The 288,358-nt window shown below is 42.4% G+C and overlaps 2 protein-coding genes across 3 annotated transcripts; one reads left to right on the top strand and one right to left on the bottom strand.

The window, feature by feature from the left end:
* Nucleotides 1-75,611: 75,611 nt before the first annotated feature.
* Nucleotides 75,612-215,413, top strand: LOC137351602 (guanine nucleotide-binding protein G(q) subunit alpha). Of its 2 annotated transcripts, none has more exons than XM_068016193.1 (7): nt 75,612-75,809; nt 170,904-171,088; nt 183,753-183,907; nt 200,611-200,739; nt 204,518-204,647; nt 205,473-205,626; nt 207,785-215,413. In XM_068016193.1, the coding sequence occupies exons 2-7, from the start codon at nt 170,942-170,944 to the stop codon at nt 207,973-207,975; spliced, it is 906 nt and encodes a 301-aa protein (XP_067872294.1). In that variant the 5' UTR covers nt 75,612-75,809; nt 170,904-170,941; the 3' UTR covers nt 207,976-215,413. The 2 variants fall into 2 exon arrangements, with proteins under 2 accessions (XP_067872294.1, XP_067872293.1); XM_068016192.1 differs by having other exon boundaries at nt 75,612-76,257.
* A 14,387-nt stretch (nt 215,414-229,800) lies between these two features.
* Nucleotides 229,801-251,848, bottom strand: LOC137351359 (guanine nucleotide-binding protein subunit alpha-14-like). The gene is made up of 7 exons (XM_068015806.1): nt 251,701-251,848; nt 242,783-242,967; nt 237,644-237,798; nt 235,703-235,831; nt 234,237-234,366; nt 232,435-232,588; nt 229,801-229,988 (listed from the first exon to the last, which is right to left on the bottom strand). The coding sequence occupies exons 1-7, from the start codon at nt 251,846-251,848 to the stop codon at nt 229,801-229,803; spliced, it is 1,089 nt and encodes a 362-aa protein (XP_067871907.1).
* Nucleotides 251,849-288,358: the final 36,510 nt, after the last annotated feature.

The following is a 288,358-nucleotide window of genomic DNA, read 5'->3' as shown; positions in this document are numbered from 1 at the left end:
GAAAGCACTTGTACTAATCCACGCATTTGCATCTTTTGTTTTAAACCCTCCTTTTGTTTCTTTCACAACAGATTTTATCATAGGGATGAAACTAGTAATGAAAATGAAACAAGGTGTTTGTTTTCCTAGTAAAAGCAGTTAATGGCGTATGATAGGGTAAGTAGTGATAGATTGTTTCTATTAGTCAATGAAATAGGAGGACATGGGCACACATTAAGAATTAAAGGAGGTCAGATAAATTACCTTTAAACAGAGGATAAAATTCTCAGCCATAAACCATTGCTGAAACGGAGTCCATTTTTTAAAAAATGGAATTAAATAGTTACTTGATAAAGAGGATGATTAAAGGGTATATGGGGTATGATTCGGTGAATGGGATTAAATTAGATGGATCGTATAAAGAAAAACACCATCACAGATTTGATGAGCCAAATGGCCTGCTTCTCTTCCGTAACTCCATGACTTTATGATTAGCTCCTTTCAAAAAGACTAGGCTAAATAATTGGTTAAGAATGGAATTTAGGATTATCGAATAAATTTAGATTGAGATAATTGAGTATTCCATGGAGCATGATATTTCCTGTGATGTTTGGTAAGCCTGCCAGGTTTTAATAGTTGCCATTTGGGGATGTCATAGAATCCTAGAGTTATACAACACAGAAACAGGCCCTTCGGCCCATCGTGTCTGTGCCAGCCATCAAGCACCTAACTATTCGAATCCAATTTTCCAGCACTTGGCCCGTAGCCTTGTATGCTATGGCATTTCAAGTGCTCATCTAAATACTTCTTAAATGTTGTGAGGGTTCCTGCCTCTACCACCTCTTCAGACAGTGTGTTCCAGATCCCAACCACCCACTGGGTGGAAAATTTTTTCCTCAAATCCCCTCCTGCCCCTTACCTTAAATCTATGCCCCCTGGTTATTGACCCCTCCGCTAAGGAAAAAGTTTCTTCCTATCTAACCTATCAATGCCCCTCATAATTTTGAATACCTCAGTCATATCTCCCGTCAGCCTTCTCTGTTCTAAGGAAAACAACCCTAGCCTTTTCAGTCTCTCTTCATAGCTGAAATGTTCCAGCCCAGGCAACATCCTGGTGAATCTACTCTGCACCCTCTCCAGTGCAAGCACATCCTTCCTATAGTGTGGGGCCCAGAACTGTACACAGTACTCCAGCTGTGGCCTAACTAGCATTTTATACAGCTCCATCATAACCTCCCTGCTCTTATGTTCTATGCCTCGGCTAATAAAGGCAAGTATCCCATATGCCTTCCTAACCACCTTATCTACCTGTGCTGCTGCCTTCAGTGATCTATGGACAAGTACACCAAGGTCCCTCTGACCCTCTACTTCCTAGGGTCCTACCATCCATTGTATATTCCCTTGCCTTGTTAGTCCTCCCAAAATGCATCACCTCACACTTCTCAGGATTAAATTCCCATTGCCATATCTCCGCCCACCTTAGCAGCCCATCTATATCGTCCTGTAATCTAAGGCTTTCCTCCTCGCTATTTACGACACCACCAATTTTCATGTCATCTGAAAAATTACTGATCATACCTTCAGTATTCATGTCTAAATCATTAATGTACACTACAAACAGCAAGGGACCCAGCACTGATCCCTGTGGTACACTACTGGTCACAGGCTTCCACTTGCAAAAACAACCCTCGACCATTACCCTCTGCCTCCTGCCACTAAGCCAATTTTGGATCCAATTTGCCAAATTGCCCTGGATCCCATGGGCTCTTACCTTCTTGACCAATCTCCCATGCGGGACCTTATCAAAAGCCTTACTGAAGTCCATGTAGACTACATCAACTGCTTTACCCTCATCTACACATCTAGTCACCACCTCAAAAAATTCAATCAAGTTAGTTAGACATGATCTCCCCTAGACAAAGCCATGTTGACTATCCCTGATTAATCCCTGCGTCTCCAAGTGCAGATTAATCCTATCCCACAGAATTTTTTCCAATAGTTTCCCAACCACTGATGAAAGATGGATGGATAGATATTGTGGAGTTTCACTTGATTACTTTTGGGAATTAGAGACACTTCTGTCGAACCTTCCTGGGACATTACATTTGTGGGGTAGGATAAATGTTTACTCTGTGAGTAGATCTTTGCAATACAGACTGTGGAAGGAAATGGGCTAGATAAATCAAATGGCCTTTCCTCATTCCTTTGTGACTGTGGCCATGATAAACTATCCCTTCTCAACCCGTCTGCATCTTTCAACACAGTTGACCACACCATCCTCCTCCAATGCCCCTCCATCATCCAGTTGGGTGGAACTACCCTAGTTTGGTTCCATTTTTACCTATCTAATCGTAGCCAGAGAATCACCTGCAATGGCTTCTCCTCTCACTTTCACTCTGTTTCATCTGGAGTTCTCCAAGGATCTACTCTTGGCCCCCTTTTATTTCTCATCTACATGCTACCCCTTGGAGATATCATCTGAAAACACATCACGTTCCACATGTATGACGACGATAGTCAGCTCTATCTCACTTGGACCACTCAACTGTCTCTGATTTATCACACTGCATGTTTGGCATCCAATACTGAATGAGCAGACATTTCCTCCAACTAACTATTGGAAGACTGGAGCCATTTTTGTGAGTCCCCACCACAAACTCCACTCTCTGCCATCATTTCCATCCCTGGTAACTTAAGCTGGCACTGAGTTGAGCTTCCGACCACAAATCCGCATCATCACTAAGACTGCCTACTTCCACCTTTGTAATGTCATTCAATTCTGAACCTGCCTCAGCTCAACTGTTGCTGAAATCCTTGTCCATGCCTTTGTTACCACAAGACATGACTATTTCAGTGCTTTCCTGACCAGCCCTTCATCTTTCATTCTACATAAACTTGCACTCATCCAAAATTCTGCTGCCCATATCTTAACTTGTTCCAAATTTCATTCACCTATCACCCCTGTGCCTATTGATATTCATGAGCTCCCCGTTTGACAACGCCTCAATTTTAAAATTCACATCCTTGTTTTCAAATCTCTCTGTAGACTTGCACCTCCCTAACTGCATAGCCTCCTCCAGCCCTACAAGCCTCTCTGCGCTCCTCCAATTCTGGCCTCCTGTGCATCCCTGGTTTAAGAACTCCATTGGTAGCCATGTTTCAGCTACTTTGGTCCTGCGCTTTGGAATTCTCTCCCTAAACCACTTTACCTCTCTACCTCTCTCTCCTCTTGGACAGTGCTCCTAAAAATCTACCTTTTTGATCAAGATTTTGATTATCTTTTCTGATTTCTCTTTCTATGCGAGAAGGAAACCAAACCTGCCAAATGGAAACACATTAATTTCATCATATGGGATACTACTGAAGCTTTCTATTCCTGGACATCGCACATAACGTGATTAAAAAAGACCACAGAGTTGAACAGCTGAAAACATGGTTGCACATTTGCATTCTGAGAGACAGTTGAATAGACAGACAATGGGAATGCTCTCTGATTCAATTAACAAGATTGGTCTGGGCAATCATGATAATCAACATTCTTTGTTTGTGTAAAAGCCAGAACTCCATCCCCCACTGAGTGTGACTGGAGAGCTTTGAGAATCAACAAACCCCCCAGAAGATGCTGTCTCAAACAAAGAGATGGTCACATGACTTACCTGCTGGCCAGACTGGGAATTGTTTGAATTGTGCTACACAGAAAGGTAAGAGACTGCAAATTTAAACACCAAGGAGAAGACTTCTCTCTCTGTCTCTCTCTTCAGCAAAGTCCCAGGGACCCATGGTAACAGTTTAAGTCTCAAGACAGAGCACCTCTTCAGCTTTCTGGTACCAGAGAAGAAAGTCGTAAATTGTGCACTGGGCCCCAGCGAGAACTCCAAGACCTCAACTTCAACTCAACTTTACATCAAAAATGAAAGACAGTAACTGATTTCCTTTTGTTGCCAACCCTACTTCAACGCCCCCCCCCCTCCCCAATTCATTCTCCCCCTCTATATCTATTTGTGTGTGTGTTTATCTCGTATGCATGCTGGCATGGTTGTGTCGCACAGTTTAGTAATTTTAACTGAGTTAGAGTGGTAAGGCTAATAAGCTTACATTTTTCTTCTTTAAACCTCAGAAAACTTGTCTGATTGGTTCATTTGAAACTACAATTTGAGAGCAGTGAGCAAAGACTCACTGAGGTGGTAAGCTAAAATCACTGTGTTTTAAAAGATAAACCCTGTTATGGCCAAACCAGGAAAGGGGCAAAAGCGGAGCCCGATACCCCTTCCTCACCTGGTTGTAACATGTGGCTTAGTGTAAAAAAATGTCAAAAATGTTTTATTGATCTAACTCTTGTTAAGTGCCTTGGAACATTTTTACTATATTAAATGTGCTATGAAAATGTAAGTTGTTGTTGTTCCATGCTTTCTTATGCCTCATGGACAACGGAGAAACCTGGAGTCCAGAAGATCTCATGTTGCTCAAATGGTCATCTTTTTCATCTTTCCAGCTGTAGAATATTCTAATTCAAGAAAGTCTTGTAACATTTTCAGCTTTTCAGAAGCTTGACCCTAATGGGATATTTAAAACTAAGGCTAGATAGAATGGAATGTGTATCTTTAAATAATCTGTGGGTTTCCTGAAGACACTTATGATATTAATTCACACATTTGCACCCTTTGTTTTAAACCTTCCTTTTATTTCTTTCACAGTAGATTTTATCAAAGCAAGGTATGGAAACAGTAATTAAAGCGAAAATGGAGATTAGGAGAATTTGCTTTCCAGACAGGGAAGCAGTAAATGCTGTATGAAGGCTTATGATAGCATACCTGGTGATAGATAGTTTCTATTGGTCGATGAGATGGGATCTCCTGGTGTCTTTGTTGCTGTGAATATCATTTCTTTGGTCAAGGAGTGTTGCCATGAGGCAAAGCTGAAAGGGTGCAGTCAAGAAACAACAGTGCACTGGAGCTCGACCTCTATCTTTTCTCATTCATCCACACCTCCTCCAATTTTCAATGTCATTGATTTTATGGAAACATATGGCCAGCTTGACCTCTGGAATATGTATTATATGGAACAAGGCCAAACTGGAATCCTCCACCTCTCCAATTCTAGATTTAATCATACTCAGTACCGATTTGTCCCTAAATACTGTTTGAAGACTGTTCAAAGTTGAGAACCTGGGGCAGATTTGCACTAAATTTCCCTTCAAAATTTTCCTTTGCCCTTTTACCCTTATTAACTTCGCTCCTGAAGTCAGTGAATCATGCTTGAGTACAATTCAATTTGGTTCAGGCCATACTTTTCTACAGCCTGTGCTAGAACTGTTTGAAAAACAGGGCTATTAGTAAATGGGTTATTCTAATTGTGTAATAATGAACGCAAATGGAAATTGTTTAACAGGTTGAGGTTGAGATAGATCATTAAAGGAAGAGACCAAAGGAAGAGTTTATTACACTTCTTGCCTTTCTTTAGTTTACATACAAAGTAAATTTCAATTAAATGGTCGTTGTAAAGATTTTCTTATTCCAGCTTCTTTTTTAAAAAATTATTTAAATCTTTTATTTTGATCTTTGTCACTCCAGTGTATGTTCTTTCCCTGTCCGTGAGGCAACCCTTCCTTTGGCTGAGAGGATAAGACCTTAGGGCTACTCTGCGACCAGCTGAAAGCTTTGTGAGACAGGCTCCTCAACTACTTTTTCCCTTATGTATAAAGATGGGACATTTAGTTATAAAAAGAAGCTGCCAGATTCATCCATTGAAAGTAGCCAATTTTGAATATCAATCTGAGGTTGCAATTAGATCTTCTACGCAACAAGTTGGACAACGGTGCACCAATATTTATTGGATAACACAAATTTCTGACGCTTTGTCAAATACTATGCTAGTTTTTTCGACTCATCCTGCTGCCCTCCTCCATCCCAGCTGCTGTGGTGAGATCCAATATAATATCTCAATAGGATTTCATGAAGGAATTTTCAGTCAAGTTGAACTGCCCTTAATTACCAATCAGGTTTTGATATCCAAAAGAGGTAGAATACAGCTTGAATTTTGTGACAATATGAATGAAAATTGAACTCATAATTTCAGGAATTTAAAAACAGAGGTAACATAATCTTCTCTTGCAACAAGGTTTAGTGCGAGCCTACAATAAGCATGGAGGAGATCATTCAGCACTAAAGCATCACATTAAATGAACAGAAACAAACGGAAGGCTGTCTAACTCTTTTCACAATTTTTACACCAATGTAAAGCTGGTAATTTTGTGGGTCTAAAAATATTTGTGCTATTCAAGAACACAGCCTCACCCATGAATATTTTTAGATGTGGGCTATGTCATGTACTGTTTACTACACTGAACAAGGAATACAGGCAGCAAAATATAATATAAATCATAAATATTTTAGACCAAAACAGGCCACTTTGTTCAAACACAGATATTGCGCTAGAATAATATTTGGTTTACTGTGTTTTTGCATTTCATGATTTTAAAAAAAATTACAATCAAGCTCTTTAAAAAAAACTCTTTCCTCAAGTCACTTTCAAATTTCCAAATGTCTGGACCTTTGGCCCTGTTCATTCGTCATTATATTTCTATAGCTACTGATTTGCTCAATTGTTCCCTCAACTTTACTTTTGATTCCATTCTCCTCTGCCAAAACTGCTCACTCCTCCAGGATCAGCCTGGAGAGCAAAGATAACCCCTGGCTTCTTTTCCCCACTATAAAGTGTCTCCTTAAACCTCTCTCTCTGAATTGCTCCACTCTCACTCCAATAGCAATAGAGGAGCTTGTGGGTTCTTCATCATCAAGATTGAGAACATGCCTCTTCGGCTTTCCCTTCTCCTTGCCCATCAAGCTAAACCTCCCACAAAGCCAAACCCTCACCCAAGCTCCTCCTTCCCTCACCCTGAACCTGCAAATTGACTGGGTTCTTTCACATCCTCTTTCATTTCTTCTTAAAGGTCATCTTGTCCAGGAGATCCACCTCCTGTTCCCTTGACCCAATTCCCACTAAACTGCTAACTACCCAAATTCCTTTTACTGACCGCCATGAGGTTCCCTCTTCTCGGATATCGTATCTCTCTCTTTCCAAACTGTTGTCATAACCACCTGCCCCACCCCTGCACACACCCCCACATCAAAAATCCAACTCTTGACAACTGTGTCCTTGAAAAATACTGCTTCATCTGCAACCTTCCTTTGCTCTAGGAAGCTTTTGAATGTGTTGTCACACCATAAATCTGTGCCCTTTCCCCCCACAACATCCTATTTGAGTCTCTCCAATCAGGCTTCTTCCCCTACTGCGGTAGCAAAATGGCCCTAACCAGACATTGCATTATCTCTGAATATGACTGTGCTGCATTATCTCTTCCTGACTGCAACATCCTCCTCCAGTGCATCTCCTCTGTTACCTAGCTCATTGGGACTTCTCTCACTTGATTCCACTCTGACCTATCCAATTGCATCTAGAGTATGATCAGCAATGTTTTTTGTTCCCACTCTTGTACTGTTACCTCCAGAGTCCCCCATAGAATTTATCCTTGTCCCTCTCCTTTTTCTCATCTACATGCTGTCGCTTGATGACATTTTTCACGGCGAATTTCCACACATACGCTAACAATACCCAGCTCTACCTCTGCACCATCTTTCATGATTCACCCACTGCCTCATGTTGCCAGATTGCATGTCCAACAATAAGTTTTGATGATCCCTAATTTCCCACATCTAAAAGTCAGGAAGACTAAAGCCATCCTCATCCAAACTTACTGCAAATGCTGTAACTGTGCCACCAATTTTATCCCACTTCCCAATCACTGTCTCAGTCTGAACTAGGCTGTTCTTGAACTTGGCATCCTATTCAACTCCAATTTGAGTTTCTGATCCCATATCCTCTCCATCATAACGGTTGACTACTTTAACTTCCCTAACATCTCCTGTTGCTGCTGAAACTCTCATCCATGCTTTTGTCGCCTCTAGACAACCTCCCATACTCCACCCTCCACAATCTTAGAACTAACCCAAAAATTTTCAATCCATATAATATTCTACACCAAACCCCATTCACCCATCAGTCCTGTCTTACATTGGCTCACAGTACCCCACTGCCTCAAGTTTAAAATTCTTATCCTTATGTTTAAATTTCATCACTTCCCTCTGTCTATGTAACCTCCTGCAAACTCCCAACCCACTCACCCTGTTTCCTCTCCACCATTCATTCTTCCTTTAAGACACTTCTTAAAACCCACCTTTTTGACCAAGCTATTGGTCACCCTTCTTAATATCTTCTCTTCGGCTTAGCGTCTATTTTTTGATTTAGCCTCTGTGAAGCCCTTTGGGCATTAAAGGCTGTATATAAATGAAGGTTGTTGTTGAAAACAAAGGATAAGATCAGTTGAATCAAGTTGATGTTGCTATCAATCAGTCCCAGTGTTATATGCTGTATAAATAGATTGAAACTAGCTTCATGGCAATATAAATAGAAACATTCTGAGATTCCTTTTACATCCATAAATATGATGACAAACTATTATTTATTGCCTATCTGGGGCAGGGTAAAATAGAATCAATACAGCTCAGAATGTATCATGAGAACTGAATTACAGGCATTTTGTTTCCTTGCTGATTTTGAAGGTTACGCTAGTGTTGGAAAGAGTCATCAAAATATGGAATTATTTCCATGGAAGTACTTAATCAAATCAAATATTGAAGGGTGCTTTAGCATTGCAAACCATTTTTGTGTGATCTCTGGTTCAGAATTATGAACTGTGGCATGCAATCTAGATGATATTTTTAAGGGCAGCTTTGGGCCTTTTAGCAGCTAAATTCTAAGGCACTGCCATCAGTGGTTTGGCTGTTCATGTATGCAACAAATGGACACAACAAATGAGATGAGAAAGAAGATAGTCCATGAGCTTCCTGAATAATGTATCATTGAGAAATTCAATATTTATATGAAGAAAAAGAATCTGCATTTATACATAGTATCTTATACTGTCAGGATCTCCCAAGGTGCTTTACAATCAATGGATTGCTTTTGAAGTTCAGTCACGACTGCAATGCAGGCAAATATGGAACCAGTTAGCACGCAGCAAGGTCGCATACCAGCAAAATGAACAAATAACCAGATAATGTGTTTTTGGTGATGTCGGTAAAAGTAGATGTTAGCCAGGACAGCTTGCTGTTCATCAAATTATGCTACTGGAAACTTTACATCTACTTGAGCAGGTAGATGGAGCCTCTGTTCCACATCATCTCACCCAAAAGACACCTGGGTAGATCTTTTCTCGAAGGATAAAGATATAGAATCAATTTAAGTGGAGCTAAGAAACAACAAGGGACAGTATACATTGGTGGGAGTTGCTTATAGGCCACCAAACAGTAGTGGTAATTTTGGGCATGGTATAAATCAAGAAATTAGAGGTGCATGTAACATGGGCAATACAGTAATAATCGGCAACTTCAATTTACATATAGACTGGGTAAACCTGTTCAGGTGGAGGATGAATTCCTGGAGTGTGTGCAAGGTGGGGTTTTGGAGCAGTACGTTGAAGAACCAACTAGGGATCAGGCTAATTTAGATCTAATATTAAGTAATGAGAAAGGGCTAATTAATAACCTTGCTGTAAAGGAGCCTTTGGGAAATAGCGACCATAATATGATAGAATTTTATGGTAAGTTTGAAAGTTATTTAGTTCATTCTGAAAGTAAGGTCTTAAATCTTAACAAAGGAAACTATGAAGGGATGAGAGACAGGTTGGCTATGGTGGATTGGGAAAATACGCTCAAAGATTTGATGGTAGACAGGCAGTGGCTAGTATTTAAAGAAATATTACATTGTCTGCAACAAATATACATTCCGCTAAGACACAATAACCCAACAGGAAAGATGAATCAACCATGGCGAACAAAAGAAGTTAAAGATTGCTTTAGATCAAAGGATGTGGCTTATAAGGATGCCAGAAAAAGTAGTAAGCCAGAGGATTGAGGGCAATTTAGAATCCAGCAAAGGATGACCAATAACCAGTTAAAGAAAGGGAAAAGAGAATATGAATGCAAGCTAGTGAGGAGCATAAAGGTGGACTACAAAAGCTTCTTTAAGTATGTGAAAAGGAAAAGATTAGCAAAGACAAATGTGGGTCCATTACAGGCAGAGACAGGAGAATTTATAATGGAGAATAGGGCAGTAGCAGAGAAACTAAATAATTACTTTGTGTTTGTCTTCATGGAGGAAAATACAGAAAATCTCCCAGAAATACTAGTGAACCAAGGGACTTGTGAAAAAGAGGAACTGAAAGAAATTAGTACTAATAAAGAGGGAGTACTCAAAAAATTAACTGGATTGAACGTTCATAAATCCCCTGGACCAGATGAGCTACACCCCAGAGTGTTGAAGGAGGTGGCTATAGAGATAACGACTGCATTGGTCGTTATCTTTCAAAATTCTATAGATTCTGGAAAGGTTCCTGCAGACTGGAAAGTAGCAAATGTAACCCCACTACTTAAGAAGGGAGGGAGAGAGAAAATGGGGAAATACAGACCTGTTAGTTTGACGTCAGTAGTAGGGAAAATGTTAGAATCTATTATAAAGGATGTGATAACGAGATATTGAGAAAATAATGATATGATTGGAAAGAGTCAACATGGATTTATGAAAGAGAAATCATGTTTGATAAACCTGTTGGAGTTTTTGAAGATGTTTCTTGAAGCAAAGATAAAGGAGAACCAGTGGATATCGTGCATTTAAATTTTCAGAAGACTTTTGATAAAGGTCCCACACAGGAGGTTAGTAAACAAAATTAGATCACATGGGATTGGGGGCAATATGCTAGTATGAATTAAGAATTGGTTAACAGACAGAAAACAGAATAGGAATAAATGGGTTATTCTCAGGATGGCAGGCTGTTATGAGTGGGTTACCAGAAGGATCAGTGCTGGGGCCCCAGCTGTTCATAATCTATATAAATGATTTGGATGTGCGGACCAAATGTAATATTTCCAAATTTGCAGATGACACAAAACTAGGTGGGAATGTAAGTTGTGAGGAAGTTGTAACGAGGCTTCAAGGGGACTTGAACAGGCTAAATGAATGGGCAAGAACATGGCAGATGGAATATAATGTGAATAAGTGTGAAGTTATCCACTTTGGTAGAAAAAACAGAAAGACAGAGTATTTCTTAAATGGTGAGAGGTTTGGAAGTGTTGATGTCCAAAGGGACCTGGGTGTCCTTGTTCATGAGTCACTAAAAGCTAGCATGCAGGTGCAGCAAGCGATTAGGAAAGCGAAAGGTATGTTGACCTTCATTGCAAGGGGTTTTGAGTACAGGAGTAAAATAGTCTTGCTGCAATTATATTGAGTCTTAGTGAGACCACACCTGGAGTATTGTGTACAGTTTTGGTCTCCTCATCGAAGGAAGGATATATTTGCCATCGAGGGAGTCAACGGAGGTTCACCGGACTAATTCCTGGGATGGTGGGATTGTCTTATTAGGAGAGATTCAGGAAACTGGGCCTGTATTCTCTAGTGTTTTGAAGAATGAGAGGTCATCTCATTGAAACTTACAAAATTCTTACAGGGCGTGACAGGTAGATGTGGATAGGATGTTTCCCTTGGCTGGTGAGTCAAGAACCAGGGGACATAGTCTCAGAATAAGGGGTAGGCCATTTAATACTGAGATGAGGAGGAATTTCTTCACTCAGTGGGTACAGAATCTTTGGAATTCTCTACCACAGAGGGCTGTGGAAGCTCAATCATTGAGCATGTTCAAAACAGACATCAAGAGATATGGGGATTACATGGGAAAGTGGCATTGAGGTAGGTGATCAACCATGATCCAATTGAATGGCGGAGCAGCTCGACGGGTTGAATGGCCTACTCCTGCTCCTATATTCGACAGCACCTTCCAAATCCATGACCTCTACCACCTGGAAGGACAAGGACAGCAGATGCATGGGAACACCACCACCTGCAAGTTCCCCTCCAAGCCGCAAACCATGCTAACTTGGAACTATATTGCCGTACCTTCACTGTCGCTGGGTCAAAATCCTGGAACTCTCTTCCTTTCAGCCTGTGGGTGTACCAACACCACATGGACTGCAGCGGTTCAAGAAGGCAGCTCACCACCACCTTCTCAAGGGCAATTAGGGATGGCAATAAATGCTGGGCTAGCCAGCGATGCCCACATCCCATCAAAGAATAAAAAAAGATATGCATGAATTTGACTTCATGTATTTGAAAATAATCTGTATTAAAATAATAGTTCAGCCCTTTGAATAATCTATTCATTCTGTTTATGTAAGTGGGTAAGAGACGCAGATTAGATTTTGTGAAATCTTATACTGTCAAGCAAGAAGAGGAGTTCAATATCTGCTTTTGCTAGGTTTATTACTCTACCTTTATGGGCAGGGAAGTGGCTTGATGATTGTATTTTCCTCCTCCATAATAGTTCCTGACACAGTAAGAGACTACAGCCTTCACTCTATTCAACATACTTCGAACTAGGGAAATTTTGTGACTGGCAAGATTAGTTAATTCCTCAGAGTTGATCCTATTACTTTTCTGTTTTCATTTTTAGAAGCAGCAGAGCTGAGGGTCTGGAAGTTCAGCAGATCTGTCTGCCCATTTGTTTGATCAGTTTGTTTTCCTGCTTCTTGGCTGTTGTGTGGGGGATGGGAGTCATGGTGTGGGTAAGTTGTACCATTACATTATGGGACATATTGATGCACCAAGCTGGTCTTTACCTGTCCTTATTTTCCTATGTACATATGGGCACAAGCTCTAGCCAGAGTGGATAAAATGCCCGAAGTGGAGAATTAATTTGGGGGAGATTTTGTGGGGTGTAGGGGGGAGGGGGTGGGGGCAGGGAGATGGGCAAGGTGGAGAATCATCATGGTGCCAAAAATGCTTTAAAAAAAACTTCTGGTTGGCCTCTGGTACCACCTTATTACCATTGATCAATACCAGGACTTTCCATGAAAGCTCACTTGTATGCACCATCCAGGTTCGTTACAATATTACAGTCACAAAATAGTATTTCCTCTTTTGAAATCTTTGTATACCCAGAATATAAGCAGGTTCATTTAGACCCTCTCAAATCTTAATGGATTCCAAACCTTACTGATGCTCTATCAAGACAAGTACTAGCGTATTAGTTCTAATGTTCAATGCATTTTGGACATCTAGAGATTCAAGAGAATTGGGGATATGGCAGGAAAGGGAATTTGAGGGAACAAGATCAGTCATGATCCTAAGGAAATGGTGAAGGGATCAAGGGACCATTTGACCGACTCCAGTTCCTTTTTCTTATGCTCTAATACATGATCTTTTTGCCACCCTGTATTATCCTGGATCATTTCCACTGATTTTTTTGTAATCATGTGAAACTGTTTGCATTTCTTTTTCTCAGTTAACCAAAATAAATATTCCATGTTTTGAAAAAAATTAAGAAAATGATGTGTGAATGCACACATATTTACTTAGTGCATGCTCTTTAGAAAGGTAGGAAATTTACTGCAAATAACCTTAGTTCAGCATATATATATGGCGGCACAGTGGCGCAATGGTTAGCACCGCAGCCTCACAGCTCCAGGGACCCGGGTTCGATTCTGGGTACTGCCTGTGTGGAGTTTGCAAGTTCTCCCTGTGTGTGCGTGGGTTTCCTCCGGGTGCTCCGGTTTCCTCCCACGTGCCAAAGACTTGCAGGTTGATAGGTTAATTGGCCATTATAAATTGCCCCTAGTATAGGTAGGTGGTGGGGAAATATAGGGACAGGTGGGGATGTGGTAGGAATATGGGATTAGTGTAGGATTAGTATAAATGGGTGGTTGATGGTCGGCACAGACTCGGTGGGCCGAAGGGCCTGTTTCAGTGCTGTATCTCTAAACTAAACTAAACTAAACATATAGTTAGAAAATAATGCTAATGGATGCTGTGGGAACTTCTCTGTTTCAACAACTCCATGGCGCTATTCCTGAGCACCAATATAGATGCAGTCTCAACAATTAGTGACAATAATTACCATATGAAGTCATTTCTAGGGGCAGCAATTGGATCAGGCGGAACCACCCCACATTTTTTCAGGGAAGAGCTGGCCAAAACCACCTTGTGATTTTCTTTTAGTTGACAAGATTTCATGGAACACTATGTTCGTCGGTGAAGGGAAGGACATTCCTGTGTAAAATGCCAACAACATAAATTGCAATACCACTGCTGTTAAAATGACGTGTTACAATGTTCAACTGACAGGTCAATCACCGATTATGCATTACTGTTTATTGTGACATCCCTATAGGCGAAACACAAGCAGTGTTAAATTTGTGCTTGCTCTGCAGATTACTCTACTGTAGTGTGTTCCATTTTGGAGCTGCAATAACACTAATAAACTATTTGAGCTTTGCTCTTATGATTATGCTACCTCAAAGCCTTGCTATGTGATTTTTTTTTATTCATTCATGGGATATGGGTGTCGCTGGCCAGGCCAGCATTTATTGTCCATCCCTAATTGCCCTTGAGAAGGCAGTGGTGAGCTACCTTCTTGAACCGCTGCAATCCATGTGGGGTAGGTACACCCTCAGTGCTATTAGGAAGGGAGTTCCAGGATTTTGACCCAGCGACAGTGAAGGAATGGCGATATAGTTCCAAGTCAGGATGGTGTGTGACTTGGAGGGAAACTTGCAGGTGGTGGTGTTCCCATGCATCTGCTTCCTTTTCCTTCTAGGTGGTAGACGTCGCAGATTTGGAAAGTGCTGTCTAAGGAGCCTTGCTGTGTTGCTGCAGTGCATCTTGTAGATGGTACACACTGCTGCCACTGTGCATTGGTGGTGGAGGGAGTGAATGTTAGTGGATGGGGTGCCAATCAAGCCGGCTGCTTTGTCCTGGATGGTGTTGAGCTTCTTGAGTATTGTTGGAGCTGCACCCATCCAGGCAAGTGGAGAGTATTCGATCACACTCCTGACTTGTGCCTAGTAGATAGTGGACAGGCTTTGGGGAGTCAGGAGATGAGTTACTTGCCGCAGGATTCCTAGCCTCTGACCAGCTCCTGTAACCACCGTATTTATATGGCTACTCCAGTTCAGCTTCTGTCAATGGTAGCCCTTAGGATGTTGACAGTGGGGGTTTCAGTGATGGTAATGTCATTGAATGTCAAAGGGAGATGGTTAGATTCTCTCTTGTTGGAGATGGTCATTGCCTGGCACTTGTGTGGCGGGAATGTTACTTGCCACTTATCAGCCCAAGCCTGGATATTGTTCGATTGATAGTGTGCTGTGTGATAGAATGCAATTGCCTGTATATGTGCAGCAATATTATTTGGAGGAAATCTTTCCAAATTAAAGGCCATAGCCTTTCCTTGTGACATCATAAAATTAATCTATTCACAACAAATAAATAGGTGTGTAATTATTTACTGCCTGCCCATTGAAATATATCGCACTGTCAGTGGGCAATACAAAAAGTGATTGGAGCAACAGAAGGTAAATTTTTACTGTGTAAGAGGCCAAATATGCGGGCACAATAATTTTGGTGATGATGAATTAAGACGTGGAATGATTGCTGAGGAATCAAACATTGAAGAGATCTATTTCACAAAGCTAAGGTTGCTCAGCCAGAAGTTTAAAATTGAATAGAGAACATTAAGATTGTTCTGCTTCTGGTGTCTATGAGGCTGATGGTTCACTGGGACTGGGACAAGGAAAGAGTAGAGGTCAAGGGCGAGAACGGAATAGTGTACAAAGTCCTGGAAATTTGAGAGTTTAAAAAAAAATTCTATTTCAGGATGTTGGCATTACTGGCAAGGCCAATATTTTTCCCCATCTGTAACTGCTTTCAGAAGTAGTGGTGGGCCTTCTTTTTGAACCACTCTCATGGTTTCATACAACTGAATGGGACGCTGAGCCACTTCAGAGGGCAGTTAAGAGTCAACCATGATTGTGTGGAGTCACATATGGGCTAAGCCAGATAAAACGGGCAAGTTTCTTTCCCTAGGGGACATTAATGAACCAGTTGTGTTTTTACACCGGACCGATAGCTTGATGGTCACTTTTACTGATACCAGCTTTTTATTTCCAGATTTCTTCTCTAAACGGAATTCAAATTGTCAAACTGGTAGACGTTTTGTTAGCTAGACAGTATAGATCTGGATAGTGGTAGGTGCCTCAGCACAGTTAATCGCGTGAGACAGATAAAACAGCAGAATAGACGAAACAAATATTTAAGAGAGATTTGTCATGCCATGAAAGTAAGTTGTGGCCTAAAGCTTTTCAGCTGACTGCTTCAAAGTGTTTTCTTTGAATTAAAGCCAGATTCTTCAGATAGGATGGACTAATAAATTAAATTGTAACAGAAACCAACTACTATACTAAATGGGTTATTCCCAAAAATGTGCCTTCTGTGCTATTAAAGGTCAGAACTTAGAAACCTGTAACACACTGGAAAATAATGATTTTCTAAATAAGCTTGTAAAGAAACTTTGTTTGGTCAATTTTTTGTCATTGGGGCTTGAAGGTCCTCTATGTGCTATTTTTAGTTGGCTGGTTAACACATCAAATTCCAGATTGCCCTGTTTTAATGAAGTCAGTAATCCTGTAGGTTAATAACTTAGTTAAAATAGATCATCTAGGAATTTGCCATGCACAAGTTAACCAGGGTACTAAAAATAGTGCAAAGGAATTTTGAGCTCCTAAATGTTCTCCTTTAGCCGTCGCTCGTCCTTTCACCTAACGGTGGCAAGACATTGGATTGGTTATTCCCCCAACAAGTACATTTATGGCTTGATTTTGCTAATGTCTCATGTGATAGGAACAACCCTTTCCCTTACTTTTTCTTCTTTCTCATCCCTCTCTATTTCATCTATATTACTGTGGTCTGTGATTCTTTGAACATTCCTAAGCTAAAAATGAGTTCATCTTTCCCCTTGGATCATGGCTATGTTCAAACCAATGCTCATCACACAACATACAATCCAATTCATTCTTTCCCAGTGCCTTAAACTCACCTCACCTGGTCTTTCCTTCCTTTTACAATCTTCAGCCATTTAAGCCTCAAGATTATCACTTAATCACTTGTTCCTCATTTATCCTGCCTTATTTTATTGTTTACAACCTTGTTAGTGCATTGTGCTATGGGTCATAAACCTTCACCTTAGTTTCTCAAGTTAAAAGAAGAATTCCTGTAATTGTGGTTAGCATATGATAATCAGATGACAGATCAAGTTAATTAGTGCCCAGTCAGTGGTAATAAATAATGCTGAATATATTATTTGAAAAGTGTCTCACTTACCTTGCAGTGACTATAGTTGTATCAATTTAGCTCAGTTACAAGCACTCGCACCTGTAAAATCACAAAGTCTTGAGTTCAAGACCTATTACAGCATTTAAGCACATATTCTAGACTGGAGTACTAAAGAAGCTGTGTAGTTCTTGGTAGTGTATTGCCATTGTTCAAGGGAGTTGTGTAGTAGTTAAGATCTCAACCTTTAGATGATGTGTCAAATTAAAGTCCTTTTTACCTCTTTGGGAGAATGTCACTATTTAATGATCAAAGAATTTACCTGGTGTCCTAACCAATGTCACTGTCTAAAATAAAAACAAATGTATTGGTCAATTTGTCCCACTTCAGTTTGTGATTTCTTGTTGTATATGAAAAAGCTGCCATGTTTGCCTACATAATAGTCACTGTACCTCAAATGAAGTTAATTGTTTTTGAAGTGTATGACAGACATTTCAGAGAGATGTGATAATGTGCTGTATAAATCCAAGTGCCTGTTCTTGTTTGTTTGCGCAGCATGTTTAGGAGGATCAAGGGTTTAAAGAGCACTTGTACTTTCTTATTCAGTCTGCAGTTCGTTTCGACTTTGGACATAATTACTTAATACTCTGCCAATTCTATTCCCTTTTTCCCTTTTCCCAGGATTAATATGACAGAATATTTAAGTTGTAAAATGGGGCCAAGCAATGGAAATATCTCCAGCAGTAATCCCTCACCACCTCCACACAGGAAAATCCAGGCCATTATTACTTACTTTAAAATATCAACACTTTAGGGATAACCCTGCCATTAGCAGCAGCCCGACAATTTCTAGTAAATTAGGCTAGTCTTGGACACCTTGCAAATGAATTTACATTGCCGTGTACTTTTCAGTACCTCAGCCCTGATGAATTTCTTCTTCTATTTAAAACTAAGCCTGATTTTTAGCACTACATAACCCTGGAAAAAACCAGGTTTTAACTGAAATGTTTGAACTATGTGGGAAACACAATATAATTGGAGATAATCATGGTTTCATGTGGAAACTTTTTCTAAAAAGATCGACTGTGATAGCTGTGTTAAAGTTGCTGTATTATTTATGATTTGTCGTGCTTTCTCTGTTGTGTATTAAGTGCTACACTTAATGGGGATACTGTTGCTGGATTAAGATCTGTTTTGATTTACTGGGTGTAATTTACCTACTGGCAGCAAGCAAGCACAGTATTGCTGCCATCAAGAATTCTATTCTCTACCAGGCAGCAATAACAAACAGGACTTGTATCAAACTTCCCAGAGCAGCTCTGAATGATAGGGAACTGTATCTAGGACTCAGGGAAGGAAGTAGGTTAGTGGTCAACTCAACCTGTACATGACCTGAAATAACTGAGAATGTTAGAATGAAGATCTGAAAATACCTTGGTTTAATCATTCATAGGCTTGGATAGAGCAGACTTGATATGCTGAATGGCCTCTGACACTCTGACATTACCCTCTTGTTTGGGAAGTTCAGAGTCTCTGCCCCAAGGCACTGTGGAAACTAGTGGAGAAGGTTGAGAATCAGCATATCCTGATCCCAGCCTAATTTCTGGCCTTTCTGCCACACTCTTGCTGAATATTTGGCCCTTACCCACCTATAGTGACCACCTAATTTCAACACTCAAAGGCAAACTTGTATTTTATAATTACCAGTTTTTAACAAGAACTTTTATTTCTTTGCCCATTGGTTGTTTCAGCAATGTAGCCTTTTTAAAGAATGTACGGGGAAGGTCAAGAATTAAACTGATCAACATAAATAAAATGATGTCAGTCAAGTAGTTACCACTTAGCAACAGATTGATAGCGTTTGTTCTGTTTACGTTGGTGATCCTATTATTTTAAAGGGCAATTGTTAATCTTGAACAAGGAGCAATTTGAAATCTGTACACACACCATTTGATCCATTCCCCCACCTCACAATGATTGATGTTTCTGCAACACAAGGACACCAAGCCTACCCTGTAGGCAAGACAATGTGATACTTCCTATCCTCTTGTTCAATCCAATAAAACAAAATGGAATTGCCAGTATAGAATGAGTGGCACTTCAAATACCTCAGATTAGTTTCCCTGGCCTGCAAAATAAATTTTCCACAATTTTTATCATTACATTTATCTCTCTATAGCCATGAGGTGGAAGAGAAAGTTAATATGTGAACAGTTCATATGACTTACCAGTAATGGAAATACTTGTCAATGAATGTGATTTTTTAAAAGAATATAGGAATTAATGGACAAAAAGTTCCATCTAGTTCATCTTCTGGCATCCTGGGAGTTATATGATACAAAAGTAATGGAGTTATTGACTAATGATAGCAATGAATTTTCATCACTTAGTCTACAACAGATTCAAACATAAGGAGAGGAAAATCCCAGTGGTGGAAAGCTTTAGCAACCATACATCCAAAGTCACCTGGTCCTCTCGAGTCTGCTGTACTTATCATGTCATGTATCAAATAAGTCATATACTGTATGCCAAAATATTATTTTCTGGGGAAATGTATCAAACTTGCATTTGAATGAATTAATACTATTTGCTTCCACCACCTCCCTAAGGGAACGTGTTCCATAGATTTCTCACAAATAATATTCCTCAGATTAGTTTTGAATTTATTATCTCAAGCACAGACCAGGTCCTCAAGTCCGACTGTTCTGGACAAGGTGAAGTACCTCGGCGAAGTCTATATTATTGAGTCCCTTTAGTATGTTCAAAATAGCAATCATATCACCTCTCAACCTTCTCTCTTCCCAGTGAGAACATGCCCAATTTATATAATTGCTTCATCATCCAATCACTCCATCCTCTCAATCATTCTGGTTGCTCTTTTCTGTATCCTCTCATTAGCTGCAATATGCATTTGTACTGAGGCGACTAGTTTTGTACACAGCATTCCAAGTGCAACTGCATCAATGATTTATAAAGTGATAGGATTACCTCACTATTCCGGCCCAATATTAACTTTTTCATACATCCCAACATCTGATTTGTTTACAAAATGCCACTGATCATTGTTGTGATAACTTCAATTTATTGCCATTCAGGATCTGCACATCTTTCATTTTCCATGGGCATTATTTTCTTTCTATTTAAACAATAGCCCATTCCTAAATTTTTTTATCCCATGTGAATTTCATCTGCCACCTGCCTTCCCAAGTATCACTCCTCAATCTTCTAAACTCAAGAGAATGCAAGACAAGTTTATGCAAACTCTCCTCATAATTTAACATTTTAAGCCCTCTATCATTCTGGTGAATTTGTATTGCATCCCTTCCAAGCACAATATATATTTCCTAAAGTTTAGTGGCCATACTTAACACTGTATTCCATATGTGATCTGGCCAAGGCTGTGTACCACTGCAGCAACACTTCCTCATTTTTAAATTCCAGTTCCTTTCCAATAGTCATTTTGATTACATTTTGTACCTGTGCACTATCTTTTAGTGTCGTATAGATGGACTCTCAAATTATTTTGTTCTTCCACAGTTCCTAGTGTCTCATCATTCTGATTTGTCTTTCTCAGGTCCAAAGTGGATGACCTCACACTTCTCCACATTAAACTCCATGGCCGGAATTTTATGCCCCCGCCCCCGCCAGCAGGAGTGGGCTGGAGGTGGGGGTCGTAAAATTGAGTGGGAGGTGAGGGGTGTCATTCCTGTTGCCTTCCCATCTGGTTCACTAAAATCCTTTAGGGAAGGAAATCTGCTGTCCTTACCTGGTCTGGCCTACATGTGACTCCAGACCCACAGCAATGTAATTGACTCTTAAATGTCCTCTGAAATGGCCTAGCAAGCCACTCAGTTCAAGGGCCTAGCCAGTGTCTCCCACACTCCATGAACGAATAAAAACAAAACCCTACATCTCCACAGAACTGACTGTCAGCAATTCAATTGAATAACCAAGAGTTCTATTAACTGTTAAAGATGGTTTCCTGTTATTCAGAGTCTCACCTTTAACGAAATGAACCTGTTTCCCTGAAGCAGGCATTTTCAAGTCTTTTAGCAGTGCCTTCCATCTTCCTATGTTTATTCTCAATGTTAACATGGCTGAACTAATTTGTAAAGGTCAAGTAGCTCATTTTCAGCTTGTTAATTTGCATTATTATATTTAATTGGACAACTTAACTTACCAACAGTAATATTACTGCAAAAAACAACTATGGGACACACCATAAGTCACAGGGTTTACCACCAAGAAGCTGTTAACAACTAGAAAGAGAGAAGAAATCAGGCCTTTATTTCTTTGTATTGGGAAAATGATTACATTATCTAAATGAAAAAGCCCATCTTGACATAATGTACAAGCTAACAAAAGCTGACTATTGGATAAATGCCAGGGCCACAGGTGTTTATGCAGCAATGTTTATGCAACAGTTCAGAAAGCTTTTATATCAAGTGTATTATTTCATAATACATTTCATCACGACTGTACTATATTCAATGGAGGATAAAAATCAATATACGATTAAAATTAATCAAGAAAAATAAAAGTGTTCTGATCAGCTAGGATGCCTTGGAATTATTGCAAGCGATGTTTTTGAACACTTAGCAGCTTGTCTCAAATTCTTGTCTGAAGTTCTAAATTAGAGCTGGAATTTTACCAGCCCTTTGGAGATGGGCTGCAAGACTGGAGGGGTGGTAAAATGGCATCAGAAGGGAAGTCCAAAGTCTTTACGTCACAAGCGGATATTACCAAAGGCAGCCGGGCTGGTAGGAGGAGGTCATGCTGGAACACAGCGGGAAAGTAATTAAGCCTGTTGAACAGGCAACTAACTGCGATTTTACTAGGTTTTTCCCATTTTACAAGGGACGCACGGGCACAATGGAGCTTCAGAGCCTTGCTAGCTATAACGGGACAGAGGCTCAGCGGAAGGTCAGTGTTAGCTGCAGTCAGCAGCCATTGCAAGAGGGAGTGTGGCTTTGTAGCAAGAATGAAACTGAGTAGACAGAGGCTGGAACAATCGGGTGCAAAGACAAATTTGGCTAGCACAGCAGGGGCATTCTGCTTAAATGTCCTCTTTGACTTGACACTTGTATGTACAGAGCAAGGAGGATGAGAGGCCCAAAGAACTGCGAGCAGCTATTTGCCTTGGGCCTCATTCACTCAGGCTTTGAGAGCTGTAGTGAGGAGGAGCATCAGAGAGGGAGAGAGCTACAGCCACAGAGAGCAGGGCCGCAGCACCCAGAGGAACACCAGAATCATGAGGCTAGAAGCGGCACGGATGAGGAGGACGCAGAGCAGCCTCATGCATGCAGACGATGCTGCCCACCAGAAAGGGTCTACTGTCGGAGGCTCAACTACCTGCAAATGTCAGAGCAGCAGTGTCACCGAAGACTGTGCCTCTCCAGGGAGTGCCATGAAGGATGAGCTGAGCCCTATGGGAAGGGACGGGCATCCAATGCCTGTCACATTGAAGGCTGTCATGGCGCTGAATTTCTATGCCTCAGGATCATTCTAGGGATCTTCGGGAGATATCTGTGGGATCTCCCAGTCTGCAGCTCATCACTGCATCAAGATGGCCAAGAATGCCATGTTCAAGAGGACCAGCCAATAGGTGCGCTTTCACACCAATCTGGCAGTCAGGCTGAGAGGGCTATAGGATTCTGGGCCTTCGCTGGATTCATCAGCTGCATGCATGTGGCCATCAAGGCTGCCACAGACTAGGCAGCAGCCTTCATCAACAGGAAGGGCTTCCACTCGCTCAATGTACAATTGGTCTGTGATGACCGCAAATGGATCATTCAGGTCTGTGCAAAGTTTCTGGGAAGCTGTCATAATGCCTACATTCTAAGGCAGTCTCAGGTGCCCAACCCACTGTGTGTCTTCAAGGGCGGATACTGGGTGAGGAGATAGTTACTGACGCCTATGAGGAACCCAAGCACAGATGCAAAGAGATACAACAGCAGCCACGGGACAACTCAAGTGACCATTGAGCAGGCTATTGGCCTTCTGAAGATGCAGTTCCAATGCCTGGATAGATCTGGTGGAGTCCTTCAATATACCCCAACATGAGTCACGCGAATCATGGTGGTATGCTGTGCTCTGCACAGCCTAGCACTACAAAGGGGAGAAGCTTTGAACAAAGAGGACATCTTGGAGCACAATGCCTCCTCCAAGGATCAGGTTATGGAGGGGGATGGTGACCAGGTGCAAAAAGATGAAGGGCCAGCAGGCAAGGCGCAAAGAGATACACACAGGGGAGGCTCGTGACTCTCTAATACAGGCACATTTATCATGAGCCTTACTTACACATCCAGTCAATCCAATAAATCCTTCACCTTCTGCAGACCTGTTGCTGTTTCATTGAACGCGTTTACCATTTCCCTGGACCCATCATCACATGAGGCAACAGCTTGGGAAATGCACTGACTGCATCCGGTGTGGCCCTTCCCTTTGTGGGAGCCATCGAGCTGTTAATGGCCCAGTAGTGTGTAAAGAAGTAAAGGATTCTTTCAGTGGTGCACTATTTCAGAATTCATTGAAGACACATACACAGCAAGGTGATATCTAACATCAAGATATAAACCCATGAAACCTAAGTACAGCTAGGTGGGCTTTTTCATGAGCTTGCGGGTGCTCCTACATGGTGCTGGCAGCTGAGGTGGAGGAAGGCTGCTGACCTTTCTTCTCCATACCTCTCGTGACCGATGACTGAAGCCTTGGGGGCCCCAGCATCTTATGGGCCTCTGGCACAGGTGCAGGAGCAACCTGTCTCTCCGTGGCTTTGTGAGGCACTAGCATCATCGTCACAGGGGGCAAAGATCTGCCGTCCACACCAGGAGTGCCTTGAGAGGAGCCCCAGATGCTTCAGACAGCCGCTCCCTTTCCCTTTCAGGGCATACTTGGCCCTCCATGCTTACCTGAGGAGGCTGAGGACCTGGTAATAACTCCAAGCATCTCGTCCCCTTCTCACCCAGTCATTGCTCAACAGAGGTCATGGAAGTGGCAATGGCATGCAGGTCATATGCATCATCAGCATCCACTGGATGTGGCTCTTCATGCGGGTCACCAATCTCTCGATGGAGTAAGCTGTGCTTTCACACGGCAGAGTTATGGGTGCACTCATGGCCTGGTTGGACTCCTCCATTATTTGAACAGGGTGCGCATAGCCTCTGGAAGCTCTGCCTGATGTCCACATACCTCACGCTGCAGCTCCACCATCTGCCGCCTTGTTGATAACTCCAGAAGCATGTCATCAGCCTGAAGCTGAGCATCACCGGGCCCTCCCACAGTCCTCCGGGTGCGAGTGTTCTCAACTGTCACCGCCTCCGTCAGTTGCTCGGGCACGTCTGTGCTCACCAGATTGTTACCTTGTTATGAATTGCACATGACTACCCACCGACGCGAGATTATCTGCGCTGGTGGAGGGTGTGGGGGAATAATGTGCACCCTCTGAGGTCTCCTCCTCCTCCTCAGAGTTGCTCATGCTCAGCAGCTGGCTGCTCATGTCCATAACCTGCAGCAGAGAGAAGAGTGATGAGAGGACAATGCGCTTTCCAACACATCCTTCTGACTACTCATCATCTGGAGCTCTACATGACCAGTGGTGCACACATGAGCACTATACTTTGCGCTCAGTAGAGAGTCTCTTGCACCCACCCATGAGGCCATTCACTCTCTGGGGGCTCCACATCGGTCTCACCATCAATGATTGCCTTGCCTGCCTCCATTCCTCCCAGCTCCAGCACCTCTTCTTCCATTAGTGTGAGGATGGCCATGTAGGGCTGCTGCCTGTGGTTCTTGACCTTTCCCTTGCCTTATTGAGCTCCCTTCTGAAAGCACAGAGATTCCCACTGTTACTCACCCATCAAGGAGACGCTCTACTCCTATGTTGGTGGCAGCATAACTGCCCATCGCGGTGCCTCAGGCGTGCCTCCTGCATGCGGCCAAGCAACATTGGCTGTGCAGGAGTCACCTCTGCCCTAACCGGTGTCCTCCACAGAGAGGTTAACATGCATCGGGCAGCCAAATTCTGATGCCTGAGCATCTCCATGAACTGGTTGGGCAACCCCTGCTCCTATCTCATATTCATCTTCAGTCACATTTAAGGATGAAAGTTTAATATTATGCAGCACGCTCACCTTGGCAGAACGCAGCAGGTCATTGACCCTCTTTCGGCACTGCAGCCAGGTATAGGAGACAACCCCATGGCTGCTGACCTCCTTTGCTATCTCCATCCAGGCCTGCTTAGTTTAGCAAGCTACTCTCCTCTTGCTGTCCTGAGGGAATAGGACTTCCTTCCATGCCCTTAAAGCCTGGAGTACCACCTCCATTGGTGAATCTTAAAGTGACCCTTGATCTTGGTTCGGCCATGTCAACAAGTAGTGTTAATGCCACTGTTCAAATAGCAGAGAGAAAAATTTGATATAAGCAGGCTAAGTGTTCATAGAATGAAATTGTTGACAACTTCAGGCTTTAAATGTGCTGGATTCCAACACCTTGGATCTCAAAACAAGACGAAAAGCACAGGCCCCGATATTTACAGGGAAGCGGGGTTTTTTTTATTCATTCATGGGATGTGGGCGTTGCTGGTCAGGCCAGCATTTATTGCCCATCCCTAATTGCCCTTGAGAAGGTGGTGGTGAGCTGCCTTCTTGAACTGCTGCAGTCCATGTGGGGTAGGTATACCCTCAGTGCTGTTAGGAAGGGAGTTCCAAGATTTTGACCCAGCGATAGTGAAGGAATGGCGATATAGTTCCAAGTCAGGATGGTGTGTGACTTGGAGGGGAACTTGCAGCTGGTGCTGTTCCCATGCATTTGCTGCCCTTGTCCTTCTAGTTGGTAGAGGTCGTGGGTTTTGTAAGGTGCTGTCTAAGGAGCCTCGGTGCATTGCTGCAGTGCATCTTGTAGATGGTACACACTGCTGCCACTGTGCATCGGTGGTGGAGGGAATGAATGTTGTGGATGGGGTGCCAATCAAGCGGGCTGCTTTGTCCTGGATGGTGTCGCGCTTCTTGGATGTTGTTGGAGCTGCACCCATCCAGGCAAGTGGAGAGTATTCCATCACACTCCTGACTTGTGCCTTGTAGATGGTGGACAGGCTTTGGGGAGTCAGGAGGTGAGTTACTCGCTGCAGGATTCCTAGTCTCTGACCTGCTCTTGTAACCATGGTATTTATATGGCTACTCTAATTCAGTTTCTGGTCAATGGTAGCCCCTAGGATGTTGACAGCAGGGGATTCAGCGATGGTAATGTCATTGAATGTCAAGTGGAGATGGTTAGATTCTCTCTTGTTGGAGATGGCCATTGCTTGGCACTTCTGTGGCGGGAATGTTATTTGCCACTTATCAGCCCAAACCTGGATATTGTCCAAGTCTTGCTGCATTTCTACACGGTCTACTTCAGTATCTGAGGAGTCGCGAATGGTGCTGAACATTGTGCAATCATCAGCAAACATCCCCACTTCTGATTGAAGGAAGGTCATTGATGAAGCAGCTGAAGATGGTTGGGCCTAGTACACTACCCTAAGGAACACCTGCAGTGATGTCCTGGAGCTCAGATGATTGACCTCCAAGAACTACAACCATCTTCCTTTGTGCGCTTGAGTGTTTACCAGGGTGGGGTGGATTGCGGGGGAGGGTGAAACCCAGAAATGCTGGGAAGGTGGATGTTTTAATAAATTATCCAAACACAGTCTGGGATAACAGTGTAAAGGGCAGTGAGGGTCAAGAGTTCCAAGAGTGTGTTCAGGAAAATTTTCTACAACAGCATGTTGCAAGTCCAATGAGAAAGGAGGCACTGCTAGACCTGGTTCTTGGGAATGAGGTGAGCCAAGTGGATCAAGTATCAGTAGGAAAGCATTTAAGGGATAGTGATCATTATATCATAAGGTTTAGGCTGACTATGGAAAAGGACAAAGAGCAATCCAGGGTGAGAATAATTAACTGGGGGAAGGCCAACTTCAATGGGGTAAGAATGGAGCTGGGGTGAATAAATTGGAGTCAAAATCTGGCAGGTAAACGGGTAGATGAACAATGGCCTACCTTCAAAGAATAGATAGTTCGGGCACAGTGAAGGTATGTTCCCTCAAAGGGGAAAAGTAGGGCAAACAAATCCAGGGCAAAAAATGTAGAGATTAAGATAAAGAAGAAAAAGTGTGCTTATGACAGATGCCAGGTAGAAAATACTATTGAAAACCAGGCTGAATATAGAAGATGCAGAGGGGAAGTGAAAGAGCAAATATGAGAAGCAAAGAGAAAGCATGAAAAGAGACTGGCAGCTAGCATTAAAGGAAATCCCAAAGTTTTCTATCGGCATATAGATAGTAAAAGGGTGGTAAAAGGAGGAGAGGGGCCAATTAGGGACCAGAAAGGGGATTTACACATGGAGGCAAAGGGCATTGCTGAGGCATTAAATGAATACTTTTCATCTGTCTTTACCAAGGAAGAAGATGCAACCCAAGAAATGTTGAAAGAGGAGGTAAATCAGACACTAGAGGGTTTAAAATTGATAAAGAGGAAGTATTAGCTGGGCTGTCTGTACTTAAAGTGGTTAAAGCACCAGGACCAGATGAGATGCATCCAAAGATTCTGAGGGAAGTAAAGTTGGAAATCGCAGAGGCACTGGCCATAATTTTTCAGTCTTCCTTAGACTCAGGCATGGTGCCAGAGGACTGGAGAATTGCTAACGTTACACCCTTGTTCAAAAAAGGGTGTAAAGATAAGCCCAGCAACTACAAGCCAATCAGTTTAACTTTGGTGGTGGCAAAACGTTTAGAAAAAATAATTCAGGATAAAATCAATAGTCACATGGACAAATGCGAGTTAATTAAGGAAAGCCAGCATGGATTTCTTAAGGGAAAATCATGTTTAACTAACTTGCTGGAGTTTTTTGAGGAGGTAACAGAGAGGGTTGATGAGGGCAATGTTGTTGATGTGGTGTACATGGACTTTCAAAAGGCGTTTGATACAATGCCACACAACAGACTTGTGAGCAAACTTGAAGCTCATGGAATAAAAGGGACGGTAGCAACATGGATACAAAATTGGCTGAGTGACAGGAAACGAAGAGTTAATGGATGTTTTTCGGGCTGGAGGAAGGTTTGTAGTGGAGTTTCTCAGGAATCAGTGTTGGGACCCTTGCTTTTCCTGATATATATTAATGATCTAGACCTTGGTGTATAGGGTACAATTTCAAAGTTTGCAGATGAGACAAAACTTGGAAGCATTGCGAAATGTGAGGAGGATAGTGTAGAACTTCAAAAGGACAGAGACAAGTTGGTAGAATGGGCAGAAAGGTGGCAGATGAAATTCAATGCAGAGAAATGTGAGGTGATTCATTTTGGTCAGAAGAATATGGAGATACAATATAGAATAAAGGGTACAATTCTAAAGGGGGTGCAGGAGCAGAGGGACCTAGGTGTATATGTGCATATCATTGAAGGTGGCAGGACAGGTTGAGAGAGCAGTTAATAAAGCATATACTATCCTGGGCTTTATTAATAGGGGCATAGAGTACAAGAGCAAGGAAGTTATGTTGAACTTGTGCAAGACACTTGTTCGGCCTCTGCTGGAGTATTGCATCCAGTTCTGGGTGCTGTACTTTAGGAAAGATGTGAGGGCATTGGAGAGAATACAGATAAGATTCACAAGAATGGTTCCAGGGATGAGGAATCTCAGTTATGAAGATAGATTGGAGAAGTTAGGACTGTTTTCCTTGGAGAGGAGAAGGCTGAGAAGTGATTTGATCGAGGTATTCAAAATCATGAAGGGTCTGGACAGAGTAGATAGAGAGAAACTGTTCCCACTCGTGAAAGGATCAAGAAGGAGAGGGCACAGATTTAAAGTATTTGGTAAGAGAAGCAAAAGCGACATGAGGGAAAACTCTTTCACACAGCAAGTGGTTAAGGTCTGGAATGTACTGCCTGAAAATGTGGTGGAGGCAGGTTCAATTGAAGCATTCAAAAGGGACTTAGAAGTTATATGAAAAGGAAGAATGTGCAGGGTTATGGGGAGAAGGCAGGGGAATGGAACTGAGGGAATTGTTTTTTCTGAGAGCCGGTGTGGACATGATGGGCCGAATGGCCTCCTTCTGCACTGTAATGATTCTGTGAAATTTAATGACCTCATTATCATGCTTTTACTCCACTTCCCTCGCAGTCAGATTGAGAGGCTGGTCAGCTGCCGGCCAGCAAAGCCAAGGGTAGAAGGCTGTAGTCGGGAGAGTTAAGGATGTTATTCTGCAACGGTGTAAGTGTTGGAAAGAGGAGCTGTGAAATATTGCAGGTTGAAGGACAGTGGTGTAGAACCTATAATCAGGAGGAAAAGGGGGTCAAGCTCGAGATTGTAGTTTTAGTGGGAGGTGTCGGTCAATTGCGACAGATTTGCTTGAGGGGCTGGGGAGGAGCATTCCTGCTCCATAAGTAATATTATAAAAAGCAATTGCTTGCTGAATGCGGCTGCTCCTAAACTCTGAGATCCCCACCCAACCAGCGTCCAAAATATGAGGAATAGAGCTTTATTTGTATATTCTAATGACAGATCCACCTCTACAGAACGGGTTACTTAAATCCCTGAAACCTGCTGTGATTAAAATGGAAGTAGGCGGGTTTGTGGCAGGTTGAGGTTGGGTTTTGCAAATTTGCCAATTTAACCCCTTTCTGATCTTCTCCCACATGTCTTGCGAGGGAGACGTGGGGGTTTAAAATTACCCCCATTAAATCTACTTTGGGAAAATAATCATATGTTCTGTGTACCACAAAAATATTAAATTTTACACCACCTTCTCTGTAACAACATGCAACTGTATAAAGTCTACATAACTATTGTCTATTCTATACTTCTTGTCCAATATTTTAGTGTACAATTCCATAAGCCAACTTGGTCTTACTAGTCATTACGCTAGCCTGATAAATTACTGAAATGAGAAACATATTGGATGAGAATGTCCTTTAGTATATTGTATTCTTTACATCAGTACCTTGATATATGAGAACAAATTCACATGCACTCTGTTGAATGACCTTATGTAATTTTCAGGAGGTCTGGATTGCTTTAAAGGGCAGCAATTCTGCAAACTAAATGAATAGCTCCTGAATTACTTTCACATGAAGTATGGTCGATTAACCTCCATTGCCCTAACTTCTTATTCTCCACACTGACAGCTTGTCCCTTATACATTGTGCAGTTGTTCTACAGTCTGGGAAATGGGCAATGGAAGACAACGTCTCAAATTTCCAGTCTTAATTGTGTCTGTCGAGTCGTCTGGTTTATTAAAAGTTGTAGTTCCAAAAGGGCAGGATGGTACAGTGATAGGAGGAAATCATCTCTCTGACAGGGTTAAGGTTTAATATTGAAACTTCAGATATTCTCAGATAAAAGAGATAGGAATGAAAAGAGACCCTGTCTGATATTTTCTTCTTCATGCTCGTTATAACAAGTAGATAAATGCATTGTTTGCAAATGCATTGACAATTTTATTATAAAGTGCAGTGGAAGTTATCGGGGGGAATGCTGCAGAAATGGGGGAAAGAAAAAAGAAAAGGTGCCTGCTGTTGCCCACATTAACATTGCATTCTGCTGATACCATTCCATTTTGGCAAGAGCTGAGCAGTATAAGTGAAAACAAAAACATAATTGTATTCGCTTTTAGACAGCACTGCTGATTTGGCTCCTGTATGTCTCTTTTGCAAGCATGTCTTGCCATAAAAGTGGTGAGACAGCACCACTAAGTTTAAATTTAAAGGACTTAAGAAAATATATAGCACATATACAAACCCTTGTCTGAATGCATCTTATGTTTTTTAACAATTATTTTTTGCTCTGTGACTGGGAAGAAATTATTTCTTTAACATTTCTGTAATTTGTCAGCCATTTCCTCCCCGCTGTTCTAATGCAATTATGGCATGGTATAAGCATAGTAGAACCTCATTTAATGCAGTTATTAAATATTAATCAGACCGAGTTAAACTATACAGAACTGCGGTCTGTACCAGTGGTTATGTCAATAAACATAGAACTCGGAAAATACACAGTCTAAGTCACACACTTCATTCCCTCCAGAGTGATTGGTTTGTTTGGCGGAGTGATTATGTTGGCCTGATTCATTGATCGTTTAATTTCTCAGCAAAGCACTAAATACAAACATGCTTCTTATTTATATCGCACAGTTTAGGGGAAATTGTGTGTAATATAATGTTAACTTATAAGTCAATTAGAATGAAATGTTCCTCACTCAGAGTACAAGTCTACTGGATGAATGGCTTTATGCTTTCAGTGGTGTGATACATTGGCACACTAGTCTCTTGGCAAGCTGGCTGATGACAAGATCGTTTAGAAAAAGAATATCAGTCTAGATATAATACAGGGTTGTCCAACATTTTTGCGTGGAGGGCCACGTTACAATTTTTGTCTTACATAGGGAGCCAGTGAGTCAATTTCGGAAAGATAAAGGCATTAAAAATTTATCTTACTATTAATCAAAACAACAACATATGGGCACTTTTGTGAAGCTTTAAGTAAGAAAATTAATTTATTGACTTATATCTTGTCACTATGTTGGACACGGATTTAGTGAGATACCTGGCATGTTTTTTTTGCTTGCATAAGTAGTTAATGTTTGCCTGCACACTTCTTGTAGCGATGCAGAGTAGTCAGGATCGATGTCCATTTGTCAGGACTGATCTTGATCACTCTCTCTCCCTCTCTCTGTCGCTCTCTCTGTTTCCCTGCATCCCCCCCCCCCCCCCCCACCCCTCTGTTCTCCCCATCTCTGTGTCGTCCTCACTCTCTCTGCGCACCTCTTGGTCTCTCTCCACCCCCCCCCCCACTGTCTATGTACCCCCTCCCTCTATCTATCTGTTTCCCCCCTCTCTGTTCCCCCTCTCCCTCTCTCTCTGTTTCCCCCTCTCCCTCTGTCTCTGTTCCCCTCCCTCTCTGACCCCCCCTCCCTCTGCCCCCTCCCTCTTTGCCCACCCCGCTCCTCTCTCTCTCTCTCTCTCTGCCGCTCTCTCTCTCTGCCCCATCTCTCTGCATACCACCACCCCCCTCTCTCCATCTCTCTGACAGTTGCAGGGAGCAGGAGTGCTCAGCACAGCAGATTAAGAGTGTAACTGGAAACACCATCTGGATTTGTGTTGGTCAGTTCTTTTTAAAAATAAAATTGCACTCAATTTCACAGCTGACAGGTGCTGACATTGGGAACAGCGGTTTATGAATTTTGGATAGATTCGAGGTTTTCCGGCGGGCTTTTAAAAAAAAGTCAGAACCCAGATTCGGGAAGACCCCGAATCTGTCCGAAGTTCAGAAACCCTTGTTCCTGATGTCAGCAGCTGTCAGCTGGAAACTGACAGCCGGGTGGGCCATGGGGGAACTGGGATTTAAAGCGGTATTGTCTTCATGGATAGGAATTTGGCAAACCATTTCCCATTTATTTATAAACATAACGTGGTGATGTAAGTCACATCAAAATACATAATCATATCACTCGAAGGTCACTTCACTGTAATGAAAATGATACATGCCTTTTCTTCCTCTTTAAGAGTAAAATGGTTTGCTAATGGTGGGTGCTACAGTAGGTTAGACACTTCCTTTTTACCCCTGAGATCCTCGGTTCAAATCCAGCACAAACTGAGTCTCCTCTCATGACTGGCTTTATTCCTTGTGGTCGTCTACCCACAAAATACCAAGCACACTAACACTAAGTTGACAACTGCGCTCAAGAGAGGCCACAGTAAATATAGCAAAAGCATAAAATTTATATTGTAAGGGAATAAAAAGTATTGACAACTACATAGAATTTATAGCACAGAAACAGGCCACTCAGCCCAAATGGTCCTTGCCAGCCTTTATGTTGCACACGAGCCTTCTCACACCCTACTTCATCTAACCCTATCAGCATATCCTTCTTTTCCTTTCTCCCTCATGTGCTTATCCAGCTTCCCCTTAAATGCATCTGTGCTAGTCTCCTGAATTCTTTATGGGATTTATTAGTGACTATCTTATATTTATGATCCTAGTTTGGACTCCCCAACAAGTGGAAATATTTTCTCCATACCTACACTATCAAACCTTTCACAATTTTAAAGTGCTTGATTATGTCACCTTCTCTTTTCGAGAGAAAAATGTCCCAACCCATTCAGTCTATCCTGATAATTATAACCACGAAATCCTGGTACCATTCTTGTAAATCTACTGGGAAATATCTATGAAGTATAGAACTATCTAGTGTTCATTGATGTCATGGTGGTGCAGTTCCTCACATTGCCTGTTATAACCTCAATGAACCACTCTTTGGCTTCTCCACAGATTAGTAAAATCAGAAGGCAGGCCAACATCACCCACTGACTGACCAGCTCTACGCCAGGTTGGTTGATACCTGTGAAGCCTTTTCTAACTGTTCCTCTTGCCCAGGGAAGGGAATATGCATCTGCAGAGATTCTTGAAATCCCATAAAAGGGGTGGGTGAAGGGGAGAAGAGGGGGCACCTGATTTTAGCGGTGGAGCTGCAATTTGCGATAGAATTCCAATGGGTCTTCCTGGTTTCTGTTCTAGTGAAGGAGGTAAATTATACTGACAGTGGGGATGGCAACTTCTTATGTCTGCTCCCATTATGTCATTGAACAATTTTGGCAGTGCAACTTGAACAGAGTGCTGGGAGTTCGGTGAGTTGAGGGAATCTTACTCTCTTTCTAAAAATCTAATTTTGTTTGTATTTAATATTTAACTGAACGTTACTGTTTAAATTATAAATTTCATCCGGGGCCTAAGCAGGAATATACAAGCTATCCATTGGGGAGCAGCTGTAGTTAGTTGATTAAGGAAACTGGCTTGAATTGTTTTTTCTGTATCTGGGGCTCAGCTAATCTCTTTAGTTTCAGAACATATAAATGCAGGCATTTCAGTGTGACTTAGCACTGAGTGTGACTTGAACAGAGTGCTGAGAGTTCGGTGAGTTGGGGAAGCAGGTGCTTCTTTGCTTTTTCTAACTTTTTCCCCCTGTAGGATTTGGTTCTTATTCTATGACAGGGAAAGAAGCTACTTGTTTGGTGAGTATCTGGGAAGTGGTTAGGGTCTATACTATTCCTAAGGTTTAAAATAGTACAGGAACTTGTGGTAAGGTTAATAAAATATATAAAAAAGGTAAATAAATAATTGAATAAAATAATTAAGTAGTTAATTAAAACACATGAAGGATAGCAGGACAGGGGATGTGTCACAGCTGCAGCATGTGGGAGCTCCTGGATGCCAGTGTGATCCAGGGTAAACACGTCTGCAGTAAGTGTTTGCAGCTCGAATTGCTTCAGCTCAGAGTCATTGAGCTGGAGGCCAAGCTACAGACACTGCGACACATCGGGGGTGGGGTTGGGAGATGATTCCTGGACACTTTGTACCAGGAGGCAGTCACACCCCTTAGGATCGGGTCTTCTGATTTGGTCAGTTGTCAGGGACAGGAGAGTGTGGCTACAGCTGAGGCAGGTAAGAGGGCCCAGAGGGCAGGAGTCTCAGCCTTTGCGATAGTCCAACAGGTTTGAGGTTCTTTCAGTTTGGATGAGAGTGGGGGCTGCAGTGTGGATGAGCTAATTGACCATGGCACCGTGGTACAGGAAATCATTCAAGTGGGGGAGCAAAAAGGAATGTAGTGGTAGTAGGGGCCTATATAGTAAGGGGAATTGACACTGTTCTCTGCAGCAAAGAGTGAGAGTACAGAAGGCTGTGTTGCCTGCTTGGTGCCAGGGGTGGGACATCTGCTCAGGGCTGCAGAGGAATTTACAGTGGGAGGAGAAGGATAAGTCATCGTGGTCCATGTAGGTACCAACAACATAGGCAGGACAAGAAAAGAGGTTCTGCATTGTGTTACACTAAAGCATGGCTCGGGTATAAAATTAAAACCTGACCAGGGCCCGACCCGACAACAGCCAACCCGAACCCATCCCAGGCCCAAGTCCTTTAATTTTTTTAAATGTCCGACCCAACCCGACCCGAACCCGACACATGTAGTTGGGTTTGGTCGGGTAGCCAGGCTTTACTGCAGAGTGCGGAGTCCGGACTGCATGTTTCCTGCCTTGACGTCCTGAATGTTCATGTGCAGATGACTTCCCGGAGCAAGGCAGCACTGTCCACATCCAGCCCAACCTGACCCGAGCCCGAATGCTGGATCCGGAAGAGAGACCAGACCCGACCCGAACCTGACACTTGTTGTTGGGTCTGGTTGGGTTCGGGTAGGGTAGCCACACTTTATGTTACGCCAATGTGCTTTGTTGAATGATAATTTTCTTTAATCCACTGACTGGAGATCTGAATTTATATTCTTTTTAAAGATATTTTTAAAAGACAAGCTGCCAGCAAAGCCATCCTTTTAGTTTAAGATGATCACCTAGTTTGCAACATTGTATGCTACATTGCAAAGGACTGTGAGGAGAGGAGACAAAATGTCTGCTCAGTCCCCAGCAAGAACCAAGACCCAGAAAGTTTAAAGGAACTGTTTGTTTTCTTTCTTTTAGCAAGAAAAAGAAATACTACTAACTGCTATGTTTAACTGACTAAGTGACAGTCATGTGACAAGCCCTCCCCATCTGTGGTTTTAAGCTGGTGTTTTCTCTGCAGCAGAGGAGAAGAAACTGGACTCTGACATGAGCAGACCTTAACTAGGGTTCCCTCCCTCTCGCTCTCTCTCTCTCTCTCCATTCCAGCTTGAAAGTTTTCAACTCCTGCTTGTTGACTTTTGCATACTACGGCTACAATCAGAAACCCCATTGGAGGAAACCACCTGCATCACTGTTTCCACAAGACTCACCGAACCAGTCATCCACTTCTTCAAAGTAAAAACCTCAGGACCACTGAATTCAGCCAGAAGCCAGCCGAATCACCAAACTTCACATACTGTATACCTTTTATATGGACTCTAACTCAACCAATCTACCTTTCCCCACTCTGTAAACTATTTGTGTGTGTGTAAACCTCCAGAATATGTGTGTGAGTGCAAGTTGGCACATCGTTTATTATTTTTATTAGTTTGGTTTCGGTACAATAAAGTTAACCTCTTTCTTTGTAACTTAAGAAAACCTATCCTATTGGTTCTTGTTATGATTATAGCAAGTAAGTAATCAAACACCTACTGAATTGGCTAGTACATTCACTTTAAAACAGAATTAAACCTGTTGTGGTCAAACAAGGAGAGGAAAAAGAGGGAAGCCCTTAGACCCCTCCTCACTTGACCATAACAATAGTTAGTATGAGGAGCTAGGCGCCAAATTAAGAAGCAGAACCATAAAGGTAATAATCTCCTGATTATTACCTGAGCCACGTGCAAATTGGCATAGGGCAAATAAGATTGGAGAAATGAATGCATGGCTCAAAGATTGGTTTGATAGAAGTGGGTTCTGATTTGTGGGGCATTGGCACCAGTATTGGGGAAAGTTGGGGCTGTACCCTTGGGATGGTTTTCACCTGAACCGTGCTGGGCTAGTGTTTGAGCGAGCCACATAACCAGGGAAGTAGAGAGGGCTTTAAACTAAATAGTGGGGGCAAGGGATCAAATTTGGAAAGATGTGACAAATCAAAGAGTAGAGACAAGGTAAGAGAGAAAGGTATTAATATGGGAAATGATAAACAGACCATGACAGGAAGGGATAGAGAGCACAAATCAGCAGTCAAGAGCAGTCAACAATCAGAGAGTAAATCAGCAGTCAAGGCTAAAGGTTACAAAAATAATAAAAGGACAAAATTGCAGGCTCTATATCTGAATGCACATAGCATTCAAAACAAAACAGATGAACTGATAGCACAAATAGAAATAAATGAATATGATCTGATAGCCATTACAGGGACATGGCTGCAGGATGACACAGATTGGGACCTGAATAATGAAGGGTACATGACATTTAGGAAGGACAGGAAGCTAGGAAAAGGCAGAGGGGTGGTTCTGTTAATTAATGATGGTATTAGCACATTAGAGAGGAATGACCTAAGCTCAGGAAACCAGGATTTAGAAGCGGTTTGGGTAGAGATGAGAAAAGATAAAGGCAAGAAGTCACTTGTGGGAGTGGTGTACAGGCCTCCTAATAGTAACCACAAGGGAGGACAGAGTACAAAGGAAGAAATAATGGGAGATTGTCTGAAAGGTATGGCGATAATCATGGGGAATTTTAATCTACATATAGACTGGAAAAATCAGATGGGGAAAAGTGATGAGGAGTTCATAGAATGTTTTCAGGATAGTTTCTTAGAACAGCACATTCTGGAGCCAACCAGAGAACAGGCTATACTAGACCAGGTATTGTGCAACGGGATTAATTGATGATCTCATGATGAAGGCACCCTGAAGTAGCAGCAATCATAATATGATTGAATTTTATATTCTGTTTGAGGGAGTGAAGAATGCACCCAAGACTAGGATTTTAAACTTAAATACATGCAATTATGAGGGCATGAAAGCAGAGTTAACTGGTAAATCAGGTTAAGGGATAGAGCAATAGAGATGCAGTGGCAGACATTTAAGGGAATATTTCAGAATACACAGAATAGATACATTCCAACGAGAAAGAAAAATTCCAAGGGAAGGACCCACTATCTGTGGTTAACTAATAAAGTTAAAGATAGTATCAAACTTAAAGAAAAAGCATATAATTGCACAAAGATGGGAGGCAGGTCAGAAGATTGGACAGAATATAAAAAACAGAAAAGTATGACTAAAAGATTGATAAGGAAGAAAAAATTAGAGTACAAGAGAAAGCTAGATAGAAATATAAAAACAGATAGTCAGAATTTCTATTTCTTTTTTTCTTTCTTTCTTTTGGGCCTCCTTATCTCGAGAGACAATGGATACGCACCTGGAGGTGGTCAGTGGTGAACAGATAGTCAGAATTTCTATAGATATTTTAAAAAGATAAGTGTTAACAAAGTGAGCACTGGACCTATAGAAAGTGAGTCTGGGGAATTAATAAGGGAAAATAAGGATGAATTGAAAGGTATTTTACATCGGTCTTCCCTATAGAGGATATAAGTAACATCCCAGAAATAGCTGTAAATCAGGAAATGGAAAGGAGGAAGGAACTCAAGAAAATTACAATCACCAGGGAAGTGGTACTGAACAAATTGTTGGAGCTGCGGGCTGACAAGTTCAGGGGTCCTGATGGACTTCATCCTAGGGTCCCAAAAGAAGTGGCTAGTGAGATATTTGATGCGTTGGTTTTAATTTTTCAAAATTCCCTAGATTTGGGGAAGATTCCATTAAATTGTAAAATAATGAATGTAACTCCTTTATTCAAAAAAGGAAAACAAAAAACAGGAAACTACAGGCCAGTTAGTTTAACACCTGTCTTAGGGAAAATGTTAAAAGCTAGTATTAAAGACGTTATAGCAGGGCACTTAGAAAATTCAAGGTAATCAGGCTGAGTCAACTGGTTTTGTGAAAGGAAAATCATGTTTAACCAATTTATTGGAGTTCTTTGAAGAAGTAACAGGTGATGTGGATAAAGGGGAACTGGTGGATATACTCTACTTATATTTCCAGAAGGCATTTGATAAGGTGTCACATCAAATGTTATTATGGAAAATAAAAGCTCATAGTGTAGGGGGTAACATATTGGCATGGATAGAAGATTGACTAGCTAACGGGAAACAGAGTATAGGCATACATGGGTCATTTTCTGGTTGGCAAGATGTAATGAGTGGTGTGCCACAGGGATCTGTGCTGGGGTCTCAACATTTTACAATTTATATAAATAACTTGGATGAAGGAACTGAAGGTATGGCTACTAAATTTGCTGCTGCCATAAAGATAGGTAGGAAAGTAATTTGTGAAGAGGACATAAGGAGGCTATAGAGGGAAATAGATAGGTTGAGTGAGTGGGCAAAGATCTGGCAATTGGTGTATAATGTGGGAAAATGTGAAATTGTCCATTTTGGCAGGAAGAATAATAAGGAAGCATATTGTCTAAATGGTGAGAGATTGCAAAGCTCTGAGATGCAGAGGGATCTAGGTGTCCTAGTGCATGAATCGCAAAAGGGTAGTATGCAGGTACAGCAAGCATGCCGTATGCCTTCTTGACTACCTTATCCACCTGCGTTGCCACTTTCGGTGACCTGTGGACCTGTACGCCCAGATCTCTCTGCCTGTCAATACTCCTAAGGGTTCTGCCATTTACTGTATACCTCCCACCTGCATTAGACCTTCCAAAATGCATTACCTCACATTTGTCCGGATTAAACTCCATCTGCCATTTCTCCGCCCAAGTCTCCAACCGATCTATATCCTGCTGTATCCTCTGACAATCCTCATCATTATCCGCAACTCCACCAACCTTTGTGTCGTCCGCAAACTTACTAATCAGACCAGCTACATTTTCCTCCAAATCATTTATATATACTACAAAGAGCAAAGGTCCCAGCACTGATCCCTGCGGAACACCACTAGTCACATCCCTCCATTCAGAAAAACACCCATCCACTGTTACCCTCTGTCTTCTGTGACTGAGCCAGTTCTGTATCCATCTTGCCAGCTCACCTCTGATCCCGTGTCACTTCACCTTTTGCACCAGTCTGCCATGCGGGACCTTGTCAAAGGCGTTACTGAAGTCCATATAGACAATATCCTTCCCTCATCAATCATCTTCGTCACTTCCTCAAAAAACTCAATCAAGTTAGTAAGAGACGACCGCCCCTTCATAAAACCATGCTGTCTCTCGCTAATAAGTTCATTTGTTTCCAAATGGGAGTAAATCCTGTCCCGAAGAATCCTCTCTAATAGTTTCCCTACCACTGACGTAAGGCTCACCGGCCTATAATTTCCTGGATTATCCTTACCACCCTTCGTAAACAAAGGAACAACATTGGCTATTCTCCAGTCCTCTGGGACCTCACCTGTAGCCAATGAGGATACAAAGATTTCTGTCAAGGCCCCAGCAATTTCTTCCCTTGCCTCCCTCAGTATTCTAGGGTAGATCCCATCAGGTCCTGGGGACTTATCTACCTTAATGCTCTGCAAGACACCCAACACCTCCTCCTTTTTGATAATGAGATGACTGAGACTATCTGCACTCCCTTCCCTAGGCTCATCATCCACCAAGTCCTTCTCCTTGGTGAATACGGATGCAAAGTACTCATTTAGCACCTCACCCATTTCCTCTGGCTCCACGCATAGATTCTCATCTCTGTCCTTGAGTGGGCCAACCCTTCCCTGGTTACCCTCTTGCTCTTTATATATGTATAAAAAGCCTTGGGATTTTCCTTAATCCTGTTTGCCAATGACTTTTCATGACCCCTTTTAGCCCTCCTAACTCCTTGCTTAAGTTCCTTCCTACTGTCTTTATATTCCTCAAGTGCTTCATCTGTTCCTAGCCTTCCAGCCCTTACAAATGCTTCCTTTTTCTTTTTGACTAGGCTCACAATATCCCGTGTTGTCCAAGCTTCCCGAAAATTGCCAAACTTGTCTTTCTTCCTCACAGGAACATGCTGTGTCCTGGATTCTAATCAGCTGACGTCTGAAAGATTTCCACATGTCAGATTCCCACATGTCAGAAGTAGATGCTTGATGAGCAAGGTGGGGCGAAAGGTTATCGAGGGTAGGCGGGAATGTGGAGCCGTGGTTACAATCAGCTCAGCCATGATCTTATTGCATGGTGGAGCAGGCTCGAAAGGCCGAGTGGCCTACTCCTGCTTCCAATTTGTATGTTTGTATGTCTTGAAATGTTCCTGGTTTATCTCAGAAATTCCATCTAGACATTTCTGATCAGTCTGAATCTGCTGAAAGTAGATATTGGTGCCATTGTGAGCCTGAGATGAGGTTTAAACTGAAGAAGATGTCAACTGATCCTAAAAGGACCAATTGCCATTTTTGAGTTGCTCAATGCATCCAGACTGAATGTTTCAAAAATCTCTGCAGTATTTCTTTTGGTTCTTTTTGGGCCTCAGATTCCAGTTCTTAAAAAAGCACCTTGCTGCACTAACATATACCTCCTTACCTGAGCCAGGTCACCCTTCTGTGCCACGATAGGTGATCTCCTCATCTGTGGGATTTGGGATGGAGGTTGGTCACAGTAGTGGCCAGAAGTCTTGCCCCACTTCACTTTCACTCCCCCCTCCAGGTACTTTGGTGGATTTCTACTCTTGAATCTGCAAAAGCATTAATAATCCTCTCCTCAACGTTGGAACAATTTTTTGAGAATTTTGCATCAACACTATCTACACCTGCTCCCCTACAATGAGCTTGGTTATTCAGTGTGAATGTCTATTTCTTCTCAGTGAATTAGTTCATTGAGAACTTTTATTTGCTCAGCACTGCACATTCCATTGGCTTTACCAACCTCAATGCAAATGAAACCATACTGTCATCCATTGGGTCGATTGCCAACTTAATGAAATGTTTTCTTCACACCCCAAAAATATCTTCTACAAGTTGTTTAAGAGTACTGGGGTTGTCAATCATTGGCATTTGCCCAGAGAAACCATTTCAACCTTGATTGATAACAGATTTTAGCCTACAGAAGTATTATTTAGGATCATTTTTGCGTAATTACACACCCTTACGGATGAATATAACCCACTGATAACATTTTATCTTCTTAATGGCCCTCTTAATTTCAAAACGCGCTGCAGCATAATCTACATCCATAGCAGCTCTCAACTGCTTTGAAGAGGTTTCAAGTACTGCATTAAGCACTCTGCTTTTGCCTAAAAGCTTCCTTTTGCAGTTACTTAAATATAACCCTGCTTAGTGGGTGAGCAGTTAATGGGTTGTAGCTTCAGTTTTGTTTATGGCTGACTTTGGCTGCAGTGAAAAAAAAAATTCTGGGCTGCATTCATGCGTCATTGCATCTTTCCTCCTGGCAGTTACATAAACTTGGTTGCAGGCTTTGTGGCCAACATCCTATTTGTGGCACTTGTAGTGCAAAGGCTGTCAGCCACTCCAACTGTGGCAGTCATCCTTGTCATAAGGAAAAAAAGCAGCTCCCTCTTAAGGAGGGTAGCCAGACAGTGGTCTGAAGTTTCCCAGTGATGTCTTTCAATGCAGTTGAAAAACAAAGGGCGTATCTGGCTTATCATAATGACTAATCATAATACTGACTGCTGTGCTGCTCTGAACTCCCTGCTGCTGCACTGTCATTGTGAGCCTCATAAAGGAAGCCAAGAGCATTACTGCAGATAGATTTGCACTACCTTGGAAACAAGCCTGGCAGGAAACTGAAATAAAAACAGAAAATGCTGTAAATACTCGGCAGGTCAGGCAGCATCTGAAAAGAGAGAAACAGAGTTGGTATTTCAGGTTGACGACCTTTCGTCAGAACTGACAGAAGCTGGCAGGAAACTGTTCTGCTAGGCCATCCAGAGTTCAGACTACAAGCTTAAGAGTCTTGCCGTACTCATACCGTTGAGCTTCTCAGGAACATAGAGGGAGAAGCATTATAAGTTAGTGAATAAATGCAAGTGTTTCTTTATGTGCTTTTGATGAACAATTAACAGGAAATATACAAATTTACCTGCTTTGCGTCACTGTGGCAGAATTGAAACACCTGAGTGAACCAGTCAGATTTGAGGAATGAGCAGAGCAGGAGCTATCTTTAGGAGTTTTTCACTGAACAAAGTAGCATTGTGTGGAATCAAGTCTGGCTTTGCAATGAACTTTGAAAATACAAGAGCAGGAACAAGAGTTGACGAAGACTTGGGAGTTTCACCACTTCTCACCACTAAGTGTAGCTTGAGTACTGAAAATGTCCTACCTTCCAGGGTTTCAGCTAGCAATGGTGTCTGCAGAGACTGCACCTAATTGTGGACATGATTTCTAAATGATCTCATCTCATACAGCCACACCTGCAACCAGGTAAGGAACTTAAGCAAGGAGTTAGGAGGGCTAAAAGGGGTCATGAAAGTCATTGGCAAACAGGATTAAGGAAAATCCCAAGGCTTTTTATACATATACATATATAAAGAGCAAGAGGGTAACCAGGGAAAGGGTTGGCCCACTCAAGGACAGAGATGGGAATCTATGTGTGGAGCCCAGAGGAAATGGGTGAGGTGCTAAATGAGTATTTGCATCAGTATTCACCAAAGAGAAGGACTTGGTGGATGATGAGCCTAGGGAAGGGAGTGCAGATAGTCTCAGTCATCTCATTATCAAAAAGGAGGAGGTGTTGGGTGTCTTGCAAAGCATTAAGGTAGATAAGTCCCCAGGGCCTGATGGGATCTACCCTAGAATACTGAGGGAGGCAAGGGAAGAAATTGCTGGGGCCTTGACAGAAATCTTTGCATCCTCATTGGCTACAGGTAAGGTCCCAGAGGACTGGAGAATAGCCAATGTTGTGCCTTTGTTTAAGAAGGGTGGCAAGGATAATCCAGGAAAGTTTTGGCCGGTGAGCCTTACGTCAGTGGTAGGGAAACTATTCGAGAGGATTATTCGGGACAGGATTTACTCCCATTTGGAAACAAACGAACTTATTAGCGAGAGACAGCATGGTTTTGTGAAAGGGAGGTCATGTCTTACTAATTTGATTGAGTTTTTTGAGGAAGTGACGAAGATGATTGATGAAGGAAGGGCAGTGGATGTTATCTATATGGACTTTAGTAACGCCTTTGACAAGGTCCCGCATGGCAGAGTGGTACAAAAGGTGAAGTGACACGGGATCAGAGGTGAGCTGGCAAGATGGATACAGAACTGGCTCGGTCATAGAAGACAGAGGGTATCAGTGGATGGGTGTTTTTCTGAATGGAGGGATGTGACTAGTGGTGCTCTGCAGGGATCAGTGCTGGGACCTTTGCTCTTTGTAGTATATATAAATGATTTGGAGGAAAATGTAGCTGGTCTGATTAGTAAGTTTGCGGACGACACAAAGGTTGGTGGAGTTGCGGATAATGATGAGGATTGTCAGAGGATACAGCAGGATATAGATCGGTTGGAGACTTGGGCGGAGAAATGGCAGATGGAGTTTAATCCGGACAAATGTGAGGTAATGCATTTTGGAAGGTCTAATGCAGGTGGGAGGTATACAGTAAATGGCAGAACCCTTAGGAGTATTGACAGGCAGAGAGATCTGGGCGTACAGGTCCACAGGTCACTGAATGTGGCAACGCAGGTGGATAAGGTAGTCAAGAAGGCATACGGCATGCTTGCCTTCATCGGTCGGGGCATAGAGTATAAAAATTGGCAAGTCATGTTGCAGCTGTACAGAACCTTAGTTAGGCCACGCTTAGAATATTGCGTGCAATTCTGGTCGCCACACTACCAGAAGGACGTGGAGGCTTTGGAGAGGGTACAGAGGAGGTTTACCAGGATGTTGCCTGGTCTGGAGGGCATCAGCTATGAGGAGAGGTTGGGAAAACCCGGATTGTTTTCACTAGTACGACGGAGGTGGAGGGGCGACATGATAGAGGTTTACAAAGTTATGAGCGGCATGGACAGAGTGGATAGTCAGAAGCTTTTTCCCAGGGTGGAAGAGTCAGTTACTAGGGTCATAGGTTTAAGGTGCGAGGGTCAAAGTTTAGAGGGGATGTGCGAGGCAAGTTTTTTACACAGAGGGTGGTGAGTGCCTGGAACTTGCTGTCAGGGGAGGTGGTGGAAGCAGATACGATAGCGACGTTTAAGAGACATCTTGACAAATACATGAGTAGGAAGGGAATAGAGGGCTATGAGCCCCGGAAGTGCAGAAGGTGTTAGTTTTGGCAGGCATCAAGATCGGCGCAGTCTTGGAGGGCTGAATGGCCTGTTCCTGTGCTGTACTGCTCTTTGTTCTTTGTTCAGTGACTATCTTCCAGGACAAGCTATCGAAGGATAATAAAAGCAAAATACTGCGGATGCAGGAAATCTGAAATAAAAACAAGAAATGCTGGAAATACTCAGCAGGTCTGGCAGCATCTGTGGAAAGAGAAACAGAGTTAACGTTTTGGGTCAGCGACCCTTCTTCAGAGCTAAGCTATCGAAGGACTTGAACATACTTGGGAAGTGGGCAGGCAGGTGGCAGATGAAAGTCAATGTAGAGAAATGGAAATTGTTTCACCTGGGGGCCAAAAGTTCGCAAAGGGACTATTATGTAATGAAAAGAAAATAACGTGCATGAAGATGAATGGGATCTGGGAGTCCTGATTAACAATTAATTGAAACTATCGCAATAATACTTGATGACAGTGAGTAAAGTCACTGACCCCTAACGTTAACTCTGCTTCTCTTTCCACAGATGCTGCCAGACCTGTTGAGTGGTTCCAGCATTTCTTGTTTTTAAAGCAAATCAGATATTGGAATGTATTAAAAGGTCAATATGGAGCCAAAATAATGAGGTAATCCTACCACTTTATAAATTATTGGTGCAATTGCACTTAGAATTCTGTGTATAGTTTTGGTCGCCATGGTACAAAAAGGATATTGTGGCTATTGAGAGGAAGCAGAAAAGAACAACCAGAATTTTTTTTTCATGGGATGTGGGTGCCATTGGCAAGGCCATTGCCCATCCCTAATTGCCATTGATAACTGAGTGGCTTGCTAGGCCATTTCAGAGGGCAGTTTAGAGCCATTGCTGTGGGTCTGGAATCACATGTAGGCCAGATCAGGTTAGAACAGCAGATTCCCTTCCGGAAAGGACATTAGTGATCCAGATGGGTTTTTACGACCATTGATGGTACCATTACTGAGAACAGATTTCAATTCCAGATTTTTTATTTATTAATTGAATTAACATGACTTGGTGGGATTTGAACCCATGTCCCCAGGGCATTAGCCTGGGCCTCTGTATTATTAGTCCAGTGACATTACCACCCCACCACCATCGGTCCCCAGAATGATTGAGGGGATGAAGTGATTGGATTATAAGGCGATTATGTAAATTGGGCAGGTTCACTGGAAAAGAGAATGTTAAGGATGATATGATTGTTATTTTTAAAATTCTAAAGGGACTGAATAAGCTAGACAATGAGAAGATATTTCACTTTGTCCAGACAGTAAAACTTGAGGACTCTAGAACGGCTCACCACCACCTTCTCAGGGTCAATTAGGGATGGGCAACAAATGCTGGCCTTGCCAGTGAAGCTCACATCCCATTAAAGAATTAAAAAAAAACATGGTCTGCACCTGAAGGCGGGTAAATTCAAGTGTGATCTGTGGAAACATTAACCCCAATATTTATGGGAAACAAGGAAATACTGGGAAAGTGGAGATCCAGCTGAATTTAGAATTTTGTTTTACTCCGTTTCCTACCTGGTAGCCGGCTGAGAAAGTCTGCAGGACAAGGCAGCAGCTAGGGATGGTCCAATTGAGACTGGGGGTTGGTGGCACGGGGCTCGGAGCATGGCAATGATTAGGGAGGGAGCAAGTGAACGTGTGGTGGGGAGAGAGATTGTGAGGGGGCCCGAGATTGAGTTGGGGTGGGGGGGCAGGGTCAGCTGATCACATGAAAGGGAGAGTGCAATAGGTTTGCTTGAGGAGCGGGGGAAGCATTTCTGCTCCTCTTAGCCCAGAAGCAGTGCTGAAAAAGCACTTACCTGCTGGACCTGCCAGCTCCCATCTCCCTTCAATTGCCAGGTTTCCTGAGCCCTGGGAAATCCAGTCTGCAGCAGTTAAATCAAAGTGTCTCCTCACATCTGAGTCAAAGAGCCTCATTTAAATAATATAATTGCAAGCCCACCACTCCAGAGCAGGTTATTTGGGTGACTCCAAACCCACTGCAGTTAAACCAGATATAGGCGTATTTGTGGTCCATTGCGGTCAGATTTCATATTTTTTCCAATTTAACCCTACACCACCTCCTCCCCATCACCCCCTGCTCGACTCTCTCCCACCTGTTGTGGGGAGCTTAAAATTACCTTCATTATTTCAGAGAGCGAGTGGTAAATCCATGGAACAAACTTCTAGGGAGACGGTGGAAGTAGAAAGTGTTTATTCATTCAGATACAAATTGGATAAATTTCTTTCTTGTTTTCCTGTAATTGGCCTCAGGATGTGCCTAAGAGGAATTGTCCTCTGACCCCAAGATGTGCCTTTTTGCAGCAATTATGTTTTGTGGCAGGTTTCTACTGTCTGTTGCACAGTACAATGCTTCAGGCCTTACAAAAGTTACAGTGTGCAGTGCCTCGGGGATGCATTGAGCCATGAAATAAGTCATAATCCAGTAATGGCTTTCATAATGTCATTTGAATCTTTCCCAGTCACACAGCTATTATTCTCTATGCATAATAAAATCTTTTAAAAATTCACTGAATAGCTTACTTATACAAGTTAAAAAGAACTACAGCCTATTATGTTTTGTATATTGTAACTGGAAACAGATGATTGCCAATGAAGTACATACAGGTGATGTCAGGAATTGTGTTAGTATAAGGTAAAGCTGTTTCCCATTACCAATATCAGGTTCACATTAAGTCCACTCCCTATGAGAGCAATAAAATACAGTGTATATCATATTGAAATTAAATACCGTGAACTCAGTTTCAGGCATAATCACTGGAGACAACAGAGGCCATGTGTTAATCATGCATACCTGGGAGAATGAATGCATGTGACTGGAGTCATTGTCAGACAGTTGTAAGCCAAGTAAATCACTGAATGAGCTATAAGCAGAGACATTGAAATTGGCAGTGCCTGTTAACTTGGGAAATACTTTACACTTTTCAACCAAACTTGGTACATTTTATCTGATTATGTCATCTATTACAAATTATCAAATTACCCTCTACCTTTTGCTCATAGAGAGATATAGCACTGAAACAGGCCCTTCGGCCCACCGAGTCTGTGCCGACCAACAACCACCCATTTATACTAATCCTACATTAACCCCATATTCCCTACCACATCCCCACATTCCCTCAATTCTCCTACCACCTATCTACACGAGGAAATTTACAAAGGCCAATTTACCTAGCAACCTGCAAGTCTTTGGCTGTGGCAGGAAACCGCACACCCGGCGGAACCCCACGTGGTCACAGGGCGAACTTGCAAACTCTGCACAGGCAGTACCCAGAGCCGAACGCGGGTCACTGGAACTGTGAGGCTGCGGTGCTAACCACTGCGCCACTGTGCTGCCCTCCACTGCACCACTGTACCGCCCTGTCTCCACCTTCCTCTCCTGAAGGCCTGGAATCCCTACTGAGGCATGGTTCCTTTTTTCTGCAGTGCTCCACTATCTTCTCCAAATAGCATTCTTCCAGTGTGAGCATAGTCAGTGAAAATCAGAAGTCATCACATCAGAGTCTGATCCTGTACTTAACCGATGTCCACACATGCATCTTCCCACAATGTTCATTGCAAAGCAATCAGGAGGAAGCATCCTGGCTGATGTTTCCCTTCTCTTACACAGAAGCATTGGGCCCGAAAATCCACAAGTGGGGAGCATCCTGGCATAAGTGCCGAGATGCAACTTCTCACGACATTTGCTTCTCATCCTGACAAAAGTTTGTTGCATCAGCGGGGAAGTCCCTTCATATGCCTAGCAATGACAGCAGCTGTGCCACAAGGGGTCCACCTCCTGCTGTCTTGATTCTGTTCCTACTAAACTGCTGAACATCCAACTTCCCTTCCTGGCTCCCCATGTTAGCTGATATTGTTAATGGCTCCCTCTTCTCTGGTACTGTCCTTTTAATTTTGCCATCGTCACACTCCTGTTCAATAGACCCACCCTTAGCCAATCTGTGCTTGCAAACCACCACGCCATCCCAACCTCTCTTTCCTCTCCAAAATCCTCGAACATGTCACTTCCAAAATCCATGCTCATTTTCCTACAATTCCATGTTTTAACCTGTCCAATTAGATTTCTGTCCCATCACAGCACTGAAGCGACTCTTATCAAAGTCACAGGAGACTTCCTACCATGAATATGGCAATGTCCCAGATTTAAAATTCGCATGCTTGTATCCCTTTATGCTCTCACCCTTCCCTATCTCTACAACCTCTTCCATCCTCATAACCCTCCAGGAACTTTGCATTTCTCCAATTTTGGCCCAGAATGCATTTGCAATTTCCTTTACCCATCATTGGCAGCCGAGGCCCTCAGCTTTGGAAATCCTTCCCTAAACCTCCCCAATATCACTCCCCCTCCTCCTTTCAAGATACTTTTTGAACCTACCTCTTTGACCAAGCTTTAGTTCGCCTGCCCTAAGGTTCCTTATGTGGCTTGGTGTCAAATTTTGTTTGATAACTCTCCTGTGAAGCACCTTGGGAATTTGTTTTTACGACATTAAAGGTGTAATATATATGCAAGTTGTTGTGGCAGCGGACTCCCACCAAAATTAAGCAGGAGTATGTTAGAACAGTTGAAGAATTTCAGGGCCATTGAGACTGTAGTCTTACTAGTACTGCTGAGATATGTTAATCAAACACAAAGCAGAGACTGGAGCCCTTGGATAAGTTAGCATTGCTTTATACAATTGGAAGGAATTTACTGCTGTGCTTAAAAACAACTCTGAGTGTTTTAGTGGTGACTCACTAATGCACGTAGATACAAGAAAGTTTGTTTTATTTAGTTCCATGTGATAAAAAATCTTCAGTCTTCCAGCAATATTGAATTACCAGTTAAGTTTTAAGAGTGCCCAGCATGTGTTTAACATGAATCACAAAAAGTTAACATGCAGGTACAGCAAGCAATTAGGAAGGCAAATGGTGTGTTAGCTTTTTTCACAAAGGGATTGGAGTATAAGAATAAAGAAGTCTTACTACAATTATGCAGGGCAGTGGTGAGACCATACCTAGAGTTCTATGTGTAGTTTTGATCTCCTTACCCAAAGAAGGCCTACATGGCATTCCCCTGGCTGGGGAATCTAGAACACGAGGTCAGTCTCAGAATAAGGGGTTGGCCATTTCGGACTGAGATGAGGAGAAATTTCTTCACTCGAAGGGTTGTGAATCTTTGAAATTCTCTACCCCAGAGAGCTGTGGATGCTCAGTCATCGAGTATATTAAAGACAGAGGTTGATAGATATTTGAATACTAAGGGAATTAAGGGATATGGGGATAATGCAGGAAGGTGGGGTTGAGGTAGATCAGCCATGATCTTGTTGTCTGGTGGAGAAGGCTAGATAGCCTTCTCCAGCTCCTATTCCTTATTTTCTTATGTTCTTTAACACAATACCTTGACAGATTTCCAAAGAATGTGCAAGAGTAGTTCCTGCTGAGAATAATGCAATCACTACTGGATCCATCCTTGCTGTGGAATGCTTTCCAGGTGGAGCTTTATGTTTCTGAAGTTCACATCTATTTCAATCTGTCAAAGAATGGGCACTGTTAAGAATTTCTGGCACAGAAACAGAAAAATAGTGTTGAAAAGCATTCCAACATCACGTTTTATGTATCTAGAAGATCTGGCAGGTGTTTGGCTGTGGTTACACTTTCTGTTGATTTATGCTGGCGATGACACCACATAAACCAGTGGTATTCTAATACACACAGGGGCTGTTAGTTGTTCTTCTTCCCCATAGTATTGTAATTGACAAGAGTAATTCAACCCCTGCAGAACAGCAATTTCTACGCCTTCAAATAATAAATGTTTTTGGTGGATACAGGTGGGAGCAAAGTTGCTTTCATATTGCACTGAGGCTTGAGCTACTGGCGCCAGCTTCTGACACACAGGCCTCACACAGCCAGCTGCTATTTGGAAGTAAACATGCCGAGATTCACTCAGATCAGTAAGTCAGGATAATCCACCTTCACTTGATCTTTCCAGTCATGCCACTTGGCAAACCCAGTAGGTTTGCTTTCAGTTGCAGTCAGCTGCGTGTTTACCCTGAATCGGGGGTTTATGCAGTCACTGCTGGACTCACACTACAGCAGCTAAGATGTGTAGGAAAAAAAAAATGGGCTTTGGTCTGTTAGTAAGATAGTACTCAGCAACACTGGCAGAAACCCTGTTTAAATACGTAATGGGAGGGTTCCACCGAACTTCAGCTGCGGTTATGCTGGTGGAGCAGGAAATGCTTTGAGGAAATTCACCCTCAATAGATTTGCAGGTGGCATTGATACTGAAATAAAGCTTTTCCAATAACTTAAGATATCAGGTCAGCGATCAAACTCCCCAGTTAACGCCAAGAGGGTAATTTTACATTGCTTAGGTGTCTCATAGTCTGCAGTAAAATTGTTTTCTTCTTTTGGGCCTCCTTATCTCGAGAGACAATGGATACGCGCCTGGAGGTGGTCAGTGGTTTGTGAAGTTGTAGTTTGATACAACCTGCCCCCTGGCAGGTTGTTCAACCTTGCCCGTCTAAGAGCGAAGTCCAAAGTACGGAAAGTCCTCATCAGAGAACTCCTCTTTGCTGACGATGCTGCTTTAACATCTCACACTGAAGAATGCCTGCAGAGTCTCATCGACAGGTTTGCGTCTGCTTGCAATGAATTTGGCCTAACCATCAGCCTCAAGAAAACGAACATCATGGGGCAGGATGTCAGAAATGCTCCATCCATCAATATTGGCGACCACGCTCTGGAAGTGGTTCAAGAGTTCACCTACCTAGGCTCAACTATCACCAGTAACCTGTCTCTAGATGCAGAAATCAACAAGCGCATGGGTAAGGCTTCCACTGCTATGTTCAGACTGGCCAAGAGAGTGTGGGAAAATGGCGCACTGACACGGAACACAAAAGTCCGAGTGTATCAGGCCTGTGTCCTCAGTACCTTGCTCTACGGCAGCGAGGCCTGGACAACGTATGCCAGCCAAGAGCGACGTCTCAATTCATTCCATCTTCGCTGCCTTCGGAGAATACTTGGCATCAGGTGGCAGGACTATATCTCCAACACAGAAGTCCTTGAAGCGGCCAACATCCCCAGCTTATACACACTACTGAGTCAGCGGCGCTTGAGATGGCTTGGCCATGTGAGCCGCATGGAAGATGGCAGGATCCCCAAAGACACATTGTACAGCGAGCTCGCCACTGGTATCAGACCCACCGGCCGTCCATGTCTCCGTTATAAAGACGTCTGCAAACGCGACATGAAATCGTGTGACATTGATCACAAGTCGTGGGAGTCAGTTGCCAGCATTCGCCAGAGCTGGCGGGCAGCCATAAAGACAGGGCTAAATTGTGGCGAGTCGAAGAGACTTAGTAGTTGGCAGGAAAAAAGACAGAGGCGCAAGGGGAGAGCCAACTGTGCAACAGCCCCAACAAACAAATTTCTCTGCAGCACCTGTGGAAGAGCCTGTCACTCCAGAATTGGCCTTTATAGCCACTCCAGGCGCTGCTTCACAAACCACTGACCACCTCCAGGCGCGTATCCATTGTCTCTCGAGATAAGGAGGCCCAAAAGAAGTCTGATACAAAATCAAGTTTAAATTAAATTTGAATATAGAATCATAGAATGGTTACAGCACAGAAGGAGGCCATTCAGCTTATGTTTGCACCGGCTCTCTGCTCGAACAACACAGCTCGTCCCATTCCGCTGCCCTCTTCCCGTAGCCCTGCAATTTTCTCTCTTCAAGTACCTATCCAATTCTCTTTTGGAAGCCATGGTTGAATCTGCCTCCATCACACTCTCAGGGAGTGCATTCCAGATCCTTGCTGTGTAAAATAGTTTTGCCTCATGTCGCTACTGGTTCTTTTGCCGTTCACCCTAAATTGCTGTCCTCTGGGTCTCAACCCATCCAGCAATGGGAAGCGTTTTTCCCTATTACTTCTGTCCAGACTCCTCATGACTGAATACCATCATCAAATTACCTCTCAACCTTCTCTTGTCTAAGGAGAACGACTCTAGCTTCTTTAATCTATCTTGTAACTGAAGTCCCTCAGCCCTGGAATTTTCTCGTAAATCTTTTCTGCACCCTCTCTAATGCCTTCTCATCCTTTCTCAAGTGTGATGACCAGAATTGGACACAATACTCCAGTTGAAACTGAACCAGTGTTTTATAAAGGTTCACCACAACTTCCTTGCTTTTGTACTCTATGCCTCTTTTAACAAAGTCCAGGATCCCGTACGCCTTTTTAACTACTTTCTCAACCGGCCTGCCACCTTCAATGATCTGTGCACATATATCTCCAGGTCTCTCTGCTTCTTCACCCCCTTTAGAATTTTACATTGCCTCGCCTCATTCCTTCTACCAAAATATATCACTTCACACTTCTCTGCATTAGATTTCATCTGCCATGTATTCACTTAATCCTCCAGGCTGTCGATATTTTCTTTAAGTCTATCACTATTCTCTTCACAGTTCACAATGCATCCAAGTTTTATGTCATCTGCAAATTTTGAAATTGTGCCCTGTACACCCAAGTCTAAGTCAATATGTATCAAGAAAAGCAGTGGCCCAAGTACCAATCCCTGGGGAACCATACTGTATACTTTCCTCCAGTCTGAAATACAACCATTCAATACTAGTCTTTGTTTCCTGTTACTCAGCCAACTTCATATCCATTCTGCTACTGTCCTTCTTATTCCATGGACTTCAATTTTGCTGGCTAGCCTATTTAGTGGCACTTTATCAAACACCTTTTGGAAGTTCATGTACACCACATCAACTGCATTACCCTCATCAACCCTCTTTGGTGGCTCAAGTTAGTTAAACACGATTTGCCTTTAACAGATTTGAACTAGTCTGACTGACCTTTTTTTGAAACAAGTAAATCGCTGTTTCACCTGCAAGGAGTGATTGAAGATTAAACTAATTACCCACTGTTCTCGCTCTAAAGACTGATGGAAAATCTTAAGCCTTGTTCAATCAGGAATTAGTGAGTTTTTAATGATGTACTAAGCCATAATTAATGTTCAACATCCTGTGGCCCTGAAAAATTATTTATTTTAAATGTGGAGTCTCATTCCTTCAGAAGAATATTGAAGTGTTGCAGATTTTGATATTTTTTTAGTTTGTGTTTTACTATTTAAGTTTCTCCCTTAAACCCATTTGTCTGTTGCAATCTTTATTTCACTTTCGGTACAATGATTTAAAGGTAATTTACATTTCCTTCCATTTACTTCCTGCTTTGTCATCTGTGAGAATTCTTCAATCTCTGCTGCCTACTCTATTAACACCCCCAACAAATCCCTTGTAGGAGGTGCAAAATTCAAACTGACTTAGGAAAAGAAGTAGTCTGGAACCTGCTAAAACTTTGTGAGCAAGTTTTTTTGCGATCAGTGGTGCACACCATTCCTTCGCCATTGACCTCAAAATCCGGGCCATTGATTAGAACAACATGTGTTTATATAGTTATAGTGTTAACATCCAAAGCTGCTTTACAGGAGCATTATAAAACAAAATTTGACTCTTAGCCACATAAGGAAACATTAGGGCAGACGGCCAAAAGATTGGTCAAAGAGGTAGGTTTTAAGGAGCATCTTAAAGAGACAGAGACAGAGAGGTTTTGGGAAGGAATTCCAGAGTTTATGGCCTTGGCAGCTGAAGGCACAGCAGCCAATGGTGGAGCTTTTAGAAACAGGGATCTACAAAGGCCAGAATTGGAGGACTGCAGGTATCTCGGAGAGTTGTAGGGCTGGAAGAGATGATAGAGATAGGGAGCGGCGATGCAAAGGATTTGAAATAAAGAAGAGAACTTTAAAATCAAGGTGTTGCTTAATCGGCAATCAATCTAGGTCAATGAGCACAGGGGTGATGGGTGAAAAGGATGCTTGGGATACACTGTACTCCTAAATTACAACTTCACAGATTTTAAATCTCCTTTCTCTACATCCAACATGATGGCCGGTTTATGATTTTAAATCAGCCTTAGGATTATAGACTATAGTTGGGATTTGGGAGGGAAAGCTGTCAATTAAATATCTGAGTACTGGAGGAGTGGACTATATTCATGTCAGCTGTCATCTCATTCTTGTTGATACTTAAATAGCAACTTTTCCTCCCAACTTGATTTCAAGCTTTTGTTGCACAATTAAAATTAGCAGCTGCTCCACAGGATAGATATAGGGAGACAGGATTTAAAATCAGTTCAGGGAAGCAAGACTGACATCAGGAGGGTAAATTTCAATGTAAGTATCACAATCCAGGATGAATTGAGCAGGACAGATGATAGTAATGTACTAGTGAAAATGGGAAAGTGCATTATGGATGACAGTCAAAATGAATATGATTATTTTGTTCATAAAAGTTTTATAACATTGACCTCTCTTGCCATTTATGAGGGTCTTGGGTTTTTCAGTGAAACTTGGGTGGGGGGGTGGTTGTATTATTGATGGATTACTTTATCTGCTAGAATATATATGTTCTACTCATCTGTACACTAATGAATACAACACTTCTGAGTGTTTACACTAAAATGTTTATATTTTAATTAACACTGTAGAGTTAGATTGGTACCTCTTGAAATGCAACAGCCTTGTTCTGTAACCATAATCTACTCAAGGCATTGTTGAATTATGTGACTAAGCTCAAGGAATGGTGGGTATTGGACTCAGAGTAGGTATTACAGACTAGAATAACCTGTATATTTATTCATAGTTAAGCAGAAATACAAAGCATAAGGTTTAGTAAATGCAACTAGTGTAATCTTTCTTTCTTTGGCCTCCTTGTCTCGAGAGACAATGGGTAAGCGCCTGGAGGTGGTCAGTGGTGTGTGGAGCAGCGCCTGGAGTGGCTATAAAGGCCAATTCTAGAGTGACAGGCTCTTCCACAGGTGCTGCAGAAAAATTTGTTTGTCGGGACTGTTACACAGTTGGTTCTCCCCTTGCGCTTCTGTCTTTTTTCCTGCCAACTGCTAAGTCTTTTCGACTCGCCACACTTTAGCCCCGCCTTTATGGCTGCCCGCCAGCTCTGGCGAACGCTGGCAACTGACTCCCACGACTTGTGATCAATGTCACAGGACTTCATGTCGCGTTTGCACACGTCTTTAAAGCGGAGACATGGACAGCCGATGGGTCTGATACCAGTGGCGAGCTCGCTGTACAATGTGTCTTTGGGGATCCTGCCATCTTCCATGTGGCTCACATGGCCAAGCCATCTCAAGTGCCGCTGACTCAGTAGTGTGTATAAGCTGGGGATGTTGGCCGTCTCGAGGACTTCTATGTTGGAGATACGGTCCTGCCACCTGATGCCAAGTATTCTCTGGAGGCAGCGAAGATGGAATGAATTGAGACTTCGCTCTTGGCTGACATACGTTGTCCAGGCCTTGCTGCCATAGAGCAAGGTACTGAGGACACAGACTTGATACACTCGGACTTTTGTCTTCCGTGTCAGTGCGTCATTTTCCCACACTCTCTTGGCCAGTCTAGACATAGCAGTGGAAGCCTTTCCCATGCGCTTGTTGATTTCTGCATCTAGGGACAGGTTACTGGTGATAGTTGAGCCTAGGTAGGTGAACTCTTGAACCACTTCCAGAGCGTGGTCGCCAATATTGATGGATGGAGCATTTCTGACATCCTGTCCCATGATGTTCATTTTCTTGAGGCTGATGGTTAGGCCAAATTCGTTGTAGGCAGCTGCAAACCTGTCGATGAGACTCTGCAGACACTCTTCAGTGTGAGATGTTAAAGCAGCATTGTCAGCAAAGAGGAGTTCCCTGATGAGGACTTTCCGTACTTTGGACTTCGCTCTGAGACGGGCAAGGTTGAACAACCTGCCCCCTGATCTTGTGTGGAGGAAAATCCCTTCTTCTGAGGACTTGAACGCATGTGAAAGCAGCAGGGAGAAAAAAATCCCAAAAAGTGTGGGTGCGAGAACACAGCCCTGTTTCACACCACTCAGGATCGGAAAGGGGTCTGATGAGGTGCCGCTATGTTGAATTGTGCCTTTCATATTGTCATGGAATGAGGTGATGATACTTAGTAGCTTTGGTGGACATCCAATCTTTTCTCGTAGACTGAAGAGACCACGTCTGCTGACGAGGTCAAAGGCTTTGGTGAGATCAATGAAAGCAATGTAGAGGGGCATCTGTTGTTCGCGGCATTTCTCCTGTATCTGACGAAGGGAGAACAGCATGTCAATGGTCGATCTCTCTGCACGAAAGCCACACTGTGCCTCAGGGTAGACGTGCTCGGCCAGCTTCTGGAGCCTGTTTAAAGCGACTTGAGTAAAGACCTTCCTCACTATGCTGAGCAGGGAGATTCCATGGTAGTTGTTGCAGTCACCGTGGTCACCTTTGTTTTTATAGAGGGTGATGATATTGGCATCGCGCATGTCCTGAGGTACTGCTCCCTCGTCCCAGCACAGGCAAAGCAGTTCATGTAGTGCTGAGAGTATAGCAGGCTTGGCACTCTTGATTATTTCAGGGGTAATGCTGTCCTTCCCAGGGGCTTTTCCGCTGGCTAGAGAATCAATGGCATCACTGAGTTCCGATTTTGTTGGCTGTACGTCCAGCTCATCCATGGCTGGTAGAGGCCGGGCTGTATTGAGGGCAGTATCAGTGACAACATTTTCCCTAGAGTACAGTTCTAGGTAGTGCTCAACCCAGCGGTCCATTTGCTTGCGTTGGTCAGTGATTATGTCCCCTGATTTAGATTTGAGGGGGGCGATCTTCTTGATGGTTGGCCCAAAAGCTCTCTTAATGCCATCATACATTCCTCTGATGCAACTAGCATAATATATAAAAGTATATATGCAACAAATAAGTTGAGGTTAATAGCCCTCAGTAACTTCTTCCTGTAATAGGCTCATTAGCTTTGAAACACCAAGTTCTGGTTACTAACGATGCAAACTCAGTTGATTTCTTCATAGCACTTTCATTATCTTACAATTTGTGTGGCCAAGCAAAAGTGATCCTTCTTATCATATACTAAAACTCAAAAGAATTCTTGAATTGCAGCAAAGTCTCTCTTTTAACTATTAATTCTTTTGAAGTTGAGATGTTCAGACAAATGTAATATATTCAATTGCATAACTGACAATGGTCATGGCTTGATATAAATACAAATAAATTCATTCTGCAAATGGGAGCTTAGCTGAAGTTAATCAGAACATTGCACAAATTTGTTTGCAGAGTTGCAAGCTGGATTAGCAGTTCCTCTTCAATCAGTCAATCAATCAATACAGCAAAACACTTTGGAATTGAAGGAAGAAGCCACTCTGACCTGGGATCAAAAATCTCTTTTGAACTCTTGATCAGAAGCTACCATCTGAGCGATAATTATAATAAAACAAAGCAATTGAAATTTCACAACATCCTGCAGAAGAGTTTTCCTCTTGAGGCTACTCGTGCACTAACTCTGCATATTGTTCTCGTTGATAACCAATCACCATTACCAATGATTATCACTTTTTGGTGTATGATAACAACATTGTATAGGCAATACTCCAGTGTTGCTATTAAGCATTTTTATCTTGCCAAATTTAAAGGATTAAAGTATTATTTTCAGATCAAATTAATGATATTAAATATAATGGACAATGATAGTCTAATGATTTGTTTTCTACTTGTATGGCCTGAACTGAATTTCTAAATTCATATTTATGTAATGTTAGGTTCAGTTTATATGGGGTTAACGCCTTAGGCTACAGGCAACATATCTTCTTAATGTTAGGCCAGGTGCCCAGTTCTCATTTAAGCAATCATGATTTGGAATGTTAATAAGTAAATAAAGGGATAATCATTGTGTATAACCTGAAGCATTTCATTCTATTTATTGATGATATGTTCCCTTGCAGCACTGAAGAGGCCTGGCATCAGTTCATTTGAATAGCTAGAGCTTTTAGGAGCTTCATGCCCCACATTAGAGAGAGGCAATATTTCACCAGGACTGTAACTTTGATAAGCCAAGCTCCAATTCTCATAGATCCAATGGGGAAGTCTATTAGACACACCCGCATCCTAATAGACAACAAAACAGCGATGCCAGTTAGTTTCAGTAGCTTCAATAGGGCAAGTGAGCCAATGATCAAAGAGTTTAACTTTTTTTGCGACCAATGATTGTCAGCAATTGGCAGTTCTCACTGCGAAACTGCATGCTACTTATTCATGTGTATTCATGCAAGATCTGGATAACATGCAGGCTTTCACATTCACTACATAAACGTCAGGTAATGACTATCTTGAACGAGAGAAAGCCCAGTGGTGTGCTTCAATGACACCATTTAGCAACACGCACCCCCATCAACATCTTAAGGGTCACTCGACCAGAAGCTTAACTGGGGCATCCATATCAACACCACAGCTATGTGAACAGGGCAGAGACTGGGTAGTCTGAACAAACGATTCACCTCTTGACTCCCTCAAAGCCTCTGCGTCATGTATAAAGCTTAAGAAGTCTGATGAAACACTTGCCACCAATGTTCTTGCTAAGCTGCGCATATGCTTGGCCACACAACAGCCTGGAAGGTACCACACAGGCCCCGTTCTGTGTTGAACACCGCACATGCGAGGCTGTGCAAAAAAAATTTAAAGGTAGTGGATATTGAAAAAACTGGCTGTGCACAACAATGAAATCTTACAGGGAACACTGCTTACCACTTGTCTTGGATGAATGCAACAGTAACAGGGGCGGCACAGTGGCGCAGTGGTTAGCACCGCAGCCTCACAGCTCCAGGGACCCGGGTTCGATTCCGCGTACTGCCTGTGTAGAGTTTGCAAGTTCTCCCTGTGTCTGCGTGGGTTTCCTCCGGGTGCTCCGGTTTCCTCCCACAAGCCAAAAGACTTGCAGGTTGATAGGTAAATTGGCCATTATAAATTGTCACTAGTATAGGTAGGTGGTAGGGAAATATAGGGACAGGTGGGGATGTTTGGTAGGAATATGGGATTAGTGTAGGATTAGTATAAATGGGTGGTTGATGTTCGGCACAGACTCGGTGGGCCGAAGGGCCTGTTTCAGTGCTGTATCTCTAATCTAATCTAAAGTACTTAAGAAGTTTAACAGCAAACAGGACTGAGCAGTTCCCTTGATCAACCTCTTGTCACTAGATTAAATATCCACCTCCTACATTACTGGGACATTCTGGTTGCAGTTTTTATGATCCACAGGATGCACTGTAGCATCTTATTATGCTTACTTTGATATAGCACCTCCCTTCCCTTGTAACTTCACCTGCAGAGCAGGACAAAAGCAGAAGTGTCATGGGAACGCCATCACTTCCAAGTTCCATTCCAAGTGACACATTGCCTTGATTTGGATACATAACATAATTTCTTCATCATAGTTATGCAGGGAATTTCAGGACATTAACCTAACACTATTTTGAGAATACCATTACCACAAGGACCACCACAGTTCAAGAAGTAAATCTGCCACCAACCATCTCTGGGCAGCTAGGAATGGGGATTAAATCCAGCCTTGCCCACATCCTGAGAATAAAAACAAAGTGCATATATCTAAAAATAAACCAGTCATTGTTTTGAAGCTGACCATCTTCTTGATAGCATGCTTTCCAATCAAATTTTCACAAATGGAAATAGTACCATATATGGAGTTAGGATTGTGTTATGATCCCCAAGTCATATTGTCATTTAACTAGATATTAGGCGCATGGGAAAGGCTTCCACTGCTATGTCCAGACTGGCCAAGAGAGTGTGGGAAAATGGCACACTGACATGGAACACAAAAGTCCGAGTGTATCAAGCCTGTGTCCTCAGTACCTTGCTCTATGGCAGCGAGGCCTGGACAACATATGTCAGCCAAGAGCGACGTCTCAATTCATTCCATCTTCGCTGCCTCCGGAGAATACTTGGCATCAGGTGGCAGGACCGTATCTCCAACACAGAAGTCCTCGAGGCGGCCAACATCCCCAGCTTATACACACTACTGAGTCAGCGGCGCTTGAGATGGCTTGGCCATGTGAGCCGCATGGAAGATGGCAGGATCCCCAAAGACACATTGTACAGCGAGCTCGCCACTGGTATCAGACCCATCGGCTGTCCATGTCTCCGCTTTAAAGACGTGTGCAAACGCGACATGAAGTCCTGTGACATTGATCACAAGTCGTGGGAGTCAGTCGCCAGCGTTCGCCAGAGCTGGCGGGCAGCCATAAAGGCGGGGCGAGTCGAAGAGACTTAGCAGTTGGCTGGAAAAAAGACAGAGGCGCAAGGGGAGAGCCAACTGTGTAACAGCCCCGACAAGCAAATTTTTCTGCAGCACCTGTGGAAGAGCCTGTCACTCTAGAATTGGCCTTTATAGCCACTCCAGGCGCTGCTCCACACACCACTGACCACCTCCAGGCGCTTACCCATTGTCTCTCGAGATAAGGAGGCCAAAGAAGAGAGGCAGTAAAAGGTGCCAACATGTAAAGAACGTGTAATTCTCTAATGGGAATGACCAGTGTTCAATATCTAATACAAAACACCCAAAATACTAACAGCTGCCAAAAAACTATCTGAATAACTTCTTGTAGTGTTGCTGCACCTTCCCTCCCCATTGTTCCACGCAGGCTCTGGCTCAATCTTAGTGGCAGAAAGTTGGGTGTACCATTGTAGAAGGATTTGCAGGTTAGATGAAGCTTGACAGGAATTACAACATGAACGCTCCTTCTGTGGGCCCCATCTGAATAACTGTATTTATGCATGTGTGAATCCAGATAAAATCCATACTAAATAGAGCAAGGTCATCCATTTTTATTTGCGGAGATTCGCTTAGTTCAGAAATTTCAAGACAAATGGATTTGCCAGCTGAGGTGTAACCAGACATTTACAACGGACATACAAATAGCTTGTTCAGATTACAGAAAACACTTGCTATTTACATCAATTCCATCATTAGAAATTTAAATCAGTGGACCAATCTGATCCAGGATCAAAGATCCATTTCTACATTCAGGTCAAGGAAAAGAACTACTTTTGATCTGTTGATCAGAGGGATTGTCTGAACTGTAATTCAAATAAAACAAGCAAATTCACACATTTGTAACATCCTCAATAAAATTAAAATAGTCCTAATGACTATTGAAAGTAGTGCTAGCACACTGAAAGAAGATATGATGCTGCCATCACAGAACAAAACATTTATGACTCAAAAAGGATTAATAAAGCAATTATTTTGCAGCCGAGATGCAATTTAAAAAGACAATTGATGTCACGTTATACACAATAGTGTGGTGTTGACTTAAATATAAATTGACCCAAAATGCAAATTAGTGCAAGAATTTTGTTTCATCTAGAAATGAGAAAAACTTGTGCAAATTAGAAACATTTCTGTAAGTATAGCAAAAATAGGAAAACAATTTTATGGCTGGGAACTCTATTTTGTGTAAAACTTCATATTGAAAATGGAGTAGCACATTATATATTACAATGCAGTGATGAGATTAAATATCAAAATGAGTGGCATTAATAGTAATTGTATTTGAACTATGATTTAGAGGCAGATAACTTGTACCTAAATCATTTTTAGGGACTTGATTGGATTAAACTCAGTATAAGATATTTAAAGTGCATACCTTATAAAAACTACAATAAAACTAATGATTTCAAAAAACATTTGGATGGGAACTTGAAGGAAATAAACTTGCAGGGCTACCAGGATAGAGTGGGGGAGTGGGAATGATTGGATTCCTCTATGGAGAGCCTGCATGGACTCGAAGACCCAGTGGCCTCCTTCTATGCCGTAAATGATTCTATGACTCTACAGGACATACCCATCTTGAAGTTCACCAGCAATTCTATTTGTGAAAAACAATTGCTCCAGTGTGAGGGAATCTCTTTCAGTTTACAATTAGAATAAAAGTTATAGAAATTAAGTCCAACTTTTCTGCAATTGACTTTTACTGCATACAAATCAAATTGGTGTTTCCAAACCAGCTCAGACCAGTGTTTGTCATTCATCTGCTCTCGCGCCTTTACCTTCTAAACATCAACACAGTCCCCTCCGGGTTCATTTGATCTGTCAATGCATTACTGAGAGATTTCAGAGATAGCGATCTGGGAATCTCAATTCAAAATGATTGAAATTCTGGACAAAAATGAATCTTTTCAAAAACTGAAGAAAATATTAATTGATAAATTAAGACTTCTCTGAACAGGGAGCCAGGTAATCAATCCTGATCTGTTGCCTACCACCCCAACCACACGTTTTTGAAAAGGTACCAACTGTTCTCCTAATTAGCAGAAAACATGTATCATGAAAACAGCAAATGCTGCAAAAAAAAAATACAACAGGATCATTTGCATCTGAAAAGAAAACCAACTGTTCAACATTTTAAGTAGAGACCCTTTGCCAGAACTGTAAAAGAAAGGCAGACAACCCCCTTTATGGGACCAACAAAAATCAACAGGGGAGAGCACAAAGTCAAATATTCCAAATATTGGTAGAAATGAGCATTTAATCAAGCTCTGCATCAAGGGACAGATTGTCCGTCAATGTGGACCCAAGCTAGTAGAATTTGCTAACCACTTCCAGTGGGGTGTTATTTAGTGTGATCAGGGGCAGAGATGCAACAGCTTGTCCCATGACCACAGTTTTCTTGACGCTTATCGTTAAGGGGAACAAGTTACAGGCATGGGAGAGTCAATCCATAAGTCTTTGTAGCTGAGTTTCCATGTGAGCGACTAGCGCAGCATCATCAGCGTAGAGGAGTTTTCAGATCAGGATGTGATGTGTTTTTGTCTTCACTTTCAACCTTGATAGATTGTAGAGCTTGCCATCTGACCTGGTGTGCAAGTAGACTCCTTCCATATCTGTAGGGAAGGCAAAGGTCAGGAGTATGGAGAAGATGATGCCAGAGTGGGGGCTTGGACACAACCCTGTTTCATTCCATTCTTCACTCCAAAACTGTCAGAAGTGGAGCCACCAAACTGTATAATGCAGTGCATGTTGTTATGGAAGGAGCAGATAACACTGAGGAGCTTCAGTGGACAGCCAATTTTTCCTAAAATCTTGTAGAGCCCTATTCTGCTGATAGTGTCCAATGCCTTAGTGAGATCTACAAAAGTAAAGTGGTATATTCTGTTCCCTACACTCCTCGTGTATCTGTCCCTTGATGCAAATCTCGATACACATGTAGGGAAAGCAGCTACCACCTTTGGCTGACTTGTGAAACATGCATGGGATAACACCAAGCTGATCCTTAGGATCAAGCTGATGGTTTATAAGGCCTGTGTTCTCAGCACCTTGCTGTATTGCTGTGAAACATGGGCAACTTACAGCTACCAGGAAAAAAAGCTCAATAATTTCCATCTTTGCTGTCTGCGAAGCTTTATGGGTATAACCTGGCAGGACAAAATCACAAATGTGGCCGTCCTCTCAAAGGCAGAGCTCCCAAGGTGGATCGGACATGTCCGCAGGATGGAAGTCGGTCGCATACCCAAGGACCTTCTGTATGGCGAGGTAGTCGGGACCAGACGACCAGTGGGGTGCCCAAAGCTCCGCTTCAAGGATGCTTGCAAGTGTGACATGAAGGCACTAAATGTCGACTATTGCACTTGGGAGTCACTACCTGGTGAAAGATGGAAATGGCGACACATCCTGCGGACTGGTATGCAGTACCATGAGGAGCAGTTGCTACAGCAGCTTGGCAACAGGCACCAATGCCAAAAACAACAACTCACAGCATCACTTGGCTTTCACGTGCAGCACTTGTGGCAGAACCTGCCTCTCAAGGATTGGCCTTCAAGCTATCAACAAAGGTGCACCAAGAGAAGACACCCCACCTAAGTGTATTGCTTGCTGTGTGCCCATCATCTTTCATAGATAGAAGGGTGCCAACCAAGCATTTAATAATCCGCCCATAGAATTTTTAAAGTCTGGAAAGAGTTGAAAAGTGCTGAATGTTATGCAAAGTTCATTTCAATCAGACTGGTAAAAGGTAATAGTAAGGCAAAAGATGAATAAAACTATTCCAGTAGGAGCCAGCTGAGGGTAAAGTTACTGGGAGAAATTGCCAGGAAAATGCCAGAGACAGGTAATGTATGAAACTTCTATAAAGTTAATGCTCAAACACAACACAGTGTGTACGGCACAGTGGCGCCGTAGGGCAGCACAGTGGCGCAGTAGGGCGGCACAGTGGCGCAGTGGTTAGCACCGCAGCCTCACAGCTCCAGCGACCCAGGTTCAATTCTGGGTACTGCCTGTGTGGAGTTTGCAAGTTCTCCCTGTGTCTGCGTGGGTTTCCTCCGGGTGCTCCGGTTTCCTCCCACATGCCAAAGACTTGCTGGTTGATAGGTTAATTGGCCATTATAAATTGCTCCTAGTATAGGTAGGTGGTAGAGAAATATAGGGACAGGTGAGGATGTGGTAGGAATATGGAATTAGTGTAGGCTTAGTATAAATGGGTGGTTGATGGTCGGCACAGACTCGGTGGGCCGAAGGGCCTGTTTCAGTGCTATATCTCTAAACTAAACTAAAAACTAAACACCCTCAGGAGAAAGATGGTGTTTAGGCTGTGACTTAGAAACTTGATATTTATAACTGCAGTTAAAAGTCTATGTTGAACTTGGTTCAAAGAAGTGGTTCAAACTAATGATGGAAAGTTAGTAATGGGAATGGAACTGGAAGGTAAGCCACAGGGAAGTCAGAATTATGCTTGTAGATCACTTGATGCTTTCAATCTCACCAGTATATAAGTCTGCACCATGTACAGTGAATATTGGAGAACCTGTATGCAATGCAGACAAACATTGTATTTGGGGCCCCAGGCATTTGTGTGGATTGGAAGCAATTGTGATATGCTGTATCTTCATCTGTAACTGGGAAGCAGCTACTGGAATGGAAGATAAAATAAGGTGGTTTGAAGTGAATGCATCTCCAGAAAATTGTAAGAGGAAGATGTACTTGATTGTGGTCACTTTGTAGATGGTAAAATTGCTGGAATGTGATGCATAGAAACTAGCTGGATGGAAGATGAGCATAAGAAGAATCCTATGTTAATCTGAAAGAAAAAAAGAGAACAGGGAAACAGGAAATAAGGTAGATGCAACCGAGGAGTATACCAATCACAGGCAAAAGGAAATCTCAGGAGAACAAAAAAGTTTTTCAGAAATTTAGCAACTAAGGGAAGGCATTGAGGCTTGAGAGGAAGGAGGGTGGGAAGCAACACTGTTTAGTTGCATCTGTGGGCTTGTAATAGTTTGTCAATCATTGATGACAGCCTATGATTCATTTCCAATTTAATGTGCATTCTCATATGACTGTAAAGCCTAACTTTCATGAGGTAATGGTTCTCACACACAGGACAACAGCTGTCATAGGAACAGGAGTAGGCCATTTATCCCCTTGAGCCTGTACTGCCATTCAATGACATAATGGCTAAACTGTGACCCAAGTCCATATAGACGTCAGATTGATGTATGGGCTGATCTTTCCATGATTTTCTTTGGGCTGTCTTTCATTTGGCTAGCTGGATACAACTTGCTTCAAGTTTTGTTGTGCCATGAATGGTGGAGATTATGTATAATTTGCAATTCTTCCAGATGCAAATATACACTCCTTTAACCAAGTTCCTGAGGTTGTAAGTAAACACAGAAGCAAACCAAGTATAAAAATTTGGTGGGAGCTACAATACAATCCTGTTTGATTCCATTGGAGATCAGCAAGAGATTAGAAACCACCATCTTCCATGACTCCGGCCATCAAACTCATTTGACTCTTTTTGGGGCAGTAAACCTTAGCCAGTACTTTGCAGAGGCCCTATCTGTTGGGTGTATTGAAACCTCTGAGAGATCAAAGACACAGTAAAATTTTGTTTTTGACACTTTTCCAGAAGTTGTTTGACAGTAACGATCATACCAGTAGTATCAATGTGTTTTATGAATCCACACTGGCTATTAGGCAAGAACTTCTCAGCTATATATTTGATTTAACAATTTATGATCCGAGCACAGATTTTCCCTGTGATTATATGAAATTCCTCTATGATTGCCCTTGTGTTCGAATAAATAGATAACGGGTGCATCTCTATACTTTTGTGGGGTGGGTTTTTGTCGTCACATTAGCTGGAAATGCTCAGTCTAAAAATAAGCTGGTTTGTGTTTTCCAGCTTGATATCTCAGCAAATAAGGCTTCGGTACCTAGTGCCTTGCCATGGAGAGAGACTTGTTTGCCAGAGACAATAAAGGCTATGAAAGTTTTCCAGCAAGGGACACTATAATTGGACAAAAAGGTAGTTGACCTATGAGCTCATTTTCTATGCTGTACTTCTGGTTTGTAATATTCTTAAACCAAAATGAGAATGGGGGTTTTGAACTTAATGCATATGACATGAGACAAGCAATCTAGCAAGTCTTAGTTGTGGAGTTAATGATGGTGAGAGAGGTAGTATCATCTATATATAGAAACTGACTCTGTGCCTACAGATAATGTCATTGAGGGACAGCATATGGATGAGAAATAGGAGGGGTCTAAGGGTGATACATTGGGAGACTCCTGAGTTGACTGTGAGGGTGGAGGAAGAAGCCATTAAAAGAAGCTGTGCTGGCTCCATTAGGACAGGTAAGAATGCAAACAGAAGTTCAGTCAATAGATATTGTTACGACCAGGTGAGAAAGGGGTCTAGGGCTCCCCCTCTCAGCCTCTTCCTGGTTTGGCCGTAACAGGGTTTAACTTTTAAAACACCATGTTTTAGCTTCCCTCTCAGCTCACTATTCTCTCATTGTAATGGCAAAGAAATCAACCAGACAGATTTTCTCAGATTTAAACAAGAAAGGTGTAAGTTTATTAACCTTAAAACTCTAATTCAGTTAAAACTACTAAAAATACGCAACACGGCCATGCTAGCATGCATACGCGATAAACACACATGCAAATAGAGACAGAGGAAGAGAAATAATTAAAGATTTGAAGTAATAGCTGAAGTTCAGTTACTGGCTTTGGGTTTGATGTGAAGTCTTTGATTGAAGTCAAGTCTTGCAGTTCTCGTAGGGCCCCAGTGCACACTTTCAAACTTGTTTTGCTGGTCTTCTGTCTTGAGGCTTGCATTATTTCTGTGGGTCCCTGGAGCTTTGCTTGAGAGAGAGAGAGGCTTTGCTTCTCTTTGGTCTTCAAAAAGCAGTCTGTTCCTTTTTGATACACACAATTCAAACAACCCCCAGAATGGCCAGCAGGTTAGTCATGTGACTAGTTCCTTATCTGGAACAGCCTCTCCTGCGAGGTTTTGTGGATTCCTTCAAGCTTAGCAGGCACTCTCAGTTGTGGGGGAGAGGGGGGGGTGGTTGCAGTGAAATGCTGGCTTTTACACATTCAATGTCTCTTGATCAAAATCCATCTGGCTAATTGAATCAGGGAGGCACTTCCATTGTCTTCTTCAGGCAACTGTCTTTTAGAATGCAAATGTGCAGCCATGTTTTCAGCCACTGTTGTAGTCTTTTTAAAAAAAATATTTCAAGTCCAGTAACAGTTCAAAAATAATGTTCCATATGACGAAATTAATATGTCTCATTTTGGCAGGTGTGGCTTCCTTTACAAGATGCACAATATAGAAGAAGCAGTCAAGTAAGATGATCTAGTCAACTCTGTTGAACATCAAAGAGGTCAAGGAGAATAAGAAGGGGTAGTACACTGGGTTCATAGTCACAAACAATGGCATTGGTGACTTTGACCACAATCATGGTGCATTGTGAGGATCAGAAAACAAACTATAAGGATTTGAACAAGGGGAACAAGAGAGCTAAGAGTGCAACTGGATGATGACTCTATGACTCTATGATGACATGTTCAAGAGCTCTAGACAGGAAAAAGCAATTAGCAACATAGCAGTGGTTCAAGAGAGTGGAACTATCAAGGCTAGGCCTTTTAAGCATGTTAATGACGGCTGTATTAAAGGGCAGGGGATTGGAGCCGAAGGAAAGGGAGCTGTTGATGATAACCTCAAGCATTGGACCAACTGGATACATACTTGAAGGAGAAACAATTGCAGGGATATGGGGAAAAGTGATGATGGGGGAATGGAACTACTTGGATTGTTTTTTGAAAGAGGTGGCATAGACTCGATGATTGCCTGCTTCTGTGCCGTGCGATTCGATGGCTTTAAAATGGTTAGCCCATTTGTCCAAGATATAGGTCTTGGCAGTCAACGAGGGCACCATAAGTGGTTTGCAGTACTAGATGGAACCTTCTTATATGATGCATGGCAGCACATATCCGGATTTCCCTAGCTTTGTCACTCCTACTTTTCCTGCATAGCTCTCAGCTTTGTTTGAAACTCACTACATTTACTGTTCAATTCAGGTTTCCTTGATGACAACAGGTCTTTCAACCATGCTTGATGAAGAGTGTGTTTCTCACAGAGTATTTCAGTGATCTATGTGTCATTCTCATAAAACCAGTCGAGGTTTTCTTGCCTGCAAAGTATAAGACATCTCCAAGGTTTTTCCAGTCCATTTCAATGTTGCTATAAACTGTGTTGGCACTGCTGAGATGATGTTCTTCTCCTACTGCTTTAGATTTGGCGACATTTAATCTGCTTTTTACCTCAAGGTCATCAAAATGGAACTATCTGGAGATCAAGTTTTACTTGAATGAGTCTATGGTCTATACAACACTCGCTTCCCCTCATGACTTGTGTCATCGTAATATTTTTGACATCCTTGGCATGCCAGCATGTAGTCAATGTTTAGAATAAGGATGCATCCATGCAGTTTTGCATTTGTTTGGAAGCCTGGAAGAATATGTTTGGCATGGTGAGATGATGTTCGCTAATGTTCTCTAATCACTCAAATCTCCAACCTCCCTTTCCTCTCCAAAATCCTTGAACATGTTATCGCCTTCCAAATCCATTTCCATCTTTCCTGGAACTCCATGTTTGAATCCATCCAATCAGCTGTCTGCCCGCCATAGTAGTGAAACAGCTCAAGTCACAATGACATCCTACGTGACTGTGAGAAAGGTAAACTTTCCCTCTTCATTCTTCTCGACTGGTATTCGACAGGGTTGACCACACCATCCTCCTCCAACATCTCTCCACTGTCTTTCAGCTGGGTAGGACTGCTCTCATCTGATTCCATTCTTATCTATCTAATCATAGACAGAGAATCATTCACAATGGCTTCTCTTCTTGCTCCCTCACTGTTACCTCTGATGTCCCCCAAGGATCTATCCTTGGCCCCCTCCTTTTTCTCATCTACATACTGCCCCTCGGTGACATCATCCGAAAGCATAGCGTTAGTTTTCACATGTATGTTGATAATACTCAGCCCTACCTCACCATCACATCTCTTGACTCCTTCGCTGTTGGGAAATTATCAGACTGCTTATCCGACATCCAGTATAGGATGAGCAGAAATTTCCTCCAATATATTGGGAATATCGGGAAAACGGAAGCCATTGTTTTCAATCCCCGCTCCAAACTCTGTTTCCCTAGCTACCAACTCCGTCCCTCTCCCTGGCAACAGTCTGAGATTAAGCCAATCTGTTCGAAACCTTGGTGTCACATTTGACCCCGAGATGACCTTCTGACCTCATACTCGTGGCATCATTAAGATCAGCTATTTCTACCTCTGTAATATCGCCCAGCTGCCGCTGTTTCAGCTCATCTGCTGCTGAAACCCCCATTCATACCTTCATTACCTCTAGAGATTCATAGATTCATAGAGATATACAGCACTGAAACAGGCCCTTCAGCCCACCGAGTCTGTGCCGACCATCAACCACCCATTTATACTAATCCTACATTAATCCCATATTCCCTCTCATATCCTCACAATTCTCCTACCACCTACCTACACTAGGGGCAATTTACAATGGCCAATTTACCTATCAACCTGCATGTCTTTGGCTGTGGGAGGAAACTGGAGCACCCGATGGAAACCCACGCAGTCACAGAGAGAACTTGCAAACTCCACACAGGCAGTACCCAGAACTGAACCCGGGTTGTTGGAGCTGTGAGGCTGACTTGACTATTCCAATGCATTCCTGGCTGGTCTCCCACATTTTACTGTTTGTAAATTTTGAGTCATCTAAAACTCTGCTGTCTCTGTCTTAATGTGCACCAATTCCCATTGCCTATCATCCCTGGGTTCGCTGACCTACATTGGCTCCCGGTCAAGCAACATCTTGATTTTAAAATTCTCATCCTTGTTTTCAAATCATGGCCTTGCCTGTCCCTACCTCTGTAATCTCCTCTAGCCCCACAACCCTCCAAGGTATTAGTGTTCCTCTAATTCCAGCCTCTTGTGCATTCCCAATTTTAATCGCTGCACCCATTGGTGTCTGCACCTTCAGTTGCCTAGGCCCCAAGCTCTGGAATACCCTGCCTATACCCCTCCAGCTCGCTTTCCTCCTTTAAGACACTCCTTAAAACCTAACTCTTTGACCAAGCATTTGGTCATCTGACCTAATATTTCTTTTTGTGGCACCTTGGGAAGTTTAATTACATTAAAGGTGTTATATAAATATAAGTTGTTGTTGTTGTAAGGAGTAGTGTTCCATTACTGTTGTACTCAGCTATGACATGCATACCAATGTTTCACTTCCAGTACTGGTGATCAAGCTCCTATGATAATGAATACGTTCTTTCTAGGAACCTGTCAGATGACATGCTTGAGATCATTACAGAATGTATTTTGTTTCAGAAGAGTTTGTCATGGTTGGTGTATAGGTAATGGTGGTGTACCTCTTATGAGACAACCAAAGTCTTACAGTCATCAGATGGTCACTAACTTCTTCATGAAGACTTTCAAGCAGAGGTATTGTGTTGGATTTCAAAGCAAAGCCAACTCTAGCTTTTCTCTGTTCCTCTTTGGAGCACCATATCCAGAAGAAAATACATGCTTCAGCAACCTCTTTCAGCTAAAGGAATTTTACTGAGAACATTGATGTCAACATTATACCATCTGAGTACTCTACCTGATCAGCACATTTCTCCATTCAGATTTACTTATGGACTCAGTGTCCAGTAGTGTTCTCAACATTTCTGCTAGTTCATCATCACAGGGTTCTAGTCATAGAGAGATACAGCACTGAAACAGGCCCTTCAGCCCACTGAGTCTGTGTCGACCATCAACCACCCATTTTATACTAATCCTACATTAATCCCATATTCCCTACCACATCCCCACCTTCACTCAATTCTCCTACCACCGACCTACACTAGGGGCAATTTACAATGGCCAATTTACCTATCAACCTGCAAGTCTTTTGCTGTGGGAGGAAACCAGAGCACCCGGCGGAAACCCACGCGGTCACAGGGAGAACTTGCAAACTCTGCACAGGCAGTACCCAGAACCGAACCCGGGTCGCTGGAGCTGTGAGGCTGCAGTGCTAACCACTGTGCCACTGTGCCGCCCAAGGGAGGTGGTGTGTTGTGGCTGAGATGAAAATGGCACATCTTTGTCAACTGGATTGTAGTGAGGAAGATTTGCAGTCTGCCTCAATCTATTGGTTAACATCAGCTAGAACTGGTGGCAAGACAGAATCAAGACTGCTTGGGACGAATTCAGCTCCTGTGGATGGTACCAATGGTAGCTGGTGCATCCATGCAGGCAACCTCAGCTATCCACACAGCTTTGCTACTGTACCCTCGCAGTTGGATAAATTAGCATATCTGTTGGGCTTGCAGGGTCCAACACAATCATGTTCCAGAAAGGGAAATGGATTTCTCTCTATCAGTCGAGGACATCTGTTGAAGAGCTACACTTTACTAAGTTTAGCAAGTCAGCTAACACTACTGCCAAGAATGTGGTCATCACGGGACATAAGTGACTATGAGGGGTCAAAGGTGAGAGTTGTATGTAGCATAGGAAACCAGAGATGGGATTTCAACCACTGGGGATGTGGTTGATTCCTAAAGGTGCAACTCTTAGAATTAGAATTAGAATTAGAATTAGAACATTACAGCGCAGTACAGGCCCTTCGGCCCTCAATGTTGCGCCGACCTGTGAAACCATCTGACCTACACTATTCCATTTTCATCCATATGTCTATCCAATGACCACTTAAATGCCCTTAAAATTGGCGAGTCTACTACTGCTGCAGGCAGGGCGTTCCATGCCCCTACTACTCTCTGAGTAAAGAAACTACCTCTGACATCTGTCCTATATCTATCACCCCTCAACTTAAAGCTATGTCCCCTCGTGTTTGCCATCACCATCCGAGGAAAAAGACTCTCACTATCCACCCTATCTAACCCTCTGATTATCTTATATGTCTCTATTAAGTCACCTCTCCTCCTCCTTCTCTCCAACGAAAACAACCTCAAGTCCCTCAGCCTTTCCTCGTAAGACCTTCCCTCCATACCAGGCAACATTCTAGTAAATCTCCTCTGCACCCTTTCCAAAGCTTCCACATCCTTCCTATAATGCGGTGACCAGATCTGCACGCAATACTCCAGGTGCGGTCTCACCAGAGTTTTGTACAGCTGCAGCATGACCTCGTGGCTCCGAAACTCGATCCCCCTACTAATAAAAGCTAACACACCATATGCCTTCTTAACAGCCCTATTAACCTGGGTAGCAACCTTCAGGGATTTATGTACCTGGACACCAAGATCTCTCTGTTCATCTACACTACCAAGAATCTTCCCATTACCCCAGTATTCTGCATTCCTGTTACTCCTTCCAAAGTGAATCACCTCACACTTTTCCGCATTAAACTCCATTTGCCATCTCTCAGCCCAGCTCTGCAGCCTATCTATGTCCCTCTGTACCCTACAACATCCTTCGGCACTATCCACAACTCCACCGACCTTAGTGTCATCTGCAAATTTACTAACCCACCCTTCTACACCCTCTTCCAGATCATTTATAAAAATGACAAACAGCAGTGGCCCCAAAACAGATCCTTCAGGTACACCACTAGTAACTAAACTCCAGGATGAACATTTGCCATCAACCACCACACTCTGTCTTCTTTCAGCTAGCCAATTTCTGATCCAAAGCTCTAAATCACCTTCAACCCCATACTTCCATATTTTCTGCAATAGCCTACCGTGGGGAACCTTATCAAACCTTAATGCTACAGAGTACACTAAACAAATACCTGTTGAAAACTTAATCCCAGAGCTGGACAAGAATTTCAGGAAAGGGAGGGGAAGTGTCACTGATTAACCATGTAAAGGACGGGGATGAATGTAAGTGGGAAGCGTAGTTGATGAACTTCCTCAGATTGTCCTTCTTCCTGCTCTTGCTCCAATGTAATGTTGGGCTAGAAGACTGGAGCACGTACTTATGTTCCACATATCCTACCAAAAGACAAACATGGCTGAGACCTCTTCAATTTGAAGGAAGTCACAGATGCAGATTGGCCTACTGTGATTACAACTCCATTTTGCTTCATCTCGATTAAGCTAATGCCACTAGATATATCAAAACATATGTAATGACATCATGGAAAAGGTGGATTGTATGCAACAGCCATTTACAACATAACCTATTTTCTGGACAAAATACTTAGTTTCTTTTAGTTTTTCTTGCCCAGCACCCATCGGCATTGCCTAATTTTTGATGCATATTAACTTACTTACAGTTGATTAACCTTACAGTTAAAGCTACAGCCACATCTTTCAGACACAAAACATTGCAAAATTTTTTTCCATAAACTCCTTGTGCCACAGACCAGACACAGCAACATCAAGCAAATGTGTGGAAGGGACTTCTGATCTTTGAAACAAAGACATGAAATATTGGGACAAAAATAAAAACAGTAAATACTGGCATAATCAGAAGGTTAGGCAGCATCTGTGGAAGGAAAAAAGTTGTTTCAGGTTGATAATCTTTCATTAGACATGGGAAAAGTTAGAAATGTAACAGGTTTTTAGCAAGTGAAAGGGGGAGGGTTGGAAAAAGAACAAAAGGGAAGGTCTGTAATGGGGTAGAAGAGAAAACAGATTAAATGACAAAGGGGTGGTGGTGCAAAGCCAAAGGAAAAATGAAAGACTGGAGACTCAATCGATTCAGTCAGCACAAGTGTCATTGTTTTCAGTCCCCGCTCCAAACTCCGTTCCCAAGCTACCAACTCCATCCCTCTCCCTGGCAACAGTCTGAGATTAAGCCAATCTGTTCGCAACCTTGGTGTCACAGTTGACCCCCAGAGGGTGGTTGGAATCTGGAACAGACTGCCTGAAGGGGTGGTAGAGGCAGGAACCTTCAGAACATTTAAGAAGTATTTGGATGAGCACTTGAAATGCCATAGCATACAAGGCTATGGGCCAAGTGCGGGAAAATGGGATTAAATTGGATGGGTGCTTGATGGTTGGCGCAGGCGCGTTGGGCCAAAGGGCTTGTTGCTGTGCTGTAAAACTCTATGACTCTTAAGTGCAGAGAACTGGCAAATTAATATCTCAGGTGTGGGCATAACTGCAGTTCTGATGAACGTTTCCACACCTCAAACGATTAACGTCTGACTGATTTCGGAATCCTTCCAGCATTTTCTGTTTTATGTCTCGGATTTCCAGATTTTTGTTTTTTTTTGCACAACGGTGACTAAGAATTTGAAAGAAATGAATACTCATGACAAACTTGGACCATCCAAAGAGTTTTTTAATAGATTATATACCCAGATAAAGAATCAGCCATAGTATGACTTCGCACCCATCTTCACATCAGCTTCTCTGGTCAACCTCCCTGACATTCCTCGTCTTCATGAGAAGCCAACGAAGACCACCGCCCCGGGCGCATGCGCACACAGCAGCGCCTTCGCGTGCATGCCAACATCCGAGCTCGCGAGCGGATGTTTCCGCCTACTCGCACGAGTGCTCTCTCTCTATTGGTTGCTCGGCCGTACCGATCCCTCGGTCCCATTGGCCGTCGCCCGATGTCAGTCAAATCCACATTTTTTTCCTCCCTCCCGGTTGAACCCTCTCCTCCCACATTCCCGCTCCATGGTCGCCGGCGCGCTTGCGCCCGACTCTCTCTCCCCTTCCCCCTCCTTCAGCCTTCGTTTCCGGCCGTCAAGTTGGTTCGGGTGATTATGTGTGTGTGAGAGAGAGAGAGAGAGAGTGAGAGTGTAAGAGTCCGGTGAGGAGGAGGCGAGACATTTTATTATTGTTTTTTAAAAAAAATATATAATTAAAAGAAGAAAACGCGATTGTTATTTTTAAATCGGAAGGAGGAAAAAAATCAAGGGAAGGAGGAGGTGGTAAAGAGTTTGAGAGGGAAGAATATTTGTCGGAGGAGGATTATGTCTCCACAGTGAAAAAATAACCTGGGGGGTCTTCGTAGGGTCTTTTTATTTTCTTCCGCCTCCCTATTTCCTCACCCCCCTCCCCTCTTGACTTCATGTTCGCCTTTCTGTGAGGAGAAAATCATCCCCAAAATACCTCAGGCTTCATGACTCTCGACTCTATCATGGCGTGCTGCCTTAGTGAAGAGGCGAAAGAATCCAAGAGAATCAACGCCGAGATAGAAAGGCAGCTGCGCAGGGATAAGCGGGATGCACGCAGGGAGCTGAAACTGCTGCTCTTGGGTAAGAAAGGCCATGAGGGGAAAAAAAGGTTGGGGATGAGGGGAGAGTATTACAAAGAGAAACGTTTTAAAAAAAAAAAATTACCATTGATTCCTTCATGTTGGATTGCATCTTTTTTTTTTGTTTGTTGTTTGCTATGCCCATGATTTTTTTTCCCTCCACCATCTCCCTCGTTTCGTTTTCCAGCTTGGAATTTGACAGCCAAAAAGATAAATCAGTAAAAGTGCATTTTCCATGGTTACCCAAAAAAAAAGTTTTTTTTTGTCATCACATTTCTTTTCACCATATCTTGGCGTTTGCCACTGAGTTTCCCCTCTTCCAGCAGGCGAGGAGATTGGTAACAAGTCTTAAGGCCTAGGGAAGGCCTGGGGTATGCAGTGCAATCAGTTTTTGGCTAGCCAGGTCGGTTTTGTTTTGCTTTAAGGTTGTTAAATTATATTTTAAAATTTATGTTTTCTATCTATTTTGCCCATCATTTCTAAATTGTGTTTTGGGGGAAAAAAGAATTCCAGTTGGACTGCTTAATGTTTAATTATTTTGGCTAAGTTATTTTTCTTTTGCCTGAAAAAATATTTTTGGCTGATATTTCTTGGTAATCAGTATTTCAGTTCTATGGGATGTAATTTTTGTAGACTTCTGGATGGTGAGTTGTGTCACTGATTTTTTTTGTTTGATATTGAAAGGTTTCCGGGTGGAACTTCTTCCATCATTGCATGGTGTTATTATGTTGAGTTGATTCAATTTGGCATTTGATTTTATTTGATAGGTGAAGGCCTTTTCTAGACGCTTAGGGATTTTGTGGTAACCATGTTATAAGTTTGCATTATTGTGAAACTAACTACTAATGGATTGAAGAAAACTTCGTCTTAGTCCTTTTTGGCTGGACAAAGGTGGTTTATTTTTTCAAGGAAAAGTCAAATTTTTGGCCTATAATGCAGTTATAGTCTTACTAAACTTATCCACTATTGATTTATCACAGCACCTTAAAAGTTACAGCAATTAAGTCAGTTAATTCAAATAAGACTTGTGTTATTTCCAGTGTTCCAGTCTAATTTTTGAAAAATGTAAAAGGAAGCTGAAGAGTGATGCTTTTATAATACAGATGATCCCTATACACTGCACTATTGTTGCACCAGTATTTTTGATGTACTAGTGCCAGAAGGGCAATTCAAATCTCTTAGTGCACCAGCTAAGTAAGACTGCTTCAAAGAGAAGATCTTTGTTTTAATTTTTGTAACTGCTGCACAAAACACTTGCCATTTATGTGAAAATATCGAATACAGCAGGCTGCCCTTCTGGTTTTGGTGATCGGAAGGAGCTGCCTGAAGGAGGAAATTGACCTGAGCTGGGATCAGTCAGCAGCAATCTGCATAGATATTTGAAAGTGTGTGTAAGAAATTCTGCCTTCCTTCAACTCCACAGCCATTTGAATGAACAGTTTAAGCATGGTTCTCCACTAGCAGCATTACAAAATGCTCATGGTAGATATAGTATTATACACATGTACTGCATTGCAGTTTATATAAATTTTTGAAACTTCAAAGCCCATTCTTTTATTTCCCAATAATTTCAATACGGTATTACATTTTAAATTAGTAAATACTTTCAAAGAATAAGAAACATTTTCTTATCTTTGTTATACCATACTGCATTGACCTGTGCTAACAATTGAAAAATATCAGTCCAAAATTCCCCTTTTTAGGTTTTGTTTTCTGTTTCTTCCCTTCCTGTTTTTACGTCTTATTGTACAATACAATTTGCCCCAAAGAGTGGATGTGCGTGCAACTTGCCTTCAGGCTTCTGCCAGCGCAGCCTGAGGTGCACAAGACTATAGTCGTGTGGGAGTGAATCTGTCTGAATTTTTTTTTTCTCCCTTTCTGGAAATGTTCAGTGTCCTCTAGCTAATGACATGAATGAGATGAGCGTGCAGGGAATTGAATGAGAACCTGCAGCCACCAGTCTCTGGCACAGATTGTTGGAGTTCCTTCCCATTTAATTTCACATGCCGCATTTAACAATTGCTTATCAGCACTTGCCCACTTTATGTAACATAGCTGTGATTTTTGTATTTTGTAAACATTCACTGGCATTTGTAACAGTTCTCTAGTTCGAACAATCATTCAGGTAAACAGAGGATACATCTTGGATTCTAATTGGATAAAATACACAATAATGTATAATGAACAAATATACTTGTGGTTATAACTTGGAGATTGTAAACTGTGGATGAATATATCCAACACCAACCTGGTATTGTTTGTGTTGTATGCAACTATATATTTCAGAATGTGACTGCAATTATATATTTTGGAATATGACTGAAAGGTAAAGTGCTGCTTTTGGCTCCATGGAAAGCAGGTGGGGAGATACTTTCACATTGTGATTTATGAAATGCCTGTGTTTTGCTTTTAACTCAGATTCTTAGGACCAAGTTTTGAATCTGTTCCAGACATGTGGTAAATGGTAAGGGTTCTATGTGAAATGTGTTTAGACAGTTTCAGTGCAGTTTTGTTTGAGGCACATTGCTCAAGGTTTCTGTAAATGGGCACTCTCACTTAAGCTACAGGGATAGCTGGTGTGGGAAGTGGAAGCATTTTAAATCAGTATGTTGAGGTGACCTGAGTTGAATTTGAGGCATATTGTTGGGTTGTGCAAAGGGAATTCGACTCTCCAGTGGATCGTGCATTCCCTGATCTACCACCTTGAATGAAAAAAATGCAGAGACAAAAACTAAATAATTTACAGTTTAAAACTATGGTAGTGGTGTAACACTGCTGTTATTTTGATGGGCAGCTTTGTAACTTGCATTCCATTACATTGTCAGGAAATTCTAATACTATGCCTCCTTTCTGGAAATTTTTTTGGACTTTTTTAATTCCGAATTTGAGTTGCGTCTGGAGATACCATTTTGAGCTGTAAAACACAGGGTGAAATAAGGATAGTTACTGGTTGTTGGTTGCGGTGGAATTGATTGAGGTGAGAAATTACAAGTATCATGCAAGAATTGTGTGTGTTGGCACACATTAAAGTATATTAGATTTAATTATTTTTGTTGTGTATTGATATATATGTTAAATATTCTGAGCAACAACGTTGAGCTAGGTATCTGAGCAAACTTTTCCAAAAAAAATCTTCAGTTGGCAGAAGCTGACTAAACAAGATTGCATTTTGGGTGAGGTTAAGTGTTTGATAGAGTTAGATAAATCTGGCGCTTTGAACAATTAATTATGTGTAATTTAAAAAAATTGGTTTAATTGTTTGCATTAGATTTAACAATCTTTTGAAATGTGGTTATGTGCACAGTTTCGGGCATTGGGAGATTTTATTGTGGCATGACTATTGAAAACTTAAAACTTTTGAGTTTTAAACTGACATTTTCATGTTAGATGGATTTTCTTTTTTCTTTTGGGCCTCCTTATCTCGAGAGACAATGGATACGCGCCTGGAGGTGGTCAGTGGTTTGTGAAGCAGCGCCTGGAGTGGCTATAAAGGCCAATTCTGGAGTAACAGGCTCTTCCACAGGTGCTGCAGAGAAATTTGTTTGTTGGGGCTGTTGCACAGTTGGCTCTCCCCTTGCGCCTCTGTCTTTTTTCCTGCCAACTACTAAGTCTCTTCGACTCGCCACAATTTAGCCCTGTCTTTATGGCTGCCCGCCAGCTCTGGCGAATGCTGGCAACTGACTCCCACGACTTGTGATCAATGTCACACGATTTCATGTCGCGTTTGCAGACGTCTTTATAACGGAGACATGGACGGCCGGTGGGTCTTCACATTGATATTCGGGCAGATGACCAAGAGTTTGGTAAAAGGGCCAGGTTTTAAGAAGTGTTTTAAAGGAGGAAAGGGAGGCAGAGAGGTTGCTGGAGAAAATTCCAGAGCTTCGGGCCATGGCAGCTGAAGGCACAGCCGCCAGTGGCCACGCAGTTAAAATTGTGGACGCTTGAGACTTGAATTGGAGGAGAGTAGGTATCTGGTTGTAGAGTTGGAGAACATTAGAGATCAGGAGGGGTAAGGCCGTGGAGGGATTTGAAAGCAAGGATGAAAACTTTAAAATCAGGGTGTTGCTTAACAGAGAGATAGTGTAGGTGAGCGAGCACAAAGTTGTTAGGTGGATGGCACTTAGTGCGAGTTGGGATCTGGGCAGAATATTGGTTGACTTGGTTTACTGAAGGTGGAAGGCCAGTCAGGAGTGCTAGTCAAGTCTTGAGGTAACAAAGGTGTGGATGAGGTTTTCAGCAGCAGATGAGCTGAGGCAAATGACAGAGCGAGAGAGAGAGAGGAGCACAGCGTGAGCAGAGCAGGAAAAAAATAGAAAAGTGACATCAGATTGACGTCCCAATCAACAGTGAGAGCAGGGAAACAGAGAGCCGCTGGGCTGAGTATACAGGTAAGTTTTTAATTTAAATCAAAAAAGCATCAAACATCACAGGCAACCAGGTTGGTGATTGTTTTGGGAAGAAACTACCTGTTTGGTGAGTATCTGGTAAGTGATTAAGGTCCATTCTAATCCTAACGTTTAAAATAGTAAAGGAGCTAGTGGTAAGCTTAATTAAACATGTATATTAATTGTGTGGGTGTATGTCAGGAGATGTGTCATGGCTGCAGCTTGTGGGAGCTCCTGGATGCCAGTGTGATCCAGGGCAAACACATCTACAGTAAGTGTTTGCGGCTTGAAGAGCTTCGGCTCAGCGTCATTGAACTGTAGTCCGAGCTGCAGACGCTGTGACACATCAGGGAGGGGGAAAGTTACCTTGACATTGTGTACCAGGAGGTGGTCACACCCCTTAGGATACGGTCTTCTGATTTTGTCAGTGGTTGGGGACAGGAGTGTGTGGCTGCAGCTGAGGCAGGTAAGGGGACCCGGAGGGCAGGAGCCTCAGTCTTTGTGATTGTCCAACAGGTTTGAGGTTCTTTCAGCTTGTTTAGATTCGAGTGGGGGGTGCAGGATGGATGAGCAACCTGACCATGGCACCATGGTACAGCAAGCCATTCAAGTGGAGGGAGAAAAAAGGAAAGTAGTGGTATTAGGGGACAGTATAGTTAGGGGGATTGACACTCTTCTCTGCAGCAAAGAGCGTGAGTCCAGACAGCTGTGTTGCCTGCCCGATGCCAGGGTTCGGGACATCTGCTCAGGGCTGGAGAGGAACTTAGATAATGATCTCTGGTTTATTACCTGAACCACATGCAAATTGACATAAGGCAAATAAGATTAGAGAAATTAATGTGTGGCTCAAAGACTGGTGTGGTAGAAGTGGTTCCAGTTTGTGAGGCACTGGACCAGTCTTGGGGAAAGTGGTGGCTGTACTTTTGGGACAGTCTACACCTGAACCGTGCTGGGGCTGGTGTTCTAGCGAGCCGCATAACTAGGGAAGTAGAGAGGGTTTTAAACTAAATAGTAGGGGCAAGGGATCAAATTTGGGTAGATAAGGTAAATCAAAGAGTAGAGCCAAGGCAAGAGAGAAGGGTATTAATATGGGAAATGACTGTGACAGGAAGGGACAGAGCATCCATCTAAGGGTAAATCAACAGGTGAGGCCAGAGGTTACCAAAATAATTCTTTCTTTTTCTTTTGGGCCTCCTTATCTCGAGAGACAATGGATACGCGCCTGGAGGTGGTCAGTGGTTTGTGAAGCAGCGCCTGGAGTGGCTATAAAGGCCAATTCTGGAGTGACAGGCTCTTCCACAGGTGCTGCAGAGAAATTTGTTTGTTGGGGCTGTTGCACAGTTGGCTCTCCCCTTGCGCCTCTGTCTTTTTTCCTGCCAACTACTAAGTCTCTTCGACTCGCCACAATTTAGCCCTGTCTTTATGGCTGCCCGCCAGCTCTGGCGAATGCTGGCAACGGACAAAACTAAAGGCTCTTTATCTGAATGCATGTAGCATTCGAAACAAAACAGATGAACTGAGAATGCAAATAGAAATAAATATGATCTGATAGCCAATACAGAGGCATGGCTGCAGGATGACATAGATTGGGGCCTGAATATTTAAGGGTATATTTGGGAAGGACAGGAAGCTAGGAAAAGGTGGAGGGGTAGCTCTGTTAACTAATGATGGCATTAGCGCAATAGAGAGAGATGATCCAAGTTCAGGAGATCAGGATGTAGAAGCAGTTTGGGAAGAGATGAGAAATTATAAAGGCAGGAAGTCACTTGTTGGAGTGGTGTACAGACCACCTAACATTAACCACACTGTAGGACTGGGTATAAAGAAAGAAATAATGGCAGCTTGTCGAAGGTGCAGTGATAATTATGGGGGACTTTAACATATAGACTGTGAAAATCAGATGGACAGAGGTAGCCTAGATGAGGAGTACATAGGATGTTTTCAGGATAATTTCTTGGAACAATATGTTCTGGAGCCAACCAGAGAGCAGGCTACAGTAGAACTGGTATTGTGCAACAAGATGGGATTAATTAATGACCTCATAGTTAAAGCGTTTTAGGTAGTAGCGAACATAATATGATTGAATTTTATGTTCAGTTTGAGGGAGAGAAGAGTGGGTCCAAGATGAGTATTTCAAACTTAAATGAGGGCAATTATGAGGGCATGAAAGCAGAGCTAGCTAAAGTGAACTGGTAAATCAGGTTAACGGATTGGTCAATAGAGATGCAGTGGCAGATATTTAGGGGGATATTTCAGAATACACAGAATAGATGCATTTCAACAAGAAAGAAAAATCCCAACGGTGGAACCCATCATCCATGGTTAACTAAAACTGTTAAAGATAGTATCAAACTTAAAGAAAAAGCCTATAATTGTGCAAAGATGGGAGGCAGGTCAGAAGATTGGTCAGAATGTAAAAACAGCAAAGAATGACTAAAGATTGATCAGGTAAAATTAGAGTACGAGAGAAAGCTAGCTAGAAATGTGAAGACAGATAGTAAGAGTTTTGATAGGTATTTTTAAAAAAGTCAACAAAGTGAGCGTTGGTCCTATGGAAAGTGAGTCTGGGGAATTAATAATGGATAATAAGGAGATGGCAGATGAATTGAACAAATATTTTGCACCAGTCTTCACTACTGAGGATACAAGTAACATCCCAGTATTAGCTGTAAATCAGGAAATGGAAGGGAGGGAGGAACACTAGAAAATTACAATCACCAGGGAAGTGGTACTGAACAAATTGTTGGAACTGTGAGCTGACAAATGGTCCTGATGGACTTCATCCTAGGGTGTTAAAAGAGGTGGCTAGTGAGATAGTTGATGTGTTAGTTTTAATTTTCCAAAATTCCCTGGATTCGGGGAAGGTTCCATTTAGATTGGAAAATAGCGAATGTAACCTCTTTATTCAAAATGGGAGGAAGAAAGAAAGCAGGAAACCACAGGCCAGTTAGCTTAATGGGCAGGCTAGGCTTGCATCCGCTGGAATTTAGAAGATGCAAAGGCGACTTGATTGAAACATGTAAGATCTTGAGGGGTCTTGACGGTGGATGCGGAAAGGATGTTTCCCCTTAAAGAATCTACAACTCGGGATCATTGTTTAAAAGTAAGGGGGTCGCCTATTTAAGACAGAGATGACAAAATTTTTTCTGAGGGTCATGAGTCTTTGGAATTCTCTTCCTTAAAAGGCGGTGGAAGCAGGGTCTTTTTGAATATTTTTAAGGCAGAGGTAGATATATTCTTGATGAGCGGGGGGTGGAAGGTTATTGGGGGTAGGTGGGAATGTGGAGCAATCAGTTCAGCCATGAACGTACTGAATGGCAGAGCAGGCTCCAAGGGCCGAGTGGCCTACTCCTGCTCCTAATTCGTATGTTCGTATATGGAGCTGTTAGGCCAAATGGTTGTTTCTGTGTTGTAATTTCTTTTAATAATTGGAATAACTTGGGTGAGTCAGTGGAAGTTGAAAGGAAAATTCAAGCAGCTGGGTACTTGCTCTTAGGACCGATGAGCTTTTTGTGCCATTAGCATTGGACATGGTTATTTTGTACTATTGGCACAATGCAGTAACGAAGCGATTTCACGTTAGCTGTCTGCATCCGCTATGTCTTGTTGCTATGTCTGTTTTACAGCCCACTGCTATTGTGTTGAACTAAAGCTCCACGACTGAAAAGTAAAAAAAATTAAACTGAAATGTGTACACTGTACAAATAGAGTATGCTGCGTAGGCTGAATATGTACTACCTGTGGAGGAGATGCCTACTTCTCATTTGTGACTTTGATGTGAGTTTTCCAGTTTGTTGTGATTAGCACAGAATTCAACAGGTTCACTCATATATGTTATTAATCTTTTGTTTTAAAGCCTAGGCATAATTTTTGTGCCCTTTATTTCATTTATTTTCCCTCCCCCAAATGCTGCTTATGGGCTTATTTTCTGCCTCAACTATATTATCCCTTGAATAGCCTACCATAAGATTGTGAACATTTATATGTATTTTTATGAATCTTTTTGTTACTGTACAATGAATAGAAAAGATTTTCTGATGTGAATGCATAATATTCTGTTCACTGATTTTTTAAATAGTCATCCTAGTTTTCTGGGGAGCATTTGTACTGCATACTGTGTATATCAGTTTACAGGATAGTTACACAACTGTGAACAACTTCATTAATGCTGCACTGTGGGGAGCAGCATTAATGAAGTGGATTTTGAGGTCAACTTTTTTTTACGCTCATTGCTGTGGCTATCTTTGAGACTGTCATTTGGTACCATTTTAGTGAAGCTTGAGTGTGACCGTGAGCTGAGACCGAGACTTGTTTATTTTCGCAGTGTGGAATAATACACCAAAGCAGTAGTCTCCCGTAAGACCTATCAATGACATGAGTTGTGTTTTGAACAGGAGCTGTGCAATGTTTGTGAATGTAAGTAACTATGTTGCAATGAGAAAAGGCAATCATATTTTGCAACTCAAATTTCCTGCCAGCATTTAATAATGTGATCCAGCAAATGGAAAACATAGTTGAGTTAGCATATGTATAGGGTTGCCAGAAAACTAGAAAATGCATGGAGAAAGAGAATCAAATCACACCAGGATAGGGACCAGAAAATTGTATCAGTTCTATCCTATGTCCCAGATGTAACTGTTATATCCATCTCCTATTTCCTAATTTTTCATTTTTTCTCCTATGTCAAATCCATAACAATTATCCCCCAAACCAAACTCAGTGAGTCATAAATCAATCGATCCAGTTCTCTTGATTACGCATATAGAATGAAACCTATTTTGTAAAGTCCTTTCTGATCTCTGCATAATTTCCTAACACAGCAAGAAAGCATTTATCAATTATTTGATCTATTTAATTGAAAATATGCAAGAAATTATGGTGAACTCATTTTGGTTTGGATAAGTATCTCAAATCTTTCTTTTGCCAATTGAATTTGAGATTGTGTAAGCTCATTTTAAGGATTTGAATGTGCAACTTTCTCTTACACTGTTGCATAGCACTGTGCAACAAAATGGTATTATGATAACCACCCCAGGTCCAGGCCAAATGTTTTTAATAAGGTCAGCTTTGACCTGTACTGGGGAATCTGGTTTCTGTAGTGAACACTGGATTCCAAAATGTGGTAGTTCCAGATAGGCTTCATTCCTAACAGCATTTTTAAATTTTGGAGCTGTTTCAGCTAGTACCAACTACAGTTAACTTAAGAAATTTTACTTGTCTTATCCCACAGGTAACTAACATGACTTAAGACTATCTAACCTTGCATAGGAAATAGAAGATTCCAGAAAGAAGGTTTTCTGTTGTGAAAAATGTTAGTGTTGGCTGAAATTGTAGAGTTATGCAATTCAATACAAGAAACTTTGTGGAAGTTAACTGTGCCTTTCTCTTAGTGTAGCTGAAGACTGAAATTCCACAGCTATATATCTGCCTATTAAATAACTGGTTTCCTGCAAATACAATTAATCCACCACTGTTCTGCTCTAACAGTGATAGAACCATTGAAAAGTTACAGCACAGAAAGAGGCCATTCAGCCATCGTATCTGCATCGGCTGAGAAAACCAGCCGCCTGTTCTAATCCCACCTTCCAGCACCTGGTCCGTACATTGCTGGTGCAGATCCGGGTACCTTTTAAATGGGTTGAGGGTTTCTGCCTCCACCACTGATCCTGGCAGTGAATTCCAGACACCCACCATCCTCTGGGCAAAGAAGATTGTCCTCTTCTCTAAGCCTTCTACCAATCACCTTAAATCTGTGCGCCCTGGTAATTGACCTCTCCACTAGGGGAAACCGGTCCTTCCTGTCTACTCTATCTAGGCCCCTCATAATTTTGTACATCTCAATTGTCACCCTTCAGCCTCCTCTGTTCTAAAGAAAACAATCCTAGCTGATCCAATATTTCCTCATAACTGCAATTTTCAAGCCCTGGCTGCATTCTTGAAAATCTCCTCTGTACTCTGTCCAGAGCAATTATGTCTTCCTATAATACGGTGACCAGAACTGTACGCAATACTCCAGACGTGGCCTAACCAGCATTGTATGCAGTTCCAGCATTACATCCCTGCTTTTGTATTCTATACCTCGGCCAGTAAAGGAAAGCATTCCTTATCCCTTCTCCACTTTATCTACCTGTCCTGCCATCTTCAGGGACCTGTGGACATGCATTGCAAGGTCTTGCTTCTTCTACCCCGCTCAATATCCTCGCATTTATTGTGTATTCTGTTGCTTTTTTTACCCTCCCCAAATGCATTACCTCACACTTTTCCAGTTTGAATTCCATTTGCCACTTTTCCGCCCACTCCACCAAACCATTGATATAATTCTGGAGTCTACAGCTATACTCTTCGCTATCAACTACACGGCCAATTTTTGTATCAGCGAATTTCCCAATCATGCCTCCCACATTTAAGTCCAAATCCATTAATATATACCACAAGCAGCAAGGGACCCAACACTAAGCCCTGTGGAATGCCACTGGAAACTGCTTTACATTTGAAAAAACATCCATTGACCATTACCCTTGGTTTCCTGTCACTGAGCCAATTTTGGATCCAACTCGCCACATTCCCCTGTATCCCATGGGCTTTTACTTTTTTGTCTGCCATGTGGGACCTTGTCAAATGCCTTAGTAAAATCCATGTAGACCGCATCCACTGCACTACCCTCATTAATCCTCCTTGTAACTTCCTCAAAAAATTCAGTTTAGTAAGACGCAACCTTCTCTTAACAAATCCATTATGACTATCCCTGATTAATTCGTGTCTTTCTAAGTGACAGTTTATCCAGTGCCTCAGAATTGATTTTAATAATTTTCTCACCATTGAGGTCAGACTGACTGGCTTATAATTATTTGACCTATCCCTCACGCCATTTTTAAACAATGGTGCAACATTCGCTGACCTCCAGTCCTTTGGTCCCGCGCCTGTATCTATTGAGAATTTGAAGATGATGCTCAGAGCATCTGCTATTTCCTCCCTGGCTTCCTTTAACAACCTGGGATACAATCCATTCAGCCCTGGTCATTTATGCACTTTCAAGGATGTCGGACCCTCTTGTACTCTTTCTCTCATTATGCTTATCATATCCTCTTTAACTACAATGTTTGCATCACCCCTCTCCTTTGTGAAGACAGAGACAAAGTATTCATTCAGAACCCTGCCCGCATCTTCTGCATCCATGCACAAGTTCCCTTGTACATCTCTGAAAGGCCCTACCCTTTCCATAGTTATCCTCTGATAAAACATCTTTGGGTTATCCTTGATTTTACCTGCCAATATTTTATCATGTCCTTTCTTTGCTTTCATAATTTCCTTTTTTACTTCACCCCTGCACTTTCTATACTCAAAGCTTTCTAAAGTAGTAAGTTTTTTGTGATTGTCACAAGCTTTGTTTTTCTGCGTTATCTTGCCCTGTAGGCTTCTAGATAACCAGGGGACTCCAGATTTGGCTGTACCACCCTTTATCTTTGTGGGGACGTGTCTGCACTAAGCCTGTAGAATCTCACTTTTGAATACCTCCCGTTGGTTTGCCACCGATTTTCCTTCAAGTAGCTGTATCCAGTCCACTTTCACCAGATCACCTCTCAACTTTGTAAAATTTGCCTTCTCCCAATTTAGAACTTTTATTCCTGTTTGTCTTTTTAGATAATAATGCTAAATCTAATTGTATTATGGTCACTGTCTCCAAAATGGTCACCCACTGCTACTTCATCCACTTGCATCATTTCATGAGATTAAATCTGGAATTGTGCCCCCTCTCATTGGGCTTGTTAATGTGCTGGCTAAAAAAAGTTCTCTTGAATGCAGTTCAAGAATTTTGTGCCCTCTGTGCCCTTCGTACTGTTTGTATCCCATTTTAGGGTAATTGAAATCCCGAGCTATTATTGTCTGATTGTTTTTTGCACTCAAAAATTTGTCTACATATTCTTCTATCTCCCTCTCACTATTTTGGGGTCTATAGTACACTACTAGTAATAGTGTGGCTGCCCCTTTTTAAAATTCCTGAGCTCAACTCATATGGCCTCATTTGATGATTCATTTAGCATATCATCCCTCCTCACAGCTGTAATTGATTCTTTAATCAATAATGCTTTAATCAATAATTGAAGTCCTGTGACATTGATCGCAAGTCATGGGAGTCAGTTGCCAGTGATCGCCAGAGATGGCGGGCAACCATAAAGGCGGGGCTAAAGCGTGGTGAGTCAAAGAGACTTAGCAGTTGGCAGGAAAAAAGACTGAAGTGCAAGGAGAGAGCCAACTGTGTAACAGCCCCGATTTTATCTGCAGCACTTGTGGAAGAGTTTGTCACTCTAGAATTGGCCTTTATAGCCACTCCAGGCGCTGCTTCACCCATTGTCTCTCGAGACAAGGAGGCCAAAGAATCAATAATGCTACACCCCCTCCTTGTTTTTTATCGCCCTCTCTATCCTGCCTGAAAACGCTATATCTGGGATGTTGAGTTGCCATTTTTGCCCATCTTTAAGCCAAGTTTCCGTTACAGCAATGATATTATGCTGTCATGTGTCTATTTGTGCCCTTGGCTCACTGGCTTTATTTACTATACTCTTTGCATTTAAATAAATACCCTTTAACACTACCAAATTCCTGTGCTGTACATCTTTTAACCTTTGCTTCTGTCTTTCAGAGTTACTCGCTAATTTTCTGTTTCCTGTTTCCTGCTCTGAATTTGTCCGATCGGAAACTGTCCTCAGGTTCCAATCCCCCTGCCAATCTAGTTTAAACCATCCCCAACAGCACTAGCAAACTTTACTGCAAGGATAGTCGTCCCGGTCCTGTTCAGGTGTAGACCGTCCGGCTTGTACCTTCCCCAGAACCAGTCCTAATGCCTCAGAAATCTGAAGCCCTCACTCCTGCACCAGCTCTCCAGTCACTCATTCATCTGGTGTTTTTTCCTATTTCTGTACTCACTAGCACGTGGTCTTGGGAGTAATCCGGAGATTACTATTTTTGAGATCATGCTTCCTAATCTCTTTCCTAACTCCCTAAACTCAGCCTGCAGGACCTCATCCCTTTTTCTACCTATATTGTTGGTACCAAAGTGGACCACGACCTCTGGCTGTGCACCTTCACCCTCCAGAAGGCTCTGTAATATCCATGACCCTTGCACCAGGGAGAGAACTTACCATCCTGGAATCACATCTGCGACCACAGAAACGTCGCTCTGTTGCTAATAAACATTCTGATAAGCATTACTAGGATATTTTGTGGAGAAGAAAATGGCTTTCATATAATAATTGAACTACATTATTATGAGGTTAAATGTTATACATTTTGGAGGGAAGAAAACCAGCACCTCGACCTCTTGCTAACCAAGAAAAGCCAAAGTATGATGTGATCCAGGAGGCACAATATTGTGGTTGAGCTTAATACCTCGTAGTGTACATCTTGATTGAATTTAGATCTAATTGTCTTTTAATATACATATTGGGCATAGTAACAGTTTAATAATGTGTAAACAAGTACCCTGGTCCTGTAATACACAAATGGCCCTTTCCCCTTCTTATTTCTTTGCATTCAATATTAATGGTTTATAAATTTTCCAGTTGCTTTGTAAGAAAGTAGAATAGAAGGATTGAGAGGGATTGCTTATGATATTGTGATTTGGATTTAGATATAATTATGTAATTACTATACATCTAGAATAGAATCATAGAAAATTTAAGGCACAGAAAGTGGTCACTTGGCCCATCATGTCTGTGCCAGCCGAAAAACAATCCACCTATTCTAATCCCACCTACCAGCATTGGTCCGTAGCCCTGCAGATTAAGGCATTTGAAGTGCATATCCAGCCTCCTTTTGAATGAGTTGAGGGTTTCTGCCTCAACTACCCTTTCAGGCAGTGAGTTCCAGACCCCCACCACCCTCCTGGGTGAAAAAGATTTTCCTCATCACTCCTCAAATTTTTCTACCAATCACCTTATACCTGTGCCCCCTCGCCACTGACCTCTCTGATAAGGTGAATAGACCCTTCACCTCCACTCTATCCAGGCCCCTCAAAATTTTGTACGTTTCAATTAGATCTCCCCTCAGCCTTTTCTGTTCCAAGGAGAATAACCCCAGCCTGTCCAACCTCTCCTCATAACTGCATTTTTCCAGTCTTGGCAACATCCGTGTAAATCTCCTCTGTACCCTCTCTACTGCAATTACATCCTTTCTGTAATGAGGTGACCAGAACTGCACACAGTACTCAAGTTGTGGCCTAACCAATGAGTTATACAGTTCCAGCATGACCTCCCTGCTCTTATATTCTATACCTCGGCTGATAAAGGAAAGGATTCCATATGCCGCCTTAACCACCTTATCGACCTGTCCTGCTACCTTCAGGGATCTGTGGACATTCCAAGGTCCCTCACTTCCTCTACACCTCTCAGTATTTTCCCATTTAATCGTGTATTCCTTTGCCTTGTTTGACCTCCCCAAATGCATCACCTCGCACTTCTCCTCCAAGTTGAATTCCATTTGCCAGTTTTCTACTGATCTGACCACACCATCAGTATCTTCCTGCAGCTTATAACTGTCCTCCTCGCTATCTACCACACGGCCAATCTTTGTCATATTGGCTATAGTAACAGTTTAATAATGCAATAATGCATTAAATGCAAATTGGAATCATGAAAGATCGTGATCTGTCGGGCTAGATAAAATTGCAGCGATAGAATGGTACAAGTTGGTGGAGGGATTTGAGGCAAGGATGCAGATCTTAAAATTATTGTACCGACAGCCAGGGAAACTGGAAGTTGGTGCCGAGGGGTTGATGTGTGGGATGGGATATGGGCTGCAGCTTTCTGATTGAATTGGGACTTGTATAAGGTGAAATGGAGGAGGCTGATTGCGATAGTAGTGGAGAAATTGAGCCTTCAGGTGGTGATGATATGGATGAATGTTTCAGTAGCAATGGGAGTGAGAATGGTACATAGGTGGGCGATGCTCTGGAGGTGGGAAAGTGGAAGGATACAAGGAAAACCTGTTTATTCCAAGGTGATATTAATGCATTCAACACTTGCAAATTCTCTGAATGTAGGCAGTTCTAAAAGCTTTCAGTACTTAACTAATATTGATGCTAAAGATGGCTCTGGAACGTTTAATTAGAAAGGGTTTATTTCCTCAGGAAGGAAATAAACAACAAAATGTAATGTTGAAACTTGGTGTCATGCTCCTGAGAACCTATTTTTTGTGTGTTTTCTGCTTGTTTTGCTGCTAGTGGAATTGGTACTCAGAACATAGAATTATATGAATGAGAAATTTAAAACCACTACAGTAGTAGAGAGGGGAGGGCAGAGAAATTGAAAGACAGAAGGCCCCAAAAATGAAAGCAAACAATCTGATCGAGAAAGAAAAGGGCTATTGGGCAGGAAGAGTATCAGACACTGGTATGGAGATGAATATTTTTCTTATTTTGTCAGGGCTTTTTGTTTCGCACATTAATTTCTTAGCATTTTAGTGTTTGTGTCTTAAAAGTATTTTGACTGCAAAGTTTGGATGAAGAATGACAACAACTGTTTTTTAAATATGTGGCCACTTGATTAACTTCAAGATGGAAAATAGTCATGTTGCTGGTACCACACTGTTAATAAGAATACACCTACTCTACAATTTCCTGGTAATCAATTGGATTGTTTCTGAATATACCTTAAGTAAACAGTGTTTCAGTGCTCAATCATTGCACACATCGAGAGCATGTAACGCATCACAGCTGCTGGTACAAACAGAATAGTTCCTCCACACCATGCCCCATATTGTTCAGACTATAATTCTCAATTAAGATATCAGGGAATAATTTCAAGGCAATCTAATCTATGGGCTCAGATGGTTCGCTTCAAGTTTTGTTATGGTTTGTGCTATTAATCTGAATTTCTTGGGGGGGGGTGTGGGTGGGGGAGGAGACAAGACAATGGCTTTTAATCTCTTGAATTCCTTATTCTGACGACATAAGGGATTGAAATCTTAAATATAGATGGCGACGTGACATTGGTGTTCACTGGAGTGCAATCATTTGCTGTTTGGATAGAGAAGTGTGATAGCAGTGTGATTTGTGGTTGTACCATACATCATAAGTGATCTTAATTCCTCATTTTTAAATACTTTTAACCAAAGGTATATACTGTGAATAAGAGTTGATTTTGGCAGAAGATCGCTATGGTTGAGGTTGGGCTCATACTGGTTGTGCTATACTGTACTTATGCATTTGATATGAGAAATCAGTGTGACCCAGGCCTAAAAGTGCAGTATGCTTCAAGTACTGAGAAAGGAAACAATAATTCTGCATGTTACAGTTGTTGTATTAGCCTGCTTAAAAATAGTCAAAATTGCTGTCGTCCTGGCTCAGTTTTGGCAGTGAGTAGCTAATCCATACAGACCAGAAAGGATACAGGTTGATTCCCAGTCTGCGCTGCTTTACCCGATCTGTAGTAGTGCTTGAGATACTACAGTAGTCCTCAGTGCCCCTGAGTTGGGTAAGAAATCTTAGAATTCTCACACCTGCTTGCTATCCAATGATTAGAAGTGTGAAAGCGAGTACAGAATCAGACTAGCTGCTATGTACTCTCTGGACTGTAAGAGAACTTGTGTTCATGTTGTAGGCTCACAAAGGCCACCTGGCGAATGACGAGTGCTTGTGTAACCATTTCCCAGCAAACAGTTGATGCCTTCTGGATAGAAGGAATGAAAATTGGCAGAAAATTCAAGATCATTTAGATGTTAAAAGTATTCATAGGCTGCAATGTGGTATTGTACTCATTGAATAATATGTTAACTGACCCATTTAGATGAGCATTTAACAACTGGGTGTTTTGCAAAGGTAAGAATTGATTACAATATTTTATAAATGAGCTGTACAAGTCTGCACTGCACGGCTGTTTGTTCAAACAAGATATTTTTGCATTCATCTCTAAAGTTACTTGCAACATTTTTTGTTTCAAAAGGGCTCCATCAATGCAAGCTGGTGCAATCATAGCCAAACAAACTTGACGCCATGGATGATCTATGTGCTGCACTTTCCAGTATGTTTAAATATAGACGAGTACTGGAGATATCCCTCGATTAAGGTGTTGGAACATCAGAAAAGTTAAATTTATGGGATTTTTATATGCACAAGTTTTGTTTTGAGCAAATGTCAATAGACAATTTGGTGTACTGCAGAATGGAATAGAGTACAGGCAGGTTGAAGTACTTTTATTTTTATTTCATGGGATGTGAGCATCACTGGCAAGGCCAGCATTTTTTTGCATTTCCCTAATTGCTCTTGAGAATGTGGTGGTGAACCACCTTGAACCGCTGCAGTCCATCTAGTGTAGGTGCGCCCACAGTGCTTTTTCGGAATGGAATTCCAGGTTTTTGACACAGCAATTGTGAAGGAAGTGTGATTATCGATCCAAGTCAGGATGGTATGTGGCTTGGAGGGGGAGCTTGCAGGTGGTGGTGCCATGTGTCTGCTGCCCTTGTCCTTCTGGGTGGTAGAGGTCACTGGTTGGAAGGTGCTGTTGAAGGAGACTTGGCAAGTTGCTGCAGTGCATCTTGTAGATGGTACACACTGCTGCCACTGTGTGCTGGTGGTGGATGGGATGCTAATAAAGCAGGCTGCTTGGTCTTGGATGGTGTTGAGTGTTGTTGGAGCTGCACTCTTCCAGGCAAGTGGAGAGTATTCCAAAGCACTGCAGACTTGTGCCTTGCAGATGGTGGACAGGCTTTGGGAGTTGGGAAGTGAGTTACTTGCTGAAGAATTCTCGCCCTCTGACCTGCTCTTGTAGCCACAGTATTTATATGGCTGGTCCAGTTAAGTTTCTGGTCAATGGTAACTCTTTCTCCCCCTCCCTGCAAAGATGTTAATAGTGGGCCATTCAGTGATGGTAATGCCTTTGCTTCTGAAAGTCAAGGGGAGATGGCTAGATTCTCTTCTGTTGGAGATGGTCCTTGTGTGGCACGAATGTTACTTGCCCAAGCCTGGATATTGTCCAGATCTTGTTGCATTTCTACACAGACTGCTTCAGTATCTGAGGAGTCACAAATGGTGCTGACTATTGTGCAATCGTAAGTGAACATTCCCACTTCTGACATGATGGAGGGAAGGTCATTGATGAAGCAGCTGAAGATGGCTGGGCCTATGATACTACCCTGACGAACTCCTGCATCAATGTCCTGGGACTCGTGATTGGCCTCCAACAACCACAACCATCTTCCTTTTGTGCTAGGTGTGACTCCAACCAGTGGAGAATTTTCCCCTTAATCCTGTTGACTTCAATTTTGCTCCTTGATGCCGCACACGGTCAAATGCTGTCTTGACGTCAAGGGCAGGCATTCTCACCTCGCCTCTGGAATTCAGTTCTTTTGCCCATGTTTGGACTAAGACTGTAATGAGGTCTGGAGCCGAGTGATCCTGGCAGAACTCCGACTGGTCAGTTTTTGGGATTCTTGATAGCACTGTCAACAACACCTTCCATCAATCTGCTGATAATTGGGAGTAGGCTGATGGCTTGGTAATTGTTCTGTTTTTTTTGTGCACAGGACATACTTGGACGATTTTCTACTTTATTGGGTAGGTGATATTGCTGCACTGAAACAGTGTGGCGAGTTTTGAAATAGGTCTTCAGTACTGCAGGCGAGATATTATTGGGGCCCATAGCCTTTGGCGTATCCAATGTGCTTAGCTATTTCTTGATATTGGATGGAGTGATTTGAATTGGCTGAGGACTGGCATCAGTGATGGTGGGGGCCTCAGATGGCAGTCAAGATGGATCATCCACTTGGAACTTCTGGCTGAAGATGGTTGCAGCTGCTTCAGCCTTGTCTTTGCACTCATACTGGGCTCCACTATCGTCCAGGATGGGAATGTTCATGGAACCAATTAGTTAATTGTCCACTACCATTCACGACAGCCCTGCAGTCCTGCTGCGCACATTGATCTGATCCATTGGTTGTGGGACACTTTATTCTGTCAGTGGCATGCTGTTTCCACTGTTGCATTCATGTGGTCCTGCATTGTAGCTTTGTGTCCTTGCTGCCCTTTGTGCTTTTTCCAAGTTGTGTTCAATGTGGAGGAGTACCGATTGGTCAGCTGAGAGAGGATAATAGCTGGTAATCAGCGGGGAGTTTCCTTGCCAATGTTTGATATGGTGTCATGGGACACAGCGTCAGTGTTGAGAACATCCAGAGCCACTCCTTGACAACCGTGTACCATTGTGCTGCCACCTCTGGTGGATATGTCCTGCTGGTGGAACAGGTCATAACTCAGGGATGTGCAAATCTAAAGTAAAAACAGAAATGTTCGAAAAACATTATTGATTAGCATCTGTGAGATCAAGAGGGTTTCATGCTTTGAATACAACCCTTCATTAAAGCTGTTCTTGTTGACTTAAATTTAAACTTTTCAGAAGAGTACGCTTTGGCGTTAGTTCTTAATTGTTGTAAATGGGTATCTGTAGAAATAAAAGGGAGATAGCATCCTTTCAAATCTGTACACTTAAATAATATGCTCAAAGCAGACTAGAGTATTTTAATATACTGTGTAATACATTTTCAGTACATGTACAGTTCATTGCTTTTATGTAGTATCTTGGCCTCAAGCCATTGTAAACCATGCAAATATATATAACTTGTATGGAATGGATCTTCTGTGGCTTTGCTCAGGATGGGCTGGAGGCCCTGCTGTTTTATAGTATGCATATTATTCACACACTAAAAATATTTAATTTATAATTACAGGAAAAGATGGTACATTTGCCCCAATTTTAGAGGCGAAAAGCTCAGCATTACAGAATCAAAACTAATGTGCATCAATCAGTCGCGGAACTGAAATAAATGTCAAATAATTCAAATTGGGCATAAAGTTTGAAATTGCAACCTGGAGGAAAATGAGGCCTGCCACATGTTATGCAGTAAGATCTGATTTTTGAATGACCCTCTTTCATGTGTCGAGAGCTTTGTGTCCTGAAAGTTATTGCCTTCCGACACTAACAGAGTCTGGATGGCAAGGCTGCCACAAAAATACAGCAATACAGATAATGTGTTTAATTTTTTTTTTAAATCTAGGAACAGTTCACTTACTGCGGAATGGGACTGCACAGCTTCATTATTCCTTTCTGGGCCTTCGAGATTGAGTTTTGTGCTAGGGCGATAAATTATGTCGTTACGGGGTCCTCTCTGGCATTAATTGCTAGCCCTATATAGCTGCAGCAAGAATAATTGGTAATAATGTTGTAAATCCAGCCATTTCACAATCAGTAAGTTCAATGGGGGAAGGGGGCGGGGCCTCACGGCAGGAAGGGATCCTTATCAGCTTTGGCGATGTTAATGGCAGAGCAGCTTAAATCATCCAGCAATTTGTGAAGTATCTCTTAGTAGTTCCTGAATTTTTTTTTTTACAAATTAATAATGACAAACTCCATCACTGCATCGTTTTAACAAGTCTGCTTCCCATCAATTTCTGGCCTTTTGTATCTTCAGCAAAAGCTGCAAATCTAATATGAAGTAGAGCAAAAAATATATTTGAATAATTGGTATGTTATTTTGGAGAAAATAAATTTTGTTCAGTAGTATGTAAATAGTTTAAAAAATATATTTGCTAGGCCTGTATCTTTCCATATCAGTACATTACGTAATTTGTTTCACCTCTAGTCAGTCATAAAAGGTTTAACCTCAGTAAATTTACTGTAATATAGTGGTGCACAACTATTAATTGTCGTGTTCAGTAATAAACTGCTCATGGCCAGCACTGGGGCATCTCGATATTTTTATTCATTAATATATAAAATAAGTGCTGACTCACCTGAGAGTCCTATCAGTGCAATACATTGGACTTTGAGCCATTATGTATTACGAGAAAGAAGTGCAAGTTATATAGGAGATAGAAGAACAAATATGTTGGCAAATTTCTGAGTACAAAAACTATAGGCAATAATAGTTGGGGATTTCAACTATCCCAGTATCAACTGGCATACAATGGTCTGAAGGGCACAAAATTCTTGAACTGCATTCAAGAGAACTTTTTTAGCCAGCACGTTACAATTCCAATGAGAGGGGGTGCATTTCTAGATTTAGTCTTCAGTATTGAAGCAGGGCAAGTGGATGAACTAACAGTGGGTGACCATTTTGGAGATGGTGACCATAATACAATTAGTTTTAGCATAATCATGGAAAAGGACAAAGATAAAATGGGAGTAAAATTTCTAAATTGGGGGAAGGCAAATTTTACAAAACTGAGAGGTGACTTGGCAAAAGTGGACTGGATACAGCTACTTGAAGGAAAATCGGTGGCAAACCAGTGGGAGGCATTAAAACGTGCCCTTTGGTCTGCCTGAAAATTGCTGGTCTTCCAGCGCAAAGAGTTGTCCGCGACTGAATGTTGCGGACTGGCGCATTCCAAGGTCCAGGACTGCATGCTGAGGGACGCACTAAAGCTAGGGGCAGCCGCGGCAAAGGCTCAATGGGGAAAGACCACAGTGTAAGGTCCCCCCCACCAAGCTGAACTGAGGGGCTGGATCCATGGGAAACCCCTCAACTGTATCCAGAAAATATTTTTTGGCTGTAAAATGTACACGGCATGTAAAATGAAATGAAAGGGTTGTGAGGCAACTCGCTCCTGTATTGAGGGAAACTGATCTCTTTTGCACTCTTTGTATTGTTTGACTTTGTGCTTTTTGGAACTGTTTTGTAATGTATTTTTTTTTTAGTTTTTTATGAAAGTATATTTTGGAAATAAAGAAAAAACTACAGGCACAGTTTAGGCATGTCCACCACAAAGGGTGGTACTACCAAATCTGGAGCCCCCTGGTTATTTAGAAGCTTACAGGATAAGTTAAAGCAGAAAAAGAAAGCTTATGACGATCACAAAAAACTTACTACCTTAGAAAGCCTAGAGGAGTATAGAAAGTGCAGTGGTGAAGTAAAAAAAGGAAATTAGAAAAGCAAAGAGGACATGAGCAATTATTGGCAGGTAAAATCAAGGACAATCCAAAGATGCTTTAACTGTTCATTAAGAGCAAGAGGATAACTGTGGAAAGGGTGGGGCCTATCAAATGTACCAGGGAACTTGTGCGTGGATGCAGAAGAGGTATGCAGGGTTCTGAATGAGTTTTTTGTCTCTATCACCGCAAAGGAGAGAGTTGATGCAGACATTGTAGTTGGAGGAGGAGTGTGAAATATCAGATACGATGAGTATAATGAGAGAGGAAGTACGAGAGGGTCTGACATCCTTGTCAGCGGATAAATTGCCAGGGCCGTATGGATTGTGTCCCAGGTTGTTAAAGGAAGTCAAGGAGGAAATAGTGGATGCTCTGAAGATCATCATCAAATCCTCACTAGATACTAGCGAGGTACTGGACGATTGGAGGTCTGAAAATGTTTTATTGTTTAAAAAGGGTGTCAGGGGTAGGCCAAATAATTATAGATTGGTCAGTCTGACTTCGATGGTGGGTAAGTTATTAAAATCAATTCTGAGGCACTGTATAAACAGCCACTTAAAAAGACATGGAGTAATCAGGGATAGTCGGCATGGATTTGTTAAAGGAAAGTCATGTCTTACCAACTTGATTGAGAGTTTTGAGGAAGTAACAAAGAGAGGTGAAAAGGGTAGTGCAGTGAATGTGGTCTGCGTGGATTTTAGTAAGGCATTTGACAAGGTCCCACATGGCAGACTGGAGAGTAAAATGATAGGTTGGATCCAAAATTGGCTCTGTGACAGGAAATCAAGGGTAGTAGTTGATGGATGTTTTTGCAAATGGAAAGCAGTTTCCCTTGGCATTCCGCAAGGCTCAGTGTTGGATCCCTTGCTGTTTGTGGTATATATTAATGATTTAGATCTAAATGTGAGAGGCATGATTGGGAAATTTGCTGATGACACAAAAATTTGGCTGTGTAGTTAATAGTGAAGAGGATGGCTATCGACTCCAGAATATCAGTGGTTTGGTGGAATGGGTGGAAAAGTGGCAAATGGAATTCAATCCAGAAGAGTGTGAGGTAATGTATTTGGGGAAGTCAAACAAAGCAAGGGAATACATAATAAATGGGAGGATATTGAGAGGGGTAGAAGACGTGGAGAGCTGATATGGGCCAAATGGCCTCGTTCTGTTCTGTAAATGACTGACACTCTGACTCTAAGTGAGAGACCTTGGAATGCATGTCCACAGGTCCCTGAAGGTGGCAGGACAGGTTGATAGAGTGGTGAAGAAGGCATATCGAATGCTTTTCCTTATTGGCCAAGGTATAGAATACAAAAGCAGGGATGTAATGCTGCAACTGTGAAATGCTGGTTAGGCCACAGCTAGAGTATTGCATACAGTTCTGGTCACCGCATTACAGGAAGGACATATTGCTTTGGAGAGAGTACTGAGAATATTTACAGGAATGTTGTCAGGGCTTGAAATTTGCAGTTATGAGGAAAGATTGGATAGTCTAGGGTTGTTTTCCTTAGAACAGAGGAGGCTGAGGGTGACTTAATTGAGGTATACAAAATTATGAGGGGCGTAGATAGAGGAGACAGGAAGGACCTGTTTCCCCTAGCGGAGAGTTGAATTAACAGGGGGCACAGATTTAAGTTGATAGGATTAGAGGGGACATGCGGAAAACCTTTTTCACCTAGAAGGTGATGGGTATCTGGAATTCACTGCCAAGAACAGTGATGGAGGCAGAAACCCTCAATTCTTTTAAAAGGTACTTGGACATGCACCTGAAGTGCTGTAACCTGCAAGGCTATGGACCAATTGCTGGAAGGTGGGATTAGATTGGGCGGCTAGTTTTTTCAGCCGGCACAGACATGATGGACTAAATGGCCTTCTCCTGTGCTGTAATGTTTCTATGGTTTACTGTCCTCAGTGTCCCAGAGTCACCCAGCCAATTAATTACTTTTCAACTGTAGTCACTTGTTCTGTTGGCCAATATAAATATACCTTTAAAAATTAGAATAACTTTGTTAAAATTAAGAAAACTAGAAGATTTTATTCTTTGGGCTGTTTATTTCCTGGATTCATTTTATTGATTTAGAAGTAATCTTGCTGTAATCCCTGTATGCTGACTTGAAATGAAAACGTAATACATAGATTGTGCTAAATAATTCTAGTATAATGTACCAAAATATATATAAATTTTGTTTAACCATTTAAGCATGAGTACTTGCTGTACAACATCAACTATTTGAAGCCCACTGGACATTTTCAAACAATGCAAGCTACTGCTCCTAAAAGTGCCCTAACAAAGCTGTTTTAGGATGCATTTTTTGTAGAGAAAACATTCAAATGCCTAATTGTGTTCAATATTCATTTTTAGTATAGAGGAATAGATGGAAAATACATGTTAAAACCTGTTGCAAATTCTCATTTAAAATTAGGCCATGGGTGCTTTTTTTAAAATATGGATGTTGCACAACAAATCCTATTTTGCCTTTTTTTGCGTCGAGATCTTGAAAGGGTTTGTCTAATGGTTGAATTATATTGAAATACAACAGAAGCGTTTCTAAATGAGAGGCCCAAATTCATCTGTTCAAACAGCATGAGATTGTGCTTCTGTAGCAGCTTGATATAATTGAATCATCCCAGTTTTAATTATTTGTGAGGTTACAGTTCTAATTAAGTATAAATGGGGGTGGGGGGGGGGGGGGGGGTGAAAGAGAGACTTTCATTTAACTAGCACTCCATTGCGTTTTTCCAATGTCTGAAACCACTTCAGGTAAAGCTTTTTGAAATGTAGTCACTTATTTAGTTGAGTGTGTAGATCTCGCAAACAGGTGTGAGCTGAATGACCAGTTAGTTTTCTTGTGGTATTTTTCATCAGGGCAACAGCAAAATTATATGGTCTGCTTTGAATGATGTATGATGGTGAATTGCAGAAAAATTAAAATGGTGGTATTAAAAGTACTGCAATGAAATCAAAATACTGCAGATGCTGGAAATCTGAAATAAAAACAGAAGGTGCTGGAAATACTCAGCTGGTCTGGCAGTATCAAGATCCCTGACCTGAAAGGTATTAATAGTAACATGGGAGATGCAACACAATCACTGATGTTCCTTCTTTGCAGGACTTGCCATTGATTCTTGCATTTATTTGGAATCAAGCTGACAGTCATCACTCTGTGCAGACCTAGGAACAAAACTTTCTACATCGTGTTGCGAAATAATAATTCAAACAACTTTTTTATGAACAACTTTCATTCTCTTCCTCACTTCCCCCTACCCCAAACTTCCAAAACACTGATGCAGCCTGTCAGTGAATTGTGCTTGAAATTACAAATCATTGCTGAGACATGGGGAATAATTATGTTGCGACGGCTTTTTTAAAAAAAACTAACATTTCTTTACATTGTAAGTTTAAAATAGTAAACAGATCTTGTGGTTCAGATGGTGTGAAATTGTGTTAGCTTTTACCTTGTGTTTTACATCATTTTATGAACCCCTTGATTGGATTCCCACCATATGATTTATGCAGAAGTATCCAGTGTATTTTTTTCAAATGGTTGCTGTTTGGTCCAAAGAAAATCGATTTCATTTTCAATTCTATTTCTGCCATATTAAGTTGTGGTTATGTCTGAATTCCCTCATTCGTTAATTGAAGAGGATATCTGTGTGACAATGCAGTTTAGAAATCAAATGCATGAAAATTATGCACATTTTCTTTTGTTGGGTTTGGATTTTTTTTATTTTCATCTTTTAACATTGAAGGTGCGGACTTGAAGGAGTTAATGAGCCTGACTGAGGAAGTTGAATTGAGATAAATGTAGTCACAAGCCGAATGATTGATTCAGCAGTAATGTGAATTTCGCTTTGTCCAGTAGTGTCATTTACTTTGGGCAGAATGAAATAAAAATATGTAAATGTTCAAATATTTTTTGCTGTTTGATTTTTTTTTTAGAAAGATGATTAGATATTAACTACATCTTGGAATGTTAATTTTAGGACACCTCATTCCTTGTGCCACCTGTATCCGAGTTGTATAACTGTTATTCTCATGAGAAGAATCAAAGTAGGATTTGCTACCTGTACAGAAGTTCCTAAAATTCTTACAAGATAGTCCCCACAGACTTGATTTCTGACAGAACATCGGTAGCCATGGTGCTCAAGTTCTAATCACAGTAGTGGTCTGTCTCATGATTGTCATTTACTGTCTGGTTTCTTGAGGCAATGTTTGTAAGCAGCAAGTAGATGACCGGTATTCTGTACAGTATACTGATTTTCTGCTTTCCTATTTGTAGTATTACAACGAAATGACGTTTGCATGGAATACTAAATGTTAAATTTGAATATTTTCATATTCTACTTTCACAAGTAAATCCTGCCTATGATTTGCAAAGTTTCTAATATATTTACGTAGTTGATGCTGTGTAGAATTTAACATAAATTATCAGACATAAATAGTTTAAATCAATAACTGAAGACCTTGTTTAAAAATTCAAATTAAAACTCCTTCAAGCCCACACCGTCAATGTTAACAAAGAAGAAAAAGAAAAAAAAATCCAAACCCAACAGAAGAAAATAATGCTAATTTCCAGAAAGCATTTGATAAGGTACCACATCAAAGTTTTTTGTGGAAAATAAAAGCTTATGGTTTCGGGGGTAACATTTTGGCATGGTTAGAAGATTGGCTAGCTAACAGGAAACAGTAGGCATAAGTGGGTCATTTTCTGGTTGGCAAGATGTAACGAGTGGTGTGCCACAGGGATCAGTGCTGGGGCCTCAACATTTACAGTTTATATAAATGACTTGGATGAAGGGACTGAAGAGGTATGGTTGCTAAATTTGCTGATGACACAAAGATAGGTAGGGAAGTAATTTGTGAAGAGGACATAAGGAGGCTACAAAGGGATGTAGACAAAGTGAGTAGGCCAAGATCTAGCAAATGGAGAATAATGTGGGAAAATGTGAAATTGTCCATTTTGGCAGGAAGAATAAAAAAGTATATTATCTAACTGGTGAGAGTTGCAGAGCTGTGAAATGCAGAGACATCTGGGTGTCCTAGTGCCATGAATCGCAAAAGGTTAGTATGTAGGCATAGCAAGTAATTAGGAAAGCTAATGGAATGTTATTGTTTACTGCGAGGGGAATTGAATCCAAAAGTAGGGAGTTTGTGCTTTAGTTATACCAGTCATTTATGAGACCACATCTGGAGTACTGTGTACAATATTGGTCTCCTTATTTGAGGAAGGATATAAATGTGTTGGAAGCAGTTCAGAGAAGGTTTACTAGACTAATACCTAGAATGGGCAGGCTATCTTATGAGGAAAGGTTGGACAGGCTAGGCTTATATCTGTTGGAATTTAGGAGACTAAGAGGCGACTTGATTGAAACATACAATGTCCTGAGGGGTGTTGACAGGGTGGATGTGGAAAGGATGTTTCCTCTTGTGGGAGAATCTAGAGCTAGGGGTCACTATTTATAAATAAGGGGTCGCCCATTTAAGACAGAAATTAGAAACTTTCTCTCAGGATGGTGAGTCTTTGGAACTCACTTTCTCAAAAGGCGGTGGTAACAGTCTTTCAATACTTTTAAGGCAGAGATAAATAGATTCTTGATGAGCATAGGGGTGAAAGGTTATTGGGGGTTGGCAGGAATGTGGAATTGATACAATCAGTTCAGCCATGATCTTGTTGAATGGTGGAGCAGTCTCGAGGGGCTGAGTGGTCTACTCATGCTCCTAATATGTAGTTGGTATGTAAAAATGAATTTCTGCTGCTCTGTATCAAACTACCCAAGTTCTTAGTTGTCTGTGTAAAATATTGCTATTGCCAATTTGGTGTGAATTTGCTGCAATACAGGCTTGAATTCTGTACAAGTTGGATAGAATAATGCCACAGTGCATTGGTAATAAAATTGATAAGGTAATTCCCTTTGCAGGCCACAGCCATGTAAAGTGGGATCTGCACAATAATGTTTTTGCCATATTTTAGCATGTTCTGAATCTCAGAGCTAGTGTGTGATTTTTGTATGTATTTGCCAGTACATGTGCAGTGGTACTTTGATTTTTGGATGAAGTTGGAGCGTCACTGATTATTTGAGTATTGCTTGGCTGCTGATGGTGAACCAGTATTTCTTCAAGTGTATTATGCACTTTAACTAGTTTCAAGAGTTCTTAGCTGTATATGATTATGATGGCAAGCTGACAATATCTCCAACTGTTCTGAAAATTGTAAGTATAATTTGGCGAGTCTAGCAACTACAGGCCAGTAAGTTTAACTTCGGTGGTGGGGAAACTTCTAGAAACAATAATTTGGGACAACATTAATAGGCACAGGGACAAATGCGGGCTAATTAAGGAAAGCCAGCATGGATTTGTTCAGGGGAAATTGTGTTTAACTAACTTGCTGGAGTTTTTTGAAGAGGTAAGCGGGTTGATGAGGGCAATACTGTTGATGTGGTGTACATGGAGTTCCGAAAGGCGTTTGATACAGTGCTGCACAAGAGACCTGTGAGCCAAGTTATAACTCAGAGACTAAAAGGGATAGTAGCAGCATGGGTTTTAAATTGGCTGTGTGCAGTTATTAATAGTTGCTTTTCGGGCTGGAGGAAGGTTTTAGTGGAAATCTGAAATAAAAAGAAGAAATGCTGGAACCACTCAGCAGGTCTGGCAGCATCTGTGGAAAGAGAAGCAGAGTTAACGTTTTGGGTCAGTGACCCTTCTTCGGGTCACTGACCCGAAACGTTAACTCTGCTTCTCTTTCCACAGATGCTGCCAGACCTGCTGAGTGGTTCCAGCATTTCTTCTTTTTATTTCAGATTTCCAGCATCCGCAGTATTTTGCTTTTATTTTAGTGGAGTTCTCCAGGGGTCAGTGTTGGGACCCTTGCTCTTCCTGATATATATGAATAATTTAGGCCTTGGTGTTCAGGGCACAATTTCAAAATTTGTGCATGATGCAAAACTTTTGAACAATCGGGAACTGTAAGGAGGATAGTGTAGCACTTCAAAAGGACATAGACAAGTTGGTGGAATGGACGACTAAGTGTCAGATGAAGTTCAATGCAGAGAAGTGTGTCGTGATTCATTTTGGTAAGAAGAACATGGAGAGACAATATAAAATAAAGGGTACATTTCTAAAGGGGGTGCAGGAGCAGAGGGACCTGGGGGTTTATGTGTATAAGTATTTGAAGGTGGCAGGACAAGTTGAGAGCGATTAATAAAAACATATAATATCCTAGGTTTTATTAATGGCATAGAGCACAAGAACAAGGATGGTAAGTTGAACTTATCTAAGACAATAGTTCGACCTCAGCTGGAGTATTGCATCCAGTTCGGGATGTTGTACTTCAGGAAAATGGGAAGGCATTGGAGAGAGTGCAGAAAAGATTCACGAGCATGGTTCCAGGGATGAGGAACTTCACTTGCAATAATAGATTGGAGAAGGGAAGGCTGAGAGATGATTTGATGGAGGTATTCAAGATATTGGGTCTGGACAGAGTAGATAGGGAAAAACTGTTCCTACTTGTAAAAGGATTGCGAACAAGAGGGCACAGATTTAAAGTAATTGGCAAAAGAAGCAAAAGCGACATGAGAAACTTTTTCACGCAGTGAGTGGATAAGGTCTGGAATGCACTGCCTGAGAGTTTGGTGTAGGCAGGTTCAATCGAGGTATTCAAAAAGGAATTGGACTGTTAGCTGAAAAGTAAGAATGTGCAGGGTTACAGGGAGAAGGCGGGGGTATGGCACTAGGCGAATTGCTTATTTGGAGAGCCGGTGTAGACATAATGGGCCGATTGGCCACCTCTTGTGCTGTAAAAGTTCTTTGATTCTGTGACTTTGAAATGAGTGTGAAAATGTGTTAAACCATGGCTGTCTTGTTAAGAGGGCAATTCACTGTGTAAAGAATCAGAAATATTGCAGGAACTTACTTGAGTCATTGTCAGTGCTGGCATTTCCCCACCAAATCTCGCCATTCCCGTTACTTTGCTCTTTTCCTGTAGTCTGAGCATTTCTCTCTCAATGCTTTATTTTCATTCGTTCATGGGATGTGGGCATCGCTGGCTCGGTCACCATTTATTGCCCTTCCCTAATTACCATTGAGCAGGTGGTGGTGAGCTGCCTTCAAAAACCGCTGCAGTCCTTGGGGACCCAGTGATGGTGAAGGAATGCTGATACAGTTCCAAGTCAGGATGGCGTGTGGCTTGGGAGGGGAACTTGCAGATGGTGGTGTTCCCATGCCTTTGCTGCCGTTGCCTTTCACTTTCCACGTTGTAGAGTTCGCGGGTTTGGAAGGTGCTGTTAAAGGAGTCTTGGTGTGTTGCTGCAGTGCATCTTGTAGATGGTACACACTGCTGCCACTGTGCATCAGTGGTGGAGGGAGTGAATATTTGTAGATGGGGTGCCAATCAAGCAGGCTGCTTTGTCGTGAATAGTGTTGAGATTCTTGAGTGTTGTTGGAGCTGCATCAAAGCAAGTGGCGAGTATTTCATCACGCTCCTGGCTTGTGCCTTGTAGATGGTGGACAGGCATTGGGGAGTCAGGAGGCAAGTTACTTGCAGCAGAATTCCCAACCTGTGACCTGCTCTTGGAGTCACTGTAATTATGTGGCTATTCCAGTTCAATTTCTGGTCAATGGTAACCCCCAGGATGTTAGTGAGGGATTCAGCGATTTGTAATGCCATTGAAAGTCCAGGGGAGATCGTTAGATTCTCTCTCTTGTTTGAGATAATCATTGCCTGGCACTTGTGTGACATGAACGTTGCTCGTCACTTATCAGCCCAAGCCTGGATATTGTCCAGGTCTTGCTTCATCTGGACACGGGCTGCTTCGTTATCTGAGGAGTTGTGATTGACCTAGCTTAAATATCCCCATTTGTGCCATATCCCAATAACTTGGGTGGTGCAATATCCCTCTAATTCCTACCCTTTAATCTTGAGTTCATACTCAAGAGTATAGACTGTAGATGATGGACATTTGAAATAAAAACACAAAAAATTGAAAATGCAGAACTTCTGAAAGATCATTGACCTGAAACATTAACTCTGTTTTTCCCTCCACAGATGCTGCCATATCTGTGTATTTCCAGCATTTTCTGTTTTTATTTTCGTTCATACTGCCTTGTTATAGATGCACTGACCAGTGGAAGTATGAACCTACATTTCATTTATCTTTGGCTCTAGTTTTTTTTATGTTGGGTTGGCCAAAAGTCCAGTTGGATGCTTACCAGTGTTTTGTACAGATTTATCATGATTTCTTTGCTTTTGTGTTCAAAGCAATTAAAAAATAAAACCCAGAATCCTGTTTTATTTTCTTCCATCTGCAGTATTGTTTTTAGAGAAACTGTGTGTGTGTGTGTATATTATCTTTTAGGGTATATTTTCACTCTCTGTTCTCATTCCCATAATTGGATCAATTAATTTGTTGGCTGTCTGCTTTCTGTCCTTCATGCATGCTGACACTTATTCTTGAATACTATGGACGATGCTCTTAAATTTCCTGTGGGGCAGTTTCTTGATGCTTTTTGCAAGTGTAAATATACGCAATGAACTGTATTTCTTTTGTATAAGTATTTTGTGATTTGCTTGTAGAATGTGACAAATTTGTTAAGCATGTTGTTGGATTGAGAATCCTGTACGCCAGATCTATTCATTAAAATCTGTATGTAGTTTTTCCCCATGCAAGTACTTTTCATAACAAGTACATTGTTATTGAATTTTGGGACACCTGTTGCAAATATTCTTACCCTGATGCACATTTTCTTTTTTGAAAAAACGAATACAATTTTAAATAAAGGAACTAGTACAACATATTGTGCGATTTGAGAAAAAAATGAGGAAAATAGTTTAATATTAGGTCTGCTCATTAACCAGAGTGCTCACTGGTTATGGCATTTCAGCATTCTATCAGTTGAGTGCCCTTGCACCTCTGTGGTTATTAACTCATTCCAGCCAGTTCACACGGTGTCATCTGCATGCGCAGATCACACAAAAAATTTAATTAACGGATACAGAATAAAGCATAAGGATTTTTAACAATTGTAATTCTTGACAACTTTTTTTAAAAGGGGGACAGACTAAAAGTGAGACTGATTTAGACATGTTCAGGAATTCAGCTGTACTTCACCTGTTATGTAGCTTTATCAAACGTGCAGTTTTGTTAAAGATTTCATTGTTTTCCTGTGTGTTTGAAATTATCATGATGAAAGGAAAACTGAGTGAGAGCATGTAAAAGATTTGACTCTTTCATCCTTGAGACATCCAAAAGTGCTTCATGGTTGATGCAGTGCTTTTGAAATGTTATCAGTGCCAATTTGTGTATGGCATGGTCTTTTAAATAGCAATGAGTTGAATAACCATATGATCTATTTTAGCAGTGTTGGTTGAGGGATGAATATTGGCCAGGGTGCAGGGAGTTCCCCTGCACTATGAATAGTGCCTCTAGTTCCTTTTGTTGACCTGAAAGACAACCCCTCTACCCGTGTAGCACATCCTTGGTACTGCACTGGAGTGTCAGCCTAGATTATGTACTCAACATGCTTGACCTCGTCCTCAATCTGCCTGCTGCAGATGCTTCTGTCCATGACCGTATTGGTAGGAGTCCTTGTGGAGACGAAGTCCCGCCTTCACATTGAGGATACCGTTCATCATGTTGTGTGGCACTATCGCTCTGCTAATTGGGATAGATTTCGAACAGATTTAGCAATGCAAAACTGGGCATCCATGAGGCGCTGTGGGGCATCAGCAGCAGCAGAATTGTACTCAACCACAATCTGTAAGCTCATGGCCTGTCATATCCCCCACTCCACCATTACCATCAAGACAGGAAAGCAACCCTAGTTCAATAAAGAGTGCAGGAGGGCATGCCAGGAGCCGCCCACCGCATACCTCAAAATGATGTGTCAACCTGGTGAAGCTACAACCCAGGACTACTTGCATGCCAAACTGCGTAAGCAGCATGCAATAGACAGAGCTAAGCGATCCCATAACCAACGGATCAGATCTAAGCTCTGCCGTCCTGCCGCATCCAACCGTGAATGGTGGTGGGCAATTAAACAACTAACTGGAGGAGGTGGCTCCACAAAGAAAGAACAAAGAAAATTACAGCACAGGAACAGGTCCTTTGGCCCTCCAAGCCTGCGCCGATCCAGATCCTCTATCTAAACATGTCGCCTATTTTCTAAGGGTCTGTATCTCTTTGCTTCCTGCCCATTCATGTATCTGTCTAGATACATCTTAAAAGACACTATCGTGCCCGCGTCTACCACCTCTGCTGGCAACGCGTTCCAGGCACCCACCACCCTCTGCGTAAAGAACTTTCCACGCATATCCCCCCTAAACTTTTCCCCTCTCACTTTGAACTCGTGACCCCTCGTAATTGAATCCCCCACTCTGGGGGGGGAAAAAAGCTTCTTGCTATCCACCCTGTCTATACCTCTCATGATTTTGTACACCTCAATCAGGTCCCCTATCAACCTCCGTCTTTCTAATGAAAATAATCCTAATCTACTCAACCTCACTTCATAGCTAGCGCCCTCCATACCAGGCAACATCCTGGTGAACCTCCTCTGCACCCTCTCCAAAGCATCTACATCCTTTTGGTAATGTGGCGACCAGAACTGCACGCAGTATTCCAAATGTGGCCGAACCAAAGTCTTATACAACTGTAACATGACCTGCCAACCCTTGTACTCAGTACCCCGTCGGATGAAGGAAAGCATGCCGTATGCCGCCTTGACCACTCTATTGACCTGCGTTGTCACCTTCAGGGAACAATGGACCTGAACACCCAAATCTCTCTGTACATCAATTTTCCCCAGGACTTTTCCATTTACTGTATAGTTCACTCTTGAATTGGATCTTCCAAAATGCATCACCTCGCATTTGCCCTGATTGAACTCCATCTGCCATTTCTCTGCCCAACTCTCCAATCTATCTATATTCTGCTGTATTCTCTGACAGTCCCCTTCACTATCTGCTACTCCACCAATCTTAGTGTCGTCTGCAAACTTACTAATCAGACCACCTATACTTTCCTCCAAATCATTTATGTATATCACAAACAACAGTGGTCCCAGCACGGATCCCTGTGGAACACCACTAGTCACACGTCTCCATTTTGAGAAACTCCCTTCCACTGCTACTCTGTCACCTGTTGCCCAGCCAGTTCTGTATCCATCTAGCTAGTACACCTTGGACCCCATGCGACTTCACTTTCTCCATCAGCCTACCGTGGGGAACCTTATCAAACGCCTTACTGAAGCCCTTCCCTCATCAATCAACTTTGTCACTTCCTCAAAGAATTCTATTAAGTTGGTAAGACATGACCTTCCCTGCACAAAACCATGTTGCCTATCACTGATAAGCCCATTTTCTTCCAAATGGGAATAGATCCTATCCCTCAGTATCTTCTCCAGCAGCTTCCCTACCACTGACGTCAGGCTCACCGGTCTATAATTACCTGGATTATCCCTGCTACCCTTCTTAAACAAGGGGACAACATTAGCAATTCTCCAGTCCTCCAGGACTTCACCCGTGTTTAAGGATGCTGCAAAGATATCTGTTAAGGCCCCAGCTATTTCCTCTCTCGCTTCCCACAGTAATCTGGGATAGATCCCATCCGGACCTGGGGACTTGTCCACCTTAATGCCTTTTAGAATACCCAACACTTCCTCCCTCCTTATGCCGACTTGACCTAGAGTAATCAAACATCTGTCCCTAACCTCAACATCCGTCATGCCCCTCTCCTCGGTGAATACCGATGCAAAGTACTCGTTTAGAATCTCACCCATTTTCTCTGACTCCACGCATAACGTTCCTCCTTTGTCCTTGAGTGGGCCAATCCTTTCTCTCGTTACCCTCTTGCTCCTTATATATGAATAAAAGGCTTTGGGATTTTCCTTAACCCTGTTTGCTAAAGATATTTCATGACCCCTTTTAGCCCTCTTAATTCCTGGTTTCAGATTGGTCCTACATTCCCAATATTCTTTCAAAGCTCAGTCTTTCTTCAGCCGCCTAGACCTTATGTATGCTTCTTTTTCCTCTTAGCTAGTCTCACAATTTCACCAGTCATCCATGGTTCCCTAATCTTGCCATTTCTATCCCTCATTTTCACAGGACCATGTCTCTCCTGCACGCTAATCAACCTCTCTTTAAAAGCTTCCCACATATCAAATGTGGATTTACCTTCAAACAGCTGTTCCCAATCTACATTCCCCAGCTCCTGCCGAAATTTGGTCTCGTTGGCCTTCCCCCAATTTAGCACTCTTCCTTTAGGACCACTCGTCTCTGTCCATGAGTATTCTAAAACTTACGGAATTGTGATCACTATTCCCAAAGTAGCCCCCTACTGAAACTTCAACCACCTGGCCGGGCTCATTCCCCAACACCAGGTCCAGTATGGCCCCTTCCCGAGTTGGACTATTTACATACTGCTCTAGAAAACCCTCCTGGATGCTCCTTACAAATTCTGCTCCATCTTGACCTCTAACACTAAGTGAATCCCAGTCAATGTTGGGAAAATTAAAATCTCCTATCACCACCACCCTGTTGCTCCTACATCTTTCCATAATCTGTTTACATATTTGTACCTCTATCTCACGCTCGCTGTTGGGAGGCCTGTAGTACAGCCCCAACATTGTTACCGCACCCTTCCTATTTCTGAGTTCTGCCCATATTGCCTCACTGCTTGAGTCCTCCATAGTGCCCTCCTTCAGCACAGCTGTGGTATCCTCTTTGACCAGTAATGCAACTCCTCCACCCCTTTTACCTCCCCCTCTATCCCTCCTGAAGCATCGATATCCTGGGATATTTAGTTGCCAATCATGCCCTTCCCTCAACCAAGTCTCAGTAATAGCAATAACATCATACTCCCAGGTACTAATCCAAGCCCTAAGTTCATCTGCCTTACCTACTACACTTCTTGCATTAAAACAAATGCACCTCAGACCACCAGTCCCTTTGTGTTCATCATCTGCTCCCTGTCTACTCTTTCCCTTAGTCACGCTGACTTCATTATCTAGTTCCTTCCAGGCTTTAGTTACTACCTCCTTGCTGTCCACTGACCTCCTCATTTGGTTCCCATCTCCCTGCCACATTAGTTTAAACCCTCCCCAACAGCGTTAGCAAAAGCACCCCCAAGGACATTGGTTCCAGTCCAGCCCAGGTGTAGACCGTCCAATTTGTAATAGCCCCACCTCCCCCAGAACCAGTCCCAATGTCCCAAAAATCTGAACCCCTCCCTCCTGCACCATCTCTCAAGCCACGCATTCATCCTGACTATTTTTTCATTTCTACTCTGACTATCATGTGGCACTGGTAGCAATCCTGAGATTACTACCTCTGAGGTCCTACTTTTTAACTTGGCTCCTAACTCCCTAAATTCTGCTTGTAGGACCTCATCCTGTTTTTTTACCTATATCATTGGTGCCTATGTTCTGCAGCCGATCTGAGACATCGCTGACCCTGGGAGGCAACATACCATTCGGGAGTCTCGTTTTCGACCACAGAACCGCCTGTCTACTCCCCTTACAATCGAATCCCCTATGACTATAGCCCTTCCACTCTTTTTCCCACCCTTCCGAACAGCAGAGCCAGCCACTGTGCCATGAACCTGGCAACTGCTGCCTTCCCCTGGAGCCATCTCCCTCAACAGTATCCAAAACGGTATACCTGTTTTGGAGGGAGATGACAGCAGGGGACACCTGCACTGCCTTCCTGCTCTTTCTCTGCCTTTTGGTCACCCATTCCCTTTCTCCATATCCTCATCCTCAAAGATGGGGGAGCCCAGCACATCAGTGCGCAAGATAAGGCTGAAGCATTTGCAACAATCTGCAGCCAGAAGTGCCGAGTTGATGATCCATTTCGGCCTCCTCCTGAAGTCCCCAGCATCACAGATGCCAGACTTCAGCCAATTCGATTCACTCCGCATGAAATCAAGAAACGACTGAAGGGACTGGATACTGCAAAAGCTATGGGCCCTGACAATATTCCGGCAATAGTACTGAAGACCTGTGCTCCAGAACTTGCCGCGCCCCTAGCCAAGCTGTTCCAGTACAGCTACAACACTGGAATCCACCATGCAATGTGGAAAATTGCCCAGGTATGTCCTGTACACACAACGCAGGACAAGTCCAACCCCGTCAATTACCGCCCCATCAGCCTACTCTCAATCATCAGTAAAGTGATGGAAGGTGTCATCAACAGTGCCATTAAGCAGCACTTGCTTAGCAATAACCTGCTCAGTGATTCTCAGTTTGGGTTCTGCCAGGGCCACTCAGCTCCTGACCTCATTACAGCCTTGGTTCAGACATGGACAAAAGAGCTGAACTCAAGAGGTGAGGTGAGAGTGACTGCTCTTGACATCAAGGCAGCATTTGACCGAGTATGGCATCAAGGAGCCCAAGCAAAACTGAAGTCAATGGGAATTGGGGGAAAACCCTCTGCTGGCTGGAGTCATACCTAGAGCAAAGGAAGATGGTTGTGGTTGTTGGAGGTCAATCATCTGAGCTCCGGGACATCACTGCAGGGTAGTGTCCTAGGCCCAACCATCTTCAGCTGCTTCATCAATGACCTTCCTTCAATCATAAGGTCAGAAGTGGGGATGTTCGCTGATTGCACGATTTTCAGCACCATTCGTGACTCCTCAGATACTGAAGCAGTCTGTGTAGAAATGCAGCAAGACCTGGACAATATTCAGGCTTGGGCTGATAAGTGGCAAGTAACATTCGTGCCACGCAAGTGCCAGGCAATGACCATCTCCAACAAGAGAGAATCTAACCATCTCCCCTTGACATTCAACGGCATTACCATCGCTGAATCCCCCACTATCAACATCCAAGGGGTTACCATTGACCAGAAGCTGAACTGGAGTAGCCATATAAATACCGTGGCTACAAAAGCAGGTCAGAGGCTAGGAAACCTCAGGCGAGTAACTCCTCTCCTGACTCCCCAAAGCCTGTCCACCATCTACAAGGCACAAATCAGGAGTGTGATGGAATACTTGCCTGGATGGGTGCAGCTCCAACTACACTCAAGAAGCTCGACACCATCCAGGGCAAAGCATCCTGCTTGATTGGCACCCCATCTACAAACATTCACTCCATCCACCACCGACGCACAGTGGCAGCAATGTGCACCATCTACAAGATGCACTGCAGCAATGTACCAAGGCTCCTTAGACAGCACCTTCCAAACCCGCGACCTCTACCAACTAGAAGGTCAAGGGCAGCAAATACATGGGAATACCACCACCTGCAAGTTCCTGTCCAAGTCACACACCATCCTGACTTGGAACTATATTCGCTGTTCCTTCACTGTCGCTGGGTCAAAATCCTGGAACTCCCTTCCTAACAGCACTGTGGGTGTACCAACCTTTCATGGACTGCAGCTGTTCAGGAAGGCAGCTCACCACCACCTTCTCGAGGGCAATTAGGGATGGGCAATAAATGCTGGTCTGGCCAGTGATGCCTACATCCCATGAATGAATATAAAAAAAAAAGTCTTGCAGTGCGTCTCAAAGTCAAAATCTTCTGACTCCGAGGTGAGAGTGCTACAACTGAGCCAAGGCTGGCATCAAATGTGGTTATTTATTTAACTCAAAGGAGAATAGATTCGGGCAGCACATACTGTACAATTTACCCAATTTTTCCATGTCTCAAAAAATCCCGGGCTATTTTCTGTGCTTTGTTTTCTGCTTCTCAGGATGTTTGGATGAGGTAGAAAAGAGCACATGGCTTTTGTGTGGTGACATGGCTTCTATTTGTTTTTTTTTAACTGTGTGATTAAAATCTTCAATATTTGCTCAACTGTCAACGTAAGAGATTGCAATTCCAATGCAGGATCTCCTAATCTATATGACACTGACTATTGATGCCATGCTCATTAAATTTGCAGTGTGAATGTCTCTTGTCAGTGAGGCAGAACATATCAGTTAGTATTGTCAATGTCAGCTGCTGCCAGCACAAAGTAAGACTTAAACTGAAGAATGCCATACCATAAAATTTAAACTGCATTGGTTTTAAATAATCATTTCTTGGGCTATGGTTTTTCACATTTGGTAATTTTGGGGTTAAACTTTTGCCTTTATTGGATATTTTGAGCCAAATTCTTCAACATTAGAAATAGATTTTTATTTGCTCCACTTCCTCCAATATAAAAGTTTCCAAAGTGAATGAATTTAAAAGAAAAAAGGATTTACTGATTTGTAAAGCTTCTGTTGCATTGTTTGCAGATTAAATCAAGTGAATTTGTGTTCCTGTTACTTGAGTTAATGGCTTTCAAAACAATTTACTTCATATTTTTATTGGAGAGTAAGGGGTGATTCATAGTTATATTTAAGAATTAACAAGCTCTGTAGAAAATAAACTAAATAGCATACTCCTGTCTGTACATTTTTTCATCAGACACTGGTTTATAGTTTGCTCTTAGTTTTTCTTAGTCTTACACTGCATTCCTTACAGACCTTTAGATTTTTTCAGTATCACGTATTATTGTGCACTGAGTTCAGAATATTATTTTTGGCATGATATTAGATATCTAAGACACATGATGGAGTTTGGTGTTTTACAGAAGAAAATTAAGATTAATTGCCTAACTCCCAAGCTCAAAGGGCAGATAGTTTATTTTGCTGTAACTGCGCGTCCTGTTAGATATCTTAAGTTGGTATACAGTTTCTGTATACCAACTTAGTGTATAATTGTTTTATTTTTAAAAATCTGGAAAAAGATCACTATTGTGTTCTGAGAACTCTTGCTAGTATAAGAAACTGATGTATGCTCCATGATGTTAGCAGTGGTCATGTGACAGTTGGTCAGAAAGTGAGCTACCATCCATATTGTGGAGCAGTAGAGAATAATGGGCAAAGTCTTCATGTTGGTATTACAATAATCTTCCAAGAAATACACAGTAAAGTTCAGTAACAGTGCATTAATGATTTAGACGTGAATATAGGAGGTATGATCAGTAAATTCGCAGATGACATGAAAATTGGTGATGTCAATAGTGAGGAGGAAAGCCTTAGATTACAGGATGATATTGATGGGCTGGTAAGATGGGCGGAGCAGTTGCAAATGGAAATTAATCCGGAAAAGTGAGAGGTGATGCATTTTGGGAGGACTAACCAGGCCAGGGAATATACAATGGATGGTAGGACCCTAGGAAGTATAGAGGGTCATAGGGGCCTTGGTGTACTTGTCCAAAGGTCAGTGAAGGTAGCGGCACAGGTAGATAAGGTGATTAGGAAGGCATATGGGATACTTGCCTTTATTAGCTGTAGCATAGAATATAAGAGCAGGGAGGTTATGATGGAGCTGTATAAAAGGCTAGTCAGGCCACAGCCTGTGTACAGTTCTGGTCACCACGCTATAGGAAGGATGTGATTTCACTGGAGAGGGTGCAAAGGAGATTCACCAGGATGTTGCCTGGGCTGGAGCATTTCAGCTATGAAGAGAGACTGGATAGGCTAGGGTTATTTTCCTTGGAGCAGAGAAGGCTGAGGGGGGACCTGATTGAGGTATTCAAAATTGAGGGGCATAGATAGGAAGAAACTTTTTTTCCTTTAGCAAAGGTGTCAATAACCATTGGGCATAGATTTAAGCTAAGGGGTAGGAGGTTTGAGGGGATTTGAGGAAAACATTTTCACTCAGAGGGTGGTTGGAATCTGGAACACACTGCCTGAAGGGATGTTGGAGCCAGGAACCGTCACATCATTTAAGAAATATCTAGAGGAGCACTTGAGATGCCATAGCATACAAGGCTACGGGCCAAGTGCTGGAAAATGGGGTTAGAATAGTGAGGTGCTTGATGGCCAGCATTGGCACAATGGCCGAAGGGCCTGTTTCGATGCGGTATACCTCTGACTCTATGAACAGTAATATAGAAAATGTTCGAGAGAACAGCTTTGAAAACATACTATCAATGGATGTGCTTCCATGATTTGAAGAGATTAAAAAAAATGTGCTTATTTCAGAGTTATTCTCAAGTAAATGATCATCGAGACCAGCTGTATAATGTTATCTGTAAGTTCGTATTAGTCAAGTGATTTTATAAAGTACACCAACAACTACATTAGAAGTATGTCATGCACTCCACTACTTAACCACTATGATTATGCCGTAACGTTCCCAGGAGCAGTAAAAATGCTTAAATGAGAGGCTTTGAGCAATAAATCACTTGTCGCAACAGATTATTTTATCCTAGGTATAATTTCAGATAACTGTGCAACATTTTTATTTATACAATAATTGTATCTGAGACAGATTGCAGGAAACCTAAATTTAAGCGCTGGTGTATGGACAAGGACCAGATTGAAAGTGTGTTTAAAATGTAAACATATGCCTCTAATATTTCCTTGCAATTTGTCGACTGAGCCATTTAAAAAAACATTTGAGCGCATTTGTTTTTTAAATCTTTAAATCCTCCAGTTTATTCCCCGTGCCCTTCCTCTTTTGGTGGCTATCTATACCAACATGTGATTCCACTGCTAACAGTCTTCCAATACCTTACCTGTTGTGTGAAATTAGACAGTGAATAGTGGTATTCAGTTAATGCGACAGTCACCACTGACCATGATCCTATGTCACTTGGTAGAATGCCTGTGCAGTTATGGCAAAGCATCTCAGTGCCCCCCTCCTCCCTCCCTTTCTCAAGTCTAGGAATGCCCTAGTTGAGAAGCATTCAGCACAAATTACAAGTTGAACTTTGGAACTCCTGATCAGTGAGACTTGGTTCAATTTACTGCATTGAATTACATAAAAATTACAATGCAGCAACAGCCATTAGGTCATGTTGATTATCTTCCAAATGAACAGTTGAATCTGTGAAGGTGACAGGACAAGTTTAAGATGGCTTTTTATATGCGAGCCTGGGCTTTATCAATAGAACCAGAGAGTACAAAATAAAGGAAGTTATGCTAATTCTTTATAGAATACTGGTTAGACCTCGCTTGAGTTCTGTGTTCAATTCTGGGCACCGCTTTAGAAAGGATATGAAGACCTTGGAAAGAGTGCAGAAAAAATGTACCACAATAGTATCATGGATGCAGAACTTCAGTTATGTGGAGAGACTGGAAAAACTGGTTGGAGCAGAGCAGGTTAAGAAGAGATTTATTGGAGCTGTTTAAAATCATGAGATAAGGAGAAAACTTTCCATTGGCAGAATTATAGGGTTACAGATTTAAGGTGATTGGCAAAAGAACCTGAGGCAACATGAACTTTTTTTTTAAACAGTAAATTGTTGTGATGAGAGTTATTATGGGTGGAGGAATCATATTGTTGATCATCAAAAGGGAATTGCTAAGTACTTGAAGGGAAACAGTTTACAGCGAAGAACAGAGCAGTGGGTCTAATTGGATAGCCCTATTAAAGAGCCAGCATATGCAGAGTGGGCTGAATGGAGGCCTCCTCTGCTGTATCATTCTGATTCTATGATGTGGGCTGTCAACAGCAGTGCATTTGAGCTTGTTTGTTGGAGGAAGCTTAGGAACCATAGACAAATAAAGCCCCACAGTTTGACATTGCTACTGCTAACTTACTGGAGGTGGATTCGTCAAATAGTGCTGGGGCATGTAGTTAAGTGATGAAGTTACAGTTAGCTGGGAGGCATCCTATACAATATTAGACTTTTTCAGTTGATAGGCTAAAACTTTCCTTATCGGGATTGTCTTACGAGGAAAGACTGCACAAACTGGGCCTGTATTCTCGAGAGTTTCGAAGAATGAGAGGTGATCTCTTGAAACTTACAAAATTCTTACAGTGTATGACAGGGTAGATGTAGATAGGATGCTTCCTCTGACTGGTGAGTCTAGAATCAGGGCCATTTAAGACTGAGGTGAGGAGGAATTTCTTTACTCAGAGGGTGGTGAATCTGTGGAATTCTCTACCCCAGAGGGCTCTGGAAGCTCAATCATTAAGCATGTTCAAGACAGAAATCGATAAAATTTTACCAAAGTTACACGACAAAGTTACCTCACTTATTCACATATTCCATCTGCCATTTTCTTGCCTGTTCATTTAGCCTGTCCAAGTCCCCATGACGCCTCTTTGCATCCTCCTCACAACTTCCATTCCCACCTAGTTTGTCATCTGCAAATTTGAAAATGTTTCATTTGGTCCACACATCCAAATCATGCATGCAGATTGTGAACAGCTATTGGCCAAGCACTGATCCCTGCGGTACCCCACTAGTAACAGCCTGCCATCCTGAGAATGACCCGTTTATTTTGCTTTCTGTCTGTTAACCAATTCTCAATCCATATCCAATGACGGCGAGATATTAGTCATCTCAATTTCTCTGCCCCCCTCACTCTAGCCTTTCTCCCTCTGAACTTGAGACACTCCGTTCTCTCAGATCTAACCCCGACATGATCATCAAACCTGCAGACAAGGATGATACTGTTTTTGTATGGCTTACCGACCTCTACCTTGCAGAGGCTCAGCGCCAACTCTCAGACACTTCTTACCTCCCTCTGGACCATGACCCCACCACCGAACATCAAGCTGCTGTCCACAGGACTGTCACTGACCTCATCTCCTCTGGAGATCTTCCCTCTACAGCTTCCAACCTCATAGTCCTACAACTCCGGACAGCCCGCTTCTACCTCCTTCCTAAAATCCACAAACGGGACTGTCCCGGCAGAACCATTGCGTCAGCCTGCTCCTGCCCCACTGAACCTATTTCTTCCTAACTTGACTATCTTTTCTCCCTTGGTCCAGTCTCTTCCCACGTACATCCATGACTCTTCTGACGCCCTACGCATTTTGACAATTTCAAGTTTCCTGGCCCCAACCGCCGCCTCTTCACTATTGATGTCCAAATATCTCTACACCTCCATCCCCCACCAGGATGGTTTGAGGGCTGTCTGCTGCTTCCTTGAAAATTCAAATATGACATCCACTGGTTCTCCTTTATGCTACAAGTAACATCCTCAAAAAAAACTCCAACAGGTTTATCAAACATGATTTCTCTTTCATAAATCCATGTTGACTCTTCCCAATCATATTATTTTCCAAGTGTCCAGTTGTCACATCCTTTATATTAGATTCTAACATTTTCCCTACTACTGACGTCAAACTAACAGGTCTGTAGTTCTCTGTTTTCTCTCTCACTCCCTTCTTAAACATTTGCTACTTTGCAGTCTGCAGGAACCATTTCAGAATCTGTAGAATTTTGAAAGAACTCTATCAGAGCATTTTTTTTTAAATGTGCTTTGTAGCTGTAATTATTGTGGATGTACCTTGTGCTTCACACTTTTAAAGAGTGAAACTTTCAAGTTGGCTCAGATCCTGTTGACACTCTGTTTTGGAAAGTGCATTTTCATCGCTGTTGTCTGTCTCCGGTTTTAGCAGCACAAACTTGAGAAAACCTGGAATGTAAAATCCCTGTCCATAACTAATTCACATTTAAGTATGTAAATATTAATATTTTATTTACCATAAAAAACTTGAGCTGATTTATGGCCTCAATATAGGTAAGTGATTTTATATACCATTATGACTTGTGATCTGGTTTTTCCAAGAAAAAAAATTATGGTGGACTGAACTTTAAACTGATGGGCTCTGTTGTTGCAGTCCTTTGGGAATAAATATTAATAAAAGTAGCAATATTAAGCTTTTCATTTTGAAATATTTTGCTTGGCTATAATATTTGCCAGGGATACTTGTTTATAACTATCTTCCCATTAAAACTGCCAGAGTGCTCCATGAAATCAAGAGCAGCTTCATATTTACATATCATAACTTACAGACAATGTCCCAGACACTGCCGTCACCATCCCCGGGTATGTCCTGTCACACTGGCAGGACAGACCTAGCAGAGATGGTGGCACAGTGGTATACAGTCGGGAGGGAGTTGCCCTGGGAGGCCTCAACATCGACTCTCGACCCCATGAAGTCTCATGGCATCAGGTCAAACATGGGCAAGGAAACCTCCTGCTGATTACCACCTACCGCCCTCCCTGAGCTGTTGAACACCACTTGGAGGAATCACTGACGGTGGCAAGGGTGCAGAATGTACTCTGGGTGGGGGACTTCAATGTCCATCACCAAGAGTGCCTCAGTAGAACCACTACTGACTCAGCTGGCTGAGTCCTAAAGGACCTAGCTACTAGACTGGGTGTGCTGCAGGTGGCGAGGGAAGCAACAAGAGGGAAAAACATACTTGTCCCCGTTCTCACAAACCTGCCTGCCGCAGATGCATCTGTCGATGACAGTATTGCTAGGAGTGACCATCGCACAGTCCTTGTGGAGATGAAGTCCCGCCTTCACATTGACGATACCCTCCATCGCATTGTGTGGCACTACCACCATGCTAAATAGGATAGATTTTGAACAGATTTGGCAATGCAAAACTGGGTATCCATGAGGTGCTGTGGGCCATCAGCAGCAGTGGAGTTGTACTCAACCACAATCTGTAACCTCATAGCCAGGCATATTCCTCTCTGTACCATTATCATCAAGCCAGGAGACCAACCCTGGTTCAATGAAGAGTGCAGGAGGGCAGGCCAGGTTCAGCACCAGGCATACCTCAAAATGAGGTGTCAACCTGGTGAAGCTACAACCCAGGACTACTTGCATGCTAAACTGTGTAAGCAGCATGCGATAGACAGAGCTAAGCGATCCCATAACCAACGGATCAGATCTAAGCTCTGCAGTCCTGCCACATCCAGTTGTGAATGGTGGTGGACAATTAAACAACTAACTGGAGGAGGTGGTTCCACAAATATCCCCATTCTCAATAATGGGGGAGCCCAGCACATCAGTGCGAAAGACGAGGCTGAAACATTTGCAACAATATTCAGCCAGAAGTGCCGAGTTGATCCATCTCTGCCTCCTCCTGAAGTCCCCAGTATCACAGATGCCAGCTTAAGCTAATTCGATTCACTCTGTGATATCAAGAAACGACTGAAGGCACTGGATACTGCAAAGGCTACTGGCCCTGGGCAATATTCCGGCAATAGTATTGAAGTCCTGTGCTCCAGAACTTGCGCCCCTAGCCAAGCAGTTGCAGTCCAGTTACGACACTGGCATCTACCCAGCAATGAGGAAAATTGCCCAGTTATGTCCTGTCCACAAAAAGCAGGGCATGTCCAAACCGGCCAATTACCGCCCCATCAGTCTGCTCTGAATCATGAGTAAAGTGATGGAAGGTGTCATCAACAGTGCCATCAAGCGGCACTTGCTTAGCAATGACCTGCTCCGTGACGTTCAGTTTGGGTTCTGCCAGGGCCACCCAGCTCCTGACCTCATTACAGCCTTGGTTCAAACATGGACAAAACAGCTGAACTCAAGAGGTGAGGTGAGAGTGACTGCCCTTGACATCAAGGCAGTGTTTGAGTATGGCATCAAGGAGCTCTAGCAAAACTGAAGTTGCTGAGGATTGGGGGAAAACTCTCCACTGGTCGGAGTCCTACCTAGAGCAAAGGAAGTTGGTTGTGGTTGTTGGAGGTCAATCATCTGAGCTCCAGGGCATCACTGCAGGAGTTCCTCAGGATAGTGTCCTAGGCCCAACCATCAGCTGCTTCATCAATGACCTTCCTTCAAACATTAGGTCAGAAGTGGGGATGTACGCTGATTGCACAATGTTCAGCACCATTCTCGATTCTTCAGATACCGAAGCAGTCCGTGTAGAAATGCAGCAAGACCTGGACCATATCCAGGCTTGGGTCGATGTGTGGCGCGAATGTTACTTGCCACCTAAGTGCCAGGTAACGATCATGTTCAACAAGAGAAAATCTAATCATCACCCCTTGACATTCAATGGCATGACCATAGCTGAATCCCCCACTATCAACTTTCTAGGGGCTACCATTGACCAGAAACTGAACTGGAGTAGCCATATAAATACCGTGGCTACAAAAGCAGGTCAGAGGCTAGGAATGCAAAGCCTGTCCAGCATCTACAAGGCACAAGTCAGGAGCATGATGGAATACTCTTCTTGCCTGGATGGGTGCAGCTCCAACAACGCTCCAGAAGCTCGACACCATCCAGGACAAAACAGCCCGCTTGATTGGCATCCCATCCACAAACGTTCACTGCCTCCACCACCGATGCACAGTGGCAGCAGTGTGTACCATCTACAAGATGCACTGCAGCAATGCACCAAGGCTCCTTAGACAGCACCTTCCAAACCCTCGACCTCTACCAACTAGGAGAAGGGCAGCAAAACGCCAGCATCTGTAAGTTCCCCTCCAAGCCACACACCATCCTGACTTGGAACTATATCGCTGTTGCTTCACTTTCACTGGGTCAAAATCCTGGAACTCCCTTCCTAACAGAACTATGAGTGTACCTACCCCACATGGACTGCCGCGGTTCAAGAAGGCAGCTCACCATCACCATTTCGAGGGCAATTAGTGATGGGCAATAAATGCTGGCCTGGTAAGCGACGCCTCCATCCCATGAATGAATATTAAAAAAAAATTGAGACTCCTGTATAAGGGGAGACCTGGGTGATGCATCACCTTAGCAACTGTCCTTTAACCTCTAGGTCCTGAGTTTAAATCCTGTCCACAGTGAGAAGAATGCAAATCTCCCCTTCTGGCCTTACTCCCATTTGTGTTCTCGTGCAGGAAGTCTAGAGGATGGTTAGGGGTATAATGTTTGCACAACTAAGTATTAAGTGTTCTTTAAGGACAATTTTAAACAAGGATACATTTGCCAGGGCCAGGGTGCAAGTCTTTAGCTCTGAGTTGCCTTTTAAGATTAAGCTTTATTGGCACTCAGCGATATGTTGTAGTCAAAAGATGTATTGATCTTTGAGAAGAAACTGGGTTGTCAGTGTTACTTCGTATTACGCAATACATGAAATGTGCTAAAGATCAGAGATCTGTGTACGCAGTTTAGTGATCATTGTCTACTGGTCTAGGCAGCTATAAGAAAAGTGGCCTGACAAAATCTGGCATAGGAGAGATTTGAATGAAATTTTGCTATCTAGCCTATGAAGTAGCATCCACTGATACATGTTCAATTGATAACCTTACTTGTACACTGTAGGCTTGTGCATAATGGATATATGTACAATTACAAACAAATTGGGACGTAACTAAAAATTGAACAGATTTATTTGACTCTGGTTTTGTAGTGAATTCAACACAAGACTGTGGCTACAAGAGCTGGTCAGAAGCTGGGAATTCTGCAGCGAGTAACTCGCCTCTTGACTACACAAAGCTTGTTCACCATCGACAAAGCACAAGTCAGGAGTGTAATGGAATAGTCTCCTCTTGTCTGGATGAGTGCAGCTCCAACAACACTCGAGCAGCTCACCACCATCCAGGACAAAGCAGCCATCTTGATCGGCACACCATCTACCACCTTTAAACATTGACTCAGTGTGTATCATCTCCAGTGTCTTGCCAAGCTGCCTTAGACAGCATCTCCCAAACCAAGGCCCTCTACCACCTGGAAGGATTGAGGGAAAGAGATGCATGATACCACCACCACAAGTTCTCCAAGCAACACACTATCCTGATTTGGAACGATATTGCCATTCCTTCACTCGCTGGGTCAAAAACCTGGGACTCCCTTCCTAACAGCACTCTGGGTGTATCTACACCATGTGGACTGGAGCAGTTCAAGAAGGTGGCTCACAACCTTCTTGAGGGCATTTAGGGATGGGTAACAAATGCTGGTCGTGCCAGGGATGCTCAATCCCTTTTTGAAATTTTAAAAATTCTTATACTTCATAAATACAATTTTGTTCCACATTCAAAATAGAAATATCTTTTCTTTGCTCTAATGCATGTCGTTTAGGACCTATTTTTAAGTCAGGTTTTGGCATCTGTTACCTTGCAAATATCAGACTGGTCCTATAATTATATTAGGCAGATGTACTAACACAGATCTATGTGACTTTCAGCACTGCCCTATAACACAAACACGCATAAACTATGAAAATCTGATTGATCAGAAGGCTGTGGGTTAACCAAACAATGTTTTTCTTCATCTGCTTTCCAAGAAATGACCAAGGTCAACCAAAATCTGGAAAAGGGAAAATGGATTGCACACTGAACTTTGACCTCTATTATCTGGATTCAGCCCAGACTGATCCCTTGAAAGTCTGCTTTTTCAGCAGATGGTAAGGATCTTTTTGCATGAGATGTGGGTGTGGCAGCCAAGGAAAGCATCTGTTGCCCATCCCTAATCACCCTTGAGTGGCTAGCGTCCCATCTGGTGTGGGTACTCCCACAGTGCTGTTCTGAAGGGAGATGGTTAGATTCTGTCTTGTTGATCATTGCCTGGCACTTCTGTGGCATGTATGTTACTTGCCACTTATCAGTCCAAACTTCAATATTGTCCAGATCTTGCTGCATATGGACATGGACTGCTTCAGTATCGGAGGCGTTGCGAATGGTACTGAACATTGTGCAATCATCAGCAAACATCCCCACTTCTGACCTTATGATGGAGGGAAGGTCATTGATGAAGCAGCTTAAGATGGTTGGGCCAAGGACACTACCTTGAGAGCTCCTGCAGTGATGTTCTGGAGCTCATATTATAGACTTCCAACAACCACTGCCATCTTCCTTTATGCTAGGTGTGACTCCGACCAGCAGAGACTTTTCCTCCGAATCCCATTGACTAATTTTCCAGGGCTCCTTGCCACGCTCGGACAAATACTGCCTTGATGTTAAGAGCTGTCACTCTCGCTGCTCCTCTTGAGTTCAGCTCTTTTGTCCATGTTTGGACCAAAGCTGTAATGAGGTCAGGAGCCGAGTGGCTCTAGCAGAACCAAAACTGAAAATCAACGTGCAGGTTGCTGTTTTAAGTGCCGCTTGATAGCAAGGTCGATGACTCCTTCCATCACTTCGCTGATGATCAAGGGGAAGCTAATGGGGTGGCAATTGACAAAGTTGGATTTGTCCTGATTTTTGTGACTTGGGACATAACTGGGCAGTTTTGCCCATTGTTGGGTAGATGCCAGTGTTGTAGCTGTACTGGAACAGCTTGGCTGGGGGAGTGGCTAGTTCTGGAGCACAAGTCTACAGTCCCATTGCCGGGATGTTGTCAGGGCCCCATGACCTTTGCAGTATCTAGAGCCGTCAGCCATTTCTTGATCACATGGAATGAATTGGATTGGCTGAAGACTGGCATCTGTGATGCTGGGGACCTTAGGAGGCCAAGTTGGATCATTCACTCAGCACTTCTGGCTGAAGATGGTTGCAAATGCTTCAGCTTTATCTTTTGCAGTGATGTGCTGGGCTCCCCTATCCTAGAGAATGGGAATATTTGTGGAGACTCCTTCTCCGCCCTGCCTTGCTGCTGTTAGTTGCCTAATTGTCTACCACCAGTCACTAGTGGATGCGGCAGGATTGCAGAGCTTTGATCTGATCCATCAGTTGTGGGATCGCTTAGCTATGTCTATTGCCTGCTGCTTTTGCTACTTGGCATGCAAGTAGTCCTTGAGTTGTAGCTTCACCAGGTTGATACCTCAATTTTGGTATGTCTGGTGCTGGTCCTGGCATGCCCACCACTCTTTATTGAACCTGGGTTGGTCCCTTGGCTTGATGGTAATGGTAGAGTGATGGATATGCTGGGCCATGAGATTACAGATTGTGTTTGAATCCAATTTTGCTGCTGCTGTGGCCCACAGCACCTTGTGGATCTGTTATGAATCTATCCCATTTAGCACGGTGGTAGTGCCACACAACATGATAGTGGGTATGCTCAGTGTGAAGACAGGACTTTGTCTTCACAATGTGCGTTGGGCACTCCTACCTATTCTGTCTTGGACAGATGCATCTGTAACAGATTGGTGAGGACAAGCTCTAGTAGGCTTTTCCCTCTGTTACAGATCTGCCACAGGCCCAATCTGGCAGGTATGCCCTGCAGGACTCACCATCTCAGTCAGTAGTGGTGCTACTGAGCCACTCTTTATGATGGATTATTAAGTCCCCCAGAGTACATTCTGTGCCCTTGTCGCCCTCAGTGCTTTCTCCAAGTGGTGTTCAATATGGAGGAGTACTGAACCATCAGCTGATGGAGGGTGCTTGGTGGTAATCGCAGGAGGTTTCCTTGCCCATGTTTGACCTGATGGCATGAGAGTTCATGGCATCCAGAGTCAATATTGAGGACTCCCAGGGCAACTCCCTCCCGACTGTATACCACCGTGTTGTCAGAAGGACAGACCCAGGGCAGGTGATGGTGGTGTCCGGGACTTGGTCTGTAAGGTATGATTCTGAGAGTATGACTGACTGTCAGGCTGTTGCTAGACTAGTCTGTGGGACAGCTTTCCCAATTTTGGCACAAGCCCCCAGATGTTAGTAAGGAAGACTTGGCAGTGTTGTGTCAGCTGTTGTCGTTTCCGGTGCCGAAGTCGATGCCAAGAGGTCTCATAGAGTCAGAGTTATACAGCACAGAAACGGGCCCATCGTGCCTGTGCCAGCCATCCTGCACCCAAATATTCTAATCCCATTTTCCTGTACTTGGCCCATAGCCTTGTATGCTAAGGCGTTTTCAAGTGCTCATCTAAATACTTCTTAAAAGTTGAGGATTTCTGCCTCCACCACCTCTTCAGGCAGTGCGTTCCAGATTCCAACCACCTGCTGGGTGAAACATGTTTTCCTCAAATCCCCTCTAAACCTCCTGCCCCTTACCCTAAATCTATCTCTGCTAAGGAAAAGGTTTCTTCCTATCTAACCTATCAATTCCCTCATAATCTTGTCCGGTTTTATTCCTGTTTAGTTTAGTTTAGAGATACAGCACTGAAACAGGCCCTTCGGCCCACCGAGTCTGTGCCGACCATCAACCACCCATTTATACTAATCCTACACTAATCCCATATTCCTACCACATCCCCACCTGTCCCTATATTTCCCTACCACCTACCAATACTAGGGGCAATTTCTAATGGCCAATTTACCTATCAACCTGCAAGTCTTTTGGCATGTGGGAGGAAACCGGAGCACCCGGAGGAAACCCACGCAGACCCAGGGAGAACTTGCAAACTCCACACAGACCGTTCTGTAGTGGTTTGGTTGAGTTTCTAGGCCATTTCAGAGGGGATTTGAGCATTAGCCACTTGGCTGTGGGTCAGGAGTCACATGTAGGCTGGACCAGGTGAGGATAGCAGATTTCCTTCCCTAAAGGACATTAGTGAACCTGATGGGTTTTTATGACCATCGATAGTTTCCTCACATCAATACTAGCGTTCGCTAACTTTCAATTGCGGTTTTTATTAATTAATTGAATTTATTAATTCCTAAATCCACCAGCTGCTGTGGTTGGATTTGAACCAGTGTCTGCAATGCATTTTCCTGGGCCTCTGGATTACTAGTCCAGTGATATTACCATGATGCCACCATCTCCCCAGTGTAGTTTGAAGTATGCTTCCTGCTGGGTATGGGCCTACAGCACAAAACTGTCCCTAATTTTCCTCTCATTGGCAATCTCTCAGAGGAAACTGGTAAATTTGAGGCACTAAAACTTTGAGGTTTGGGCAGAGTAGCAAGAGCTATGTCTTTTTTCCCCAGTGTTAATTTGATTCTGGTGCCAACTGTAGGGAATTTCCTGCATTCAGCAACAATGATATCACCTAGCTGAGCTGACAGCAATTCTCTCACAACGCATCAGGCAGCAAAAAACACTGATTGTCCTTCAGTTTTTAATCATTTTACAGAGAGTGAAATACAGATTTGGACATAGTCATGGGATTACGGTAAAATGAAATATAAACATTTTTAAAAATCTGATTCACCTGTGGAATTTTGTCAGAATGGTAAAACTTGAAAGTTCACAAATTTAGTTTTTCTGGGCTATACGGTTTGTTCAGCAGTCATATGACTTAATACGCTGTTAAAAGCCCAGTTGCATCTCATTTGACAAAGCGTAACTCCAAGATTAAAGGTGAAAAAGTGGAAGTTCACATCAATTCAAGTGATTTCAAAATATTTCCGTTGGGAAATTCCACAGCACGCCCTCTGGAGGAGCAGGGAATCACCGACAGCAACTTGTGGATTTCTGCATGTGTGCATGCCAGAAATGGCCTTCATTACAGCTGTGAAACTGAAAGCGAATGCTGATAGTTTTGTTATCATTACAATTGCAAAATCCAGGCCATGAGTTTTTAAGTTGTTTTGGATGAGATTGTGTTTCATGGGTCACACTGCCTGAGGCATGGGCTGACTTTGTTCCTTTAATATCACCAAAAATAGGTTGACTGTCCATTCATTTGAACTTATGTTGGTTGCGCTTTGCTATGTGCTCACTAACTTACTTTTTCTAGGCTAGTCACTGTTTTGTGGAATATGTAACTCGTGATTATAAAGCGTTGTGTTCCGATGTGGTGCTTCAGTTGCTTTTTTTCAGTAAGACACTGACTTATATTTTGCTGAATTTGTTCAATGGGTTTTGTTTTGGGATTTCATTTTGAAGAGCCTCAGTCTACTTCTGGTTTTATAATTGAATCACTGTCTAAAATGAAAGGCACTGTTGGGAACGTATTTGTGGTTTCTGTAAGAGGCAAGACACTTGTATAGAAAATTATTTATGGTGTTCTTTGTTGTGGCATTGAGCTTTATTTCGTAGGTAAGAAATACCCACTTATGTGGATCTTTCCATCTAAGCAGAGGGCAAAAAATAAATGGAAACCAATTTGTATACTAAGAAAGATGGATTGAAGGAATAGGTTTGTACATGCATGCTGTCCAAAACTGGTGCACTTGGATACTGAATGGAAAATAAGAGCCTAAGTTTCCAAGTGCAAATAAAGTGATTAGTATTTTATTTTAGCATTAGAACTATTTGTACTTGTTAATCACTACCGTACTTCCAGGAAATTGATTAAATTTTCAGACCATGTGCTTCGGTTTATAAATGCAGAAACATTCGTATCTGCATGCAATTCTACTCTGGTGCTTTCAAAGCTTAAACTCAAGTTCATTTTGCACTGATTCGACAAAGCAAGTTTTAAAAAATGCTGCATATTTTTAATAGACTGTTCCAACTGACCACCTTTATAATTGTATTCTACATAGTGAATATTTTTAGGGACATTATTTTGAGCTAAAGGGTGCTCCAGGTATTTATTCAACCTTTGATAGTTGTAAAGTCTACCTGAGGACTTTACACTTTAAGCTGAAGGACGATAAAAAGGTTGTCGTTCACATTTTTGGGTTGGCATAGTGGCGCAGTGGTTAGCATCGCAGCCTGACAGCTCCAGTGACCCGGGTTCAGTTCTGGGTACTGTATGTGTGGAGTTTGCAAGTTCATCCTGTGACCGCGTAGGTTTCCGCCAGGTGCTCCGGTTTCCTCCCACTGCCAAAGTGTTGAAGGTTGATAGGTAAATTGGCCATTGTAAATTGCCCCTAGGTAGGAGAATGGTAGGGAATATGGGGTTAATGTATGAGGGGATGTGCTAGGGAATATGGATTAATGTAGGATTAGTATAAATGGGTGGTTGATGGTGGGCCGAAGGGCCTGTTTCAGTGCTGTATCTCTCTATGACTCGAAGATTGTGAGATCTGGTTCCTTCCTGCCTTTAAGGGGAAAAAGGAGGCACTACTTTGCATTACTGATCTTTCTGCTGGGATTATATTACGGACTCACTCCAAAATGGCAAACTGGATTGGGACCGGTTTAGTAGCACTGAAGTTCGATTTTTTTTTAAAATGTGTTTTGTTTTAAATGTTTTCATCTTTTAAATAATTTACTAGTATCTTTTTTAGAGATTTTAAATGTCAAACAGATTAAAGAATTACATAATTATTCCAACATGAGGCCTTGAAATGAGTGAGAGTGTAGCCGAGGTTGATGCTTGAAAGCTGAACATGTCTGGGCGTTTGTCCATTATGTACTGTCATGGTAACTTTTTGCCTATTGGGAGCATTGAATGCCAGATTTGTGGAGTGCTTCTTTCTGTGTGTATAGCTGTATTGGTACAAGTGTAAGTTTCTGTCCATGGTCAAGTTTCGGATGTTCTCTGCCTCTTTTCTCTCACCTAGAAGGTTTTGTCCAATTTGTAGCTGCATATAGTTATTTGAAATGACTGAGCAATAAAGAATATGTTTGCAAGCTCTGAAGTCTTTCTAGTTTATTACTGACTGAATTCAATAGATGCTACATACTATCAGTTAAAAATAACTGAATTTACCAGAATGTTTTAAGTGTTGTCCAGTGTGTTAGCTACCAGCCACCTGGGAATCCAGATGTGACTAATTGCATTTCTGATGAATAAATAAAAAATAAGTAATAGATGCTGTCATTGGGCATATGATCTCAATACTCATTTATACAGTATGTGCTTGTGTACTTTAACCTTTTTTGTGCATTTGTTGGTAAAATGGGAAGACAGAAAACAGTTTGCAAGGGTATTTTGCATCCTTGAGTGCTTTACTTCGTTTCTGAATTCAGCACTCTGAATTGAGTGCTTTACTTGGTTTCTGTTGTCGCATCAACATCATAGCCTTGACGAATACCTGGTTGAGGGGAGAATGACACCTTCTCTGCCTGACAATACCTCCCTGCACCTGCCCTGCCAAGACCGTTGCAGTGGCAGTGCAGCTCTTGTCACCAAATCACACCTTGGCCTAACTCCCTGCTCTTCTAGTATCATCTTTTGAGCATCGTGCCTTATTCCACCCCTCTCACGTCTCATTTAAAACCCTCCTCTACTGCCCGCCAAAGTGCATTAACAGTTTACTCACTTGAGTTATCTTCCCTGTTTTTCTCCCTCGGCCTCTGCACTGAATGACTTCTGATCTTTGGTGACTTCAACCTCCATCTCAATTTGGTCGATGTTCAGTAAATATACACGTGAAGTACATTTAACTGTACTGTGTAAGTGTCCATAAGGCATTTTCTACTAAAAAGCTGTAGTTGTCACACTTGTGGCTAGTCAGATTCTTTTTATACAACAGCTTTAAAAGGAGGTAGAGAAATGTAGAAGTGGCGAAGAGAGGGGCAAGAAAATATTTGAAGCTAGAAAGAAGTCTGTGCTGTTCGGGGTCAGAAATTTAAGAGAACAGAACTAATTCTAAGCTAAGTGTTCAAAGTTCAGAAAATGGAACAGAAGGAAACTAGCTACATACTGCACATTAATCTGCTTGTGACTCAGATGAAAGTTGCTTTCTCTGACTTGAAGTTGGGTGTGTAGAAGACCAGTATGCCATATTGGTATGCACCAAACAAGTCAGTCTTCAACTATTCTGTGATAATGTCAAAGACCATCTAGTTCCCCCTTTAACATCACATCAACTCGTCTTCCGCTTAAGCCCTCAGCAACTCCTTAGTCACGTGCAATCTCAACTATTGCCATCCTCCATCGTCTGTAAACTGTAACTCATGAAAAGCTTTGTGGCCTGCATCCTTGCCCCATAGCAAGATTGACTCGCCTATCACTGCTGTTTTCAGTGATTTACATTGACTTCCAGTGCCTCAGTTATAATTCTCATCCTCCCACTCACCCCTCCCACTGCTGACCATGTGGATTCTGTCAATGGATCAGCTATCACCATCAATTCCCACATTTCGCACTAGAATATCCATTCACTTGTGAACAAGGCCCTCGACATTCATGAACTTATTGTGGATGATTGCATCAACATGGCCTTGGCGAATACCTGGTTGAGGGGCGAATTACACCACCTCTGCCTGACCATACCCCACTCCACCTGTCCCATCAAGACTGTTGCAGTGGCAGTGTGGCTCTTTTCACCAAATCGCACCTTGGCCTAACTCCCTACTCCTCAAACATCATCATCTCCTTTTGAGCATCCTGGCTTGTTTCACCTCTCTCGCCTCATTTAAAAGCTTCCTTGACTGCCCACCAAAGTGCAATAACAGTTTTCTTGTCTGTAATGTTCTATGTTCTATAAATGGAATAGTGTAGGTCAGATGGTTTCACAGGTCGGCGCAACATCGAGGGCTGAAGGGCCTGTACTGCGCTGTAATGTTCTATGTTCTATATCTGACCTGTTTTTCTCCCTTAGCCTCTGCACTGAATGACTTCTGATCTTTGGTGATTTCAACCTCCTTCTCAGCTCATCATGCTCTCTGTCCTCCTGAGTTCACTGCCCTCTTATCCTCATTTAATCCATGTAAATTCCCCAACCCATATTCACGGCCAGCCCCTTGACCTTGCCTTTTCACGTGCCCTCACTACTCCCATCATATTAATATCACACAAGGCTTCACTTCATTATGTCACTTTATTCCAACGTGCTCCTCTACATCCCAACCCCAACTACTTCTGTGTTTGCGCCTGCGAAAAGAAGCTATCCCCCAATTCACTTACTGTTGCGCTTTCAAAATCCCAGCTGTTTTGCTTTTGGCTCCCCATTCAGTGATATTCCTGCAGCTGCTGATTTGCTCAACCACACCCTTACTTCTGCCTTTAATGCCATAGCCCCCAATAAAACTACCATCTCTCCCAGACTGTTCCCCTTGATATGGTGGATAACTGACTTAGCTGTTCACTGTTAAATCTGGCTGGACCACATAAAGTATTATTGTGTACTGTTTTTGTCTGCTAAAACTGCTCGCGATTCCAGGCTCCTCCTAAAATGCCAAGTTAACCCCGGCTTCTTTTCTGTATTGCAAACCATCCAATGTTGTTCCTTTGTTTAAGAAGGGTGGTAAGGATAATCCAGGAAATTATAGGCCGGTGAGCCTTTCGTCAGTGGTAGGGAAACTATTAGAGGATTCTTCGAGACAGGATTTACTCCCATTTGTGACGGCATGGTTTTGTGAAGGGGAAGTCGTGTCTTACTAATTTGATGGAGTTTTTTGAGGAAGTGACGAACATGATTGATGAGGGAAGGGCGGTTGATGATGTCTATATGGACTTTAGTAGAGCCTTTGACAAGGTCCCGCATGACAGACTGGTGCAAAAGGTGAAGTCACACGGGATCAGAGGTGAACTGGCAAGATGGATACAGAACTGGCTCAGTCACAAAAGACAGAGGGTAACAGTGGGTGGGTGTTTTTCTGAATGGAGGGATGTGACTAGTGGTGTTCCACAGGGATCAGTGCTGGGACCTTTGCTCTTTGTAGTATATATAAATGATTTGGAGGAAAATGTAGCTGGTCTGATTAGTAAGTTTGCGGACGACGCAAAGGTTGGTGGAGTTGCGGATAATGATGAGGATACAGCAGGATATAGATCGGTTGGAGACTTGGGCGGAGAAATGGCAGATGGAGTTTAATCCGGACAAATGTGAGGTAATGCATTTTGGAAGGTCTAATGCAGGTGGGAGGTATACAGTAAATGGCAGAACCCTTAGGAGTATTGACAGGCAGAGAGATCTGGGCGTACAGGTCCACAGGTCACTGAAAGTGGCAACGCATGTGGATAAGGTAGTTAAGAAGGCATACGGCATGCTTGCCTTCATCGGTCGGGGCATAGAGTATAAAAATTGGCAAGTCATGTTGCAGCTGTACAGAACCTTAGTTAGGCCACACTTAGAATATTGTGTGCAATTCTGGTCGCCACACTACCAGAAGCACGTGGAGGCTTTGGAGAGGGTACAGCAGAGGTTTACCAGGATGTTGCCTGGTCTGGAGAGCATTAGCTATGAGGGGAGGTTGGAAAAACTCGGATTGTTTTCACTAGAACGATGGAGGTGGAAGGGCGACATGATGGAGGTTTACAAAGTTATGAGCGGCATGGACAGAGTGGATAGTCAGAAGCTTTTTCCCAGGGTGGAAGAGTCAGTTACTAGGAGACATAGGTTTAAGGTGCGAGGGGCAAAGTTGAGAGAGGATGTGCGAGGCAAGTGTTTTTACACAGAGGGTGGTGAGTGCCTGGAACTTGCTGCCAGGGGAGGTGGTGGAAGCAGATACGATAGCAACGTTTAAGAGACATCTTGACAAATATATGAATAGGAAGGGAATAGAGGGATACGGGCCCCGTAAGTGCAGAAGGTGTTAGTTTCGGCAGGCATCAGGATCGGCGCAGGCCTGGAGGGCCGAATGGCCTGTTCCTGTGCTGTACTGTTCTTCTTTGTTGTTCTAAACCCCTCTTCCTTTTTCCTCTACCCTCACCTCCAACAGTAAGTTTGAGGAACTAATGGCCTTTTTTGCCACTAAGTTTGAAACCGTCCAATCAGATGTCCCTGTCCCTCCCCTCAGCAGTCAAACGGGCCAAATTTCCTCTGAAGTTCCCTCCTGCCTGAACCCTCCATTCGCTTCTTTCTCTAGATTTTCTCCTATCTCAGTTATGCCCTGTCTGAGCTTATGTTGTTCATGAGACCCATCTCCTGATTCTTCGATCTCATTCCCACTAAAGTGCTGACCACCCAACTTCCTTTCCTGGCCCCCATGTTAACTAATACTGTTAATGGTTTCTTCTCTTCAGGTCTTGTCTCCCTCCCCTTCAAATCTGCCTTCATCACCCTCTCTTCAACAAAAAAAAGCAACCCTTGCCCACCCCCACGTCCTTGCAAATTACCACTCCCTGTCCAACCTCCTTTTCCTCTCTCAAATCCTTGACCATGTCGCCTCCCAAATCCATGCCCAGCTTTCCTGGGATTCCAATTTTGAATCCTTCAAATCTGGTTTCTGCCTTTGCTACATTACCAAAGCCACAGTCACCAAAGTCACAAATGATATCCTATGTAAATATGATCAAGGTAAAGAACCATCAGTGTTTAAAAATGTGAGAACAGCAAAAAAATACAACTGAGTTTTAAATAATTCTAAGTGATGTAGACCTGTTCTAGGTACTAGTCACAGATGCAACTTGGAACTGAATCGCAAGAATATTTAATGATGCAGCATTGATCTAAACTCTCAAAACAAGACATAATTGTCAAGTAGCAAGATATCTTTAAAGCAGAGCTAAGTTAGAAGGCCTTCTCCATTTGCAAATGGATTCCAGGTTCTCCCCTACACACATGCTAGATAGGAAACAACCTTTACCTGTAAAATAATTTATCAAGAAGCATATGAATGAGCTTGTTCATGTCAAAGGCCCTGCATCACGTAGTATCCCAATTTACTGGGTCTCTTCAGCGTTGGTAATCAAAGGAATTTTTCAACCTTGCATTTATGTTGACCCAAAGCCACTTAACACAGCCCTCAAATATAATCACTACCAACTTCAAACTATAGAAGGTACTCTTACAGATCCAGAAAATGCAAAATTATTTATTACTCTTGGCTAGATGAAGAACCAAGTCTTGAGTACCTTTTCAGCACTATGTGCAAGGTGCAGATTGTAGTGCTTGCTTTTTCAAATCACCAACCCCTGAATTTTAGAGGATTTCAAGAGGCACTTGAAAATCTGGAAGAATTGTTGCTGAGGTGGATGGCATTTTAGTCAGTGTTAAAGATAACAGGACAATGATCAGATGCCAGAAGCCTTGTTGAAGTGATGCCAACGAAAAGGTATCAAACTCAACAAGGACAAAATGAAGTTCGAGGAGTCAGAAAGTATATATCAGTCACTGACTACATTTAGCTGAAGTGATGTTTTTAAGATGTCTTCTCTCAGTCAAACAAGGTATCAAGAAATTTCTTGGTAAAATCAGCTACAGAACTATTCCCAAGTTATCATGATCATTCTTTGCGACGCTGTCCGGATTTATTTTTGCTAGTTCTTGGGATGTGAGCATCGTTGGCAAGGCATTTATTGCTCTTGAGAAGGTGGTGGTGAGCTGCTGCCTTGAACTGCTGCAGTCCATGTGGTGTATGTGCACTCTCAGTGCTGTTGGGGAGGAAGTTCCAGAATTTTGACCCAGCGCCAGTGAGAAATGGCAATATAGTTCCATGGCTTACAAGGGAAATTAGAGATAGCATTAGCTCCAAGGAAGAGGCATATAAATTTGCCAGAAAAAACACACCTGAGGATTGGGAGCAGTTTAGATATCAGCAAAGGAGGACCAAGGGATTGATTTAATAAGGGGGAAATAGAGTACGAGAGCAAGCTTGCGGGGAACATAAAAACTGACTGTAAAAGTTTCTATAGGTATGTGAAGAGAAAAAGATTGGTGAAGACAAATGTAGGTCCCTTACAGTCAAACAGGGAAATTTATTATGGGGAGCAAAGAAATGGCTGACCAACTAAATGCACACTTTGGTTCTGTCTTCACAAAGGAGGACGCAAATATCATACCAGAAATGTTGGGGAACACGGGGCCTAGTGAGAGAGGGGAATGGAAGGAAATCAGTATTAGTAGAGAAATGGTGTTGGGGAAATTGATGGGATTGAAGGCGGATAAATCACCAGGGCCTGATGGTATGCATCCCAGAGTACTTAAGGAAGTGGCCCTAGAAATAGTGGATGCATTGCTGGTCATCATCCAAGATTCTACAGACTCTGGAACAGTTCCTACAGATTGGAGGGTAGCTAATGTAACCCCACTATTTAAAAAGGGAGGTAGCGAGAAAGCAGGGAACTATAGACCAGTCTGTAGTGGGGAAAATTCCAGAGTCCATTATCAAAGATTTTATAGCAGAGCACTTAGAGAAAATTGGACAGAGGCAGCATGGATTGACGAAAGGTTTGCTTGACCAATCTACTAGAATTCTTTGAGGATGTAGTGGATGTGGTTTATTTGGACTTTCAGAAGGCTTTCAACAAAGTCCCACAAGAGATTAGCATGTAAAATTAAAGCGCATGGGATTGGGGGTAGTGTATTGCGATGGATAGAAAATTGGTTGGCAGACAGGTAACAAAAAGTAGGGACAAATCGGCCCTTTTCTGAATGGCAGGCGGTGACTAGTGGGGTACCGCAGGGATCTGTGCTCGGACCCCAGCTATTCACAATATATATTAATGATTTTAGATGAGGGAACTAAATGTAATATCTCCAAATTTGCAGATGACACAAAACTGGGTGGGAGGATGAGTTGTGAGGGGGATGCAGAGAGGCTTCAGGGTGATTTGGACAAGTTGAGTGAGTGGGCAAATGCATGGCAGATGCAGTAAAATGTGAGGTTATCCACTTGGGTAGCAAAAACAGTAAGGCAGATTATCTGGCTATAAACAGAGAGGGGGATATGCAGCAAGACCAAGGTGTTCTCGTACACCAGTCGCTGAAGGTTAGCATGCAGGCGCAACAGGCGGTTAAAAAAGGCAAATGATATGTTGGCCTTCATAGCGAGAGGATTCAAGTGCAGGAGGAGGGATGTGTTGCTGCAGTTATACAGGGCTTTGGTGAGGCCACAACCTGGAATAATGTGTGCAGTTTTGGTCTCCTTATCTGAGGAAGGATGTTCATGCTATAGAGAGAGTGCAGCGAAGGTTTACCAGACTGATTCATGAGATGGTGGGACTGACATATGAGGAGAGATTGAGTCGGTTAGGATTATATTCGCTGGCGTTCAGAAGAGTGAGGGGGGATCTCAAAGAAACCTATAAAATTCTAACAGGACTAGGTAGGAGAATGGTAGGGAATATGGGGTTAATGTAGGATTAGTATAAATGGGTGGTTGATGGTCAGCACAGACTCGGTGGGCCGAAGGGTCTGTTTCAGTGCTGTATCTCTCAATGACTCTGTGACTTGACAGGGTAGATGCAGGGAGGATGTTTCTGATGGTGGGGGCGTCCAGAACTAGGGGTCATAATCTAAGGATACGGGGTAAACCTTTCAGGACTGAGATGAGAAATTTCTTCACCCAGAGAGTGGTGAGCCTGTGGAATTCGCTACCACAGAAAGCAGTTGAGGCCAAAACATTATGTTTTCAAGAAGGAGTTAGATATTGCTCTTGGGTCTAAAGGGATCAAAGGGTATGGGGCGAAACCGGGAGCAGGTTACTGAGTTGGGTGATCAGCCATGATCATAATGAATGGTGGAGCAGGCTCGAAGAGCCGAATGGCCTACTACTCCTATTTTCTATGTTTCTAAGTCAGGATGGTGTGTGGCTTGGAGGGGAACTTGCAGTTGCCGGTGTTCCCATGCTTCTGCTGCCCTTATCCCTTTAGCTGGTAAGATCGTGGGTTTGGAAGATACTATTGGGGCCTTAGCGAGTTGCTGCAATGCATCTTGTAGATGATGCACGCGACTGCCACTGTGTGCCAGTGGTGGAGGGAGCAAATGTTTAAAGTGGTAGATGGGGTGCCAGTCAAACAGGCTACTTTGTCTTGGATGTTGCCAAGCTGCTTGAGTTTTTTTTTGCTCTTTCATGGGATGTGGACATCATTGGCAAGGCCAGCATTTGTTGCCTATCCCTAATTGCCCTTGACAACTGAGTGGCTTGCTGGGCCATTTCAGAGGGCATGTAAGAGTCAACCGCATGGCTGTGCGTCTGGAGTCTCATATAGACCAGACCAGCTAAGGATGGCAGATTTCCTTATTGAAAGGACATGAGTGAACCAGATGTGTTTTTTACCACAATTGATGATAGCTTGTCTCCGTAATGGTGCTATGAAACTTTCAATTCCAGACTTCAATTAATTTATTGAGTTCAAATTCCACCAGCTGCCGTGATGGGGTTTGAACCGTTGCCCCCAGGGTATTAACCCAGGCCGCTAGATTACTGGTCCAGGCAATCCATTACACCACCATCTTCGCTCCCCTGAGTAGTGTTGGAGCTGCACTCATCCAGGCAAGGTCATCACCTCTCAAGGGCAAGCATGAAAATACTTTTGACATCATTAAGGATGCACTTCTACAATATAAAAACATTTCTAGGAAGACTGTTACTGCGTCGCCTGCAAGAAGGCCAACCTGTGGCTTATGCTTTAAGATTCTATCTGAAACAGATAAATCTCAGATTAAATAAGAACTCAGCCATTGATTTTGATATAGAAAAACTTGAATGGGAAGAAAATCTCTGTGGAAGATGATTAAAAATAGCTTGAAACTAGTCATACTGCACCAGGAAGGTTCCAGACAATAAGGTTATGTCTTCAAAAATATGTATTTCCTCTTTCTACATGAGAGGCGAGGAAATGATTTTTACTAACAAGCTGAACAGAGTTTCTACCTTACATGATCAGAAAAATTGAGCAAAGGGAACTCATCTCAATTGAAGTATGAGACAGAAAAATAAATCCCTCAATGTGTTGCAATATTGACTCCTATCTGAAGATGAAATGCTCAAGGTTCAGCAAGTGACTAGAGTAAATTATCTGAAACTGTTGAGAATGATACTAAACCAAGAATGGCCTTGAAGAGAAATTCCATCTCATTGTGTATTTCAACATTGCAGAAGAACTCTATACAGGAGAGACTCATCAAATAGTTGTAGCAGTTTGTATGAGAGATTAGATCAGTTATAGAGTTTACTCAAACCACGTTGGAATCTAAAGGTTGTCTTCAGACAACTAGTTTACTGACCTTTGAATAATGTCATTTAGGTAAGCAGTTTCAGGCAAAACAGCCAAAGGAACTACTTGTTGGCTACCAAGCAGCAAAAAGGTTCTGGGAGAACATGGGACATGATCTGTTAAAGGGGCTGTGAAAAAAACTATCTTGCTTCTATTATTCTAATTTTCATATAATAGATACTAATAAATTTATATCCAACATGAAAGCTGATTTTTGCATTCTAGTGCAAAATGAGATGTTTAACTGAGGCCCTGTTTGTTCAGGTGGATATAAAAGATCGTATGGCACTATTTGGAGTAGAGCCAAGGAGTTAGCCTGGTGGCTTATATAATGAGCAATGACAAAACAAATTTATTGGTCACTTGTCTCAAAGATGAGCTTGCTGTGTGCAAATTGGCTGCTGTTTTAATGCATGACTGTGGATTTATGTTTCGGGGGAATGCATTGGTTGTAAAGGGCTGTAGAGTGTACAAATTCTTTGCTTTAAATGAGGACAGGTTTAGGTACAGATGTCAAACAGATTGAATCACAAAAGAACAGCCACTTGGGCCAGGTACAGGTTGATGCAGGGGAACTATATTTCCTCTAATGGGGGATTCCAGAACAAGGTGGCACAAACTTAACTGTGGAACTAGGCCTTTCAGGAATGAAATCTGGCAGCAGTTTTTCCATACAGTACAGCGGAAATCTGGAACTCTTTTCCTCCAAAAGGCTGTAGATTCTGTGTCAATTGAAATTTTCAAGTTTGAGCGCGATAGTTTTGTAAAATCTGGCTACTAAGGGGCATGGAGCGAAGGCAAATGGATAAATGAAGTTTAAATACAGATCAGCCATGATCTAAATACAGTGGAACTGGCTCGAGTGACTGGCCTACTCCTGTTTCTATGTCACATACTTGCATCACAATTTGAAGTCAAAGAAATTGTAGCAGTTCGTGCAACCATATGAATTCACTCATGTCACCAGCTGGCTAAGCTTTCCACAGTGAAATAATGGCCAGCATTTTACGTTGAGGCGGAGGCCCTGCCAACTGGATTAAAGGTCAGGGGTAAGCCCGCTTGCACTGGGCCTGGAAGCCTGGAATTTACATGGCCCAGGAACTTAATTGGCCTTGGGCAGGACTTACACCCCTCTGAGGCAGTTAGTCCCACCTCCAGGAACTGCCAGCCAACCTGTGGGCCAGCAGCTCCTCAGTCGCCGCAGCCTCACTGGGAGTGGTGGTCCCTACTGGGACTGCACCCAGCTTCAGGAGAGTCATGGATGCCTGTGCCAAAAATGGTATGAGAGGGCTGGGCCCTGGTGAGGGGGTTGGGAGTTGATCAGGAGGGCAGGGGGAGATGCACCAGCAGGGGTGGTTGGAGCAGGGTGCCCGACCAGGAATGCCCCCATTTCAGACTTGCAAGGAGGCCACCAGGTATTACTGGGCAACTTTCACTGCTAAGTACCTGACCGCTGCCAGTAATGTACCAGCAGTGGTGGGAGGAGGCTCTTAAGTGGCAATTAATTGGCCAAGGGTGGACAGGCGTTTGTCACTTCCCCTGTCGATTGTAGAATTGAAGCCTGAGTAGGAAGGTGATGGGAATGGCATCCCCCCGCCTCCCACACAATTTTAGACCCCCGCACCCCTCAGCCCCAGCCCACTCCTGCGGTGGGGCAAAAAATTCTGGTCAGTAAGTCACAGTATGCTGTTACACCCTCTTAGAACAAGCACAAGACTTTTATCTCTCTTTTCTCAACTATCAGACTACCAAGTTGTGTGAGGCCTATCACTTGTGTGCTCTCGTGTCACGTGCCCACTCATGGTTTCTGAAGCTTAACTCCTGAACAGGAGAGTGCCACTGTTTCGGCTTTGGCTGCTCTCCCCAAAGGCAGCAAGATAAACCGGTGTGATTTGAACCAAGACTTAATGCGTAAGAGGCTTAAAAATTGATTTGAAATTATGGACAGCTTATCTGATCAAAGACTTATTTGGCAAAGCAATAAAGACACTACAGTAAGTTGACCTCTGAAATGGAGGCCAGTAAATGAAGTAAAAGAGAAGCTGCAACTTGAGTTTTGCAACAGAGATACCAGAGAACTTGAGCTTAAAGGGAAAGATTTCAAAATTCAACTAAGAGGAAATAAATGCAAACACAAGTGCAACAGCAATGGTTTATCATCAGATCCTCCAGTTCAAGAATGGGAAAAGGAATGATGAAGTAGAAGTGGCAACTGTTAAGGCATGACCGCTCAGGACAAAGCCCCCAATCAATATATATAATTCTGATTGCAGTGGGAGCAACGCACTGTCAAATCTGTCCTGCTGCTCCACAGGCTGCATCATACATTTCTTAAATTGAACTAATCTAGTAGTCCCTGAATGAGGCGAACCAAGCATGGTATCTTTAGATATCAATAAATTAATTTTTTATTTAAACAAAAAACTCAAATCTTAAACACTACTAAGATAAACCAATATCTGAAGACCTTTATAACTTATTTAAATAATCTAACTTCCGCATTCATATACCCAAACTATCGGTCGTTTGGTGTTTTAATTAGATGCCCGAAACATAGAGATAACCAAGTCTTTGGTTCACGTTGCTTACAAAATGGAATCTTCAATGTAGACACAGTCCAAGTTTGCTTGAAGTCTTCGCAGTTGTCCGATGGGATCCGAAGATAGGAATTTGGTAGTTCCGTTCAGCATTTGAAGCATCAAACTCTTTCTAGCGATGAACATAGCAATTGCAGTTCAGTAGTTGAAGTATTAATTTCTTTTTCCAGTGGGAATTCAGCAGTTCAGTAATTGGTTATTTTCTTAAGAAATTAATGTGGCTTGAAGCTTGTTAAAAATGTTGAGAGTATCATAAATAGGGTTTAAATAGACTGATAGAGCTCTCCTATTTCCTTGAGTACATTCTGGCACAACGTGCCTGTCTGAACAAAACAGCCATTTTTTCAAAAGGCAATTGGCAACATTGTATGTCCTGTTGTCCCTCTCTGTATGGTTGGTTGTATCCAGGCAACAAAGATGCACCTTCACTTGGTAACTTCGAAAGCTGGCTGCCTTGAAGTACTCTCTCTTACAGCCTTAAAGGCACACTGCATATTTCCCGAGGAGAAAAAAACAGGATCATGACAAAGCACTTGCAGAGAAGTCATTATTTGGTTACACATTGTACAACCTAAAGTGGAGTTACCTACCCAGTCTATATTAAACAAATTGTAGCCAGAACAACAGCACACAAAGGAAGCAAAGACCTTGGCAGATGGTCAACTAAACAGGTAGCGAGCTTCATGTGGTAAAGGCTCCATCAAAACTGTGAATAACAAAAATGCTACCCTGACAAGATAGGAAAGTGGTGTGAAAACTGTGCAACTGTTCTAACTATTGGTGACTAGTATGAGCTGTTCGTACTGAAGCTATTGGAGTTGATAGAATATTGTTGAAGTGTTTTGAAGTTTTATTTTCTTTGAGGGGGTAGATCTATCTAAATTGGTATAAATTTACATGTTAAGACCTTGGAGGGGGCTATAACAGACCAGAATTATACCAGGTCTTAAAGGTTGTACCAATTTCAAAATTCAAAGATTAAGGGATGATCAAATTGTGATCTTGAAAATCATAAAGGAATTCAAAAGGGTAAGTACAGTGAAACTACTTCCTCATGAATGATCATCATCATCTAGAACAAAGGGTATAATAAAATTAGAGTGAGTATTTAGGAGTGAAATTAGGAAGCACTTTTCACTCAGTGAGGTAGTAGTGATCTAGAACTTTCCCAACGGCTGTGGATGCTGGGTCATTTAGAATCTCCAAGACTGAGATCAATGGATTTTTATTCAGTAAGGGTGTCTAGGGATGTGGAGCTAAGAGAAACCTAGCAGAAAATTTCTGGGTTGGGGGGAATATAATGCAATATTAATTATATCTGTGATCAAAAATGTTAATTCTGTTGCAAAACCTACTCAAACTTAGTGAAGTTATTGAATATTAGGACAGATGGAATTGAGATACAGAATCTAATTCAATGGCAGAACAGGTTAGCGGGTGAGAATGGAATACTTGTTGCTTTATTCCTGCATAAGAACAGAAAATTCCTTGTGATCTGCAAGTGTTTTGTACGATGGACAACTGCGTGTGATTAACTAAAATAGCTGAGCAAAAATCTTTGAAGACTTTTCCCATTTATTACTCGCTGAAAGTAATGCATGCTGCACTAATTCAGATGATTTTGTTAATGATTTTTCCCCCCATTGATTAGCTTCAGTAGTAGGGTTGCTGAAATGCTCCTATTAAATATGTGGTTTTCAGTAATGGTACAATAAGGAAGTATGTATTGACCCATTGAAAAACCACCGTTTCATTTCCGATGTTTGTGGTTTTCCTGTGAAACATATTGTGCTGTTGATTGTATTAGTGCTCGCTGTTTTCACTTAGTTTGAGTATATTTTGCAAGCAAGTTATATTTTTGATTACAGATATAATTTAACATGACGTTATGTTATCCACAACCATGCAAATTTCTGATAGGTCTCTGCTATACTTGTTATCAACTTGGTTGCCTCCCCAAAAAGAGAAACTAAATGTCTGTCAGGAAGTTTATCCAAGTGGGTGTTATTCAATTAAAACAATTTGCAAAAAATCCAAATTATAAAAAAAATTTGTTAAGCAGGATCAGCATTTTGGCTAGTCCAAAAATCCTGAATACCTGTCTGGGATATATTAGCAAACAGATGGTTAAATTGCAGTATGGCACACAGATCTTACCTTCTGTGTTGAAGGTGAATGGATCAATTTTAAAAAGGCTACCCAGACACCTGGGCAGGACTGGGACTGATGTCCTAGGGGGAGGATTTGCTCGAGTGGTTGGGGAGGTTTTAAACTAAAATGGTAGGGGAATGGGAACCTTTGCAAGGAGTCAGAGGATGGTGGATCAGAGACCAGAACAGAAGACAGTAAGGGGGATAAGAAAAGTGATAGGCAGAGAAATTAAGGGCCAGAATCAAACAGGGCCACAGTGAAAAATAGTGGGAAGGGGACAAGTAATGTTTAAAAAAAAACAAGCCTTAAGGCTTTGTGCCTTAGGCACGGAACATTCGCAATAAAGTGGGTGAATTAATCACGCAAATAGATGTAAATGGATATGATATGGTCGGGATTATGGAGACATGGCTGCAAGGTGACCAGGGATGGGAAATGAACATGCAGGGGTATTTAGGAAGGACCGACAAAAAGCAAAAGGCGGTGGAGTTGCATTGCTGGTTAAAGAGGAAATTAATGCAATAGTGAGGAAAGATATTAGCTCTGACAATGTGGAATCTTTGAGTAGGGCTGAGAAACACTAAGGGGCAAAAAACATTAGTGGGGGTTGTATATAGACTCCCAAACTGTAGTGGTGATGTTGGGAATGGCATTAAACAGGAAGTTAGAGATGCATGAGATAAAGGAACATATGTAATTATGGGTGATTTTAATCTGCATATATAATGGGCAAATCAAATTAGTCACAATACCGTAGAGGAGGAATTCTTGGAGTGTATACAGGATAGTTTTCTGGACCAATACGTTGAGGAACCAACTAGAGAGCAGGCCATCCTAGACTGTGTATTGTGTAATGAGAGAGGAATAATTGACAATCTAGTGGTGCGAGACCCCTTGGGGATGAGCGACCATAATATGATAGAATTCTTCATCAAGATGGAGAGTGACATTCTTACTAACATCTGGGGGTTTGTGCCAAAATTGGAAGAGCTGTCCCACAGGCTCCTCAAGCAACAACGTGATGCAGTCATGCTCATGGAATCATACCTTCCAATGTCCCTGACGTCGCCATTAAAGTGCTTTGGGACATCACGTGACCCCAAAGAGTGCTACATAAATCCAAATTTTACAGATATTTCCAAGAATACATTGAATATATTGTTTCGTGTGTGTGTATGTACACACATGTATGTATGTATGTATGTGTATGTATATATATATATATATATATATATATATATGATTTTTTTTTTAAACAGCTCATTCCCAACTCCAGAACAATTCAAAAGTGCAATCTGACGCAGAAAGTCTACCTTCTGACGTGTCACTTCTCTGCACACATCCTCCCCCCAGTTACCAGCACTCATCGTCACGATTCATTTTGCTGACACAAAATTGAAAGCAAAAAGTTAATTTTAAACATTTTCTTTACATAAAGTCTGAAAAAATTAAATATTTTTTGAGGAATTCATAGTCAAACTGAAGACGTGTTGGACCATTTTTTTTTTTATCAAGAGGGTCATCAAGAGAACACTTAAAAGGACTTGTTCTTGCATCGACATGTACTGGTTGTTATATGAAAAATTAAAAATAGAAAATGCTGGCAACTGGAGGGAGGATGTGTGCAGACAAGTGACAGGTCAGAAGGTAGACTTTCTGTGTCAGGTTGCACTTTTGAATTGTTTTGGAGTTGGGAATGAGCTGTTTAAAAGGGGTTGGAGTTTTTAAAAAATAAAACTGAAGGACCGAACCCCTCCTCAGCCCAGCCTGTTCTATCTCTTTAAAAAGCCTGCAGAAGGATAAGAGAATTCCCAAAGAATGAGAGAAGATCACAACCCAGTTCAGCTTTCCAACACCTCTCTAAAAGATCATGAAAAGTCCACAATGTTGACTGCTTGTCACATGACTCAAGTTAAAAATAGTGCAGAAACCCTGTAAACTGGGGAAGATGTGGGCAGAGAAGTGACAGTCGCAGGCCCCTTGACAGGACAAGCCCGGGAGCAGCTGCGCTCACCTGAGAGCAGAAAAATCGCAAGCTTTTGTTTGTAGTGTCAGTGTTTACCTTCTGGAATGAGATAAAGTTGGTGCCTGCTGCTGAAGTGTCATGGAGGAATAGACCAGATTCTTACTGAATGTTTAGAGAGTCAAGCCTGCAGAAGAAGAAAACTCCCAAGGAAGGAGAGAAGACCACAACCCAGCTCAGCTTTCCATCACCTCTTGAAAGACCCTGAGAAGCCCACCATGTCAACTCATCTCATCTCCTGTCTTTGAAGAAAAGCCTGCTAAATTAATTCTCAAAGTCCCCTGAAAAGAATTGTTCTAAAAGATCCAAGTGACCCATCTTTGTGTGCTCAGAGGCTAGCCTGAATGCCAGTTTTGGAACACACTATATCTCACCTGTTCAATTTTCCAAGAATGCGCAAGTATTTAGCCGAAGTGTTTTTTTTTTTGTCACCTCTTGTAATAGTCCTCTAAACAATCCCTTTTTTATTTTTCAGGTTAACATGTATGTGTGTCTGTCTAAGATGAAAAGGGAACTGTAATATTTCAATCTGTGTTTATGCTTTACTTTATTACTGGTTAAGACTTGTTTATAATCTGATGAATTTGTTTGTGTTTTATTCTGGGGAAAATAGAGTATATGATTGACAATATTGGTCATTGAGAAAATGTAAATATATGTTGTCACCTGTGAAGTGGGACTAGAATAAAAAGTGCACTCCTCCCACCCCGGGTGCGCGCGTGCGCGCGTATGGAGCTGTGTCATTGCTCTTGGTTTATTTTAAGTTACTTTTCTGGCCTGCTGCATGCTTTGAGAAAATTGAAATAAGGGGCCAAGTTTTAAGAGCCCCTTCGGTGGCGAGCTCCAAAAATGTGACTGCTGCACATCAGAGAGCTGCCGCAATCTCCCGCGCGGCAGCTCGTATAAATAGCCGCGGCGGCCAAGCCCCGCCCCCAAACAAGTGGAGGGGCGCAGGCTGTCCATCACCCGGCAATGTGTCAGCTGCTTATTGGCAGATTTAAATTTTTAAACGTCAGCCAGCCCTGCCAGCAGATTAACATTTTTAAAGCTACACCCTCCCAAAAGTTCTCATTTCTAAAGCCCCTTCCCAACCCCCCAATAACAATTACATTAACTATTTGTCCTCCCCTTCCCCCAAAACACTTGCCCTTTAAATATGATCTTGCCCCCCCCCCCCCCAAGCTGCACAAAGTTTAAATTTCACCCCTTCCCACCACCCCTACACCCATTACTTTAATTGACCCCATTTTCCCCTTCCAATCCACGCTCAGAATCTTGCCTCTCACACCCCCCCCCCCCCCCCAAAAAAACTCCTTTCCCAGACGGGGAATTCAAGGCGCCGGAGTGATGGTCGCCGCACTGAGGATCGCGGCTGACCTGGAAGATGGAAGCTAAGTTTATTTCACAGTATTTTTATTTATTTAAAGATGGAAATTCGGGTCCCATTGCCCGGGAGTGGAGATGCAGGGGTGGCTGTCATGGAGCCTTGCCGTTGCTGGGAGGATCGGGCCAGGCCCTCTTAGCATCGGCCTCCGTGGCAGGCCACTGCCGGACCCATATTCCACCCCGCCCCCCCCCCTGGTTAGGCCATGCAGCCCAACATCATGGGCTCGGTAAAATCCAGCCCAAGGTTTTGGGGGACCATGACTGGATTTAATTATTTGGAAAGAATAGCCTAATCAAATGTGTTGGGTAAAACTTGCCTGTGATTTAACAGTGACGCACAAGTTTTGCCAAATAATATTGCAGTAAGTCTCTGATGTGTGCTATATGTAGGACTTTGAATTCATTGAAAGAGGTGTATACAAGTGTGTGCGTATGTATATACATATGAACACAACTATTATTTGATAAAAGCAAAATGCTGTTGATGCTGGAAATCTGAAATAAAAACAGTGTTGGAAACGCTCAGCAGTCTGGCAACATCTGTGGGGAGAGAAACAGAGTTAATGTTTCGAGTCAGATTTTTTTAGAATTAGCATTAGAATTTATGACTCTTCAGAAAAGAAGTCCTATCTGATTGAAAACGTTAACACTGCTTCTCTCCCCACAGATGCTGCCAAACCTGTTGAGTATTTCCAGCACTGTTTTTATTCGCACTATTTGATAGTTTTGTCCCACGAAGACACAGATGATGTCTATTACATGGAAGCCCCCACTGAAGATGTTTGTAAAGGAAACTTACCGTTGGAGGAATAGTATTTTCTTTCACTTACTTATATTGTGCAGTGGATATTTTTCAGGAAGTTTGTGTGCGTAGATTTTGTGCATGCAGTTGGTGCTATTTTAAACATGCTGTGGGCTATTTGCATCAGATTTACATGATGACAAGGGTTTTGCATTGGCAAAAAATAAGAAGTAATGTATGCTAAAATTTGTTTTAATAACTGTTACGACCAGGTGAGAAAGGTGTGTAGGGATCTTTTACAGTCTTCACCTGGTCTTATTGTAATTTTTCCTATTCTTGTAATCCCTGTAATTCTTAATTTTGCACATTCTAGGATGTGAGACTTAAATGTACCACAAAAGGCAAATACACAACAGAAATAAAACCATAATTGAAGAATATTTACATACTATGGACCTCTAATCATCTGACTGAAAAGCCGCAGACTAATATGCATTGGCCAGTTGTGGCCAAGCTTGGAAGGCCACTTGGCTGTGTTCGGGGAGCCCGTCCACGGCGACTATCAGGAGGAAGAGCGACCACATGGTCCCGGCAGCGGCTCCCGCTCACTCGGCAACTCCGCGCTGCTTCCACACAAACTTTCCCTCAACTCTGGCTCGGTTCCTGGATTCCGATCCCAGTAGTAGTACGCCATTGTAAAAGGGACAATGGTGGGAGCTGATGCATTGTTTTACCACTTCCGCCCCCTCCCCCCCTTGCACCATCTTGCCCTCGCACCCCCTCCCCCTGCAGCACCCCTCTCTCCTACCCCCTGCAGCACCCCTCTCTCCTACCCCCTGCACCCCCTTCCCTCCACCCCTTCCCACTGCACTCCTCCTCCTCCTCGCACCGGCATCCACCTACCCCTGTGTAGGGGCCCCAACAACCCCACAGCCTTGTGGGTGTCTCGGGAGGGACCAAGGCTAAGGGAGTAAACCCTAACAGAAAATCCGGAGCGGAACCCCGAAGGCGATCATGTGTCACCTTTGGCATGTTTCCAGCAGTTCCTGCAGCCATACTGGTGCCAAATGTCGTGTTCTGCATGCCTTTGGACCTCGCCAGGAAGGCCAAGAGGGGGGTTTTGACACTTGGGCAACTCACAACCTCCATACATCCGCCCAGGCATGCGCTATGGAGAGGTCACTCCATACTCGCCTCACAGCGACCAAATCAACATGGAAGGCAGCAGTTACGGGTTATAAGTCCAGCTCAATTGGCGTAGAGATTGGGCACCACGGGTTGCCTTTGTTGTGGGAGAGGTCATCGCATCTCACTGGACAGCTACCGCCAGCCTCAAACTGGGCAGCCCCTGGTCAGAAAGGTTCTGTCCGGCCACAGTCCACTTGCTTCAATGGGTGCTTGGACCTCAGGGTCATTGCCCGATAAGTGGACTGTAACACCGCACCAAACAGCACGACCAAAAAAGGAAAGAAGGTACCAGCCCTTCGTTTTGCAAGCTGGAACATCTGAACTATGTGTCCTGGCCTGTCGGAAGACTTTACACAAATCAACGATTCTCTGAAGACCGCCATCATCGACAATGAGCTCAGTAGACTCAATGTAGACATTGCAGCACTTCAGGAGACACACTTCCCCTCGAGTGGATCTCTAAGAGAGCAAGACTACACCTTTTTCTGGCAGGGTAGGGATCCTGAAGAACCAAGACAGCACGGAGTGGGCTTCGCCATCAGAAACTCTTTGCTCAGCATGATCGAGTCATCCTCAAATGGCTTGGAATGCATACTGTCCATCGTCTGTTCACCGCCTCTGGTTTAGTACACCACCTCAGCATCTGTGCTCCAACACTCTGCTCCCCACCTGAAGTTAAAGACCATTTCAATGAGGAACTCCATAGTATCATTAGTAGCATCCCCAACACCGAACAACTATTCCTGCTGGAGGACTTTAATGCCAGGGTTGGGGCTGACCATGACTCATGTCCGCCTTGCCTTGGGCGCTATGGCATTGGAACGATGAATGAGAATGGACAGAGGCTGCTTGAGTTGTGTACCTTTCATAACCTCTGCATCACCAACTCATACTTTCACACTAAACCATGTCACCAGGTTTCTTGGAGGCACCCAAGATCATGTCAGCACCAGCTGGACCTCATCATCGTCACAAGGCGAGCCTCTTTAAACAGTGTTCAAATCACACACAGCTTCCACAGTGTGGAGTGTGACACCGACCACTGCCTGGTGTGCAGCAAGGTTAGCCTCAAACCAAAGAAGCTGCATCACTCCAAGCAGAAGGGCCGCCCGTGCATCAACACGAGCAGAATTTCGCATCCACAGTTGTTACGCAAGTTTCTAAATTCACTTGAAAGAGCTCTCCAAAACACTCCCACAGGGGATGCAGGGACCAAGTGGGCCCACATCAGAGACGCCATCTATGACTCAGCAATGACCACCTATGGCAATTGTGTGAAGCGGAATGCAGACTGGTTTCAATCTCACATTGAAGAGCTGGAACCTGTCAGAGCCATTAAGCACATTGCACTGCTGAACGACAAGAAAGCCCCCAGCGAGTTAACATCCGTAGCACTTAAAGCTGCCAGAAGCGCTGCGCAAATGACTACTGGCAACACCTATGCAGTCATATTCAGCTGGCCTCTGACACAGGAAATATCAGAGGGATGTATGATGGCATTAAGAGAGCTTTTGGGCCAACCGTCAATAAGATTGTGTGTGTCCCCTGATTTAGATTTGAGGGGGAGCAATCAACCAACGCAAGCAAATGGACCGCTGGGTGGAACACTAACTAGAACTGTACTCCAGGGAAAAAGTGGTCACTGAGACTGCCCTCAATGCAACCCTGTCTCTGCCAGTCATGGATGAGCTGGACGTACAGCCAACAAAATCGGAACTCAGTGATGCCATTGATTCTCTAGCCAGCGGAAAAGCCCCTGGGAAGGACTGCATTACCCCTGAAATAATCAAGAGTGCCAAGCCTGCTATGCTTTCAGCTCTGCACGAACTGCTTTGCCTGTGCTGGGATGAGGGAGCAGTACCACAGGACATGCGTGATGCCAATATCATCACTCTCTGTAAGAACAAGGGTGACCGCGGTGACTGCAACAACGACCGTGGAATCTCCCTGCTCTGCATAGTGGTGAAAGTCTTTGCTCGTATCGCTTTAAACAGGCTCCAGAAGCTGGCTGAGCATGTCTACCCTGAGGCACGTCTACCCTGAGGCACAGTGTGGCTTTCGAGCAGAGAGATCCACCATTGACATAAAAGCAAAATACTGTGGATGCTGGAAATCTGAAACAAAAACAAGAAATGCTGGAATCACTCAGCAGGTCTGGCAGCATCTGTGGAAAGAGAAGCAGAGTTAACGTTTCGAAACGTTAACTCTGCTTCTCTTTCCACAGATGCTGCCAGACCTGCTGAGTGATTCCAGCATTTCTTGTTTTTGTTCCACCATTGACATGCTGTTCTCCCTTCGCCAGCGACAGGAGAAATGCCATGAACAACAGATACTCCTCTACGTTGCTTTCATTGATCTCACCAAAGCCTTTGACCTCGTCAGCAGAAGTGGTCTCTTCAGACTACTAGAAAAGATCGGATGTTCACCAAAGCTACTAAGTATCATCACCTCATTCCATGACAATATGAAAGGCACAATTCAACATGGCGGCACCTCATCAGACCCCTTTCCTATCCTGAGTGGCGTGAAACAGGGCTGTGTTCTCGCACCCACACTTTTTGGGATTTTCTTCTCCCTGCTGCTTTCACATGTGTTCAAGTCTTCTGAAGAAGGAGTTTTCCTCCACACAAGATCAGGTGGCAGGTTGTTCAACCTTGCCCGTCTAAAAGCGAAGACCAAAGTACAGAAAGTCCTCATCAGGGAACTCCTCTTTGCTGACGATGCTGCATTAACTTCTCTCACTGCAGAGACTCATCGACAGGTTTGCGGCTGCCTGCAATGAGTTTGGCCTAACCATCAGCCTCAAGAAAACGAACATCATGGGACAGGACGTCAAAAATGCCCCATCTATCAATATTGGTGACCACACTCTGGAAGTAGTTCGAGTTCACCTACCTAGGCTCAACTATCACCAGTAACCTGTGTCTCGATGCAGAATTAAACAAGTGCATGGGAAAGGCTTCCTCTGCTAAGTCCTAACTGGCCAAGAGAGTGTGGGAAAATGGCGCATTGACACAGAACACAAAAGTCCGAGTGTATCAAGCCTGATTCCTCAGTACTTTGCTCTACGGCAGCGAGGTCTGGACAACGTAGGTCAGCCAAGAGCGGCGTCTCAATTCATTCCATCTTCGCTGCCTCCGGAAAATCTTTGGCATCAGGTGGCAGGACCGTACCTCCAACACAGAAGTCCTCAAGGCAGACAACATCCCCAGCATTTCCACCCTACTAAGCCAGCGGTGCCTGCGATGGCTTGGCCATGTGAGCCGCATGGAAGATGGCAAGATCCCCAAAGACACATTGTACAGCGAGCTCGTCACTGGTATCTGACCCACTGGCCATCCACGTCTCCGCTTTAAAGACGTGTGCAAACGCGACATGAAATCCTGTGACATTGATCACAAGTCGTGGGAGTCAGTTGCCAGTGATCACCAGAGCTGGTGGACAACCATAAAGGTGGGGCTAAAGCGTGGCGAGTTGAAGAGACTTAGCAGTTGGCAGGAAAAAAGACAGGAGCGCAAGGAGAGAGCCAACTGTGTAACAGCCCCGACAACCAATTTTTCTGCAGCACCTGTGGAAGAGCCTGTCACTCTAGAATTGGCCTTTCTAGCCACTCCAAGCGCTGCTGCACAAACCACTGACCACCTCCAGGCGCTTCCCCATTGTCTCTCGAGACAAGGAGACCAAAGAAGGAGAAGGAGATTGTAACAGGGTTTGATTTTTAAATACTGTTTTGAGCTCCCCCTTATTCCTTGTTCACAGCTTTCCAATTATAAGGCAAAGCAATGAGCACGCTAGGATTTCTTTAGGTTTAAAGAAGAAAAGTGAAATTTTTTAAAACTTAAACTTCAACTTAATATGATTAACGCATACGGATATATGACGCACCCATGCTAGCACGCACACGTGCTACACACATGCAAATAGGGACAGAAAAGAGCAAAAGGAAAAATAAAATGGATAGGTTTGAGGCAGTCTCTAAAGGGGCTTTCTTGTTGCTGTTTGTGTTTCCAGCTCGCTGTAGAGTCCTTGATTGTAGACAGCTCTACTTTTCATTAGGGCTCAGTATTCTTAAACCTTGTTCACTAGGCGACTTTTCTTTCTTGGGGTTCATGGGTCTTCAGTGGTTTCCGAAGCTGGTGAGCGCGAATGAGAGCAGATTGGAGAGAGGTGTTCAGTCCAGGAGAAAAACAGCCTTCTGAGTTCAAAATTCTGTTGGAAGCTGAAATTCAAAAAACTTTTATCTGTCGGTCATATGACAAAACTGGCCTGACTACATCTGTGTATTTAGCCATCTTAGTAGTTAACTTGGAATGCTTAAACATCTGATAATCAAAAGTCCATAGTGGATTTAAATTGGGGCAGGGAATAGCTCCTTTGTCTATTTCAAGTACTTGTCTGTTGATTTGCTAATAGCTCTGTCCAGCCAAAGTCTCCAATTGTTTTTTAAAGCATGTTCTTTCTTCATCAGTTTAAAATCAATGTTCATGTGGCAAAATTAGTTTTCCTCATTCATGGCAGGTGGGGGGCTTGCCTGACATAATCAAATATTCCTGACTTATCTAAGTCAATAGTGTTTGAAATTGATTACTTAATATTTTTCCAGTAAATATCAATAGTCCAAACTTCCAATAGACAGTGTCTTCTGCTTAGATATATTTGTATACAGGACCAGAAATAATATGCTGGCAAGTTTAAAAAAAAAATCAGTTTCCAGGTCAACTAAAATGTGATAAATTGGAAAGTTTGTTACCTGGCCATGGACCCTTGCTTGTAAACCTCTAGCTTATGTAATTAATAAAACCTTTTATTTGTACAAAGACCTCTGTAGATTAGTGCAAGTTTTCCCTTTTTATTTCGGAGGATATCCAGTGGCATGAATATGTGCTGTGCTGAATGATAATCCATCGTTTGGAAACCTGAATTAAACTTTCAAAAAGAAAGCAGGAGACAAAGAACCTGAATTAAACTTTCAAAAAGAAAGCAGCTAAATGGCCACCGCAATTTGTATTGAAATACCTCACATACCAAGGTATTGAGGTGGAGACGAATGTCTGGTTAACCTCCCACCAGAACAATAGCTTATGAATTTTGAATCAGCTACCTGCCTCACCTCCATTAACAAGACATTCAAAGCCATATTGGAACGTTATTCCTGGTGGAGACGAACCTCAAAGGGTAAACACTGAAACAATGGGACCCAAGAGAGAGATTGGATTTCTTAAGGCTTGAACAAACAAAGATGCAAAAGAGAGAATGCACAGGACAAGCAGTCGAGCACTTGAGTTTGACCAGTGCAGAACCCAGGTGGGAGTGTCTCGTTCTCACTGGCTCTCTTTCCAGACAACGCTATAAGTTGGAGCCCTGCCTGTGAGCTGCCATACATCCAAGTCTATCATTGCTGCAGACAGAGATCCCTGCGCAGAAAACCATCTACATCACTGTGTGCCCAAGAAAAACCTAAACCAGCTGACCAGCCAAAAACTTCAGGACCACGAGTTCAGCCGGAAGACAGCTGAATTACCAGACTCCACAGACTGTATATTCTTTTTGTTCTGGACTCTAATCCAAGCAATCTATTCTTCACTCCTGTAACCGATTTGTCTGATTGTGTGTGTGTGCGCACGCACGTGAACATTGAAGCTTAGTTTATTATTTTACTTAGATCGGGTTTTGAGTTCAAGTATAATAAACTAACCTGTTTCTTGCTTAAACTCAAGAAAACCTCTCCGTTTGTTTCTTTTATCATAGCACCTAAAAGGGTTAAACACTCACTGAATTGGGAAGCATATCCATATGTTTAAAAGAAATAAATCCTGTTGTGGTCAAACAAGGAGAGGGACAAGCGTGTTACCTAATGGCAACGCCAGTTTCAACGTAAGCTAAAGCCAAGCTATCAGAGTCCTGAATGTGGAATTTGTGCTCTTTGGAAACTGTGTATATATTTGCAAATCTAAGTCACATTTCTTAATGTAAATTGTCAGTGAGTTTCTAAAGTCAAAGTAACTTCCTATTACATTCTTTGGTCTTGCCACCAGTGAAACAGTTGCAGGATAAATGCTTTGATTTGTTTGAGATTGACAAGACTCTTGGGTTTTGTGGGCAGAATTTCAAACCCTTTTTGACCAAGGGTCTACACCCAAAATGCTAACCGTTATCTACACACATGCTGCCTATCGTTTTTAGAGTTACTACTTTTGTTCTTCTAACTGATTTGCAGCACGTGGAGTGTTTTACTGTGTTCAAAATTCTTATGGTGTTTTGTCCAAAGATGATCAGTTTGCTGACAATTGTAGAACATAAGATTTGTTGAGCACTAAATTTTGCTTGTTTTCAAATAATTAAAATGAAGGAAAATATAGGTTCCAACCTCCATGAGTTTAGATTTACTTAAAAAAAAAAATACACTTCGAAAAATAAAGGGGATGTAAATGGTTGATGTGGTAATTTGATGTGCTAGGTATCAATGTGCAGTGGTATCAAAAGAAAAAAAAATACATCCATCATATAATTGAACAGATTCAGCCCACTACATCCATGGCTTTTTCTTTAATTCACCCTGTCAGTGCATCTCGTGAACCCTAAAACTACCAGTTCTCATTCAGTTCCAGGGTTGCTCACATGCCACGTTACTCTAGTGATGTTCAAGTTATTGGTTTTTAATGCATGACTGTGTGCTGTAACCCATAAACCACTACAATAAAAATAACTAAACCGAGAATATAAATTGGGTAAGGTAAAAAGTACGACTCAGAATCAAGGTGAAGTATCAAGTAAGCAGGCATTACAGTTACAGTATTGCATTGTAACCTTTCAGGGTTTGATAACATTTTCACTTAGTATATTGTATCCCTTGAATTAGTGTTTTTACAGCATTGTAACTACTGAATTAAGAACACAAAACTAGCTGCACCAAAATAATTCCAGAATAAGCATTAGAATGATTTAAGGCTAAAATGAATTGTCACTTATTAGGAGATGCAAAAGATATTCATAGTAATGATGCAAGAATGTTACACTTTTTTTTTTACAAGTGCATGCCTGTGGCTTTATAACATTGAGCTTGACCTTGAATTGTTTTCTTTTTGTTATTGGCCTAACTGGTAACCTAGATTTCTTGTGCTTTTCCTTAGAGCCCTTGCATTATTAGAGTTCAGTTCGCTCCAATCAATCATCCATTTTAACAGATTCAGTTCATTCTGTGCCTGCAGTTTATTTTTAAAAATGCAGGGGTTCCAATAAATTCAAAAAAAGCATATCAGCAGTTTTCTGTAGGAAGTTGTCAAAGAGCATGTGAATAGAAGTAGGCCATTCAGCCTTAGGAACCTGTTGGGCTATTCCGTTTGGTCATGGCTGATCTGCACCTCAACTCTGTTTACCTGAGAGAGATCCAGAATTCCACAACCTTTTGTGGAAAAAATGCTTTCTGGTTTCACTCCTAAATGGCCTAACTCTAGATTTAAGATTATGCACTCTTGTTCTGTTCTGGATTCCTCCACCAGAGTTTCCTGTATCTAGTTTCTATCTAACCTGTTGAATCCCTTTTAAATACCTCAATTCGATTGCCCCTCAAACTTCTAAACTTAAGGGAAAACAAGTCAGTTTTATTCAGTCCTCAAAATTTAACCCTTTAAGCGCTGGTGCCATTCTGGTGAATCTGCTCTTTATCCCATTCATGCCAAATATATCCCTCCTGAGATTTGGTGCCCAAAATTGAATGCCGTATTCTAGATGTGGTTTGACGATGGCTGTGTGCAATTGAAGCATCACTTGCTCACTTCTAAATTGCAACCATTTTGAAATAAAGATCACCATTCCATTAGCCATTTTCAATTACCTTTTGTACCTATGCACTAGCCTTTAGTGATCCGTATAAATGGACACCCGAGACCCTTATTGAGCCCCTCACCTCTGCAACTATGTCCTCTGCCAGCCATAGCCATCATTTCCTCTTTCTTCCCCCAACCCCCTCATCTCCCTTACATTGCTTAAACTACCATGGCTCTAAACAGCAGTATATTTTAGCTCAAACCACCAGTTCAAGCTATAGTATGAAAGCTAGCTCTGCAGAGTCCATTGCCCATCACCTGACTCTCATTCTTCTATACTGTTTCCCCCCCCCCCCCCACCCACCCCAACAGCTGAAATTTTGCTCAAATTTGACTTGACAACTTCTGGATTCCTCTGCCATCAAGGCTACGCTATAAGAATCAGCAGCTCTGACTGCTCTGCTACTTCAGTCAATACAAGTTTAAGATTTTTTTTTAGCCTATAGCTCATCCCTCACCTGTTACCTGCTGAGGTTCTGACTATACTTCAGTGAACTGCTGGTTCTCGGCTTTATTTCTCTGCTACTTGTGTCCTAGACAGAAATCCACTTTCTGCTGGGAAGTACATTCTCTGTTTTGGGACCTCATAATGACCTTCAACATTGATGCTGTTTTCTTCGGAGACTGTATTCTCTGCTGGGCTGTTTCGATTCTAGTATCCGCCCTGCTCCTGTGTCCTCAGTTTTCTGCTCCTCTGCTGGGAATTTTTCACTGTGCTGTGCTATTGCTGATCTGTCCCTGCTGGTTCAAATCCTGCTGTGGATTCTGCTCTAGTGCCACAGAAGGACACATGCTCTGCCCCTTATTACCTGCTTCCTCACTGAATCCATGAATATGCAATACTGATCACTTCTGCTAGCTCTGGATAAACCTATGATTGTAGTCCTTCCTCCTCGACTCTTCCATTTTCTATGGGAAATCTAGCAGCGCATCCAGTAATACTCTCCCTCAGACTGCTCCTGGAACTATCAACACTGCATAAATAAAAACAAGAAATGCTGGAAACACTCAGCAGGTCTGGCACTCAACTCTGCTTCTCTCTCTACAGATGCTAACGTTTCAGGTCAGTGACCCTTCACAACTGGCAAATATTAGAAATGTGAAAGGTTATAAGCAAGTAAAGTGGGGGTGTGGCAAGAGGTAACAAAGGAGGAGGAGTAGATAGGACAAGGTCACAGAATAGCTGACCAGAAGGTCATGGAGCAAAGATATGTTAATGGTGTGTTGAAAGACAAAGCATTAGTACAGAAAGGGTGTTAACGGACTGAAAATTCAACAGCCGCAGTACAAGCATGAAAAAAAAGTGGGTAAGCAAACTGAACAAACTAAGATGAAATAAAATAAACACACAAAAAATTTTAAGAAGGAAAAAGAAAAAAATAACCAAAAATTGAAGTAAAATGGGGGCCCGTCATGCTCTGAAATTATTGAACTCAATGTTCAGTCCGGCAGGCTGTAGCGTGCCTAATCGGTAAATGACATGCTGTTCCTCGAGCTTGCGTTGATGTTCACTGGAACACTGCAGCAATCCCAGGACAGAGATGTGAGCATGAGAGCAGGGGGGAGTGTTGAAATGGCAAGCAACCGGAAGCTCAGGGTCCTGCTTGTGGACTGAGTGGAGGTGTTTCGCAAAGTGGTCACCCAGTCTGTGTTTGGTCTCCCCAATGTAGAGGAGACCACATTGTCAACAGGACTGTCACTGACTTCCGATCCTCTGGAGATCTTCCCTCTACAGCTTCCAACCTCATAGTCCCGCAACCCCGGACAGCCTGCTTCTACCTCCTTTCCAAAATCCACAAACAGGACTGTCCCGGCAGACCCATTGTGTCAGCCTGCTCCTGTCCCACTGAACTTATTTCTTCATATCTTGACTCTAACCTTTCTCCGCTGGTCCAGGCTCTTCCCACCTACATCCTTGACTCTTCTGACGCCCGTCATTTTGACAATTTCCAGTTTCCTCGCCCCAACCGCCTCTTCACTATGGACGTCCAATCTCTCTACACCTCCATCCCCCACCAGGACGGTTTGAGGGCTCTCCGCTTCTCCCTTGAACAGAGGCCCAACCAGTCCCCATCCACCACCACCCTCCTCCGCCTGGCTGAACCTGTTGTCACATTGAACAACTTCTCCTTCAACTCCACTCACTTCCTTCAAGTAAAAGGTGTTGCTATGGGTACCTGCATGGGTCCTAGTTATGCCTGTCTTTTTGTGAGATATGTCGAACATTCCTTGCTCCAGTCCTACTCAGGCCCCCTCGCCCAACTGTTTTTACGGTACATTGATGACTGTATCGGTGCCGTTTCCTGCTCCCGCCCCGAACTGGAAAACTATCAATTTTGCTTCTAATTTCCACCCTTCCCTCACCTTTACACAGTCCATCTCCAACACTTCCCTTCCCTTCCTCCACTTCTCTGTCTCCATCTCTGGGGATAGGCTGTCAATTAATATCCATTATAAACCCATCGACTCCCACAGCTACCTCGACTACACTTCACACCCTGCCTCCTATAAGGACTCCATTCCATTCTCCCAGTTTCTCCATCGCCGACACATTTGCTTTGATGATGCAACTTTCCATGACAGCGCTTCTGATATGTCTTCCTTTTTCCTCAACCAAGGATTTCCCCCCCACTGTGGTTGACAGGGCCCTCAACAGTGTCCGGCCCACTTCCCGCACCTCTACCCTCACCCCATCCCCTCCCTCCCAGAACCGTGACAAGGTTCCCCTTGTCCTCACTTTACACCCCATCAGCCTCCATATCCAAAGGATCATCCTCTGCCATTTCCGCCACCTCCAGCGTGATGCCACTACCAAAGACATCGTCCCCTCCCTTCCCCTGTCAGCATTCCAAAGGGATTGTTCACTCCGTGACACCCAGGTCCACTCCTCCATTACTCGCACCACCTCGTCCCCTTCCCAAGGCACTTTCCCTTGCAATCCTAGGAGGTGTAATACCTGCCCATTTACCTCCCCTCTCCTCACTATCCCAGGCCCCAAATACTCCTTTCAGGTGAAGCAGCGATTTACTTGTACTTCTTTGAATGTAGTATACTGTATTCGCTGCTCACAATGTTGTCTCCTCTATGTTGGGGAGACCAAACGCCGACTGGGTGACCGCTTTGCGAAGCACTTCCGCTCAGTCGTAAGCAGGACCCTGAGCTTCCGGTTGCTTCCCATTTTGATGCTCCCCACTGCTCTCAGGCTCACATCTCTGTCCTGGGATTGCTGCAGTGTTCCAGTGAACATCAACGTATGCTTGAGGAACAGCATGTGATTTACCGATTAGGCACGCTACAGCCTGCCGGACTGAACATTGAGTTCAATAATTTCAGAGCATGACGGGCCCCCATTTTACTTTGATTTTTAGTTATTTTTTCTTTTTCCTTTTTGTAATTTTTTTTGGTTTATATTTTATTTTATTTCATCTTCGTTTGTTCAGTTTGCTTACCCACTGTTTTTTTTTCCATGTTTGTACTTGGGGCTGTTCAATTTTCAGTCCGTTAACACCCTTTCTGTACTAATGCTTTGTCTTTCAACACGCCATTAACATATCTTTGCTCCATGACCTTCTGGTCAGCTATTCTGTGACCTTGTCCTATCTACATCTCCTCCTTTTATAACCTTTTACATTTGTAATATTTGCCAGTTGTGAAGAAGGGTCACTGACCTGAAACATTAACTCTGCTTCTCTCTCCACAGATGCTGCCAGATCTGCTGAGTGTTTCCAGCATTATTTCTTCTTTCAGATTTCCAGCATTTGCAGCATTTTGCTATCAACATTGCATGCTTGTCTCTGAATATGGACATTATTTGGCAGTGCTTTAAATTGATTCCACTTATCTGTAACAAAAACAAGAAATGCTGGATTCACTCAGCAGGTCTGGCAGCATCTGTGGAAAGAGAAGCAGAGTTAACGTTTCGGGTCAGTGACCCTTCTTCGGAACTGACAAATATTAGAAAAGTCACAGATTATAAACAAGTGAGGTGGGGGTTGGGCAAGAGATAACAAAGGAGAAGGTGCAGATTGGACCAGGCCACATAGCTGACCAAAAGGTCACGGAGCAAAGGCAAACAATATGTTAATGGTGTTTTGAAAGACAAAGCATTAGTACAGATTAGGTGTGAATATACTGAATATAGAACATCAGCAAGTGCAAACCTGAAGAAAAACAACCTGAAAAAAACAGTGGGTAAGCAAACTGAACAAACTAAGATGAAATGAAATAAATGCAAAAAATGTAAAAAGGAATGCAAAAAAAAGGAAGAAAAAATAACTAAAAATGACTAAAAATGAAAGTAAAGTGGGGGGCTGTCATGCTCTGAAATTATTGAACTCAATGTTCAGTCCGGCAGGCTGTAGTGTGCCTAATCGGTAGATGAGATGCTGTTCCTCGAGCTTGCGTTGATGTTCACTGGAACACTGCAGCAATCCCAGGACAGAGATGTGAGCATGAGAGCAGGGGGGAGTGTTGAAATGGCAAGCAACCGGAAGCTCAGGGTCCTGTTTATCTGTAAGTTAGCTTCGACCCACCATAGAATTGATATTTTTAGCTTTGTACTTTGTTGTTGTCTGCTCCCAGTCTTCATTTGCAACTGGGACATATTTGTCCTAATCTTTGCCATGCCTTTGTAACCTGAATCTCCTCTGTATATGTGCACATTTTAACTGCTGTTCCAGGCCCAAAAATATTACTTTTGCCTTTTGGATCTTGGGCCCTTTCCTGTGTCCTCACTTCCTGTCATACCTTGACTTATTTCTAATTCAGGTACTTTGTATCTCTACTTTCCATGCTCCCCCAATTCTCTACACAAAACCATCATTACTCATCTGCCTTCCTATTCTCTGCTGCTATCTGTGGCTTGACTTTATATTGGACAAGTCCGTAGTCCCTCGCACTCTGCTTCTCTTGACATTCTCTGAAAGACCCATTGAGACATTCACCGCTGTCTCCTGACGGGCAGCAATTTCAACAGTCCCATTCAACAAGAAATCTGAGGAGTTCATGGACTTCTTGTCACTAAAATTGAGACCATCCATTAGCTCTCAATGCCTTATTGCTCCCTTCCTCTTACCCACCAAGCTGATGTTCTCACTGCTTTGCCGTGACCTTGTATCTTCCTCTAATTTCTCTCTCATCTTCCCTCATGCCCTCTCAAGCACATCTCATCGTGCTTTGTCGACCCTATTCCCACTAAATTGCTGACCACCCAAATTCCCTGCCTGGCCCTCCTGCTTGATATTGTAAATGTTATCTCTCAAAAGGTGCCCCCCTCCCTTTCAGATTTGCAGTCGTCACCTCTCCTCAAATGAAACCCACTATGTTGACTCCACTGATCTTGCAAACTGTCACACCATCTCCAATCTCCCATAACCTTTTTGAAGTCCATAAACATATTGGCACTTCCCAAACTCGTCCACCTTACCTGCAACTCAATTTTTGAGTCTCTGCAATCAGGTATTTGCCCCGCTACAGCACTGGAACAGCCTACATGACAGTCTCTGACTCAGATTATGGTGCGTTATCCCTATCTTTACCCCTCTGCAGCACTTCAGAACGGTTGACCACGTCATCCTTCTCGAATGTCCTTTTTCAGTTGTCCAACTGAGTGAGACTGCCCTTGCTTGGTTCCAGAGGTTCTCCTGCAACAACTACTTTCCTTATCTCTGCACCATGACCAATAGTGTTAGCCAAGGCTCTATCCTTGGCATACTCCTGTTTCTCATCTACATGCTCCCTTTTGGCAACATTAACGTAATACATACTTTAAACCGTAGCTTTAAACAGGCTCAGAAGCTGGCTGAGCATGTCTACCCTGAGGCACAGTGTGGCTTTCGGGCACAGTGTGGCTTTCGAGCAGAGAGATCCACCATTGACATGCTGTTCTCCCTTCGCCAGCTGCAGGAGAAATGCCATGAACAACAGATGCTCCTCTACGTTGCTTTCATTGATCTCACCAAAGCCTTTGACCTCGTCAGCAGAAGTGGTCTCTTCAGACTACTAGAAAAGATCGGATGTTCACCAAAGCTACTAAGTATCATCACCTCATTCCATGACAATATGAAAGGTGAGGCCTGGACAACGTATGTCAGCCAAGAGCGACGTCTCAATTCATTCCATCTTCGCTGCCTCCAGAGAATCCTTGGTATCAGGTGGCAGGACCGTATCTCCAACACAGAAACCCTTGAGGCAGCCAACATCCCCAGCATATACGCCCGACTAAGCCAGCGGCGCTCGAGATGGCTTGGCCTTGTGAGCCGCATGGAAGATGGCAGGATCCCCAAGGACACATTGTACAGCGAGCTCGTCGCTAGTATCAGACCCACCGGCTGTCCATGTCTCCGCTTTAAAGACGTCTGCAAACGCAACGTGAAGTCCTGTGACTTTGATCACAAGTCGTGGGAGTCAGTTGCCAGCGATCGCCAGAGCTGGCAGGCAGCCATAAAGGCGGGACTGAAGTGTGGTGAGTCGAAGAGACTTAGCAGTTGGCAGGAAAAAAGACAGAAGTGCTCGGGGAGAGCCAATTGTATAACAGCCCCGACAACCAATTTTATCTGCAGCATCTGTGGAAGAGTCTGTCACTCTAGAATTGGCCTTTATAGCCACTCCAGGCGCTGCTTCACAAACCACTGACCACCTCTTGGCACTTACCCATTGTCTCTCGAGACAAGGAGACCAGAGAAGGAGAACGGAATACATGACATCAAGTTCCACATATACACTGGCAAGCACACAGCTCGCTGTTCCATCACCACCTCTCAACTCCTCCTATCCCTTTTGCATCTGGTTTGTTTTACTGCCATTCCTGGATGAGCCGCAACTTCCTTCAGTTAAAGATTAGAAATTGCGAAGGCGTTGTCTTTTGTCCCTGGCACCATCATACCCCATGCACCACCTTTAAACATTCACTCCTTCTACCACTGATGCACAGTGGCAGCAGTGCAAGATGCACTTCAGAAACTCACCAAGCCTGCTTCGACAGCACCTTCCAAATCTGTGACTTCTACCACCACCTGGAAGGAAAGGGCAGCAGACGCATGGGAACATCACCACCTCCAAGCCACACACCATCCTGTTTTAGAACTACATTGTTATGTCTCCATTGTCGTTGGGCTAAAAACCTGGAACTTCCTCTCTAACAGCACTGTGGACGTACCTATAGCACATGGACTGCAGCGGTTCGAGAAGATGACTTACCGCCATCATCTCGAGGATAGTTGGAGGTGGGCAGCAATGCTCACATCCTATAAAGAATTTTTTAAAAATCCCATTCCCTGGCAACTCAGGCTGGGTCAGACTCTTCGCAACCTATTTGACCATAAATTGAGCTTCTGATGCAATATCTTCATCACAAAGACTGCCAACTTTTCCTTCCGTGACATTGCTCATAGTCCAACCCTGCCTCAGCTGCTGAAACCCTCATCCATGCTTTTGTTAACTCCAGACTCTCATTCCAGTGTTTTCCTCTGTGCATCTTCCACCCTCTGTGGAGTTCTTTTCGAACTTTGTTGCCCATATCTTAATCTGTACCAAGTCCTGCTCACCCATCATTCCTGTGCTCGCTGGCCTACATTGGCTTCTGGTCCACCAGCATTTCAATTTTAAAATTCTCATTTGTCTTGTTCAAATGCCTTCGTGGCTTTGACCTTTCCTATATCTGTAACCTCATCCAGCCTGCAACTTTACAAGAACTGTGCATTTGTTCAACCTTGGCCTTTTGTGCATCCTCCAATCCTTTTGAGAGGTGCCCATCGTGGCTCAGTTAATAACGCTCTTGCCTTAGTTAGAAGGTTATGGATTCAAGTCCTACTCTAGGAGCTGTGCACAAAAATCAAAGCTGACTCTCCCAGTGCAGTACTGCGGGATTGCTGCATTGTGCCATCTTGCAGTGAGGCATGAAACCATTGTCCTATCAGGTGAATATGAAGACCCTATTGAACTGTTTCAAAGAGAAGCAGGGAAGTTATCCCTGGTGTCTTCGTCAATATTAATCCCTCAAGTGACATCACTGAAACATTATCTGGTTACTATCACATTGTTGCTGTGGGATCTTGCTGTGCATAAATTGACTTCTGTGTTTCCTATATTTCCACAGTGACCACACTTCAAAGTACCTAATTGACTGTATAGCGCTTTGGGATGTCCTGTGGTCATGAAAGGCACTATATAAATGCAGTCTAGTCTTTCATTGGCCTGTAGCAGTCTAGGATTAAGCTGTGAAATTTCTTACCCAAGCCTTTCAGCCCCTCCACTCCTCTCTTCCTTTTAAGACCCTTCTTAAAGCATACTACTTTGGTCAAGCTTTTAGTTATTCCAGATATCTTTTGCTGCGGTCCCGTGTCAATTTTTTATGATTTTGTTCCTGTAAAACTCCTTGAGACGTTCTCCATGTTAAAGGTGCTATATAAATGCAGGTTCTTTCAGCTGTTGCTGGAAATTATGAACAATCAAGTAGACAGAAATGATAAATTTACAAAGGGGGAAATGTCAAAATGGAGATGTCAGTGAAAGAAGATGTGAAAGCCATAGGAAGAAATGATGAAAAGAGAAGTAGTAGAGATGGAGAAATAAAGCAGACAGTTATTGCAGGTTTTTTTGGCTTTTGTTGAACTGTTATGAGTACAGAGTATATTCTGGAAGATTTCCTTATACTGGCAATGGTTCCAGAAAATTCAGTTTCGAAATTAATTTTAATATTCATCGACCCATACAATTGACTAGTTGAGCTAAAGTCTGCTGCAAGGGCTCTTTTTCATCATACATGTTCTAAACTTTTAAACCTATGCAATATTGTTACTAAACTTTTACTGAAGTCAATAGTATTTGGCTCTATTGAAGCCTGCTTTATTACCAAGTCTGTTGAGTATAACCAAGACCTGAACTATCCCAAGCCCTGTTTGGGATAGTTTGCAAAATACAGCACCATTTCTGTTAAATTGCAAGGAGGTTCCATATATAGGTTTTGAAATTTGCTTAAGTCTGCTCGATTATATTTTAGCGATAGACCAGTCACTGGAATTTTACTGGTCTGCTGGACTGGTAAATGCTTGTGCTTAAAAACTGCTTTTTGAGGGAATGTGGTGTTGTTTAGGATTTCCAAGTTGAAATACAGACTTTCCCTCTTGCAAAAAATACTGGATGTAAAAATGTACATAATGTATGGATCATCATACCATAGGAATCTAGAATGCAAAATTTGCACCGCTATAGTGCAGTCATTTTTCTTTCAATTAATATTCCAGAAAGTACAATGCTGGGCATCTGACATTTTTAATATGCATCTGAATACCACCTGAATAGTGAAAAATACTCAGTATAATAATATATTTCCTTCCCAACTTGGAGTATATCTGAGAGCATTTTAAGTTGTGTTACAGCAAGTGAAGTAATGATGCTTAATGGTTTGTTGCTGATGGTGGTTGGAGTAGAAGTAATTAGAGATGATGAATTACAAGTGTATTGGTTAAGTGTGCCTTTTAAAATATCTGATGTATGTTAGCACCAGTATACTAAATGAGCCTTCCAGATTTTTATGTATTAACAGGAAACCCTTACTTATGTGAAGTATTGAGTGCTGTTGATCTTTACTGTAAACAAGCAACCTGTTAGGCTTAAGGAGGTGTTGTACAAGAAAATATTCATGGACACAATCGGCCAACGGTTGCTGTCAAAATAACTGCAAAATGCCACAGCAACCTCGGGCAAGGATAGCTACACGAGTAAAAGTGAAAATTGAGAAGTTACTGTCTAAGATGTGTCGTTCTACTGTTAATTTCATGAAAATGGCATCTTGCTGTCTGGCTCTCCATTCAAGTGCATTGAGCGTTGTGAACTTTCTCCACTTGTACTGTAGTACAAGTTTGCCATGTAAGGTCAAGGCATTATTTCAAGCAAACATTACAGTCTGTCAACCTCACTGGTACTGAAAATGAACTATTAAAAGAATGGAGTTAGGTTTTATTTGTTGAGAGATTTAGAAAAATGTTTTTAAAAACTTATTTCCCCCTTGATCCAATCATTCTTTCCCCCTCTCTCTCTTTTTTTTTCTCTATGCAATTTGGCGTTAAATTTACCATTCTGACTTGCACTTCCTTCTTCAGACCTTGCTCTGTTCATTTCACAATCCATCAATCTAATTGCTTGCCCTGTTCATTGAGAACCCAGATGCCCTGTAGAGAGTGCTGTACTGTTTCCATCTCACTTCCAGCAACTTTTCTTGTAAAATAGTGCGAAGATTAAACAGGCCAGGATAGCGTAACTAATGGTGGATGTCGTTAACTGGGATTTTTTTTAAAAGCTAATTCATGCAATGTTTCTAGAGTATAAATGGTGCTGCTGTGTACGTTCTGTACATGTTTAGATTAAGTATTTATTGCATGAAAACATGTTTAACTGGGATTCTTCAGAGAATCTTTCAGAACTTTGAAAAGTGCCATTGTCATTATAGATCATGAAATTCACTTGCATCACCTTACTTCTACCATTCCCTGATGCAACTCTCATATTGTATAGAGAAAGGCAGCTCAGTTTTACAGCAGCTGAGTTATTAATTTCTAAAGTCAGCACTGGATTAATTATTGTAATTATGGTTATATCCTTGAGGTTGTCTTTCAGGAAACAAAGCTTACCTGAATACTTGCATGAGGGTTAGATAACAGAAATTCTGTATTTGTGCCTATTGCAATATACGTTTATTGTTTGCAAAGACCAATTTATTTTGATATTCTAAGTGATGCTAACATCGACTTTTTAAAATATCAGTGTCACAAGATTTAAATTTAGTGTTATGACGCAATAGTTGAGGGGCTTTCAGATTTACTCATCACTGTTTTAGTTATTGGCAAAAATATGTTTCCCTCATGCAATTGTATAATCTGGTGCATAAATTGCACCTTTTAAATATGTTTTTGAGATTACCAGACCAAGGCATGCAGCTTTTTATGCTAGTGGAACAATATTCTGGATTTTAAATAATTTAATTTTATCTTTTTTTGTTTCTGCCTGTGACAGTTGTAAAAATGACTTGAAACAGAAAATGCTGAAAATACATTGTGGATCTGTCAGCATCTTTAAAGTAAAAAGATAGGCGAATCTTTTGGGTATAACTTCACCAGGATTTGTCCTGCAGCATTTGCAGATTTTTTTTAAAAGCCAGAAAAAAGCTCTAGAAGCTCCATTTGAGGTTTTAGTCATGTTGGATTTGTAATTTACAATATTCTACATTTCAGGGGTTATTTCCCACAAGTACAACTGGTGTACTTGATTTTAGTATAGCCCCCATAAAATGAGAGTGCTTTTGGACACTCATCTGTTCACGTGGTGTCCCTAAGTCCAAGTGCAGTTTTAGTTGAATCCGTGGTGGTGGTCAACTTGCACTGCTGGCTGACAAAAGGGACACATCTGCAAGTGCAATTATATCTTTTTAGTGTATATATGCTTAAAGAATACTTCTCCCCCTTGTAAATACAGTGACCGGAGGCTTTGACAGATCTCATAGGGTTTCATGCTACATTGTCACTGAATTGGTATATTTACTTTGTGCCAGGGCACATTGGGAAACAAAATTTGCTGTTTTGCACAGCCAGTTTAATTTTTTTTAACTGCCCAAACTTTCAAGTAACAAATACTTACTTCATTTACACATGTCCTAGCAGCAATGGGATTTGTACATCTGGAACCCTAGAGCATGCGTATATGGCATACTAATTTCTCTCTCTTTAAGGAAACTAACCTCACGTTCTTCCATTTGGAAAATTTTAGATAGATGTGGATTTATTCTGTTAGTTGTCTTTAATGTGCTATCAATATAACACTTCATGAACAGATTATCTGAAGAAAGTTGTGACCCTATATGAAAGAAAGCTTATGTGTGGAGAGGAGGCTAGACAGTTATATTTGAAGGGGCTAAATGTTTGCTCCTGACACAGAATTAGGAAGTTTTTTTCCTTAAACCTTAATTTCATCCAATCAGTATTCTCTGTTCTCAATTTAACTATTGCATCCTCAAAAGTTTTCATTTAACGCTACAGGGTAAAAAAAAATTGCCTCCATTTTTTTCAGTCCATTATTCTCCATAATTTTCTAATTTTATGGGAATTGTTTGTAATGAAGACACTTCCAATAATTGAGTTTTAATAAATGTCATCAGCATGCCAATAGATAAACAGAGCCGCATACACACTATTTTTATAAACTGATGACTGATGTAATATTCAAATTTTCAGCCAGTTGCGCTGACCTTGTGCGATTCTTCTTTTCTAGGTACTGGAGAAAGTGGCAAGAGCACATTCATCAAACAGATGCGGATCATACATGGGAGTGGATATTCGGATGAAGATAAACGGGGCTATACGAAGTTAGTCTACCAGAATATATTCACTGCCATGCAGTCCATGATCAGAGCCATGGAAACCCTTAAAATACAATACAAATATGAGCAAAATAAGGTCAGTTTCTAACATGTAGAGTAACCATTTTTTCTTGTCACAGTGATATGTATATAACTGGCAGCAAACTGCATTATTTACCATAAGAATAGCCTAAAGCTTGCCTATCACTGTGTGATTTTCATTAAATGATAGTCAATTTAAAAAAAAAATCTTGCTTCCACTTTATAGAAAGAAAATCCTTTGCCTTTCAGTCATTCCCCACGAAAGTTGCAGACAGGCAGATAGTAAACATATTCCCAGATTGTTGCTCGTTTTTTGTCAATTTTGTGCTAGGAGCTGTACAATATTAGATCTGAAGGATTCTTCCACTAATCTTTTCCCCCTCCTACAGGAGAGAGGCACTTTGCAGCACCTTGGTGCCTTAACTTGAGAACTTAACTGAAATCAGAAATGCCTTGCATCAATAGTTAATGCATGTGGCTAATATTTCTAATTCCGATAGGATTAGCAATTTGCATGTGTCTCAAAACAGCGATCATTGGAACTGACTAAATTGTAATCAGCTACTATTTTATGAACATGTGGCACTGATTTAGCTACTTGTTGACCACTAAGAGTGCTACTTGGTATTTTCACTGCAGTCACCTGGCCCCAGGAGGATACCTGAAAATAACATCGCAAGCATATGAGTGTAGGTTATTATAACAACTTAAGATAACAGAAGCTGAATTGCCTTGGTTTTCTTGTGAATGAATCAATCTCATTTTAGTTTGGATTTTTTTAATCCCTTCTTGGAATCTGATTGTCCCAGGCAGGGCTGGTGTTTATTATCAACTCATAGTTTCCTTGCAAATGGCCCGCCACCATATTCTCATGAATCGCTGAGTAGCTTGCTAGGCCATTTCAGAGAGCAGTGTGGGACTGGCCTCACCTAGGCCATAATGTGAAAGGATGTCAAGTTTCCTTCCCGCAAGGACATTAATGAACTATATTGGTATTAACAGCAACTCAACAGCTTCCAGGACAGTTTTATGTTCAGATGTTGTCAATTTGAATTTGATTTCTTCAACTGCATTGGTGGGATTTGATCAAGCATTCTCTGGGTGATTAGTCCAGTAACATAACTGCTATACTTTGATATCTTTTAGTTGCTATCACCAGTAACCTGTCTCTAGATGCAGAAATCAACAAGCGCATGGGTAAGGCTTCCACTGCTATGTCCAGACTGGCCAAGAGAGTGTGGGAAAATGGCGCACTGACACGGAACACAAAAGTCCGAGTGTATCAGGCCTGTGTCCTCAGTACCTTGCTCTACAGCAGCGAGGCCTGGACAACGTATGCCAGCCAAGAGCGACGTCTCAATTCATTCCATCTTCGCTGCCTTCGGAGAATACTTGGCATCAGGTGGCAGGACTATATCTCCAACACAGAAGTCCTTGAAGCGGCCAACACCCCCAGCTTATACACACTACTGAGTCAGCGGCGCTTGAGATGGCTTGGCCATGTGAGCCGCATGGAAGATGGCAGGATCCCCAAAGACACATTGTACAGCGAGCTCGCCACTGGTATCAGACCCACCGGCCGTCCATGTCTCCGTTATAAAGACGTCTGCAAACGCGACATGAAATCGTGTGACATTGATCACAAGTCGTGGGAGTCAGTTGCCAGCATTCGCCAGAGCTGGCGGGCAGCCATAAAGACAGGGCTAAATTGTGGCGAGTCGAAGAGACTTAGTAGTTGGCAGGAAAAAAGACAGAGGCGCAAGGGGAGAGCCAACTGTGCAACAGCCCCAACAAACAAATTTCTCTGCAGCACCTGTGGAAGAGCCTGTCACTCCAGAATTGGCCTTTATAGCCACTCCAGGCGCTGCTTCACAAACCACTGACCACCTCCAGGCGCATATCCATTGTCTCTCGAGATAAGGAGGCCCAAAAGAAGTTGCATAGTCTAAATAATAACTACTGAACTATTTGAGTGTAATATTTCAGAAGTTAATTAAATTGTGCAACTGTTAATTTTACCAAAACAGCTCTGAACTTTACTCTGGTATAAAGTGTAGCCATACAATATACAGATTTACAGATTTGCATTTGTAATAATATTTCCTCATGTCTTCCATAAACATCTGTTATTTGTACTGAAACAACTAACTAGTACAGTAATGTGTACAAATATTTGTGCTCCGCAAGATCCCATAAACAGATGATTATTAATCGGTTCTTGGTGATATGGTTGTAGAAGGAATGTTGACCAGGACACTGGGTAAACCTCCCGCTTGAACAGTGTGATGTGCTCTTTAATGTTTACCTGAACCACTGGAACAGGCAGCGAGCCAGGGGATGATACCACCTGGTATTGCTGAGTGTCTGCCCAGGTGGTGATCGAATCCTGGAGGAAAGTCTGAACAAGCAACTGAATCAGGTGGTACAGAACTTCTGTGGTTATTCTGTAGCAATGTGTAGCCAGGACATAAGGTAAAGTGTTTTCTAATTGCCCAAGCGTGAAAATTGAAACATATTGCAATAGGAATTGCTTATGACACTGGGTTAGTAACAATTCCGAAGTTTATAAAAGTGTTATTTTAATGTGGTTGTTGGAAGCTGCTGCTGATTTTACCCACTGCATTATCTGTGTTGATACCTTTTACGTGGTATGTACTTCTACAATTGTAGCTACACTCTTACTCTTAAGAGTAAATTAAGAGCTACAAAAAATTCACCGTTTGCAATCTTGTAATACCTCCAATCTGGAAAGATTAGACCCACTTTGAGAATTGGTTATGTATCTGTCCTTAGTTTCTGCATCTAGAAATCTTCAGTCTCTTAACAAATTTCAGCACTAGTGTACTAGATTGTACTCTGTTTAAACGACTTTATTTTGAGCTTGTTGAATAACATTTTGGTGGAATATTTGTCTTTGCTTTGTACAGTCCTCGACAAGTGTCCTCGATACCTATTTTAACTGATCTTCCTGCATAAGATTAGACAGTAAATGTCCTCAGGCTATCTAATCATTGGAGGTACTTCAGCCAAGACATCCACACGCTTATTTACTCTGTCCTTCAAATCGCTCTTGGACTCTCTTGTTATCCTCACATGTCTCAGAAAATGGGACTAGTTTTTTTGCTGTTCAAAGCTGACTCTGCACTATCTTTAAGCCATACTTGGTCCCATTACAAGACTTTTGGCTTTACCTTTGGACACTCTCTTATTTCACTGGCATCAGTAACATTTTGTTATGCCAAATCTTGGCTTTAATTCAGCAGGGCTTTGCTGTACTTCATTGTCCTTGCACTCTACCAGAAGTAAAATAGATAATTATGGCTGATCTTAAAGGAAGTATTTTGAGATCTCCCTGCATCTTGGCCCATACGGTAAAACCTACAAAAAAACAAGTCAAAGCTTCTTTTACTTTGGCCCCATATTCAGCTGAACTAATAATTTTGACAGGAAAATTAAGGCATTGTCCTTTTTCCTTTCCTTGTTGGCCTCCTTGTCTTGAGAGACAATGGTAAGCGCCTAGAGGTGGACAGTGGTTTGTGGAACAGTGCCTGGAGTGGCTATAAAGGCCAATTCTAGAATGACAGACTCTTTCACAGGCGCTGCAGGTAAAGTTGGTTGTCAGGGCTGTTACACAGTTGACTCGCTCCTTACGCTGCTGTTTCTTTTCCTGCCAACTGCTGAATCTCTTCGACTCGCCTCTCTTTAGCCCAACGTTTATAGCTGTCTGCCAGCTCTGGTGATAGCTGGCAATTGGCTCCCACGACTTGTGGTCAGTGTCGCAGGACTTCATGTCGCATTTGCAAACTTCTTTAAAGCGGAGACGTGGACAGCCAGTGGGTCTGATACCAGTGATGAGCTCTCTGTACAATACGTCCTTGGGGATCCTGCCATCTTCCATGCAGCTCACATGGCCAAGCCATCTCGAGCGCCGCTGGCTCAGTAGGGCGTGCATGCTGGGGATGTTAGCTGCCTCACGGACTTCTGCGTTGGAGAAACGGTCCTGCCACCTGATGCCAAGGATTCTCCGGAGACGGCGAAGATGGAATGCGTTGAGATGTCGCTCTTGGCTGACATACGTTGTCCAGGCCTCGCTGCTGTAGAGCAAGCTATTGAGGACACAGGCTTAAAACACTCAGACTTTTGTGTTCTGTGTCAGTGCGCCATTTTCCCACACCCTCTTGGCCAGTCTGGACATAGCAGCAGAGGCCTTTCCCATGCGCTTGTTGATTTCTGCATCGAGAGACAGGTCGCTGGTGATCATTGAGCACAGATAGGTCAACTTTTGAACCACTTCCAGAGTGTGGGCACTGATATTGATGGATGGAGCATTTCTGACATCCTGTCCCATGATCGTTTTCTTGAAACTGATAGGCCGTTTTTTGCCAGCAGCCGCCGTCCTATCGATGAGTCTCTGCAGGCACTCGTCTGTGTGGGATGTTAGTGCAGCATCATCAGCGAAGAGGAGTTCCCTGGTTAAGACTTTCCGTACATTCGTCTTCGCTCTTAGACGGGCAAGGTTGAACAACCTGCCATCTGATCTTGTGTGGAGGAAAATTCCTTCTTCTGAAGACTTGAACGCATGTAAGAGCAGCAGTGAGAAGATCCCAAACAGTGTGGGTACGAGAACACGGCCCTGTTTCACACCACTCAGGATGGGAAAGGGGGCTGATGAGGTGCCGTTATGCTGAATTGTGCCTTTCATATTGTCGTGGAACACGCAGATGTGGTCTCTTCAGACTACTAGCAAAGATCTGATGTCCACCAAAGCTACTAAGTATTATAACCCCTTTCCAACACTATTTCTCATTTATTTAATAAGTTTAAGAAGTCTGATGAGGCACTGTTAAGCTGAATTGTACCTTTCATATTGTCAGGGAATGAGGTAATGCTTCGTAGCTTCAGTGGACATCTGATCTTTGCTAGTAGTCCGCTGGCGAGGTCAAAGGCTTTGGTGAGATCTATGAAGGCAATGTGGAGGGGCATCCGTTCATGGCATTTCTCCTGCAGCTGGCGAAGGGAGAACAGCATATTAATAGTGGATCGTTCTGCTCGAAAGCCGCACTGTGCCTCAGGGTAGAGACGCTCAGCCAGCTTCTGGAGTCTGTTTAAAACGACTCGAGTGAAGGCTTTCCCCACTGTGCTGACCAGGGAGATTCCACGGTAGTTGTTGTAGTCACCATGGTCACCCTTGTTCTTATAGAGGGTGATGATATTGGCATCATGCATGTCCTTTGGAACTGCTCCCTCATCCCAGCACAGGCAAAGCAGTTCATGGAGTGCTGAGAGTATAGCAGGCTTGGCACACTTGATTATTTCAGGGTTGATGCCGTCCTTTCCAGGGGCTTTTCCACTGGCTAAAGAATCGATGGCATTACTGAGCTCCGATTTTGTTGGCTGTTCATCCAGCTCATCCATGACTGGCAGAGACTGGGCTGCATTGAGGGCGGTATAGTGACATCATTAGGTAGTGCTCCACCCAGCAGTCCATTTGCTTGTGTTGGTCAGTGATCATTTCCCCTGATTTAGACTTGGAGGGGCGATCTTCTTGATGGTTGGCCCAAAAGCTCTTTTAATGCTGTCATACGTTCCTCTGATGTTTCTGGTGTCCAAAACCAGCAGAATGCGACTGCATAGGTGTTGCCAGTAGTCGTTTGCGCAGCGCCTATCTGTTCTTTGCGCAGTGCTTCTGGCGGCTTTAAGTTGGCACGCTGGGGGCTTTCTTGTAGTTCAGCAGTGCAGTGCGCTTGGCGGCTATGGCTGGTTCCATCTCTCCAAAGTGAGATTGAAACCAGTCTGCATTCTGCTTCTCATGTTTGCCAGAGGTGGTCATTGCTGAGTCATAGATGGCGTCTCTGATGTGGGCCCACTTGGTCCCTGCATCCCCTGCAGGAGTGTTTTGAAGGGCTTTTTCAAGCGAATTGAGAAACGTTTGTGACAGCTGTGGGTAAGAAATTCTGGTAGTGTTGATGCACGGGCGGCCATTCTGCTTCGAGTGGTGTAACTTCTTTGGTTTGAGTCTAACTTTGCACACCAGGGAGTGGTCGGTGTCGCAGTCTGCACTGTGGAAGCTGCATGTGATTTGAACGCTATTTATGGAGCCTCTCCTTGTGACGATGAGGTCCTGCTGGTGCTAACGACGTGATCTTGGATGTCTCCATGAAACCTGGTGACGGGGTTTAGTTTGAAAGAACGAGTTGGTGATGCAGAGGTTGTGGTAGGTACACAACTCCAGCAGTCCCTGTCCATTCTCATTCATCCTTCCAATGCCATAGCGCCCAAGGCAGGAGTACCATGAGTGATGGTCGGCCCCAACCCTGGCGTTCAAGTCCACCAGCAGGAACAGATGTTTAGTATTCGGAATGCTACTAATATTATGGAGTTCCTTGTAGAAGTGGTCTTTAACTTCAGGTGGGGAGCAGAGTATTGGAGTATAGATGCTGAGTAGGTGTACTGGACCAGAGGCGGTGAGCAGTCGGATGGACAGTGTGCATTCCAAGCCATTTGAACGTGGCTCTATCATGCTGAGCCAAGAGTTTCTGATGGCGAAGCCCGTCCTATGCTGTCTTGGTTCTTCTGGATCCCTACCCTGCCAGTAGAAGGTGTAGTCTTGCTCCCTGAGTGATTCGCTCACAGGGAAGTGTGTCTCCTGAAGTGCTGCAATGTCCACATTGAGTCTACTGAGCTCGTTGTTAATGATGGCGGTCTTCTGAGAGTTGTCAATTTGTGTAAGATCTTCCGACAGGCCAAGACACATAGTTCTGATCCAGCTTGCAAAACGAAAGGCTGGTACCTTTCCTTTTTTTTGTCGTGCTGTTTGGTGCGGTATTACAGTCCACTTTGATTAGAGATACAGCACTGAAACAGGCCCTTCGGCCCACCGAGTCTGTGCTGAACATCAACCACCCATTTATACTAATCCTACACTAATCCCATATTCCTACCAAACATCCCCACCTGTCCCTATATTTCCCTACCACCTACCTATACTAGTGACAATTTATAATGGCCAATTTACCTATCAACCTGCAAGTCTTTTGGCTTGTGGGAGGAAACCGGAGCACCCGGAGAAAACCCACGCAGACACAGGGAGAACTTGCAAACTCCACACAGGCAGTACCCGGAATCGAACCCGGGTCCCTGGAGCTGTGAGGCTGCGGTGCTAACCACTGCGCCGCCCCATTGTCAGGCAATGACCCTGAGCTCCAAGCACCCATTGAAGCAGGTGGACTGTGGCAGGACAGAATCTTGCTGACTGGGGCTGCCTGGTTTGAGGCGGGCAGTAGCTGTCCAATGAGATGCGACAACCTCTCCCACCGACAAAGGCAACCCGTGGAGCCCAATCTTGACGCCAATTGAGCTGGACTTAAAACCCATAACTGCTGCTTTTTGTGTTGTTTTGTTCGCCGTGAGACGACTATGGAGTGACTTCTCCATGGCACATGCCTGGGCGGAATGTGTGAAGGTTATGGGTTGCCCAAGCGTCAAATCCCTCTCTCGGCCTTCCTGGTGGGGTCCAAAGGAGTGCAGAGCGCGACGTTTGGCACCAGTTTGGCTGCAGGAACTGTCGGAAACATGCCAAAGGTAACACATGACCGTCTTGTGGGCTCCGCTCTGGATCTTCTGTTAGGGTTTACTCCTTTAGCCTTCATCTTTCTCGAGATGCAGGGCAGTGGGGTTGTTGGCTTGTATCCCTGAGCAGGGGCCCAACAAGTAGAGTACGCACTCTAATTCCGGCCTGTGATGACATTCCTATATTAAAAGCTGAGTAAGTGTTGGGATCCTGCACTGGATGGGGAGAGTGTAGTGAAAGGCTTTTCCTAGGGGAGAAAGCTAAAAGCCACAGATTTCCAAAGACTTTGCCTCCCCGAGATGGGGATACTTTACCCGCTCCCCCCTCCTCGGCCTTCAGCGGGACAGTAGCTGCTCCTTTATCCGCTACCTGGTGCTGCCCCAGTACCGCATCTGCCCCCCCCCACCTTGCGGGCGGCCCTGTTCGAAGGCCCGGGCCTCCTCCTCAGCCAGCTCCCACAGCTGGTCCTCCACGCGCTCAGCCACCCAGCGGCCCAGAGCCAGGCAGAGGTCTGTCGCCAGCTGTTCGTTGAGTTGCAGGACGCCGCTGAGGAAGGCGGGGTCAGCCTCTTCCCCGGCCTCCTTCCTGCTTCCCAGCTTCTTTCGGTAACTCCAGCCACAGCAGGTAGAGACCCTGGGACAGCGGCAGTGATGGCACCCCATATGCCTCGTTGACCAGCGCCGACTGCTACTCCCAGATGTGTTTAACTTCCATGCAAATGAATGAAACCGATCTGGGCCAAGCTCTGCTCTATTCTTCAGGGTCCTTCTCCCCCGCAATGCTCTCAGATTGTTTGACGCTGCTTTTAAGGCATTGTACTGCAAGACAAATCGAACAAATTCATAAATAAGATTTTAATACATAACTCTACTCGTGGCAGCAGCCCAGAAATGTGTGTCATGCTACCATGTATAGTGTATTGTCTATATTCATCATTTATTATGGCCAAGCTGTGGGTTACAGTATGGGAGCTCTAAGCCCTTGTAACAGATTCTGTTGCTGACTCTTAGTTTTTCAGGTGTATATATGATTGTCACATTAACATGATTAATTACAAAGTAAATGTACTCTGCTTTTGATTGTTGCTGAAACTACCAATAATAGTCACAAAAAGGATACAATTTATGTCAGTTTGTCATCGAAGTCCACAGTAGGCACTCAAAGTCATGATAAGGCTAGACACATTTTGTTTTTAGTCTTAAAAGGTTTAGAAATCCCTGGATGCTCTAGATAACTCTTCTTGTAAGTATAACACAACCAACGTCTGACTACAGTAATTTCTTTTTAAAATAATTTCTACCTCCAGTGATTGGATAGCCTGATGACATTAACTGTCTAATCTCTGGGTCACAAGTTAGTCCAATAGAAAGGCTACCTGAATGATTGTGGGTTGGGTGACTATCTTAAATTTTTCCTTTTTGGCAAACTTGTTCAAATTCTTTTATGGGTCGGAAGCAGACAAGTTTTAAGAGATTAAGGAATCGGTCATAAGCCAGCAACATTCTGCTCCATACTTTCTCCAAAATATATTGAGGTATGCATAGCAATTGAGCCAGTGTATGAAGACCAAGAGTTACAAGGTTTTGGACTATTGTGTTTTAGTTTCTGAAAATTTGTGTTTTAAACCTATTAAGAAATCGGAACATTTTTCAAAAAAGAGGCTTAAAATGGTCATCCTGCCTTGTCATTGAAACAGCTGTGTGCCAGAAACAATTTTTTCCACTTTGTCTTTGAAGAAAATATTACAAAATTGCTCTATTCAGTTATTAAAATTACAAGGTAGATTACTTGGAATTCCAGGGATTTCTAAACTGAGTAAATGTTAGACTTCTGATTTTTTTAAATTTGTACTGTTCTACATGAATGATCTCACTAATAGTAAATGCCTGCTGTAGTTTTGCTATAACAAATTGATGCAAGTTATTTCCTTTTTAAATCATTGTAGTTTTACTAATTGTGAAAAGTAGAGTGCATTCACTTGCATTTGGTCATGTGAATATAGCTCTGCTACTTATTTATTGGATTACCACCACATTTGATCTTCAGGTACTCTATGTGGCTTAGCAATTTTTCTTTTATTTGTTTATGGGATGTGGGCATCTCTGGCTGAGCCAGCATTATTGCTCACCCTTAATTTTCCTTGAATTGAGTGGCTTGCTCGGCCATTTCAGAGGCATTTTGAGAGTCCAGCCACATTGCTGTGGGTGTGGAGTCACATGTAGGCCAGACCAGGTAAGGACAGCAGATTTCCTTCCCTAAAGAACATTAGTGAACCAGTTGGGTTTTTACAACAATTGACAAATTGTTTCATGGTCATCATTAGACGCGCCTTTTAGAGTCATAGAAATACAGCACTGAAACAGGCCCTTTGGCCCACCGAGTCTGTGCCGAGCATCAACCATCCATTTATATTAATCCTACATTAATCCCATATTCCCTACCACATCCCCACCTTCCTCAATTCTCCTACCACCTACCTATACTAGGGGCAATTTACAATGGCCAATTTACCCCTCAACCGGCAAGTCTTTTAGCTGTGGGAGGAAACCGGAGCACCCGACGGAAACATACATGGTCACAGGGAGAACTTGCAAACTCCGTACAGGCAGTACCCAGAACCGAACCCAGGACGCTGGAGCTGAGAGGCTGCGGTGCTAACCACTGTGCCACCCCTTTAATTCCAGATTTAATTATTGAATTCAAATTTCACCATCTGCCGTAGTGGGATTCGATCCCATGCCCCCAGAGCATTAGCCTGGGCTCTGGATTACTAGTCCTGTGGCATTACCACGATGCTACTGCCTCCCCAGTATTAATAAACTGTTACAGAATACATTCTCTTTAACACTCCTTTCCTGTGCAATTATTTATTTACAGTTAATTCCCTGTGGAATTTGCTCCAGTCATTAGGGTCCTCTGTAGGAAAGTGGGGACACTGCATTAAAAATGTACCAGAAGGTGAAGGGACAAGTAAATCAGTGACTTAACTGGAAGATGGTGAAGGCTTTCATTCTTGCCTCAAAAAGTGTCCGCTTAGCTGATTTTTCTAGTGATAGCTTGTCACTAAATCTGTATGAGCAAACCTTTCCAAGTGGTGGTTGTTACTGAATAATTAAAGTAACAGTAATAGACCTAGGGATAAGCCTTCTGAAAAACTGAAGTTCCAGCTGCTTGAGAACTCACTTTTTTTTGGTGGGAGGGGGATGGGTGGATGATGGCACTGGGCATTACTTAGACTTATTAATGCAATAGGAGCAGTAACAGCAACTTGGATCTATATAACGCCTTTAAAGCATCCAGTTATCTGATCCAGTACTAATAGCCTGGAGTTAAACTTGAAAGGAGTGCAAGTTGGAGAATCAGGGCTAATGTCTTGTGGTTTTTTGACCTGTTACCTGTGAGCCTGGCTTCTCTCAGGGAGCAAGAGATTGCAGAATTATCCGTTTAATATCAATGATGTGCTCAGTTTTAATCTCTTTCAGAATCCACGCTGACTCCTCTTAATAAATTAATCTTTGCAAGAGAGTTGCTGTTCTTTCTCGTAACTGTCTAACAGTTTTCCCACAGAGGTCGCATTTACTGGTTGTGGTTATTGTCTTGTATCTTCCCAACTTGAAAGTTGTAATTCATTTGATCTTTAATTTCATTTATTTCCAATCGGGATCTTTGCCAAGCTACTGGTCTCTTCAAAACCTGAGTTATGTGTCATCTAGACCTAGTGCTTTGTCTAATTCAGTGCATTTAACCTAGAAATGATTTCTTTGGCATCATTACCATGTACTTTTTGGTAACCTTGTTTTAATTGAGGATCTGCAATGTTTGTGACAAGGTCAATGATGCCCAATTCTTAAAGGAAGAGGAAAGTAACCTATTATGCAATGAAATTACACCATGTACCTAAGTCTTCAAAATTTGATGCTAATGGGACAAAGAAATTAAGGTATAATCCTATAAAAGTTTAAATGTACACTATTTGCAAATGAAGGTATGTAGAAAAAAGTCTTCAAGTAAAACTATTTGTGGTTGAAAGTACCTATTTTTAACATATATATTTGATTCGTTTTACAATGTTTTACCTAATTTAAGATTTGTATAAGGAATCCACATAAGTCCTAGATGTGAATCCAGAGTTCTGAAATGGCCATCAATTTGTGTGAATTGTTACTATCTGAAAGAAAAAGATACAGTTGCTCCCTACTTTCCAATAACAACTTGCATTTATATAGCAATTATTATAGAAAGATAGATTTGCCTTGTAAGAGATATAGTGCACATTCATCAGGGATTAAAAGGTCAAATTTATGAGGGCAGATACATAAACTAGGCTGTATTCCCTTGCATTCAAAAGACTGAAGGATGATCTGAAAAAGGTGTTTACAGCAAAAAGGGATTAGAATAGAAGAAAAACTATTTCCTCTGATGTGGGAAGCCAGGGCAAGCAGGTGCAAGCTTAAAATTCGAATTAACCCACTTCAGAGTGAAATCAGGTACAGATCAGACAGAAACTAATTGAATTGAGGAACAGTTGAGGTATTGAATGGCTTGTTACTGTTCTTGTGTAAGTCAATTCTTCAGCTTGTGAAAGCACAGATGAACATTTGAACACTGGAGATGTAAACAGGCAATATAATGAAGCTAAAAATGCAATTTTGACAGGTTAGATATGAAAACGCTTAGCTTGGAGTGGAACAGTAAAAGATTGTATTCTACCACGTTTAGGACAGCTGGGAGATTCAAGAAGTAGGGTCAAAAGGGGTGTCTGAGCCCAAGGCACATGGATGAGTTTTTTTTTTTGGCAATGATCTAATTCAAAAATCTTGTAGCGGAGTAGTAGTTGAGGATAGTAGGAATAGTTACAGATAATACAGCAGCCGAGTGAGCGATTTTGAAGCATGTATGATGGAGTCACTTTTCAAGGGGTTATGACATGTTTGGGAAAGAAGTGTCCTTTTAAACATAAGGCCAAGAAGGAGGAGGTAGAGTTAGGTAGTGAGTATCTGGGTCAAAGGAACAGATCTTTGCCATTCATCTTGTTATGATGAAGAAGTTACCGTAGATTTTGGTGGTACACAATCTATTTCATATGGACAGTAGATGGCAATTTATTTTGTGTTGAAGAGCCAATTATATTTTTGTTTCTGTTTTATAGGCCAATGCACAATTGATTCGAGAGGTTGATGTAGAAAAAGTAGCATCATTCAATAGTCCATATGTAAGTGCAATAAAGACTCTTTGGAATGATCCAGGAATTCAAGAGTGCTATGACCGAAGACGAGAATATCAATTGTCGGACTCTGCTAAATAGTAAGTACGTGACTTGTTTGGAACATCTTGGGTAAAACCACGTTACGTAACTTGTAAGACAACTTAAATCAGTTGTCATGCAGGCCCCCACCTGCCAAGAATGAGGCACATTAATTTCACCACATGGACATTAAATTTCAAGCTGTTGCTGGGAGGAAGAGAAGGCCTGTGACAAGGGTTACCAGGCCCCTGGCTGGAAAGACAATTTTGCATATTAACAGACAGTGTTGGAACAAAGGAGCTATCCCCTGTTCCAATGCAATCCACGCACAGACCTGGTCAAACCAGTTAGTCTGTGTTTGTTTTTTTTTTGAATTGTAGAGCTTTAAATTGTAGAGACAGTGTTTGAACTGGCAGGAAGCTCTTTGCTCTGGGATTAGAAAGACCTCTCCAGGCTGGCTCGCCACAGCTTGTCCTGTCTGCTCCCATCTGTTTCTCACAAAAACTGACTGAAGACACGTGAACCCCAAGAGAGAAAAGTCTCCTACAGTGAACAAGGTTTAAGAAGAATACTGGGCCCCAATGAAAAACAAGAATCGACCTACAATCAAGGACTCTGCAGTGAGCTCAAAGAACTGTAACAACAACTCTTCAGATATTGCCTCAAACCTTTCCACTTGATTTTTCTTCTCTTTTCTTTCTCTATTTGCATGTGTGTATCACGCACGCATGCTAGTGTGGGCGCGTCATGTATCCGTAGGCATCAACTGAATTAGAGTTTAAGTTTAATAAAATTTCACCACCTTGAAACCTAAGAAAGCCTGTTTGTGCTCATTTCTTTGCCTTATAATTGGAAAGCGGTGAACAAGGGTTCACCAAGGGGGGGGAACTAAAATCACTTTAAAATTAAACCCTGTTACGGTAAGACCTGGTGAAGGCTGAGAGAGACCACTAGACACCTTTCCCACCTGGTCGTAACACAATGAATATGATCTATGACAGTTTTGAATATAAAACAAAGCTGTATGTGTAATTATGCAATTTGGTATCTTTGTAAATGCTTTAATTATGTCTCGTCATTTTGAAATGAACGGATGTTTTATATGGATTATCCACAAATTGTGAAATCACACATGATTTGCAAACCATATGCCTGAATTGGTTCAAACTTACTTTCACTGTTTCAGTAAATGTAAAGTGCAACCAGAAACCATTAGGCTCCACGTTCAACATGAGCAACAAAAGCTAATTTAATCTTTAGATGATACTTGAAACTGAAGAGTATAGCTATTAATTATAATTACTGAGAATCTGAATTCTTTCATTTGATTAATGCTAGGGAAACAAGTTCTGAACAATTTTCTAAAGTTGTCTGTCAGAATTATTGCCCTATTACTTTATTTAATTTTTATTTCATCCACCGCCCCCCCCCCCCCCCCCCCCACTCCTCCCACCACCTCACCTTCCCATTTCATGAAGAAGCTGAATCCTTGCTCTGAGTACAGTTTCAGTGGAGCCAGAGGACCTCAATTGGTCATGATTCATGTGTGAGCTTTCAGTGAATGTTGTTAGTTCTTTGCCCGTGTAATCTTTACAACTGAGCTGCTGCTAGTCCCATCCAACATCAGCATATGTACCTCTGACAGGGTCACTCAGTGGATGATCAAGAGCAGGAACTGTGATTTTCTATCACGAAAATAGGGAGCCATTTCTTTGGCTCACCTGTTTCAATTATTCCCTTATTTCTGGGCAGAAACCACCAAATGTTGTGCCTATTCACAAGAAGGAATCAGTCAGACCCTGAAAGCTATAGGATTGTATCAATCACCAGTAGTAGTAAAGTTCATTTAAAAAGTCATGTTACTTATGCAGTAACTTGTATACTGTCCCGATTGGAACATTTTGTCTGATTATCGCTTGGCTTCAAACTTAATCAGTTGACTTATAATTAATCACGTCTTAAAAAAAAATAAAAGGATTATTTGATGTTTTGAACAAAGAGCAGCAAGTCTCTAATTATGAAGTCTTTGGTGTGTGACTTACATTTTATGGCTTTATCAAACCACTTAAATGAATCCTCACTTCCTGTAAGTGGGTGGGTGGCATGTGCAAGATCTGGTAGTGTAGATTTGTTCAGGAATTGAACAGAAATCTTGCTGAATTCATTGGATTGGCATCGTCCTCTATTCATAGACTTCCAATAGCACATTAGTAAACTTGGATTAAATTGTGCGATTTAAGTTCAAAACTGCAAATTTTATTTATTTGTAAAAAAGTAAGTAGTAATAGAAAATTTAATGTGGAAGATTTCACTTGTTCATAGAACTTTTAATATGCTTTCTTGGGTAAAAAAAAAATGCAATGTTTTGCTAACTCTTAATAAATTTGGGCCACATCTATAATGCAAAATTTATACATAAGGTTTTGTTTAACTGCAATGGCGATCTGCAAGTCCAACTCTACATGGTGTTAAGACCAAGGCCAGAGTAGGGTTCAGTCCCATCACTCCACAGGTCACAGCATATTATTAAAGTTTTCCCATCTAACTGGAAAACCGCCAAATTGAAGACTCTATTAACCCCCAGAATAAAAAAAATACACCAAACCTGGTTTCTTTAGACAACAACAAATTAACTATTAATGAACTAAATCCTAACACTATTAAGATAAATTTATGTCTCAAGATCTTAAAACGACTTCTTTAACCTAACTCCCATGCTCTCTCACGCACACATTCAAAAACTAATGGTTAACCTGTTTTTCGAAATGATGTTTTAAATATTAGCTGTTAATAAATAAATAACTGGGTTATAAGTCTTTGTGGGGTACGTTTCTGATGGCTGAGGTATCCTAGTGTAACAAATAATCAGATGCCACTTGAAGTCTCCAGACAGATTTTATGAATAGTTTTTACTTGATAGGCGTTCAAAGCACTTTGGTTGCAGCAGGCGTCGGACAGTTCTTTAAACAAGGAGTATAGCAATGGGTCCACTCATTTGAAAACCAGCAGTCTCTCAGTAGAAACTTTACTGTAAATTCCAGCGAACACACAGACGACAGTCACTCTTGAGGCAAAGAATTCTTAGAATTTCGAAGTTTAAAGGATTTTACTACCTTCAGTAACGCAAATGATCTGTTGCCAGGGTTTTTCTCTCTACTTGGGCAAACACAACCTGTAACTCAATGTAGTTTTCTGTTAGAAATAAACAGCTTCTTCAGCATGCTTCACTGGACACTCTCAAACTGGTTTTAGCTGTTTTTTACGCACTGTTGAGAGTTTACAGGACACCATATGACCCCTCTACTCTCCTGCTGTGGCCTAGATAACTGTGGCCCAGCAGCTGCTGCACACACTGTTCTCAGTCTTGAAACTTCTCACTGTTTTCGAGGTATACTGTTTTAAACAGATGAGAAAATAAATAGATCTGTGACAATGGACTGAAGCATGAAGAACTGAAAAGGTGGGTGGCGATCATCATGTTTACATACTGTCAGCTACAGCTGTCTGTCAAGTGCACTTCAAAGGAGCCAGGATCCTTTCTTCAGAAATCTGTCAAGTTCCCAGAACAAAGCCTGAAGGAGAGAACCTTGGTATCAGAGTCATCTGATATGACAGACCATCGCAGCTTTGTCTCCCTCAGCCAGAATAGGCAGTGTTAAGTAAATTGGTCTCATGATCTTGGGAAATAACTCTCTTGTTTAGTCAACTTGTATAGACAACAGTAATGTCTGTCTTTTGAAGTGACATTTTGCAAGCCGGCGCAGTGGTTAGCACCGCAGCTTCACAGCTCCAGGGACCCAGGTTCAATTCTGGGTACTGCCTGTGCGGAGTTTGCAAGTTCTCCCTGTGACCGCGTGGGTTTTTGCCAGGTGCTCTGGTTTCCTCCCACTGCCAAAGACTTGCAGGTTGATAGGTAAATTGGCCATTGTAAATTGCCCCTAGTGTAGGTAGGTGGTAGGGAATATGGGATTACTGTAGGGTTAGTATAAATGGGTGGTTGTTGGTCGGCACAGACTCGGTGGGCCGAAGGCCTGTTTCAGTGCTGTATCTCTAAATAAAAATAAAATAAATAAATAAGCCACCTGCGGTACGCATCTCTGACATTTACAGAGCAAGGCAGCAGAAAAACAGCTGGGATAATCTTTCAGTAATCAGAATTAGAGTGCCCAGCCATATCTCCTAAATAGATATTAAAAATATGTGGGCTTCATTATTTGAAGTTTGACATTGAGAAAGCTGACTTCTTATCACATATCTGGTAGTTTCCTGAACTGGATATTAAAGTTCCTCAGAGGATGCAAGCATTGGATTATGGTGAACAATGGTTTTTAATAGTACATATGGAGCTTTCAGATAAATACCCTTAGCCCCATCTTTCTCACCATTAGTCTAATCATTTCACAAAAATAAATGTTTTCTAAGTTTCTCCAAGTTTTGATTCCCTGTCTGACAACTAAGGGACAGTCTCACTATTCAAGATTGTGATAGAAACAGAATTGGTCCAATGAAACACATGGTCTGTCCAACAGAAATGTATTGCCTGTCCACTTTTGCTCTCTGTTTATAGACATTCAGTTTCTTGACTTGAAATTGCATCTGATCAGTGCCAACATGAGTGAAGAGGACTGAAGAAATTAGAAGAGTGGATATCCTGAAGGAAAAATGCAATCTGACCAATTACAACACCATCAGCCTACTCCTAATCATCAGCAAAGTGATGGAAGGTGTCTGCCAGTGCTAATAAGCGGCACTTATTTACCAATCAACTGCTCGCTGATGTTCAATTTGGTTTACGGCAGGACCACTCAGCTCTGGACCTTGTTCCAGCCTTGTTCCTAACAGCTGACTTCCAGAGACGAGGTCTAAGTGACTGCCCTTGGTATCAAGGCAGCATTTAACTGCAGGTGGCATCAAGGACCCCCAGTAAAATTGAAGTCAATGGGACTCTCACAGGGAAACCTCTACAATAGCTGGAGTCATACCTAGTACAAAGGAAGATGGTTGTGGTTTTTAGAGGCCAATCATCTCAACCCCAGGATATGACTGCAGAAGTTCCTCAGGGCACTGTATCAGCCCCAGCCATCTTCAGCTGCTTCATTAGTGACCACCTCACCATCGTAAGGTCAGAAATGAGGATGTTTGCTCCTGACTGTGCAGTGTTAAGTTCCATTCATAACTCCAGATAATGAGCAGCCAGTGCTGGCATGCAGAAAGACTTGCCCAATGTTGAGGCTTGGGCTGATTAGTGGCAAGGATATAAACATTAGGGAACACAATTGCCAGGCATTGACCATCTCCAACATAGTGTTTAACCACCACCCCTTGACATAGCATTGCCATTGCTGAATCCCCCGTCAACATCCTGGGAGTCACCATTGACCAGAAACATAACTGGGCTAGCTACATAAATACTGTAGCTACAAGAGCAGATCAGAGGGTGGGTATTCTGTTGCAAGTGATTCACCCCCTGACTCCCCAAAGCCCTTCCACTGTCTCCAATTCACAAGTCAGGAGTATGATGGAATACTCCCCGCTTGCATGGATCAACGCAGCTCCAACAACACTCAAGAAGCTCGACCATCATCCAGGACAAAACTGATTGGCACCCCATCCAGTGCATTAATTGTTCACTCCCTCTGCCACTGGTGCTCCATGGCTGCATTATGTACCATCTACAAGCTGGACCACAGCAACTCACCAAGGCTTCTTCAACAGCGTCTCCCAAACCCATAACTCTACTGCCTAAAACAACAAAGGCAGCAGGAGTATGGAAACACCACCAGCTGCAATTTTCCCTCCAAGTTGCACACCAGCCTAACTTGTAAATATGTATTCAGTCATTGTGACTGAGTCAAAGTCCTGGAACTCACTAACACCACTGTGGGAGTACCTTCACTACACAGACTGTAGCAGTTCAAGAAGGTGACTCACCACCCCCTTCTCATAGGCTTTTAGGGATGGGCAATAAATGCTGGCCTTGACCGTGATGCCCACATTTCATGAATGATTTATTTTTTTAAAAAGCCTTGTGTCCCAGCCTGTGCCCTTTGGTCTTCACTCTCCCACTTTCTTCTGCCTCACCATTGTCAAGGAGGGACCTTCAGCTGTATTGGCCCTACTGTCTACCTATACTTCGCTCTCCACCTTTTAAAGGCCTTTTAAAAAGCTTCTTTTCGACCTTGCATTTGCTCATCTTTCCTAATCCTAATATTGATTGACATTCATTTCTTTGTGAAATGTTCTGCAACACTTGCTAAATTAAAAGTGCTATATAAATGCAAGCTCTTGAAAGGTTGGACTTAGCGTTCAATTTCTCTAAATTCAGTATCCTGCAAAGACTGTAAGCACCTTGTGCTTTAATATTGTAGTCTCGGTTAACCCACTACTGAAAACCTTGCTTTTGGATTCCATGTTTCAAAAAGTGTACCCGCTGATCGAGTGGCCAGTTCCATGCCAGTGTCTGACTTCTAGAGGAATTTGTTTGGGTTGTCTGTTTCCTATAAGCTTACAAATAGAACTAACCTGAAGGCAAATTTCTACATTTATGCCAAGAACATATTGATTACTACAGCTGCATCACAAATTTAGCAGTCCAAAATTCTGTGATGTATCAGTAGCGACGGATCAGGTTTCTGTTTTTCTGCTTATGGAGCAATGTCCTAGAATGTTCTCTTTGCAGGAACTCCGTCTGCTAAATGGATATTTAGTGCTTCATATACATAATTAATTACTTGTGTACCACAGTTCTTGCACACATTAAGCTAGGGTAAACTGACTTGCACCAGTATCATCTTTTTGCAGTCTGAACACTAAAAGGCTCACATCAGATTTGTGAGGCATCCGTCTGAATTGGTTGTCTGGGCTGCAACTAATTGCTGTCTACCAAAAACAATTATTTGGAAATTGCTGTATTTTTTTAATATGCAGAATAGAATAGTGCTGTTAATTTACATTTTGTTCTCTGTTATTAATTTCATGATACAGAACAATTTCAGGTTATATCATTAAATACTGTTTTGGTTTTTTTTTTGCTCTTTGGAATGTTAAATTTCTGCAAAAAGTAAGATAAGGTAATAAATGGTGGGGATTGATCTGATTGAAAATGCAAGTACCAAGACCGCTGTAGGTTATAAACATTAACACAATAGTTGAATTCCTTTAGCCTATTTTCAGTTTATTAAAATGTACCACATGACAAATAACAGCAGTTAACTTTCTATAGCATTTACCTTTTAATAATTGAGAGGAATAATGATGGTGACCTAAGATCTGATGTATTTCATAATGTGTAAAAACTGTAAATAACAATTTGCACCTTTGAATTAATGGAACATCCCTACCCTGCTGTAGTGGAGCAAGGTTGCTAAGAAAAAGCCCATGCATAAACTAGTATTAAGAAATAGATTTTTTTTTAAAAACTAGGAAACCATAAGATGTATGGTGTTGTAGGTTACTGTAATTTTTCCTTATATTGCCTTTAAAATAATTTCAGTTACAATAGACAAGAGGTTGCATATTTTGAAACTTGATAAAGCTGAAGCAGAGGACAAATCACAGTAATGCTATTCTGATCATACATTGGCACAGCATTCTTCAGATACTTTCCAGACAACATAGAAGTCTGATCCAAAACAATTTCTGGGTTGAATTTTTGATGTACTGTAAATATTTTAATCCAATTTGCAGTGATTCTATTAATGTAGGACTTGGTTTCAGCCAGGAAACCCATGTTACAATCTGTGATATAATTTGTAATTCAAATACAAACAAAAGACACTGGGAGTGAAGGACAATATAGGGATACTATTTTTCTTTTATGCATGTTTACTTTCACTGCAGTGTCTTTTTATGAAGGGAGTAAAAAGAATAACTTTTTGCACCTCTGCAAAAAAAAATAATGACCAGAATGTTGTTTATATATTTGTTGGGTACTCAATTATATTCAGGTATTAACTGCAATTCACTTGTGTTCCTATATATTGGAGCAGACTGAAATTATGTTGGTTGGGTTTTTGGAGTTGCATGTTTGGAATGTGTGGCTTTGTAAATAAAAGCTTAAGTGTTTAAAGACTAGGCTCCAGTTCTATCCTTCATCACTTTGTGATCTTGACATCAGATTCCTTAGTTGAGTGTGCAAATTTGTTACCCACAAATTAAATTGAATGGGAAGTAGATGGCATCATGTATAAAATTTTAGTTTCTCCAAACCTCAACAGTTGTATTTTACGTGGTTATTGCAGCTTTAAAGCAGCCCTTAAACTTATTAACTAAATAAGTAAATATAGTGTTGGAACGAGGTGATACTTAGTAGCTTTGGTGGACATCAGTCTTTGCTAGTAGTCTGAAGAGACCACGGCTGCTCGTTCCATGACGATATGAAAGGCACAGTTCAGCATAATAGCACCTCATCAGCCCCCTTTCCCATCCTGAGTGGTGTGAAACCGGGCTGTGTTCTCTCACCTAATCTCTTTGGGATCTTCTCACTGCTGCTCTCACATGCGTTCAAGTCTTCAGAAGAAGGAATTTTCCTCCACACAAGATCAGATGGCAGGTTGTTCAACCTCGCCCATCTTGGAGCGAAGACCAAAGTACGCAAAGTCTTCAGGAACTCCTTTTTGCTGACGATGCTGCGTTAACATCCCACACGGAAGAGTGTCTGCAGAGACTCATTGACAGACTTGCGGCTGCCTGCAACAAATTTGGCCTAAGCATCAGTTTCAAGAAAACGAACATCATGGGACATGACATCAGAAATGCTCCATCCATCAATATCGGCGACCACACTCTGGAAGTGGTTCAAGAGTTCTCTTACCTGGGCTCATCCATCACCAGCAACCTGTCTCTCGATGCAGAAATCACAAGTGCGTGGGAAAGGCATCTGCTGCTATGTCCAGACTGGCCAAGAGGGTGTGGAAAAATGGCACACTGACACAGAACACAAAAGTCTGAGTGTTTCTAGCCTGTGTCCTCAATACCTTGCTCTACGGCAGCGAGGCCTGGACAACGTACGTCAGCTAAGAGCGACGTCTCAACGCTTTCCATCTTCTCCGTCTCTGGAGAATCCTTGGCATCAGGTGGCAGGACCGTTTCTCCAATGCAGAAGTCCTCGAGGGGACTAACATCCCCAGCATGTACGCCATACTGAGCCAGCGGCGCATGAGGTGGCTTGGCCATGTGAGCTACATGGAAGATGGCAGGATCCCCAAGGACGTATTGTACAGCGAGCTCGTCATTGGTATCAAACCCACCGGCCATCCATGTCTCTGCTTTAAAGATGTTTACAAACGCGACATGAAGTCCTGCAACATTAAGCACAAGTCGTGGGAGCCAGTTGCCAGCAATCGCCAGAGCTGGCAGACAGCTATAAAGGCGGGGCTGAAGTGAGGCGAGTCGAAGAGACTCGCAGTTGGCAGGAAAAGAGACAGCAGTGTAAGAAGAGGGTCAACTGTGTAACAGCCCCGACAACCAACTTTACCTGCAACGCCTTTGGAAAGAGTCTGTCACTCTAGAATTGGTCCTTATAGCCACTCCAGGCGCTTCTCCGCTGACCACCATTGTCTCGAGACAAGAGGCCAAAAAGGATAGTGTTGGAATAAGTGTAATCAGTGCTCTGTGCCATAATCTTGATGCACACGTACCTATGTTTTTATTATAGTTTCTGATGCAAAATAAATGATGGTACTTAACCCTAAAGCTCCGATGCTTTGTAAAATTGCAATTAAAGGGCTCCTTTGCCCCCTCCAATTTAGTGGCAGAGATGTATAGCAAAGGAATTCCATTGTAACCCATTCACTCCATTGCACTGAGTATACAGCGCATATTTCATTGGTTTTCTCTGTAGAGACTGATTTGGAGCTTATTTTTTGAAGAATTATCTTGCCTGGCTGATTTGCTAAACTGAACATTGAAATTGTGGGAAATCAAATTTTATACACTGTCCATTGGGTACTTTGTCACGTCAGATACTTTGCTGCATTTTAATCAAATTTTATTAAGCATTTGCCACTCTTTAGATGTCAATTTGTTTTGGAAAATGGTCATTCTGGGAACTATCCATATCTTGCGTACCACCTTCTGACAAGTGATGTCGTCATCTCATTTTCTTAAAGGGCAGCTAAAACTGAACATTCTGAACCTGAGTGTAACAGATAAATTAACTTGAAACAAGTTGGATCAAATTTCAGTAATTGAGAAAGAAATATAATCAGATTCCCTTGGTTCCTTTTGGTGTTTAGTCCAGCTGAAAACAGTAATCCTATGTAGATAAAAGCTTAGATGTTGGGCTGAATTTTATGCCACTCCAGCGGGTCAGTTGGTGGCGTGGGGGCAGCGTAAAATTGAACGGGAAGCTCCGGAACGCCTACCCACCCGGCTGCTGCCTCCGGTCGCGTGGGCAGGGAGGGAATGGCCCACATGTCAGAGGACACTTCAGGGCCCATGCCCACCCCCACGGGTATTTTATCCCTGGCAAGGGGGTGTGTTGGCGTGAAAGCCTGCCCGGCGATGGCTTTCAGCCCCTCCGCACCCCTGTGGGGGATGGTGGGGGGGCCAGGGGAAACGGGCAGAGTGCCCGATTGAAGGCCGCCCCCGGGGAAACAAGATCCCCCCCCCCCCCCCCCCCCACAAAGGAGACCACTGTAGCCTCACCAGGGAAGGGCCGATTCTCCTGGTGAGGCAAGCCCAACTAGCCTCATCTCTGGGCTCCGTGGTGTTGGCTGGGCTGCAGTCCCAGCAGTGGCCACCACTCCCTGTGGCGCTGCTGGGACTAAGCTGCTGGCCCGCAGCTCACTGAGGCGGGACCTCCTCCCTCAAGCGGGTGGAGGTCCCACCTCGGGATAAATGAAGTCCGGGGACCTGTAAAGTGTGGGGCGGATCCCCAGGCTAGATGGAAGTGGGTTCACCACCGACATCTACATCGGTGGTGAATTCCCATTCGCCTAAGGTAAAATCCAGCCCATTGACTTTTGGTTGTAAGCTAGGATTCAAATAGCAGTTAACAAAATAACTTTGTTACAACTGGGATGAAGACTTTTTTTTGCAGAATCACGTATATAAATCCTGTGTGAAAATGTGGCTAAAAATTCTGACTTTTTACTTCTAACTGAAGCTGTATTTTTATTGTGCTATTCGATCCAATTTTTTTACTGTCTGCATTGTATCCTTTAAATAATCCTATACTCAAAGTGAGTAAACTTTAAACCTTACAAAGTGATGCTCCCTCAGACACTATCTTCCATACTAAAGCACATATAGATTTGATTCATGCTTACAATAGAATGCATATGTGTAAACAAGTGTAGTAGTATGCCATCTGATCCTGTTTTACTTACAAATTGTTCTGTTTGAATTTGCAAATATTTCATTTGTAGTACAGTGCACTTCTAAGGGACAGTTCTTAATTCTCTGTTGCCGTAAGGGCATCTTGACAGAAGGTATGGATTAGTCCTGTGCATGCTTGAAACTTTTAACATTTTTCCACCAGTGATTGAAGATTGGAATGCAATTTTCTGATGTCCTCAACTGCATCTGTTCTGCCAAAAAAGAGAGGGCTGGAGGACTGGGGAGATTTATACGGTGCTGTCTTTGCACCAACCCACTGCTGCATAGTACAGTACTGTGTTAATTTAAGTTGACACTGAAATGGGAGAAAATTGGACTGCAAATCTTTGAGACAGGGAAACCCACGTGCATAATTCAGAGATGGGAATGAGCAGAGGATATGGAGCGGTAGAGCTATGTCTCAAAAGAAGCAGAGATGCAATTCTACTAAAGGGAAGATATCAATAGACTGAAGTTCAAAACGCTTGAATAGAGAGGTCAAGCTATTTTTAAAGTACAACTTGTGGGATAGCAGTGCTTTTCATTAGCCTATACGTATATTTGCATCTTCATGGCGCAATCATATTCTATTCAATTCAGTTCAGTGGTAATTTAAAATATAAAAGGTTGTTGCAGTACCATTTTTGCTGAGCAGTTTCTCGCCTCTAAACCAGTTAATCCCACTGACAAAACCTCGGAAGTGAAAATTGAAGTAAATGGCTAAATCCTGGAACAAGAGAAAAGGGTCACTTACCTTGTGCAGATTATCACGGACGTTGGGAAATGTGATTGTGAGATCCAAAGAAGAATTGAGATACGTGGCAAGTGATTGTATAGATTTTATTGAATTTCCTATATTGGGATACTGACAGACCTCTGCAACAAATTTTACAGAACAGGATTCATATCTGAGGATCCTATGCAGTCAGTGTTCATTAAGCTGCCAAAGAACCCAAGAGTGTTTAGAGCACAGGACAATAAGCTTGATGAGCCATGTGATGAAAATGATTTTAATAATTTTGGAAAGATGACCAGTCTATAGAAGCAGAGCTAGTGAGTGAGTTGGGATTCAGACCAAAGAAAGGAACAAGCAAGGCCATCTTTAACTTGAGAGTAGTCATTGAAAGATACTTGGAAGTGCAAAAACCTGTCTATGCTTTATAGACTACAAGAAGGCATTTGGTAGAGTCCACCATCAGAAGATAATGACGTGCTTAAACAAACTAGAAATTGACAAGTGATAAAAGAATGGTTCCAATCTAGCTTCTGAATTAATCAGCCCAGTGATGATACTTGATTAGCGGCTTCTCAGACAGCTTCCCAATCAAAAGAGGAGTGCACCAGGGATGTGTTGTCTCCAAAACTGTTCAACCTCTACACTGAAGCTATCTTCAGAGACATAGAAGATCGACCAGGTTGCAACATTGGCAGGTTGAACATCTACAGCTTGAGATATGCAGATGACACTGCACTGATTGCAGAGTCAGGAGAGGCAGTACTGGAAATTGTAAACAAAATGAATGCAATGAGTGTGGAATATGGATTAAGAATGAATGTGAAGAAAACCAAGACTGTGGTGATAAGCAAAAACCTAATCCCGGAAGTGAAAATTGAAGTAAATGGGCAAGTCTTAAAACAAGTGAAAAGGTTCACTTACCTTGGACAGCTTATCACAGATGATGGGAGATGTGATTGTGAGGTCCGAAGGAGAATTGAGATAGTCAGGATCATCTTTATCATAATGAAGGACTTGTTAACATCAAAGAAATTCAACCAGATTCTTTGGAAAAGAATGCTGAGGCGCTACATTTTGTCATGTGTTATATGCCTCAGAGACATGAGCCGGAATTTTACAGTGGATGGATGGGAGCCAGATTTTACGCCCCATATTTTACGTGTCCCCGGGTTTTAATTGTCCCGAGACGGGACTTCCACCCACACGAGGGAGGAGGTCCGACCTCAGTGAGCTGCTGGCCAATCAGCGGGCTGGCAGCTCTTAGTCCCAGCAGTGCCACCAGGAGCCGTGGCCACTGCTGGGACTGCTGGCGCCATGGATCAAGGAGGGAAGGTAAATCGGGGCATGTCTCACCAGGGGGATCGGTCCTTCCCTGGTGAGGTTGGAGTGGTTGTTTGGGGGGAGGCGGGGGTGGCTCTCAATCGGGCACCCTGTTCCCAACTGCCATGCCCCCACACCCACCTGCCCCCCCCCCCCACCCCTCCCCCCAGGGCACAGAAAGGCTGGCAGCTATTGCTGGGCGGCCTTTCGTGTCCCCAGCACACCTTGCCACGGGTAAAATACCCGTGGAGGTGGGCGAGGGCCCTTAAGTGGCCACTTAAGGGTCTTGATTGGCCTCGGGAGGGCGGGCCGTCCCCCTATACCCACCTGACCGCTGTAAACTTGTTTGGATGCAGAAGTGGGGTGGGCAGGCCTCCCGGAGCATGCCACTCAATTTTACGCTGCCCCCGCGCCACCATCTGACCCGCTGGGGCGGCATAAAATTCCAGTCATGGACAACAAACGAAGAGACAGTTGATGAGCTGAATGCATTTGGGATGTGGACATATAGGAGGATGTTCCACTTAACTTACACAGACAGAAAGACTAATGAGGAATTGCTGGAAATGGCTGGAGAAAAGAGGAAATTAGTGCATAACATCAAAGAGAAACATGTAATATTTGAGTCATTTCGAGCAGAAATTAGACTGAGACAGTATTGGAAGGAAAGATCAATGGAAAATGTAGGAGAGGAAAGTAGCGAAGAAAATGGATGATGGATATAAGGGACTGAATGTAGCTGACATATGCAGAATGTTTAAGGGCAGCACAGGACAGACTGAGGTGAAGATCCAATCTCCTGGGAAGACCATGACACCAATGAACAAATGAATACTAGTCGACTAATATTGGAATTTCAACAAAATTTTCCTGTGAAAATTTCTACGTTACTTTCAATTTAACGGTCCTCGTCCTAAAAAGGGAACTTGTAAATGATGAGACTGGCTGTGGAGAATATGAAGTTAGCTCTGAAAATTTGATCATAGAAGTTGCTTTGGAATTAGTCCAGCCCAGAAGAGTGTCATTGATCCCGAAAAGTATTTTGTTTATTGGGAAATTGTGGAAAAGCTTTGATAACAGATAAAGAAATGTGCAGAGTTTACCATTGACTAGTTCTTTTTAGTCTTAATTCAGTGCTGTTCTGAATTATATTTTGACGTAATAATGAAGTGAAATGGTATACTAAGCATATAAAATACTTATATAATAAAAGCAAAATACTACAGATGCTGGAAATCTGAAACACAAATAAGAAATGCTGGCAATACTCAGCAGGTCTGGCAGCATCTGTTGAGAGAGAAGCAGAATTAACGTTTGAGGTCAGTGACCTTTCAGAACTGGCAGATATTAGAAATATAAAAGGTTTTAAGCAAGTAAAGCAGGGGTGGGGCAAGAGATAACAAGAGGTGTTGATATAAAATACTTAACTATTTTGATGAAAATATTTTCATTAAATGTTCTTCTGCTAAAGAACGTACCTAGCTTGATTGATCCTTGAGAAGTGTGTAATATTTCATGTAGTATTGTAGATAAGTGGCGTCTCATGTAATGTTCTGCTCCCATATCCTGTAAAGCTCCAGGATCTGTGCCATAACACCAGTTGTTACTCCACAGCTAAAATGATGTTTACCACTCCACATGTTCAGCTTCTCAATGATGGACTGGAACATGGTTTCAACCTTCTACAAGTGTAGGTTAAATTAGATAGTCATTTTTAAATTTTCCATAATTGTGCATTGCCAGTTTTTTCTCTTTTTTTCCTGGTCTTCATCCTCAGGATGTTGATGCTACTCTGAAACAGTAATACTTTGTTCTCCTTCAGGTATCTTGCCTTGTTTCACTAGTCACACTTTAAAAAAAAAACCCTCTTACTCACCCTTTCTTTCTCACCTGAGATAGATCCAGCTATCTTCAGTTGCTTCAACAGTGACTTTTCTTCCGTTACATAATCAGGAGAGAGGCTGTTCGTTAAAGTTCAGCTCCGTTCTCAATTCCTCGGATAATGTGGCAGTCCATCCCGCGAGACCTGGACGCTGTCCAGGTGTGAGCTAATTTGACAAGGAGCATTCACAGCACACAAGTGCCAGGCTATGACCATCTTCAGCAAGAAAAAGCTTAACCATCTTCCTGATATTCATCAGCATTACCAGTGCTGAGTCCTCCAACAACATTCTGGCAGTCGACATTAACCAGAAACTCAACTGAACCAGCCACATAAATGTTCTGGCTACCAGAGCAGGTCAGACACTCTGTATTCTAAGGCAAGCAGTGCAAGTTAGGAGTATGATGGAATGGTTTTCACTAGCCTGGGGATGGCTATAACTCAAGAAGCTCAACACTATCCAAATCAAAGTAATCCACTGCCCCATCCAATAGCTTAAGTATACACTCCCTCCACCACTAGCGTCTCCAGACTGCAGTGCGTCCCAGGCACAGGATATATGGCAGCAAGTTGCTGCAGCTTTGAGAACGCTTCCCAAACCTGTTGCCACCACCACCTAAAAGTAAAGGGCAGCAGGTGCATGGGAACAACATCACCTCCAAGTTACATATTCTCCTGACTCGAACATGTATTATTCTTTTATCACTGAGTCAAAATCCTGGAACAAAAGCATCATTGGGGAGTACCTTCACCAAACAGACTGCAATAGTTCAAGAAGGTGGCCTCTAGCTCCACCACCTTCACTGTGGGTGCGTAATAAACGCTATTCTCACCAGTGACACTCGGGGGAGGAGATGCAGACAGTAAGCTTAGGATATTTCACTTAATAGTGAAGCCAATCACGCAAGAAAATAAATAAACATATAAATAATATGTTTGTTTTTCTCTCATTCAGTCTTGAGACGACCTGGATGAAGAAGGTAACTGCCATTTGGCTGCTCTAAATACTTTATCAAAATGATTGCCACTTCATCCCTTTTTATTGATATGCCCCCACATAATTTTGCTCAACATTAATTGATGTTGGTTTTTTGGCCAAAAGCTAATTTTCTCTTGAACTTTTTTGTGTTAGTGTTTGATTTTCTAGAAATATGTTTGCTTTGTAAACAGAAGGAAAATTTCCAAGTCATGCAAGATGAACAGTTAGATAAAAATCTATTTTTCTTCATTAAACACAGTATCGTCAAGGTAACCGTCAGCTGTAATGGAGTGTGTGGCTGCATGTGAAACAAAATGTGTACATCAGTTGTCCTGAGAGAAGACTACTTGTATCATGTGACATATCTGCACAGTTCACTGGGAAATAGATTCCATTCCTGCATCTCAAAATAGAAGAGCCCCTAAACATTATTCACAATGTATGCAGGGAAGCATGTTAGCAAATTTATCATTGGGGGTTCATATGCTGTCATTTTTGTATTCATGTGTTTTCCCCTTATTTGTAGCTATCTTAGCGATTTGGATCGTATATCGGATCCTGCCTATCTACCCACCCAACAGGATGTCCTTAGAGTCCGAATCCCAACAACAGGGATCATTGAATACCCCTTCGACTTACAAAGCATCATCTTCAGGTAGAATAAAAGCAAAATACTGCGGATGCTGGAAATCTGAAATAAAAGCAAGAAATGCTGGAAATACTCAGCAGGTCTGGCAGCATCTGTGGAGACAGAGGCAGAGTTAACGTTTCAGGTTCTCTGCTGCTCTGTCCACAGATTCTGCCAGACCTGCTGAGTATTTCCAGCATTTCTTATCTTCAGGTAGAAGGTGGTTACTGAAAATCAGTAACTGATTTTATGTCTGTTGTATTGTATTTTTATGTATGTTCATTTTGGAAACATGAGTTATTACTGAAATTTAGTATAATCCTTTATATTTCAAATTTGATCTGTTAATTTTTTTCAATCTGGATGGTGATAAAACGTTGCTGTGGGATTTCTGTCTTTTTTTTCTCCCTTTTTAATATAAGATGGTTTAGATAAAGCTGATTCGTATGCTGATTAAAGTTTTTTAAAGTTCAAGATAATTTAATGTCCAAAAAAATAAAATTAACTATAATTTTAAGAATGTTCATATTTGTACGAGTTTGGAAATACTGCTTTGAGAAGTTGGCTGTAGTGTGGCTAAGTAGGGCATATCTCCATAGAAAATTAGGTCATTCAGTTTACAGTAGTGTTATTTTGGTCTACCTCTACAAGGCATCATTTGTCAAACTGGTAGGCTGCCATGTACTAAACACCAGGGACTAAATGAACTGTGCCCAGAGCTGCTTTTTTGTATAAAGAAAGATATTTTTGAAATTCCCTTATTCTTTGATCTTAATGCCCAAGTCCCAGTTTTCATTTTATCTTCTGTTTTTGAAAACTACCACCTTCTCATGGTGAGATAATGAAAATTTAATTGACCATGTTGCGCAGTACTATTAGTAATAAAAATGTGTGGGCAGTGTTTTGTAAAAGTTTAGAAAAAAAGTTGCTTCACCCAATCATAAATAGCACTTATAGGAGTGTTCAAATTGCAGGGCCTGACTTTGTGCCAAGTTTTGTTGTTTGAGAACATTTAACAGCTTCAGCTGCTGCCCCACGTGTTCCATACATGAAGCACAAGCTCCTAAGAAACTTTATTAAACAGAAACAAAGTCCTCCTTTAGTCTGCCTTTTAATGTAACACTTAAATTATTAGTAAAAAAAAATGAAATGTGCACACATTTGCATTTTTGCAAAAGTGCCAAGATCAATAAGACTTTATTTTAGTGTGAAAAAATTTCTCCCTGCTTCATCCCTTTCACACAGATACCTTTTGGAATTTTCCATAATGACTGAGAGAAATAGCACTTTAAATGTCATTATCTTTTCAAGTATAGGAAGTTGATTATCACCACAATTGTAATATAATGCATTTTGGGCTAAGAACGCATGAGGACAAAGTTAAGGGAATTTTAACTTTAAAAGAACATAATTCAATGCCAATTAGATGTGTTTTTGATACCTCCAAGATTAAATAAATTGCTGTGTTCTTCATTAGATTTTGGAGATTAGAGTTTTGGGTGACATCTCAAAAATAGACTTTACATGCATTTTCATTGTTCTTTTGAGTACCTCCATTAGATGTTGCATAGTGACTAGACAATGTTATAGCACAGTCAAATTAAGCCATATCAACATTGTTACTTAAAATATTTTATATATACCAACTGCCTGGATTGGAAATTTGATTTTACATTTCCAATCAATTTTATTTTCATGTTGGCAGTAATTAAATGCAAATAAGTTAGTTATCTCAATGTTAAAATAATGCCTTTTGGAAAATCGAGGCTTTGTTGTGTGCTCTGCATTGGTGATTGATAAGTATAAAAAGAGGATGCACAGACAGTTGGTACAGACATGCAATTGCACCATCTCCTATGAATTCTGATGTTTGCATTTTCTTGAGTATCTTGAGTTGGAATTTTGAGCAATTTGAAATTAATTATCACAATATGAGGCTGGTAGCAGATGTTAACCAATTGGTAACGTTTCCTGGTTTTCTCACTAGGGGAGGAGAAAGGAAGGATTGATCCTACCCCAGTTACTATAATTGCAACAATTTGGGGAGACTTAGTTTTTAGGCTATCCTCGCTGGCCTTACAGTTTTTCCCCCTTCTTTTGTCAGAGCCATCTTTTTAAGACCTATTTCATTTCCTTTCCATACCTATTACAATTTCCTCATGGCAAATTGAGGTCAAGAGGATGGTCTCCTCTTGAGTTAGCTACTAGGAAGTGAGTAGCCTGCTAATAACTTGGCCCTTACGATTTTTTAAAAATCCCTCTTGCGGTAAAGTGAATGGCCCTCCAGTTGGTATTTTCCTTGAGGTGGAAATTCATTGATTGTGGAAGAGCTAACTTACAGCTGTCCACTGTTTTCTACTATTGACCCCCTTCGTGCCATTTCTCCATTCTGACACCATTAAGTAGGCAATCAATCAAATCAAAACAATGATAAACTTACATTTATATAGTGCCATTAAAGTAGGAGCCAAATCCCAAGGTCGATCATAGGAGCATAATCAGTCAGAAAAATGACTGGTGCAAGAGTATCTTTTATAATGTAACTCCACAGGTATTTTTGTACCATGAGACCTATATGGATTCAACTCTGGCTTACTGGAGCATACATTAATCTATGAGAAAGAGTTTCTCAGAGGGTTTTACATCATCTCATGACCCACGATGGTCAAATTTTGGTTATATTGTATGCTTGTGGTAGCTAATCTCGGTTGTATGGTGCTCTGCTATCTGATAACCTAGTGTAATTTTTCACATTTTTAACTCCTCGGTTAATCTTTGCACTGCTTTTGCATTGTCCTTGTCAAAGTAATTAGAAAAATTATGCATTTGACAAGCTGCTACTTATGTAAAATGTGCTGCTCAGTAAATTACTGTTCCACTGCTGATTGTAAAATTAATTAGCTAGTAACTTTTCTTTTTGTTGTTGAAAATACAAACCTATTCCATTCAGAAATGTAGTGTTCATATATAATGTTCAACATATAATGCTGGTGTCAATCTAAATACATAGAAATAAGTAGAAGTTAAAAACAGAAACTAGCCAGTCGTCCCAACCGTTTGTCCTTCTTTTCCCTCTGCGCAAGCAAAATAGTCCTAATCACATTTACCCACCCTGTTCCCATATTCCAACAGTCCCGTTTCCATCATCCACCTATCTACTCTGATCTTGGATGTTGGTGTTTTTGCCTCAATTACTAACCCTGGAATGGAATGTCATAATGTGAAAAAGTTTCTCATGCCCTCTATATCATAATTTTGTATTTGACCTCTCAACCATTGTAAGTAATATGCTTTTATCTAGTCTGTCTCATCCATTCGTACCTTTAGATACCTCTTTCACATCGGCCTGTAATCTGCACCATTCTGACAAAAAAAGGTCCAATGTTTCAAGACAGTCTTCATATTTGTTTTCTCCTACCAGGCATCATCATCGTGCATCTGCACTGTACACTGTAAAGCCTCAATATTCTTCCTATTGTGTGAAGGTCAATACTGCACACAATGCTCTAACTGAAGTCTTGTTGAGATTTAATAGAGGCATATAATTTTATATCTGTTATGGCAGAAGTTGCAAACCAGCAGAGCTGATCAAACAATTTTTTTCACCCTAGTCATGTGATGGCTCTTACTAGGCAAATCAGTCTCAGAAATATTGTGCTAAGTGTTTTTTAAAAAAAAGATCAGTTACTATATGCTGAGTAAAATGCATAGTCCTTTTGTATTTAGCATGTTGCAGGATGATGAATAGTAACAATTTATTATTTGGTGTGTTCCTAAGTATTACTTCAGTTTACCTTTTTTTTAGAATGGTGGACGTTGGAGGCCAGAGGTCAGAAAGAAGGAAATGGATACATTGTTTTGAAAACGTGACATCTATCATGTTTCTAGTAGCACTTAGTGAATACGATCAGGTTCTAGTAGAATCTGATAATGAGGTATGTGTATTTTAAAAGGTCAGTGTTGCTTTGGACCAAAATACTTGTTGACTGTCAAAACTTAAATTGTGAAGTACGTTAGTACATGTAAAATGTTAAAGTAAGTTAGAGCGTAGTGAGGTAATACAGGAAAATAATTTACAATGGGCTACTGGTTAATTTTGGAACTTTTCCCATTTGAATATTTAAATGTAAGGACCTAACTTACTATGATTATAATCATAGGGGAGGCGGTGGCGTATTGGTATTGTCACTGGACTAGTAACCCAGAGACCCAGGTATTGCTCTGGGGACATGGGTTTGAATCCCACCACAGCAGAAGGCGGAATTTGAATTCAATTTAAAAAAAAAAAAAAAAAAATTCTGGAATTTAAAGCTAGTCTATTGATGGCCATGAAACCATTGTCGATTGTTGTAAAAACCCATCTGGTTCACTAATGTCCTTTAGGGAAGGAAATCTGCTGTCCTTACCTGGTCTGGCCTACATGTGACTCCAGATCCACAGCAATGTGTTTGACTCTTGCATGCCCTTGAAATGGCCTAGCAAGCCACTCAGTTCAAGGGCAATTCGGGGTGGGCAATAAATGCTGGCCTGGCCTACGACGCCCACATCCCATGAAAGAATTTTTAAAAAAAAATACTAAATACTAGTTTTGAAGCATTGTTGTTACTAGAAACCTTTCTGAAAATGTTGTGTAAAGGAAGTTTTATATTACTACCAAGTTTACAATCCCAGGACATCATGTTCCTCAGTTGAGTTTAGATCAAAGTGCCAGCAACATTTGGTGTAGTTAGCACAAGTTATTCTCATAATTATCTTTGCAGAATCGAATGGAGGAGAGCAAAGCACTATTTAGGACGATAATCACATATCCCTGGTTTCAGAACTCCTCAGTCATTCTCTTCTTAAATAAGAAGGATCTCCTGGAAGAAAAGATTATGTACTCCCATTTGGTTGACTACTTTCCAGAGTTTGATGGTAAGAAGTGTATCCCTGGATGTCAACTTTCTTTTGAAAGTTTGAGAATAGTAGCAGTCTTGAACAAAGGATGGAGTATTCTTGATGTTTTGATCCGTGTGACATGATTACACAGTAATAAATGGGAGACAAAATAATATATTCAATGTTGCATAAACCGATAGCAAGCAATAGCAGTTCTAGAAACATCAGCACAAAGGTATTAAACAGCTGTTAAATTTGACCTCAAACAAAAGTTCCAAGACCTTTAGCAAGTCTTAGTTTTGATTTCTTTTTTGAACCATAGTATTCATTTAGTTTGTTTCTACTGGAAATTTTGCATTATATTTTTCATATTTGCAAAGATGTTGGTTTTGCATCATTAATGCTCTTGTTTCTCAGCTGTTTTTGTTCCATACAATCTTGGCACTAGTCACCTCACATATGTTTGCCCTATTAAAACTGGAGTCATAGTAACTCCAATTTTTGTGGCATTATAAAATCAGTGTAGCATTTAAAAAACAAAAGACACTTGCTTCACTAAACACTGTTTTCTGATTATTTTCCAAAGAATACAAACCAGCAAGGGCTTTATGTGGCTTCAAAAATTAACAAATATTAATTAAACTGCCAAATATGTTTGTATCTGTATTCTGCAATAGAAATCGTTGACAAACTACCACATGCAGCAATAGTGACACCACTTCAGCTATGTGCACTCATTTTAGTAGAAAACACCTTGTATGCAAGTGAGTTGACATAACAAATAGCTACCACCATTGAGCATGACATTTTTGCAGTCTTTCTTTCATCAAAATTTAGGATTTTTTTGCATTAATTTATCAGACACTGCACATTAGTGCAGCTACTAAATTTTAATTGAGCAGTTGTGAACAATACTTTACATCAGGTTGTTGAATTGCATAATGAGAGGTGCCCCACCTGCCCCTGCTCTCCATCTAAACATAGCTGCTTGCCCTTTGCTATGACATTTCCTGTGGGAGCTGTTTATTATTGGTACAGCTTGCTTTCTTCCAGTAGCCTGCCGAAAAGGAAACTAGATAAACCAGAAACTCATCTTTGTATCCCAGTTACTGCCTTTCTCAAGTTCGAGTGACTGACCTATACTTCCCTTATGGTGAAGCCAGTGGTAATGATGGGGGAAATTACAAGTTTATCATTGAGGGCAGAAATTACATTAATTCTGGCACAGTTGTTTTCTACATTAAAGGCTGTTGTTTTAGAAATCTGAAACACATTTTGCTGGTTTGTAGAACTAGCTTATTTGTTTCATATGTGGAATGATGATTCTCTATGGAAATATTCGACTGAAATAAATAAGACTGAAATGCATGTAGTTTTTAAACTGCTTTCCAATCCTCTAGATTATATTATATACTGAGATTATTTTCTAGTGCCATAATCTTGCAAACTTCACCCATGTAAGGGGGTAGTTGGCTTCTTTTGTCAGCAGTGGCCGTTTAGAATTCTATATCCTTAATGTATGTTTTTGGCCATTGATTATTTTGCAGATGATGGTCACATTGAACTGAACTTGCTGCATTTCGTTTAGACCAATAGCAAGGAAGACTTGTTTTCCTACTGAGTTCTTTGATGCTATAGCCTTGCAGCCACTAGCCATACTACTCTGGTGGCAACGGCGTATATTAGTGATATTGTCACACAAGCACATTGCAACATACGCACATATGAACTGATTACTCTATGTTTCCACTTACTCCCCGATAACCTTACACCCCCTTGCTTATCAAGAATCTGTCTGCCTCTGCCTTAAAAATATTCAAAGACTCGCTTCCTCAAAAGGCAGTGGAAGCATTGTGCTGATGTCACTGTTCTACACATTAGCCAAAATGTCCCACGTAGCCAGTTTGCACATGCATGGAATGGCAGATCTCAACAGTGCAGCTGGTTTATAGGAGGACATTAGAAAAATAAATGGGGGAACAACGTTTTAACCTCAACTTCCCATGGTCTGTACAGCATATAAAGACAGCAATAGTAATTTAGTTGAGATGACATTACTACACATTAAATTATCAGTTGCTTATTGAGCAATATAGTGTTCAGTATATAGTATTCTAGAGTAATAAAACTCTTATCCTGATGAGCTTGTAGACAATGCAAAAAAGACAGTTCCCATTTTGTGTTTTTTTTTTAGGTCCACAGAGAGATGCACAAGCTGCCCGAGAATTCATTCTGAAGATGTTTGTTGACCTGAACCCAGATAGTGACAAAATCATCTACTCTCACTTCACATGTGCCACAGACACAGAGAACATACGTTTCGTCTTTGCCGCTGTCAAAGATACAATCCTACAGCTGAACCTGAAGGAGTACAATTTGGTCTGACCAGACCAAAAAAAAGGAAAAGAAAATTTAAACCATAATGACCGCAATTGTTATGATCTGTGAAGTTTGCAAACTGCTAATTGTCATCCTGGATTCTTGTCTGTGTGTGTCCACAGAGTTGTAGCTTCTTTTAAAACAAAAATGGTTTTATTCAGTGCAGGGTCAGGGAGGGGCAGGGGACACATTTTTAATGTGCATCTATTTTGGTGCCAATCTATATTTCCATTTTTTTCAAATATCACTTAATAACTAGCTGTATAACAGATAGTTGGCTTGAGCTACAATCTCTTTAATGCTTGTTCAAATGAAGAATAGCAGGTGTTCTTCCACTTGCCAAATCAAAATACAATGCCATCCCCTCTCTATGCTGTTTCGGTTATGCTGGCCTTCTGATTACAGATGTGCTCTGTGGTGCACAGTGGTGATGTTTCAGGACTCCGTCTGACAGAAACTAAGCCATCACTTGCATAATTGATGTACTGTTTCTGGTTTATTTGTTTTTATTTTCTGATCAATGAGAAAGTATTGATACTGTGATTTATTTTTTGATTTTTTTAAAAATAAATTATTGATGTTATACATATAGTTTGCTACTTGCTGTATTTCAGCCATGGACTACAAAGATGGGAGCTCACAAAGCAATAGCAGGTTGAGCAAATATCATGGGCGGGGGGTGGGGGGGGGAATTTGCTCAAGTACTTAGAAACCTGAGTTGTGGAAATAATGATTACTTGGCAAACAAATGAAGCCAAATCTAGTATAAAGAAATAAGTGTATTTATCTAATTTATGGACCAGTGTACTTAGGCTTGATTTCAAATTACAATGTTTCTGTATGAGTTGGTTTACAGATACTCAGCTGTTGCCAAACGTTGATTTTTTTTTTTTACTGCTGTACACTACAGTGGCAAGTTATGGAGTGTTTTTTAGGATGACTTGCTAAACTAACAGTAAGTTGACAGTCCATGCTAATTTTAGTCAGATGAAGGGTTTTAACCTTGAAAGTTTTTAATAGAAGGATAGTTTTATGCAGTCAGGTACTTTTACAATTTTTTTTTAATATAGGTATGATATCAGGCCTGTTTGAAATGAAAACCTCTCTGTGTTTTATAGGAATGCAGGTGCCAAGAAAGTTGCACTACACAGCTCTTAATTTGTGTGATTTCTCTGTACAAAGGTGAAAGGACGGCTTTTATAATTGCTGCACAGTGCCATAAATATGCTGTACCTTACATTGAAAAGTTTTGACCTCGCCAAACTAATACCGGGACTACTTTGTAATGTTAAAAGTTGAAGGCAAGCCATTCTGATATAAATGCTACATCCCACACTGGTGACTTACATATTGTGGTATAGCAGAAATGGCATGTTTAGAAATGGCTGATAACTGTGCTTTTCTGTTTCTTTTAATGTATTTGGAGATATGTATTTTTCTTGCATTCAAATTATCATGCTGCTACCCACTTAATGATATAAGTCTGTAACTTTCCTTGATGCCTTTTCATTGTAGCTGCTGACTTCACCAGCAGGAGGTGCCCTGTCATTTGCTCTAAGCATTTGCCAACATGAGGCTCCATATCCAAAATTGTGGTGGTTGATTTAATACTAAATGGATCTTCTCTGACGAAAGCAACAGGGATAGATTAAACAGACTAGAATATGATTTAGAGCAGCAATTATGTATAAGATGCAGCATTTTACATATTGTTTGGAAATCTATGCTTTTTTTAAGGTATAGCTGACTGTTCAGAAGTATAACTTTAGCTAATTAATTTTTGTTATATTTTCTAATGAATACCAGGCTGATGATTCAGAACTAAGTAAATCTCAATTTGATTGTAGCCATTATTTCAGACGTGGTTGAAAGTGTAATTTGGTTAGCTGTGAATTTGATGAAATATAATGGTGAGAATTGTACCGTGGTCCCAAAATGTTATGTCTACGCAATAGTTAAGTCTATTCATAATGTGTGGTAGTAAGAGCAGACAGCAGATGCTAAAGGTTTTGATTGGCAGAGCTGTGTTCAAACAGGTGGCAGCAAAAACCTGTTTTTTTTCAAACCCCAAACATGAATTCATTTTTATTAATATGCTTGGCTCTCAATCTAGTAAACTCGATTATGTGATGTTTATATTGCAGACTATTATTTTTGGTGAGTAGTGTGATTTCACCTTCAGTTTTGGTGACTATAAATTCAATCCCCTGTCAGAAAAGGGAATTTTAAAATTAGATTATGCCATATCCTAGTAGGTGGGTATAAATAAATGGGGCACTACTGAATTAACATACTTTGTCAGACATCTTTTGTGTTCATACTCTTGAGAAATTTAAGGAATTTGAGAACTCCAAAATTAAATTTTTATAGAGTTCTTAAATATAGGAGTAATACATGCCATGTACATTTGACTTCATTTAAATAAAATGCCTTCAGTGTCAGGTCAGGATGATTGTTTTTACTAAGTTTTTTTTGTCCTTTTATTTTCTTAGTCTAATTAGGCTGCTGTTAAACAGCCAGAAATTCTGTACACTACAAACCATTACTAAACACTCCAATGTCCTGCAAAAGATTCTTATTTCTGTAAAACAAAAACTAAAACGTGTAATGCCATTCTTTTAATGAACCAATAAGTTTCCTTAACTCTACGTTTACATGAGAGGCCCTGGAAGTTTTGACAAGACTAGGCTATGTGAATACTTCCATTTGCTCAATGAAAGAAAAAGGACCTTGTACTTTTAAAGAAAATTGACTGGGGGAAGAGAAAAGAAGGAATCTCTATTTGTGTTGATTTCTGTGGCAATGAAGTAAAGCAGGGAGTGCCTTACCTAATCCTAAACTGAATTATTTGCCAGTAATGTGCACACTTAAGTTTTATTATATAGGGCTAGAACAAAGATTGTTTGTCAGCTATTGATCCTTGTTCTATTCCCCTTGTGTTTAACACTTGTAAGTTTAGCAATCCAAAAATTGATGTTTAATAACTGCAAGATATGTCATGAAATGTCAGGAAATCTTCATGAAGGGTCCGGGGAGGGTGTGGTGGTGTTGGCGGGAATGTTGCAACTCCAAGTAGAGATTTAGGGAAAGCTGGGTTTGCTGAATAAAACTTGAGTTGATGAAATATTATGTTAGCCTGACTCTGAGTAATGTCTAACTCTTATCATAGAGTAAAAGCTTTACTTGAAAGCATGTGGTATGATTTAGTTGCAGCTAAATCTGCTGCATAATGGAATATGCATTCCTTCAATTAGGAGAATACTGTGTAGATCTTTGCCCATATGTTACCTGCATCCACTTTCTACAGCTGAAGTTATTTTTACAGGAGGGGCTTTTTTGCCGCATCATACCCTTTCCAGTAGTAGTAATCCCCCCAACCATTCAGAAGGGATGATTTAATTAACCCAAAATAAGTACCTTCTCTGTATAATGTATATTATGCATTTACCTTTGCCTGAATGGTATTGAATGAATTGAAATTTACAGTGGATAATGCAGCTTCAGATCACTGATATAGAGTGTCTGCAGTAGCATATTTAGATATTCTAAACTTTTCCAGATGTAATTTTTCAGAAAAAGTTTAAGTTTTGCCTAATTAGATATTTGTTTTGAAGAGATAAAGTTAGCAAAATTCTGGAACTGAACTTCCTGTGTGCATGCCGTTATTAAATGTAACACTGCTTTATTTTAATCGCAACGAGGAGACATCATTATTCTTGAATGATCTCATTTTTAAATAACACTAAGCAATTTTCTACTGTGGACTGTTGGCGATCTTTTAGCTGCAAGTGGCTGACCAATGTCTCCTCAAGTCCCTTAGAAAGGAAAAACTGACTTTTTAAAAATAGTTTGTTTACAGTGGTTGTGGATTTGATGGATAGTTACAGAATATGTAGCTTTTGAACAGGTTACCCATCTTTAGCCAGGATTAGTCAGTTGATGACCGCATATGTTATATCACAGTGGAAATTCAAATCTCATATTTTCAAATGTAAACAAAGCATCAATTTTCACTCCTAATATTTGACAAAGTATAGCTTGTTTTAACTTTAAAGCCAACCAGCCTGTGTAAATAATATTTAGGTTCACTTTATACTCAATGCCAGCCAGAGTTTCCAAGGAAAAATTCTTTTCACTTTGGATGTAAGAATTTTAAAAATAAAACATGAACTTTAAAATAACTGGGTGATCCATATTTGGCCCTGGGTTTTGTGCAGTTTTCAGTATGTTATGCATAACTTGCGTGTATGATGTTGAAAGCATGGGCCCATAGTCAGAAAAAGTTAGTGCATAGTGTTGGAATTCCAATTTACACTTATTGCACACTTTTGTGAATATGGGTCCCGGTGTGAGGAGAAATAATTTACCAAATTGAGGGTGGTAGAACTTTTACCCAGATTTGCAAAAAATTGTATAAAATGTATGTAGCATATGCTTGCAGAGTATAGGAAACTAAAAATGGGAAATGCCTCTTTGTATTGTATTTAAACCAGGGGACCAAGCTTCTGTAAGGAATCCTATTTTAATTTCAATTTTATTCCTTGTGGAGGACTAGAAGGCTTCTTGATTTAAAAAAAAATAGTATTGGCATATTAGTAATTGCATTATAGTCGTAATCTTCCTAGCTATCTGTTCTACAGTATTGAGAGCTGTCTTGCCTATTTTTCCACATCGCTTTCACTATCGCAAGCTTCTGCTTTTGACAATATTCAAATATTTTAGGAATGCAGGCCGGAAATAGGGGATTGAGTGGCTGTATTAACCTGAATTTATCATGGTTGATTTTTTTTTTGCATGTTTGATAGCTTAAATTAAGTGGTGGAGGAAATGCTTTATACTATTTGTATAATAGTGATGGTGCACAGGTGAGCAATATGTTACAGGATCAGGACACATTCTGAAACACATTTGCAAGCTTTTTTTTTAACTACAGTTAAATCAGCTATGTAAGTGGTGTTTATGTTCCTTGATTCAGAGATGCAATTTGTTGGACTGAGATTTTTTGGCTTTTCAACACAAAAGGCAACCCTAAATAAGGATGCAAACACCTATTCTACAGATAATTATTTTGGCTCATTTTTTTTGCAATCTTAATTTTTTTGTATTGTCTTGTTGCATTGTTAATGAGATTGTCAAAAAATCATTTTTCTAAGTAAAATGCCGTGGATAAATAATTACTGCTGAAAAAATTCATTTGTTTAGCAATCTACAGGCAATCTGAAAACGCTAGCCAATCTCCCTTCCCCCACCTTCTCTTTGGCTGTTCCAGCAGGAGTGATAAATTCAGTGAACTTGAATCATTTTCCATGTTTAATTCATGGGCATGAAGTTGTGCTTACAAATTTTAAATAATAGATGAATGTTTCACTGTGAACTTGACGGTAATGTTTATACTGTAACATTTGTTCTGTGAAAAGGCCTTTTAGAAAAGGGGTTGCTAATTTTTCAGCAGGGTTCAGAGCACTGCATCTAAGTTTTAGGATATTGGCCTGTATCTGGAGTTTCCCGTGCTCCTGCTATCTTGTATGCCATTATGGGGAATTCCCAAGCGAAGGTCCAGCAATTCTCCCACCGGAAGGAGTGAAAGAAAAATAATGAATTTGGTTGACTTGTGTGTAGCTCATGTGGTCCACAATGGTAAAGTTTTGGTGCAACCTTGGAGGTAACCCCACAGTCTCGTATGGAGAAGATTATGTAATAGAGAGGAGAGGAGAGGAAATGAAAAATCCTGGTCAGGATTGGGGGAGGGGCGGGCGGGGAAGCATTCACTCTCAGTTTCTACTAATTTACCAATTGTCATCGTTCCATTGAATTTTCTTCTCTTGTGGTAGCTTTGCTTTTCCAGACCCCACCCCCCCCCCCCCCCACCCCACCTCTTTTCTACTTAAGTCATCTCTACAGTCCTGCATTCTTTTTCTCTTTCCAGCTAGATATTGGATTTAGCATTTTACCAGTTATTGTTAGGGGGTCTAGTTGTCCTAACATTCACTGTCAAATTAAGAATGCTGTGTTGATAGTTCAATATTCTGATTGAGGCCTTTCACTTGTACCGTGGATCCTAGGATAGTCGGTTTTCTAATTGTATTTTCTTGCTGTATTGGAAAGGGAACAGCACTAAATGTAAACATGACAACATTCCAACAAGTTTGCAGGCACAGGCAGCTTAAATGTAGAATAGCAAGTCAGAACTGAAAGCCGTAGAGAGTAGGGCTGTGTTGTGAGTGTCACTGTTATAGACACAGCATTTTGAGGAAGCAAAACATTCGGATCTTCTATACTAACAGTGTTCTATCTGTTTGCACATCTCTATGCCATGATTTTGAAAAGCTAATAGTTGCATACCATTTTGGTTAGCCAATTGGGGAAGGAATGGGTGGGAGAGAATATCTAGTGAACCATCCTTGACAGTTTTTAATAGAGAACGTTGCATTGCTAACTCCTGCAGAGCCACAAATGATTAGTTTGTTTAAGTTTCCAAATTGCAACATACAGTGCTCATTTAGCAAGCAAGAAAATAGGTTGACAGGAAGATTTAAATCTTCCATTGCTAGCGTATTGCCAAGTCGGCAGATAAAGCTCATAGGGCATCATTGTTGTACAGATATTTGAGTGGGGAGGGAGCCTGTGGACTATCTTACTTGACTATGCCTAAACACAGCAAATCATACAGAACTATCCTTGCTATAGTTAAGGCTCCATGTGGAAAAATAAGCCTGTTCAGTTATTTGGGAATAATGCATTTTGAGCTGAAAAGTCATCTTGGGCTTCAATAAGTTTGTGTATAGAATGAATATTATACCTCTGTAGATGTCCTGCCTTCATGCAACGTAACTGTTCTGTCATAGGTCTGGGTTGTTAACATTTTAGTATTCATTTGGTGGGATATTCAAACTTCATATTTTGTTGTGTATTTCTACGCTTGTAACTTTTTGAAGAAAATTGAAGCATGGCAGCCATCGGCAGTGGTGTATTGAACTAAAATATGTATTACTGATCTTTCACAGATTTTTTTTTTAAGTAAACCAAATGTAAATTATGTAGAATAATGAATTAAAGTGTGCCAAGTCCCTTCTTTGTAGTGCCAGACTCTCCAAGTGCCAATGTGGTGGAAATTTAGGTTGGACTTGTATATTAGGTCCTGTTAAAAGGAAACTTTAAACTATTTAAGAGCTATAACTGCTGTTTTTAAATTGTGTCATTTTAATGCATGTATTGTTGTTTGGGAGGGGCATAGTTTTTGAAAAATTAAAAAAAAAAATCTTGTACAATAATTACCCAAGGAGGGTCTTACTGGTTATTAATACAGTATTTTTCGGCCATAATTTTGTAATAGTTTCATTTGATCTCTGTTGCTTGACCCTCATGGAAACATGGACTTGATTTTCATATCCTTATCCTGAAATTCTCTGTTTGAAATTGGAATAAATTTTGTTCCTATATCGCTTGCAATTTGTCGTTATTTTGCTGCAAAATAGTGTATAATCAAGTAATACGTCAGCACTTGTTGACCAAAAAGAAAAAGATTTTCACTTATAACAGTGCGTGTCATGTTTCTCAAACATCCCAAAATGCTATGAAGTGACTGTTACTGTGGGCACACAAAGTTGATTTCATTGAAAAGGTTTTCATAAGGTAGGATCAGTTGAGAATATTTATTTCTTCATATTACAATTAGCTATCTCACCAAGAACACACACTTTTAATTGTCGCCTTTATTCAAAGAAAAAAGGTCGTCTCCATGGATTATTTTGAAATGTCCTGTACTAGTGAGGCACTTTTTCGAAGCTTTTGGTCATCTCTATCATTAGAACAGCAAGATAAAGCCTTCTGAAGTCTCTCTTCCCTCCTCCAATTTTAAAGATAGCTATTTTCTCTGTTTACTTCCTGAAATAAAAAGGTATGATTTGGTACATCAATTCTGTTTCAAAGGGAGTGAGAGTTGAATTGCACGTTTGAGCTGTGCTTGTGATACTTTTTAAACAAAGCATCTGTTTTAATTGGGAAGTTACTGATGCCGTTAACTTTGAACATCTGATGAATAGTTGTACTATGCTGTGTTGTGTTTGATTTTTCTTTTAAATTTACCTGGACTGGCTAACTCATGTTAAGGTTTGAAGTTGCTCTGTGATGGAGGTTAGCTTTCTAGTTATGCTGAATTTTCTGGCACAGCATTTTGCGATATCCTCTGGACTTGCATAACAAGCCTTGCGAATGTACCGTGGTGGGTGCATTTGATCTATTGCTCATAGATTGCATTGTATGACCTTTGCAAGTTAACATGAAATCTCAGCAAAGATGAAATTGAAAGAAAATTGGGTGTATGAATAGATTTTGTTCTTTCATGTACTAATTCATAAATTAGTTGTCAGCCATGATTTAGTTGGTAGCACACTCACTTCTGAGTCAGCGAAACATGGGTTTAAGTCCCACTCCAGAGACTTGATAGCATAATCTAGGCTGACACTCCAGTGCAGTACTGAGGGAGCACTGCACTGTCAGATATACCGATGCAGATGAGACATTAAACCAAGGGCACATCTCAGATGGATGCAAAAGATCTTGTGCTCTAATCAAAGAGCTAGAGGTCTCCCCAGTGTCCTGGCTATTTATCTCTTAACCACGATCACTAAAACAAAACCTGATCTGGTCATTGTGTTGCTGTTTGTGGGATCTTGCTGTGCACAAATTGGCTGCAGTATTTTCTGGACTACAAAAGTAATTAATTGGCTGTAAGGTCCTTGGGAAGATCCTGAGATCATGGAAGGTGTGGTAGAAATGCAAGACAATTTTAAGTTTTATATCAGCTGTTGGATGAACTATAAGTTATGTTGTACCAGCACTGGGTTTAAAATTTGCCATTTCACCTCTGGATCCAGTGTTTGAATCCTGCTCAGAATTATAGAAATCATCTCTGTCTTTACTGTCAGCAGATTTGGGTTGACCTCAATCCAATTCCTGTCTGTTGCTTCACAATGCAAAAACTGCCCTTAATTTGTCATGAGTTGCCAGTCTCATTCACGAAAACCTAAATTTTCTAATTTGGCATTATTTTGGATTCTGGCATTAACCCATTAAATTAACGTGGTTCGGAAAATATAGACAATGGAGACTGCAAGAACTGAGAAACGATCTTCTAACATTAGGGCTAAGTTACATAGTTGGGATATAATTGCCAAACTACACCTGGCCTAGGAGTACTTGATGCAGTCAGTACCCAAAACAGGAACGTGTTTCCCGGCACCCCAATGCATCAAAGACCTACTAAAAATTGAATTTCGATTGGAAAACCGAATGATAAGTAGAACTTACTTGCATGAGCCTGTTTAAATTGAACAAATGCGGAGTGTGCTGATACTGCCATGTCTTGTTTGCACTTTGGTTCTATTAGTTAAAAATGAAAACTTGTGTGGCAAGTATTTGCAGCTTCCTGATGGAACTATGCTTGTTACAGGAAAGTAGAGTTGCCCACTCTGGTTGGAGGCATTCCTGGAGGTTTGATTACATGACATTCTGACCACATGATGCCTGCAAATGCTGTTGTATCTCTCACCCATGAGTGGAAATAACTTTTCACTCACTTTTGCTGGCTGCTACTCTCATGGCACCTCCCCAATCACCATAAAACTGCTGCTGCAGGCTCTGCAGAAAACATTGATCGCCGTGCCCATCCCATTCTTCAGGCTCCCTCTCTCTCCTGCCAGTGATCCACCCTGTCTCCAGTTTCCTTCTGTCACCATTCGCCAACTTCCCGTTTGTTTTTCTCCCTCTCCCTGATCTCCACTCCTCAGTTTGTCTTCCACGAAAGCCCCAGTCAGCCAATATCCCCGTTGCTCCATCCCACAATGTCTAATCCCCAGTCTATTTGCCCTCAACTCTGTGCACCCCACCAACTTGAACTCCTGAGCCCACCAGTGACTGTCAATTATTCCCAGAACACCTCACTTCGGGCTCTCTGAGGTTGGTGTCGAAACAGAGCAGGGGCAAGAGGTAGATTTAAAGCACAAAGATCTTCAGGGCATAAACAGCAGCAGTGCTGTGAGATCCATACCATATTCTGGGAGACTCCCGGGAAATTCAAGGAGGTTAGCAACCCTACACAAGTGTCAAAATGATTTATTTTCATCCCTTTTTTTTATTTGCTCCCCATGTCTCCTAAAGAGATTGATCATGATCTAAGGCAACTGAGAAATAAAGTGCCAGTCTGAACTTATGGCGATGGAAATGAACGATACCAGCAGGAGCTGAAAGGAGAAGGGGTAAGATTGCATTGGTAAACAGAGAGAGAAGGACGAGTTCTAACAGAGGGTGACAGGGAGAGCACCCGCCCCTCCTTATCTCTGTAACTTCCTCCGGCCCTTAAATCATCTGAGATCTGTGCTCCTCCCAATTCTAGCCTCATCTTGCATCCTAAATTTTAATCACCATCATTGGTGGCCATACCTTCAGCTGCCTATGTCTTAAGCCCTCTCCCTAAACCTCACCACCTTTATTACTCACCTTCCTCTTTTAAGACGCTCTTTAAAACCTGGAGTAGAGAAAAACCTGAGCTTGCAGCATTTTGAGCAACCTACAGCTATATTTTTTTCTTAAATGCCATTTATCAACAAGCCAAGGCCAAATTGAGGGGAGAAAAATAATTCAGTAGTTGGCCAGTATATGGCTGTGTTTGAATAGACATTTTATCTAATCAAAATAATCTTTAAATAACTGGCAATTTTGTTTTGGGTCAAAGTCGTTAGTCAGCAGGTCATGAAGAATACAGGCCAAAAGAGTGGAACAAAAATGTGATAACTCATTTGTGGTCTGGAGGTCTACCTGACGCATGCAAGCTCCTTTTGTTGATCTACATATATACCTGTATGCTCTAAGGGTTTCTTCTGATCAGAATGGTACATGATTACCTAAGAAAATTCCTGTATAATTTGTCTAAATCAAGTTTATCAACAATAATTTGGATTTCTGTAGCACTTCTCAAATGCAGAAAGATGCCTTGGAGATCTTTCCAGGGCAAGGGGGAAAGAGTGGACATCAAGCAATAGAAGGGGAAAGGAGGGATGGGAGTAAAAGGATGGTCAAAGAAAAATCTTAAGGATGCACTTGATAGTGAGGTGGCAAGGTGGTATTTCTGGGGAGAGACATTCCTACTGGGACATCGCCACTGAAGGAACACTTAATGATGGTGAGGCAGAGGTAACAAGGAATAGGCTGGCGTCAAGGGAAGAGATTTTTGTGTGTAGAGATGTACAGCTAGAGAAAATTGTTGAGCTGCGTTATGGTGAGACCATGATGGAATTTCAAGGTGAGGGAAAGAATCATTTGTTGGGACGGCGGGTTGCCAGTGGAGCTTGGCGAGGGCAGGGCTGATGGCAGTGAACCCTTTGTGTGGGTGAGGACACAGGCTGCAATGTTTTGGTTGAGTTCTAGTTTGTAGTGAGCAAGGCCAACAAAGAGAGCACTGGAGAGGTCAATCTTTCAAGTAATAAAGGCGTTAAAAGGATTCATCAGTAGAGGCAGGCATCTATTTAGAGGTGAAAGAAAGCAACTTGGACATGGAGGGGAAAGGTGGAGCTGAACTCAGTTAAACTGTACACCAAGATTCTGCGTATGTTAGTCTGGGAAGTTGAAGTCGATACTCAACCATCTGCTTCAAACAAAATTCAACCTTGAACACGGTAGCTGTATCACACTGAATTATTGCACAGTGATGCATCGTATGGGACAGGAGTACCAGCTGATGTGACCGAGACATTCTGTCCTATATGTTGAGCCTAGAGGACAAAGCATGTTAAGGCTTCCAGAATTGCAATTCAGTCTTGCTAAAGTATAGTTCTTGTTTGAACTTGTTTTAGGATTCACAGACCAAGGAGGCAGATTGTAATATTACAATGAAGTTGTGTGCCTGATTGTTATTCCTCATTTGAAGTTCAACTGGGTTTCTCAAGCCTTGGAAAACCCAGCAACTAAACCCAGGTGAGGAGTTCCCGATTCAGGAAGTGAATGCCTTTCCACCTGCTTGTTGTATCCAGTGTGCCTGCCTCAGCAAGGCCCTGTAATCGGGCACCCTTCCAACCTTCCCTTCGATCTCCTGCCCTGCACAGGCTTCCAACCTCCTGGCAGTCACAAGTTAAAAATCTAGCCTGTTGTGTCTGAAGTCTGCAAATCAGACAATATTTTTAAAGTTTACTTTAAAACGTTTCAATGACTCTTGAGATTATTCCTTTTACAAGCAAATATCTCAAACACATTCGCAATCCCACTACATAATGTTGGTTTATTTTAACAGTTGGAAGAAATATAAATTTACTGATAAGGAAATTCCATTGGATCTTAAGAGGAACAATTCATTGGAAACAATCCCTATCCTACTCAAGACACAACATGGCAGATGGTACAAGATGAATATATCTGTTCTTTTTGGTCCCTTCTGCAGTACTCCCATAGCAGATCAGAGATCCAACCTTGGGTCACCTGGGTTGGGCAGCAAACTGTACTTCGAAAGAAATTGCCTTTATAAACTGCAGCTGATCACTTCTTTAGGACAATCCAAAGTTCTTCGTGCATTGAATTACTTTTGAAATGCAGTCACGGTTATGTAGGCAGTTGATTTTCACACAGTAAGAAAGAAAGACTTGAATTGATAAAGCACTTTTCTCGACCACTGGCATCTCAAACACTTTACAACCAATCAAGTACTTCTTGAAATGTAGTGACGGTTGTAGTGTAGGAAACGGGGCAGCCAATTGGCAGACAGCAAACTCCCACAAGAGAGCAATGTGTTAATGATCAGGTAATCTGTTTGTGTGATGTTGATTGAGGGATAAATATTGGCCAGGATACTGTGGATAACTTCTCTGCTCTTCTAAATAGTGCCATGGGATCTTTTATATCCTCCCCAGCAGGCAGATGGGGCTGTGGCTTAACATCGCATCTGAAAGGCGGCACCGCTGACAGTGCAGCACTCCCTGGAGCATCAGCCTTGATTTATGTGGTCAATCACTGGAGTGGCACATGAACTTGGAACCTTGTGACACAGCGTTGAGATTGTTACCAACTGAACCACTAGCCCACAAGCAGTCACTAAGAAGAATGGTAAGTTAATCTGTTTTTGGTTGAGGGAAGATTTTTGGTCATGGCGCTGGAAGAATGTCTTGCTCTTTGAAAAGTGCCATGCGATCTTTTACATCCACCTAACCAGAAAGTTGGGGTCTCAATTTAATGGGGACAATTTTTGAACACAGTGAAAATTCTGGGTGGCCATATGCTACATCCCACCACCCCCGCGTGCCCCCCCCCCCCCTCCCCAAGTGCCACACCCCACCAAAGTATGTGTAGGGTGTAGGTCCCATTCCATTTTCATTGGATCTCATTTGAATTAAATGAGTGAACTGCCAGCCTGATCCACATTCCCTGTAGGAAACTCATCAATTGGGAGGGAGGTTGGCAAATTTGGTAAGGCAGACTACGGCACCTTAAAGGGGAGACGCTTTTCTCAGTGGTGATTACATATACTATGCTATTGTGCAATGAGATGGGATTAATTAATGACCTCATAGTTAAGGCACCCTAGGTAGCAGTATCATAATATGATTGAATTTTACATTCGGTTTGAGGGAGAGAAGAGTGGTTCCAAGGCTAGTATTTTAAACTTAAATGAGGGCAATTATGAGGGCATGAAAGCAGAGTTAGCTAAAGTGAACTGGCAAATCATGTTAAAGGGATAGGTCAATAGAGATGCAGTGGCAGACATTTAAAGGGATAGTTCAGAATACACAGAATAGATGCATTTCAACAAGAAGAAAAATTCCATCATCCATGGTTAACTAAAACCGTTAAAGATAGTATTAAACTTAAAGAAAAAAAACTATAATTGCACAAAGATGGGAGGCAGGTCAGAAGATTGGACAGAATATAAAAAACAGCAAAGAATGACTAAAAGATTGACAAGGAAGGTAAAATTAGAGTACGAGAGAAAGCTAGCTAAAAATATAACGACAGATAGTAAGAGTTTCTACAGCTATTTAAAAAGAAAAGAATTAACAAAGTGAGTGTTGGTCCTATAAAAAGTGAGTCTGGGGAATTAATGGATAATAAGGAGAAGACAGATGAATTGAACAGATATTTTGCACTATCGAGGATACAAGTAACATCCCAGTATTAGCTGTAAGTCAGGAAATGGAAGGGAGGGAGGAACACTAGAAAATTACAATCACCAGGGAAGTGGTACTGAACAAATTGTTGAAACTGTGAGCTGACAAATGGTCCTGATGGACTTCATCCTAGGGTGTTAAAAGAAGTGGCTAGTGAGATAGTTGATGCGTTAGTTTTAATTTTCCAAACTTCCCTGGATTCGGGGAAGGTTCCATTTAGATTGGAAAATAGCGAATGTAACTCCTTTATTCAAAAAGGGAGGGAGACCGAAAGCAGGAAACTACAGGCCAGTTAGCTTAACATCTGTCTTGGGGAAAACGTTAGAAGCTATTATTAAAGATGTTCTAGCAGGACATTTGGAAAAATTGAAGGTAATCAGGCAGAGTCAACATGGTTTTTTGAAAGGGAAATCATGTTTAACCAATTTATTGGAGTTCTTTGAGGGAGTTATACGTGCTGTGGATAAAGGGGAACCGGTGGATGAACTGTACTTGGATTTCCAGAAGGCATTTGATAAGGTGCCACATCAAAGGTTATTGCAGAAAATAAAAGCTCCATGGTGCAGGGGGTAACATATTGGAATGGATAGAAGATTGGTTAGCTAACAGGAAACAGAGTAGGCATAAATTAGTCATTTTCTGGTTGGCAAGATATAATGTATGGTGTGCCACAGGGATCTGTGCTGGGGCCTCAACTTTTTACAATTTATATAAATGACTTAGAAGAAGGGACCGAAAGTATGGTTGCTGAATTTGCTGATGACACAAAGATAGGTAGGAAAGTAACTTGTGAGGAGGAGATAAGGGATCTACAAAGGGATATAGATAGGTTAAATGAGTGGGCAAAGACCTGGCAAATGGAGTATATTGTGGGAAAGTGGGAAATTGTCCACTTTGGCAGGAAGAATAAAAAAGAAGCATATTATCTAAATGATGAGAGATTGCAGAGCTCTGAGATGCAGAGGGATCTGGATGTCCTAGTGCATGAATCGCAAAAGGTTAGTATGCAGGTACAGCACGTAATTAGGAAAGTTAATAGAATGTTATCGTTTATTGCGAGGGGTATTGAATACAAAAGTAGGGAGGTTATGGTTCAGCCATACAGGGCATTGGTGAAACCACATCTGGAGTACTGTGTATAGTACTGGTCTCCTTATTTAAGGAAGGATGTAAATGCATTGGAGGCAGTACAGAGAAGGTTTACTAGACTAATACCAGGAATGGGTGGGCTGTCTTATAAGGAAAGATTGGACAGGCTAGGCATGTATCCGCTGGAATTTGGAAGAGTAAGAGGCGACTTGATTGAAACATATAAGATCCTGAGGGGTCTTGACAGGGTGGATCTGGAAAGGATGCTTCCCCTTGTGGGAGAATCTCGAACTAGGGGTCACTGTTTCACCCATTTAAGACAGAGATGAGGAGAAATTTTTTCTTTGAGGGTCGTGAGTCTTTGGAATTCTCTTCCTCAAAAGGCAATGGAAGCAGTCGTTGAATATTTTTAAGGCAGAGGTAGATAGATTCTTGATAAGCAAGGGGGTGGATGGTTATCTGGCGTAGGTGGAAATGTGGAGTAATCAGTTTAGCCATGAATTTATTGAATGGCGGAGCAGGCTCGAGGGGTTGAGTTGCCTACTCCAGCTCCTAATTCGTATGTATGTTTGATTAGCAGGCAGTGCTATATTGTGGCATTGCAATCAGAACCAGAGCTCCCAGATTCTTGAATGCAGCAGTGCTTGTTGACTGAGCAGCTGAAAATGAGGTCCTTTTCCTCTCTGGTGGTGATGTGCACAGGAACATAAGAGAGGTGACTAGAGCATGTAAATGCCACAAGCATTGTCCCCCAGATCTGGCTTCAGTTTAGGAACAAATGTAACGATCTGAACGGGATTCTCATTCACATCTCTCTTACTCTGCAGCCCTGCATGACCCTATTCTTCAGCTCAGCACCATCAATCCTTCCCTTCCCCATTTCTCATCCCGTTCCTCAAGACAGCAGCGAACACTTCACCGCTTCTCCTGCCTGCTTACACTCATACCCTCAAAATCTGCTACTGCCTTTCCCTTCTTGGTCATACTTGTTGCTTCTTCCTGTCTACGTGCATGCTGTCTCAACAGAAATTCAAAAGAAATGAGGAGTTGTAAAACAAGCTGCCAACTCTGTATCATCTATTTTATGCTATCGAACAAATGCAATACCTACCTTGGTGAGAGTAGGAATAAGACCAGAGAGATTACTGAGAAACATGGGTGGAAGAATATGGTTCATAATTGCAGGATATTATCAAGGATGAAAAGAGTAGGAAATAAGTAAATCAGGAACTGGTGATCAGGTTACTCCAACTTTGGGTTTTAAAAGTCTGAAAATTAAAAGAGGAAGGGAGAATTGAGAGAAGTAAAGATTTCCACAGTTTTTATGGCTTGGGAAAGAATGATTGAAAATAATTTAAAAGATATTTGTGAACTCCAAAGCTTAACTTTGTTAAAAGATGCCAATAATCTGAATATATTTGAGCATTATTAGTTATATTTACAACAAATATCTCCTGGTCTCCAATCTGTATTTCACCGTCCGGTCTAGAAATCTACAGGTCACAGGCAATAGTATTTTTCAAAGACACAATTGTTTTGTCGACTTGCGCTGAAATACATTTCAATCCATGAATACACTGAGGAAAATATATACAAAACCAAAGTTCACAATGTTATTTATAGTTAACCATGTTTATATACTGTTTACCAATTTATTACATTAGTATAGTGCACTGTAGGTAATAAAATCACAATCCTTTCCCTGCACCAAACTCTTTTTCCATATGTTTCATGCAAGCCAGACTGCTTACAATTCTATTGTAGAAGGTACAGATCCGATTAAAGGAGCTGGGACAGCCACTAACAGGCTATTTCAGAATTCCGGCTTTCCCATGCTGAATACGTGTCACAGTAAACACTGGATCTGCTGGACTGAGACTTTTACAATCTGTTTATGTAAGTTTTAACAAAAGAAAGTGCAGGCACCAATCAGGTATATTTTTAGCGTACCAACATGGAGGAATGACTTTGCTAAGCGATACAAGATGGAGGCAGAGACAGTATTTTTAATTGGACATTTTCGTTTACAACCACTTATATGTTAAATTGCTTTATCTATTGCTCCATCAGTTGTTAGTAACAACTTCCATTTATATTGTGCGTTTCCTGTAAGAAAGTTAATAGGCCAGTGTTTAAAAATCATTTTGAAAATGCTCTACACACTACAATGAAATAGTATCACCTCAAACCGTTGGGGACTGAGTAGATTTTCAACTTGCCACACATGCCTAAAACTGACTTTGCTGATTGTCTGCCTGATATATTAAACATTTAATTTTCAGCATCTCCACATTAAGGAGATTAAAACTGGCACCATTTTCTGCTTCTGATTGCTGTTCGCTGGTTTCCCTATTGGAAGTACAATTGTGTGGATAATTGGATAATGACAGGATCTGCCAGTGTGCAATGCCGCTGCAGTCGAATAGCCTGCAAAAAATGATTGTCAAGGCTGATAAATGAATAAGCTGGATGAGGCACCTCAAGGGCAGCAAGCACCCGTGGAACCATACCTCAAAAAGGAGTCAACACTTTCATGAGTGCGTGGCAGAGATGGTACATTGGTGATGAAATGAAGAAAAGGCAAAATAAAATGTGACTCAGCAATACTAGTTTATAAAGTCAACTGCTGTCAGTGTGCAAGTTTGTAAAGCTTAAACTGTGCTGATCCTTGGGTTTCTTTTGTCAAAAGGAAGTTTCAGAGGTGGCATAGCAAAGACTTGAAACCTTTGCTCATAGGCCTCGTGCTGTATTAACCATCCCATTAAACCAAGATTGTGCAGATTTTGCACTGCCACATCAGTTGCTCTCTTCAATCTATTACTGTTAATTCCTGTTTAATTTTATGATATACACAGCAAGACTTTCAGGAGGGTCTCAAACGTCTCATATATCTGGAAGAAAGTGTCTTTAAAAGCACATATTTTTCCTCTTTTAAATACTGAAGTCCAGGGTTACCAGTTCTGTTTGCTTTTGTAAATTAGTTTGAAAACTGGATTCTCTTTGCGACATTTCTATCTTTGAACATTTATAAAAGTACCATCAATTCTTTCTGCTTAGGATATTGTTTGATAGATATATCCAGCTAATGTTATGTCTGTCTTCGAAGTTCAAATGAGACAAGCCTGCACTTTGATACCTTGTGCTGTTGCACACTGCCACCTATCAAGTCTTTTTGAACAGAATTATCTCTTAAATGTAATCCTTGGAAGTGCTCATCACAGTGCTTATTCCAAATCATCTGGACAGAAAAGCAGGAGTTAACTTGATGGCGAGTCTGGTGAGAAAGAAGGAACGGTTTCATTGAAAACATAAATAAAAACAGAAAATGCTGGAAATACTCAGCAGGACTCGCAGCATCTATGGAGAGAGAAACAGATTTATGTTTCAGGTCTGTGGTCTTTTTTTTTTCCGAATGGGATTACCTATTCAAAAGGTGGTGCTGTGTGAGTGCGCTTGTATGTTGATGCTCGTTTTATTTGGACCTCGAGAGAGCAACATCCATTCAGTGGGCCCCCAGTGTTTACACTGCCACGCCCTGCTTTGTTTCCTGATGCTAGAGTCATAGACACATGAGAAACTCCTTAAATCAAGCCAGTTTAATGGTACCAGTACTGGGGGAGACCAAAACTAGGGCCGTAAGTATGAGATAGTCACTAACAAATCCAATAGACAACTTGAGAGAAACATCTTTATCCAGAGAATGAATAGAATTGGAATTCACTACCACATGGGGTAGTTGCAAACAGCATAGATGCGTTTAAGGGGAAGCTAGATAAACACATGAGGGAGAAAGGAACAGAAGGGTTTGTTGATAGGGTGGGAGGAAGTGCATTTGCAACATAAACAGCAGCACAGACGAGTTGGGCCGAATGGCCTGTTTCTGTGCTGTACATTTTCATAGAATTATAGAATGGTTACAGCACAGAAGGAGTCCATTTGCCCCATCGTGTCTGTGCCAACTCTTTGCAAGAGCAAATCACCTAATCTGACTCCCCTGCCTTTTCCCCGTAGACCTGCAATTTTTTTTCGTTTTGGATAATTATCCAGTTCTCTTTTGAAGGTCTCAATTGAATCTGCTTCCACTATACTCTCGGGCTGTGATTTCTAGATCCTAACCATTCGCTGCATAAAAAAGTTTTTCCTCACGCCGTTGCTTCTTTTGCCAATCATTTTAAATCGGTGTCCACTGGTTCTGGATCCTTCGGCCAATGGGAACAGTTTCTCCCTATCTACTCTGTCCAGCCCCCTGAAGATTTTGAACGCTTCTATCAAATCTCTTAATCTTTTCTTCTCCAAGGGGAACAGACCCCTTTCTCCAACCTATCCACGTAACTCAAGTACTCGCACCTGGAACCATTCTTGTGAATCTTTTTTGCCCCATCTCTGATGCCTTAACATCCTTTTGAAAGTGTGGTGCCCAGAACTGGACAAAATACTGCAGTTACGGCTGAACCAGTGTTTTCTGCAGGTTTATCATAACTTCCTTGTTTTTTTGCTCTTTGCCCTTATTTATAAAGCTCAGGATCCTGTATGCTTTATTAACCACTTTCTGAACCTGCCCTGCAACCTTCAATGATTTGTGCACATATGCTCCCAGGTCCCTCTTCTCCTGCATCCCCTTTAGATTTGTATCCTTTAACTTATATTGCCTCTCCTTGTTCTTCTGCATTAAATTTCACCTGTAGCACAGACCTACATTTCATAAATATTTTCTACAGCCTCAAACTGGAGTGTGAACTGATGATGTGGGCCAGAAGTAGATGGAACGCAAGGCTAGGTGAAAATTTTAAACTGCCTGGAGAGCTTGCCTCACTTCCTTTTACTGGTTCAGAGCCCACCCTTGACCCATTTCAAAACACTGGCCATACCACCTTACTTTTCAGTTCCTACCAACCTGGGTGGGCAGGGATGAAGATGTCACTGGGCTAGTAATCCAGAGCCCAGGCTAATGCTCTGGGGACATGAGTTTGAATCCCACCACAAGTTTAAAAAATAATTCAGAGTTGGGTGTCACTTCAACTCTTCACAAATGAAGATGTTAACCTAATTCAACAGTTTTTTTTTATTCGTTCTTGGAATGTGGGTGTCACTGGCTAGTCCAGCATTTATTGGCCATCCCCAATTGCCCTTGAGAAGGTGGTGGTGAGCTGTCTTCTTGAACTGCTGCAGTCCTTGGGGTTTAGATACACCAACAGTGCTGTTGGGGAGGAAGTTCCAGGATTTAGACTCCGCAACAGTGAAGGAACGGCAATATAGTTCCAAGTCCGGATGATGTGGCTTGGAGGGGAACTTGCAAATAATGGTGCTCCCGTGTGTCTGCTGTCCTTGTTCTGCTTGGTGGTAGAGGTCACAAGTTTGGGAGATGCTGTCAAAGAAACCTTGCTGAGTTGGGAATCTAACTGTACAAGATAGGGTTGCCAACCCTTCAGGATTGCCCTGGAGTCTCCAGGAATTAAAGATTAATCTCCAGGACACTGCAGCAAGCAACATAGGAGAAAGACCATAGGCGCATTAAAAAATATATTTTTCATTTTCTTTGAGCATTTCTGTTTGTTATCTCTAAAAATATTGGCAATAGGGCGGGGGATGGTGTGTGGTGCGGGAGGAGAAAAGGCTGTTTGACCGACAGTCACGAATCACCCAATTGGGTAACGGAAAGTCTGTTCACTTTCCAATTGGCGTGGGAAGGCAGTGCATGGTGAGAATGAACATATCGGGCGATCAGTGGTGAGTGTGGGGGCTGGATGGTTGGGAGTTTCATGATGAAACTGGCAGGAATATGACCAAGCAGAGCTGGCAATTTTAAGATGAGCACAAATCTGAGTGTTACTCAGCAAGAGGAGCGGACCAAATGACTGGGCCTAACCGCTCACCTCCTCTGGGCTGGAGGGTGTAGTATCAATGCATTATTGGGTGGGTGGGGGGGATTTTCTGAAGATGTACTGATGGTGGGGATCCTCCCTAAAATCATAATACCATCAAATCACAGGTTGTCTGTCTGCAAACTGAGAGTGACCGTCTCTGCTCCTGGCATGCAATGATCCCCATTGCACTCATGTACTGGGATAATGGCCTCCCCTGTAATTACCATTTTACCTCTGAAAGGCTAATTCTGGGATCAGTGAGTTATTTATGTAAAAGTTAATTCCTGATTATGAAAAGTAATGAAGCAACCCAGCTTTTAAAAGCAAATTTCAGATGGTCGTGATGGTTGAATAACCTTAGCAAACACGTGAAGCTAATGACAGTTTTTTCATCATGTGACCATCACTTCCTGGTTGATCTTCTATTAAGGCGTTGCTGATTTCCAGCATATGCAGGGAGCTGTGTGCAAGTCCACATTAATGTTATCAAAGAACTATTTCCAGAAAAGTTTCATTTCCGTGATCGGTATATTAAAAAGAAGTCTGTACTTTTCAAAACTGTGGTGCAACAGCTGAGCGAATGAAGAAACCTGTGTCACTGATAGTGTCTATCTGGTTTTTAAGGCATTTTATGTGCTTCGTTGTGCTGAGTAGGGAAGGTTAAAGTCAGCACTTTTGCCAGGGGTACGTTACTTTTAGTGCATTGTTTGCTGTGGTTTCCTCAAGTCTTTCTACAATAAGTCCAGGTCTTGCAAGATCCCAAACAAGACAGTGTCCCTGACGTCCATGTAGACTTTGCGAATATTATCTGTGTCTGTGGCACAGGTGAAGTGCCAGTAGATTCTTCTCCCATCTTCAGTTTGCTCCATGTACATTTTTAAGATAAAGTTCATTGCAGCCTCAGCATTTCTTTTAGCACCTGAAGACAAAGAAAAATTTTATTTGTCAAACTGGATTTCAAGTTGTCTCGAACAGGGAAGAACATGCAAATGGTTGGATGTCAGGACCCAGTTATTCCACTTTGGTGAGAATTCATTTATAAGGAAGGAGGCCATTCAGCCCATTGTGCCCATGCTGGCTCTTTCAAAGAACTATCCAATTAGTCCCACTCCCCTGTTCTTTCCCTGCAGGTTTCCCTCTTCAAGTATTTATTCAGTTCCCTTTTGAAGGTTACTATTAAATCTGCAGTGCATTCCAGATCATCATAACTCGCCTCATAAAAATATTTCTCCTCATCTCCTCTAGTTCCTTTCAGTGGAAACACTTTCTCTTTGTTTACTCTGTCAAAACTCTTCATAGTTTTGAACACCTCTGTTAAATCTCCCTTTCCTTCCCCGCTCTAAGGCGAAGAAACTGAGTAGAATTGGGATGCTTATCAACATGCTGAGATTTTCTGCCCATCACAGATGTGTGCCCCTGATGCTAGGAAGACTGGTCATTCCAACTTGCAGTGGTGCGCACACATGAAGTGCTGGCATTGTGATGTGGCATCATGGTATACCCACAGGCACAGTTGTCACTTGTGTACGCAAAGACATCTGCCCATAAACATGTTGCTGCCATGGGAAGGTAAGAACGAGTGTAGGCCTTTCAGCCCCTCAAGCCTGGAACAGCGCACTTATAGATCCCAGGAAATCTAACGGGAGGCAGGGAAACCGAGTGAACAAGGAGGTCTTCTGGACAGCCTGTCTTTAAAATAGTTGCAGGGACTGGCAGAGAAAGAACAATATAAAACCAACTCATATCCAATTTATGGTTGGACATCAAACAGATATTATAAAGCCAAGCCATTGTTTACAATTCTGAGCCAGGGAAATTTTCATTGGCTTATGTATAGCATTCAGAAAATGAAGTAATAGATCAAAGATTTAAGATCACTGGCAAAAGAACCAGGGGACCTTTTTTAGTGCAGTGACTTGTTACGATCCGAAGGTATCATCTGCTAAAAGAAAATTCCATAGTGACATTCAAGAGGGAATTGGACATATATTTGAAAGAATAATTGTTGTGTTATCAGGAAAATGTGGAAGTGTGACACTAATTGTATATCTCTTTCAAAGAGCTGGGTAAGTACAATGGGCTGAATGGCCTCCTTCAGTGCACTTTAATTCTATCAAGTAACATAAGGGCTTGTAGAGGAGCACAACTGACAACAACTGTGTGATTATCCCTCTGCTGGAACCCTTCTCAGCATAATCAACCTGTGCTGCAAAGAAATAGCATCATAGTGTCTTGAATGTATGGGTCCATGAATCATCAACAAAAACAACATATTTATATAGCACCTTTAATGTAGTAAAACATCCCAAGGCACTTTGCAGGAATGTTATCAAACAACATTTTACACTAAGTCACATTAGGAGACATTAGGACAGGTGGCCAAAAGCTTGGTCAAAGAGGTAGACTTTGAGAAGCTTCTTAAAGGAGGACAGAGAGGAAGAGAAGCAGAGAGGTTACGGAGGGAATTCCAGGCCTTAGGGCCTAGGCAGCTGAAGGTACAGCTGCCAATGGTGGAGTGATGAAGATCAGGGATGTGCAAGAACCCAAAATTAGATGAGTGCAGAGACCTCAGAGAATCAGCCATTTCCATCTAACATAACATTAAGTTGCTGCCATAACCTTTCACTTTGGTTACCATTGTCAACATTGTTACACTTGTCAGCTAGGTTTCTAGAATATTGCTCTGCTATAAAGGCGCTTTAGTTATATTTCAGTTCTCAGTTAGGGTAGAAGCAAAAAGAGTATCGTGGGGAGACAATAACATGGACATTCACCATTTGGCCAATCACAAAATACTATAAACCTGCCTTAGAGAAGCTTAAAATTCATCGCCCCACTAAGGAAGAAGGAACATAGAAAGTGGATGGGTACTGGATTGGACATTAGTTTTTCATCCCTGTGACCTAGGTTCAATCTAATTCATTATTGAAGCAATGAAGGTCTCCACTGGCTAGAACAGTCCTGGCAGTTTCAATCCAGTTACAACAGACGTGTGTCTAAAGTGCAAAACCAGCCCTAACTTGGCAGTAGTTCATTCAGACATGTCCCAGGATCATTAGTGGAAATGGAAAAACATTATCACGCTGCAGTAGGTTTGCTCTTCTGAGATTGGCACTGAGACACATTGTTGTGGCAGAGTAGAGGAACTTTTAATATGTATTCAACAGTGGTTTACCTGACCTAGGAGTGTTTGATGCTGACATTGAGTTCCTGAAACAAAGATATTTTATTCCCCATAACTAATGTCTTTCACCTTCACCTTGAGCATATGTTTAGACTTATTTTAGTAAAAAGGAAAGTAATTAAACAGGGAAGACCCATATAAGGGAAGGAAAAAAGAGCGGGGCAAAGAGCTCTCTACTTGCCATCAAATTCATGAAAATAGTTCACTAAATGTGATTTAAGAATCTTCTCTTCCAAAATATCCGTTTTATTCAGGAAAAGAATGATTGATGAATTCGTAAAATAGTCGGACTTCAAAATAAAATGAAAGAGACCAAGGCTCTCCCTCATTCGGTTCTGCAACAAAAAAAAAATCACAGCATATAATTGATGAGAATTCTTCCAAATTTAAATTTTACAAATCTTGTGCTTTGATTTATCCTGTCAGTGTACATATGTGTTGCATTAAGTTTGAAAAGGATTTAATGTGACACCAGTGTCCATATTATTTCACAATTCTGTCAAAGCTGCATCTATCTCATCTGTAATATATTTTTAAAAAATCTTACATCTGTAAACACTTGCAGTTAATTTTTCTGTATTATAAATTCCTATGTCCACCTTCAAAATGGAAACTGCCCATGTGGCCAAGTTAAATAGCTTGTTGACCCATGAATGATGCTCTCATCCCATCAATTACTGTCACCACAGTTATGTTAAAAAATTCATTCTAGGGATATGGATATTGGCAGCAAGGTCAGCGGTACGTGCTCTTGAGAAGCTGGTGTGTTGGCCTTCCTCAAACTGCTGTAGTCCATGTTGTCATGCAGGCCCCCACCTGCCAAGAATGAGGCACATTAATTTTGCCACATGGACATTAAATTTCAATTTGTTGCTGGGAAGAAGGGAAGGCCTGTGCCAAGGGGGTGCCAGGCCTCTGGCTGGAAAGACACATTTACATATTAGCAGACAGTGCTTGTAGACAAAGGAGCTATTCCCTGCTCCAATTCAATCCACAAACAGACATCGTCAGGCCAGTTAATTACATGAATAAAAGGCTGTTGTAGAGTTTGAACTGAGAGCCTGCAGAAAGCTGTTTGCTCCTGGATTGAAAAGACCTCTCCTGGCTGGCTTGCCACAGCCTCTCCTGTCTGCTCCCATCTCTTTCTCACGGAACTCCAAAACCCACTGAAGACACATGAACCCCAAGAGAAAAATGTCTCCTACAGAGAACAAGGTTTAAGAAGAATACTGGGCCCCAACGAAAAGCAAGATCTACCTACAATCAAGGACTCTACAGTGAGCTTGAAGCACAGTAACAAAAAACCCTCTTCAGAGATTGCCTCAAACTTTTCCACTTGATTTTTCTTCTCTTTCCGTCTCTATCTGGCTTTGCCCTTATAGGTGGCGGAGATTGTGGGTTTGGCGGGTGCTGTCATAGGAGCCTTGGTAAGTTGCTGCAGTGTATCTTGTGGGTAGGACACACTGGTGGTGGAGGGAGTGTTCTGGAAATTGTTGAACTTTATTATTGCAGCTGACGGGCAAGTGGAAAGTATCCCCTTTGCATTGTATATTTTATCTGCACATGGTGTGCGCAAGGTATAAAAATCGCATGGTAGATATAATCACATTGATCTCGGCTCATTTTTTCAGCTCCATTTTAGCAGGTGCATCTGCAAGGTATGAAATGCATAGGAGTCCAATGAGTTACAAATCAGTGGTAATTCAAAGATTGATATCAATAACACTATTTGAATTTGAAACCCCAGATGCTGGTGTGTTTGGTATTGTTTACTGTGACTTAACATCCAGCTTACATTCAACATCTAGTTGCCTCAGCTGGCTGGCTTAAAAAGAACAGATGAGACAGCCAAATATTAAGTGGAAACTGGATCAATAAATGAGCAGTGGTAATTCCCAATAGTTCAAGAGGGAAGCAGAGGCCTTTGATCCGTTGGCTTTACACAAGGGACTCCCAATGTCCAAGGATGCTCATCAATCTTACCTCATTCTCACTCTCTTCTAGGACTTGATCATATTCACTGAGGGATGCCAGGAATATAACTGATCTGACATTCTCAAAGCAATGGATCCATTTCCTCCTTTCAGACTTCTGTCCTCCAACATCCACTATTCTAAGAGTTAAAGAAGAAACTTTGAAGACCACTATTCCAATCAGTAACAACGATTCATCACAGTGTACCAAAACATTCGATATCATTTAAAAAGAAACACATGGAAGTTAATATTGTCTTTAAAACATAGCCAGAAATAACAGGATTAAATGTGAAACCATAGAATACTTGGTTGGCTTTTAAATGTTAATTTTTTTTTTTAAAAACTAAAATATATTTCTCCACTGCTTCTTAAATTCTACTTAGTGGCTCTAGTTAGATTTAGTAGAACCTTATTCAATATTCAGTTAAATAAACCCAATGCAGGTAAACGTATCCCTGTAGGCATAATGGTGCATTCCTGGTGCACTCAGAGAGCACAGGTCGGAAAATCATGAGCGTGCAGCTCTGACATTCCATCCTACCAAATTAATATCAGAAAATCATGGACTTTGGCCCCAGCTTCCTGATCTTATTAACCCTTTCAGTTCCAGCACTGAACCATGCTCACATGTTCTCCATTAGTGAGGTTTGTTGATTACAATGCATTCCTGTCCAGAGCTATAAAATGCCTTACACCTTTGGATAGAACAGAGACCATCAATCTCACTGTTCACTTGGAAGCTATTTTCTCTTCACAATAGTACCAGCTATCGGGGTTTATCAACACCCTGCTCCCTGCTTGCTTCTCCTACCATGTCCTGTTTCAATCCTTTCAGTCTGGTTCCGTTATGTCTTCTGATCCCTGTGAGAAAGGAAAGTGTAAGCTACAGAGGTAATGAGAAACATAGCAAGTGAAAAGAGAAGGAGGGGAAGAGAGAGGAAAAGAGGGAATGAGAGACAGGGAGAGGGTAAGTCAGAGATACATTGAGAAGAAATGTGAGGAATGGTATGACATGTATTAACAGTGAGGACTGTAAGTGAAAGCGAGGAAAGCAAGGTGGAAAGAAGGGAAATGATACAAGCAAAATGCAAGAATGAAGGAGGGAGAAAGGGAATGAAAGTGGGAGGGAACATAATCTTCAAGAAATAAAGCATATTGAAAGTTACATTGCTGATCTGGGTTTCAAGCTTCCTTGCAATGCACAGTTTAGTTACAGTGAGAGTAACTCTGCACACACTGGAAAATTAGATTTAAAATATAACTATTGGTGCACAATATATTTTTCCAGCTCTTGAAACATTAGCCACCTCTGCACTAAGAGATATATTTTCCTCTATTCACTGTTAGCAAACACAGCAGGGTGATTAAAGAGGTTTTTGCTCACTTCTTTTGCTCAGATTAGTGAGCAAGGTGTATATACCCCCAACAACTATAGGCTTTTCTTCCCATTCGCACAAAATGGTTTCTAAATACCTTAAGGATACTTGATGCATGTTAAATGAATACTCGTTAATGCCTGTGGTTGGTACTCGAACCCTCAGTACGTCTTGATCGGTTGGTATATAATCACTATCTGCAATACGATCAATGTCAGTCAGATAACTGCAAAAGAAATAAACAGACTAACATGAGCTAGGGCACCAGTAGGATGTAAAGGAACGTATTCGTAGCATGGTATCCTCAACCTCAGCATACTGATACACATTAAGATAGACCAATTGGTCAATGAAGGAAATCACAGCAAAGATGCATCATTGAGATCTCGGTGTTGTCATGTGATGACAGCCATGGGCTCTTCCCAAAGTTCACAGTGCCAGGTCAGCTCCTGTTTCTTCTTGGCACGAGCAGCCTATAGAGTAGGCAAGGATAACGCTTCAACTATTAAAGGAGAAATTTCTTAATGGGGATTGTCAAAGTAGGAATCTGCTTTATAATATTGAAGCATTCCAATTCTGGGATTTAATGCAGTTGGCGACACTAGGGTTAATTTTAACCCCTCATGATGCGTGGGGGATGGGATCAGGGAAGTAAAATTTCAAAAATATGAAACCTGACACCAACTGCCTTGAATACGCCTACTTCTGGTTTTAACAGAGGCAGATTGGAGGGGTGAGAGTAACCTGTTATCCAGAGGCGGGCCTGTTATTTAAGTATGTTAATGAGGCTGTGCACCTTATTATAGCAGCCAATTAGATTTAACTTTTATGAGCTGGGGTTCCCAGGGCTCAGGGATCCCAGCAGCTGAAGGGAGGCAGCATAAGCTGGTGAATAAGTAGCAAATGTGCCTTTTCAGGACTACTTGGGGGCCAGGCAGAGTGGAAATGCCTCTGTCATCCCTGGAGTCCCAAGCTAACCTGCTTCACTCCCCTCACCTCGATCACTTCAACCCTCCTGACCAGCAATCCAACATCCAGCCCATGATCTCCCACCCAACCTACAATCTGTCCCCATCCCCACCCGATCTCTCCCTCCCTCCTTTCCTTCCCTCCTCTCCATTCCCCAACTCTCAGCGCTGGTCTTCCCACCCAACAGCCAGCCAACCTCTCAATCTGGCTGCCAGCTTGGAAACCAGGGAGAAAAAAATCAAATGAGTGCTGTTAAACTCAGCAGGACCTCAGTGTTACCCACATTTCCGAGTTTCCCAGCCACAACAAACGCTCTCACTGACCTCTCCCCATCCCACTCCCTCCACACCCTCCTGCCCCCACCTCCCTATAAATATCTGGGCCACTGGGTCGGTTTTTGGATGGGCATCAGCAGCTGCTCCACCCACCTGATGACTAATGGTGCTGGTTATAGGCAGTTAGTCATTTGGGAGGGACACAGATTGGCAACAGAACCTTAAAGAAGACGGCTAAATAGGTCAGGCCAATGGAGCACTGATTGGGAAATACAAATACCAAGCACTGAGGAATTAATCTTGAGGAAGTCTCAAAGGCTTACAAATACCTAAAGGAATGAAGAAAACATCATTACCACGCCTGCCTCCAGCTTTGCCTAAATGCAGCTTATGATCCCTTTCAGTAGCACTGACAATGGCTGCTCCCAACCAGCCGCACCCGTGGTTTGTGGGTGGGGTCAAGGACGCAGCGGTGGCAAAATGCTACAGGTGCCCTAATTTTAGCATTTGACCCCTATTTAAATATATTAATAAGGCCACTACATGTCAGTTCAAAAGCCAATTAGATTTATTTCTGGAGAATAACGGGACTGAGGGATGAGGTGAGCAGGTGGGTAGCTGTGTGCTGAGACAAGCAAGAACACAATGTAATTGCTGAGGCAAATTTCTTCCATTCCTGTATTATCAAAATGTACAGCACAGAAAAACAGAAGTAAAATGCAAAGACTGAGGTAGTTCTTAATTTTAACTGAACTGTGCATGACCGAACGTCTGAAAGGAAAAAAAAGACTTACTAATTTGTCGAGTCAAGCAACTGGTACTCCCGACGCCGTTCATAGCAGGTCTTGATTCCTGAATCATTCCATAAATTTTTAATCGCGTCCGTGTGCTGTCTTTCAAGAGTAGTGATTTTATAAACTTCTAATTCCTTTATTACTTGAGAATTTTCCTGTTGAATTAAATCAGAATGCAAATGGTAGAAATAGCATAGATTTGATTCCAAGATTTCCATTACTCAGTTTGCTACGAAATGCATTTGACAAACCCTAAATGGTTACCACAGTAGAAGTTAAACAGAAGGAGGTGCTACTGCACCATTACTGGAGGGAGGGTGTAATTACAGTGTGAAAAGTTTACATAAGTATTTAGAAACATAGAAAATAGAAGCAGGAATAGGCCAGTCGGGCCTTAGAGCCTGCTCTGCCATTCATTATGATCATAGTAGATCATCCAACTCAGTAACCTGTTCCCACTTTCTCCCCATATCCTTTGATCCCTTTCGCCCCAAGAGCTATATCTAACTCCTCGAAAACATACAATGTTTTGGTCTCAACTGCTTTCTGTGGTAGCAAATTCTGGGTGAAGTAATTTCTCCTCTTCTCAGTCCTGAAAGATTTACCCCGTATCCTTAGACTATGACCCCTGGTTCTGGACTCCGAACATCCTTCCTGCATCTACCCTGTCAAGTCCTGTTAGAATTTTATAGGTTTCTATGAGATCTCCCCTCACTCTTCTGAACTCCAGCGAATATAATCCCAGGAATCAGTCTGGTAAACCTTCGCTGCACACTCTCTATAGCAAGAGCATCCTTCCTCAGATAAGGAGACCAAAACTGCACACAATATTCCAGGTGTGGCCTCACCAAGGCCCTGTATAATTGCAGCAAGACATCCCTGCTCCTGTACTCGAATCCTCTCGCTATGAAGGCCAACATACCCTTTGCCTTTTTTACCACCTGTTGCACCTGCATGCTTACCTTCAGCGACTGGTGTACGAGAACGCCCAGGTCTCGTTGCATATTCCCCTCTCTCAGGTTATAGCTGTTCAGATAATAATCTGCCTCCCTGTTTTTGCCAGCAACGTGGATAACCTCACATTTATCCACATTATACTGCACCTGCCATGCATTTGCCCACACACTTAACTTGTCCAAATCACCCTGAGGCCTCTCTGCATCCTCCTCACAACTCAGTTTTGTGTCATCTGCAAATTTGGAGATATTACATTTAGTTCCCTCATCTAAATCATTAATATATATTGTGAATAGCTGGAGTCCTAGCACCGATCCCTGCGGTACCCCACTAGTCACTGCCTGTCATTCGGGAAAAAACCTGTTTATTCCTACTTTTTGTTTCCTGTCTGCCAACCAATTTTCTATCCATCGCAATACACTACCCCCACCCCATCTCTAAATAAAATAAAACTTAAAAAGGACTATAATGTGGAAAAGTGTGAAGTTATCCACTTTGGAAGGAAAAATAGAAAAGCAAAGTATTTTTTTAAATGGTAAGAAACTGGGAAATGTTGATATTCAGAGAGACTTAGGTCTCATTGTACATGAATCACAGGAAGTTAACATGTAGGCACAGAAAGCAATTAGGAAACTGAATGGTATGTGAACCTTTATCATAAATGGATTGGAGTATAAGAGGGAAGAAGTCTTACTGCAATCGTATAGGGCAGGGTGAGACCACATCTGCAGTACTATGGACAGCTTTGGTCTCCTTACCCAAGGAAGGATATACTTACCTTGGAGGAAGTGCAACAAAGGTTTACTGTCACTGGGCCAAAATCCTGGAACTCCCTCCCTAACAGCACTGTGGATGTATCTACACTATATGAACTGCAGCGGTTCAAGAAGGCAGCTCACCACCGCCTTCTCGAGGGCAATTAGGGATGGGCAATAAATGCTAGCCTTGTCAGTGATGCTCACATCCCATGAATGAATAAAAAAAAACTAGACTGATTCCTGAGATGAGGGGATTGTCCTATGTGGAGAGATTGAGTAGACCAGCCCTATATTGCCTAGAATTTGAAAGAAAGAGAAGTGACCTCATTTAAGCATATAAAATTATTAAGGGGCTTGGCAGGGTAGATGCTGGGAGGATGTGTCCCCTGACTGGAGAGTCTAGAACAAGGGGTCGCAGTCTCAGGATAAGAGGTCAGGCATTTAGGACTGAGATGAGAAATTTCTTCACTAAAAACGTTGTGGATCTTTGGCATTCTCTACCCCAGAGGGCTATGGATGCTCAGCTATTCAAGATGGATATTGATAATTTTTGGATACGAAGGGAATTAAGGGATTTAGCGATAAGGTGGGAAGGTGAAGTTAAGGTAGAAGGTCAGCAATGATCACATTGAATGGCAGAGCAGCCTGGAAGGGACAAATGACCTACTCCTATTTCTTATGATCTTATGTTCTTACAATACTCCCAGCAGGGAATCTGAGGGATTGGTTACTCTGTACAGCTGGACTGTGAGATAATCATGGAAGAGGGTTCTGAAATTCTATTGGTCCCTCATATCTGATTGCTGATGGAAGGTGTCATTGACAGTGCTATCAAGCGACACCTGCACAGCAGCAAGCTGCTCACTGACGCTCAGTTTGGGTTCCACCAGGGACATTCAGTTCCAGACCTCATTACAGCCTTGTTCCAAACATGAGCAAAAGAGCTGAATTCAAGAGGTGAGGTGAGAGTGACTGCCCTTGACATCAAGGCAGCATTTGACCCAATGCGATATTAAGGAGCCCAAGCAAAATTGAAGTCAATGGGAATCGGGGAAACTCCATTTGTCGGAGTCACACCTGGTACAGAGGAAGTTGTGTTGTAATTTTTGGAGGCCAAACATCTAAGCCCCAGGACATTGTTGGGGTAGTGTCCTAGGCCCAACCATCTCCAATTACTTCATCAATGACCTTCCTTCAATCATAAGGTAGAAATGGGGATGTTTGCTGATGATTGCACAGTGTTCAGTATCATTTGCGACTCCGCAATCCCAATTCTGATGAAAGGTCACCGACCTGAAATGTTAACTGCCTGACCTGCTGAGTATTTCCAGCACCTTCTGTTTTTATTTCTGAGGCACATTGTTGGGATTCTGCAGAGTGAGCTTTACTCTGCATCTAGCTGTTCTATACCTGACTCAGCTTGAGAGTACTTGATGCTAACTTTGGGAAGTGTTCCGTTCCAAGTACTAGTATTCCTCGCCTTGATGAGCATGAAAAATAAAGAGAAACAGGAAAAGGCCATTGGGCCTTTCTTTAAAGTAATATCTTGCTGTTTGACTGGAGGTACCAGATTTCACACATGAAAGAGATACTTCAGCACTGTCGAGTCTCACTCCAAAAGAGCACTGATAACCTTTCAAGTTGTTAAGTACTTGATCTTTATGTGGGCTCCACCAGAATCCTTTTTATAGAATGAAATAATTTCAGAAGTGAAGCAAGAATCGCTTTCACTCTCCTGGTATAATGTGATATTTGCACATAGCTCTAATGTTGCTGTGGATGTATAGAATTTGTAAAAGAAATACATTATTAATAAGGTCCAAATGAAATATTTTCCTTTCTATCTCCCTTTCTATGTTGCCTGTTGTCACAGTTGATAAATGCTGGCTAGCTGAACTAATACATTTTACTGGCAAAAGCAGATAGAGGATTAATGGTGTGAGATTACCCACTTGAGATTGCCTGGAAAGAAAATAATTTAGTCTGAGCAAATACCTCATTCTGCCAAACAGGTAATATTTCTGTCAGTATCCTGTTCCTTGTTGCACATGTAAATTTATACTGAAACAAAATGCCTGTAGTTACAAAACTCCCTGACCTCATTTTCCTCCTTCTTCCAAGTACCTCTTGTTTATAGAAACATTCTGCAGTGAAAGGCCAATCTTCCACTCTACATCACTCTTTTCAAAGTTCAGGAAAACATCCCAATATTTTAACATGTAAGCTGTCCTATGAATCAAAATGCAACTCTTTCAAAAAATTGTTTTTGAGATGTTGGCCTTACTGGCAAGGCCTCATTTATTGCCCATCCCTGGTTGCCCTGACAACGTACTGGTAAGCCTTCTCCATAAACCACAGTGGTCCTCGTGGTGATAGGGCTCCCACAATGGTGTCAAGACAGTGACCCAACACAATGAAGGAACTGTAATATATTTCTTAGCCAGGACAATTAAGTAAGAGAACCTGGCAATAATGGTGTCTCAAAGACATTGCTGCTGTTGCCCTTCTGGTTGTAGAGACTATGGGGAAGTGAGGGACTGTTGAAGTAACCTTGTCAGGTTGCTGTTGTACATCATGTAAATCATAGATACTGCAGCCATAGTGCACTGGTGGTCAACGGGGTGGGTGGAGTCCTTTGGCAGGACCAGCAATAAATCAAGCTGCTGTGTACTAGACTAGGGGAATCCTGCCCTTTGGATAAGATAATGGGCTGAGCTCCTGTCTGCCTGTTTCAGGTGAATATACAACATCTCGTAAATATTTGAAAGACAGCAATGAAGTCTCCTGGTGTCTGGCCAACATTCCTCCTTCAACCAATGCCAGCAAAAAGAGATTTACTGTTCATTCATCACTTGCTGTTTGTGGAATGCTGATAGCAAGAAGTGGCTGCCATGTTTACCTATGCAACATTCACTCTTCTGTAAAACAATCAGCCTGAGATGTTTCAATGACAGTACGAAGTGTTACTTAAGTACAACGGTTCTGATAGTTAGGGAACTAGAGTAATAATTGAGTAATAATATTTACATCATTGATTTTCCTTTTGTTCTAAACATTCTTCCAATTTGAAAAAAAAAGTTGGTGCTGATTTTCCAAGTTCCCATTGCCAACACATATAGAAAAACTGCAGACATTTCATCAATGATTTATATTAATTGTGGCATCATGCCAACATTCTTCCACTTGCAGTTGGTTGATAGGTGTGGCTGACGGGGAGCTCCCAGCCAGTAGACTGAACTTAGAAACTGACCCCACACCATCCTTATTTCTTAGGGTTCTCATACAGAAGATGTAATCGAAACTGCTGTGTAGGTACAGACAGAACCATCATTACATGAAAAGATGTTCCGATCCCAAGAAAGAAGAAATTAAAACCAGAAAATTTACATCATCCATTTTTTAACGTGACGCATTTTGATCTTACCTTATTTTCCTGCTGCTGATATTGTATATTCAAGGTGTCCATAGCTCTTATAATGGACTGTATTGCAGTGATTATGTTCTGGTAGACCAACTTTGCAAAGGCTTTCCTGTCTTCTTCTGAGTATCCAGACCCATGGATGATTCTCATCTGTTTGATGAATGTGCTTTTGCCACTTTCTCCAGTGCCTGGTTTAAAAGAGGCACCAAGATTCAAATTAGATTGCTCAGTTATTACAGAATAAGGAAAATTGCTGAAGTTGGCACCAAGAACATCTAAGTTCTATTGTATTATCTTATACCCAAATTTGCTCCATGGTGAGTCACTGATTTCACAGCCTTCCTGTCATTGGGAAGTCATGGCCAAGGAAGGGAGATGTTTCTCCATGGAAAGGGAAGGGAATTTCAGGGAAGCACAGACAGAGACCTTGGTGCATGTCTCCATCATCTTGTCTCTGCTAGAAAAGGTACATGATCTGATGATGCTTTGTGAGGAGAGGGGGAAATCGAAAGCTCCAGAGAGTGTAAATGGGAATCCATCCTGGTGACGGCTCTTTATTTCTGGGATCCTAGGCTGGCCATTCCAGAATCAAAATCTTAAACATCTCTGATACAGTGTATTTTAGTGAAGTGGTTACAGAGCCATAATAGCAATGCAAAGGTCAAGTGTTCAACTCAAATCATGGCAAGATATGATACTGAATCATAATTTGTGTGTTGATAGCAGAAAAAAATAACTATAAAAGCTGCTGGATTGTATAGAACACTTGTTCCAATGTAACTAACCCATATGACACCAATTGAACATGACCTTGATAAAAAAAAATAAGCCCATTGCCATCTTCTCAGAGCAACTACAAATGGGCAATAAATAGAAGCCTAGCCTACCAAAGTGTCAACTGTGGCTTGGTTGGTAGCACCTTTGCCTCTGAATCCAAAGGTTGTGGGCTCAAGTCTTGCTAGAGGGACTTGAGCACAAAATCTCAGCTGATGCTCCAGTGAAGTAGTGCCACATTGTTCGATGAGACATTAAACCAAGCCTCCATCTTTCCTCGCAGGTGGATGTAAAAGATACCATGTAAGTATTTTGACAAAGAGCTGGGGAGTTCTTCCCAGTGTCCTGGCTAAAACTTAACCCTCAGTCAATACTCAAAAACAAAAATCTCAGTTTGTGGGAGCTTGCCGTGTGCAAATTGGTTGTTGCATTGTGCTACAGTACAACAGTGACGACACTTCAGAAATACTTCTGGCTTTAAAGCATTTTGGTACAACCTGGGATCAAGAAAGGAGCCATAGAAATGCAAGTCTTTCATTTTTATTAATATTTCTCGAAGAAATAAAACACATTTGAGTGGCTTTTTGTTTGATCCTCAACAACTGTGGCAACTAGAAAAAGAATTCAAGGTGGGAGCCATGCAAAAAGCACACAGGGAGTAGCGGAACAAGGTAATGAGCATGAAACCCTCCTCCCACTCCAGTGCACCAAACTCCTAGGGAGTTAGATGTTTGGAAGAGAGACCAGATGGCGAGGGAAACAGACTTCCTCCCTTCCATTAAAAATGTCCTGGACAATCGACCCTACTTAAGACTAATGTAAATAGTGGCTGGATCAGGTACAATTACAAAGGTTATTATTTAAGCCATTTATCTGTTACATACTAATTTACAACATTGGCACTGCAAGTGAACAGGAAAAGGAAGTGAATGAACTCTGTGTACTGTCAGTAATATGATATACAATGGCAGATTAGCGAAATGCCCCACTGTCTCTTGTATCGTGTGTGTCTACATTACAAGCCACTTTAAGTCAAAGCAAATACACGTGAAACACTTTGGGACATTTCCAAAGGTCCTTTTCTTATAAGTAAAGGTGCACGAGATGGCAAATCATCGTGGCTGATCAAATTTTTGATATAGGTGTATTTATTAAAATTTGTAATCCAATCCAAAGCTCATCCCCACTGCATAAGATAGGTGTCTCAATAACCCATATGTAGATTCAGGCCATAATAATAGACAGCACTAATGTAAATATGATTCAATTATGTACAGTAGTACCTTATACTCTATGGACTAATAATTGAATATGGCCCGTTTGTGGGTGAGGAGATTTCCCTGCACCTGATCAAGATAATGCAGGTAGCACGCAAAGTCTGCTCATCTCCAAAATTGCATTGTGCAGCCCAGCGCTAAACATGCTGCTGATTGTACGCTCAGCAGGGGGCATAGCTTTGTGTAAGGCGAGCATGAGTTAAAGCTAGCCTGCACTTCTTAAAGGGGCAGTGCATTCTGGCTGCAGGAGGTGTTTCTTACAAGGAAGAATGAGGATCAGTGCAGCAGCAGGCCAGAGAGAGGGCTCCCAGATTCCCTGATACAGCTTTGGAGGTTAGTCCAAGATGTAGAAAGGAGGTGAAAATGTCATGTTTCCACAGGAGCCAAGAAGGACCTCCAGGCATATAATGTGAAGGGAATGGGAGCAGATCGCCACACATAAGCAATCTGGCCCCAAGGACCTGGCTGCTGTGCTGGAAAAAGTTCAGTGATCTCACAGGTCAGTGAATGCATCTTCAAATGCCATTTCCTATCCGCCACACTATCAGTTTTGCACACTACTCAATGCACCACAGACCCATTATTCACGCATCAAAAATCTCTAGCTATTAGGACTCATTCCTAACATTCATGTGCTCTAATTCACACTCACACACCTACCACTGCTGCAAACCTAACACCCACATCTCACAGCTTCCACATAGTTGCAGCTATGCCAGGCACATCACCGAAAGACATTGCAACATCTCACTGATGCTCTCCCTCCCTCTTACAGGACAAGGTGGCACATAACAAGAGGGAGCAGTGGAGGCATAGCTGCATCTCCTGAGCCCCTTGGAGGAGATGGCATGGGAATTATTGGTGCAGTAGTCACTGAGGTCTTTTAACTGGTTTCACCGAAAATATCCATGATGACAGTATGGGTACAGGGCCTCAGTCATCTCCCTGATGCAGCTATGGATGGCGAGCTGAGAGATGTTGCCAGCTCTAGCCTGGAGGGATCCTGAGGTGTAGAAATTGAGGGCCACAATGACCTTGACAGCCACTGGCAGCACTGTACTCCTCCTTCTCTGTGCTGCAGGTCCAATTGTAGGAGGTGGCACGGTTCAGTGACCACCTTGTTGATGAATCATAGCCACCTCAGTCACTGCTCCTGACAGAGGTGGGGGTGTGAGTGCTGTCTGAGCACCCTTGCTGGATATGACCTTGAGAGCCCTCTTCCTCTTTCTTCATCTTTGCATAGCTTCCCCTCTCTGCTGCCTCTGTCATGCTGCAGCCCAAGAGGGCCAGCAGACATAGCCCCTGTGACTGACAGCAAGCTTTGTGCTCAGAGGCCTTCAAAATCCACTCAGCTCCTTGCAACGTTCCAGCATCATTCCCTTCTGAATCAAGCAACCTACACGAGCTCCTCCAACAACTGTCCACAGTACTTACACTCACTCTGCAGCAGCAAAAGTACCTCACCTCACAGTCCCATGGTGATGCCTTTAAATAGTACGCCTCAGGGTTGGGTCGGGGGTGGGTGTCCCTCATGCAGCCAAAAGCGTGTTCATCCCGTGCATGTTTAAGAGAGGGTGTTAACAGGGCATGTGAGGTCCAAAATGACAGGTCGGGCACCGAATCAGCGTTAGGCGCTGGCTGAAGTCATGAACTTCCCCCTTTGGATGCTCCCACGCTATCGCCCTTCCAAACATGGCGATTGGCATAGACTGCGCCAGAAGCAGACCTTCCTCCCCCCCACAATTTTTATCCCCTCGGGGCTCCCATAGCATTGAAACCAGCAATACTATGGAGCCCAATGTTGCAGCCCCTTATCACCACTCTAGCTAAAATCAACTAACTTAGCACAGACAATGCAACACAATTGAAGAATGTGACAATTACATTTAATGAAAGCTTTGTTTCTATATATATGTTAGAGAGAGAGAATTTTATATATATAACCATTTTTTGTATTCTGCTTTTCCCTTTTACATAATTTTATGTCACCATCTGTCTCAGTGCTATAGGGTTTGGTGCCACTGGTGGCTGTTCTGCATAAACATGGTCAATCTTTATTCACGTGACATATTCTTAGCCTCCTCCTTTCTAGTAGAGAATGCTGAATGATCTTCCTCATTTGGACTTTTCCTGTAATCCAGAACAGAACAACCACATCTGTAGCGCTTGAGATAGCTAACAGACGAAAAGAATTTAATTGTTTCTGAAAGGAGTTGATTAGGAATAGGTGTTGAGACTATAGGGATGATTATAATTTAAGATTAAATATGTAAATATAGTAAAGGCTTCCCTGGTCATTTTCTGCGATAGGTGGGAAGAATCTTGGCTGTGGAAGGCAGCAATGTACAGTTGAACGGTGGAGATATTGACACTTTTTGCATATTCTCAAATCTTACTTGATTACTTTAGAAAATCAAAAGGTATCGATGCAAAACTTTCCATCAGGAGACACAATAGTGAGACTGTGACAGGGTAGATTGCACATAAACTGGTAGGAACAGCCTTGATAGATTGAATGAACTTTTCTCAATCCAGATGTTTCCTTTACATTATGAGCTCTGCCTGCAACATGTCAGTTTTTTTTTTAAAGTGTTCTTTCCAATCTCCATTAACTGCTAAAGGCGTAGGTTTTCAAACTGGCGTTCATTTTGCTAATGTAGTAATGTGCATCATAACACTTTACACTCAGGCAAGACAAGAGTCAAATGATGCCTCAAGGAAATGGAAGCAGGAATTTACAGCATTTGATTTCAGCTGCCAGGAAGTCACACCAGAGCTTGAGGCAAATGTACGACAGCCAGCAGGTTTTTTATGTTTACAAACAAGTGCGTGACAACGGGAAAACCTGTTTAACTGCATTGTGTTCCCAACAGTCACTAAAAGGGAGCAGGGAGTTCAAGTATGACACTGATGGAGTTGAAGACAATTACGCGAAAGCAATTACTTACTGGTCCAGACGTATGTTTCTCATTGCTATCTCTGACCCTCCCTGCTCCACTGCTGGGAAGCGCATGTGAGCATTGGGCGAGGGCATGTTTATGCTCCATTGTGTGATTCCCTACAGTCAAATAGCTGCCAAGATTCACCGCCTATGCTCAGACATGAAGAGCGATGTATCTGAGGGACTACACCTCAGACTGAGCCAAAATACTTGGGAGGAGGTGGAGAGAAGTCAAAAATACATATTTTTTAAAATTAGACTTTTACTTATTTTGCAGTAGTTACAAGTATTTTCTTACAGTTATATGAAGGTGATTTTTAAAGGTAAAAATAATGTTCTGGCTAAAAAGGCAATGTTTTACTGTATGGATGTGAAATAAGAAATATCTGATTAAAGGAACAAAATAAATAAATGAAAATGCCTTTTTTTAATTTGTTCTCAGGATGTGAGTATCAGCATTTATTGCCCATTCCTAATTGCCTTTGAGAAGGTGGTGGTGAGCTGCCTTCTTAAACTGCTGCAGTCCATGTGGTGTAGGCACATGTTAGGAAAAGTGTTACACTGAAGGACTGGTGATATAGGTCTAAGTCAGGATGATGTGTGACTTGGAGGGGAACTTGCATGTGGAGTTGTTCCCATGGGTCTGCTGCCCCTGTGCTTCTAGGTGGTAGACATCACGGGTTTGGAAGGTGCTGTCAAAGGAGCCTTGGAGAGTAGATGGTACACACTGCTGCCGCTGTACACTGGTGGTGGAGGGAGTGAATGTTTATGGTGGTAAATGGGGTGCTGATCAAGTGGGCTGCTTTGTCTTGGATGGTGTCGAGCTTCATTAGTGTTGTTGGAGCTGCACCCATCCAGGCAAGTGGAGAATATTCCATCACACTCCTGACTTGTACCTTGTAGATAGATGGTGGACAGGCTTTGGGGAGTCAGAAGGTGAGTTACTCGCCACAGAATTCCCAGCCTCTGACTTGCTCTTGTAGCCACAGTATTTATATGGCTGGTCCAGTTATGTTTCTAGTCAATGGTAATCCCCAGGATGTTGATGGTGGGGCATTGAATGTCAAGGGGAGATGGTTAGATTCTCTCTCTTATTGGAAATGGGCATTGCCTGGCACTTGTGTGGCATGAATGTTACTTGCCACTTATCAGCCCAAGCTTGAGTGTTGTCCAGGTCTTGCTGCATGCAGGCACAGACTGCTTCAGTATGTGAGGAGTTGCAAATGGTACTGAACATTGTGCAATCAGTGAACAGCCCCATTTCTGACCTTATGTTGGAGGGAAGGTCATTGATGAAGCAGCTGAAGATGGTTGGGCCTAGGACACTACCTTCAGGAACTCTAGCAGCGATGTCCTGAAGCTGAGATGATTGTCCTCCAACAACCACAACCATCTTCCTCTGTGCTAGGTATGACCCCAACTGGTGGAGAGTTTCCCCCGATTCCCATTGACTTCAATTTTGCCTGGAACTCCTTGATGCCACACGCAATCAAATGCTGCCTTGATGTCAAGGGCAGTCACTCTCACCTCACTTCTGGAGTTCAACTCTTTTGTCCATGTTTGGACCAAGACTGTAATGTGACCTTGAGCTGACTAGCCTTGGCGAAACCCAAACTGAGCATTAAATTGAGGATTCCTGGACTCTGCTAATTGTAAAAAATAAGTGATAACTGAAAATCTCTACCTGACTGGCTCTGTCTCTAGGTGCCCAAGCGTGTGACAGCTCACTTTACCACAGGCTTTATCGGTACCCAGCTGTGTGGCACCTCACTCTACCACAGGTGGTGGCTGTGCTTCCTGCAGCTGATGGTTAAGTAGTAGCTTCCACCTTACAGGGACTGCAAATCTCCAATCTGGCTCCTTCCAAAAGGTCAAGAGAAGAGGAATTGTGGCTGTAACTATCCTGCAGCCATTGATCTGAGAATGGAATCTGACAGCCTTTCTTAGACAGTAAATGGGCCTCAGCCTGACCATCACTGAGATGCTTGTGCACTTCAATATATAATCAGAGATTCATTGTCTCGGTGGCTTAATTTTTGTTGTTGAATGAGAGTGGTGGGTTTACCCCACTTGGTTCAAACATTAAAGAACAGCCCATGCAATGTTTGAGCACTGCACAGTTATCCAATGGATCTTTATAATGTGGCTTCACACCAGGTTAGGGTTATAGGGTAGACAGTCGAAATCAGACTGCTGGGAGACAACCTCTTACCAGAGATCTCGTGCTTTGATTCCAGTAAGTTTGAGTAAAGACCTAGCACTTGAGTTTCCAAGACTACTTTTCATATCAACATTCATGCAATTACATGTCAGCGGTGGCTTAGTGGGGAAGCACTCCCTCCTCTGAGTCATATGTTGTGGATTGAAGTTCCACTCCAGAGATTTGAGCATGTAATTTAGGCTAATGCTCCCAGTGCAGTAATGGTGGAGTGCTGCATTATCGTGGGTGCTGTCTTTCAGATGAGACATTGAACCAAGGCTATTTCCCCTCTCAGTTGGATGTAAAGCTACCATGGCACTATTTTGATCAAGGCAGTTCTCCCAGTGCCCTGACCAATATTCACCCCTCAACCAACATGGCTAATACAGGTTATCTGGCCAATATCACATTGCTGTTTTGGGAGCTTGCTGTGTGCAAATTGGCTGCTTCCTTTTCTACATTACAACAGTGACTACACTTTAAAATTACTTCATTGACTGAAAAGCGCTTTGGGACATCCTGTGGGGGTGCAAAATGCTACAGAAATGCAAGTTCTTTCTTTCACTTCGTGATATTTTTATTCGCTGCTGTACGAGGATAATGTTACAATTTATCTCGTGCTTCGCCTATTGGGAGTGTATATTAAGTGCGGAGATGAATGGATCATCTATTGGCAGTAATGGAAGGCCCATCACTGTGAGGTTCCTTGCACCCCAATTCCCCAAGCGGCTGAATTTTATGTTGCTGATGCTGATTATGGCGGCGGACCTAAAAGATGGCGGCCCGCACGCCCAGGTTTTACTCCGCGGAGCCACCGTGATATTATACGCAGCGGCTCATTTACATGGCCGGGTCGGACCGCACCCCCCCCCCACCCCACCGATGATGTGGAGGGAGCAGGCGAGTCGTCCCCGGCAATGGTGCCATTTTTAAAGGGATTCCAGCTGTTATATTTAATTTAAATGTTTAAAGACACATGTATTTTAAAACTTATTACAAATAATTAAATAGATGTCCCCAGCCCCTCTCCCCAATAAACTTGCATATATCCCTTGCCTTTCCCCGCCCCAAAAATCCTCACCTTGTGTACTGGGCCTTTCCCCCCCCTGCCCCCCCAAATTGTTCACAAACTTTTAACTTTACCCCTTCCAACCATCCCCTCAACCAATCAAAATAGTTTGACCCCATTCTCCCCCTCCTGTACTGAGAAACATACCTCCTCCCCACCCCCCCTGCACAGGTGTTGTGCCTCGTTTCCCCGGACGTGGATCCGAAGGCGCTGCCGTGCCGTCCGTCGGGGATGAAGGTCCCATCGCCGAGCAGCAGGGGGGCCGCCATGAGGCCTCGCCGCCTGCGGTGAAATCGGGACGGGCCCTGCCAGTGTCAAGATCCATGGCGGGCCTCATCCAGGGCAATCTTCATGCCCCCCGCCACCCCCCCACTCCCGCCACAGATCCTGACATCGAGGCCTCTATAAAATCCAGCCCCACGTGTGCAAAGTTCTCGTAACAGGAGCGCAAATTCATAAACTCTTAACTGCAAGACGAAATAATGAAATCTGAATATGATCTTACATTTGATTTTTAAGATGTAGGGAAACTTTGACAAACTCCTCCCTCTGTTAGGAAAGGAAATGTTTAATCAGCATTTTAAACCTCCTTGTAAAATACAAAGCAGCATTATTAATGATGGAAGCGTGTTAAGTCGACACCTCTCTCTTTCCACTTACCTAGAATTAGGAGTTTGAGTTCTTTGTTCTGTTTTTGTTTCTTTAATGCCTGGTTGATTTCTTTGTTGATAGCAGATGCCACTTTTTCATCTTCCGACAGATAACAGCAAGAGCGACAGCAAGATAGATAATACAGACACGAAGCCATACTCGGTTGGAAAGCCTTTCTGCTCCCACGCAGTTCAAATTGGCCAAGATCACGATGAAACTGACCAAACTTTCCTGAAACTAACTCAAGCAATTGACCTGCCAGAATGGGGTCAGACTTGGTCTGGTGTGTTTTTTCTTCTCCAATCTAATACCATCATGCAAAGTTTTCTCTTTCTAAATGAATGCGAGCATAAAAAGGTTGAGAGAAAGAATTGGAGTCTGTCTCCTTTGAAACTCATGGATTGGATGAAACTGCAGCAGTTCCATAAAATATCAGGTGTAAGAATCTGTGGCACACCCTCTGAAATCATATTTAATTTGTGGTTGCATCACAATTCATGCCGGGAGCTTGTTCAGGCCAAAAGTTACCAGATAATTTATTTGGTAACTTACAAAATAGAAATCCAAGAATAGCATTATAGTATAGTGGAAGTCAGTGTTAATAGAGCTTTGTGAAAAATGAACAAGATACAATGAGTAACTTCTATTTTTCACAAATATTGAAGGCACCATGACTTGATGGCAAGCAGTATTAAAACTTGGCAAGAAGTTACACGCCTTTTTTTTTGGGGTGTTGGGGGAGTGGTGACGGTGGTTGAGGAGATTTTTTAAAATTCATTCATGGGATGTGGGCGTCACTGGCCAGGCCAGCATTTATTGCCCATCCCTAATTGCCCTTGAGAAGGTGGTGGTGAGCTGCCTTCTTGAACCGCTGAAGTCCATGTGGGGTGGTGCCACAGAATACTGTGATATAGTTCCAAGTCAGGATGGTGTGTGGCTTGGAGGGGAACAAGAATCCAAATTAAATGTTAGCAGAATTTGCTTTTGGTGCTGCCATTGCAGAATACTTTGCTGTATCTCATTTATTGTGACACCTTGGCAGTAAAATACAAAGAACACAAAATGTTACTAATATATGATAGATTTCAGAGTGCTTCTGTCCTCACGCTTATACTGTTGCAAGAGAATTTTTAGGAAAAAGTGTGTGTGTGTATATGAGGAGGAGGAGGGGGCAGAAAGAGGAGGAAACAGGTGAAGGAGGATAGGGAGACGAGGAGGAAGGATGTGGGAGGAGGGGTAGGGAGAGGAGGAGGAAGAATGGAGGAGGAGAGGAGGGAAAGGGAGGATGAAGAGCGAGGGGAGGAGGGGTGATGAGGAAAGGAGGAGGAGGAGAAAGAAGAGGGGGAGGACAGGAGGATGGGAAGAAGGGGAAAGAGAAAGAGGAGGAGGAGAATGATGGGGACATCGAACAAACACTCCATCTGTGCCTGTTAAGATGGGTGTTGGAGACTCTAGGATGCTATTGAAAGAAAAGGGGTGAGTTCTCCAAGTGCTGTGACTGTCAGCCAAAACTGCCAAAAAAAATAGATTAAATGTCCCTTTACCTTATTGTTTGTGGGACATTGTTGGTGCAGAACATTTCCCTTGTAAAACAGAAACTGAACCACAAAAGTTAATCCATTGTGTGAAAGCACTTGGAAACATTTTGGTGTGATTGTGGTAGCTTGATCTTTTCCTGTAAAGTCTTCTCACATTCACAGCTACAGTTTCCAAATGCAAACTGAGCTTTTTATGAACAGAGATCTGCATCTTTATTCTCCACCTTGTATGAGTTGCTTACAACCCGGGTCTGCAATTGCCTAGAATCGCAGTGAATTTGTTCACTGGAGAATCGGATGGCCACCACCCACAAGGTAAAAAGCTACCAAAGCACCAGACCACTCCAAACAGACTTACAGATAAATGTGGGCAGTTGCTTCTGTTGGTGATAAGATGGGATATCAGAGATATCAGTGGGGAAGTATTTGTGTTCAAGACTTTTCTTAAGCTTAAGGTGAAGATATATCAGCCACCAACTGAATAGAATACAGAGAATGCTGATCAGCAATGGAGACCAACAAAGCGGTAATGGGCAGAATTTTACCATTGGCTCCAGGACCCTGATGTAGTGATCATATGGCAGTCCTGAGCCGGCACTTGCCGGCAGCAAGACCTGCGGAGCAATCTTTGGGAAGTGGCCTTCCAATTGACCACCTCCGTGCTGGCCGTCCTATTGCTGCCTGACCAATCAGAGGGCTGGCTGCTCTGGAGCCTCGGCAGAGCCACTGGAAGAGGCGCATGCTATTGAGGCAGGTCGGGGACCGCAAGGGCGCCTCAACGTGGAGGCTTCCTCACTGGTCAAGATAGAAGGGCTGCATTGAAGACTCCTGAAGCCATAGGGACATCGGAGTGGAGGGGAAATCCATCCGCGTGCTCGGACGTGACCACTAATGCGGCCTTTCCTCCATGCGACCCTGTCATTGGGGCCACCTCCAATGAACTGATGGTCTCCACATGAAGCTGGGAGCCCCTCTGCTGATGGGAAAATTCTGGCAATGCCACAAAATCACCCTTATTTGGGGCCTTATCCACCCAAATTGGCTGCCTGTCTCTGTGCAACGGGCAGCCGATCCTCTTGCCAGCCCACCCCCTGGGAAAGTTGCTTGGCAGTGGGAATGTGTTCGGGAGCCATCCGAATACGATTCCCCACACCCCACACCCACATTTTCCAGGCCCCCCCACCTCTAACCCCAACTCCACGATGCCAGGAAAATCTAGCCCTATGTTTCAGGGTGATAATGCTTCATCAGGACTGAAAGACGTTAGAGATGAGAAAGAGGCTTTTGAGAAATTACAGGGCCAGAGAAAGAACAAAATGTCTGTAGTAAGGTGAAGGGCAGGATTACATTGAATGTCAAAAGTGATGATGAAACAAGGAGGTGATAATGAGACAACTGCAGAAACTAAAGCATGGGTCCAGAGGAAGTGTCTACAGCAGAAATAGCAGAGAAGGAAAGAAGCAAGAAAATTGTAACAAAGCAGAGAAGGTTCCTGTGGCCTGGGAATGTGGGGGAAGAAGGGCAGGTAGACCTGTCACACTTGCCTGAATGTGTTGTGAGAGGGGTTCTCCTCCTCAAGCACCAGCTCACACCCCCACCACACAAACTCAGTTTTTGCCTCAGATTTTCAGCATCTGCAGTGTTTTTCTTTTTAACTGAGTAGAACATCCTGACATCACTTCCTGCTAAAAAAAAACACCTTCCACCACCAGCAAGCACATGCAAACAAGAGGTCAGAGTGTATTTATAAAAAGACAATAATGATTGAATGGAAGCAATTATCATGAAAATAATCCCATGTCAGGTTTCAGATGACAAGTTAGGGCTCAAGCTTCTCTGTTGCTACTGATGACATCATCTGAACCCTTTGAAGGGATTTTCATACAATTTCTCTGCCCCAACCATTAATCCCTAATGTACTTTCAAGGGTTAACTGTAGCTTATCACACTACAGATCTGGAGTAGCTATATCACCACTGCTAAACTGGAAGGAAGGTCTACAAGAACTTTTCATTCAAAATATTTCCCCATATTCTGTTCAGAGTAAATATGTTGATCTGCCGTGGCATTTTGTCGAAGATATTGATATTTTTTCACAATGGGGACATGCCATGTTACCCCCAGACTGCTCCGATATTATTACTGATGGGCAGCAACTATGTCCACTCCTGAATGGTGTCATTGATTGCAATGGAGACTATAACTGCCCATTAGCCTGTGAGCTGATCCCCACTCTGTCTAGCTGACCCTAGAAAAAGACACTGCCTGCTGAGTACAATACACGCTCAAGGTCAAGAGAAAATGCTATGGTACTTTTTAAAAACCTTTCTTCCCTCCTTTTTCCAAGAATTTATTCTATCCACTCTACATCCTCGCCTGAAGACCTTGACTCCTGTCTGGAGAACAGTTCCACTGATAACTCCACTCTCTCACCCAAGTAGCTATTCTTATATGTGTTTGCCAGCAAACTATTCCATTGTAGGGGACTCCACTGAGGGGTTTGAAGCTATCCTCACCCAACATTGACAGAAATGCTGTGTATAGGGGTTGTTGGCAGCAGTCATGAGCCAACATCTTGGTCACTAAATGCCCCTCGCTAACCTAAGGATGGTTAAGAACATTTTTATTAATTCTACTGTCATTCTGTCTGACATTAGCTAACTTGGCACAGACTGGTTATTGAAAATAAAACCTATCTGATCTATGTTACCCAACTGCCCATTGGCTTATCCAACTGAGAAGAATTTGCCATGATATAATTTTATCTTTTATTTTTAATGGCAGTAGATGTGTGCCCTAGATTGTCATCTGCTTTAATCCTCCAATGACGACACCATACCACACCCAGTGCATAGAGTGTCATCGGAATCACTCAATCAGAGTGTTGCTTGATTGGATATTCTCAAATATCCATTATTCCTTATTGCATACTTAATAGGATGACTTTATTAAGTTTTAGCCTGGCTTTTGTGCCAACACATTCAGCACTGGGCTCCATATTGTTGGTACACAACATTCACATTACAGAACCAAGAACATTCTATTACTGTAGTTTGAATTGCAATCGGTTGTTGATGGTTGGGAAGTTTATTCAGAGAATAAATAACACCACAAAATGTATTCAGTCAACAGGCATTTCTGAGATTAACTTCAAGACAACCTGTTGCATTTTCTGCTTTATGATAGACCTGGTTAGCCTGATATCTTAAGATATTTATCATGATACATGGCACTACTTCAATCATTCTTGTGTGCAATTACTGACACTCTGGAGTTGGATAAATACCTGGTTGAGAATGGGCTCATCATTAAAAGGACAGGAAGGAGTAGATGTCGGTAGTCCTCTGCCATGGGTTTGCTTTATAGTATACAAGTTTAGTTTAGTTTTTGTTTAGAGATACAGCACTGAAACAGGCCCTTCGAGTCTGTGCCGACCATCAACCACCCATTTATACTAATCCTACACTAATTCCATATTCCTACCACATCCCCACCTGTCCCTATATATTTCCCCACCACCTACCTATACTAGGGGCAATTTATAATGGCCAATTTACCTCTCAACCTGCAAGTCTTTGGCATGTGGGAGGAAACCGGAGCACCCGGAGGAAACCCACGCAGACACAGGGAGAACTTGCAAACTCCACACAGGCAGTACCCAGAATTGAACCCGGGTCGCTGGAGCTGTGAGGCTGCGGTGCTAACCACTGCGCCGCGGTGCTAACCACTGCGCCACTGTGCCGCCCCAAGTTAAAACTTCACAGATCCTGTTTCAAACACTCTTATTACAGAAGTATATTGTGTATTTTGCAGAGTACACTGTGGAATATATTTATGTGAAGAGACTAGAGAAGCTGGAAATGTTCTTCTTAGAGCAGAGAAGATTAAGGGAAGATTTGATAGAGGTGTTCAAAACTGTGAAGGGTTTTGATGGAGCAAATAAAGAGAAACTGCGCAACTAGAACCAGAGTACACAAATTTAAGATAATTGACAAAAGACGAGGATTGAGACGAAGAGAATTTTTTTTACGCAGCAAGTTATTATGATTTGGAATGCACTTCCTGAAAGACTAGTGGAAGCAGATTCAATAGTAACTTTCAATGGTGAATAACACTTGAAGGGGAGAAGATTTCAGGGCTGTGGGGAAATATCAGGGGTGAGGGACTAATTGAATAACTCCGTCACCGAGCCGGCACAGGCATGATGGGCCAAATGGCCTCCTTCTGTGCTGGAGGAAACTTTGATTCATTTGCATGTTTATTTATTGATTATCAATTAAGAACTAAGGCCCATTGTTCAAGATATCACAAGTTTGAAATATAGTAGGAATAAAGATAGGATAAATAAGTAATAGTGGTTCACTGGGTATTGGAGGTTTGGATGCTGCAGAGGGAAGAGAAGACTGAGAGAGATAAACAGCTCAATAGGCTTGAAGTCCTGGGAATAAATGAATTAAAGTTGGAGACAGTGCCAAGTGTTAACCTGTTAATTGTGTGTCAATTGTTTAATTATATGCAGGTGGAGGGTGTTAACTGGGGTCTTACTCGAGTATTTGTAAGCAGATACTTACTGTGACTGGTGGAGGTTTTTGAGTGAGGACTTATATGTTTGTAATCCTTTTATTCTGCACAATAAATGTGAAACTGAGTAAATATAGGCGCCAGCATCATCCTTCCACAACAAGCCTTCTGGAATTTAACACCAGGGAGGAGAAAAAGTCTGCAGGATGATGCATTTCAGTTTAAGAAATAACAAGAAAGGAACAAACTTAGTTTATGCCAAAGAGAAGGGGTTGATTTTATTTGAATTTTCTTTAATGGAAGCATTTTAGGCAGCACTCTATATCAGAGATACATTGGACAGCATGGAAAGAGACTTGGACATAAATCAGGCAGGAGATGGACACAGCAACACAGGAATACATTATACTGCCATTGGTAAAGAGGCAACAGGCCCCCAAGTTGCTTGCAGACCATAATATAGGCACCAGTGGTTACTATATTGATTGTGCAAATGGGATGTCATGTTTCCTACATTACTAGTGACTAAATTTCAAAAGTACTTCATTGGCTACAAGGTGCTTTTGAACATCCTGAGATTATGGAAGTGTTTCTTTTTACTTGGCCTGTAAGTGCTTGATACTGATTCTGGATGGAGAAGGTAGGAAATATTCCATTCCACCACAAGTCATTACTCACTTTCTACAGGTTCCTGGACAGTTCATGCAAGGCCATGGTGCTCTTTTTCTCCTGAGCCACCAAACCTGCAGCAGTTTATTAATGTATGTAATCCTCATGGTGAAGTGAATGTTGAAAGGAAGCTGTGAGTGAACTTTATAAAAGTTACTCACTACATGTCAAACACAATCGGTGTCTTTTTGATCACCTCGGCTTGTGAGTGGAGGAACCAGCATTTTTAAAAAAAGAACAAGTTATCAACAGGGAAGAACTGGGAGCAAAGGAGCAGTAAGAAAAAGATCTTTTCTTTCCTTTTGGGCCTCCTTATCTCGAGAGACAATGGATACGCGCCTGGAAGTGGTCAGTGGTTTGTGAAGCAGCGCCTGGAGTGGCTATAAAGGCCAATTCTGGAGTGACAGGCTCTTCCACAGGTGCTGCAGAGAAATTTGTTTGTCGGGGCTGTTGCACAGTTGGCTCTCCCCTTGCGCCTCTGTCTTTTTTCCTGCCAACTACTAAGTCTCTTCGACTCGCCACAATTTAGCCCTGTCTTTATGGCTGCCCGCCAGCTCTGGCGAATGCTGGCAACTGACTCCCACGACTTGTGATCAATGTCACACGATTTCATGTCGCGTTTGCAGACGTCTTTATAGCGGAGACATGGACGGCCGGTGGGTCTGATACCAGTGGCGAGCTCGCTGTACAATGTGTCTTTGGGGATCCTGCCATCTTCCATGCGGCTCACATGGCCAAGCCATCTCAAGCGCCGCTGACTCAGTAGTGTGTATAAGCTGGGGGTGTTGGCCGCTTCAAGGACTTCTGTGTTGGAGATATAGTCCTGCCACCTGATGCCAAGTATTCTCCGGAGGCAGCGAAGATGGAATGAATTGAGACGTCGCTCTTGGCTGGCATACGTTGTCCAGGCCTCGCTGCCGTAGAGCAAGGTACTGAGGACACAGGCCTGATACACTCGGACTTTTGTGTTCTGTGTCAGTGCGCCATTTTCCCACACTCTCTTGGCCAGTCTGGACATAGCAGTGGAAGCCTTACCCATGCGCTTGTTGATTTCTGCATCTAGAGACAGGTTACTTGTGATAGTTGAGCCTAGGTAGGTGAACTCTTGAACCACTTCCAGAGCGTGGTCGCCAATATTGATGGATGGAGCATTTCTGACGTCCTGCCCCATGATGTTCGTTTTCTTGAGGCTGATGGTTAGGCCAAATTCATTGCAGGCAGCCGCAAACCTGTCGATGAGACTCTGCAGGCACTCTTCAGTGTGAGATGTTAAAGCAGCATTGTCAGCAAAGAGGAGTTCTCTGATGAGGACTTTCCGTACTTTGGACTTCGCTCTTAGACGGGCAAGGTTGAACAACCTGCCCCCTGATCTTGTGTGGAGGAAAATTCCTTCTTCAGAGGATTTGAACGCATGTGAAAGCAGCAGGGAGAAGAAAATCCCAAAAAGTGTGGGTGCGAGAACACAGCCCTGTTTCACACCACTCAGGATAGGAAAGGGCTCTTGAAACTACATGATGATTTTGCCATTAACCCGAGAGTTATTATATGTCTTTCTACAAATACAACATCTACTTAAGGTCCCATCTGCACTGTGATCATTTAAAAGTGTAGGAGCTATAAATGTTACAAAGCAGTGATTCCCTCACTATCAGGGCTTCACTCTATGTACATTTGTAGGTCTATCTGACAGCTGACCATAATATCTGATGCAAGCCATCACAGAGGCAGGTTAGCTATATGATCACGAGTCTGTACCAGCAGATCACCCGCAAATAATTACATTTTGTATTCAAATCTCATATTGCAAAACCTTTGAATATTCAATTCCTTTTGCATCTACACCACAAAAAGTCAGGGTCACTTAGAAACAACAGCAAGGGTGACACAACATCGTTTATATAAGACCTTTAATGTAGTAAACCATCCCAAGGCACTTCACAGTAGTGTTATCAAACAAAATGTGACACTGAGCCACATAAAGGGACATTGGGGCAGATGACCAAAAGCTTAGTCAAAAAGGTAGGTTTTAAGGAGCATCTTAGAGGGTGAAAGAAAGGTGGAAAGTCCGAAAGATTTAGGTGGGAATTTCAGAGCTTAGGACGTCAGCAGATGAAGGCACTGCTGTTAATGGTGGACCGATTAAAATCAAGGATGCACAAGAGGCCAGAATCGGAGAAGTGCAGATATCGTGGAGGGTTTTAGGGCTGGAGGAGGTTACAGAGATAGGGAATGGAAGGAATTGAAAACAAGGATGTGAATTTTAAAATCAAGATATTGCTTAACCAGGAGCCAATGAAGGTTAGTGAGCACAGGGGTGATGGATAAATGGAACTGGGTGCAAGTTTGGATAAGAGGGCTACCCTATCGGCTACCTTGGAATCAACTAAAACTAACAGAATATAGGCTGTTTCAGACCATGACCTCGGAGCAATAGAATAAGTGGAATGCCCATTTGGTAAAGACATCAACAAAGCCATATACTATACCATAACCATTGTTGTTTTAATACATCAATATGAATTTCAGCAACCCTCAGACAGCTAATATTGTTCAGTCATGACGGTGACTAGTTAATTAGAGTATTGCATTTCCTCTTCTTTAAGGGACATCTCCTCTGTCATGGTGAAAAAATAATTACAAATGTTCAATGTAAGTTAATGGCACAGTACTCCAAAGATAAGAGTTTAACATCATTTCAGTTACAGCTCCTATACTGCAGACTGTATCACTGTTCATGGGAAAATCAGCTGGAGGGTATTTTTAATGTCGTGCAACTATAATGGACAGTGGAGAATTTTACGAATGTGTGCCTCCCATACATTTGGGAAATTGCAAGAATACGGCCTAGAGTGTTTCCTTGTGAGCATTGTGCCTGTGATTTCCTAACCTGCACAGAAGGCAGGCACTCAATAACCCCTCCCCTTTGTGTATTATAATGCGTAAGATAATGAGCAGCGCACCAATGATTTCTCAATGTACAGAGCCAGCGGACATTCAACAATTTTAACAAACCACTACAGAATTCTCATAGATCATGTTTCACCTTCCTAACCAATGATATCAAGGGAAGGGAAAACTAAATCACCAAATGTAATAAGTTGATTTTTAAGCTTCTTATGGTTTTGCTCCATAAACTGGTTGAGCAGGATATGTAAGGACTTGCACCTGATTTTCATACTTGAACCACCTGGGTGAAATCTTTTAAGAGTTGGCAGTGCTTCCCATATTTCTTCATAGTGACCTACATAAGGTTTGTTATTCACAAGTTGTGTCATTACACAATGAATGGGCACTTAATATACTGAATGTTGTCTATATAGTCGTGCTGATGTTTGCTCAGTTTGTTTTTACTCAGTAGATTTCCCACCACAGCAATTGGTGGAATTTAAATTCAATTAATTAAGAAAAGTCTGGAATTTAAAAGATAATCTCAGTAATGATGCCATGAAATTATCATCGATTGTCATTAAAACCCATCTGGTTCACTAATGTCCTTTAGGAAAGGAAATCTGCTGTCCTTACCCAGTCTGGCCTATATGTGAGTCCAGACCCACACTCTTAACTGCCCTCTGAAATAGTCCAGCAAGGCACTCAGTTGTCAAAAGCGATTAAGGCTGGGCAACAAATGCTAGCCTTGCCAGCGATGCCCACATCCCATGAAAGAATAAAAAAAACATTTATTATATTGGCAAAACATCAAAGGCCCGAAGCACAGGAACACTAAGGTTGAAGATGAGGTAAATTACAAGGTGCTGTTGGGTAAAACCAAGCATGGGGTTTTAAAAGAAAGAGGAATGCAAGAACTTACATTTATGTAGTACCTCATAATGTCCCAAAAGACATTACAGCCAATGAAATACTTTTGAGATGTAATCACTGTTGTAATATGGAGAAACACGGCTGCCAACTTCTGCACAGCAAGGTTCCACAAACAGCAATGAGATAAATGTATTTCAGTAATGTTGGTTATTGGCCAGAACACCAGGAGAAGTTCTCTGCTTTTCTTATAATAGTGCCAGGGATGTTTTATACCCAACCTGGGGAAGACTAGGGGCTTTGGTTTAATGTCTCATCTGAAGGATGTAACTTCCTACTGTGCAAAACTCTCTTAGTATTGCTCCTTGACTCAGTGATCGCACCTGGAAAACTTGTAGAGTGTACAAGCAAGATAGGACTGAGGGAAGTGAGTTCCACATTTCTGAGACCTTGCAAAGGGATGTGTTGTAGTAAGTGTCAGTGCAATGTTTTCAACCCAGCCAGGAGGAAGGGAGCAGGAAGACAAGTTCTTGTATTGTCTATTACTGAAGATATCCTACTAATCAGATAAAGATATTTAACATAATCACAGTTTTTCTTTGTATGCCATCAGTCTGTGTTCATCAAGGGGAAGGTAATGCCTCTTATCTGTGAATGTTGGGTCATTTCATTAAATTTCTTTCATTCAAATTTGTTCCAGATTTTAAATGGCAATTTTTATCTGCTAGTGCTGAGCATGGATAATACATTTGTGGCGTTATAATATGATTTCTTACCTTTGAACTACAGGAATGTACCTTTACAGTGAATACCACAGTAATAAATCAGTTGATCATTATTCCTGCTTCATATTGGAAACTTTGTAAACTCTTAACACGACTGCTCTCCCACATCATACCATCAGAGACTGATGGGTTGTAAAGAGTACAGAAAAGGATTATCTTCTGAGTCCAATCACCTCAGTGCTGAGTTCACACCACGTGAACCCTCCCTGTACATAATTTAATGAGTGGTGATGTCCAGAGACATCGTTTTCGAAGAAATTAATTGCACCTAGTGACTGGAAATTTGATTTCTAGTGCATATCTGAATGACATTGTTTGCACATTTTATCGTGGTGAATGCTGTGGAAGAGCAAAGAAAATCCATTTTGGACCCAGAGCTGAATTGTATCAGCCCTTTTTGGATGGGCATGGGGTGGGGGGCGGGGGGCGGCCCATATAATAATGAGGAAAGGCGGGGCGGTGGAGCACCCATCACCTTCCCAACACCATCCAATTTGTCAGGGGTGGGGAAGGCTGAGGATGACCAGATGCCAATTGAGGCCCTTTAGTGGCCAATTCATGGCCACTTAAAGGCCTCTTCCTGCCACTGCTGGCATTTTACCAGCAGCGGGGGTGAGGGGGGCCCTCCACAATGTGGGGAGCTGCCCAGCAACACCGGGAGGCCTCACTGCGGGGTGGGGGAGTGGGGAGCCCTCCTGCTTGGGCAATCTGTGGCCCACTGAGGGCCCCCGGGGCAAAGGCCGCACCTGTGCTAACACCGCTGCCACCGCCCCCCGCCCTCAACAGCTACCCCTCCCCCAGCCCTCGCCGGGACCTGGTTGACTGGCCCCAGCATGCCAGCCCCCACTTATCTGCTCTCCGAGGCGCTATGGCTCCTCCTGGTCCCAAGCCTATGGCAGTACCAGCAAGAAAGGTAGTCACTAGGTTGGCTGGAATGTGTCTTTGGAATGCTGGTGATGAACAAGCTCATACTGACAGCTTTCATTTCTTTACATTTAGTAGTTGTGTTTACAGTTCTTCATGACTTTGTTATGACCAGGTGAGAAAGGTGTCTAGGGGTCCCTCTCAGCCTTCACCTGATCTTACCGTAACAGGCTTAATTTTAAACACAATCCGTTTTTAGCTCCCCTTTGGTGAATCTTTGTTCACCGCTTTTCAATTATAAGGCAAAAAAAACCCAGCACAAGGTTTAAAGAAGAAAAGTTGAAATTTATTAAACTTGAACTTAAACTCTAGTTTGGTTGACGCCTACAGATACATGACACGCCCACGCTAGCATGCATACGCGATACACACATGCAAATAGAGACAGAAAAGAGCAGAAGAAAAATCAAGTGGAAAGGTTTGAGGCAATAATCTGAAGAGCTTTTGTTACGGTTCTTTGAGCTCACTGTAGAGTCCTTGATTGTAGGCAGATCCTGCTTTTCGTTGGGGAGCAGTATTCTTAAACCTTGTTCTTTGTAGGAGATTTTTCCCTCTTGGGGTTCATGTGTCTTCAAGTGGATTCAGAGGCTTGTGAGAAAGAGATAGGAGCAGACAGGAGCGATCTTCTCAGTCCAGGAGCAAACAGCCTTTCTGCTCGAACTCTGTGTGGCTAGTTCAAAAAAACCCCTGGAACAGCCAGTTAGTTATGTGACCAGCTGGTCCAACCAGTCCTGGCCCCTGTGGCTTGCGTCACCCCAGCAGGCCCTGGAATGCACTTCCCCACCCCCTCACTGTCCGGTGATCAACATCCATTGCGGGTTGAATGTGTCAGGGAATGGTCCTTTGTCTACACAAGCACCGTCTGTTAATATGCAAATGTTTTTTTCCAGCCACGGCTGATCTGTCCAACATGTTTTTTCTTCGCTCCAGCAACTGTTAAAAATCAATGTTCGTTTGACAAAACCAATGTGCCTCATTCTTGGCAGGTGGGGGCCTGCATGACAACTTTTTTAAACTCTTTCTGGTGTGAACTATGTGTTCAGCACAAAAAAAAGCATTTTTAAGTACACAGTCCCTCAGCAAAGTGTCAATCTTGGCTCAGTGGTAGCACTCTTTTCTCAGTATGGACTGTCAAGGTCTGTAAGTATTGGTCCTGGGGAAAGAAAGGGTGAATATATTATATCCAAAAGACACTTAGTTTGTAATCCTCCAAATCTGGGAGGACCTTTGGAGTCCCCAAAATAATTCCAATCCCATCCAGTTTTGCTTGCTGTAAACGAAACAGCAGCTGACGGTACTGCCGTTGAAGGAGAGGGACTGGTAAATAACATTGCATTGCATGTGTTGCAAAAAGAAATGAAGCCTAAAAGCAACAAAATGTAATGCATCAACAAAATGCAGATAGATCATATGGTTCCATCCCAGTTTTCAGTGAACTGTTGAAAATATCCATCAGGACATCACACACTCACCCAATTTCCTTCTTAAATGATATAGGCACTGCCTCAATAGCTAATTTTAGTGAAGCTTTCCATGGTCTAAGAATTCTCCTAGGCTGCAAAGTTTCACACCCAGAATGCAAATTTATAAAATCCACCATTTAGAAGTTTACATAGAAACTAAAATCGATTGGTCTATAATTTCCTGGTTTATCATTTCCCTGTTTTTTGAACAGCAGTTTACCAATCTCCAGTACTAGTTCCAATGAAAATAATATTTAATGCCTCTGTCATCCTTCCAAACTGTCTTCAGTACTTTTTGGACTTTCCAAGTAAAAGCAGCTCGACTAGAGCTGGCTGTCTGATCTCTAAATGAATAATTAATGAATCTTCCAATCAGACTCTGCACTAATTAGCTTCCAATTCTTCAGAAACATTATTCAAAGCTACTTGCCCTCATTTCAATCATGCAGATTTTGACTACAATTTAACTTGTCTTTTACATGGATCATAATTGTTATGTATGTTTTATTGTATGAAGCTTGGTTGCCTGACTTGCGTGATTTGACATTCAGGTACGCAGACACAAGAAGATTCTTTATATTACTGGCTAACAAATCTTATTGAACACAAGGGGTGAGAAATTGGGATTGTTTTGTGATGGAATATAGGTATAATAGGCTTGATTAAGTAGAATTTGGAAATAATGTATTATGCCTTTAGAGTTAAAGATTGAATAAATGGTTAGTTTTCAGAGCTCATTGAAGTTTCTCTTTAAGATGGTAAAATTAAATATTTCAAGATCTCTGTTAGAATAGAATTGCTGTTACCAGGGACTTGGAACATAATCACACACATTGAAATATCCTGTGTGACCTCAGTAAGAGGTACAATAAGCTTAATTGGTTTATGGGGTTGTTGTTCAGATAGGTCGGCTCCGGAGGTTGCTGCAGGTACCATGGAAAGGGCAATTAACAATAAATGGAACATACTCATAGGAACAAAAGAGGTCAAGTAAACACAATTATAAACATTTTGACCAGATAAAAGCTCACAACTTCAAATTCCAGTAAAACATTAAATTAAAGATATGGATTTTAAAAGGAACACAGGAAGATCACATCGAATGCAAAAGTCATATGACACTGCTGCATAAGGGAGGTCACTGAGGCTCTCTACTGAATGAGAGTTAACTACATTTTATTCTCTCTTGCCAGACAGAAGCAGGCAAAGCGAGCCTGTGGCTTGGCTAGGATTGCAGGCTTCCTCATGGTGCCATTGACTGCATGCACATCACTTTGTCAGTGCCACATGTCAACTCTGCTCTATATCGGAAGCAAAAGGCTTTCCACTCCTTCAGCATCAAACTGGTGTGTGACCACAGGCAGTGAATCATGCAGGTCGCACAATCCGGAGGTAAGGGAGTGTGGGCCTGAGAGGATTTGGGGATGGAGCAGCGGAGAGGCAGGATAGTTATATCTATCAAGTCCCTGAGGGTAGGGCTTAATCAGAGAGCCTGGAGGGAGCACAAGTATCAGGGCAAAATGTAAAAAAATACCTATCGTGAAGTCAGCACACAGGAAGGAGCTGATTGCTGAGTAGCTGTTGAGTGTTTCTTTTTTTTAGTTTTGTTTTGTCCCGATCAGGAGCAGTCTTAAGTTTATTTCTGGTAAGTTTAGATAGTAGCCTAATTATTAGAGGCATGGCACATCACACCAGTCCTGTCAATTGTACATTCTGTGCTATGTGGGAACTTCAGAACGCTTCTCGTTTCCTTGACAGCCACATGTGTAGGAAGTGTCATCAGCTGGAGGAGTTTGAACTCTGGGCTTCAGGGCTTGAGCAGCCGCTGAGGTCACTGCAGTGCATCCGCAAGGTTGAGAGCTACACGGATATCACATTTCTGGATGTGGTGACCCGGCAGCTCAAGGGTGTGCAGGCAGAGAGGGAGTGGGTGACTGTCAGAGTGTTAAGAAGGACTAGGCAGGTAGTGTAGGAGTTTCCTGAGTGCATCATTCTCTCTCACTGGTATTCAGTTCTGAATACTGGTGAAGGCAATGGTTCCTCTGGGGAATACAGTCACAGAAAAATCCATGGCAGCACCAGTGGCTCAGCTGTGCAGTTCGGGAGGAAGATGGTCAAAAAAAGGGGATTCAAAATGGGGAACAGACAGGCATTTCTGCAGCAGGAGATGTGATTCCAGGATGGTGTGTTGTCTTCCTGGTGCCAAGGATGGCACTGAGTGGCTGCAGAACATTCTGAAGGAGAAGTGTGAACAGCCAGACGTCATGGTCCATATTACCAATGATGACCTAGGTAGAAAGAGGGAAGAAGTCCTGCGGGTAGATTTTAGGGAGCTAGGAAAGAAATTAACAAGCTGGACCTCGATGGTGCCATGCACTAGTGAGTACAAAAATAGGAGGATAGAGGTTAGACTGTGTGTCTTGAGAGATGGTGCAGGAGGGAAGCAGGGATAGGCACTGACATGTTGTGCTACGGACATTTGACAAAATTATTGAGTCAGCAATGGACATGGGGGCAATTAATCTGTATATAAAGTATATAGCCAATCTGATGCCATCAAAACACAGTCTGATTTAAAAAACATTTCCTCCTATAAATAAAGTAGCTAAGCATACAAACATCAATGGAGCGCAGCACAACTATATTAGCTAGCTAGTAAGCAAAATAGTATGCAATGCCAATGCAAATTACTTTTGTTGACAGAATAGAGCTAGCTACACCTTGTCACGGGGTGGTAGATGGACCTTATCGGATGACCTCTGTGGATTCACACTGTTTCAGGAATGCAGATTCATCCAATAAACCATAAAACTCAAGGAGAGGATTGTTATTGTGGTTATTAAGGTGAGGTAGTAGAAAAATCAGCAATAGGAAGACAGACCAATTCTCACACTGCTATTGTCACAAGACAATTTAACCCATGGTCAACTTCTCCACCTGCTTGTAATATGTATCTGAAGACAGGGCAACCATCAAAAGGGCAGTGATCTCCAAATCAGGAGAATTCTATAGGATGGAGCAGATAGTACTTCAGAAGAGTCATGTAAAACAGAAAAGCAGAGTTGGACAGGAAGGGACAGAGTGATTAATGGTAGGTAGCCAAGACTAGTTAATTCATCTTGACAGGCTGTTAAACTAGGTCCTGGACTCTAAAAGACAGAAAGAACAGAATCTCTCATGAACAAAATATAATTTGCTCACCAAAGCTAAATAGTGCCCTTCAGTTCCTCCAATAAAGTGATTCTCTTAAATTTACTTATGTCTATACCCCAGTCTATCACTGTTGGTTCCAATTCAGCTCTGACAAGATAATTATTAACAAAAAGCTTTTCTGCAAAATGTTGAGTGATTGTTACTGCATGTATTATTCAATTACCAAATGTTTAGTTACGATCTGTCAGATTGTACTCCAGGCTAACCAATTTATGTCCAAGCCAAATCTCTTACCTGTTAGCAAAGGTGCACTTATAACGTAATATAATGATTTGATACAGCCAACTTTCAAATGACATTGGCCACTCAGGTTATCTGCTGTCCAACTGGATAGTGAATGATGCACATTGCAGTTACTTTGACATACTTGTAAAACTTGTCCTTTAACTCAGCAAAAAAAAAAATCAGTTAATGACTGCCTCCAAAATGGTCATTGAAACAGAACAAATTTTTACCATGTCTTCCCCAACAGTTTTCAAAACTACAAATGGCATGGATTTTGTTAAGGAATCGTAGATTAAGGTTGAAAAAATTGATCTGTTACATTGTATTTACTAACTATTCTATATGGGTCAGCAGCATCCTGTTTTGCCAACATCACTCAGCCTCAATACACCTGTACTCTTGTGTTAATGGGGAACTTACAGTGCTGACCTCTGGAGATTTCTTGGATTTTCTTGCCTATTTTCCCCTTTACACAGTTCTGGAACAATGTGATTCCAAATGGATAGCAATGGAATTGTGACATTTATATAGAAATAAAAGTCCAGTAACTTTCAACATGTCACTGAGCTTGTGTCCCAAGTGAAAGTAATGTGTGCTAGAGCGTAGAAATCGAAATATTCCCTAAGTGACTTGCCACTTTAAAACGCATTTAACACAAGCCTTTAAACTTGTGTTTCAAAATAGCTTAGCTGCTAAGTTATTTTAAAACACCAAGGTTAAAAGCTTGGAGCAGGGGTGTCGAACCTTTTTGTGTGTGGGGGGCCATATTGCAATTTTTGTCTTACAAAGGGGGCCAGGGAGACAATTTCAGAAAGATAAAGGCATTAAAAAATTATCTTACTATTAATCAAAACAACAACAAATGTGCATTTTTGTGAAGAAGCTTTAAATAAGAAGTCAAATTTATTGACTTATTTTCTTGTCACTGTGTTGGGCACTAATTTAGTGAGATACCTGGCATTGTTTTGCTTGCGCAAGTTGTCAATGTTTGCCTTCACACTGTGTAGCGAAGTGGAGTATTCCAGATAGATGTCCATCTGTCAGGAATGATCTTTATTGCTCTCTCTCCCTCCTCTCTCTGTGTGTCTGTCTGTCTGCCTGTCTGTGTGTGTGTGTCTCCCTCCCCCTCCCTCTATATGTCCTCCCTCTTTGTGTTCCAAACCTCTGTGTTGTCCCTCCTCTCTGTGTTGTTCCCACTCCCTGCTCTCTCTCCCTGTCCCCCTGCTTTCTTTCCCAATTCTCTCTCTCTCTCTGTGCCCCCTCTGTCTCTCCCACTCTCTCTCTTCCCCAACACTCTCTCTCCCCCCAACACTCTCTCTCTCCCCATTCTCTCTCTCTCTCTCTCTCTCTCTGTTCTCCACCCCCCCCCCCCCTCCCCCCCAACCTCCCTCTCTCTTTCTGTCTGTCCCCCGGCTCTTTCTCGTTCTGTCCCCCCTAACTCTCCCCTCTTTCTCTCTCTCTCTCTGTATCCCCGCTCTCCCCTACTCTCTCTCTCTCCCCACTCTCTCTCCCCCACTTTCTCTTTCTCTGTCCCCCCTCTCCCACTCTCTTCTCCACTCTCTCTCTTTGTACACCCTCACTCTCTGTTCCCTCTCGATTTCTCTCTGATCATTGGTAGGATACTCAGAAGTGTACAGGAACAGAGTGACATTGAAGTGCATGTCTACAGATCCCTGAAGATAGCTGGACAGGTAGATAAAGTGGTTAAGAAGGCACATGGGATACCTCCCTTAATTTGCTGAGGCATGGAATATAAGATTAGGGAGGTTATCTTAGAACTGTATAAAACACTTGTTGGACAACAGCTAGAGTACTGTGTACAGTCACCAACTTCAGGAAAGGTGTGATCAAACTAGAGAGAGTACAGAGGAGATTTCTTTTCATTCACAGCGTGGTGGGGGGTTGGAACTCGCTGCCTGAAAGGATGGTAGAGGCAGAAACTCTAATCACATTTAAAAAGTACTTGGATATGCACTTAAGGTGCCGTAACCTCCAAGGCTATGGATCAGGAAAGTGGCATTAGGCTGAATAGTTCTTTTTTGGCTGGCACATACATGATGGGCTGAATGGCCTCTTTCTGTGCTGTAAATTTCTATGATTCTAAGAGACTCAGTATCAGGTTACACGACGGCATTGGTGAAGGCCTGGAACTCAGCTTACCTGCTCCTTCAGCCTCTTTGCTTGACCCAGGGAGCTAAAGTGGGAGCCTGGCCCTTCAACAAAAGTGTATAAAGAAAACGTCAGACTACATAAATAACTTGGTTACAGTTTTTCAGATTTTCACTTTTCTTATTTAGAATCTTACATTGATGTGCTGTTGGAGGGTTGATTTAGTTGCATTTGTCACTATATACAAAGATAAAAGGGATTTCCACAAAATGAAATTTGAAGAAATGTTTTCTATTATTCATTCATGGGATGTGAGTGCCACCAGCAAGGCCAGCTTTAATTTGCTTTCCCCAATTGTTCTTGAGAATGTGTTGATGAGCTGCATTCTTGAACCGTTGCATTCTTGAACTGTTGCAGTTCATGTGGTGCAGGTACACGCACAGTGCTTATATGGAGGGAGTTCCAGGATTTTGATGCAGCAACACTGAAGGAACATCGATTATACTTCCAATTAAGGATGGTATGTAATTTGGAGGGGGACATGCAGGTGGTGGCATTCCAGTGCAACTGCTGTCCTTATTCTCCTAGGCGGTAGATGCTGCAGGTTTGGAAGGTGCAGTTGAAGGAGGCTTGGCGCGTTGCTGCAGTGCATCCTGTAGATGGGACACACTGTTACCACTGTGCGCCGGTGGTGGAAGGAATGAATGTTTAAGGTGGTGGAAGGGTACCAATCAAGCGGGCTTCTTTTCTCCAGGATAGTGTTGAGCTCCTTGAGTGTTGTTGGAGCTGCACTCATCCAGGCAAATGGAGAGCATTCCATCACATTCCTAACTTGTGCCTTGTAGATGGTGGACAGGCTTTGGGGAGTCAGGAGGTGAGTTACTTACCACAGAATTCCCAGCCTCTAGCCTGCTCTTATAGCCATAGTTGAAAAACTTCACTATGGTTGGAAGGATTGCAAAGCTAAGAAACAAGTATATAATACAGAATCCAAGGCTTGTTTGCTCTAATGTAACAAAATCCAATGTGTTGTCATTTTGCGGAAAGGGTTTGATGTTTACAGCAGTAGTAAAGATGAATTGAGCAATCTAGAACAATGTAAGTGGACCTCACAGTTTTTCTGCTTGTAGGGAGATGGTAGTATAGTGGCAATATTACTGGATCTATGAAGGAAGTAAACTTGCAGGGCTATGGGGATCAAGTGGGGGAGTGGGACTGATTGGATAGATCCGTGGAGGGCCAGCATGGATTCGATGGGCCGAATGACCTCCTCCTTTGGTGTAAATGACTCTCTAACATTCTTACAGGACAATATCAGGGGTTTAACAAGGTAATGGTGTCAGAGTGGAAATGAACAGTGGGTCCATTGACATCTGAAAAGAGAAGATGGATTCATGTTTTGGGATAGAGACCGTGTCAGAATTGGAAAAGGAAGGTAGGTGACTCCCTTTATAGGACTGACAAAAGGAAGGTGCAAGCCACTGGTCAAATATTACAGAGAATTACATAAAATTTAAAGAATAGAAGCAGGCCATTCGGCCCAACTGGTCTATGCTGGTGCTTACTCTCCACACAAACCTCCCACACAAACCTCCCACCTCTCTTCATCCAATCCTACTAGCATATCCTTCTATTTCTTTCTCCCTTATGTGCTTATCTAGCTTCCCCTTAAATGCATCTACGGTATTTGCTTCACCTGCTCCTTGTGGAAGTGAGTTCCACATTCTAACCACTCTCGAGCAAATAAGTTTCTCATGAGTTCCTTATTAGGAATTATTCCTTATTATGAGTTCCTTATTGGATTCATTAGTGACTATCTTGTATTTATAGCCCCTAGTTTTGGTCCCTCCACAAGTGGAAACAAGTTCTCTATGTCTATCCCATTAAACACTTTCATAATCTTAAAGACCTCTATCAGGTCACCCCACAGCTTTCTCTTTTCTAGAGAAAAGAGTCCCAGCCTGTTCAATCTTTCCAGCCAGTGGAGAGCTTCCCCCCTTAACCTTATTAACTTTAATTTTACTAGGACTCCTCACTCAGTCAAACCCTGCCTCACCTCACCTCTGGAATTCAGCATGTTTTGTCCATAATTGGACTAAGGGTATAAGGAAGCCTGGAGTCAAGTGATCCTGGTGGAAGCCAAACTGAGCATAGATCAGCAAGTTCTTGGTGAGTAAGTGCTGCTTGACAGCACTGTTGACCACCCCTTCGGTCACTCTGCTGATGATTGAGAGTCGACTGATGGGACAGTAATTGGCCAGATTAGATTTGTTTTGCTTTATATGGACAGGACATATCTGGACAATATTCCACTTTGTCTGGTAGATACCAAAAGACTGTGTACAAGCTTAAGATGCCGGTATGAATCAACAGTTGGAGAAAATGCCCAATATATTTTCCAATCAATATCTTTTGCGATCTCTTGAGTTGTGCAAAGCAATTGGTGGAAATCCTGTGTTACATTCTGCTGGTCAGCCCATTGATAAAGGTGGTGAGTAGAGTGCAAGACAACACAATATAATTACTGAAAAGGAATGGCACATTATAATTTTTAGAAATATCCGAAACAGACGCTGTGCGATAAGCTTTTATAAAGAAATATAGTATAGTCTACTCAAATAGGAAGAGGTTGCTGAGGAAATATAAAACTTATTTCAAATAATCAACAGATAAATTCATTCACAAAAAATACAAAAGGCAGTGGAGATCTGCAACCAACAGATGAGGCAAGGGGTGCTTCAGGATAATTTTTATTCATTGTGTTCTACCCTAGAGCTTAACTCAAGTCTCACATGAGATTCGTAAAACACTTACTAGGCAAGAGTAGCTAAGGGGGTTTCCCATTGGCTTCTCATGGATTTTATATTTGGAGCCAATCAGAGGTGGGCAGCTGTTTTGCTCAGCAGTGCCACTGGGGAGGCTCAGGATAGCAGACCCACTCAGGCCAGAGGTAAGCGATGGCGAGAAGGGTTTTGCGGGGTGGGGGTCACACGGGTAGGGGTATAGTGGGGTCGGCAGGGGAATTGGCTCCCAGCACCCCCTTCCTGATGCTGGGTCCCTTGACCAGGCACTGAGTACCTTTGAATGAAAGACCCCCACCAGGCAACCACAAGCAACCACATAGAGGGTTGCATGTTGTGCTCCCCGCGTGGCGACAGACCCACCCACCTGCCCAATGTTGGGTTAATACCAGAGGTGGCGGGAAGAGGCCCCTAATTGGGCTTTAATTGCCCCTTAAGGGCCTCAATTGGCGGCGGGGTGGGAAGGCTGTCCACGGGCCTTCCTGCCATGGACGTAATCAGAGTGGAGGCGGGAAGGTGGTGAGACACCCACCCGCAACCATTTCATCTGATTGAATACCTTCCCCACCTCCAAACTCGCCATGGGGGAAGATGATAAAATACCGCCCCTCATGTTCTCAGGAACCCGTTTAACAGATTTGTTAAACAAACTGCTAAGTACTTAATATGACAGCACTATTGGGTAAGGAATTAATGACAAATAAACTTCCAGTTACTGAGGCGATAGGGAAGAGTTCACTTCTGTTATAAAAAGTTCTGCTCTTTTGAGCACCATAAAACCCCTGCATGAGAGTGTTACTTGGCTCAGTTGATAACACTCTCATCTGACTCTGAGGATCAGAGTTCAAACTTCATTCCAAGACTCGAGCACATAATCTAGGCTGATACTTCATCACAGTGCCCAGGGAGTGCATTCCCTAGATGTTAAACTGTTTACTCTGGATGTAAAAAATATCTGTTGGCACGATTCAAAAAGGAGTAAAAAGTTCTCCCAGTGTCTGAAAAAGGGTTGTCAGTTCTGGTTAGACATATTCCTGGATGTGTCATCACATGACATCCTACCTCCACCTGCCCCACCATAGGTCACTCAATGTGTCCATCATCTTGGTGCCCCGCCTTCCCACACCATTCAGAAAGCAAACAGTCTCCATTGCCTGATTGGACAATTCTTGACTATCAGTCAAGCAGCTTCTTTCCCGTGGCCATTTTTTTAATAACTAATAAACAAAAGTGCTCAAAGGACATTTCTTCATAAAGCACAGTTTCTTAATTTCCCTATGATTTTTCTCCTGGGTTTGCTTGCAACAGTCTCCTGGAGACTGTGCCTTTAAATCTTAGACTCCAGGGTAATCCTGGAGAGTTGACAACCCTACTCCTAGCCAGCATTCTACCTTCAACCATCATTAAAAAGAAATTTGATTAACTGGTCATTTTCTGATCATTAGGCCATGCTTGGCTGCTGAACTTACTTACATGTAAAAGTACTCATCAGTTATGAAGCACTTTGGGATGTGATAAAATATTAAGTGAATGTTTGTTGGATAAAGGCCCGAAACAAAAATGTTCTTACAGCACCATCTTGTGGAAGGAAGTAATCTTACGATAAATGGATGTTTAATGAGCTGACCACTAGGTTAGCAGCTTCGGCTGGGAAATTGGGCTCTGTAGTGCCGCTGGTGCTCACACTATAGAAGACCCTAATTCCAAAAATGGCATCCGGAATGCTTCTGGACACTTCCAGCGTAGCACATATGGCGCGCCCTGACTGAGAAGGTGCTAGTGTGGGTGTTCTGTGTGGGTGTTCTGTGTGTGCGCTGGCAGCATTTTGAGAGGGCAGATTGTGATATCAAGTAGCCGCTAATGCCGGTTTGCATACAATCTGCCATTTTGGATTGTGCAGATCCAGTTACTACCCTCTCTACATCACTCCCAGCTGAACAGAGCAGGCTCGAAGGGCCGAATGGCCTACCCCTGCTCCTATTTCTTATGTTCTTAATGCATTTCATAAGAAGGCAGACGGAGCCTCTGTTTGCCACCTTATCTAAAAGTCATCACCTCTGACAGCAGTAGTTCCTCAGTAATGAACTGGAATGTCAGTACAGTTACTGTGCTCCAGTCATGGTCAGGACCACAAACCTACTGTTTTACAGTTATAAAACATTTCAATCCCCACAAAAAAAACACATTTTTTTATGTTGAACTACAATAAAAAAAATCTAATTCATGATCCTCCTAGCTCCACAAAAATGAATCCCTTGCAACAGCCTGTTGTGTGATTGCCTTAAAGAGTGATGTGCCTTTCAGATCTTAGTATGCTAATGAGCTAAGTACCAGTCATGTGACTACAAGCTAGCATCACTCTGCAACTGTAACACCCAGAGTAAGGTTCTGTAAATAATTAGCTTTGTACTGTATATAATAGCTTAGCAGTAAATAAATCTGTTTGAGATCTTCAACCAAGCAGACTCCACGCATCTCATTTATGTTGCATCAGAAAACATAAAAGAACTCATTACACGGCCGGCCTGATCTTTCCCAAGAATTACCTTTCTTCTCTCGTCTTCACCTCCCCTCCCTTACCGCTTCCTTCCCTTCTGCTCTCCCTCCTTACCTCCCCCCTTCCTTGCTTCCTACCCACCTCCCTCTCTCCCCCTCCCCTTCACCCCGTCCTCCTCCTCACTCCCTCGCCCCTCCCCTCCTCACTCCTCCCTCTCTCCCCTTCCCATCTCTCCCTCCCTCACCCCATTTCCCTCTCTCTCCCTTTCCCCCTCTTTCCTCCTCCCATCCCCCTCCTCTTTGCTCCCTTCTCTCCTCACCCCCTTTCCTTCCCCCCTTTCCTCTCTCCCCTCCCACTCCCCTTTCCCTCCCCCCTCCCTCTCCCATCTCTTTCTCTTCCCCCTCACCCCTTTTACCCTCCTCCCCTCTCTCCTTTTACTCTCCTCCCCTCTCCCCTCCACTTCCCCCACTCTCTTCCCCCTCCCCCCCTTAAATTGCAATTCCCATTGAGACATTCCATAGCCTTTTGGTTTACTGATTGAAAGCTAAGAAATATGATTGAAAAGAAGGATTTGCATTTATCTAGTGCCTTTCACAAACAACATCCCAAAGCACTCTACAGTCATTGAACTGCTTTTGAAGTGCTGTTATTATTGTAAAGTAGGAAATTCTGCAACCCATTTGCACACAGCAAACCCCCATAAACAGCAATGTGATAATGACCAGATAATCTTTTTTGTGTAATGTTGGTTGAGGGATAAGTATTGGTCAGGCCACCAAGGATAACTCTCCTGCTCTTCTTCCAAAATAGTGTTACTTCCACCTGAGAGAGCAAACAGGTTTTTAACATCACATCTGAAAGACAGCACCTCCAACAGTGCAGGACTCCCTCAGTACTGCTTTGAAGTGTCAGCTTTGATTTTGTGCTCAGGACCTGCAGTGGGACTTGAGCCCACAAACCTTCTGACTTAGAGGTGAACATGTTACCACCTGAAACACAGCCGACATCTAAGTGTTGGGGTAGTATTTTCTTACTAGAAACCACATATACCCACTAACAAAAACCAAAAGGAAAGCAATGCAGCTGCACTGTAAATAAATATTGTCATAGTTCCACTAGAAAGCCTGGAGAATTACTTGTGTCCATTCATATTCCATCAAGAACGACATAAAGTGAAGGAATCCCCATAGAGATGGGAATACTGGCCGTCATTGTCCATACAATGAATTTGGAATACTGGGTTTCAATAACTATTTGCAATCTACAGGCTTCTACCATATTGAATAAAAGGAATTATCCTGATTGTCCATTAAATTGAATTGCTTTCAATAGCAGCAATAAGCATGCTGGGGGAATGGGGGTGAATACAACCACTCCATTGTATTTCCGATAAGAAGGTAGTATTTTTTATGTGAGGTCTCACTCCAGGCCACACTTTTCCTCACCTCAGAAAGTTGTTACTATCAGGTGAGGAGGGGTCGAAAGGCTCCCATCTTGTCCCTTTCCTTGTTTGACCGCAACAGGGTTTATTTCTTTTAAACAATGGATGTGCTTACCAATTCAGTGATTGTTTAACCCTTTTATGTGCTATGATCATAGAAGAACTAATTGGACAGTTTTGCTTGAGCTTAAAGAAGAAAGGCTAGTTTATTGTACTTAAAATCAAAACCCAATCTAAGTAAAAATAATAAACTACGCACACACACACACGCACATGAGAATCATGCACACACAAATAGGTTACAGAGTGAAGAAGGATAGATTGGTTGGATTAGATTCCAGAACAGATAAAAGAATATACAATCTTTGGTGTCTGGCAATTCAGTTGTCTTCCGGTTGAATTCGTGGTCCTGAAATTTCTGGCTGGTAGAGGTGGCCGCCTGGTTCAGGGTTTTCTTGGAGACAGTGATGTAGATGGCTATCTCCCTGGAATCTCTGTCTGCAGCAATGATCGACTTGGATGTTTTGCAACCCACAGACAGGGTTCGAACTTAGTGTTACCTGGAGAGAGAGAGATAAAAAAGACAGCCCCACTGGGGTCCTGCACTGGTTAGCTCAGATGCTTTTCTGATGTGTCCAAAAGAAACTCCAAGTTTTCACACAGATGGGGAGACTGTCATATAATTATCCCAGTGTATTCGCTTTTGCACTCAAGTCTAAGCATTCCAATCTCTCTCAGATCTTATTGTTTCAATGTTTACTCCTTGAGGTTCATCTCCACTAGTGTTAATGTTCCAAAATGGCTTTGAATTTCTTGCCAGTGAAAGCGATTCCAGGTAGCTCATTGAACTGCTCAAGCCATTGTTCTGGATGAGGGCTATTCAGACATGCGTCTCCACCTTGATACCTTGGATTGTGAGGTATTTCAAAGCAAATTGCAGTGGCCATCTTAGCTGCTTTCTTTTTAAAAGTTGAATTTAGGTTTGTAGCTTTCTTTTTAAAAGTATACTTTAGGTTTTCAACCGATGAATTAAAAATCATCATTCGGCATAGCATGTTTCATGACAAAGTGCAGCTGCTAAGTGTAAATCATACCTATAATAGCAGGCTGTTCTCTGTTGCCTTTTATTCCCCCATACTGTGCTAATTGCAATGGGTGAATATTTTATGTAGACAGCATCATGATATGTGTGATGAGTATGATGTATATTGAGCAGCTGCATTTCCCATTCAGCCAGTCCAAGAAATCAGATATTCCTTTCAGATTTATTTTTAGTCATTGACCTTGGCTGCATACCTTTCTCTGTGCAATGTCCGACCTAAGGATATCTCAGGGTCACCGCCCCACTCCCACCCATGCTGCGCTTTAGTTGGATTATGTTGATCATTGTATCAGCAAGAGCTGGTGATCACCAGATTTTCAGCTTTTATTCAGTGAAACTCTTTCATCCAAAGCTTCCCCTTCTGAAGAAAATGACATCCAGATTTAATTTCAGCAAGAAGTGCTTAAAAACTTTTTTTTTTTTGCTGATGGACATGCTCAGGATGCTTTTCCCAGGACATTGTGGTGACATTTAGTGTTAATGTCATACAACGGGAATTGATGCTTTATCAAAAGTGTGAACTAGAAGCAGGTGAGGAAAGAATCAAGGGATGAAGTGAGTTTTTATTTATTTATTTTATTTAGAGATACAGCACTGAAACAGGCCCTTCGGCCCACCGAGTCTGTGCTGCCCATCAACCACCCATTTATACTAATCCTACACTAATTCCATATATTTCCCTATCACCTACCTATACTAGGGGCAATTTATAATGGCCAATTTACCTATCAACCTGCAAGTCTTTGGCATGTGGGAGGAAACCGGAGCACCTGGAGGAAACCCACGCAGACACAGGGAGAACTTGCAAACTCCTCACAGGCAGTACCCAGAATTGAACCCGGGTCGCTGGAGCTGTGAGGCTTCAGTGCTAACCACTGCGCCACTGTGCCGCCCGAAGTGGGAGAAAGGAAAAGAAAGACTTGCATTTATATAGCACCTTTCACAAACACAGGACGTCCCAAAGTGCCTTACAGCCAATGAAGTACTTTTGAAGTGTCGTCACTGTTGTAATGTAGAAAACATGGCAGCCAATTTGTGCACAGCAAGCTCCCACAAACAACAATGTGATAATGACAAGATAATCTGTTTTAGTGATGTTGATTGAGAGATAGATATTGGCCAGGACGCTGGGGATAACTTCCATGTTCTTCCTCGAAGTGGTGTCATGGGATCTTTTACATTCATCTGAGAGAGAAGATGGAGCCTTGGTTTAACATCTCATCTGAATGGCATTATTTTTGACAGTACAGCTCGGGTGATGGTGTGTTTATAGTATCATAATACAGCATTCGTCATGGTCGGCCCCAACCCTGGCGTTCAAGTCCCCCAGCAGGAACAAATGTTCGTATTAGGAATGCTACTAATGATATTATGGAGTTCCTCGTAGAACTGGTCTTTAACCAGGTGGGGAGCAGAGTGTTGGAGCATAGATGCTGAGTAGGTGTACTGGGACTGAGGCGGTGAGCAGTCGGATGGACAGTATGCATTCCGAGCCATTTGAAGGTGGCTCTATCATGCTGAGCAAAGAGTTTCTGATGGTGAAGCCCACACCATGCTATCTTGGTTCTTCAGGATCCCTACCCTGCCAGTAGAAGGTGTAGTCTTGCTCTCTTAGAGATCTGCTCGCAGGGAAGTGTGTCTCCTGAAGTGCTGCAATGTCCACATTGAGAGTACTGAGCTCGTTGTTAATGATGGCGGTCTTCCGAGAGTCATTGATTTGTGTAAGGTCTTCCGACAGGCCAGGACACATAGTTCTGACATTCCAGCTTGCAAAACAAAGGGCTGGTACCTTAATTCCTTTTTCTGTCGTGCTGTTTAGTGCAGTGTTACAGTCCACTTGTTGGGCACTGACCCTGAGCTCCAAGCACCCATTGAAGCACGTGGACTGTGACGGGACACAACCTTTCTGACCAGGGGCTGCCCGGTTTGAGGCGGGCAGTAGCTGTCCAGTGAGATGCAATGACCTCTCCCACCAACAAAGGCAATCCGTAGAGCCCAATCTCTACGCCAATTGAGCTGGACTTATAACCCGTACCTGCTGTCTTCCGTGTTGTTTTGGGCGCTGTGAGGCAACTATGGAGTGACCTCTCCAGGGCGCATTCCTGGTGGAATGTATGGAGATTGTGAGGTGCCCAAGCGTCAAAGCCCCCCTCTCGGCCTTCCTGGTGGGGTCCAAAGGACTCATGGCCCTCCTGTCTTGGGCGCTCTGGCATTGGAAGGATGAATGAGAATGGACAGAGACTGCTGGAGTTGTGTACCTATCACAACCTCTGCATCACCAACTCGTTCTTTAATACTAAACCCAGTCACCAGGTTTCATGGAGACACCCAATATCACGTCGTTGGAACCAGCTGGACCTCATCGTCACAAGACGAGCCTCTATAAACAGCATTCAAATCACACGCAGCTTTCACAGTGCGGACTGCGACATTGACCGCTCCCTGGTGTGCAGCAAAGTTAGACTCAAACCAAAGAAGCTACATCACTCCAAGCAGAAGGGTTGCCCGCGCAACAACACTAACAGAATTTCTTATCCACAGCTGTTACATAAGTTTCTAAATTCACTTGAAAAAGCCCTTCAAAACACTCCTACAGGGGATGCAGAGATGAAATAGGCCCACATCAGAGAAGCCATCTATGACTCAGCAATGACTACCATTGGCAAACGTGTGAAACAGAATGCAGACTGGTTTCAATCTCACATTGAACAGCTGGAACCTGTCATAGCCACTAAGCGCATTGCACTGTTGAACTACAAGAAAGCCCCCAGCGAGTTAACATCCATAGCACTTAAAGTAGCCAGAAGAGCTGCACAAAGAACAGCCAGGCACTGTGCAAATGACTACTGGCAACACCTACGCAGTCGTATTCAGCTGGCCTCTGACACCGGAAACATCAGAGGAATTTATGATGGTATTAAGAGAGCTTTTGGGACAACCATCAAGAAGATCGCCCCCCTCAAGTCTAAATCAGGGGAAACGATCACTGACCAACGCAAGCAAATGGACTGCTGGGTGGAGCACTACCTAGAACTGTACTCCAGGGAAAATGTTGTCACTGATACCACCATCCATGCAGCCCAGTCTCTGCCGGTCATGGATGAGCTGGACGAACAGCCAACAAGATCGGAACTCAGTGATACGATTGATTCTCTAGCCAGTGGAAAAGCCCCTGGCAAGGACGGCATTACCCCTGAAATAATCAAGAGTGCCAAGCCTGCTATACTCTCAGCACTCCATGAACTGCATTACCTGCGCTGGGATGAGGGAGCAGTACCACAGGACATGCGCGATGCCAATATCATCACCCTCTATAAGAACAAGGGTGACCGTGGTGACTGCAACAACTACCGTGGAATCTCCCTGCTCAGCATAGTGGGGAAAGTCTTCACTCGAGTCGTTTTAAACAGACTCCAGAAGCTGGCTGAGCGTGTCTACCCTGAGGCACAGTGCAGCTTTCGAGCAGAGAGATCCACCATTGACATGCTGTTCTCCCTTCGCCAGCTACAGGAGAAATGCCTCAAAAAACAGATGCCCCTCTACATTGCTTTCATTGATCTCACCAAAGCCTTTGACCTCGTCAGCAGACATGGTCTGTTCAGACTACTAGCAAAGATCGGATGTCCACCAAAGCTACTAACTATCATCACCTCATTCCATGACAATATGAAAGGCACAATTCAGCATAACGGTGCCTCATCAGACCCCTTTCCTATCCTGAGTGGTGTGAAACAGGGCTGTGTTCACGCACCTACACTGTTTGGGATCTTCTTCTCACTGCTGCTCTCACACGTGTTCAAGTCTTCAGAAGAAGGAATTCTTCCTCCACACAAGATCAGATGGCAGGTTGTTCAACCTTGCCCGTCTTAGAGCGAAGACCAAAGCACGGAAAGTCCCCATCAGGGAACTCCTCTTTGCTGACGATGCTGCTTTAGCATCCCACACAGAAGGGTCTCTGCAGAGACTCATCAACATGATTTCGGCTGCGTGCAACAAATTTGGCAAACCATCAGCCTCAAGAAAACGAACAACATAGGACAGGATGTCAGGAATGCTCCATCCATCAATATCGGTGACCACACTCTGGAAGGTTCAAGAGTTAACCTACCCAGTAACCTGTCTCTCAATGCAGAAATCAACAAGTGCATGGGAAAGGCGTTTGCTGCTATGTCCAGACTGGCCAAGAGAGTGTGGGAAAATGGCGCACTGACACGAAACACAAAAGTCCGAGTGTATCTAGCCTGTGTCCTCAGTACCTTGCTCTATGGCAGCGAGGCCTGGACAACATATGTCAGCCAAGAGCGACGTCTCAACTCATTCCATCTTCGCTGCCTCCGACGAATCCTTGGCATCAGGTGCAGGACTGTATCTCCAATGCAGAAGTCCTCGAGGCAGCCAACATCCCCAGCATATACACCCTACTGAGACTGTGGCGCCTGAGATGGCTTGGCCATGTGAGCTGCATGGAAGATGGCAGGATCCCCAAGGACACATTGTACAGCGAGCTCGTCACTGGTATCAGACCCACCGGCCGTCCATGTCTCCGCTTTAAAGACATCTGCAAACGTGACATGAAGTCCTGTGACATTGAGCACAAATCTTGGGAGTCAGTTGCCAGTGATCGTCAGAGCTGGCGGGCAGCCATAAAGGCGGGGCTAAAGAGTGGCGCGTTGAAGAGACTTAGCAGTTGGCAGGAAAACGGACAGAAGTGCAAGGAGAGAGCCAACTATGTAACAGCCCCGACAACCAATTTTATCTGCAGCACCTGTGGAAGAGTATGTCACTCTAGAATTGCCCTTTATAGCCACTCCAGGCACTGCTCCACAAACCACTGACCACTTTCAGGCGCTTACCCATTGTCTCTCTTGACAAGAAGGCCAAAGAAGAAGAGAATACAGCATTACCAGCAGCCTAGGACCAAGCAGATTTGGGGATAAATCAGAGTGAAAAAGTGGGGGAAACTGATCCAAAATAGCCTTAAAGCAGAATCCAGAGCTAGAGTCTATCCCTTAGAGTTCATTGAGGTATACAGCAATGTGGGAAACAATTCTTATTGAGTAATGTCACAATCGACAGCATAGGGGGTCAACTCAAAGCAAACAAGAATAGAATTATGAGAAGAGTTGCAAATTAAATATTGGAAGACAAAATGCTCTCTTGATTCAGTCTGAACATTTATAGCTTTTAATTAGTGTCATGAAAACCACACCTGCCAAAGTAAGACATGTTGATTTTGTCATATGGAACATTAATTTTAAAATGTTACTGGACTGAAAAAATAGCTTGGTTTAAAAGGACAGTGGCTGGAAACCTGACTGCTTGTTTTGCATTCGAAAAGACAGTTGTAAAAAAGAGACAATGGGAACTGCTCACTGATTCAATTAACAGGGATTGGTCTGGGCAACAATGATTCACATCTTATCTGTGTCAGAGACGGTACTACACCCTCCCCGCCCCCCACCATCACCACGAGAGTTTTGAAATCCACAAGCCGCAGGAACGGTTGGTCCAAATAAGGGGTTAGTTATATGACTAACCTGCTGGCCAACTTGGAGTTTTGAATAAAAGCAAAATACTGCGGATGCTGGAAATCTGAAACAAAAACAAGAAATGCTGGAATCACTCAGCAGGTCTGGCACCATCTGTGGAAAGAGAAGCAAAGTTAACGGTTCGGGTCAGTGACCCTTCTTCGGAACGTTCCGAAGAAGGGTCACTGACCCGAAACGTTAACTCTGCTTCTCTTTCCACAGATGCTGCCAGACCTGCTGAGTGATTCCAGCATTTCTTGTTTTTGTTGGAGTTTTGAATTGTGCTCACAGAACAGTTGGAAAAGAGACTCATCCCTTGATTCTTTCCTCACCTGCTTTGAGTTTACCCTTTTGAAGACAACAGAGAAGGAAGGTCTCTCTCTCTCATGAAGTTCCAGGGGAATTCACTGAAGTCACTCAAACCTCAAGAGAGAAGACTCCTGCGGCTAAACAAGTTTAAAAGAGTGCACTGGGCCCTAACAAGAACTGCAAGACAACTGCAATCCAAGACCTTACATCAAACCCAAAAGCTAGAAACTGAACTCCAGCTTTCTTAAACCTTTCTCCTCCTCTGTCTCTATTTGTGTGTGTGTTTATCACATATGCATGCTAGCATGGTCACTTTGGGTATTTCTGGCAGTTTTAACAGAATTAGAGTTTTAAGCTTAATAAACTTACACCTTTCTTGTTTAAATCTAAGAAAACCTGTCTGCTTGATTTCTGTGCCATTACAATTAGAGAGCGGTAAACAAGGATTCACTGAGGGGAAGCTTAAAACACAATGTTTTAAAAGTTAAACCCTGTTGCGGCCAAACCAGGCAAAGGCTGAGAGGGAACCCCTAGACCCCTTTCTCACCTGGTTGTAACATTAGATTATTTCCTTTTAATCACTCTAATTTCTTTAGTGTCCTTTATATAATAATTTCCAACTGTCTCAAGATTTAAAATTATAATTCCTTAATAATTTATTTTTCTCATTAACTTTTATCTCCTTCTCTCTGGAAGATTTCTTCATTCTTTCTGAGTGCATGAGATGTTTTTTAATCTTTCACGGGATGTGGGCAAGACCAACATTTATTGCCCATCCTTAATTGTCCTTGAGAAAGTGGTGGTAAGCCACCTTCTTCAACCCCGTTCCGTGTGGTATTGGTAGACCCACACTGCTGTTAGAGAGGGAGTTCCAGGATTTTAACCCAGCAATGATGATGAAGGAACAGCGATATATTTCCAAGTCAGGATCATATGTAACTTGGAGGGGAATTTGCAGGTGGTGGTGATCCCATTCAACCGCAGCCCAGGGAATGAGTAGCAAATAAAGTAAAATGTTGAAAGCCCATAGTGGATCAGTGAGCATCAGGGAGAGAAGACATGAGCTAACATTCCAGGAAGCCATTGAAACATTACAACAAAGGTTGTAATCTCTGGGTTTCTTCTGGTGCCACGGGCTAGTGAGCATATTAATAGGAGGTTAGAGCAGATGAATGCATAGTTGAGGAGATGGTGCAGGAGGAGGGCTTTAGTTTCCTGGATCACTGGGCTTGTTTCTGGCGAAGGTGGGATCTGTATAAGATGGATGGGTTGCACCTGAACCGGAACGGGACCAGCATCCTTGCTGGGAGGTTTGCTAGTGCTGTTGGCGGTGGGGGGGTTAAACTAATTTGGCAGGGGGATGGGATACAGAGTGGAAGCACAGTAGTGGGTGTTGTACAATCAAATATAAATGAACAGCTAAGTCAGTCTGGAGGGCAGAGTAAACGTAGACCTGTTAAGGCTCAAGCAAATAATGCAAGGCTGGATTGTATCTATTTTAATGCAAGGAGTCTTACTAGTAAGGCAGATGAATTGAGGACGTTGATTAACATATGGGAATATGATATTATTGCTATCATTGAGACATGGTTGAGGGAAGGGAAGGACTGGCAGCTTAATATCCCAGGGTATAGAATCTTCAGACGTGATAGGGGAGGAGGTAAAAGAGGAGGTGGCATTGCACTGTTGATTAAAGAGTCAATTACTGCAGTAAGGAGGGATGATATCTTAGAAGGTTCCTCTAATGAGGCCATATGGGTAGAACTTAAAAACAAAAAGGGGGCTATCACTTTGCTGGGAGTGTACTATAGGCCTCCAAACAGTCAGGGAGAGATAGAGGAGCAGATATGTAGGCAAATCTCAGAGAGGTGCAAAAATAATAGGGTAATAATAGTAGGAGATTTCAACTTCCCCCATATTAGATGGGATAGTATTAGTGCAAAAAGCTTTAAGAGGGCGGAATTCTTCAAGTGCATTCAGGAGAGCTTTTTGAGCCAGTCCTACAAGAGGAGGAGCGGTACTGGACTTAATCCTAGGGAATGAAGCTGGACAAGTGGTAGAAGTGACAGTGGGGGGAGCATTTCGGGGATAGTGACAATAACTCTGCAAGATTTAAGATTGTTATGGAAAAGGACATAGAGGGATCGGAAATAAGAGTACTGAATTGAGGGAAGGCCGATTTCAATATGATAAAACAGGATCTGGCCAAAGTGAACTGGGATCAGCTTCTTATAGGAAAGACTAGATCAGACCAGTGGGAGTCATATAGAAAGGAAATTGCGAGGGTTCAGGTCCAGAATGTTCCCGTAAAGGTGAAGAGTAGGACCAATAAGTCCAGGGAACCCTGGATGTCAAGGAATATAGATGATTGGATAAGGAAAAAAAAAGAGGCGTATGGCAGATTCAGAGTGCTGAAAACAGCGGAGGTGCGAGAGGAGTATAGAAAGTGTAAGAGAGTACTTAAAAAAGTAACTAGGAGAGCGAAGAGGGGGCATGAAATATCACTGACAGACAAGATAAAGAAAAATCCCAAGGCGTTTTATAAGTATGTTAGAGTCAAGAGGATAACCAGGGAAAAAATGGGGCCCATTAGGGATCTAAGAAGCAATCTGTGTGTGGAGCAGGAGGACATAGGTGAGGTTTTGAATGATTACTTTTCATCTGTGTTCACTATGGAGAGGGACGATGTAGGTGTAGTGATCAGGGAGGGGGATTGTGATATACTTGATCAAATTAGCATTGAAAAGGAGCAAGTATTAGCTGTATTAGCGGGTTTAAAGTTGGATAAATCCCCAGGCCCAGATGAGATGTATCCCAGGCTGCTATGTGAGGCAAGGGAGGAGATAGTGGGGGCTCTGACACAAATTTTCAGATCCTCTCTGGCCACAGGAGAGGTACCAGAGGACTGGAGGACAGCGAATGTGGTATCATTATTCAAGGATAGCAGGGATAAACCAGGTAATTATAGGCCTGTGAGTCTAATGTCAGTGGTAGGGAAATTATTGGAAAAAAGTCTGAGACAGGATTATTCTCCACTTGGGGAGGCAGGGATTGATCAGCAATAGTCAGCATGGCTTTGTCAGGGGGAGATCGTGTCTAACAAATTTGATTGAATTTTTCGAGGAGGTGACTAGATGTGTAGATGAGGGTAAAGCAGTTGATGTCGTCTACATGGACTTCAGTAAGGCTTTTGATAAGGTCCCGCGTGGGAGATTGGTTAAGAAGGTAAGAGTCCATGGGATCCAGGGTAATTTGGCAAATTGGATTCAAAATTGGCTTAGTGGAAGGAGGCAGAGTGGAGTTTCTGCGAGTGGAGGCCTGTGACCAGTGGGGTACCACAGGGATCAATGCCAGGACCCTTACTGTTTGTAGTTTATTTATTTATTTAGAGATACAGCACTGAAACAGGCCCTTCAGCCCACTGAGTCTGTGCCGACCATCAACCACCCATTTATACTAATCCTACATTAATCCCATATTCCCACCACATCCCCACCTTCCCTCAATTCCCCTACCACCTACCTATACTAGGGGCAATTTATAATGGCCAATTTACCTATCAACCTGCAAGTCTTTGGCCGTGGGAGGAAACCGGAGCACCCGGTGAAAACCCACGCGGTCACAGGGAGAACTTGCAAACTCTGCACAGGCAGTACCCAGAATCAAACCCGGGTCTCTGGAGCTGTGAGGCTGCAGTGCTAACCACTGCGCCACTGTGCTGCCCGTACATTAACGATTTAGACGTGAATATAGGAGGTATGATCAGTAAATTCGCAGATGATACGA

Source organism: Heterodontus francisci, chromosome 36 (genome assembly GCF_036365525.1).
Source record: "Heterodontus francisci isolate sHetFra1 chromosome 36, sHetFra1.hap1, whole genome shotgun sequence".
In the NCBI taxonomy this organism is placed as follows: Eukaryota; Metazoa; Chordata; class Chondrichthyes; order Heterodontiformes; family Heterodontidae; genus Heterodontus; species Heterodontus francisci.
This window is presented reverse-complemented; position numbering and strand designations above follow the sequence as displayed.

What these genes read in the sequence shown, in the direction of transcription:
- LOC137351602 (XM_068016192.1), top strand. Translation starts at nt 76,122, where the DNA reads ATGACTCTCGACTCTATCATGGCGTGCTGCCTTAGTGAAGAGGCGAAA. An exon ending in ACAAATATGAGCAAAATAAG is followed by an intron (nt 171,089 to 183,752) that starts GTCAGTTTCTAA and finishes TCTGTTTTATAG; the next exon opens with GCCAATGCACAATTGATTCG. An exon ending in TTACAAAGCATCATCTTCAG is followed by an intron (nt 200,740 to 204,517) that starts GTAGAATAAAAG and finishes CCTTTTTTTTAG; the next exon opens with AATGGTGGACGTTGGAGGCC.
- LOC137351359 (XM_068015806.1), bottom strand. Translation starts at nt 251,848, where the DNA reads ATGGCTTCGTGTCTGTATTATCTATCTTGCTGTCGCTCTTGCTGTTAT. An exon ending in ATGCATCAAGTATCCTTAAG is followed by an intron (nt 234,367 to 235,702) that starts GTATTTAGAAAC and finishes TTTAACTCTTAG; the next exon opens with AATAGTGGATGTTGGAGGAC. An exon ending in TAGAAGAGAGTGAGAATGAG is followed by an intron (nt 232,589 to 234,236) that starts GTAAGATTGATG and finishes TTTTTGTTGCAG; the next exon opens with AACCGAATGAGGGAGAGCCT.